The 249,481-nt window shown below is 45.2% G+C and overlaps 4 protein-coding genes across 5 annotated transcripts; 3 read left to right on the plus strand and 1 right to left on the minus strand.

The window, feature by feature from the left end:
- The first annotated feature begins 13,210 nt into the window (after window positions 1–13,210).
- On the plus strand, window positions 13,211–204,967 carry GPC1 (glypican 1). Its single transcript, XM_014870295.2, has 9 exons — window positions 13,211–13,687; window positions 109,718–109,876; window positions 180,688–181,079; window positions 195,774–195,939; window positions 197,909–198,039; window positions 201,441–201,560; window positions 201,997–202,130; window positions 203,677–203,852; window positions 204,602–204,967. Exons 1-9 carry the CDS (start codon window positions 13,531–13,533, stop codon window positions 204,820–204,822), a joined length of 1,656 nt encoding a protein of 551 aa, XP_014725781.2. The 5' UTR covers window positions 13,211–13,530; the 3' UTR covers window positions 204,823–204,967.
- A 7,031-nt stretch (window positions 204,968–211,998) lies between these two features.
- DUSP28 (dual specificity phosphatase 28) lies at window positions 211,999–213,548 on the plus strand. Its single transcript, XM_014870298.2, has 2 exons — window positions 211,999–212,420; window positions 213,278–213,548. The coding sequence occupies exons 1-2, from the start codon at window positions 212,073–212,075 to the stop codon at window positions 213,410–213,412; spliced, it is 483 nt and encodes a 160-aa protein (XP_014725784.1). The 5' UTR covers window positions 211,999–212,072; the 3' UTR covers window positions 213,413–213,548.
- A 1,347-nt stretch (window positions 213,549–214,895) lies between these two features.
- Window positions 214,896–228,622, minus strand: LOC106849593 (claudin-15-like). 2 transcript variants are annotated; one of them, XM_014870296.2, is made up of 6 exons: window positions 228,398–228,622; window positions 227,755–228,027; window positions 219,744–219,908; window positions 219,538–219,619; window positions 216,833–216,943; window positions 214,896–215,486 (listed from the first exon to the last, which is right to left on the minus strand). In XM_014870296.2, exons 2-6 carry the CDS (start codon window positions 227,972–227,974, stop codon window positions 215,387–215,389), a joined length of 678 nt encoding a protein of 225 aa, XP_014725782.2. In that variant the 5' UTR covers window positions 227,975–228,027; window positions 228,398–228,622; the 3' UTR covers window positions 214,896–215,386. The 2 variants fall into 2 exon arrangements, with proteins under 2 accessions (XP_014725782.2, XP_014725783.2); XM_014870297.2 differs by lacking the exons at window positions 227,755–228,027; window positions 228,398–228,622 and adding an exon at window positions 224,175–225,837.
- A 4,014-nt stretch (window positions 228,623–232,636) lies between these two features.
- PARL (presenilin associated rhomboid like) lies at window positions 232,637–245,153 on the plus strand. Its single transcript, XM_014870299.2, has 10 exons — window positions 232,637–232,701; window positions 232,804–233,002; window positions 233,672–233,812; window positions 236,245–236,293; window positions 237,682–237,777; window positions 239,108–239,257; window positions 239,620–239,690; window positions 240,987–241,088; window positions 242,904–243,001; window positions 244,764–245,153. Exons 1-10 carry the CDS (start codon window positions 232,655–232,657, stop codon window positions 244,879–244,881), a joined length of 1,071 nt encoding a protein of 356 aa, XP_014725785.2. The 5' UTR covers window positions 232,637–232,654; the 3' UTR covers window positions 244,882–245,153.
- The last annotated feature ends 4,328 nt before the right edge of the window (window positions 245,154–249,481 follow it).

Raw genomic sequence — 249,481 nt, forward strand, 5'->3', positions numbered from 1 at the left:
CTCTTTAACAGCCTTGGGGATATATGATGGTTGCCCCACACTTCTCACTGTAGGATTCTTTTCTTACCAACTGCTTATCGGGGTTATTTTCTTTCCAAGGTAAGTGGTTTTTTTGTTTTGATTTGGTTTTTTTTTTTCCACGTAAGTTTCAGCCAAAATGATCCAGTATGTACAAGAATAAAGAGAGGGAAGCACAACTTTTGGGCTGTTGGTATCTTTGTTGTGGACATAAATTCTGTGATGCTTTGAAGTGCTCTGATACCATCTTGCCACTTTAAAAAAGCCCCAATAAAAATTAAGTGTTCTGCCTCCATAGCTGGGGTTAGTGAAAGTACAGTGAACAAGGCAGTGTTCAGGGCCTTGCTTGGAATAACAGTGTTAAAGCAGAATGTTAAATAATGTCCCAATGCCCCAGTGAGTGTGCCTTGGTGTGCCCTGTCCCTTTTATGCCCCAGCTGAAGGAGGTGATGAATACACCCTGACACAGCTGTAGCTGAGCTACAGCACAATGCATTGCAGAGCTTCCAGGGATAACCATTCTGGCATTCTCAGGGTGTCTCCATTTGGCCCTTTAAACAGCCTTGTTTCCATGTTGTGTTTTGCATGCCACAGGTTCACTTTATTTAGTCTGTCAGGGTGAGGCAGGTTTTCAGCCTGTGAGCCAGAGCTGGAGCACTTCTGCATCCCCCTTTGGTCTTGTCCTTTCTCTGAAGGAGGGTAAGGAGTTCCAGTAATGCTCACACAAATAGCTGCTCTGTAATTGCCATCATTCCCGTGGTATGTTTTATTGGCAAACATCGAGTGTGTCTGAGGCCTGCTCTCGATGCCAAGGGTTTTTTAAGATGTGCTGAGCACCTCTCTGCCTCACTGAGTTCAGCTGGCGTTGACAGCTCCAAATACCTTGCAAGAGTAAGCACTTGGCATATAGGGCAAGTGAGACAATCAGCATTTTATGCATGTCAGGATGTGATCATGCTTGTTTTAATCCACTCTCCAGTAAGCTTCCTTGCAGAAAAACAGCTCTTGCACTTAATAAAGCCTGTGCCATCAACCAAACAGCAGCAGCAAGTGTAATTACAGACTGTTTATGAGAAGGCTTTTGCATGAGAGAGTTATCTTTTGCTTTAGCCATGTTCGTAGCCTATTAAATTTTAGATTACTCAAAGAAGATTTTCTTTCTTGTTCACGTAAAACTGTGCCCCATCTTTTCATGCAGGTAATTGCATTATCTGAACACATGGGCTCTTCACAGGTTTTATCAGAGAGGCACTTCCAATGCCAGGGCAGTGTCCCAAGGTGTCCGTGCATGGAACAGGTTTTATGACAGCTAGTGCATCACACCGACCTGAGCATTCCAGTATTTTGGAATACTGTAATATGGTGTTCCCCACCCTAAGGAAGGGGAACAAGGGTAGAGGTCTCTGTTAATGGGGCTTTCACCAATTTTCTACTGAAAGCACAAAGCATGTGCAATACTGATAGAGGAGGAGGAAAGGAATGACTGTCTGAAGTGAAATTGTGAGGAGACAGAACTCTTCAATCCCCAAGCATATCATCTGTCCCTAAAACAAGCATTTTATGTTGGATCACCACACAAAAGCGCTCCACTAATGTTCCACACACCAAGTCTTTCTGTGTTAGCAACAGACCCCTGTGATCAGTGAAAATAAAATCCATTTTCAGTTTAGTTCCCCTTGGCACCAGAGAATCATTTGTATCACCTCACCAGAGCAAGGCTGTGCTGGCAACCCTGGCTGTGTGTAGAGAGGATTTTGTTATTTATCACCTTAAAGTGTGTTCTTCTCTGGAGAACTGCTGCTTTTAATGATACATTTTTGGTGTTCAGAATGTAAAATACATCACAGTTTCGGGTATCTTTTTAATTTTATGGATGGCACAGCTTAAAACCAGGTACATCAAATAAGATAACTACTGCTGCGAGTGAATAAAAGTTGGCAGGTATGGCAGTTTAAAATAGCCCTATTTTCACCCTAAATATAGCCTGGTTTAATTGAAATCAAGTGGTAGCTATGAGACAGCTGCTATATCAAAGACCAGTGACAGCCCGCTGAGGTTAAAAGAATACAGGCTGCCTGTGTCTCTGCTGAGATAAAGTGGCATCACAGTGAGCAGAGCAGCAGTTGGATTGATGAAAAGTTAAGTTTTTAAAGCACTGATTTGTAAAGCCCTTATGCAGTTTTATTTATAGTTTACTTGTCTGTGTCCTCCCAATAAAATAGGTTTCTTTGTGAAAGCAGAGGTGTGATGCAGATCCCCAGCTGATGTTAACTGATTTAGCTCAGCTGGGAAGGAAGCCATGGATACAGTGAGTCAGCCAGGTGTCCCTCCTGGAATTCTGCCAGTGGAGCAGCAACAATGGCAGAATTTCGACTTCTTTCTGTAAGAGAGTTTCTTAGAAGTGGGTATTTCAGCTCCATGAGGTCAGCCCAAAACCACCACGTGGTTTAGGGGAGAAGGGTGTGTTAAGGCACCATCTGATACTTCCACATCACTAAGTAAGTGATCTAACAGTGATAATGTTGGTACCCTACTCTAACAGCACCATGTACAGAAAGACCAGACACTTCATTCTCGGAAGGAGTTTTCTCCATAGTCACAGGTGACAAGTGGACATTTTTTATTATCTCACTGCTTTCAATATTCTCTAATTAACAAGCACTTCTTTTAATTCCTACGCTTTCTGGTTATTATTATTTTTTCAGCCTCATATAGACTAAACCCCAATCTCTCAGACTTATCCTCCCTGGTAGCTACTGACATTCTTTTTACTTGCTAGTACTTAATTAATATTTGCCATCTTCTTACTAAGGTAAGTCCATACTTTCTCATTATATGAAATTAAAAGTAGATGAGCTTAGTTCCCAAATAAGAGAAGCTTTAGAAAGATATAGGGCACCCTCTCATATGGATTTTCTTTTGATTTTGATTCTCAGGAGAGCTCTTAAGACCTTCTATCAATCCTGTCAATCAAATAAATTGATGACTCATTGAGGCAGAGCTATGGCTACAAGCAGTCCTGCATAGCAAGTTCTGAGGTGAGTTCCTGATTTTCTTGATTCCTGTATGCAGACAAAACCTCTTCACAGCTGTGGGTCACTGCTGAGGGAATTCAAAACAAGGGAAATGAAAGCTCATCCACCTCAGGTTTTTATGATTGCTCTTAGGAAGATGTGAGTTCAGTTCCCCTTCTGAGCCTCGTGCTCCCAGGGCTGGCAGGGCCAGGAGGAGCATTAGAAAGGCAAAGCAATCCACCCAAACAGGAAGGAAAGCCTCCAAAAGTAACTCCTCTAGTTGAGTACAGGACAAAACCAGCAGGCAGGGAAAGCAATGAAATCCATGGAGTGTGGGGGAAGAGAAAGATTATATACAGTGTTACTGGAGGGTTTGCACAGACACAGATTTCATCAGGATGGATGAGTGAAGTGTTCTTATGAACTTTCCTGGACAGCTGTAACTTGTGTTCTTTGTTGGCATCATTATATGTATGTGTTACAGAAAAATACCAGTTTGGGAAGGGAACCACACCAAAGACATTTACAAACCTCAGAGGGCTTTTGTACCTGTTCCAGTCCCAAGGTACTCCTAAGCATTACATAACACAAGCAAGCACATTTCTCTGGAGTGCTGGAGAGCCCAGGCATTCCCAGGAGGATCCTGGCACACTGCAGGACAGGACAAACAGCAGGATTCTGTCCTCAGCATCCCCCTCCAGGCATGCAGGAGCCCTGGAGCTAAGCTGCTTGGTCCAGGAATGATGTGCTGCTCTTGAGACACAAAAGTGCACAAAGAGTTCTCAATGCTGTTCTTCGTGCAGCTGGGACTTGAAAGGATTTCAGCTCCCCCCATTAGGGAATGGAGAGTCTGCAAAGTGCACGAGAGAGGGGTCAGAGCACAGGGCTGGCTTTGGCCATGGCCACTGTAGGGAAGAGCACACAACAGTGCTGCCACACTGACCCTCTGAGCTAATTTTGCAGTTTTACCTCTGCATTTGGCTATCTCAGATTTTGTTTTTAATGCACAAAAGCAGTGGTTAAAAGGATGGCATCAAAACTTTCAAATCCATATGAGCAGAACGCCTAATCAAGCCCCATAAATGGAGAAAAAGAGGACTTTCTTTGGCAGGCTATGCTGCATCTCTTGAAGAGTGAAGAGTACATTCATTATGCTTCGTTTTTGAAGGGAAGGATTTTCATCTCCTTTTCAATAGATAGCTTTGAACAGTTCATTTCACAAAACATTAGGAAGGAAAGATTTGGGGGAAATTGTATTTCTCTGCCTTAAAATTGAGTTATGGGCAGGGTGTTTGCCAGCTCATTTTTCTTGTTTGTGTGAAACAGACATTTGTGAGTAGTGGAAAATGAGCAATGGGAGGAGGGAGGAAATTGTCCAAGCCTATGTAAGAAGGTTAGATAGCATACTGGTATAATTTATAAGGATTTACAGATGCTGCTGTGCTTCCATACCCAAGAAGGCCCTTGTGGACAAACTGCACGGTGTTTTTGCCTTGTGACCCATCAAATGAATGGCAGCCATTGATGGGTCAGCTTTTGTGTGCCTTGAGGTCATGGGAGCAGCTATTAAATGGACAGCTCTAAATTCTGCTCCTGGCGTTGGTGATTGAAGCTGAGCTCTCAGGCTGATGCCAGTCACACAGATGTTGGAGCCTGCAGTGTGTATGAGGACAGGTGTCACAGTGCAGGGCAGGTTACAAGGTTGTTACAGGTGAGCTTCCTGTGTCAAGAGAGTCAGGAGGGAGTCTCCTGTTCCACCAGGCTGGAGTTAAGAGGGACAGGCAGACAGAGATTTCAAAAAGCTCTCTCCTGTGAGACTGGGTGAGTCCCCTTCTAAGCAGAGAGCTCTGGATATGCTGGTATCCAGTACAGGTCCCTCCTTGGCCAAGCAATCCATGCTGTTTCCAAGAGTGTGGTAAATTCTTCTCACTGCTCAGTAAGCTTTACAGAAGTCTTACACTTGGTTACCTCAGACTTTATGGACCTTGTTAATGTTATAAAAACAAGAAAGCACAGAAATTAAGCATTTTATTATGCAAGTTTGGGAGGTCAGCAAGGATAATATATAGTGCTTCATTGTAGGAGCTAGTCTTTATTTTCTTAATATCTGAAAACATGAAAGAATAATTTCTTCTCTTATCAACTGCATGTTCCATTAGAAAACCACTTTGTCTTTTTCATTTTGAGCAGCTATAGCTATGAAAGCTATAGTTATGAAAGCACTCTGTCCCTAATTGGCTTAATAATAAATTCTCATACTAAAGATATATGGACTATATATATATTGCATCAACAAATAATACTTGTTAGCTGCTGAACTGGAAGGAAGAGGGAACCCAGCACATTAGGCCTCCTCTGTTTTTGCAAACTCATTTTGATATCCCACATTTCTGAACTTCTCTATAAAGGAAATTCCTCTATAAAGGAAAGGATGCTCTTGTTTCACTTGGAAACTGAAAGAGTCTCAATCGGGCTGTAATTAGTTTTATATTCACCTAATATTGGGAAGAAACTAACAGAGTCCTCATTCGGGGAAGAAAGAAAAGGAATAGTTAGTGAGCTAGCAGTCATTGAAAGGACTCAAAGCCAGAAAATCTGGCCCTGATTTTAGTCTCAAACCTGAATCTGCATTAAAGTCTGTCGAAGGTGCAAACATCAGTCACATCAGAACACTATGGATGCAAGTTTATTTTATTGTAAGCTTTTTCTAGTTTATCCTTTCCTTTAACTCTGACATGGGAAAAAAATAGGGAAGACTGGAAAAAGGAGAAGAACAGTGTGGATAGAGCAGAACACAACAGCCACAAATAATCCAATATTTCATAATTTAATTTCACACTCACTAGGCTGCAGAGTCCCTGCTAGACTGTGGGAAGAATAATCTAAGAAGGTTATTGGCTTGACAATGGTAACGTCAGAGCTTAAAGAGAAGTCTGGCATCTTTCTAAAAGTGAATGTGTGTCCTTCCTTCTCCCTCTCTTTCTCTACTCAATATAGAATAAAGTGACCTCTGGAGATAAACTCTACTGAACCCCCCCAAGTAGTTCTGCAGTGTGGTTTTTATTTGTACAGTATGTGAAAGAAGAGTTCAGATTAAATTCCTGGCCTTTCAGAAAAGTTTTCTCTTCCTTAAAAAAAAAGGAAACAAAAAGAAAAAAGGGTATTTTATTTTAAAGCCAAAGCCTCTTTCATGATCCCACAATCTCATGAGTTCTTTGGCTGGCCTGTGACCTTTCAACCTTGCACTACATGTTTCTTTTCTAAATTAGCTGGTGTTGAGACATCAATGAAGGAATATCAATGTTATTATAAAAGGCATCATTCTCTCCCAAAAATGTCAGTGTGAGTGAGTCATTGCACCTAACTGTTTAGCTTTTGTAAGGCAGCAAGGAAGATTTGAAAGTGTGCTCCAGGGTCCCCCAGTCCACCAGCTTCTATTTAAAATGTTTTAAAAAGCCATGCCCCTGGCACCTGCTACAATAGAGGCAAGTGAATGAAGGTTTGCTCCTTTAGCCACAGAAGGAAAGTCCTTCCTAACACAAAGTTATGTATGTGGTGTGAAAGTACATAGCTTTTACAAACAATTTCTTTTGAAGGCGATGCTCAGAAGTAGCACTGTAAAAACAAACCAACCAACCAACTGAAAACCTGGTGGAAAGACACTGAGTGTCCTGGTGAATTCTATCATTTCTAACACCCCATGTCTCGGCATCTCCTTGTAGTCATGCTGTCTAGCAGGTTGAGGAAATTAAATCAGATTAACAGTTCTATTTTTAATCTTAAGAAGATGGGTTTGTGTTGTCTGGCATCTTGAAAAATCCAACATTGGATGTTTCTGTGGTGTTGAGCAAAGAAACAGTAACGTTCCATGAGGATGTTTAATTATAAGGATACGTAATCTTCAGCCAGGATGAACTGCTGCACCTACAATGGCATCTCTGTCTTCTGAGGGCTTGGTCCTGGGGCACCTTGAAGATGACATAGCCAGAGAAGATGCATTTGCTGTCTGCATTACAAAATGCACAGATCTTAAAATGAAAGCCACACTGGCCCAAATCCATTCCAGCTGCAGCTCTGCTCATGTACAGTTACATCAGCAGTGAAGCTGGCACACATTCAAAATGTGTGTCACCTCGTACTTATCCTACTAACAGTGCAGAGGAGAAGGCATGGGAAGGACACATCTCCAAACTCCAAGGCAGATTTTTCTCCCCTTTTTGTGGAAAGCTGCCCAACGTTTGCTGAGAGCTGTCCTGCCTGGTGATAAGCCAGGCTTACCTGCTCCCCTGGGTGACACTGCTGGGTGTAGCACAGACATAGCCTGGAGTGGGAGAGCCTCTGCTCCAAGCTGGAGGTGTTGGGTGCTTTTAAGTCCAGTCTTGTCAGTGTTTGCTTACAGTCGATTTCCCTAGAAAAACAGGTTATGTTGTACCTAACTGAATGTGAGGCACAAAAATAAACACTTGAGCAGAATGCAAGGTAATTGTATTAATTCATTGAAGGGCTTTAGTCTGTAGTGTTTAATGCAGCAACAGCTGAGGATAAAGTGCCAGCTGAGAAGTTCCATTAGGGATGCCAGATGCCCATATTGTAACTCCACACATTTTTTTCTTCGTGGCTGTAACTTTTTCTTCTCAAAGAAGTCTGGGATGCTTATCCTACACCCATTTGTTGGGCCAGTGCTCAGGAACACGGTGTTGAGCTGGCATTCCTAGGAACAGAGTGTGTTCCTGTTCGTGTTTTCCTTAGGCCAGTGCCACAGACAGATGACAATGAGAATGAGGGGTGATTTTTACCTGAAAAATCTCTTTCAAAGTCAGTTACAGTCGGGATATAACCTCTTGAATTATAAGAGGAAGTCATCTGATTGCAATTTCTGCAGGAAGTGGGAGGAATCTTCTGTACATCACCGTGGGGGCATGCTGAAAGGACACATTTCTCATTTAGTCTAGGAGGCCAATTTGAGCCATTTCATACTATCAAGACAAGCTCTGTTTATCAAACATAAATCAGATTTAAGTGCCATGTCCATATTCTTTGTTTGTTGCTGCATATGTTTTGGAGAGTGGGAAAAACTTTACTGAAAGTGCCCAGAAAGGACGAAATGTACTTCCTGGGGCAGACCCAATTAGCAGCGGTTTCTCTAACAAGTTTGTGACATTTATTTATTTTTGGCCTTTAAGATTTCTTTCTACGGGGACATCTCTCATTCATATATAACACAAGTACATTCTAGCAGGGTGGAGTCATTGGTAAGAGGTCATTAAGAAATACATTCCTTTAAGTCGCTGCTGTAAAATTCAAAGCACAGCACAGAGTGGCAATTACCTGCATTAGCCAGATTCTCTGTCTAAAATTACTTAATTGTTCCTAACATCCCTAATTCTAGCTGGGGAAATGAAAATTCCATTTAAAGGGAATTGGTTTGTTCCACAGAAAGGTCAAAGAGCAGCATGGCACAGCCTTGGCATACACTGCTGCACTTATCCTCTATGCAGCCCCTCTTCCTCCATTCCTCAGCAGCCAGAATTGTGATTGTCCTTGCCCTGGGGCCTCAGTCTGACTCCCTCAAGACCTGGGAGGGGTCCCCAGCTCTGTACATCTACTGAGTGCTATCCTCGATTAATTAATCTGAGCACACAAATCCCAAAAGGTTTTAGTATTTTGGGAAGGCAAATGGTGTCTTACAATGTCAACTGAGATCAAGCTGGATTTGTCAGTTGTACATAGATGCCCCAGCAGTTCGAAGGGATTGATCTGATATTTTTGGTGATCAAAACAACCAGACACGTGCTGTTTGTGCATGTCAGAAAAGCTTCCTGGGGGAATGTGAGCAGAGGGGAGGAGAAGATGCTGGATTGCCAGCGAAGGGAGAGCCACTGAAGAAGTAAGTAGCTGTAGACAGCAAGGTGTAATCTAGTAAATCCTCTGAATAACTTAATTAGATTTGATTCAGCAAAACACATGTCCAGCTTCTGCTGAACACCAGCCAGTGTTGGGGGGGCAGGGGCCTTCATAAATCCTGCAGGAAACAGCTATTGCAGAGATTAAAGGAATTGGGCAGAAGAGGTGCTGAGGTACTCCTGCTTTGATGAAGATTTTTAATCTGAAGGTGCCAGATTTGCTGATGCTGCCAGAGAATCAAAAGTATCATAAAACTGGCTAATGGAAAGGGGCAAAGGGTTTCATTACATGAGGTTGGTAGGAGCGAGGAGGCCGTAGCCCAATCAGGCTTTGCCCATCTCTTTTCCTTTCCCACTCCCCACTCTGTGAATTTTGCAATTGACACATAGGGAAAAAATAGAAACACCACTGAATCCAAGGAAGAACGCAGTATTCTTTTATGTGGCATCAAAGATACAATCCAATTTGATACTGTTATCTGGGTTTTCTCCTGGTTTGGTTTTGCTGTCAGACTCCAGGTTGCTGTAACTCAGCATAGGTCCATTTTGGAACCAGCTGGAAGTCTGGTGGGCGTAATTGTATTGCTGCCTGCACAATTCCTGACTTGCATCAAGGTGAGAAAGAGAGGCATGTCCACTGCACTGCAAACGTTTTGGAAAGTGCTAGAGAAACAAAGGCATGTCTGTGGTAATTGAGGTTGTAGAAAGCCTCTCTGTTTACTTCTTGTTTTTAAAGGGTAGCTTTCTCCACTTGTGCCAGATGATTTGGCTCTTCATCCTTCTTGCTTCATAATGCTTGGATCAGCTTTTTAGTGGGCAGTGCTTTATGTTGGGACTGTCAAGAGGTGATCTCCAGAGCAGGATGGATTTTCTGTCTTCCTCTGGCTATCTTTCTGGCTGGCTGTATGCTTTTTGCCTCCTCTGCATTTTGTCTACTCATCTTTGTGTTTTACTCTGCCTTTTCGTATCTCTCCCAGCTCTAGCTCTTTCTGCCTGTTTTTGGACAATCTTTTATTTACTTTTTGCCAAGTTCCATTCTTTTAGCTGAGGATGTTCAGAAACTGGATCTGGTCCGCAGATATATACAATCCAATTTATAATGGATGCCAAAAATGCATTTTCATCATGACACTTTGATGACGTTTATTTCAATTTACTTAAAATGTGCCTGGGTCAAATCCTGCGTGTGTATACAAACTTAACAGCAAAATGAGATGTGCCTCATCATTTAAGATTTGTTTGCTCGGGATTGGATCCTGCACAGACTTGCAGATATCTTCTCTGTTGAAGAGTTCGTATCAGCTTGTGTTCATTTTAAATTTGCCTATTTATAAGCTTCTCATTATGATAGTATGTGAGCGTCTCAAAGGCAGGTGGTTAGATAAGAAACACTCCTACCCCTGTTTAGGAGATAAATGACCTGCTGATGGTCACTTAATTGTGGAGGTTTGCAGCAGAGCTTGTAATGCAGCTGTAGCTCCTGAGGAGAGCCTGGAGCTGGCAGTGTGAGCTGTGCTGGGGCTGGCAGCCTGGTGTCTCACCAGGGAACAGCAGCGTGCGTGCTGCGGGCTCCCAGGATTTTATCAGCCCTGACATGGCTTCAGTCCCTGCCCCAGGCACTGGCACCCACCTGGGGGAAGTGAGATGTGTGTGAAGAAGGGAGATACTCCAGTCTGTGAAACGATCTATAACTCAGGGGATGGTTCCAAGGCCAGAACCCAAGGGCTGCAGTCCCAGTTCTTTCCCTGCCAGCACCTGGTGTCTCTGTGCACTTCAACAGCTGTGTGAGTGCACAGAGCTTTGTGCTCCAGCCTTGGGGTGCAGCCATAGCTCACAGAGAACTTTCCCAAAGTCACTACAGGCAGAGCTGAAAGCAAGCACTCCATATACAATGGCAACAAGTATCCAATCTCAGGCTTTGAAAAAGCAAAGAGGAAATTTGGTACTATTTTGGTTCCTCCTGTCGCCCACCCCAATTCATTCTGTGCAGCCAGACCAGATAAAAGGTTTATGACTCTGCCTTTCTTCTCTATCAAGTACTTTGTCTCTTTGGAGTTTGCATTCCTGGAGTTCATTCCCCTCAACAGACTCAAGTGAGACTGTTGTTACCCGTGTGTCTGCAAGTATTTGATTTTCACTCTTATTTTCCAAGAGGAGGAACAAGATCCTGGTGTTCCTCTAGTCACGGCAATGTATGTACAGATTCCTCTGCTGCTTGTTTTAAGCTGTTATTGTAGTCAGATTAGTTAGATGAGACTTCTGACATAGGTGATATGAGTGATATGTTTAAAGCCTGGGGAGAGGAAAGGGCTATGGCTATAAAATTAAAATAAATCCCCAGGTGTATAGGCTGAAATAACCTTATGCCACATAACCTACTCAGTAACCTCTTAAGTGTGCAGTACTTTTGCATTTACACAAGAGTTTTCATTTAAAAACAGGGTAAGTCAGACTTCATCCGTGGCACATTCCAGAAAGCTCCCAAAGCAAGCTCCAAGCTGAGGTGTACCAAGTTTTTGGGACTCTGTAAGCCTCGGGTTTCTAAACTGTTCATCACTGAGAGATGATGCAAGAGGCCAAAAGGCACAATGTCATCTGTGAAAGAGTTAAGACTTGGACTGTATGGGGGGTATCTGACTCAAAGCTATTAACTTTTGGTGGTAATGATGTGTCCACCTCAGTCATGATCTTCATTACAAAATTCTCCCTGTCTTTGCAGGGATTTTCCCTATCCTCTTAATCTGCTTTGTCATATCTCATAAATGAATTTAATTAGGAAGATTTAGGAGGAAATCATTAGGTGATTCCATAGGAAAGTAACAACTTTCCCCTACTGCCATCCTTTCATGCCCCATGGCTCCTACTTTGTAGTCACTTCTCCCATCCCTCAGAACAAGCAGTTCTGAAGCAATGAGATGAACAACACCAGTTTCTCGTGTAGTTTTGCACACCTGGCTGACTGACCAGTCCAAAAACTACAATCTCTGATAAATTTTGCTACTTTTTTTTTTGGGGGGGGGGGGGGGGCGGCACAGTGATGGTGTTTATGTATGGGGTTCCTGCTATCTTGTAAGATTTAAACCCACACAATCTGAGTCATGGGCAGATTCCCTCCCCTTTTTTTTCACAGAGAACAACTGCTCTCCAAAGACTCAGGAGGGATCGCTGGGTCTTCCGTCTGTCGCAAAACAAGTTAGATGCTGGCCAAAAGCCTGCAAGCTAATTTGGGGAAGCACACGGGCATTGCCTTGACACACAGGTGATCACATGTGCCTCAGTTCTGTGGGAAGCAGCTCAAAACGCGGCTGGCAGAGCTGCAGAGCATCAGTTTCAGGAGCTGGCAGGCTTTTGTATGAAGTAAACTCCAAAGATGAGAATCTGTCGAAGAAAATTGCCTCTCTTTCCACATGTGCTCTTAAAGGGGCACTTTCAGCCTCCCCAGGACGTTGCTGGAACTCTCCGGCTCTCAGCTGACCTGCTTTCTCCTCGCCGGTCTAAGCGTGCAGTGATTTAAGTCTCCTGCACGCCCGTTCTCCCACCGCGCTGCGGGAACTCCGGCTCCTCAGGTTAAGCACCGGGGCCACGCCGCAGACAAAGAAGGGTTCGCTGCGCCTTGTCCCCGTGTCCTTGCCGATGGACGGCGTGCGGCCCCCAGCGCTGTCCGCTCTCTGTGCGCCCTGCCCGGCCAGAGCAGGGCTGCGCTCGGGGATGCTCCAGGGCCGTGTGTGCCCTGCTCTGCCCGGCCCGGAGCTGCGCTCGGGGATGCTCCAGGGCCGTGTGTGCCCTGCTCTGCCCGGCCCGGGCTGCGCTCGGGGATGCTCCAGGGCCGTGTGTGCCCTGCTCTGCCCAGCCAGGGCTGCGCTCGGGGATGCTCCAGGGCCGTGTGTGCCCTGCTCTGCCCGGCCCGGGCTGCGCTCGGGGATGCTCCGGCGGCTGAGGGGCCGTGTGTGCCCTGCTCTGCCCGGCCAGGGCTGCGCTCGGGGATGCTCCGGCGGCTCGGGGCGCTGCGCAGCGCCCGCGGCGGGGGCGCGGGGCGGGGCGGGGGCTGCGCCCCGCGCGGGATTGGCGCGGGCCGCGTGATGCCACGTCCGGCGGGGAAAGCCCTGCCCGCCCGGAGCCGCCCCGCCACCGCTCGGCGCGCAGGTGGAGCGGTGCCGGCACAGCCCAGCCCAGCCCAGCCCAGCCCGGCCCGGCCCCGCCGCGGGAGCAGCCCCGCAGCCCGCCCCGCGCCCCGCCCCGCCGCGCTCCGCCCGGCCCGGCGGCGCCGCAGCCGGCAGCATCGCGGCGGGACTGCCCGGGGATGCGGCCGCGCTAAGAACAAAAGCCCTCAGCGCGCTCACGCTCCGGGGCTTTGAAGCGGCGCGGCCGAACTTGGATCTCTGCCCCCCTCGGCCGAGCCGCGGCGGCGTCCGGGGCTGAACTCGGCGGCGCCTTCCCCGCACGCCGCGGGAGCCGGGGCTCGCCCGCCCGCCGCCCTCGCCCGCCCGTCCCGCCGGGGCTGCCCGCGGAGGGGGCCGCATCCCCCCGGCCGCCCCCGCGCACAGGGACCTTGGCTTTGCCCTTCGCACGGCAGGTGGCGGGGCCAGCGGAGAAGGATGCGTGTCTTCCCGTGGGGATTTTGGCTGCTGTGTGTCGCCTCCGCCCCGGCTCGCGGTGACAGCGGCAGCAAGGCGAGGAGCTGCGCCGAGGTCCGGCAGCTGTATGGAGCCAAGGGCTTCAGCCTCAGCGGCGTGCCCCAGGCCGAGATCTCCGGTGAGTCCCGCGGGGGCCGAGGGTGCCGTGCCCCGCTCGGAGCAGCCCCGGGGCCGCTGCCAGCCGGGGGATGCCCGGGCATGGCTCGGGAGCCGCGGGCGGGGGAGCGCTCGCCGCCCCACGCTGGAGTTTGTCTCGGGTCGTGGGCGGCGAGAAGTCGGACCTGAGAGGTTTCCCCAGAGCCGGGCTCCCCTCGCTCCTCTCAGCGCCGCTGGCAGCGCTGCCCGGGCTGGAAAGGGTCTCTCCCCGGCAGCGGCGATGCGAACGGAACTGTGAGAGGGGGGTGGTCGCACCAAGTGTTCAGTGGTGGCTCTTTCTTTTTTCTCATTGTCTCGTTGCTTCTGTTCTGAGAACAACTGAAAGCGGTTTCAGGGTTTTGATTCAGAAATCAGAATAATCAGAGTGTAAGGGGTTTTGGTGTCGGAGCTGGAAAATGCTACAAGGTTGTGAGAGAGAAATTGATTTATTTAAATCTTCTGGATGGGAAGCAAACGTGTAAATGGTATTTGCCACTTACTGAAAATGAAGCAGGAGTAAAATGACCGTGTCAAACGTGAAGTGCAGAGGAAACCTGTGCAACCTACGTTAGAGTGTGTCCTCTTGCCTTCATTCTGGCTTTGGATAAATCTTGGTTGATTTCCTCCTCTTTGGAAACAATTGAAATAGCAAAGAATATTCAGGGTCTAGTTTCTGTTGGGTTTGGTTTTGGTTTTTTTTCCTTGGAAGGCGTGGGGAAAATATGCTGATGCATTGTAGGGTTTTTTACAATTCTCACCAAAGTTTTTATACACCGACTTGTGACCCGTATCCCAGAGCCTTCTCCTCACTTGTGGGAGCTTCCTTCTTCAGACAAAGCATAAAACATGCAGGCGTACGTGCCAGAGCCAATCTACAGGGACACCCCAGTAAAACTGCAGTTTGTAGTGCACATCTAAGCTACACAATGCCTTATGTTGAATATTTCATCGGGTAATTTTTCAGAGAAACCAATTTGTTGTCTGACCTATGAACGGAGAAAGCTGAACCATATACATGCCTCGTAAATGTGAATAAATTGATACCTTCTTTGTCAAGTTACAACTGAGAGTAAATTTCCAAAGTAAAACGAGCAGTGCTCCAAGTTAAACAGTGGGGAGTTTCAGAATCATTTGAACATCGCTATTAATAGAAAAGTACTTCAGTTGAGCAAGAAAGTGGCTTTTTATAAATTTGCATCTAATTATTGCAGATGTGAATACATTAGCTGTGGTGTTTCGAGTGGGAAGTTCTTGGAAGGCTGAATGTTTACAAACACTGGTGGAGGTGGCTGCAGCATTGTGCACAGGGGTGGTACCACGGGGCAGTCACCGCGGCTCGGCTCGCAGCAGCTGCGGTTACAAGTATCACATATTGCAGGTTAGCAGACACTAAAACATCTTGTACCTGCAAATCGTTGAGGCTCCAGAAGTGTCAGGACACAGATTTCCAGGATCCGGGAGTTTTGTTTCCTGCTGTGTGTTGGTGTGAGCATACACGCTGGTGGTCTCACACACAGTAGTTAAAATTGTGGTATCAAACCGGGCATCTCTGGCTGTTACTGCAGACAGGGGAACTCTACATAAATGCCATGAAAACTTTATAATACCACATGGAAAGTAAGGCAAAGAAGTGCTTGGAGGAAGAAGGTCCCAGACATAAACCTGCTGCTGCTACCATTAGCCTGGTGTTTAAACAGCTACCAGACTTGATGATTTCCATTGGTAATTACCTCCTGACTGATGCATGTTCAGGAACGCATTTTTGTGTCACTGTATTACTTGCTCAGTGCAGTTGAAACATCAGTGAATGTAGATATAACCTTAGAAATGGCCTGATAAAGCACAGTGTTGTGTATCCTCGATGCTTTTTAAGCAGCTGTGCAGGCTGGTGCAAGGGTTGGTGCCAATTTTGCTGTCTCCAAGAAGAGGAGTCAAGACCCTCCTTGCAGTATCCCCACACGTACCAAGTACAGGATCATGCAGTTCATAATTCCACATTTGCCCGTTGCTTCAGGCTGGTTTCAGGGGCAGCAGTTCGGCTTGCTGATCATGGGGGTTGTCACCTGCATGGAGCCTTGTCAGGTTAGCACTGACGCCTGTGAATGCATCCACAGGGACACAGCTGAGGAGGGGCAGGTGTCTGCTGCCAGGTCTCCAGTGAAACGAGAGGAAATGGCCTTAGGTTGTGCCAGGGCAAATTCAGATTAGATAATAGAAAAAATGTTCACTGAAAGAGTAGCCATGCATTCGGATGAGGTGGTGGAGTCACTTGGAGATGTGGATAAGGGGTTGTTCTGGTGGTGCTGGGTTGATGACTGGATGAAATTATATTGAAGGGTCCTTCCAACTTTGGTGATTCTGTGATTGGGCAACTTTTGGCTAGGTTAAGAGCTGTTGATAAGTGGGTTCAATGTTGTCTCCAGTTGGACCTGTGCTGAGGTTTCCTGATGGTGGCCTTCTCCATGTCTTAAGAGCTACCATATGAACCATGTTTTTATTTTATTTCTGAGTTGTCTGGAGACAAAAGCCCTTCCCTTTGTCCCTCTCCAAGGAGACTTTTCTGTTCCTTCTCTCCATTGCTTGCCCTGAAGCAAAGTGGAACATTAATTTCTTAGCCCTATGGCCTTTTCCCCAAAGTGGTGCTGCTCCATGCTCCTGTCTGCCTTGACCTGGCTCCAGGCACTGCTTGGTGTATGTTGGTGTCACAGCAGCCCAGCCCCAGGAGCCAAACCCCAGAGCTGCCCTGCAGGAGTTCAATGAGCTCCCAGCATGCAGGCTCTGACTCAGATTGAGATTGGCTGTGTTTGTGTTGGGTTTAGAGCATTTACTGCATGCTTTACACCTTCTAATCTCGATTCTTAGTTATGATTTAAGAGGATCATGAATAATCTAGTGTCTCCACAGCTCACCAGAAGGTAGTCCCTGCTTGTGGCTGTACAGATCAGTTGGAGAAGCAGTCACAGTGATTAGCTGGCTAATAGATAAGCATCTGATGGAGGGATAGACTCTTGGCTTACTAGATTTCTCATGAACCACCTAGACAGGGTTTCCTAGTTTTTTGCTAATGTTGTACAATGCCTTTAACATGTCTAAGCACTTTAAATGTGTCAGGTGCTGTTATTAAGTGTGTTTAGGGAATACACAAGGTGTTATATCTCAGTACTTTGAAGTCAATGGCAAAATTCCCAAACATGAAAGCAGTGTCTGCTCGTGTTAGCAATCCTGACAGATAGCCGTGCACCCAGAGTCTCAGGTGAAGATCTGCCTACAAGAAAGTTTCTAATGCTGAGGGAAAAGCTCCCTACTCCTTGAGTTTGGGAAAGTTACACCACTTGCTCCCATGAAATGTACTACTAACTTGATCACAGCTTTCCTCCGTGTTAGAGAGTGTTACCACTCTGCTTTTGGATGACCCACATCCCCTTTCTCTGATTGCTACAAAATATGGGAAACCAGTTTGAGAACTTCCAGTTTTTCTGTTTCCTCTTGAGTCTTCCGGAGGAAACAATTGTTCTACTGTCTCACCTTCTTGCTGCCCAGACACCATCGCCCCCCTGCGGGTCCCCTGCTCCTCTGGGACTGAAGGGGAGACATACCCTGCTCTAGGGCTGCTTCTTAGTGCCTGGGGTAGGGACTGGTTGTCTTAGGCTCACAGTGTGTCTTGTGATAAAGAGAGTGAGCCTACACCACAAACTATCATCCTGTGGAGGGGATATTCAGCTTCCTCTGACTTATAGGAGTGTCTTGGCGTTACTGATGTTGGGCGGGTGGCTGCTCCCCAGTGTCTCGAGCAGAGGTGGTTCCCTCACGGACTGGAGAAGATCTGAGGGTTGTGATTTGATGTGAATGTGCTTGGCCCTTGTTTTCTGTTTGGTTTGGACTTCTGCTTTGGTTTGTTTATTCCTGAGACTAATCCTTCCTAGACATGTCTTGCTGACCTGGTTGAGCTTGTTGACATGGACGGTGGGTGCAGGGCAGCCAAAGAAGAGAATGGTACAGAAAAAAGGCAGCTGGACTTTGCCAGGCTGCCTGTCCAGTCACATATCTCATGCAGATCCTTCCCTGGCTCCTCAGCTGAAAGGAATCAGAACCATTTTTTAAACCTTTTAGTCCTTTTAGGCTGATGAAAACATTGTCAAGTGTATGTGTTGGAGCACTTTAGAGAAATGTGATCTAAGTAGAGAACAGGTCTGGCAAACAGCTGGGGCTTGATCAGGCTCTTGGAAGGGGGTAATGGAAGCCCATCTTGGAGGGTATTTCAGCTGCTGGCACTTCCAAAGTGGGACAATCCTACATCTGTGGTTTGGAACATAAAATCTGGGGCTCTTCCATTCCCAAGGAAGGATCTGTCACCCATGGCTAAAAGGGGCACTCTGTTGATCCAGCACTTTTTGAGGTGGTCATTCCATTTGGGTTGTATTTCCTCAGGGCACGAGGGATTTCTCAAGCTCAGCTCCACGGAGCCCTCCCAGATGCGACAGCATCCCGTTAGTGAACTGAATTCTTTCGGGGCAGATCAGAATGGCCTTTGTAGCGTGCTGGGCTTAGAGCGCTGTTTCTGGACGAGGCAGAGCACAGGGAATTGTGCCTTTTCCTCCAGCCGGCAGGTGTTTTGGTGGGAATGCCAGGAGGCAGCGAGGGTGGCCGGAACGAGCCGGGCACGGTGCGCGCCCGGCGCTGCCGGGAGCGCTCCCGGGTCGGGATGCACGGACCGAGCGCTGCCCTCTAGCGGCGTTCCCAGCCCGGGGACCCTCCTGCCGCCATCCCACAGCCCCGCGGTGCTGGCGATATTTTTAAGAGAATCTGCTTTCCTGTCGCTGGGAGATGGATGACTAAGCTCTCCACCACGTAATTATCCTTATCAGCTGTGTCTGAAAAAAAACCTCCTATTTCAACAGCTTCTTTTGTTGGTGAAGCGAATGCCTGCTATTTCTTTTTCCCGAAAATTTGCATGGCTTTATGGCTGGAGACACCCACCAGCACCACTGAGTGAAACTGCAGAGCTCACCTCATCTCTCCTTTTCCTGTTCCTGCCCTGCAAGTGCCCTGCTTTATTTGAGAACACATATCAGTCAATGTCTGGGTTCTCTGGATGGGCTTGATAGGAGATGTGTGGTTTTTGGCAGCGATTGTAAAACAGTTGGTTTAATGTTCTATTGCTTTCAGTACAATTGTCTCACGTGGAGGGGACCAGATAGATATATTCCTCTGGGTGATTTCAATAATTAAGTGTGCTTTGACTTAGCCAAAGGCAGGAGCTGGTAACTTCGTTATCAAAAATGTGTATTTAAAGCCAGAGGTTTTTCCTTGTAGGTCACAACAACGACAACTGAAAACAGAGAAGCAGAGGCCCTGGAGCAGCTGCCCATGAGCAGCAGCTGAGCCCAGGCTCTGTGCCTGACCCACCAGTGTCCACTGGGCTGGGGAGGGGGGTTGAGGATCATCTATTTTTATTGCAGCATCAAATTGCATTAGGCACAGTATGGCAGGGGAAGGCAGGATAAAAGGATGGCTCCAGCCTCAGAGAGCTGTTGGTCTGAGCAATATCCTGACCCTGCTGTCTGCAGTAGTCTCGGCACTGCGTGGCTGGGGCCAGGGCTGCAGTTCTGCTCTCGTGGCAGCAGCTCCTGTGTTCCTCCTCCTTGTCTTGTGGGGCTGTGGATGTGAGGAGCAGGGAAGTTGGGGGAGTGACTGACAGGGGTCACTGGCACAAGGAGGAATTTTGTATTTGCTTCCAGCATTCAACTGAGAATTTCAGGGGAAGACCAGGGAAATAGATATCTCAATTCTGTGGAAATCCACAGGCTTCCTTGGGGAAAACAGCTTTAATTTCTGTTTGCTGCTCAGGTCCCTGCTGAATGCTACATGTTTCTGTATATTGGGTTTCTTTCTTTGCCCCATGGGATGCTTCTGTGTACATGCAGCAGGCAGGCAGGTAGCCCCAGGGAGGGGATACTGTCAAAACAGCACGCTGCTCTGGCACACAGCTGGCTCAGCTGGCTCTGCCGAACTTCTCTTAGGGCAGGTGTTGCCTCCAGACAGAAGTGCTGCTTCCCCCAGGGTGGTGAGGGCTCAGGGAAGCCACAGCAGAAGCCCTTGCAGAGTTTCCTCATTGAGGTGTCCTGTCCTGTCCTGCAGTGGCAGGGTGTCCCCTGATGGAAGCACATCCAGAGCCACAAGAGCAGGGCTGGGCTCTGCCTGCCCTGGGTGCAGGTTGAGGGCCCCCCCATGTCCCTGCAATGTTCTGCCCTGCAGAGGGCATGGGGCAAACCTGGAGTCACCTTCTTGGCTTTTCCTCTGCCGGAGCTTCTGCTCAGTTGAGTGTTAATTTAATTCAGAGAGAGGGGCTGGACGTGCTGCTTCTGCTTGGGTGGCAGGAAAGTCACCATCAAGTGCTCTCCTCAGCTTTCATCTCCCCTTCTGAACTTGCTGCACAGATTGAGTCTTTCTGAAAATCCTAAATCACTCCTTTCTACCTCTGTAGGTTAGGCCAGTATTGGGCTTTTTTTTCAATTTTCCTTCAAATACTGACTCCCAGGCAGAGGTGTGAGAAGGAAGGAGAGGTCGAGTGGACAGCTTGTGGGGCAGACACACCACCTGCATAGGGGGTGGCCTGGAGCAAGTCCATAACAATCTCTGCATCTTTAAATTTACCTGGGAAAAAGTGACACCTTTTTGCCACCTGTGTCTTACTGATGGCTGTAAGATTAACTCTGCCCCATCCTGATGGGGAGAGACCCAGGAAAGACAGATCCTAAAGCTTGCAGGAACCCTCATAGCAGTTGCTTGAAAGTTATTCCACCGTGTTTTGTAGTTTGAGCAACACTGCTGTAGCTGCCATTGCACTAGAATATTTCCCATCAAAGTTACAAAAAACAGATAAAATTCAAAACTCAATGAGGGAGGAAAATTTCCTCCGTTCTCTGTTAGCCGTGAAGGGCAGACCACCCTCTCCTCTGATGTCTGTACACCCTGACACTTTGTTGCTCAGAATATGTTTTATCCCTGACAGGTGAAACCTGTCTTTAAGTAACATTTGATTCCCAGGGAATCGGGTTACCTCTGCTGCCAGATTGTTCTGCAAAAAATAATGAAGCTTTAGAGTGCAGACACTTAAAATGCTTGTCTGAACGTGACAGGGCTGTGAGCTTGGTCAGTCACTTCTGCCCAGTAATGTGTTCCTGTTTTACTGGGAATTCTTCAGATATGGAGGAAAACTTTTCTTTCTTCAAGTTCAAATTAACAGAGAGCTGTGACTGCTTTTTCACTGTGCTTTTGCTTCTGAGTTTTACACTCCTCACAACAGTGTTGCCTATATAGAAATTATAAAACTAATTTGATTTTATGTGCTTTTCTGTATAGTGCAGCGTGAATCAGAAATACAGAATTACCCAGCTGTTACAGACTCCTGTGCTAGCAACATGAGTAAAACCAGTTTTTCAATTGCCATGCATTCTTCCAAAATATAAAAAAGAGAAGAAAACAACAACATAAGTTTTGCTGGGGTTCTGGGGAGGAACATTGTAGAACTTACGTAGACAGTCAATCTTTTATATTACTAAAATACAAATACTCTATGACAAATAGTTTTGGCTTGCAAAAAATTAGTATTTTATAGGATTGTAAAACTATCCTGTATAATTCAGTCAGATGGGCATATTTCTAAAATATGAGTATTTTAGAAATCCGGAGTTGTAATTTTTGCTCATAAATAAATACATAATAAAAGCACTGCCAGAAATTAGCAGTAGTTTTACATTTTTAAAAATACAGATATAAAGATGCTACTTCAGTCTCTTCTGCTTGCAGTTCATGTTGCTGCACTGAAGTTTGTGGTGATTTCATTGTATAATTGATCCTGAAGTGAGTGCCAAGCACAACAGACTTTTGTGTGAGGGCTGCTGTCCCAGAGTGTCTGTTCCTCCCCAGATAAGCTGCGTGCTGCAAACCGGGTGCTGTAATTACTGTCTGGGTCTGGCACAAGGGAGGGCTAGTCCTAGTCCCCATCTGCATGCAAATTTTCACCATGGAGCTGGAAAAGCCGCTTCACTTTTCTTGTTTCAGCAGTTTCCTCTGCCATAAACGCTAAATTGGAATGAGAGCGCTTGAGTAACTCACGGGAAGTTTGGTTTATTAAACTCCAGTCCCTGGATGTGGGAGCAGTGATCTTCTCCCCCAGTGCAGTTGCTCGCTGTGTGCAGCTGTCCGGGTTTAGAGCAGTTGTAGAACCAGTTTGGATTTTTACAAACATCTGTTTGGCTTTGTGACAGAATACCAAAGGAACCCCTCCCCTCTCTCTCCCCCCTTGCATTTGTGGGAGGTCTCAGGGAGGCTTCCATGGTGAGGGAGGAGGAGGCTGGTATTTTTATTTGAGAGGTTCTCAAGGCCAGAGCATAGCTAAGGGACTCATCTGCTGTGAATTTGAGCAAGGGCTGCACAATAGTGGGAACCTGTGGGTAGAAATCCCTTGGACTCAGCTGCAGGCTCCCCCGGTCTGTGTCCCAGCCATCGATGGCAGTGGGTTGTAGCAGTGTCCCAGCTGGTGTGTGTTGGGGGATTGGTGCAGGAGCTCTTGGGAAGAGCCTGGGGAGGTCAGAGAAGCATTCCAGTTTGCCTTTTGCAAGTGGTGGGCTTGGCAGTGCTGGGTTAACAGCGAGGCTCGATGATCTTAGAGGTCCTTTCCAACCTAAACAATTCTATGATTTGTGGCAGGTCTGTTCTGTGCCCGAAACACAAACTTTTGCAGGTGTGTGGTGGCCACATGCTGAGCTGGTGAGGGGTGAGTGTTACCTGGCCATGTGCCCTGTGCCCACAAACACACCTGTCATGCAGGCAAAGCCCTCTTTGGGGCACGATGTGATCCCTGTGTTTTGGTGTAGCACGTAGCTTTGCTTGGTGTGGCTTTGACTGTATCCATAAATGGAGGAATGGCTCATCCCACAGCTGGGACTCCATTGCTCTGCTGTCACAGTTGGTATAAAAGTGCCATTGGCATGCAGAGCTTGCCTCTGACACCCAGCTGTTTGTCCCATCTGTACAGCAGCACGGGGGACAGCTTGTTTTGCCATATCCACTGTTCAGTTGTGGGATCACTAAAGTCCCAAACGTCTCTGTGCCAAGCTTTTCGTTTCAGGATGACCAAGAGGACTGATCATGCTGCTCCTTGGGGCAGTACATTCAGGGAAAACTTAAACCATATGTTTACAGCACTTCTGCAGAACTAATTAAAATGAAATTTTTATTAGTAAATCTTCACAGGTGCCAGCAAATATAAATAAGTAAAGCCTAAGCTGTGACTTTATTCTTAAAATAAACAGAGAGCAAACACCTTTTGACAGGTGGCACATTTTACTTGTAAACCAGGAGAGAAAGCCACTGTGTTGAAATGCAGTATCACTTCTCCCACTATCCTAGATCAGCTGTCTGGGAGCTTGAGTTTTGGTTTAATTAGTAACACTGCTGCTACTGTTTGTGTTGCACTGAAGAGATCTCCTGTCACAGTCGTAAATTAAATGTTTTTCACTGTTAGCAAAACACTGTGTGACAGGTTTTAGGACTGAAGTTCCTAAATGTATCTGCTGATGTATGTGTGTCCAACAGCACGGTGTCTTGTGTTATCCTGCTGTCACTGATATATTTTGAGCACTTTACATCACTCAGGCTGACCTGGCTATCCTTTTTGCCAGCTACAGAAAAAGACTTGTGAAGTGTCCCTTTCCAGGGTTCTTTATGGGAGCAGTGGTTGCTCTGGGAGCCTGCATATGCTGAGACCCCTGGAACAGCAAATGTCCACAAGTGGTGTGCAAAAACAATATTCCTGTGTTGTTCTGTAAACTGGAGGCTGCAGGGTTTGTGTAGCGTAGAATGCATAAAAATGCAAAAACTGATAATAGAAAATCAGATATTTGCATCCTTTATTTTTAAAAAAGGGTGTGAAGTGCCTTACAGTCTTGTTTGGTGGCTTTTGGGCTGCATCTGGAGCACAATGCCCCATTTCAGGGTACCTGTCCAGGAAAGGTACAGCTAGAGTGGGGCTGCTCTGGCACAGGCAGCAGGCTGCTGGAGGGGCTGCAGTGTGCCCAAGGGGCAGCTCTGAACACTGGGCTCGCTCAGCAAGTGAAGTCCAGAAGAAAGAGGGCTAGAGGAGATCCCACTGCTGCCTGCAACTGCTCAGTGTGGCAACAGAGGAGACAGAGCTGGACTTTGTGTGTGGTAGCAGGACAGGAGGGGGTGGACACGAGCTGGAACTGGACAAATTCTCATTTCATACGTGGGAAGACTTTTTCGATCTGAGTGATTGAACACAGGAGTCCTGAGAGGTGCTGTGATTTTCATCTCCATCCTTGAAGATACTCGGAGTTTGAGTGGATCAGGCCCTGGAGCACCTGCTCTAGTTTGTTCTGCTTTGAATGAGGGGTTGGACTCGATGGCTGCAGACTCGAAGGCTTCAATTTTTCTGTGATTCTGTGCAAATGCTGTAATTGTGCCAGATCAGGTGTAGGTGTAGACAGAGGACTTTTGTTAATGATGCTCTTCTGAGGAGGGAAGGATGAAAGAAAATCCTTCCAGAACTGCCATGCAACATTAGCAATTTTTGAACTTATTTATTGGCTTATAAAATATGACATCTAGTGAAATCAAAGAGGAGCAACAGCATTTTCCTACATGAGTAAAAACCTGTGCTGGTACACCAGAGATCAGTTAAATTTTCTGCTCTGGCACATGTGTCTGGCATGACCTTGGGCAAGTTGCTTTATCTGTCTGAATCTCCAATACCCATCTGTTCATTACTGTCTTTAAATTACAATACCTTGTTTTTGTAATTTGTCTTTGAATTATAACGTCTTGGACTACTGATTCTTAGTATTTCTCTGAATTTCACTGTACAGTACTTAGCACAATGGGACCATAAATCTTCATCAGTCCTGTGATACATGAATAATAAACAGTAAAGGCATAATTTTGGGCCACACTGTGCCTCTGATCTCATGATGCATAAAGACAGGGGGGTTTGTTGATTAAAATGCTGTGCTGTTCAGCTAACGAAGATACATGGACCTTACTGAAGAGATTTTTACGAGCCTGTTGTTGGCTCTTTGGTTTGTTGGGGTTTTACTCTGTTTCATCATTACTCATTGATTGCAGGTATCTAAACAATTTGCTTTGCAGATCAGGGAATAATAAATTCCTTTAATCTGTGTCTCTTTCACTTTAATTATTGTTAACTCGTTACCTAGTGTTCAGTTCAATGGATAATGAAGTCTGTTCACTGTGTGGTGAAACAGAGTTGGACTACAGAGACAAAACTGGCTTCTCTGGTTCTTTTGAAGATACAAACCAAAATTGCAGAGTCACTGGGTGTTGAACTCAGGTTGGATTGAAGGTTAGCAGCAGGCACACTGTGGTTACCTTTGCAGGCTCCATGGAGGTTAACATTACTTCGGTTGCTTCCATGTCTGCCACTGCATTACATCTGTCACTTTATTTTTAGACAGTTAAGAAATTGGTAACTACAATTACAGCTATTTTAGTCTTGATTATAAGACAGTATCTAATAAATCATATGTAGTACAATCCTAATTACTGCAGACAGACTTTACATTTGTGACTGTGGTAATGCTGTGTTGGACTACTTCCTGCAGAGTTTAGCACTGTGTTCAGACCTTCCCATTTTGGCTGCAGCTGGGGGAATAAATCCTTCATTCACTCGGGGATGCTGTGGTCTCTAGAGCCATGCCGCTGAGCAGCTGGGTTCTTTAGGACATTTCCCATTTCTCTTGTTTCTCCATCTTGTAATTTCCATCGTTTTCTCATCGGGGGAGGCTCTGTAAGCAGCAGGCGTTGGGCATGGCTGCAGGTTGTGCCAGCAGCACCCAGGAGGGCAGGGCTGGTGCTGAGGGTCTGTTCCCAACCCCAGGAGCACATGGGGGTCAGGGTCACCCCTGTGCCTTTGCTGTCACACCAGCAGCTCAGTTCAGCCCCCAGCCAGGGACCAATGTGTCACATCTAACACAAACTGAAATACACCTGTGTGGGTTTTAACACCTCTGTTATGGATCTTAAGTTTTCTTGCTGAGCCTGGACAGCAGAATTTGGAGGAGACTGATACACCGGGGAGGGGAGCAGGGCACGTGGAGTCCATTCATGCATCCCGCCTCTGCTCTGCAGCTATTCACAGCTATTCACACTGCAATCAGAGTAAAAATGCTACCCAGACTTTCCCCTTCTCACCAAGGCTGGGTCTTTGGAGCAGAGCATGAAGCCTGCAGACACAGCTGCCCTCGGTAGAAATGTAACTTTCCTATCATCAGCCTTTTCGGCTAAAATGAAGTAAAGAAAATAGGGATTTTGGTGAGACCCATGCTGAATGGCTTCTGAGGGTTTGGCAACATGTCATGGAAAGCTTGAGTATGGCTCTATGTCAAAGATCACTGTTGAAATGTTTATTTTGGGCTTGCTACTCTATTCTGCTCAGTCATCAGGAGAAGACAGTTTGTAACATTCATACTGTCTGACCATTTTCAGCACAAATTTAATGCAATGAACTTTCTTGCAAAGTTAACAAGGAGAGAAAACTTGAGAGCTCCAGATTACTTAATTGCTGCTCTGGAGATATTTTTCCTCTCCTGGGGAAGGAGTTGTTTTTTTGCAGTGTCCCCCACAAAAGCCCTTTAATACAAATGACATTACCCACATTTGCAGAAAGAGAAAATGGAACTTGCCAAATCTGCAAATCACAGTTGTGTTTCTGTCAGCTTTGGCAGTTACATGGCTTCTGGTAACGCTAATGAAGGCAATCTGCTTTTAATTTAAAATCCTCCCTGCAGAAAAAAAAGTAGCTGGCAGTTGAGGGATTCGGCAGTATCTTTGTGTGAAACTTCTCTTTCTTTATTTTCTATGGTTTGCTTTAGCCAAGGAGAAACTGTTAATTAAAAAATACTCCTAATGTAGCCAAATATGCAGGAATGTACTTATGCAACAACTACCTGTACCAGTTCTGCAGTAAATCACTCCTTTGTTTTCATTTGATGAGCAATTCTAATTAACCAAATAAAAATACTGCTTACCTTGCACTTAACTCAGCATGTTTGCTGCTTCTCAGATGATTGAGGGATCCAGGATGGCAGGTTTTGTTTGGATGACTTTTGGATTCAGCACGGCCAAGGTGGTCAGACGGCACAAGGAGAGGATAACTCTGCCCAGGGAGCAGCTCCTGCTGGCTGGGGCAGGCAGGGTGGGAGCACCCAAGGGTGCAGGCTCTCCCAAAAGGCTTGCCCTGGCTCTGTGCCTCCTGCAGAGGAGAGGAGCAAGACAGCATTGCTCAGACCACGTTTAAATGCAGTTTCTTTGAAGGCATTTTTCCTTAGTTCAGAAAGCACTGGACCAAGTCATGGATCCGTGATTAATTAATCACATAATTTGGTGCTTTGCAGAGCAGTAAAAAGCCTGTGCTTGGAGAAGGGTGTGAGGAAAGTGCCTGTGTGTTGAACATGTACAGTGATGGTGATGTGGCCCTGCTGCACGATCATCTGGAAATGATCCAAGTGCCTGTGTCTTGTGGTCCCTTGGTCCTGCCCTGGGTCCTCTGCAGCAGGAGGAGCTCAGGCAGGAGCTGCCCCCTGGTATTTTGCTGTTTTTGCAGAGCTCAGGACATCTCTGGAGCTGTAGAATGAGAGGGCTGGGCAGGAGATACCAGAAGGCTTCCTGACAAGTGTAAAGTGATCAGACAGCCTGGCAACAATTGGGGTTCTCCAAGTGCAGTATTTGCACAGGTCCCACTTGGCAGAGCACCCTCAGCTGCAACTGGTCTCCCACATCTGGGAGCAATGGAAAGTATTTTTTTCTGCTTAAAAATTTATAAAGATAGAAAATTTTCTGTAGCTTTAGGAAAACCAAAATTAAATCTACTGTGGAGTTATCTTGGGCTCGTCTATAACTAGGGTAAGCATTTGTATTGTCAAATAATGGAAGCATTTTACGCTTTATTGGATTGTAGAAACTTCTTCAGCACTGCATTTCATGTATGCAGGGAGGAGGGGTTTGGCTTGTTTCACGAATATTTCACAATCATTTGAAACTTACTTGTTCCTTTTTTCATCACAAATGAAAAATGACCGAAGCTCTTGGGCCTGTAGCTTATAACCCCTTCACACAAACACTTGTTTTGAAAGGGATGGGGGCTGATGGAGCTCTGATACCCCCTGAAGCAGATCCTGCTGCCCTTTGCTGTAATAGAAGGAGCTATTATAAGGCAGTAGCTGGAGCCATATTTTTCTACCCAGAGTCTGGGTGTTCAGCAGGAGTCGTGACCATCCCATCAGGGCTGGTGTAGCAGCAGCTGGCACAGGGGGCTGGAGCTCCTGCAAGTCTTCAAAGATCTGAGAATTGGGCACAGCCTCTCAGGGCTCCACCAGAGTGTGCTTTGCTCGACAGAACTGACTCTGCTCCCATCTGCTTTAAGGCTGTACCACAGGGACAAAAATCTGGCCTCATTGCTTCCTCCCAGGGGATTTATCTTGGAACTTTGAAACCTAACCTCCTGCTCCATCCCTAAATTTAAATGCAGACTTTCTGACTGAAGATAGAACCATATGTCAGGGAAGCACTGGGGCACAGCCATCCCCTGTATATTTATAATCTGCTGTTGCTTTGGGAGATTGCTGTAGAAACAGGAGCCAGAAGAGGGCCCAGCTTGGCAGGAGGGGTTGTAGGGATGTGCACTGGGCTGCCAGAGTGCTGCCCTGTTAGGGGCATGCCATGAGCCCCCCTGTGCTTGGCAAAGGAGCACTGGGAGGGGTGGAAGGATGCTTGGTGTCTAATGCAGAGGTCACCTGAGGTGATCCAAAAGCACAGTGGGAGTGCCATGGTCGTGTTTCCAGAAGCAGCCATGGTCTGGGAGCCTTGCTACACAAAGGAAGTCACTTAAAACAGAATGCTCAGCACCCCAGCACAGCTTTCTGGAGCCTGCAGGCCAGTTGCATCTTCCCTACTGACCTTGGGGAGGGAGCAAGTGATCTAACAGATGGAGAAAATATATTCTTGAGATTAGTGGGTGATGGGCTCCTCCTAAGCAGAGAAGGTCTGTTCTTTTAATTAATTAGCTGGTTAATATGTTTGTGCAATGGCATGCCTAACTAATGTGCAGTTTCTATGAATACACATACAAATGGTAGTAATGGGTGCAGATGGCTGTAATTACCCAGGTTGGTTTCTGCAGTAATCACACATGCAACATATCAAGTTGACATAAAAATTGACATGTATTGGGTGATTTGTTTCCCTCCCCCGGTGCCTGTGGAGATGCTGGTGTGGCCCTCATCCGTACACCTGCATTCCTTGGGCTGACCCACCGAGCTGAGGCAAGGATTCAGATGTTGGTACGTGCAAAAGGAACTTGAGCAAGGTGACAATAACTCTAAGTTCGGTTTCCTCTGCAGTGTTTTCCTCCCTGTGCTCTATTTTGCCTGATGATGGTACAGAAGCAGGGCTCCAGAGCTCTTCAGGCTCCATATGTGGTGTCTGGTTGGCCTCCACAGGGCAGCTGGCTCTTGCTCTGACAGCCAGACTTAGGAGTGGTGTGTGAGGGGCTTGGGTGCCCTACAGGAAGGCAAGAAAAGTCTGACAAGGTCACCCCATGGGCTGACTCGACCCTGGAGGCTGTGTCTGGCAGTGCTAGCAGAGGACACACTGAGGAACCGAGTGTGGCTGTGCCACCTTTCTGGAGTCTGCCACTTCATCCTCCCAAACACCCACGGCTTCTCCAGAGGGGATATCAGGGGTACATCTCTGCCCAGTCCTTCACAGACCTTTTGTCCATGAATATTATCTAATCTCTTTTTAAACCTGCTGGACAAGCTCTGCCCCACAAAGTCCCATGGCAGCAAGCTCTGCAAGTTCATCTCCCACTATCTAAAATAGCGCTTTCCTCTCTTTTAAACTAGCAAAGCCCTTGAACTTGCACAGCTGTTCTTCACTTGGATGAATTTGTAAAAGGGCTTTTATTAATAAGCCTAATTCTAAGGAGGAGTTGCATTCAAAAGACAATTTAAGATTTGGGGAAGTGATTGCATCTTCTTTTCTGTAAGGGCTGCCTGGAGAAAGGGGACAATATCAGATAGCTGTAGTGGTGCAGCTTGAGAAGGGAAATTGAGCTGCTTGGAGTGACTTGAGCACCTGGAAGATGCTGGCTGGCAACAGCAGTGGGTGCTGCCAAAAGCTCTTTTTGCATCCCCGCTGAGTAGCGCTTACTGGAATTGGATGATGGACACTTTTTGAGCCAAGTGACTGAGGAGCTACTTCTCCATGAGGCTGAGTTCTTGTTTAGGGAATGGCAAAGACAATTTAGGGGAAGTGCACATCAGAACACATTTCTGAGATTGCTAAGCGCTGCTCCAGGTATAAGCCCCGAGCACCATCTGCTCTGGGATTGCTCAGCACGGAGCAGAAGAAGCTGTGAGAGCTGCTGCCACTCTGTGCATCACGGATCCAGAGGGAAGCACCCACCAGGAAAAGCTGCTGCCTGCTGCCCTTCACCCCCAGGGCATCTCCAGGGGATGTGTGTGTGTGTACCTGTCTCACAGTGCTCTGGGCAGCAGGCTGTGGGAGAATGAAAGACCTGTGGATAATTCATGTGTCTGCACTTCTTTGTGGAGTGCCATTAATCTTTGCATCAGGAGGCCTCTGCTTTGTCTCCCAGTGCTAAACCTTGAAGGCTCGTGATGGCAGTTAAAAAGCTGGGGGTACAAAGGGAAGTTTAAAGAAGCCTTGTAAGAGAAATTCGTGTCGGGGAGTGAATAATCAGAAGGCTCTGTGCAGTGTAACAGAGAGCTGAGCTCAGGCTGATGACTCTAACGTAGTCAGTAGTGCAGAAAAGAACAGTAAGTACTTCCAAATCCTATGGCCATCCTTTCTTTCTGCAGCAAAAACCAACGCTTCTCGTGATCAGGGTTTTTTTCAGGCTTTTTTGTCTTTCTCTTAGCAGGTACAGGCCCTGTTAAATATTTACTTTTCTACTAACATTTTCCCTCTCTGGTTCATTTGTTTTGGGACACTATTTCTCTTTTTTTTTGAAGCTTGTTTTGTTAGGCTGCTAGGTAAAGCCTTCCTTTCTTTTTGACAGCCTTTTTAGTGGTTCTTTAAAGCTCTTCTTTGATGTGAGCTCAGAAACACAGATCTTACTCTTTTATCACTTTACCCTGTCAGTTTAAAACCAGTTATGAGTACCACAAACTATTAAAAACAATCTAAGCTAACCTCTCAAGTGACAGATACTCAGGGCCTCTTATCTTCAGGCATGTGTATAGGGCAGACTTTAGTTTTGAGGCAGCAAAAAAGGATGCTGCTCGGTAAAGAAACATGATTGTGGAAGCTCAAAAAACTGTTTTGGAAAATTCATGTGGAAAAAGGCTATAATGGGATATTCTGGTGAGTTTAATATGCCAGGAAACTCACTATCCATGCAGTCTTGCCTATCCCGATCTTCTGTTTTCTGCACTAATTTAATTGATTCTTTGTTGATAATTGAGTTACCTGAGTTCATTCCTTCTTCAGCAAGAAGGAATATTGGCCTGACACGTGGAGTATGGAGTTGGAAAGGAAAGCTGGGTCATGACTTCAGTCCTCCAATACCTCATGCAGCCTTATGCACTGGGGCTGATGAAACACCTCCATGTGTCCTCAGGCACGTGAGGTGCTGCAAAAGCCAATAACAAGGAGAAGCCAAGCCGAGCAAAAGCATCACTGGGGTCCCAGTGCATGTTAGAAAAGGAACTGTAAAGAAGAACTCCTTAAGTTTTTTTGTTGTTCTCCACGAGAGAAGAACTTTAGGGTTCTCTGAACAGCCCATCTCTGCCACCCCATGAGGCAGGAGACTCAGCACAAACTCCGTGATGTTTTATCATTGTGCAGTCGTGGTGCCCCTACTGTTTTCTTGCAAATACTACCTGCCACCCTGCAGGCAGGTGTGTGCTGGCAGCCCCTCACTGTGCACACCAGTGGCATCCCTGGGAACCCCAGGGCTCTCCTGGTGCTTCCACCTGCTCCAGCCTTTGGCTCCTCACTGTAATCCACGCAGGAAACCTGTCAGGACAGGTGACCTGCAGTGGAGCCTTGGTGGGAGTCAGGTGAGAGCAGAACTGAGGAATCCTTGGGCTCTGTGAAGCTCAGTAAAACAGTTTTCTGTTTGCACACTTCTGTCCATCAGAAGTGGCTGTGTCTGCCAGGTCCTGGTAAAGAGAACTGGTGGAAATATCTTGGAGTGGAGCACGAGAAGGCCAAGCACAGCACTGGCAAAAGGAAAGCAGCCATTAAAACTGCGAGGAGAAAACCTGGATGCCTCCTTAACAGTTTTTATCACTTCTGCAGCCAACTGTGACACGGTAGTGCAAAGCACTGGTGGGACACACAAAAGAAGGAAGCCACCATCACCTTCTGCCAACTAGGTGAAACTGTTTAAAAACACATTACCTTCACCTTTTTCAACACTGTCATAATTTATATTTTAAAAATAGTTTTTTTCCAATATGTAACCTTTCCCAAATAAACATGATTTTTTATTTTTAGCTGATGGTGCACAATTATCTGGCATTGCTCAGAGGTCCTTGATGTGCTGGGAAAGCTGCATTTCTCTAGTTCAATGCTCAGAGGTGGCACTGTAGCTGTGAACAGCAGCAGCTGGGCTGAACTTGGCTGGTTCAGGGCTCTGACAGGCCAAAATAGTGTCTTTTAAGTCTATCAGATTGAGTTTTCCAGATCCAGACTTTCAGTAAGCGGGGTTTCTAACTTTGCCCTCAGAAGATCTGCCAAGCTCTTTTGCTCTTGCCTTTTTTGGTCTGAATTAACCATTTTCTTATGGGCAATTTCCTCATGTTCCTTTTGCACAGCTGCCTGACAGTTCTTCAGACATCTGCAAAAGCCAGGAGTGTTTATTTGCAGTAATGTAAGCGTTTGAGTCACCAAATCCCACAGAACCCTTTATCTTTCTTACCAGAAGGGGGATGCTTTGTAGGGCCTGTGTCATGCCCTGATGGAGATAACATTTTCTGATGGTTTGCATGCACTGCCTTCTCCCTGCTTGGTTCCTTGGCCAGATTTTGTAGAGCAGCTGGCAGGAGGAGCAGGGCTGTCCCAGCAGCATTGCTGGGTGAGGCTGCAGGGCTGCAGCTCTCCCCAGTGGCCCACGGTTCTCTCTCAGCTGTCGTTCTCAGCTGCTGTTGTCTCAGCATGGGTTTGGCTTTGTTTTGTTTTAATCTGTCCGCTTCATTATATGCCTGAATTCGAGCGTGCTCTTTGAAGATCTAACCGCTTGTCTACAGCCTTATGGGAGTACTTTTAGAAGTTTGTTCCTTGGCCTCCAAAAATGTTTGATTATAAACTCACACCACATTGGGAAATGAGGTGTGTCTGTGTGGTTTTCCTCCCTCTTCCCTTGCATTTAGCTGAGCATCAGGATACCTGGCACTTGGTGCATCAGAGGGCTTATCTGTAATTCATAAAGAGCTCTCTACCTTGTCCAGCCTGAGAGTTAACAGCAGTACCTTTTACAAAAAGCTGCTGGGATGCAACCTGCCCTAGGTCCTAACCTCTGTTGAAGTTCTCAGGGCTTGTCTGTCACCACTGCAGCCTCTGCTTTCACTTTGTTTATGTAAACACCAGCCTCTTGCAAAGGAACCAGAAGTCAAGACAAATTGGAGCTGCTTCCTGCATATCCAGATCACAGGTTACAGGGCTTTCCAAAGCAGCCATCTGTGTGGGTTCCTCTCCTTTCAGCAGCACTTGATAAGGCCCCACGAGGGCTGTGCAGGGACAGTCTGTAAAGACCTTTCATCGGGATTGACAAGGTGAAAATCAGACTTGTCACACACAGGGGTCAGGGTGCTGCGGTTTATTGAGCTTAGTCATGAGGAAAGGATATGCACTAGTGGCTCTGGGGCTAGAAATCTCTGCAACAGAGATACAGCCAGAGGTTTCTGACGTCCCTGAGCAGAGCACAGCCTTAGTCTTCATGCTGCTGTTACATCCTCTGTCAGCCAGCAAGGCTCAGGCCAGGCAGGGGCCTCAGTGCTCACAATAAATGGGGAAAAGCAACTTGGCTGAAGCCTCAGGGCTTCTCAGTTGGCCAAGCAGCAGCTGCCGACACACAAAGGATTTTAAGAGTAGGATTTTCAAAGCCACCTGTGTTGACTGAACTGCTTCCATTAAAGCTTCTCTTAAAGCTGAACCACTGGGCTGGGAACAAGTGCTTTTGCAGTTCCAGTCCAACAGATAGCAGAGTCCATTCACCTTGCAGCCCACTGGCTGGTCTCGTTCTCATCCACTGACACCCCTGAGTCCCTCTCCTCAGGACTGCTCTCAATCCATTTTCTTCTCAGCCAGAAATGGAAGGAGTGTCAAATCTTGACCAAATGATAGCTGCTCTTCACAAGCCACCCTGCCGGGGCCAGTGCCTTGTGGCATGGAGAAGAGGCAGCCTGTGCCTTTGTGTGTGTGCTGTGAGAGGCTAAAAGACACAGAGCAGGGGCTTGCAGCAGCAGAGACCTGGTTGTGATTAGGACTGAGCCCCCCCAGAGCAAGCTGGCTGTGGTTTGGGTGCGTGTGTGTATCCGGAGTGCATTTCCTCTGCCCTGCTCAGTGACAGAGGGAAATAAGAAGTTGTCCCAATTTGTTGCACATGTCTGCCAGTATGGCCCCCATTTGATCAGCCTTTGTGGTTTGCAGCACTTGGCAGCTGCATAGCTGCTCCTCTCCTGGATGGGAGATGGGATGGAGCCACCAACAGGAATTTCTCATGTCTTGGGAGCCCCATTAGTGCTGCTGCTAGTCCTGCATTTCCTTCCTGCACTGCCTGGCTCTGCAGCACACACCTGCCCTGCTCTAGGGGCAGCAGGCTGCAAATTGGTTCGAAGGTGGGCTTGGTGCCACGGTCATGGTGCAGAACCAGACATCCATGAGGGGAGGAGGAGAGCTGAAGAGAGGGGATAACCCATCAGAGCAAACATCTGTATGCTTGGCAGTCCAAGTGCAGATGTTAGAGGAAGAGAGAAGGACAAGGGTGAGAATATTGTGATAATTTGCCCCAGGATGCTCTGCATGCCTTAAGAGCTGTGTGGCTTCAGGTATCTAAGGGTGTAACAGCCTTTTTGGACTTTCTCTTTAGGGATATTCAATGAAGAACATGTAAGGAGTTCCAAGCACTTTTTCTGTACTTCACCAGGCTGGAGGAACAGAGTATATGATTTCCTGCACAAATTCTCTCATCCTGTCACAGAGTAATGAGATGAAGGGGTCTGCCCATCTCAAATATCAGGTCCCATTTTGTCAAAGCGGGGTGCAGGAAATAGCAGTGTGGTTTCTGTGCTCTTCTTCAATTTCAAGTCTCCTTGAATTTCATTCCCTCTCAGAGATAAATTTGTTGCAGAGAAGCTCAGCTTTTCTGTGGTGGGTGCTGGCTGACAGGGCCAGGGCACTGCAATTACACCTGGCAGAAGCAATCCTCAGGCTCAGAGGAGTCTGTGTTCATGGCTTTCAAGGAACCTCATCATGTGCCTTCTCACTTAAATGAAAGTGTTACATGGCCTTCTGCAGCCAAAAGGGGGAAAGAAGGATAGGCTCCTCAGGGCACTTCTGACACATGCTGACTTGCCTGACTTTTTTATAATTCACATTTCTTTCATTGAGGAAATAGTCTGTCTGGTATGCTGTCATTTTGCCCCATTGCCTGCAATTTCAATTTCTTCATTCACTTTCTGCTTTTGAGACTCCAGTTTCTTGAAATTATTCCTTGTGTAATGACTTCCGTTGCTAATTTACTTCTAAGTGATCCCTGGACAGCCACAACCATAAATGCCTGTAGGTGGCTGGGTGATTTGTCAGGGCTCTGCTCTAGGAGATGCTTAGTTCCAGTACTTTTATGAAGTATTTTAAATAGTTATCATCTCTTTTATGTCTGCATTATAAAACAGTCCTGAAGTATTGCCTTTTTCATTTTTAAGTCTAAACTTGTTGATTTCTGTTAGCAGTCCCAATCCTCTGGCTGGTCTAAAACATTCCCATACTTTAAGTATTTCCTTGCTGGGGGTTTTGCATGGATCTGGGCTGCCTGTCTTTAATGGTTTAGCAAAACACAAACAAACTCTTCTGGGAAATAATTTCACAATTAAGCATTTAGGAGATGGGTGTCATCTAGAGCTAACAGTTTTATCTGGAGACATTTATGCAATGTTTTGCAGATTTTTTAGGACTTCTGTTCCCACAGGTCATAAAAAAATATCTGCAGTCTTTTCCCTTGATAAGATATTTATTTTCTCCTGTTTGTCCAGGTCCTAAAACACACCAAAGTATGTTGCTAGTGACCAACAAGAAGGATGAACTGTTCATAGCTGGTAAAATGAGATCCCACTTCCCTTACCCAGGCAGTTGCACCTGTGGAAGGAAGGAACTCGAGCTGTTATACTTTGAAAGCTACCAGCATGAGTTAAATTATATTTTCCACTCTCTCACTGCCATTGCTGCTTTGCCATGTTGGAAGCTCAGCACGCTGGGGCATATAAATGTTTCATATATGCATATATATATATATATACACATATATATGTATATATCCTCATCAGCTTCTCCATCTGTGAAGCATATCCTACGAGACTTCAGAACAGCCACTCAAATAAAAGTCACAGCACAGCATTTGCTCTTCTGTTTTGTGGTTGGGGAAATCAAGTTGCTATAAAGTAGAATGATTTGCTTGAGGTTGCTTTGAGAACTCAGTATTTAGAATCACATTTCCTATTTTCCTTGGTTTTCATTAATATGGTTTCACTCTACTGTATTTTAAGAGTGATACAGGATGGTCAGGGAACAGTGATTGATTCAGTCAGGCTAAGAACAAAATGAAACTATATTTGTGATATAGACAAAAATGTGATTCCTCTCTCCCTTCCTCTCCTCCTCCACTGCAGCTTTAGGCTTGCTTTTAAACTTAATTTTCTGAAGCTGGCAGCATGATTCTTGCTGGCCATGTCACCCTACACCAGAGAGCAAAAGTTTGCTGACTGAATCCAGCTGTTCCCAGGCTGGTGATCCAGAGGGGCCAAAATGTTAGGGATGCAGTAAAGAGCCTGAATGGATAAAACCTGAGCTACAAACTAACATACCACAATATTAAAAAACAGACATCATACAGTTAAGGGGGTGTCAATTCATGTTAATTGAGAACCAGCTCTTTCATGGTTTAGCATGGAATTAATTTTTCTAGTCCTCAGTGCAGACCATGAATAGATAAAATGACTTTTTACTGGCAGGATCATCAGAATCTGGTTGTGTCTCTGGTGCCTTGGCATGGTTGGTGTGAGGACAGGAGGGGTGCCAGGCTGGCAGGCTGGGAGGGAAGTCTGCAGGTAAATGGTTGCATTTCCCACTGGCACTGTATGGAACAGGCACACTTTAGAGCTGTAGTCTGAAGCCTGGCTGCCAGCCTCCTGAATGAAAAGCAAATTATGTGTCTCTGCTCCTCCAGGAAAGGTGGCTTTGCACAAGGTTTGCTCCTCTGTGTGCAGTGAAGTGTTGGGAACGCTGGTAAAAACTGCATGTGCAGCCTGTAGGGAAAGGAGGGGGACAAAGGTCCTTGTCAGCCTCACATAATCCTCAGTTCAGTTACCCTCAACTCCAGACAAAGAGATAATACACCACATTTTCCTAGAGCGTGAGAAAAGCAGATCTTATATCAACACAAATGCTCAATTTGTCATGTATCTTAATGGGATATCCCCTTTGGAGGAGCCCAGTCCTGGAGCTCGTTCCAGCTGTTGAAGCAGCATGTTATGAAATACCATTTTTTTAAAACAAACAAACAAGAAGCTGCGTGTTTCCATGCATTCATATATTCACTATAATGTTTTTCAAATGGACCTCCAGGGCAGCACCTTGGTGGGAAAACATCTGCTTTTGCACATGGACCTCTCATGGTACAAAATCCACAGCTTGGGAAGTCCTTCTGAGGATGGGGGAAGCTCTAAAGCCCACAAGAGTCAATTTTTGGGTGTTGCAGGGGAATGACTCGTGTGCAAATTAAAGCACCAATATAAGAGCTGATAGATTTTTAAGACCAGAAAGATTGTCTCCCTCTCAAACTGTGGATTGTATCCCCTTTGAGAGCTAAAAAAAGATTTAAAGTATAGTGGGCCATGAACTTTTATTAATAACCTCATAAGGTGTTGTTTAAAAAAAAAAACAAAACAAAAAAACCAAAACAACCAAATAACCCTTGCCAATTATTGTGAAAAGAAACAAGATAAAAATAAAAATCAATAAAGTTAAGCAGTTGCACATACCTTCTCTTTCTTACTCAAGTGCTGATTGTGAAATTTTACCCATTGTTCCAGCCTGCAGTGGGTTTTATGAAGACAGGTGAGCCATGAAGCAAATCAAGCTTTCAGAAAGTTTGATAAATTCTGCCTTTTTTAATCACCTGGCACAGCTCTGGATGTAAAATTTACACAGAATACAGTTTGTAGGTTCAGGGACTAAGTAATCATTTTTCCAGAGCTGTAGAGCAAGCCCAAGAGAGCTGTTAGACATCCTAAAATAAATAAATATTGAGCCCAAGGGAGGGATGAGTATGTAATTACATGAGGTCTGGCTTTCGTGCCCTCTCAGAAAGTTAATTTAAACTTTGGTTAGCTGAAAGCTCTCTGCAAGAGGCAGCACCAGAACTGATGAATTTGTTTGGTGTGGCATTTTTATCTGTCTGCTTTTTGACTGAAATCCATGCAGATGAGGAAACAACGTCCTTTGGAGGGGAGGTGTTGTGGGGTTAACCAACAGGTGGGACCATGAACGACAGGAAAGAGAATAAAAAGCTGGTTCTTCATGGCTTTCAATAACTTTAACATTCCTGTTTGCACGGCCGTTTTTGGTTGGTTGGTGTTCTGCTTGCTTCTGTTCAGTGCTGATTTATATCCTCATGCTTGGGGAAAGATGAACATGGGATATCTGGGGAGAGTTAGGCTTCAAACATCTTCAGTTAAACAAAGGCAAGTCAGTGACATGATACAAGTGTTGAGGATAGAAACAAAAAATCCTTGCTAGAGCTGAATTGTGGGTCAGGTCTTGGGAGATGTGTTTTACCCAGTTACTCTTTGCTCTGTCTCACATCACTGTGAGCTCTCTTACCTTGGGAATCCCACGTGCTTTGGTGGGGTTGCCCTTATCTCAAATTCAGTAGCACATAGGGAGGTTATAAAACCCACTGGATGTTTATTTTCAGTCTCTTTGTTTTTAAAGATCTGGGTTTAGATGTATTTGGCAATGTACAGAGTGATTCCTCATAAATCTTATGGAAGTCTGACTGCAGATGTTAACCCAGAGCTGAAAATATGAGTAGAGAATTCGGGGTTTTCTTTTTTTCTCTTTTCTTGCTGTTTTAAATCCCTCTACCTTTGCAGTACCCAAGGATGGTCCAGGCATGCACAGGAGCCTGGCTGTGTTCTTTGGTCACTCTCTCAGCTTCTGTTCAGCCTTCCAATCTTTTTATATTTTGTCTGCTTGAGGCAAGCAGCAGCTGTAGCTTTAACCCAGCATGGAGGAGGTGGCAGTTTCTGTATACTGGATGTATAAATACTTGTGATCACTTCCCTAAACATTACAGCAAGCTATGAGTAACTGGTGTCGTGACTCATTGCTGCTGTAGCTTTTGAAGCCGTGCCCAGGTCTGTGAATCACAGCACAGCAGAGCTTGGCTGGCACAGGAGCAGCTCAGGAACATCGTCCTTGGGGCAGGGAGCCACTGCTGCCCTGTGCCCCTCTGGCATGGCTGTGATGCCTCAAGTTTTTAGCTTTTGTACTTTTCAGATCCTGTACTGCATTAGTGCATAACTCTGAACTCCATACAGAGTGTTAGTGAGCTCTCTTCACACTTTGGTCACACAAAAAAATCCTTCTAGGCCTGAGAGCCAAGGACACCCTACAGCCTCAGGCCCCAAAAGGTGTGAACAAAAATGAATTGGGGGGAGCAAACTGGGGGTAAATGACTTCATTACCTGAAGTTATAATTGGAAAATTAACTGCTGATATGTAAATGGACCAAACTTATATCTGTCTGAAAAACTCAGCCCATTGTCCATTTTGGGTGTAGCCTCTGAGGCTTCTGACTGCCCCAGGTGTATCTATTGAAGGCTTTTAATAAATACCCACTTTATTCTTTTAACTTTGCCAAGCCTCTGTTTTGGGTGGCCAGCCCAAATCATCAGCTGCAGTGGGGTTTGGGATTTCACTGGAGGGCTTAGACCAGGGCTAAGAATAAACCAGATCTTTGTGGGCAGTGCTCCTTTGGGTTACACACAGCCCAGGGGTGGCTGGGAGGAAGGAGAGGATGTCCCCCCCAGGCCACCAGGAACAGCCTGGTGCTGTGGCACAGGAAAGCTGCAGCATTTCTTGTGATATTTAAGTTCACTGGGTAAGCACTGGGTCATCCTTCAAATGCACCACATACAGCAGTGTGCAGATGGAGCTTCACCAGGCTGATGTTATTTTGTTCCTCATGCTAATCCCATTTATCTTCTGGACAACAGAGTCTTGCAATCCTACACAGCCTTTAGAATGCCAGCTTTGGGGAATGTTGCACAAGGTTTGCCTGTTATTTTTTGCTTTAAGCTGCTCAGGTTTGGAGATTTTCCAGAGGTGTTCTGGTAATTTTGGATGTGAATGTTCTGTACCAACAAAAGAGAAAAGGACAGTGAATCTGCCTTTCTCTTTCAGCTACGGAAGAAAGTGGCAACAGTCCAGTACCTCAGCAATGATACTCAGAGGAGGATGTTATTTTTACCTTTTTGCATTTACAGAATTGCCTTGGCCTTTGGAGGAGGTAGCTAAGTCATTGTAAGGACCTCAGATCCAAACTGTACTTCTTGTACTATGTCCTTTGTTCTGAACCATTTGGGGGTTATTGCTCATGAGGTTTCTTTTTAGTCTTCAGGTCTCTTTTTAGTGCCTTTGATTGCTAATGACACTACATTAACACCTACTACAGTGAGTTTTAACCTTAGGCTTGAACACATCCTAAATTACAGCAAAATATCTAAAAAAAAACTTGGTAAAACCCCTGTATCTCACCAGGACTATGCAACAAAGCTGCAGGAGATCGCTTATTTTGCATTTTATAGCGCAGTAAATAATTTGAAGCTCCTCTGAAGTGAAGACAAAGCCAGAGGAGATGTTTGTGCTGTAAAGATGCTTCTCTTGCAGCTATTTGGTGCAGCTGCTCCCTGTTGCTCTTGAAGGTGACCTGTGCCCTTGGAGAAGCAGCCCCACGAACCCCCATGGTTCCACACTGCCATCCCCCAGGTTTCAGAGCCTTGGGTGGGATTTGGGCACCCAAGTGCCAAGACACCTAAGCAAACCCTGGTCTCAGAGCATTAGTTATTAAATTATCTCTTCTACTCTGTATGTGAGCACTCAGGACTGGAGAAGCTGAAAAGTGTGTGCTTTTCTACACAGATGCTCTGGCCCTGGTTAGTCCATTAAAGTCTGGCCTGAACTGGCAGGTTTTTGGTCCTGTAGCCTCCTAATGCTCTTGGATCTTTCTGCATACCTTCCTTGTTTATATAAGTGGGGATTTTAAAAGTGGTCTTATGTTGTGTGTTAGGCTTTGCTAGTGCCTTCTTCACCTCCAAAACAGCATCAAGTTAAATTCAGGGTGACTCTACTGAGTTGCATAAAACCTTCCTTTTAAAATGCACTTTTTCTATGAGGTACTGAACTTTAAAACACTGTAACAGACATAGACAGAAAGTATGAGGGGTTATAAGTCTCGACATAATCATTGTACATAACTGTGTAGAAATAGGGGCAGCTCAAAATGTGTTCTTCCATGTACTGTCTGTGACTCTTCAGTATTGTTTCTGCTTCACTTACAATGAGATCTCTCTGGGGAAGAGGCAGTGTCTTCTGCTTTTCCACTGCAGGAAGCACAGCATTATGGTCTATAAATAATAATGGTTTATATAGTGTTTGCCTTTCACCTTTCCATTCCCTCACAAATAAATAACTGTACTGCTGTCTTTGCAGTATTCTTTATATTAAGCACAGGAAAAAACAGCATTATTTAGAAAAAGGTAAATTGCAGCATGAGGGTGTAATATATTTAGTGTGAAAGACCACTACAGTTGTTCCTGTTTCTGGTTTCTAATGAAGGCAGACTAGATTTACAGCTAGTGATTGATGGTTTATAGAAAACTATTGCAGAAATCCTGTAGTTAAAGTGTACAATTTGCACAGATCTCTCTGGACACTATCCAGGTTTTCACTTTAGAAGGCAGTATTACTTCTCTATAAATCATTTGGGACTTGAAGAGGGCTGATGTATAAGTGATGTAGCTGTCCCTTCCACGTACATGTGGAGATTTTTAGAGTTTGACCAAATGATGATATGCCCTGTATGGGCAATACTTGAAATACTGAGAAAGTATTAGCTCATGTCCTTTTGCAATAATGCTGGAGATGGGTGGCCAAAATACCCTTTTGCATGTGGAGTTTCTGCCTTATCAGAGAAGGTAAAACTTCAGGCAGTCAGACTGGGACTTTGGAAAGCTGATCTGGAGTTCACAGGACTTAATGCAGTTCCTGCAAAATGGCATACACTGCACACAGAGGTATTCCCAAGGCCAACTTCAGGTATTTGACACAGGCCAGCCTGTGTTTGTGCTTGGTTCTGGTCTGTCTCCATCACTTATATAAGGAGATCAGCCTCCTGAGAGAGCCAGGGTAAATATTTATGCAAGTAATGGTAGTGTGTCTTCATGCTGTATTTAATGTGCAGTTACTTTCTTACCTGTGAGAATGAGGAGTAACATGGAAATCTCTTCTCATTAGGATCCCTTGTACATTGTGTAATGTGGCTTGCACAGTAATTTAAATGTAAGTATAAATTTGGACTGCCAGGCATATTGGCTTTTGAAATACTGAATATGCTGCATTTCTACACACACAGAGCAATCTAAAGCCCCTTGGTTTGGAGAAGACTCCTTGAGGTGTTTATCCAGGGTGAAGTTTTATAAAAGTTTTCTTGTTAATTACCTCCAAAGACCTCTAAAGACCCTTATTCCATCTTCCAGAAAGTAACTTATTCACTGTGATAGAGGAGTGCAGCTTCAACATCCAGTCCCAAATTGCTGAGGCTGCACAGGGGACTCCTTTTGCCAAAGACTCTGAGGTGGCTTGAGCCACTGAATAGACTTGGAGTTAAACAGACTGTCTTGTTTTAAAATATCAGTCCAAATGAACTCTTTCTTTTTACCCAAGAGCAATCTCTCCTCACTGGCTATATGTTATATCCACTAGCATTCATGGCAATTACACAAAGCAGGTGAGAGGTTATTTTACTTTGAATTTTTGGAACAAATGTTGGGAATTAGTGCTTGCAGCTCATAAATAAAATAGTTATATTTTGTATTCAACTTTATTCATTGGATCAAATGTCTAAAAAACATGTGAAAAAGGTAACTGGTGGCACATACCCAGCTTTCTGGGGGAAATTTCCATTAAGATGAATGACCACATAAAAATCACAGAGGAGGAAAGAAACCAAGAGAGCTAAGAAATGACAGGAGAGAGGTTTTTTGAAGAAAGTTTGGAAGCAGTTGGAGGATTGACGTGGCTGACAGATAAGAGGGCTGTTCCAGACAGCAGAGGTAGGCGATGGGGGATGCAGTGTTATGAATAATGTTAAAATAATCTGAGGGGACAGCACAGGGACTGCTGAGAGTTGAACTGGGAGAGGAAGAAACGTGCTTTGCATTGAAAGCAGTGACCCAACTTCCACTGAGCAAACAGGAGCTTCCTGCACGTGCCCAGAAGCTGATTTGTCAGCTACCACTGATGGCAGATCAGCAGGGGAGAAAACAGTGCAAAATCCAGAATTCTGCTCTGATACTTCTGCTTTTCTGTGTGATGTGGATAGAGAAGAGCTGGTGGCCTTTCAAAGGGCACCTGTGTTTCAGGGTGGTCTCACTGCTGGTCATTAGTAGAGCTGTGATAGAAGCACACACACAACAATACCAGAGATCAAATTCAGATCTGCCAGGGAGAATAGGACAAACCACTTCCCTCTCTCTTCCATCCATGAGCTGGGCAGCAATGAATAAAAAACTCCAGTGTCAGGCACAAACCAAGTGAGTTGTGGTGGTTGCTTTTTTTCCTTTCCCTTATGCATGGCTAAGTCCCAAATTTGAGTATCAAAATGCAGGTTCTAGTGCATAGGATGGTATTTTCTTGCTGCTATAAAACTTGTAGTGAACTATTAAAGTGCAGCAGCTGCAGCATTTCATCCTTGAGCAGCCCACACCTCAGTGTTGGGTGAAGTGACCTGGAAAGAGAATGTGTACTTTATCTTGTTAAATTCATAAAACAGCAAGATGTTTTTTGAGAGCTGAAGTGCTACCTAACTGCAGGATCTGATTATTTTAGGAAAGATGCTGTGGCAAGTGATCCTAATGTATATTAGCTCACCTGAGAGCAGAGTGGACTTCTTAAGGAAAAGAGTCTGTGCAGGAGACCTTGGTGTTGGTGCTGTGGGCAGGGGTCCTGCTGTAAGACACCTGAGAGCCTGAGCTGATGATGCTGCTAAATGAAGTGCAAACTCTTGGCTGATGCAGGTGCACAGCTGCTCCTGGAAAACAAGCTTGCTCCCTGCAGAAGAACAACAATAATTCATTTAGCGTTTTTCCCTCCTGAAACACCCTGCTCCATCCAGTTCCTAGATGAAATGGGGTGACCCATAGATAAATGTGCAGTGTGTTTCTTATTTTTGTGTATCTCTTCCTCTTCTCCCTTCCTGGTTGTTTGCACCTGGATGTGAAATGTGAGTGAAATCCTGCCTTAGCAGACCAGAGCACCCCGTGTTCTGCTGGGTTTACCAGGCTGGCTTTAGCTGTGTTTGTGCCTGTGTGATAATACAATGGGGTGGCAGCTTTTGTGTTCGCCTGAAATCAGGTTTTAGAGACTCTTCCTCTCCTCAATTACACCATTTTATTCACTTCAGCACTGAATTTTTTTTTTTTTAATTGAAAATATTTTGGTTTTAAGGCTGTTGTCTAACTGGCAGGAGCAGAATGGCACTACCAGCTAGGAGAGGAGAAGATAAAACATATTTGGCTCAACGAGCTTTTCAGAAACTTGCACTTATTTCCTTCTAACACCCAAAGCAGTGCACTTTGTGCTGACACATAGCTTGAAATGGAGGTGAATAGTACCAGATGTTGGTGTGTATTATTATTAATTTTTGTATGACAACAGTACTTGGTAGCCTGGTTCAGAGTCGGTGGTGTTGTGTGAGGCTCTGCCACAGCCAAAGAGGCACCTGGGACCTCACCTGCTGAGCAGAGGAGGGGGTGAGGATGACAAGGGACACAGAAGTCTCAAGATGTGACTTGCCCCAAGTCATCAGCAGGACTGGGAACAGAAATCAGTTCTCATGAAGCTCCATAGAAACAGTGGGTAGGTGATAGCAGTTTTGTCCCTTAATCCCAGTGTAGTGCACTGGTTTATAGGTTTATAAGGTGACCAATCAGTTTGATCCTCTTTGAAGGTTCAATATCTTTAATCTCAGTGTCTGGGAGTCTATGGGGAAAGCTGGAACTGAACAAGAAAGTGACAGTCACTTGAATTTGTCCTAATCTCACAGGTTACAGTAAAGCAGTGGTGGCAGCATATTGCCTATCATGGTGCCATGCATGACTGATTAGCTCTGTCCTTCAAATGCTATTAACTTCAGGCTGGTTAATCTATATTCCTGTATGTTGAACACAAAGCAGTGCTGGCTGAGGGATTAGGGGAGAATTAAGTATTTGTTCTCTAATCCTGAATGTTTATAAATCGGTATTAATTACTTAAGGTGCTTTTAGAGAGTTTACATCCCAGTTCTTCTAATAATTTCATGATCCATCTGGCTAATAAAAATACTTAATTGCAAGAGAGGAAATAAAATCTGTGGTTGTGAGGTGTAAGTGTGCAGTTCCTTTGCTTAATGGGGACTAATTGCTGTTATTATGGATTCTGATAAGTTAAAATTAATAGTGGGGATAGCCACATCCCACATCACTGTCTGTAAACATCCTGCAGAGATTGGGCCCAGTCCTGGGAGACAGAAAAAATCTGAACCCAGGCCAGTGGAGCCCTTCCTATGTCTAAGAGTGAATTTATGCCTTTGATGTTTTAAGGGTGTGTGGGGAATTTGGGGGTGGCATTTTGGGGATGGGACACATGGGGTGTGTGGAAAGGTTGATGTCTCAAGACACTCAGAGGTGCACAGGCCGTGGGGAGGGGGCAGGTTTGGTTTTTTGGGGGTAGAGGAGTTGAGTGATGAGCACAGGAACAGCGATGGGAACTGAGCATCCTGCAGGGATTGTCTGGCAGTGGAATCCCAGGCACTGTGCTGTGGTGCAGCAGTGCTGAGGGATGGGGTGTGTGGCTGAACAAAGACATTGTCTTCAAAGGATCATCTTTCCACTGATAAGGACAATGGTCTCAAAGCAAAGAAAAGGGGGTTTGACTGGAGCAGGAAATCTTGCACTAGGCATTAGCAGGGCTATTGATTGCCCTAGATTCAGCATTTAATCCTTCCTTTAATCACAGATCAATTCCACTGTGTCTTTGAGGTTTTTAAACTTTTCATCCAAGTGCTTCAGACTTCAGAAAAGCAGTGTATCCTGTGCAGGGCTTTGGGAGTCCCACAGCCCACCAACACCCTGACATTGCTGCCACTTTGGGACAACCAGAAAAGAGACCTTTGGGGCAAGGGAATCTCTCAGGCCCTGCTATGTTTATATCTTTATCTTGGAAGGGAGGCCTTTCTAATACTTTGTCTCCTGAAGTCCTTAATCATCTTGGAATTTTGCTAGAAAGAGGGTTTGTTTTTCCTTCCTTTGATCTGTGTGCAGCTCACAGAACAGATTGTCTGACAGGGGTTACACTCCTGTCTGCCTAACACTCAATTTTCTGTATTGGAATCATGGACTCATTTAGGTTGGAAAAGACCTCTAAAATCATCGAGTCCAGCCACTCCCCCAGCACTGCCAAGCCTTCCACTAAACCCTGTCCCTAAGCAGCACGTCCCTTGCACTTAGCCCCAAAACTCAGCTTTTGGGCCTGCTGAGAAACAAAAGGACTGGGGAATATCATGGCTGTGTGTCAATGAGCAACCATGATTCCATCAGTCTGATGCTGCCTCTCGTGGCATTAAGACATGTCCTCTGTCATTTACAGGGCAGTGGTGTGGCTGAGCCCGGGTCCCTGTGTGCCTCCTGCTGGCTGCACATCTGCCACCTGCACAACACCTGCAGGTTTTTAGGGTGCCATGCCTCAGCCTGCTGATATCTGGATTTCAGGATCCTGCTTCCAATGGGTTGCTTAGCTAGCAGTCATTGCTCACACCAACTGAAATGGGAGGGATTTGGTTGTGCATATGTCACAGAAGTGCTTCTTAGCAGCTAAATAATAATCTCTACACCAAAGAGAAAGAAAGGTCTGAGAGAGGAAAAAATTTGAAAGCTTTGGTGCTTCTTGTTCTTAATTAAATGTGTTTTGTCATAATGGTTTAGGTATAAATTTGACTGGAAGAGCATTTTGCAAAGAAAGAACTGAAGCTCAAGGCATCTTAATTGAATGACTTTTTTTTATAAAGTATTTTTCAATTACAACTAAATTTTTCTCTTGAACTGTTGGAGTTGCTCAGGGGACAGCTGTATTGGTGGCCAAAGCCCCAGGTCTTCAGCAGTGCCTTAAATGTTGACACAACTCTTGGGGATATCCCTGCCTTCCATCACCGATGCTTTGTGTGATCATTGCACTGCCAGTCTCCTTCAGACCCACTTCTGTTTATTTCTTTCTCCTGAGGAGTTTTTAACCATTCTTTTCCATGATGCTGAAGTGTGTCAGCTTACCTGCAGAAAGAGGCAGAGGAGAAGGGGAATGTGATGACTGTGGGTGTTAAGAATTGCTGGTTTTTTGGCTTTTATTGCCATGGCTGACAATAGCACATTACTTACAAGTGGGATGGCTGCTGCTGACTTAGAGTTGACCCACTGTAGTAAAACACCAAAAATTTCACCTTGCCTCGTGCCATTGTGTTCATGTTTATGCCACATCTATTTGGTAATTAATTTATCACCTGCTTTTATAACCTCCCTTTAGTCTCTGCCACCACAGTAGCAGGCATGCTGTTTATTGGGAAAACAGGAGCGTTCCTAGTAAAATTATATTGGGGATAACATGTCAGTGGAAGGACAATTATAGCTGAGTTTGGACGACTCTTCTGGGTGTTGTTTTTTTTTTTTTTTTTAGCTGGTGGCACAGCTGGAATTTGGGCTGCTGGCTCTCAGCTGTAAAGCAAGATCTTAGCTGATGGTCCATGTTCCCTGGGAATCCAAGGCCTCATGGGAACTGTTGCATAAAACAGTCAAAAGTGTTACTTTTGGTTTATTTCTTTTCTGATTTAGTTTTAAAGAAGATTATCATCTCTATCTTGCATCAGACTATGAAATAGCCTTTAAATGTCAGTTTTGACATCACTGAACATGTCGCAGCATTTTCTTATTTTCCACTTTTCTGACAATTGTGCCTGAACTTGCCATATCATGGTGGCTGGCACGGGGGACACCTCCCTCTAGTATGTCCAAGTTGGGAATGAATGTTTTTGGACACGGGGAGGTTTTTTTGTACTTGGCATGGGACTTTGTTTCTGTTTCGCTGGGGTTTTTATATCCAGTAATTCTTTAAATTTTGAGTACTTATGTTCCCATCAGGTGTTGCTGACTCAAACTCTGAACCCCTGAGAAGGGGATTCTTTCAGAACCTAACCCTGAGTGAGGAACAACAGGATTTGGTCATGGCTGTAGTGAGTTTGATACTGTCTAATGCCAAATGTTCCTGCCAGCACAGTCACCTTACCAGGGTAATTTTAAGAAATACCAAATTGACCCCAAATATTCTCATGTAGGTCAAGGTTTTACATTCAGTAATGGTTTGTCATTTTCCTCCTGAGCTCCCTCCAGTACTGTTTTCATATTGGACAGGTTGCTGGATGGAGTTTTATGGCTTTATGGGCTCTGAGGACAGGCTATTCCTGACACAAAAATAAACACACAAGATGAAAAAAAGAAACCATCTTTAGCAATTAACCAAAGAAAGAATGTGGAGGGTGATGAATGCTGGAAGGTATGAAAGGCTGGTTTTCAGCTGCTGAATTTACTCTCCTAGCATGTGGCACTGTGAAAGAAGCAATGTGATACATGAAAATAAAAACATTGACTAGCTGAGCTGGAGACTTCACTTGTGAAACAGAAAGCTAAGGGCGCCAAATCCTGTTAAATATTAATGAGATTTTAGATAGGACTCCTCGTGTGTCACTGCTTGAAAAACACCACTAGAGACTGATAAGAGCAAGAGAGCCTGTGAGCTGACACCTGCAGCCCAGCATGTGGCCAGCAGAGCTGAAATATTGGCCACCATGGCAGTGCTTTGGTTGGGAATGGTGGGAAGCAGCTCCTGTGGCTGAGCCATCAAAGCTGCTCTGCAGTTGCTTTTGCTGCCTCTGAGCTTTGTGAGACCTTCACCATGGGAAGGGGAGGACTGGCAGAGCTGCTGTCCTTCCCCAGGCACCACTGTCTGCCAGCCCTCTGCTCCCCAGTGCCCTGGAGCAGAGAGGCAAGGAGGTGTGCAACCCTAATTGTAAGAGTTAAACTTTGGGGTTTGTTTTAGTGCTCTAATCAGAGCTTTGCCAACAGGTGATATTTCAGGTTTTGTTCTTGTTTATGGGCAGTGGAGAGGTGTGACTGTGCACACCTCCTTTTCCTTTTTGGGCATGTTTTCATAACAGGATGCTATTTTTGTACCAGCCCCATCCCTTTTTCTGGTGGTTGCAGGAAGTGAAGGGTTCCTTCAATCTTCAGGTATAACAAGTAGCCTAAGAGCTACAACATCATTCAAATACATGAGATTTGTGAAAATACCTCTACTTTTAATAAGTTTTGCAAGCAAGCTTTCATGAGGACTGAGAGGAAGGAGAAGGGGCATAAGAAAGCTAAACAATCTCAAAACTTGACTTTAAAATCTTTAAAGTACCAATTCTTATTAATTCCTTTGGCATGTATTAGAATAATATTAATCCTGATGAACTGAATTGGTATTAGTACAGATGTCATAAGCACTTCTACAGGCATTCAGCTGTAATTTAGCATCAATTAAGTAGACCATTATTTAAAAGTGTTATTTTAATACATTAAATTTCCCAGTGTGTCCTCCCTCAGGCAGTTGCTGGAGCTGCTGTTAGCGTCTCTTATCACTCTCCATTTTTCTTTCTAGCTGTTGCTCTTGCTGTCCTTCCCTTGACAGTGTGTGCTTCCTGCAGCCACAGGACTCCTCAGGGTGCTGGGCAGTGCAGTCCCACCTGCTTATCCTAATTTAGCTGCAGGAAGCTGCTGCAAGGGACATTTCTGCCTTTTTCCACTCCCCCTCCTGATACTCTGCTCATCTAACACTTCCAGAGGTAGGATTTTGAAACTTAGTGATTTTTTTTGTGATCTTGAACAAATGCTCTGAGCCTCCCAGCTGCAGATCAGTGCAGTGCTGAGCTCCTGAGTGTGTAGGCAGCACCCAGGAACGTGGCATTTGTCCCTGTCCCTGCTTGGAGCTGTGTGGAGATGCTGGTTTGGATGCTGGCAGCTCTGCAGCCACACGAGCACCCTGCCTTAAGGGACTGCATGGCCTTGTCACAGTGCTGTGACAAAGCAGCTGCTTGCTCAGGAGCTGCCAGGGGAATGCCTGTGCCCCCGAGTGCATAGCAGAAATGGGAACTGCTCATTTTATCTCCCCATTCCTGGGGAATGCCCTGGAAATAGCTTCTGCCTTCAAAAATTGACTCTTATGATGTAAAGTGCCTGGTACAGCAAAGCATTTCTATACATTTCTGAAGCACAAATTAACACGAAGAATCTGATACTGGAGAGTGGAACAACCTTTTCCCCCATATAATGTGTAGGAACTAACCTGCAATCAGTCACTGTTGTGAAGTAGAAATAGTGTTTTTCATGAGTGGTTTGGGAAGTGCTGGTAGGTGTTTTCATCTCAAGGAGCAGTAGCTGCTGCCTTGCTCTTCCCCTGGTAAAGGCTGTCTGCTGATGCATAGGACAGTGTGGCCACGATGTGCACAGGGCCCTTCAGGGACCTGCCCTGGCCTTGGATCCATCTTCATGGGGCTCAGAATGCTTCCCAAGGAGCCTGATGAACAACCATGGGGCTCAGAATGCTTCCCAAGGAGCCTGATGAACAAGCTCCCAGTGCCCTGGCAGCTCCCCCAGCCAGTGAGTTGTATTCCAGCTCACATGCAGCATGTCAGGACAGGCAAAATTCCCATTTGTAAGGAGTGCTGTTAACAAGTGCTTTCTTTAAACTCTGCCTCCAGTTTGCTGTTCTCATTGACTCCCTCTGGAAGGCCAATTTGTGTGTCCTGTGCAAATGACCTTTAGGATCCAGTGCCTGCAGAAGGCAGGGCAGTGGCTCTGTGGAAGCAGCAGCCCTCACCCATGGGGACAGACCTCTCTCTGTCTCTCACTGGAGCAGTGTTTCTGTTTGCATTGTTCTGTCATGATACAGAGACATCAATTTTGGACTTCAGAGTTTTATGGTCTCTCTTCCCCCAGTTTTATGGTCTTTGCAGTCTTTGTCCTCTTTCTGAGTGTGCCAGCCAAAGGCCATAAGCAGGGCTAGGTTGGCTGGGGTGCAAATAACTCCTGCTAAAACCAGGGGGTAAATTGAGACAAGCTAGGTCCTAGCTCTTTCCTTGGATAGAAAGCAGGAGCTCCTCACCCCCTCACCCTCAGTGTTACTGCATTAAGCAATTTTTCTGCAGACCAACAGAGCTTGAGTGTGAGCAGATCAAGGCAAATCGGCAAATTTAAAATTTCTGAAGCAGCTGGCAAATCATTATCAAAACTTCCTGAGTTCAGTAGAACCACCAAAGTCACTGACTTCATATAGGTCCTGTACTGCAGTGTATTTTTGATTTTGTGCAACACGCTTTTGAGAAATTGGTGTGGATTCGAGCAAACTGGAGACTGAAGAGCTCTGAAGCCATTGTCGAGCAGGGAAACACCCATTTACTAATGGGAGAACATTTATCACCAAACATGCACATCATCTCCTTTCAGTAATAAACTCATGGGAGAGCAATGAAATAAATGTGTAAATGAAAAATTATAACTCCACTAAGTCCCTGATTTTTAATTGCCGTAAAGATGTTGGAGTTTATGTCACAATTGGATTTTCCCCACACACTCCCCAGTTCCCTCCTTCATCCCAGATACACAGGCACTAATTGTAGGTCCCCCTCCTCCTCCTGTTCCACAAGCACTTTTCTCTTAAACTGGATCACAGTAAGTAGCATTCTTAATTTGTACTTAGCCTTAATTTATGGCTTCAGTTTTAGACTGTAAGGAAGACTTGTGGCCGTGAAGTTTGTCATTTTCCATCAGTCTGATAATGATACCTCTCCCTATGGTGTATTCCTGCATTAGTTATGTTTCACTTAGGGCCAGTGTTATGATTTTTACATGATAAATTTTTTCCCTTTCAAGCAATCAGAATTCTTTAAATTGTTTTTCAAGTCTTCTTTAACAAAGCAGATGATTGGTGCATCCTGATGATTTTGTCCTCTCTTTTCTCCATCTGTCCCTGTTGGATGTTGGTTCTGTTGGACACTGTTTAACCTCAGGGCAGTTCATCAGGCTGAGATTTTGATTTGCCATCTGGCTGCTACATTTGACTGTGCTTTCTGCACAGTGATGTGGCCTGAGATGCCTTAAAAATGATTGCCTTTTGTGTTGTTTTGCATGGATATCTAATCAGTCATTAAATGATTAAACCCTTGTGACCGGTGCAATGGGTTTTATTTATGCACTTCTCCTTGGCTTTCATACAAGCTTCTGTGATGTGTTTGCTGAAGTGTTTTAAAGTTTTTTTTGCAGCCCAGTGGTGTCATCCCTCCATCTCCCTGCCTCTGAGGTTCCTCCTCTTGGACTTGTGCAGCCAGAAATGGGCTGACATCACACCCTGTGAAGATTTCATCACAGAACAGTCATTACCTTCCATCTTGTGTCTTTGTGCACATCAAAGAGCTGCAAGTCCCAGCAGGAGAGGTCCCAGGGAGTGAGGTTTGGTTCCAGGCTCACAAAAAGCCAAATTGGCAAGTTTGGTTGGTTTTGTTTTGCAAATGGAATCAGGAGTCCTGTCGGACATGGAACCGGAGCAGCCACTGCTCCTACCCTGACCCAGCTGCTCCTGCCCTGACCCAGCTGCTCCTGGGCTCCTTGCTGCTGCCAGCCTAAGTCCTGCTTCCTGAGGATAGAAAATCGACAGAGTGAAACCCTGGAGCTGACATTAGCTCTGAGATCCCCTGTGACAGCCACTGCCCTGACTGTAACCATTGGTTATGGCTTTCAGAAATCCTGAAGTAGCACAAGGGATCAAGAGGTCAAACCCGGGCATTTACGAGGGCAAAGAGTGCAAGAAAATCAGTGTTTTCTATAAATAAGTCACTACCTAAGGCATGGGGTGCAGAATTAAGGGATTTTCTAGTCTTATTGTTTGAAAGCAGAATTGATCTTCTCTTCCATTTCTGATACGTGTAGTCAGCTGAGATGTTATTTATTTATTTTGACATTGAGCACAGGCTGTAATGCTCCCTGGAGATGTTCAGCTGTCTCTTGATCTGCTCAGGTTTGGATATTGCCGTCACTATGGTTTCTGAGTACCTTCCAACCACGTGTTAAGCAATATTACTTAGCATATGTCTCATTTAATGTCTTCTCTGATCCTTCAGGATGATACTGGTTTGGCTATGTTCTGCTAGTTAAACTTTTTTTTTTAATTTCTCATTTTTAATGAGCTACAGATGTGGTCATTGAAACCAGTTAAATTTGACTGATGCCTCAACAAATGTCTTTGCTGTGCCTTTGGAGAATCCCTATTCCTAACAGTCAGTCCCAAGGGATGCTGAATATCCACAGCTTCTTAACTTCAAAAACAAACAATGGGTGCTTGACTCTCAAATTCAGTTCCCAAACTTTACACCAGCCCACAGCCAATTTGCTGAAATGCTTTCATTATGCAGCATTCATGATATGTAAAACTCATATTGTTCTGGGGTCTCCCTACCATCTTCATTGAGATGAAGCCAGCTGTGAGTTTTTACCTTTGAAGGACTCCTGGGATGCCTGCTCTATTCACCTAATCCAGCAGTGTTGTACTTTTCTCATTTTGTAAATAGTGCTGTAACACGAACTGCAGCTTGACACTGCTGGGGCCAAGGAGCTGTGCTGTGGTCCTGTCTGTGTCTCAGTTCAGCTGTATGCTTACATTGTTTTCTTTACAACAATCCCACAGCTTTCAAAGTGCAGCTGTTGGAGCTCCTGCAAACAGAACCGGGCATAAACTCTGCCCAGCCCAGTGAACAATGTTTTCCCTCAGCCTTCTGAATTAGAGATTGCAGAGTTTGAAGTTGTGTTTCGACTGCTTGCATTACAATGTCAGAATAGATGATATCAGAAGAAAATAATCTCTTCCTGATAAAATTTGCTGCCTCATTGATACTCAGCTTGAAGTAGAAGATTACAGGGAGCTGTGCAGGCCTGGACTCAGTGTTTGAACTTGCCTGTAATCAGATGTCTGTGTTGAGGGAGACACCAGGAGTGGGTGTAGGTCGCTCCACCTCTTGCTGCCTATTGCGATATGGAGGTTGCACTGTGTTAATTTAGGGAAGATCACTGAGCTGTGGGCTCTCTGGGGTTGTTCTAGCACCAGCTGAGTCTGATCCTTGTTACAGAGTCAACGTCCCTGCCACGTCTCCTCTCAAAGCTCCCTGCAGTCATTCCAGCACCTATTACTGGGGAAATTGCTGGTGCTTGTCACCAGTCAGCCCCTGAGATGGGGCTGGTCCCTGCCAGCAGCAGGGAGGAGGGCTGGGGGATGGAGACATGCTCAGGGTGCTGGGATGAAAGCGTGGGGGTCTTCAGGCAAGGCTCTTCCTCAAGGATTTGCTTGGAGTCATTGAAGGAAGAAGAGGATTTGATGGGAAGCTGGAGTGTACAGCACTAATGGTGAGAGGCAGATGCAATGCCGTGATGGGGAGCCTGTTTATGTCTTGGTTACATACAGTGCCGTGAGTGTTTTCTCTCAGCTCTGTAGCTGTGTAAACAGACTGAGGTTTCTCTAGAGGCAGCTTAACTCCAGTCTGTGGTTGGTGCTTGCTCATGGGGAGCTCCAGGAAGATGCTGAATTTCAGTCAGTGATTTTCCTCCTGGTTGTGAACTCGATTTGGGTCATCATGTAAAAGCCCTGGAGATGACAGCTGATGGTTAGTCATGTAGAGGGGTCTGGATGGCCACTAGATCTGCACCTGCTGGAGTGCTTCTCTGAGCCCATCACGTATTGGCATGGAATTTAACTGGAAATGAGCTGTGGGGTGGAGAAATGCTCTTCACTCTCCTTATAGAAAGGAAGCACAGACAAAACTCTGCAGGGGGAGGTTTTATAATTAAATAGCTAAGACTTAGCTCCTGCTGTCTTTACACAGATTAATTTATGTTTTGAAAATCTCAGGTGACTTGCAGCTATTAGGTAGAAATCCCCTCCCTGATGCTCTGTGTCTGTCCTAAGGTGTCTATTTAAATGCATCAGCACATCAGCTGAACAGACAGTAGCTGTGGGAATGTCCAGCCACAGGGAGTTCTGCCTTTTGGTCTCTGCAGGGGCCTGGGAGAGCTCAGCTGTGGAGGCACTGTGGTGGCTCCATGTTAAGGCAAAAGCTCTTTTCTGCACCATCTAGAAATGCATTCAGAAGCACGTGCCGTGAGAATGGAAATGCAGGGGGAAGGAGAGGGACTAATTAATCATCTACCATCTGGGACACCAGTGCTGGCATAAAACTGTCCCAGACACAGGAGGGACCCACAGCTCCTCCTCAGGGGCTGTTGGTCCCAGTTTCCCATGGTCCCATCAGTGTTATTAGCTGAGATTTCACATCAAATCCTTCAGTCACTGTGTCCTGGATTGCTCTTTTCAATTAGTGGCTTTTAACTGCTCAAACCCAGACACCTCCTGTTTGAGTTGTGTTTGGCTTTTCTCTGTGTGTATGCTGGAAGTTGGTTCAATTTAGCACTGTTAACCACGGATATGCTTTATTTTTTCAAAGGATGCAATCTAAAGTATGCACTTCAACTAGCTGATTGTTTTTTTTCTCTTCCCTTTTGGTTTGGATTTCTGGTTTAGGTGATATAAAAAGATCTCGCCTCATATTTAATTGGAACATGTTTTATTTTAGAGAGGTCATGAAGTGCCATTCCCTAATATGACAACACTGTTATTAGACAAAATTCATGTTGCAGGTGCCTTGTTAAGAAGGCCCTTCTTGTCAAAGAGCAGTCAGGAAAAGTTGTTGGGTTTTACATAAAGTGGCAATATCCACATGCCTGGAGGCTGGCAGAGCACAAGGAGCACAGAGGAGTCCAGATTTATTTATAAGTGTGACCGATGGCTTTGTCACAGCCCTGCTGTGGCTGAGCTCTGAAGGGGAAATTCTTGCTCTCTGCTGATGTGCTGAGATGCCAGCGCTGATAAGTCATGAGGTTTCATCACAAGCCTGATGATAGGGAGCCTCTGGTTGCCAAGAGTGGGGCTTTGTGAGAAGTTTGACTCCAATTAAAAACACACAACCTCACACAATAGAAAACAAAACCTCTTCAGGATGAAGAGATAAAAGATACAACGCAAAGCATTAAACTCTGGAAGGCACATACAAAAGATTTGTATAAACCATACAATGTTTTGGTTGTTTGGAATGTTTTTCAGTAGTTTATTTAAGTCTTGTGGTTGGGTGCTTTAGTTGTTTTCAGGGTCTTGAAGGGGTGACTTTATTTTTTGAGGTTTGGGTTCGGTTTTTTGGGGGATCAGACTTTCCTGACTATGTAAAGACGTTTCTTGGTGGTCTCCACTGGAGTCATTGGAGAAAAACAGCTGAGGAATTAAGCAAAAGGTTTCAAGCTGATGGGTTCAGATGCCTTTTGCCTCCTGCCTCTCTCAGGGATGTGGTTTAGAAGAACTGGCAAAAATACTCCCTATGGCATCTCTTGCTGATTGTCTCTGTTTACTGAGTAGAGAAATTCTCATTATATTCCTTCAGTTTTGATCACTGCAATCAAGTGAGGATAATTTTGAAAAGAAAGAGCAGCATTGTGCACTGCAGAACAAATAATGAGAGACTACTAGATGGGAATAATGGATAGTAGAAGAGAGAAGTTTTTGAGAAAAAAAGGATTCAGGAACTAAGTACATTTAATGAAAGCTATCTTTCAGAACTTTCTGACACAGCCTTAAATAAAAGACATATGAAGTAAGCAAGAATTTAATTTAAAAGCCCTTAGAGAAATTGAGTTGGACTTCAGATTGTGTGCCTAGATGTGACATTCTCCCTTCATTCATTCAGACTTCCTTTTATTTCTGTGTGATCTTACCGTGAATACTGCTGAAATGGGATCTGCCCACACAGCATATTGCAGCTTCAGTGCCGAAGGCAGTGTCAGCATCCATCCACTTTGTGAATTTGGTTGGGAGGTGGGGGAATCCCTTCCCTCTTGGGTAGCAGATGTCGGTCTCCTACTCTCCCACAGCTCCCAGAAGTGAACTCTGCCTGGCTCGTGTGGAGTCTGCCAAGAAGGAAAGGATCCCCCTGCAAGCACAGGATGATAAATGAGCTAAGACCTTAAACTCCCTTGAGCAGCAGTAGCCATAGCTCTGCTCCCAGGGCAACAAATGCCAGATCAGGTTTCTCTGTCTCCTCTCATGTTTTTTGCTCAATTACATCACCTTTGAAATGAGTGCTTTGGTCAAGAGAAGCCAACGCTCCCATCTCCAGCTGCAGGGTTCCTGTGGCTCCGAGCAGGACTGGGCAGTGTGTGTGGCTCAGGTGGCCACGGTGCTCTCTGAAGCTCAGGAGCAGTTGGCAGTGCAGTGCTGGGGGGCTCTGTAAAGCCTGGAAGCTGGGAAAGGAGGAGCAAGGATTATTGGTGCTGACTAGAGATGCAGTGTTGGCCTTTTTCAAGTGCTTTGCTTCAGATTGCTTCCCACACTGGGCACCTGGCACCTAAAGGTGCTGCTGGAATAGCAGTGGGTTTTAAACCATTGCTGCTTGCTGAGGTGCATGTGCTGTCCTGTGGAAGAGGTCGTACTTTGGCAAGGAGGACAAGCTCTGTGAGTGAGGACAGTGAGCAGGCTGCAGGCCAGCATCAATGTTTGAGTGCAGGTCAGCTGCCTCAGCTGCCATCCTCCCCTGCAGCCTGGCTGGTCCCAGCACTAGGACACTGCCTCCCTCCTGCCACAGGGCCTGCAGGTGCCTCCTGACACCACGTCTCGGGGCAGCAGTGCAGGGCAAACTCTGCTCTCAGCAATCAGTCTGTCCCAGAGATCATCCTGCACAGGGTCCCATGGGAAGGGCAGTGCTGATGGCAGCAGTGCTCACCAGGACGAACAGGAACAGGAACATGGCTCAGCACTGCCTGTGCCAGCACCTGTGCCCAGCTGCCTCTGCCCAGGGTCTCCCTGGGACTGGTGCCAGGCTGGAGCAGCCCTGGTGTGCTGCCATGATTTGTGAGTGCCAGGCAGGCTGTCACAGGCTGGGAGCTGTTACAGGTGGCAGTCCCTGGTGTGTCTGTTGGCAATCTGGAAATCACTGGCTCCTTGGGTAATCTCAGCTACCCTCAGGTAGCTGTTTTTGGAAATGAGAGCGGACATGGAGCATCATGGTGACCCTACAGGCACATCCAGCTCACAACTTGCACCAGAGCTGTGAGCTTGTGCTGAGTGCTGGCCTCCAGCCTTGCAAGAGAACAGAAACTTGGGACATAAGGTGTCACTGTCACACCTTTGCTCAGAACATCACGCTGCAGTCCCACAGGCTTCACTTTGGTTTTGACCACTCATAAAGGGTTGCCACAGCCCTTGTGTGGAGTGCAGCATGCTCATGGCTGTTGTGGTGATGGTGGGTGGCAGAGGTGCTGGGTCTCCTCACTGACCCCCACCCAGTCCTGCTGGAGAGCTGGCATGCCCCTGGCCCTGCTCAGGGGCTGGATCTGGCACTGGTGAGGCACTGCCTGCTTCTGCCTCACCTATTGAGAGCAAGGGTCAGTCCATGCATCCTGGGGCTTCTCCCCAAAGCCAGCCAGCACTGTGCCTTTGTTGTGTGGGTCTGCCAGGAAAAGGTCCCTCCTCTGTGGGAGAAGAAGGGGTAAAAAGGGGGATTGTGCTCTTTTGTTGGATGGACAAATGCAACCCGAGGAAAGGAGCCACATTCCTCCTGCTCACAGTCAGCCTGTGGGAGCACTGCCAGCACAGGTCATGGGGGCTCCCAAATCTCCTGTGCCTTGCCTGCCTCAGGAAAAACCCCACCACTGCAATCCTTCAGCAGAGGGAATGCTCTGCCAGCCCTGCTATGATTTATGAGCTGTTTTGTGGGTGCAAAATTGCAGATGGCTGCATATTATAACCACGCCAGAAAACGTGGTTTTGGGAATGGCCTCTGGCTGCAGGGCTGAATGGAAAACCCTCAAAGTGCTGTGGGCTAGTTCAAAGAGAGGGCTGAGTGTGGGCAGCCAGGCTCATTCTGCTGTGGGACAATCCTCCCCGGCCCAGGCAGCTTCCCCTTCCCTCCCATGGGGCTGGCTGCCCCTTAGGAGACGCACTGTGTGCCCTGCAAAATCCAAAGGGAAGGGCAGAATTCGTACCTGCAGGGTTTGGGGCTGGGCTTGGGTTCCCCCCCATCTTTGTAACAAATCGTGCCCTGAAGTGGTGAGGCCTGGGCTAAAATTACCTGTGATCTTAATGACTTGAAGTTTTAAAAATTAAATTCTAGCAGCAATTGATGTGGCAGATGTAGTTTCTTCAAATAAGAGATGATGAAAAGTAAAGAAGGATGAATAGATTATTGTTTTTATTAAAGGTATTACAGAGGAATAAATTCTTCTCATGAACAGGCTTTCTTTGCTTATTCCCATCCTCTCAATAAATCATTGCCACTGTGTCAGTTAATACTGTTTGGGGATCTTGCTCAGGAATGTTTTAGATTGGAAGAAAGAAATTCATATCACAAAACAAACTGTCTCTGCGATCACCATAAGGGTTACTGTAGTTTAGAGAAAGTAAAATATTTACCATCTGATTCATATAATAGGTAAGATAAAGATTGAATGCTAAGGTGGGGAGAACAGCCCGAGGGCACGAGCCACTCCTACCAATACCAGCCGGGATTAATGAACGGCTTTCAGCTCCTACACGCTTTGCTTTGTACTTGAAAGTCTTTGCTGCTGTAACTTCAGACTGTAATTAGATTGACTGCAAAACTGAATTATCTGCAAAGAGCTGCTCAGATCACAAAAGAGGTGCATGAACTTTATTTGTCCACCCTTAACGTGTGTCACCTTCAACGAGCAGCAAAATGATTCCAGAATTTAATAAAATAAAAGACGTGTCTTAGGAAGTTGGGCATAAAGACACAGCAGCATTAGCCTAGAGAAGGACAGAGTGTGGTGGCTTCTTCAGCATGACAATTTTAAATGATTGGTTTTGATGAGGGTATTTGAGTGGCAGCATGACTCAAGAGTGTTTGCCTACCTAAACTCGTGCACTTGCTCTGAGGATGAGTAGATTTCAGTGAGCATTGTTCTTTGAGCTTACTTAAGCTACAGAAACTCTACTTTCTAGGCTTGTAAAAACAGTTTTGGTGATCATCTCAGTTTCCTTTTAATGAGCCTATTTTTTCATCTTGCCTTTCTTTTTAATGCTCTTGCAGTTTTAGTGCAGTGTGTGATAACGCTGGCAGACAAATGTGGGGGGTGTGAGCAGCCCTGGCTCTGGCACTGTCATTGAAGGCACCTGATGATGCTCAGCAGCTTGGGAAGGTGGACCTGTAATGGGAGTGTTCTGGAAGCTTTGCAGGTGTCTCTTGATGCTGAGCTGTAGTGCTGGACTCCCAGGGCCTCTGGGGAAAGGAATGGAGCTGGAGGTAACTCAACTAAATGTTCTGAGCAGTCCATCTTGCAAACCATGATCCCTAGGGGAGCTTTGCCCACAGGTAATCCAATTTCTGTCTGAAATGAGCTTGAGTCAGCTGCAGAGCTGCAGTCTGCCCTGGCTTTTCTCTGACAGCAAATCAGATGGGACCACCAACCTTTTAAGCCCACACTGCATGTTCCCCATCCCCTCTGCCAGCACCACAAATAGTGAAATAGTGGGAGTGAGTGAGAAATTATTTATTGAAAAAAAAAAAACTCATTTTGTAGGGTAAGTTGTCAAAAGGGAAGCTGAGAAATAGGTTTTCTTCATTGTTTTCTTGTGTGGTGGAGTAAGCTGGGGTGCTGATCCTCTGCAGTGTCCGTGTGCCTGCAGCAGTACAATGCCAGCACAGCTGCAGGCTTGGGCTCAGCTCTCTGACAAGATCTGGCAAAGAAGGGCAAGAATTTTACAACTGAATAAAATGTGAAGTCTATAAATTTAACGGGGCTTGAATTTTGAATTACAATGGAATAAATTTTCCTCTTAAAAGGAGAAATTGTCTCACTTGTGACTTTCTCCAGTGTTTTACAAGGTTATGAAGGAAACTTCTGAGCATGTTTTGGCAGTTCACATTCTGTGGTCTCTATTCAGAAGATATTTTTTAATTTTCCTCTATAGTTAAGTTTCTCTTGGGGCATCTCCCCTGGCTACCTCTTTGAGTTAAGCACCTAGAAAGTTGGCAGCACACCTAAAACTTCAAATGCATTTGCAGCAAAGGGTCTTGTTGGGACATATGAGTGTGATCAGATTTGAAACCGAGTTTGACTGACTTCTCTTGAGATCTGCTTACCTTCAGTTTCAGTGAGACAAGTTGTCATCTGAGGAATCCTTTGAAGAGTTTCTCTTGCATGTTCAGATGAGGTACCTGCAGGAGGATGAATTACTTGGTGGCTGGGAGCCTAAGGTTAGCAGACATATCGTATGTCACTGTACTTTTTTTTTTTTTTTTAAATAAAATGAAGGTGGAATGCAGGATCAAAATTACCTCATGTGCTTTGACTTTGAAGTTAATGGTGTTTTTTTGGCTGCCATGACAAGTGCCCTATTAATGAGCTAACCAGTGATGGTACTGGCACACACACGTCCCAGCCAAAGGCAGTGTTGGTGCTGTGTCCAGGCTGAGGTCCGTGGAACACAGGGTGAAAATGTCTGTGCTGAAGAAGGTGACAATGATGTTTTCCCATTAGCACCAAAGAGGAGGAGCAGGACAGTGAATGCAGAGTGAGGGCCAGGGCTCAGGAGCTGCCACCCCTGTGAGCCTCCCCACACCCTCCACTTATGAATAACCCCATTCACTCCTGCTGCTTGTGGGCTCAGCATTTCCTATCCTCTTTTGCTCTGAGTTCAAATATCAAAGGTCAACATGAGTTCATGTTACTATTTTACCACAGAGGTGTTATATGGTTATTGAAAAATAATAAGAAATACAAGGGCATAAGTTTCTTTTTAATACCTGGTTTGCTTCAATGAGGCATCAATTGTTCTTGGAATCTCTCTGGTGAGTCTGTGGCAATAGTTTTGGTCAGTATGCTCTTACACACTTCTATAAATCTTCTAGTCATTGTGCTTGCTAAGCTTTCCCACAGTGTTAGTTTTTAGGTTTTGCTTGATTTTTTTTTTTTAAATTTATTTTTTCCTTCTAGTTTGCAATGTCCCTCCTCTCTGTGATAAAGCAGAAACAGTGAAACTTTCATACTACTCTGGTAATAAATTTTTAGTCTCTTATGAACTGCAGCAAAGTTGAAGGAATTAAAATAAATGTGGAGACCAAACACCTGTTTTCTCAGGAGGCAGCAGTAATTATGCTGCTCCTTCCTCTAAGTCCAGTGCCATTGGGTACCTATAGAAATACTGGACTGTTACACCTATAGAACATGCTTAGCATTAAAAACTGAAACAGAGGGCTGACCTCAATATCCACACTTTTCTCACTGGCCTTCAGTCACAAAATCTGCTTCACTTAAAGACATCCCACTTCATTCTCCACCCAGCTGTGGCAGAAAACTTCAGTCCCTTGCCTAAACACAAGAGTCATTTTGTGGCTTCTTTTGAGAGCACACTGCAAAGAGGGGTAATTGTGCAGAGGCAGAGGAGGGCCAGGCTCAAATATTGAAATCCTTGTGGAGGAGTGAGCTGAGTGCTCCATCTCAGTCCAGCACGTGGCACCGTGAACCCGACCTGTGACTGGCTTTTTCTAACAACAATTACTCACTTTAAAGCCTTCCTCATAAACAGCTGAAATAGTTCAGGAGATGTGATGAAAACAGGAAGGAATAGTAGTTCATGGGCAAAAAAGGCAAAGACCAAGAACTGAAAGGGAGCCTGTGTACCAAGGGAGAGAACAGGAGAGGTATGAGAAGAAGAGAAAATGAGAGCAGGACTAAAATGAATTGAAAAAGTGGGTAAAAGACAGATGTGGGAAAGGAGAAAAAGGTATGAGTAGGAAAGTGTAAGAATAGAACTACAGAAATAAAGGCAGAGAGATGGACAGAGCCCCCCCTCTGTGTGTTGTACCCTACAGGTGGTGCTGACACATCTCCCGAGGCAGACAGGTTGTTCCCTGCATTGGCTCACAGCAGGGCCCACAGGTGAGACCTGTTTGGTTCTTAGAGCACTGCATTCATGCAGGATGGGTGGGATTTCTCCACTGCAGGATCAAGAAATTGCTATAGGAAGAGGAATGTTTAGGGACAGTGCTGAGCACCAAGCACCAGATATAACTGAGTAATGAGTAGAGTAAATGCACTTGCCCACAGCCTGATGGTTGAGTGTGAAGAGAGGGGCTCAGAAGGCTCAAGTGTGGATTAGAGAATCTCACATGAGCTCTGAAACACCAGGTCCAGAAGTCACCTCTCTCCAGGCTGTGGGCAAGGCTCTCTCCAAAGATCAGTGGCTCAAACCCAGCCAAACCAAAAGTAAAGAAAGAGCTCAGGCTTTGACTAACACCAGCTTAGTCAGGTGAGGGAAGCTGGTCGTCAAATGGTATCCAGGTCTTTAAAAAATTGCTTTCTTAATGTTTGGGAAGTGGCAGCATGTAAAGGTCCCGGACACATACTCTTATAAGGTGGTTTGGTTTTTTGCCCCAAGTAGAAGATATGGGCTGCAGAATTCTACTCATGGGCCTATAGATTGGGAATGGATTTGTGTACAAAACTCTCAAACATCTCCAGATGCATTGCCCAGTCCCCCGCTCTTCAGTTTGACATAGGCCTATTTTAGGACATAAATGTTTGAAAACAAACCAACAAATAACACTATTGTGTAAAAATTCTCTGGAATGAGCATTTGTTTTTATTTCTGTGGGTGTGGAACGAGGGATCAGAGGCAATAATATTCCCTATTATTTAAGATTATTAATTTTGAGAATTTCCCCAGTTCAGCTGGATTTCTAGTCCTTAAAGGTCACTGCTATTACTTTTCCATGGGTTATTATGTGAGCGAGAAGCTAAGGGCCAATATCGTGTGTTGGGTTTGTCCAGGACTCTGCCAAATTCATTTCCTGTCCTGGTCTTGACTTGCTTTTTTTGAAGCTTATTGCAAGTCAGGTCACACAGTCCTGTCTCGTTTTTCTGATGGGCCAGAATAAATCTCTCCCAGACTGAGAGGTATAATGACTGCACCCAGCTCGCTCATCACCTCTGCCTGACTGGCTCTGTAATCATGCAGGACAGCAGATCTCCAGTGAATATTGGATATTTGCTTCCTGGGTTCCCAGTGTGTTGATGGTAAAAGTCCACATTTAAAACTGCCCTCTCAAGCTGCATGTCCCATTTCCTGAAGTGCCCTGTCTCAGGTTTATGAGCCTGTGCTGGGTGTGAGCTGTTTGCTCAGCCAGAGGTTTTGGATCAGATTTGGCAGTTTGTGCCAAGTGCAGAGTGGCTCTGTGTGTGTGTGTGTGTGTGTGTGTGTGTGTGTGTGTGTAGGAAAAGCAGCTCCGAGCTGCTGACTGACACTTCTCTCTGCCGTGTTTGTGGAGTGCCATGGAGAACTGGGGTCATCCCAGGTGAGGAGGTGTAAAGTGGAGGAAGATCCACCTGACCCTGCACTAACTGGCCTTCACAGTAACTTCTATGGAGGGGTCAGAGAGCAGATGGACAAGGGGAATATTCCACAGGCTTCAGAGGCAGGAGCAGCATCCTGAGCCCTGCAGTCCACGTTGATTTGGAGCCAGACAGAACTATCTTCTCAGCTCCTCTCCATTCCAGCTCTAATTAGCTGTCTGTTACCAGTGCTTTGGGGACACTCTTGTGTTTGTAACATCTTAGTGCCACATTGTCCCGATGCTCAGTCTAAGTTTCCTTCTGCTGCTTTCTATCATACTTCACTTCCTTATAAGACCTGTTATTCCTTCTCAGCTATTCCTGCCTCCCCTGTGAGCCAGCCCAGTTTCCATCTGGGATGTGCTGTAAGAAAGCAGCTCATGGGGTCTCGCCTGCATTTTATTGATCACTCTTTCAGCGCTGGTGAGCTGTGACATGGGAGCAGAAACGTCACAAGAGGCTGCTCTGATTAGGTGACATTATGGCACAAGAAGCCACTCTGAGCAGGGGTGAGCTAGTGAAGATACATGCTACCACTCTTGCTCTATTTCTGCCTTGAATAAATAGATCAGGGGCAGTTCACTGACAGCTATTTTGTATTGTGCTAGGTGATTAACTGCAAACCACTCCACTGGCCTCTGCCCCTATTTATATAGAGCAAAGCAAACTCTAAGAGCACTCTGCTTATTATGGTTCTGAAAATGAGTGTGGGAGGGAGTGCTACATCCTGTAACTGCTAGCTTTTAGGTTCCACCATGTTTTTATCATCAGACTCACTGGCAGGCACAGCTTTAGTCAAAGCCTTCCTGCCATGACAGCTCTTTGCTCCATCCCTTGGAGAGGGAATATTCTTCAGCCATCAGCACAATCGTGCTGTCATGCTGAGCAGCAACAAGCAACACAGCAGAAACTCCAGGAGCTGGGCTTACTTCCTGGCAAGATGCTTCAAAAGAGAATATATATATATATATATATATATATATATATATATATATATATATATATATATGCTCAAAATTTCAGTGTAAGGAACTCTCTTCCCTAGCTAAAATCTACACCATTCTGGTCTGACATGGGAGAAGTTGTGCATTGCATCACTGGAATATAAAAGTGCTGCTTGTGTTCAAGCACTGCAGTCTCTGGTTTGAATCAGAACCAGGCTGTTGGTGACCACAAGCTTTGCAGTAGAAAGGCAGTTAGTTCATCTGTGCCCAGTATGTGCTCTGATTTATTGACCCCACTCCAGTTCCTAGCAGACAGCCTCCCACATCACACAAGTGCCCAGCTGGAGGTGTTACTGGGAGCCTTACATGGGAAGTTTGGGAATGGAAGAACCTAGAAACTCAGAAGCTTCTGGGCATCAAAAGCAGATCCTTTGGATCTAGTTTAAAGCAGAGCATTGCAGAGTGTTCTGAATTGACCCTGGCTATGGTTTGTGTGCCCTAGGTATCAGTAACATTACTGCTAACATGCTGCCAATGCAGATTTAAAGGGAAGATATTTTTAAAAGCAGTGACTGACATGTCAAATTTCACTATTCAAAAACTTTATTGTATCCCTAATATCATTCATCTCTGCTGCACTTTCCTCAAGCAGGGTTCATGCCAGTCTGGGTAACCTGAGTCAGGCTCCCATCTGGAGGCCCTTCCTGTGCCCACCCTGGGGAGGGGAGAGTGTTTTGTGTTCCCCCTTAGGCTGGACCCTGGAGACCCTGCAGCAGCTCCTGAGTGCCAGCTCATTCCAAGGGAGGGGCCACTGAACTCAAACTCGTTTTATCAGTCTCTCAGTGGAATGTTTTACAGTCAAAAATGAATTGTTTGGCCTTTCTCTCCCATTGTAAATTCCTCTATGGTCAGCTTCTCCATGGTGGGTAGGCAGCCTTATTTTCCAAGCATGCATACAGCAAATGGCCCTGCTCTGTGTAATTACAGAGCTGTGCCTTCTCCTCAGTGACTCCTGGCTCGGGCTTGGTGCTCCCAGGCTCCCAGCAGTGAGGACTTGGGGCACAGGGACAGTCTTTTAGTGCAGTGGCACTTGGTACAGAAAGTGTCCCTGATGCCACCCAGAGTGGAGGAAAAGCAGCTCAGCCCTCTCCACTTCATCTTTTCATCGTCAGCAAAACTAATTCCAGACCCCCGATAGAAAAGTCTCAAGCCTTTGTTCATCCTTCCCTTTTATTATTTTTTTTTAAGCAAATCTTAAGAAACGTGCAGGCACCCACACACATGCACAGAGTTAGATTTCAAGTCCTAACAGGAAATGTGTAATCTGCTTGAAGATTAAAGTGCCAAGTGCTTCTCTTAAGATTGGGAACCTGACATGGATGTGATTATGAATTAGAGATTGCTTTGTGGTATCAGTGAGGGGAAAAAAAAATGAATGGGAAAATAGAAGGGTACAGACTTGTTGAGTTCTTCAACCATCTTCAAACAGATATGGGGAGCCTGGAGGTTTTGGATGTTAGGGGATATCTGAAAGTTAAGCCAGAGTGTTACAAGAATATATTTTCACTTCTGTTAAGCTTCTGTGATAGGAGAAAAATACTAATTTTTGACAAAATGTTGCAGAGTAGATGTCTGAACATGTGTCCTCAAAACTGAAGGTTAAAAGTGTACTGTGTAAGTCTTCAGAGAGAAATTCCTTAGTGCTGTATCTTGGTGGGAAAATGAATCATCCTTGCTCTCAAAGCAGGAGTAAGAGAAGAAATCTACATCCTACTACAGGCAGAGCTGCTGCTTTTTGAGGAACAGAGCATAGCACCTGCCAGATTATCTGAGGTTTACTCCTACTGCCAGAAGAAATTAAAAATAAACATTGTCAAAAAGCACTCTAGCAGAGTAAAAGTTTTGTACCTGGCTTACAAAACTGGAAGCAAAGAAGCAAAGTGGAAAGATAGCAGATTAAGGTGCTCTGCCTGGTGACAGCTCTGCTCGTCACTCCTAGGTGCTGATCCCCAGTGCTGGATGTTTGCCCAGTACAGCTGGAGCTCGTGTTCTGCCTCTGAATGTGGCTTCCCAGAGAGAGCAGCTCTCTCAGCTTACTGGGGGATGTTTCCAACTGTGCCCTTAGTTTAGGAAGTGTACAAATACCTTAAAATTAACCCATTTAACTTTTCTCCCTTTCTATTAGTCAGAATAATGAAAAAAGATGTTTGGCTTTACAGTTCAGAAAAAGTGAAGTGGTAGTTGGCTTTTCTGAGACCAAAGGTAACTTCAGTCTGCAGAGTGATTTTGCTGCTTTTCCTGTTGTAGCAGTGCTCATCTGAAGCCCATCTTTGCCAGGCTGCACTTCAGCCTGTCACATGTATTAATAACATCACAGAATCCTCGGATGGCTGAGGTTGGAAGGAATCTCTGGAGGTATCTTGTCCAACCAGGAACATCTTGAGTGTTTAGACAGCAGCTCCTGTGTTTGGGTTTGTGCCCATTGCCTCCTGTGCTGTCTCTGGGTGCACTGAAAAGATCTTGGTTCTGTCTTCTTTGCACCCTCCCCTCAGGTGTTTGCACACACCCCAAGCCTCCTTCCCTCCAGCACTGGTGCTGTGAGACTGCAGCCTCCTTCCTGCCATGGCAGGGCCCTCAGTGTGCTTGATCTTCTTACTGATACCTGGATGAACTGGACAAAAACCTACTCTGATGCATAATTCTGTCACATGGGAGAAGAGCCACAGAAAAGGAAGAAAAAGTCTTCCTGTGTTTTTAGGGTAAATTCAAGTCTGATCAGGAAAGAAGCTTTGAGAATGTTGATTCTACACCAGAGGCAGCTGTGGGCTTTGGGCCAGTGCTCTTCCTCCCAGCTAAGGAGCGTTTGGGTTTGCAGAAGCCCTGCTCTGCTGATCACTTGCCTTCATTGTGACACCTGCCCATCCCCTCGAGGCTGTTTGGGCACACAGCTGTGTGGCTGACACTGGCCCAGGCCCATGTGAGCAGCACCAAGGTACACACTGCCCCTCCACAGCCCCTTTATCAGAGCCCCTGGCATTTTATCTCACAGCACGTGGAGCACCCGTGGGTTATCAGAACAGGCTTCTGCTTCCCTGAGTGCTCTCAGACTGTTCTCTGTACAAAGGGCAACAGGCTGTGCTCTCCCTGCTCAGCCTTAGGATTTCAGCTTTTCTATTTTTCATATATTTGTAATCCTGCAATTCTTTAATGTATAACTCTAAACTCCATATCCAGTGTGAGCTGCTGCTTTCCCATTTTGGTCAGACACAGCAATTCTTTCTCTAGGCCTGGGAATCAAGGACACCTCACTGCCTCAGGCCCCAAGAAATGAAAAGTGAGTTGGGAGGAGCAAATTGGGGGTAAATGACTTCATACCTGAAGCTGTAATTGGAAGATTAGCCCTCGATATGCAAATGGGCCAAACTTATAAAAGTATGAAAACCCATGCCCATCATCCATTTTTGGGTGTAGCCCCGGGGGGGGGCTTTGTCTGCCTGAAATGTACCTGAAGGCCCTTCAATAAATATATCTGATTTTTATTCCTTTAATTGTGTCTGGCCTCTGTTTTTAGGTAGACCCAGAAGGGCATCACAGCCACTCTGGACATTGCAGCAGGAACATGGCCAGGCAGCAGCAAGGGTTTTGTCCAGGCTGCCCTATGGAGCAGCAGCCAGGGGGAAAAGCTGCTGCCTCTTGTCAGAGCTGCTCTGTCCTCTGGGGTACCTTTGGAACAGAAATGCTGTCACCACACCAGCCATAAGCAGAAGGGAGGAATGTTATCATTAGTTCTGCTGGTTACCAGGCTCCCTACGAGTTCTCTCTTCCATGCATAATCCCTAGCATCTGATCTCTGTATTCCCGGGCTGCTCTTCCATGGGGGGTTTCTGGGACTGCCTGGAACAATGGGGTGAGAATGGATAAGATGCAGTGGGTGAGGTATGAGGGTATCTAATACTGCAGTAGTGCACTGCCACTTCTTGGAGAGGTTCTACCTTTGCAGTTATTTCAAAAAATAATTTCCAAATAGCCATGAATTTACAATACTGCCTGTTTCTTTTCTTTTGGCTTTCTAAATCTGAACACGTGTGAGCCTCAAGCCCTCTTTCTCTGGGTTTGCAGGCAATACTGCTGTGGGCTATAGGTTCAGAGAATTAGGACATCTGTTTCTGAAAGAACAAATGTATGATGGAAGGCTCTAGCACAATTTCTCTTGATTTCTCAAAAGCATTAAGATTGTCTGTACATCTGCAAGGAAGGAGTCACAGAAATAACATTTAACCAAGGGACTTGGTTCTCAGGAAGGAAGGGCACTCAGGTTTTGGCACTGGTGCTGCTCAGGCAGGGACAGGCAGTGTTGCATGGTGCTGTTGGCAGCAGCAGGACACCAGGCTGCTCCAGAGCTGGAGCTGCCAGGAGCAGTGAGGCAGAGCTCCCTCACACTCCTCTGGACAGGGGGCTCCTTTGGCCACAGGGAATTTCCCCTTGTGGTGGCACTGGGCTCAGTGTGGCACAGAACTGTCTCTTTGTTATGGCAAGAGCAGCCCCCAGATAAGTGCACATTCCTGAATTAATTTTCGAGAGCATCTTGCCCACCACGAACTTCACTTAGGGACCTTCTTTCCCTTGGGATGCCCACGCTGCCTTGCTTTATTTTGCACTTCTGGTTTTTGCCTTTCCTTGTAGCCCCATTGTGTTCTTGTCCACTTTCAGCCAGCCCTCCCTGTAACCTGGAGCAATCCCAAGCAGTACCAGGCAGAGGTGCTGTGAACCACATTTGGCACGGGTATGATGGATTCACTGGGGCCATTCCTGGCCAGGCTGGTGCCTCCCTTGCTGGTGGATCACCTGGAGGTGGGCAGGAACCCCTGGCAGGAGCAGGTGCCTTCCATGGTCCCCAGAAGCCTGAACCCCATCCCTGTTGCACTGCCTGGCTCAGGCCATGAGGCACCACCCCTCCAACCTCTCTGCATGCCAGGGGAGACCCAGCTGCTGACTCTGTCCTCTCCTGCCACTGCCCTTTGGCATCACACCTGGGAAAAAAGAACTTTCTCACTGCTTCAAACTGGTGAGTGATGTGCCTGTATTGCAGCAATTCCCATCCCCTGGGATCTTCCACTATTTATTCTCATAAGGGTAGGATGAACCCAGTCAGCCCCAATAATAGAAATGTCAGAGGCTGCCGAGGATTTGCTGAGATAAATGCTTATTGGAATTTCAACATGGCAGGAAGCATCAATTTTGATAGTAATTTCCTTTGTGGAAGAGTTTCCTTGATTTCTTCTTATTCAGATACGATTTTGTACCATCTAGGCTTCTTTTTATCAGGACTTTGAAATGTAGAACTTTAAAAAGCATATTAAAAAACTTTATCAATATTGCAACATGCCAATATAAGTTTGCTGAAGCTGAGCTCCAAGGCAGCTGGAGCTGCTATTATGGCTGGGTTTTTTCTGTTTCTTTTTTCAGTTTGTGAGAGTACTTACTTGCAGAAGCAGCAGAATAAACAATTATTGGAATTTGCAGAAAACATTTAAGAAAAACAAGAAATGTGTCATACTTCAGGCTTTTCTACCTTGATTATATATGTGAGAACTGTTGTATTTAAATTGTTTTTACTGCTGTAGGCTTGCAAAATTTGTTCTTCACTTAGATACCCATTGCAAGAGCAGCTGATCAAGGGAGGTGGCTTCTGGGATGTTTTAAAAATTTCTTTCTTATGGTTTGGTTTGTTTGGGTTTGTTTTTAAGAGACAGACTCTGCTCAGAAATATAAATCCTAATATCACAGCTCCCTTGCTGCAAAATAAGCACTTGTTATTTTATCACCTTACATGTCTGGAAAGCAAGTACACAAAGTTTTGATGGTAATTTGTGATGTTGGGGCAACTGGAGAAGCAGACAAGAGACCGAGTATCTGCCAGAGTGGAAAAAATAACTATAAAGAGGAAAGAAAATTGATCTCCCTAGACTGGTATGTACTAGTAAGTTCGGCTTAAGGCCAAAGTTGGTATCAAAGTATCACTTCAGGACTAAACCCACAAGAGAGATTTTTAGGATGGCTCTATCAGCTTTCACTGGGTTATTTTTAGGGACCTTCTATCCTGTTGGAGAGAGGCTCAGGAGTTCCTTCTGTAAGTAAATGTGCCAGATGAGGCCAACTGAACTCTTGCTTTTTGTTGTTTTCTTGAAGGACAACTTTGGGGTTTTTTTTCTTGACCAGGCTGCTTTGTGAGTAACTCTACTGTACAGGAACAGCCTCACCCCTTGCAGAAGATTTCTAGGGGAGTTCTGGACATTCTTTTCTTGTCTCTTGAGATTTTTTAATTTTGATTTTTTTTTTTTTTTTGTTGTAAGTATTTGGACACAGCTGTGGAAATGAAATTAGACAGCTGCAGCACAGACCCACAGCATGTGCTGTGTGATGCAGTGTGAATAACCAGCTGTGGAGCTTTTGTGGAAGCTTCTCGATTCCTGGGAGCACTAAAGAAGAGCAGGATCAGTTTGGAATCTTTTCTGCTACATGCTGAATCTCCTGCTGCTGCTTGCTTTTATTGCATGGTTTAACTCAGGGCTGTGGAGTCCCTGATGTACAGGGACATGGTGGCATCCTCTTCGTGTTGCCTTGCTTGTGTTTGCACTGAATCCTGTGGGGCTGGGTGCCATCAGTGGTCACAGGATTTCAGTGCCATCCTTGTTCCACTGCCAGGGTGCTCTCATTGTCGCTGTCTGCAGATGTGCCAGCAGAGCTTTCAGCAGGATGTTCATGCCCCAGATTGTGCTGGGCTGATTCTCCTGCCGTGGATGGGGGCTTGGGAGCTTCTGCCCTGTTTGCAGAGCTCACTGCCTGCCTTGGCTTTGTCCTTGGAAGAGCAGCAAACCCTCAGGAGCTGCTGCTGCTTTCTGAGCCTGGTGCAGGGGTACTCACATCAAACCTGCTGTGCTGCCACTGCCACCCTCGAGGTGTCCGTGTCCATGGGCATGGCTGTGTCACTGTCCCCTGTGTGCTGATCCAGCCCCGTGTGCCCACAGAGGGCACCTTGGCACTTGTGCCACAGCCTAAACAAGGCTGGTTTGTTGTGTGCTTTGCCACCCGGCTCAGGGGCTCGCTTGGATGGGAAGGATGAGCTGCAGCACCAAAGGATTGATTTTTCAGAGCCTCACCAGGGAGACATGCTAATCGCTCAGTTGGGGATTTTCCTGCACGTCTCTCCACACAAGCACACCTTAATCGAGTACTCACTTGAATATAAGAAGTGCTTTTGTTAAGAGGGCTGGCATTTCAGAGATGCCCTTTGCTTAATTCCAGTTGTCTGCTTAATTAGACATTTGAGAGTGCCGTTAATTGATTGATGAACAATTAAAACAGCTCCAGCTTCTCTCCTGACTAAGATCCATTCAGCAACTAACCCTTCTTGTCTTCCCCTCTGGGAATTTGCTCTGTGTTGGTAGCTGTTACCTCGCCTGTTTTGGTCTGTAGCTCTAGAAACACACAACACAAACACATTAGAGAGGTCTCTAAATAAACACACATTAACGTTCTGGGCTTATCCTGCACTCGGAGCCACAGTTACACTCTGGGAAAAAAAAAGCTGGAATGGAAAAAAGTAAAAGCTGCAGAACACCAGGATTTCTTTCCTAGGATCTTGCATTTGCACTTCCACATTATGTTTTATAATTAGACTGAGGGTCATGGGCCATTGTGACAGTCATGCCAGCTATAAATTGCCCTTTATCAAAACAGGAAAAAAAATCGGTGTGAGCATGTATTAATTAACTCTGGCCCAGGCTATCCGTGACCGCCAGCCTCACCCCAATTTCTGTTGCTGGGCATGTTGTAATAACCTTTTTTCATTTAATATTTAGAATCCCCGAGGGAGTTGGCAATTTGGAGACATTTAGCAGATGAAGGGGTGGCATTAAAGGGAATGTCTCTCAGGGCAGTGTGTGCAGTGTGAGTGTGATGCCTGCTCCCCTCCTGCCCCCAGCATGGGCTGCAGGGCCAGCAGCGTGTGCGGGCAGGCTGTGGCTGCCTGTCCCAGGAGGAGCACGTGCACAGGGATCTGAGTACCCCGGGCAACACGAGGGAAAAAATCCCAATTAAAATTAAGATTAGATAACAGAGAGAGCAGCTGCTCTGAAGTGTGCTCTTCATAGCAGCCTTGGGGGCATTTATTCCTTCTTTCTCCCACACTGCTTTGTAACAGAGCCCTTTGCTGTGAAACAAACCCAGCTGGAAGGCTCGTGGTGGTTTTCTGGAGGAAGCAGTGGGCTCCTTGCCAAGCTGTGAGGAGTCTCTCCACTTCTTTGGGTCCTTCTTGCACTCACTTCTAAGTCCAACCTGGAGCTGCCATATCCCAGCCTGCAGGAGCGAACTGGACGTGCCCCACGTCCCACACGAGCACTGAGAACACACCGTGTCCTGCAGGAGGATGTGGGGCAGGAGAAAACACATCCCTCCCTTGGCTTTATTTCTCCTCAGCACACCTTGGTGGTGCAGCTCACTTCCAAGGCCCAGCAGTGCCCACCTGTGCAGGGGATGTTGTGTTCGTGTCTCCTTTGCTGCTGTCTCTGTGTGATGGCCTCAGGCTTGCAGCAGATTCTGCTGTAGTGGTCCAGGGCCAAAGGAGCAGATGTCTGTGTCCATGGCTGTGCCATGGTGTGCAGGGGAGCAGTGACTCAGGGGGACATGGGCAGATTCAGTTTTGGGCAAGCACAGCACAGGTTTCTTGGAGAAAGCTCTGTAGCTGAAGAGCAGCATACACAGCTGAAGGGCTGTGCTGGTGTTGGCAGAAGGGGCAATTTTCTTCCTTGTAGCTCTGCATGTTTTCATCCCTCTGTGTTTCATATGGAAACTGCATTTGCAGTTTCCACAAAGCCTTGCTTCTGGAGCCCAGCATGCCTCTCTGGCTGGCTCCCCAGCAGATTAAAGGTCCTTCCATCTCTGAGAGTGGTGTGAGACTAAGTGAGCTGTTTGTTCTCCTTTTTCCAGCGCTGAAAACAGGCAGCCACTGTTTGTGTTACTGCCTTTATCTTGGGTTTTGTGCAGATTCCCCGTGCCCTCCTGCTGCAGGGAGCATCGTGTGGAGGAGCAGTTGTCAGTTTGGGAATAGCTGTTAGCTTTGGACAGAGTGCTTAGAAAACCATCTCTGCCTTCTGCTGTGACACCAGAGCTTCAGGGATGGTGTCCCTGTTCCTTGGAACCTCTTAAGTTTTGGGTTATGGTTTTCTTTTCTGCAGTGATTCTCAACAATTTGTTAAACCTGCCTATGTGCTAGTAAAAGGCAACATGAGTTTTAGGAGACTTGATTAAAACATTAAGCAAGATCAGAATATGTTTTAATGAATTTCCTTGTTCTCCCAAATGTGATTTAAGTTGCTTATAAGTGAAAAATAGATATATCTGCCATGCTAGGGAAAAACCTTGAAATATCACAATGTTCTTGTTAAAGAGAGGAAGAACGTGCTCTCAGTGGTCCAAGGTGTGATGTTACAGTCTGAGTTTGTCTCTATGTAAGGTAAGAAGAGCTGGCATTCAAAGGTGTTAATTGAAAAGCCCAATAGAAGATAAGACAATAAAGCTGCTGTCTCTCCACCTTTTCTGGCTACTGGAGCTGGCAGGGGCAGAGCACTGCACACATGCTGGCTAATGATGCTTTGAATGTCTCCCTGGCTGCTTTGATTCCCTCCTGGCAGCCTCCAGGAGGTGAAGCCTTCACCAGGGGCTTGCTCAGCAGCGTGCTGTAAGGTGGGTAATGTGCCTTGGCTTACAGGAGGTGGGAGAACTCATGTGGATGGGGAGCTGCCTGTTTGTCAGTGAGATAAATGAATATTAAGTTCATGCCTGCAGTATTGCTCATCCTTAGGGCTCACAAAATCGTTCAGTTTTTTCAGTGACGTTTCAGAAAGTCCAAAGTTGAATGCAGAACCTGATTTTAATGAGCAATACTTTCCACTTCTTCCTGCCAGGTAACTCCACCACAGGCACAGCCATAGCATCATTACCTGATTTTCTTTGCTATTCCTGGTTTTGTCAGGCCATCTTCCAGGCTGAAGGAGTACTGGTTGGTGGGGGGCTGGAAGCACTGAAGGTGGGAATGTTGCAGACTGCAGCTGATATAATGCCAAGCCAAATTAATGCTCTCCTAAGGAACTGATGGATATTTTTATTATTCAAAATATCCTATCAGAATTCCCTTCTCACAGTACTGATATGATTGTAAAACAGTTAAAGCATATTTGAGCTTTATATGAAGTCTTGAGGATCTTGTTTTTTTCAAGCACAGTTTTCTTATATCTCCAATATTGTTTTCCCAGAGGGATGAGTAAAATTGTCATCATTGCTGCTGGCATTAACACAGTGAAGCCAGGGTTTGGGAGGATAAGCAAAGTCAAAAGTTCAAAATCCAGTTCCTGTATGACTTGCAGCCCTTCTTAACACTGCACTGGAAGAGCTTGCAGCAACCTTGACATAATGAGTATATAGAAATCTTCAAACAGAAGAACCTAAATATTGCTCATTCAGCCCAAATTGAGGTATTTTTCTCAGTTTCAGAAGGGCAGCTCAACAGCTTCTAGAAATCTGTACACCCCTTGGTATGACTCTGATTTTAGAATTTTGCACTCAAAACCCTTCACTGTTCATTTCTGAAGCTCTGAGGACAGTGCAGAGGACTGCCCTTGAGGAATTAACTTTGTGTTAACTACTGGAAATCTTGTTTGCTCTTTCCATGCATGCAATGACACGTGCTCATGCTGGAACCCTATTTCAGTGCCTGGATTTCCAAAGTCTCCTGAGACACTGAGAGCTTCCTGCTGGTCCAAAACTGCTGTGGGAATGGCCCTTGCTGTGGCCCCTGAGTAAAGTCCCTTTAGACATGTCCAGCCATATGAATGGCTTTAATGCTTAATTCATGCTGTCAAAATAAATCATCTCATTCAGATGAACGGTGCTGGCACCAGTTTTGGAGGAACTTGAGTGCTTCCCAGACAGACAGATTTCCCTGTATGCTCTGTGGAGTTTTGCAGGTGGGGTGCTGAGTGAGCAGATGTCCTGGTGGGAGGTGGTAGCTTGCTAGTTCTAGCATGAGATTTTCTTTTTCTGCAGAAGGAAGGGACATTGATCTGGTACCACCTTTCTCTGTCAACAGACAGTCTTCAGTGCTCTCCCAGGAAAATCATAGCTATCACAGTGGATATAATTTTCGTCTAATTATATGATGCCACTTGGTACCATGTGGAAAGCTCAGTAGTTGGCTTTCTACAAGCTCAAGTTGCAGCCTGTAGTGCAGCAGCAGTAGTGCTAACAGAGTCAGCATGGGCTACTTTGGAACAGTTTTATTTATTTGGGTTTATAAAGTGGCTTATGCAAAAAGTAAGGGACAGTTTTACAAAGCAGTTGTCGTAGACTAAATACCAGATTCCCCAAACATCTGTTGCTAAAGCCCTGTTAAATTCTCGTTCCGTTCCGTGGGGAAAGCCTGAGAAAAAAACAAGCAGACCTTTCAGTAGGAGCTAAAGGAAATTAGTTGCAGACTAAGGAGGAAGGGAATTGAGATTCCCATGAACGTGTATTCTCATTTTTGCTGTGGTGAGCTGTTAGCTGGAAATTTCCAGCTGCCACAGACAGGATTGGACAGAAGACAAGTCTGTTAAGCATCTTCCCCAAGAAAACCATGTAGTTGAGCTGTATGTAGACAAGCAGTGTGTAATTTGCCCTCACACGTGTTCCAGGTGCAGCTGAGGTGCTGGGCTGTGTGCAGGTGTAGGTGCAGTGGCTCTGGAAAGGTGATTTGGGCTGTTCAGGGCAGAGCTCAGCCTGTGCATCTCTGGTTTAGGCAGGTGTGAGCCCTTTGCTTGCAGTTTGGCTGCACACTTGAATCAGCAGCCCTCATCCAGCCTTCTAATGGCTGTACTTGTTTTCTCTTTCCTTAATTTTCTGAGGATATAGCAATAAAACCAACTGTTACTTGAACTCAGATGGACACACAGTATGTACAGGGTGTGCCAAGTGCAGGCTGGGTGTGCAGCCCAGCCAGCTGCTGTGGAGACATGATGCATCTAAATGTTCCAAAACACCTCCTTTCTTAACCTGGATGTCCTAGAGTATTTTTTTGGAATTTAATAAATAGCATTAGTGTGGTGAGCTGGTCTAGATAGTTCCTTTCTCCAGCTTCCAGCTTTTAATCATTGTCTGCTTTCACATTAATAAAAGAGCAAGTTATGTAAGTAATTTCACTAATATTAGCCCCAGGCTCCTCAGTGCTGAGAGTTTTGTGGTACAGAGCTGTTCCCTGAATCCCAAAGCTATGTGTAATTGTACAATCCACAATTCAGCTCACCATATGCACTTCATATAATTGAGAAAATTTACTTAATTTTATCCACTATTAAACCCAGCTTTAAATGAGAAGTGAAACTAATTAATACAATGGACAATTCCTCCTGCCTCTAATAAACCCTGTTTGTATTTTGTTGGTATTAAGCAGGGTTTATTTTATTATGGAATAATAAATATGTCTGAGCATCCAGCCATTTGTCAGTGCAGTCAAGGACAGACATAATTAAAAGGTAGAGCTGACTGACCAAATAAAGTTAAAAACACAAACAAACATTCATATCTTCTCAGAAACTTCTGGTAGGTGTCAAGTCATGCCCACATCTTGAAAGGGAGAGGTTGGTAGCTGCACAGCAGCCTGTGTATGGCTCATGTCCAGTGCTCATCTTAACAAGCATTTATATCTCTCATAACTTTCTGGAGTTGCTGCTTTGTTGTTTTTATATGTTTCATTATTTTGATACTAAAGAATGTCCTCCTATGCAGAAGTGTAGCCAACAGGAAGAATGGGTGTGATCACAGACTTAGGATCCAACAGATAAAACTCCTGTTGATATCACTGTTAGTCAGATCATGCCCACCATTTTCCCTGCCAAAAGTCACTACAATCCATTGACACAAGAAGAGCAAAATTTTAAGTTTCTCTTGACCCTTTGAGGTTATAAGGTGTAGAGTTATGTCAATGTCAATCACTGGAATTTCGTGGTACGTCCTGTATGGCAGGGAAACCAGTTGAAAGCAAAATAAACCTGGTTCTTCAAATGCTCCCTGTGCTTTTGACCCAGCTCTGGAGAGCCATCAGCACACGATGCTGTCATTGTGTGTGGATCACAGAGACATCCTGGGGACTCCTGTACAACACCTTCTGTCTCAAACAGCTGCTCAGATCAACATTGGCTCTGCCCCAGGCCATTCCTGCAGTTTGGTGGAAGTGGAGTTTGTCACACGGGCTGCATGTGGGTCACATCCCACTCTGCCTGCAGCAAGCAGAACAATTTCCTTGTGGGACCCTTTCTCTGTAAGGCTGGCCCATGTTCCTGTAGGACTGCACCATGGATCATCAGCTTCTCCACATGTCCCTCGTGTGAGAGAGGCTGTGCTGAGCTCAGCTCTCCTTTCTTGCTCCCTTTGACTGGGCAAATGAGAGAGAGCAGATGTGCCAGAATCCACTTCTGTTTTATGTGAATCTCTTGTGTCCCAGGCTGGAGGGATGCCTGTCCTCATGACAAACATTGCACCTATGGGTGGGTGCATGACTGATGTATGCTTGCAGCTCTTATTGCTTAATTGAACAATTTAATTAAGGTATCAGTCAAACGACGTGCCAGTGTTTACCTGCAGTGCAAGAGGAGCCTTTTCTGACTGCTGGGATGAACAGTGCAGTCACTTTTCTGGTAAACGCTGTAAGCAAATAAAAAGGGTGGTTGTTTATGGTCTTAAAAGTTTTTCCCAATAAATTAATTTCCTGCATTTCTTTAACTCTCACCAGTTACCAAGGGGGGGGTTGGGAATCTTCTCTGCCCTATCTGCTTTAATTTTGCATGTCAGTTGGATTTACCTCTCAGTTAGGAACTGGTGTAACAAGATAGTGGAAATAATATCTTTGGCTGAAATATGTTCAGAACAGGTTCACTGTTAAGAACACCCTCAAGTAAATCAGTTCTTGTTATTAAAGCAATAAGAAGCTTAAACAAGATTTCAAATCTATATTTGACCTTCAATTTAACTCAGCAAGGCAGAGCTGAATTAGTATCATGCATCTAAACAGAGAGTTTGATTTCCGGAGTGATGTGTGAGCTTTGATATCATTCTCCAGTTTTGCAAGCCATATTGTAGAAATGAGAAATGTGCCTTTTTTTCCAGTCTGCCTTGTTTGTGGAATAAATGTTAATGACATATTTCCCCCTCTTTTATGGGCTTTTACATGTGAGTGCTAGATCTAATCCCCTGCTCCATGACTGTACTCACTTGGCATATAAATGAGGATTTATAACAGAGTTTAACTCTTCCAAATGGTTGTGGGGTCAGAGGTGACTGCTGCTTTATGGTATGGTCTCAAGCACAGAATGTTGTGATGTTTTAGTCTGGGTAGGAGAGTTTATGATATAAACTTCCTGTGGTAACACAATTTTTAGGAGGAAAATGATTTTGTGCATCCTGGTGGCTCTAAGCAAGAAAAAGGGCTTTATTGAACGGTGCACACGTGGCTGGCTTACATCTTTGGTATCTTAGCAAGGCCTTTGAAATACCTGACATTTGGAGCAATGATGCATGCCATGGAGAGCACTTTCCATGCAGGATGGACTCTTCAGAGGTGATCTCAGCAGGTCCAAGGGGAACTGCAGGAAGGTCAAGAGTAACTTCCTTCTTCTTCATTCATCAAGGCAGCCTCATGCTATTGCAGGTATAAAGCTTGCATCAGTAAATGGAGTATAGCTCAGTCTCAGGCCTCTGGTGCACAGATCCAGGAGGTCATGAGAGGGGTTCTCTGCACTGGACTTCCTCTACTGCAGAAAAACACTGTTGTTTCCACAGAACTAAAGTGCATGGGACAAAGTGTTACTGGTTATGGGATCCTTATGTCTCCTGACATGTTTGTGCAAGCCAGGAGAGTGAGTGAGTGAAAACTCCTGTGGGTTTTCCTTCTTTTTCTCCCACTTTTCTTTTTTCTGTTGCTTAGTGGATGGTGGAAAGGTTTTGTTACACTTCTGGAGCCAACTTGTGTCACAACCATGCCCAAAGAAAACATTTGCTCTTTGTAACTCACACCTGTGTGATTGCTCTTTGTTCCTTCACAGGCAGTTCTTTAGGTAGGAAGCCTCCAAAAAGGTTTCCTAACATAGGAGGACATCCTTGCCAGCAGGAGGGGACAGGGAGTGAATTTACTCTAATACATACTGGAAAAGCAAAGCTGCTGAATGCAGTCTTGGTGCTGTTCTGAGGTGGGATTTGCAGGCAGGTGAGGGGGTGGGTGATGTGCCCCTCTCTGGACAGCTGAGTCCTTCCAGTGCCTCTGCAGAGCCAAGCAATGCTCTCCTCACAGTGCACTAACTGCAAAATATTTTGGGTGTGTTTCAGTCCCACCCTTCTGCCATGGCTACCTTTCCCTCCACTTTGGCTTTCTTCTTCCTCTGTCATCTTATTCTGCTCTCGTTCCTCATTTGCCCTTACTTACCTGTTGGCTTATTCAGGTGTTTTGGTGGCACTCTAAATTTGGACAAATTGTAGCAATTCTTGTCCTTGCCTTGGCCTTCAAATTGTGTCCTCAGCAACTTCAGAGCAGAAGTGTTGAAAATGAACTTCCAGGGCTGAAGTGCCCCCTTGTCAGTGCAAGGAGGAGGATTGAGGCATCTGACTCAGGGGTTTTGATTCTGGAATAACAATAGGACAGTGCATGGAGTAGGTTCCTAAATGAAAAGAAATTCTGAGCCAGCTTAAGTTCCATAATCGAGGAAGGAAATGTAATGTGACTTGGTGCATGCAGCAACATGCTTATTTTGTTGAGCTGATTTGTGATTTTTTTTTTCTTTTTTCTTTGGCCAGGGATAAGAGAACTGATAGAAGGCAGCTAGAGGTGGCCTTTGCAGAGGGATTGTCATCAGAATTTAAGTGCAGTGATAAGAGTCCTGCCTCTGTCTTCATAACTCCTCAGTTAAATTTGCCATCCTTGTGGAGTTGCTGAGCTTGTGTTTAAGAACTCGGGAGGATGTGAATGGTTATGTAGCCAAGCATAAAAAGGTTTTAAAAATTACTTTCCCAAGAAAATCCCTTAAATATCAGGAGCAGCAAACCCCATAAGGAAGATCAGTTTTTTATGATTACTGCAGCTTATTTGGGTCAATGAAGAATGTCTGCTTTTATTCAGAGAAAGTGTGACTGGGGCATAAAAAAACATTACAGGGGCTGTTGAGGGATTTTTAAGTTCCTTGTGATATGTGAGGAACACCCAGGAGGCTCTCAGAACTTTTTTTACTATTCTGAAGTTGTTTTATGTTGTGCTTGGTCTTTATATGGAACAGCAGAATTGTCAATGCTTCAAGCTCTAATTGAGTCGAAGGCAGTTACTGGGCTCAGCAGGGGAAATGGTACTTTACAGGTGGTCACATTAAATGATCCAGTGGCCCCCTTCTGGCCATAAAAATGTAGGATTTTTTTCCCATTATCCTCAAATGTAAAATATGCACCGAGCTCTTTGTTAGCCTTTAAATCAAGCTACAGAAGTTGCTGAAAGCAAACCCAGAGTTTTATACCAGATTTTGAGAAGTATGAAGAGAATGAAAACAGGAAACAAAGCATGTCTAAAATAAGCCAATGTCCAGGCCTGGAAAGCTAAATCAGAATGTTACAGTGTCAGAATATAATACAAAGCACAGCAAACTGTTTTATGTGTTGCAGGGCCTTGTGCTTGCTGTACTGCTCTGATGTTCTGCGTGACAGCCACAGGAAAGCCTGTACAAGGTGTCCTCAGAACCTGGCAAACCCAGGAGATGAGGAGTGCTCCTGTGATGGACAGCTCGTCACCTCAGCTCTGGGACTCTGGCTGGTGGCAGCAGCAGCAGCAGTGTCAGTGCAGCAGTGCCCACAGAGCAGCACCTGCCTGCAGCCCCCAGTGCCCAGGGCTGGGTGTGCCATGGCACCCTGTCCCAGGAACTGCCACGAGCTTGTTCTGCCCATGGGGTTGCTGCAAAGGGCTCTCTCAGGGCTGAGGGCTTTGTCAAAAGCACTTAGAACAGGAGGACTCTCTAGCTTCTGTTACATACCAGTGAGTGCAGAGACAGTGGGAGTCAGCCAGGGGTTGGGGCTGCTGCCCCACATGGAGGTTGGCAGTCCTGGGGTTCAGCCTAGTCATTGAGTCCACTGACACTCCTTAAGTAAGAGAGGACTTTGGGTTATGGGACTGGAAACATGAAGCCTTTTACAGGGCATAGAGTTGCATTAAGTTTAAAGATCGGTTGCATTTTTTATTAAATACTTGGTGAAAGTGAAGTGTGTCCATAGGGGTGTGCATGTTGAGATTGTGGCTGAGGCTGAACAGCAAACATCAGTGACACAAGAGGTAATTTAAGCCAGATATGATTTAGCAACAGCAACAACAAAAAGATGTGAAAATGCATACTCTGGGTTGTTAGCCCCCAGCTATAGCAAGGACTGACCTGATACATCTCCCACTGTCCTTGGTCACTCGCATTTCCTGGCTTTTTGTCCCCCAGTGAATCTCCTGGAAAGCTTGTTCTCTGTTCTGTGCAGCTCCTAGATTGGGTAAGAAGATGTAATCCTCTTTTCTTATTGCATCATTATCTCGTTGGAAGCCATGAGGTGTGTCCAGGCATGTGTGTCACGAGCCACGTGCTATGGTCACATCATTGAGCTGGCCACTTACCCCACAGGGGCTTTAGTTCTTGTGCATGGAGTAATTTCCTTCTGGACTTCCTATCCTAGATGGCACAGTTGGTATTTCTGCTGGTACTGAGAGGTCAAAGACTTTGCTGCTTTGAAGTAGCCACTGAAATAATGGTGACTGCAGTCCAAGGTGTGAGCAGAATGAGACTTCACTGGGGGTTTGTTCTGCAGGCAGTGGGGACAGGTCACAGCTGTTCACAGCTGGGTTGCTGTCTGGCTGTGATGGCAGAAGATGGCCTCTTGCAATTGCTGGGGTGGGTAATAATTTTGCCTTCTCCCCCCCTAATAACCTCTCCACATAACCTCAAGAGAGGCTCAAAAACCTGAAAGGTATGTTTAACCTACTGTTAAAAGCCCTTTGCAGGCATTAGGGCTGCCCCTGTGTTGGTCTATTTTGGCAAAGACTTCTCTTTAAATATAATGGCATTACCTTGAAGGCTCTGTGCTGCCCTGGTGAGAGACAGCGCACAGATATTTCAGGCAGCTTTTAGAAACTGGGAGGGGAGGCAGGAGGAGCAAATGCTGCACAATTGTTTGATGTGCTGATCAAAAGATAAACTAGAATCAAATTAAACCCCAAGGGTTTGTACAACCTTGCTTATGTTTTATGCAAACCTTCCTCTACCAAAGGAAATAAAACACTGTTGCCTTTCAAGGCAGATGGAGTGCAAATGATGAGCAATTTTTCCCTTTTTTATTCCACTACTTGCGTTGTTGTTTTACAATTTCTCCTTACCTGTACCACATCGTTTCTGATCATTAAGAGTATGGTACTTGCTATTCATTCTACCACTTTGAGTCCCTCTCTTGTGCTGGCTGGAGAAATGAAGCCATTTGTCTCTTGGTTTCTCATCAAAAGGCCAAAGGTGCACAGTGGGAAGGCAAGGAGGCATTCATTTCATTCTCTGAAATCAAGAGGGAATTCAAAAAATGGACTCTTTCAAAGGCACAGACAAAATCTCAAAATATATCCAGGTATCTTCTGAAATAAAACACCTCTCAAATATACTAGGTCACCTGAAAACACAGAGGAAAGCGTGTAAGAAACAGTTTGTCTCAGGTATGAACAAGTCCCAAAATATCTTAGAACAAAGCCTGCCAGTGTTGCTGGCAAACGTGAGGCCTCTTGTAAAGCAGGAGAGCTTTGCTCTTCCAGCATCAAGAACAGCACTGTTCTCCCCTGTTCTCTGCTCTGCAGGAGCCATCCTGGGAACAGGGGATAGTCCTGGGCTGTGGGACTGATTCTATCAGTAAGGGGGTTTGGATTTGTTTTCTTTGGCTCCTGCAGTTTTGGAGCCAGCAGAGCTCCCCAAGGCATTGGTAGGTGCATGTGCGAGCACAGATGATTGTTTGGCCTCAGCTGGACTAAAAACACGAGTGAAGTCTGCTCAGATCCTACACCAGCTTCAGGTGGTGACAGCCCCTGTCCTCCCAGGCTCAGAGGAATGGCCTGCCAGACTCTTTCTCCCCATCCCAGCTGGCTCTGCAGTTGTTTGTTAGCAGCAGAGGCGTTTCAGGGGGCACACGCTGGCTGCCCTCTGCTTACATCGTGTTTGCTCCCTGGTGAAGTGTTTATCTGTGGAATTGAAATGAAGAAATTGGCCTGTGCCAGGAGAGCCAGGAGAGTTTACAGGATGGTTTCTGTCCTAAGAGTTTGACTTCCAGCAGGTCTGCTCAGCTCATGTTTCCAAATAGCAGGAGTCAGTGTTTTCCTTGGACAAAGGACAAAGTCAGGCAGTCACTGCTTCAAATTTCTGGTTCTTTATCTTATCATGAAGGAGTGTAGGATGGTTTTTAGAAGGTGGCTATTGCCATAACTACTATGATCATGTTACTTGCTTGGCTGTATTCCTGGCCTTTTGTCTATGGGGAGCTGACTAAGGAAATGCTAAAAAAGCTACTCGTGGTTGAATCCACAAAATGACAATGCCGGGTGCATCGGCAAGGTTTGAGGCACTGTCTCATTTTTCATGATCCCACGTTTATGCCCTGTTCAGTGAAGCCAGAATCCCCTGTGCTTGCCCGGGGTGTTGTACCTGTGCAGGGTGACCCCACCCTGCCAGCAGAGTGCAGTGACACCCTGTGACACCTGGGCATTGTGGGCTCTGCTGGAGCTGCCCTGCCTGGGTGGTTTTTGCACAGTGCTGCAACACAGGGTGCAGGAGACAGCCTTTCCCTGGGCTGTGATGCTGGGGGGACAGGCAGAAGTGTGTCCTTGGGTACAGCACTTCCTAGCATCTGAGTTTGTCAAGTGTATTTAAAAGGGAACGTTAGATGAATGAAAAATGATGAGGGATGCAAGGCACTTAAACTCCTTAAGACTGTCAACTTTTAAACCAGTTTTATCTTTAAATTTCTTTTTTTTTTATCTTTTAAATTCTCACTGCCATGGCAATCTATGTACAGATGGTGATAATATGGAAATGCTGACATTCACAGAACCTTTTTCTATCACAAAACTTCTGTATAAAGATGGAGTTTTGAGATTCTGGAGCTGGATATACTGCATTTTCCTGGCCTATGCAGATGGCCCTTCCTGCTACATGCCTGTCAGTCATAGCACAGGGACAGACCAAGAACAGCCTGGTGGTTAAAGGGCAAACAAGAGATGCAAGAGTTGTAGTTACAGCTTCTGGTTCTGTTACAGACTTCCTGCACAAACCTGAGCATGTCAGTGCCACGTCTGCACGGAGCTTCCTTCACCTCCCCTTTTCTTGTAGTGTCCAGTGTAAATTCTTTACTATGTGGAAAGACTTTTCCAAGAGCTAAGGAAGCAGCTCTGTACATCCATACAAGCGTGCAGCCAGAGCCCACATTACATTAATGGCTCTTGGCACTAATTGCTAATGAGGAGTGAGCATTTCCCCATCTGCCTTTCCTCCCAGGATCTGCCCGTAGTAAGTGCCTTGGAGCAGGTCTTGCAAAGACCAGGCAGTAGCCCAGCTCCTTCCAAACCATTTCACACCTGTCCCTTGTCCCTCCAATACATGCAAGGAGATCAAAAGTTCTTCCTTGGCAATAGCATGGGGGAGGCTTGCTCAGGAAGAGCCCTTGTGGGGAAGTCTGTGGTAGCAGAATATGAAGCAGTGCAGCTCCTGCATTTGATCAGCCCTTACACAAACTCCTCTGCAATGAGGGTAATTAATGGATGCCAGCTATTAGCAAATGAGGCCCAATTCAACTGCTCTGACTTACAGCAGCCAATTCACTGCATCAGAACTGCATCCATTAATCACAGGCTGTTGCTTTGGTTATCGTAATTGAAGGTTGGATTCAGGTCTCAAACTCAACCCAACTCACCTGACTATCCTTGACTATCACTGTTATTAAAAAAAATATAATAGAAGTCTTAAAACCAGGTGTACCTTGAAACAAGTACAGGAATGAATTTTTAAAGTAACAACAAACACATGGCTGATGTGGCTGGACTTCCCACACCCAGTGACTCTCTGCTGAGACTCACACATGGTCAGCCTGCTTATCCTCTGGAACAGGCAGGATATTGATATGTACAAAAATTGTGCTCTTGTAGCCTTCAGTAATCTGTCAGCTCACAGAGCGGAGCAGATGGAAACCAGGGAGTTTGCTCACCAGGAGTGAATAGAAGGAAAGCCACGGGGTGGGAGTCGTGGCAGAGCTCAGGCTTTTGGGAAGGAAGCTGGGGAGTTTTGCCCTAGTGTGAGCCGTGTGCCAGCTGCCAATCTGCTGCTTCTAGGTGGAAGGTGCAAAGAAAGGTGTGCTTGAGAAGGAGGACATGGCAGCTACCCAAGGCATGAAGACACCATTATCTTTCCTTTTGGGCTGGCAGTGTGTTATGTTTCAACTGATGTTAACCAGTAATTTTGCAAAGTAAAAAAATCCAAATTTCAGATGTTGTTTTCCAAATGGTGAAGCACACAGTGGTCTCACTGGAGTATTTAATGGCCGGGAGCAATCACAATTATCTATTAGCTGTTGTCCTCTTTGGGTGGGGTAAATACAGAGCACAAGACCTGCAGTTTAGCAGGGTTATGTCCTGTCCAAACGGTGATGACATACTGAGGTGCTGCAGTCTCTCAGATTGGCACTATCTGTGTTGAAAGAGAAATGCCAAATTCCCAAGGAAAAGCCATGTAACAAGGATTCAGCTTGTGGACTATAAGATAGTTGCCGACTTCAAGCTGGGCTGTGTCAGGCTTGCTGGTTGCAAAAAGCAGCAGGACATGGGGCTCATGCAGCTGGATTTGGGTTGGAAACATTTAGCCTTCTATGTCCAAGCCTGTGCTACTAGGCTGCCTGCTGTGTCTTCTCTACTGTTGGGTTGTAATGGAGTTTGACAAGGATTTCTCCCTCTGGAAAACTCGGAAGAACTAGGCTTCCTTGCACATTCATGGAAATGATTTAGTGACACCAGTACCAGGGCCCTGGTGGAGTTGAAACAGCGAATGAGTAACAGCCCGTAAGTAACTGTGGCGACGTGGCCCTTGGAGGGAACTCTTCTGTGATTTATTTTAAACAAAAACAATTTGTAAGTTGTGGTTCATTGAAACAGCTGATCCTGAAGAACAGTTCTCTGGAAGATGACTGTGCACAATAGATGTGCAGGTGGCCTGTGTCAAGAGTCTGGTTTACTGAAGTTACACCCAACATGAGCAAGTGTTGGTGTTAACACAGGGTGTGTGATGACCCCTCTGCAGCTCTGAGCATGAGCTGGTTTCCTTGCTCTCTCTTGCATCTTGGTCAGGGAACAGTGTAACTGCACTAGGCCTGCTGAGTCCATATTTAATAATTAGTATTTATTGGCAGTACCAGGGAGCAGAAGCTCTCCCAGACTGAATTTTCAAGGTACCAGTTAGGGGAAGAACGTGTGCATGAGCTGCATGCATGTACACAGACATGCATATCAATATACATACACATCTCCCCTGAGCTACTGCAGTAATCAGGCAGCAGTACCTGTAATCACTGTCAAGGAGCTCTGTTTCTAATTGCTTTTCAGTTGGTGCACACGTGAAGCACGAAGCAGTGGGACAAAGGCTGCAAACGGCACATGAAACAGCTGGTGAGGAAGGCAGAGGTGTACTCAGCATGGATCAACTTTGTTCAGCACTTGGAAATTGGGGAATGCAAATGACAGCTTTCACAGTACCCAGGGAGCATTTGGGGACTGGGAATTCAGCAGGCAGGCTGTCTCACTCCCTGTCTCTTCATTGGTTTGGATGAAATGTGAAGATACACAGGCTTGGCTGCACAATGTGCCTTTTCAGCTGATAGGGTCTGTGAAACCACTCTCACCATGATCAGCCCAGAAGACAATGAGAAGCTGAAGGCAGGGAGGAGGAGGAGGATGGAGTGTTGTTTCTTGAACTTCCTCCCACTGTGGTGAATCAAAAAGGTGTTTTCCTAGTGGGTATTCTCAGGCATGGCTGCATGTGCTGCTGGATGGGAACTGCCAGGCAGATCATCTGAGCAGGATTTATTCTTGTCACTAACCCAGTGGGAAGAGCCAGTGTCTCTGGAAATGAGGCATGTGTTTGATCTTCAGTGTCTGTCCTGGGTTGAATGCACAGGATTGCATCTAATTTTGCAAGCAGTTCTAGCTAGCCCTGTCCAGACCTTAGATGGGAGGTGGAAAAGAAATTCCAGATATTGTTGGCATATACCAAGGAGTCTTGGGGAAAGAACTAGACCACGAAAATGAAGTGAGTCTCAAGATTGCATTCTAGATGCTGTTGCTTCTGCAGACAGGTGGTAGGAGAGGCAGCATATGCTACAATCTGAAGTGCCTTAGGTGGTTTAGGCAGGGCTTTTCAGGCATTTCTTTTCTCTTGTTCTTGAGTTGTTGAATGCTCTCTTTACATGTAAAGTAAATTCCTTAATATATATATATATATATACACACACACACACACATATAGATAAAGCAAAGAACTGATAAAAATATTTAGATATGCAGTGGGCCTGTCACACACAAGAACCCCTGTCCAGTGGATATCTGCTCTCAGAGTTCTTCTGCAAGATAAACCTAAACAGCGAATAGCAAACTATCCCTTCTGCATCCTATTGCACCTTTTCTCCAAAGGACACTTAGAAAAAACCATGAGTATCTTTTACTGCCAATGATAGATATCTTAGAAACAACCTGGGTTCAGGAGACAGCTACTGTAATGTCAAGAGTACTGAGTTTATGACTACTTAAACCAAAGCTCTGTGCCACTGTACTGTGTGTGCACTATCTCTGCAATGTGTTGTAATACCTACTGTAGGTTGTGATTGTCTATTAAAATACTAAACAATAGTACAGAATTAATACCTGATGTATCTGGACTCCATCTGAGGGCTTTTCAAACCCCAAGGAATAAGGGGAATAGCAGGGATATAGAACTGAAACGCAGGGGAGCAGAGCTCTCTCTGCTGGGGAAGCAGCAGCCAAGGTTGCACCAGAGGATCCTTGAGCCTGGCTCTGTGGGTTTGCCCCAGGACAGGGGCAGGACAGCACCTGCTCCCATGAGATTTCCACTGGGCATAAGGAAGGCAGCAGGCTGGGTGCTTGGGCAGCCAGCAGTGCTGTTCCTGCTGTCTCTGCTGCACAGGCTGTTTCCCACCCCGTCTCCTCTCCCTTTCCTCCTGGCACGGCTCCGATGGCATAGCAGACAGAGACAGGAGTGTCAGCCACTCCTTGTCACGGGGACATCAAACCCAGCCCTGCTCCGGGCAGGTGCTTGGCCACCACTCACAGGGCACTGCTGGCTCCTTTGTCTCCTGCACTCTATCAGCAGCTAAGAGCATGGGAGATGGATTGCAGAGACCTGGCAGTTGTTTGGGGAAAGTTTCAGGCTTGTCCAAATGATGCAGAAAAGCCACTGGGGGCTTGCAGCATCCGCCCAGGGTGGACTAGGGAGTGGGAGGGAGGGCGGGTGGGGTTTGTCTCTGTGGGGTGGGTGTTGGCTTCCTTTGATCCCGCAGCTTGGCGTTCCCTCCCCCTGAGCAAGTCTGGCTGCTCAGCTCACCGCCACGTGATTTGGGCACAGCAGCATCCTTATAAACCTACTGCTGCCCTTAAAGATACCATTTAGCTCCCTGGTGTTTTCAAAAAGGCTCCATGTGGTGGTTCCACTCCCATCTCACAGGAGCATCTGCTGTTTTGAATAAATATCAACCCAAAGCCTTTGCTCAGCCCAGGAGCTGCAGCACCCTTGCAAGGCAGCAGTGTGCAGTTCTGAGCCCATCTTTGTCCTTCCTCTGCTACTGACTGTTCTGGTGTGTCCTGGCTTGCAGGCACAGTTTGAAGTGCTTTGTAGCTCCCTTCATGCTCAGTGAGGTACATGTGTGACTTAGATAGTCACACACTGGTATCAGGTATGACTTAGTACCTAACGTGATGACGTGGGATCAGGTGTGTCTTAGCATTTTCTTCCTCTGTGGTTACCTCATCATGCTCAACAGAAAGAGATTTTAATAATAAATCCATATGGATTCAAAACGTTGCAAATGTGGGGAAAAGGGTGCAGAAAGATGGCTGCTCCTGAGTAGCACATGCTCTCCATTTGCTACCAGATTTTCACAGTTACTTCCATTGCCATAACCTGTTCATTTCACAACAAGAGAGACTGAATTTTGGAAGGCAAATTTCAGTGCTTTTTGACAGCTAGGCTCCTAAAGATGCCTGGACTTAGGCATTCAAAATAACGAAACATTCTTGAAAATACTCATCAAATTATTTTAATAGTTCATCTCTCTGGGGAGTAATGGCTGGAGTGGACAGGAGGATATCCAAACTGAGGGCTTCCCTCATGAGTCACCTGCCCTGACCTCAAGAGCCAGGTTTAAGGGCTGCCACATTTCAGGCCACTCAGCTGCTGCTTGGTAGCAGTAAGTAGATGTTTTCCTGGGTCCAAACAGGACCAGTTTTCACAGATCCAACTTTACAGTCTTGAGCATGCTCTGGAAGTGGGAGGGCAGCAGACAGACACTGCTTCACAGGGGGACACATCCCTCCCATAGCAGAGGCAAGAAACTTTGGGCAAAGTGAAGAGGAGCCCACATGGGCGTCCCTGCAGTGTGGTGCCCTCCGGGGCTCTGTGTTGGTCTGGTCCCCAGGGTGTGAATGTGAGCAAAGGTTTGTCTGGGTCCAGCCCTCAGGTATTGATTCCACTTCACCTAATGCTGAACCAAATTTGCAATGACTGAAAAACACGTGAGCTGAAAAGGCTGAGTGTTAGTCAGGCCCTGTGGGAGAAAATATCAGTGACCAGTGGGAGATATAAACACCAGATACTGCTTAATTTACTAGCACAGAGGTTCATGGGCTGGGACCTGAACCAAAAGCAAAACTGTGGCTGTGCTGCTGGGAAAGACAAGGGTTATAAGCTCTTGTAAGAGCCTCCCACAATCTTACTTTCATCAGTTAGTATAAAGAAAATACACAGCCTAGCTGACAGCAGCTCTTTACTGCTCAGGGAAACAAATAGCGATTGCAACTGGGAATGACAGACAGGCCAGAATTGTGCTTTCCCGGACTGAATAGAGCTGTTAAGCACCATCTGAAGGGCTTCAGCAGAGGTGATTAAAGAAGATGCTATCTCCCAACCCCGGCACACTACAAAAGGTGTATTTTCGGTGGCTAAATCTGAAACAGTTATGGCCTGGAGTGGAGTCAGGTTATTTCTTATCTTTCTGATGGCCTGCTGGCAAAATCTGTTTTCTTAAATGAGGTTTGTAATGTCTAATACTTCCAAGGAAAGATGGTATTGCCGCTGCAATGTGTGTGGTAGTGAGGATCAAAATAAACATAGCAGGCATTGCTAGAGCTGCGTAGGCTTATAATTAATATCCCATTCCTCAGGGAAGTGATATTTTCATTTCGGTTGTGGAAAGACTTGTTGCTTGTTACACAGGAGTGCTGAGGGTTGTGCCTGCTCCACATTCCCCCGTGCTCCCTCGGCACAGCAGCTTTGACATTTGCATCTGAATTGCTGGGCTTGTTTCTCGCTGCGTTCTCCAGACCTGCTCCTGTGGATGTGCTCCTGCTCTCCCTGTGTCTGTGTGGGAGTGTGGGGTGTGTGGATGGCTGGGTGCTGACACCCAGCCCAAAGCAGTGGTAGGTTTCTATGGATGACCTGTCTTATGGCACATGATGGGTTTTTTTCTCATCCTGGCCCTTGACCATCTTGCTGTGCCATCTTGCTGGGCCTGTCCAAGGTGGACAAAGTGCCAAAGTCCTTCACTGGAATCATTTGTCTCATCTGAGACAATGGTGACCAGGTAACAGCAGGCAGCATGACCCTTCAGGATTTTCCCTGAGCCTGCCTGGGGCTGGGGGCATGTAACACTGCTGAGCTTTAGGCATGCAGCTCATCCTGAGAGAAATGGTGCCTTTGCTTTAGTGGTTCTGTGAAGACAAGCACAATTATTGTAAGCTTTAGTGCAATAGACATTTGAAGAAAAGCTGCTTCATTAAGTGTTTCTTTTTCTGACATCCTGAGAGCTTTCCTATGAGGAGGTTGTTTTTTCTTTAAAAAGAGACACCAAAGGGATACCCATTCTGCCTTGCAGAGACAGTGAATGCATGGCACTGCAGCTGATGGTGTTTATTTCTTCCCACTATAACATGCAACCTCACCATTGCATTCAGGCAGTTAAAATTCCCAATTGTCACACTGCTTACTGATGAGAGGGGGGAAAAGGACGTGATGGCAAAGAAGTGTGAATGAGTGAAGTCAGAGAAAGAGAGAACAGGCTGCTGAGAACAGGGAAGTCTGGCTGAGCAGCACAGCACAGTGTAACACAGAGGTTCCCAGCAGCAGGTCTCCGGAATTTAACTGGTAGGTGATGAAGCCACAAGGGATTGTGATCTTCTGGAGTGCCCTTCTGCATAATGTGTTCCATAGGATCACTCTGCATTCATTCCTTTATAAGGCAAAGCCTCTCCTTGGCAGCTGATGTCAGCCCCAGACAGCTGAGCAGGGAGAGGACTGGGCAGCCTGAGGGGAGGGCTGTGGAAAGGGGAACCAGGGCTGGCTTCTGTGCTGGGTCAGAGCTCGGTTAGGCAGGTGCTCTTTGGGCTTGGGGCTTTCTACCCCTTGTGCTCAGCAACTTCCTGGTCTGCTACATCAGGGCTTTAGAGAAAATGTATTTTCCCACTCTCCATTTGGTCAGATGAATATATGAGGATAGAAGAGACCTTTTCAAAGACAACAGAGAACCATCAGAATTGGAATAGTGTTGTGGGTTTCTTGGAGTTTTGTGGGGGGATTTTTTATGAAGCACCCACAGAAGGGGGAAAGAGTGGGGTATTCCAAAATTACAACTGTCCTGAAAAGTGTCCTGAAACACTTCTGCTGCATTGCAGGCTGCTCCATTTGGCTTCTCTGAATACAAATCAGCAATGAAAGGGAAATTTGCTAGGAATTGAAGCAGATAATATGAATAAGGGACAGACTGAAAGCTGTCCATGTTTAAAGTGTGATGAGGCTCTGAGATTATTTTCCTGCCCTGATAATGTTCTACTGTTCCTGTTTTCATGTGAAATCTTGGTAGCTTTGAGCTGCCTCAGGAAGTAAACACTAGCTGGTCCTTGTGACCCTTGGACACCTTATTGAAATATCATGTGTCAAGCTGGTAAAAAACAAACCCTGTAATTCATTTAGAATTCTGCATCTTCTGGCAGGCAAAAGCATGGAATTGGAGTAGTTTCAGGACTTGTGAAGTAGGCTTGTCTTTTGACAGTACCTTTATTTACAGTCTGAAGGCCATAGCTAGGAACTAGGTGGCCATCTGGCACAGAGCTTTTAAAGTCCACTTTGGAGGAACTGTTGATTCAGGCCAGCAGTGTCTGTAAAGCATCTGACTTGCAGCACGCTTCACTTCTGAAGAGCAGCACTTGATTCAAGCTCCTGACAACAAAGGCAGTCGCTGTGTAGTGGTTGTGATAAAGTAATGGAGCAAAAGCCTTGGCCAGTGTTTGGACAAACCTCTCTCATCTGCTCAGAAGAAGGATGTGAAAGCTCTTCCCAGTTGTTAACCTACTGTTAAGCACACATGTGGGTTACAAGAGTTGGAATTGCTGAGGGTCCAACAATGCCTTTGAAGGCAGCAGGAGTTTTGCCATGGATTTGAGTGGGAGCAGTTTCAGCCTCAGGTGGCCAACAGCCTGAAGTTACAGCAAGTGCTTTGCATCACATGGAAAAGGATCTAGATTTCTAACAGCAGCTCCTCTGCAAGGAGATCTGTTCCATTCCCATTTGTTCTCTCATCAGATGCTGCCTCAGAAATTGGTCGTTTAGTGTCCCTGCTGCTTTAAGGAAACTGCTGACCAAAGTGCAGGTTTTGTTACTAAATATCTTAAGGCAGATGGAGAACTCTGTAGAGCAGAGGGGAAGGAGACAGTTGCCAGTGGAAGGCCATGCTGGGATAGAATCAGGAAGAATTCCTCCATGTCCTTGGTAAGCCAGGTGATTGCAGTGTGCTGCAAGGGATATGAGGACTTTGAGGAAACCTAAGACTTTGTCTCACAGGACCCATGGAATTTGGAGCAGAGCTGCTGCACTGCCACTCCAGCACTGCGTTTTCACTCAGCACAAATGTGGGAAAACAAAGATCAGAGTGAAAGGGTCAAAGAAGGAGTGAGTGGATAATCTGTGTCAGTGGGAACAGCCTGGTGAGGAAAAAGAAGAGGTGACAATTGAGCTGCTAGTCCACCACCTGGTGTCCTTTCTGCAGGAGTGCAGTGTGGGCCACAGCTGATGAGGCCCATGTGTGTGAGGATGTATGGAATGACATGTTCATCGTCCAGAGATTACAGGAGATCAGTCATGTCCCTTTCATAAATGTAACAGGGAAGTCCCATGGCTGAATTTCAGAGATGAGGCCTGAAAGATACATGGAAGACTGAGTTTGTTTTATTAAAGGGTGAAGTTCTGTATTCCAAAGGAAGGAGGTCAGTCTGGAGTGCTGAGGAAGCTGAGTGATCCAATCATTCTCAGAAAGGAGGGGAGGGGAATATTTCATGCAGGGGAGAGGTATCCACAGCTGTCTTTCTTCTTGAGTGAGGCTGAATGATGGGCAACACAAATCCCAGGGGGCTCTCAGCAGGAATGGGACAAACATCCTCTGCTGATGGTTGGAATTTGAAGTAGATCAAAAATAGACAGTGTATGAAGTGTATTAATTAAGGGGGTTTCAGCTGTCACAGGGAGTGAGGATGCAATTAAAGGTGCAGATCTTCTAACACTTTCTTATTTCTAATGCTGGGTAAGTGCAGTTTCCTGTCACTCACACACTGACAGGTCCTGGTTCCCAGATGAAGGAATGATCTCTACCATTGCCTGACACCCTGACCAGGGACATGGGCAGATCTTCACATCCTGGGAAATGGAGAATGAAAAAGTCATGAGACCACGTGGTTTCAGCAGATACAGCAACTAGGAGTTGATCAGTGGAGTCTATTTAGAGCTGTTTGCCCAGCCTGTTTCTAAGCATCCCCAGTGACAACACCTGTTCTCATGAGATTTCCACGTGGATTTTCTCCAGTGCAGGTGCACTGAGGCTCACCGTGACTGGCATTCAAGCTGTGGGAGCACATATGGCAGGAGAGCAGCAGTCCCTCAGCAGTGCCCTGAGTAAGCCTGGAGGCCTGAACATGACTTGCTTATAAATACCAAAACCAAGAGAATTGCACAATTTACTTTCATGGGTGCTCAGAGGATCAAATCCTCTCCACTCTCCTGCCGAACTGGTCAGCAAAGGCTACAGAGTTATCTGGTGGGAGGCAAGCTGCATAGAATTGTGATTGCTCTGCAGAGCAGAGTCTTCTGCTCTGGAAGACTGCTCCTATGTGGGCCCTTGGTTTTATGTCAGTAGCTCAGAAAAAAGCACCAAGGCAGGCAGAGTCAGGGGAAAGCACTCTCCAAGGCATTATTGAAAAATGTACTGACTGTGGTGGTAGTCACTGTCACTTACTGGTCAGACTGGTATTAAATTTTCTCTAATTGCTTGCAAAAGGAGGAAATACTTTTAAATAACATTCATCATTTAGGCAAATAGTGGCCAGACTGGTGAATGTCTGGAGGTCACATCTTTAGGAGTGCCAAGAACATTTCCCACTGGCATAACTGGATCTGGAAATGGAATTGACTTCCAGACTTGATAAACCCCCCAGGGATGGTCCCTTTTTTCTTATGACAAGAAAGAAAAATTTGGTGACAGTACTATTGTGCCATGATGCACAAAGGATGTGATTATTCAGAGCAAAAGCATCTCAGTGAGTAAGAGAACAGAGGGATCAAAAGGAGAACTTTTTTGCTGCTTTAACTGGGTCCTGGTTTTAGACTGAGTTAAGTACCTGGGACCTGATGGACTTTGAAGCAATATAGATTTTCCCAGGTGGGAGTAGCATACTCACTTGGATACACAGTATCAGGAGAACGGAATTCAGATTTTAAAAGTTGTGCTTTTCACTGACTGGCCCATAATGTCTTCCAAGGTGGGTATAAAAAACCTACTGCTTACATTCATGGGAAAAAGAAAAAACTCTGCAGTTTGCATTTAATGTGAATCTGCCACTTCTTAGCAACACTCAAGCTAAAAAGACCCAATAACCAGAATGTTGAGAATCGACCTTTTTCAAGTTATAAACTCCTGAAATTGCAGAGCTTTTCCTTCAGCCATCTTTCTGCATTTAGCTGAGTGCTTAATGAGTGACAGTTTCTCTAAGAGATCCCCTAATCATAACCATATTCTAGGGAGACCAGTTACAGCATCGTTATCATCTCTTACTCCATGAACATGTTATGTCAGGTTAATAATGGTTGCAGCAGGAAAGTGTGATCCAGCCCTCTGAAGCACAGCCCTTGCTAACATTCCTGTAAATGATTGAAGGTACATGAGTAATCTTACTGAGTTCATTTGCCTCTTAATTTCTAACTACCACCTTGGAAAGCAGATTCGAGCAGTATATGTAGAAAGTCTGCTTTGTTCTGTTTTTAAGACATGGCAGGAGTTCAGATCCTCCTTCCTGCAACATAAATACCATGCTTGCTGCAATTTTTAGCAAAGATAAAGCACTTTCACTCTAAAGGGAGAATTTCTCTTTTGTGGCTTTCACAAGTCATAGTGGTCAAGGTAGTGGGGTATCTGCAGAGACACTTGGTGTTGCTGTTCCAGTCCTCTGAAGAGTGCATCAGGATATCAGGGGGCTTGGAGGCAGCTGCCCTCAGGAATTCTGCCTGGTACCTTGCAAGCATTCTTATCCTTGTCACTCTGCCAAGCTGTCTGAGGGGAAGCTCATTAGTGCTGGGATGGGGAGCTCCAAAGAAGGCAGGAACCTGCCAAGGTGTGAGAAGCTCAGAGGTGGCCCAGTTTCCTTTATGCCAAGATCACAATCCAGGGTTTGAGGCATGGTGATGTTAAATGGTGCCATCTGTTTCACCAGAAAATCAAATTGCCTGGATAAACTAGTCTGTTATTTAGAGAACTACTCTGTTCTTTAGAAACTGTGTACCAAATACGAACACTCAGGCCATTCACAGTGATCCAGTTGCAGACTGAGGCTTGTAAGTCTTCCAGCTCATGGTTTTACACTCGTTTTTGTCAAGCTGTGTAACTGCTGCCCCACTCTGAGCTAGGACTGCACTTCAGGCAGTTCCTTCTCTCACTGTTTGTGGCATGCAGTGACAACCAGGCATGGTGCCCAGAGGCTGCTGTACCTTTCTGGAGTGTGGTCCATATGTGTGAAAGCAAGTCTCATTCATGCCCAGGCAAGCTAAACCCCTAGGATGCTGCAGCCAAAGCTAGTTGGAAAAGAGTGCATGCATTCCTCTGATGTTCTTACAGATGCAAACAGCAGTCCGTTTTTCTTGAGTAGCTGAAAATGCTGTGAAATGCTCTGTTTAATTTTGTCTGGGATAAAATGTCCCACAGGGATGTTTCTCCTGTCCCTTTCCCTTCCTCGTGATTCCTGTTAGTGGTTCCCACCATGCTTTTTTGTTCATGCTGAAATGTGAGCCCTAATGGAAGTGTCAGGCAAGGAGGAAGCAGGCGGGTGAACATGGGGCTTAGGGTTGAGTCCAGCAAAAAGTAATCTCTTATAATCCCTGGAAAATGTTCTTTCAAAGCAAAAAGATGTAAAGAAATCTTACAGCTCTATCCCATGAAATGTAAACCCATCTTTGGCATTAGATGGGTATGCAGGTTTACTCGGGATGTCAAGGTTCCTTAATGGATTAAGTTAACAGTGTAGATATGAATGTTCATGGATACATCCAGAGGAAAGTTGAGTTGTAACTGTTGTGGGAATCAATCTAAAAGTTTTTAAGACTCCTGTTTGAAACCCCCTGCTAAATTGGTATTTTTGGTCCCATTAACCACACAGAGACATGCACAGAAACCAAACATCAAACAGCACACAGAAGTGTTTTCTGTTTCTTTCATAAGTACTGCTACAGCCTCAGAAGTGAGAGGGGAATTGAAAGTGGGAGGAGAAAAAAAAGATCTTTAAATGGTTTTAAAAAAAAAATAATCCTTGCTCTAAAATTTCTGCTGCCAAATTGCATCACAGACTAATTCCTTGCAGCTGAGCTGCAAACCTCTATGAAAATAGGGGTTTACAGTGGAAACACTGACTAACTATAGCTGTGCAGTCCCATGAATAATGACGCTCTAATTACGCCTTATGATTTACCAAGACCTGCTTTCTGTATAGCTGTTGCTGGTTTGGGGAGCAAGATCTTTTTTTTCTTGACTGTGGTTTGCTTCTTTTTGTTCATCTTGTGTTGGCACATAGTTTTTGAAAAGCTTTTCTCTGAAGGGAGCTGGGCAGACAGCTATGATTAAGTATGAAATGATTGGTTGAGCTGTTTGTCAAAGTTATAAATAGGATACCACACAAACCCAACACTAATCTCACTGAAAGACAGATACTGGCAACATTTCTTAGTCATCTGTTCCTGACGCTCAGGGGAGAATAGCTACACTTCCATTAAGTTTTCAAACAGAAGTTGCCTAAAATACATTTCTCTGGTAAAAATTTGGGCATATGCACTGTAAGTCACACTGAGATCTAGCAGGGTGTTGGAGTTTTAAATGTTCATCCCAGTTTAAACCTGGTCCTCTGGATCCACCCCTCTGTGTAGGGGTGAAAGGTGATGGTTTGATGTTTGTGGAAAGAAACAAAGATCTGTTCATGAAGCAGTTCTGGCAGGACCAGGCTGATGTCCTTATCTCATCATACCCCTGGATTAATTTTAAGGGCAGAAGAGGTCCCTAGGGATGTCCTGTGCATCGTCAGGTTTACAGGCAGCTGCTTTTGGAAGATCAGATGGAGGCATAAAAAGAAGAGCAATGGCACAGGTTTCACTTACGTGTGTCTGCAACCAGAAGGGAAAGGCAGCATATTGAATTCCTTCTGCTGCAATCTCTCACACAGCAGCTTCTGCAGACTCCAGCCTGGATGCTCCCACTTGTCCATCCCAGTTCTGCATCAGCTGCATCCGTTGTGTCAAACTGGAAGTCTGCAATTTTGTGTTCCCACAGCATGACCCCATATTTGCCGTTTGCTTTCATGGTGCCTCAAATTGTAGGGAAGGGCTCCACAGTTCGGCACTTTTGCTGCTGGCCAAAACATTCATGAGACAATTAAAGCAAAGCAATAGCTGAAGGAGAGCCAAGCATTTCTGGGGCTGAAAAAAGCTTCAAGTTGCAAAGTGAAAAAGCCCGCAGCAACCAGAACTTGCCCCTTCAATCCTGCACCTTCCCACATCCCTGCCAACACATACAGCAAGAAGTTTTAGGGGAAGTATAAGCACTTCTAATTTATGGCATAAGTCAACAACTCTTCTTAGGTAATATCTCTTAATTTTTTACAGAAATCTAAAAAAGGATTGTCTTGAATTTGTGGGGTTTAGACAATTCAGACATGCATATTTTTATTTTTAGCTTCTGTAAGTGTACACACATCTGTGGAATTTCAAATTAATGAGCTTCATTAAAACTTAATTTCTTAAATTTTAGGCATAGACGTTTTGGTTTTGCAAACTCTCAGAATCAAATTCACGTCCAAAAACTTTGCTTAATAACTATTTAAAATTAAGGATTTTTGCAAATTCCGAAGTCATTTTCATCCTTACCAGCAGACAGAGTGATTGAGGGTTTTTTTTTCAGCTTGCTAGGGAGCAAGACCGTGTGCCCAGAGCACCTCACCTGGGTGAGCTGGCAGCCAGGAGTGGGGTCATCAGGGTGGGCAGCAGTGGCCTGTGCCCTGCCCAGCCTTCTCCTCTGGTGTGGTACATCCTGCTCATCCCAGTGTGCTGCAAGGCAGAGGGATAAGGAACAGGAGGTGTCTTCCAGGAGCCCAGGGTTGAGCATGCAGCTGAAAAACAGAAAGATAATTTTCATGGTTTTCACACCAGCATCAACTGCTTGAGTTTTGCTGGGGTTGAAGGGAAATGTTCTCTAATTGCTGACTTCTCCATGAGAGGTTAATACTGCTCATGTTCTTTGCACTGAAATGATTTGGACCAGCCATGAGCACTTCCCATTCTTGAGCAATGGTTTTACAATCTTGCTGAAGCCCTTTATCTCAAACCAGCCCCAAGTGCAGTACCACTATTTTCCTTGCAGAGCTTCAGCACGTGAACTGGAAAAGCCTTTTGGTTTTGTCCCTTCCTCAAGTTCCTGACGTGGATTATGTTAATTATTGCCCCAAGGTTTGGGGATTTTTAATGGAGAATAAACCAAAGGCCTTCAGCTCTTAAACTTCTTAGTGTGAACTACATCTTTAATCCTTAGTTTACTACCCACATTCCTTTTGCAGTTGGATCCTACTGGCAGTGAGTTGCCAGGGCATGAGGAAGAGCTGACAGTTTCTCCAATAGATATTTTTCTGAGGAGAAGCTAGTAAAAAAGATTCTGCTTAATGAATTGCTTTGCCTCTTATATAATAACATATTTATGTTGTTATGAAGCCTGCAGTGAAGCTGCATCTGATAAGAGTGATAGGTTTCCAGTTTGATCTTATTTTAGATTGCAGCAAACCGAGGATAAAAAGACTCTTTGTTCCAGGAAGAAAAAACAGAACCAAACATCTGGTGAGAAACTGATGTGCTCAGGACAACACTGAAAGAAGTTGATAGTGATGGATTACAGCAAACAACTTCAATACGTCCCCACAAGTGCTATGTGAAGAGACAGGATAATTCTTCCCATGTCGAAGATTAATTTTAAAAGTTTTCTGGTTTTTGGGGAAGGGGAGAAGAAAGAGTATAACAGTGCACTCCATGTGTGTTTCTCCATGATTCTTGCAACTGGTCTAGTTTGAACTGAAGGCTTCTTTCAGGATTGATTTACTTGGGGAGTGTTAATTGTAGACAATGTCCCAACTCCCAGTTGCAGCCTTTCATAATGGATCATCTCCTGTAGCAGTCCTGCTCAGAAGCACCCCCACTGTGTGTCCAGTGCCCAGAAGAGGATCTGGGGAGTGTTGGATTCAGTGTGTTCAGACAGTTCTGCTAGCTGGAGGTTTTTCACTGCTTGTGGTACATGTGGATTTGGCCCTTGTTCTTTCATTCCTCTCTCAACCGCTGAAAAAGATATTTTCTTCTGCAAATTATAAAGCATTTCCTACTCTGTCCTTAAATACAGGCTTGGATCATTTCACCCTGTGCTGATTCCTGCTGTGTGTGCACAGCTCAGAGGCAGAGTCAGGCCTGTGTAGCTGAAGGCAGGTCCTGAGAGAAACTAGGGGAGCAGAGTGATGGGAAGGGGTATTCTGTTTCATTCAGAAAGACACTCCCAAAACCCAAAGGAGCAATGCATGGGTGAAGTGCTTTCATGCAGAGCTTTTCACTAAGAATCTAGTCTGTTGTCAGCTCTTGTGACATTTTCTCTGTTCCCTTCCTCTGGGCAGTTTGCCACTGTAACATACACAGATGACATTAGGATTTGTAGACTGTCGTTTCTGAAGGCACACTTATCTAATCTGTACTTAGTATTTTTCCAGGACACGGAGGTGGCTCTTTCTCCTCTGTTAATTAACTTTTTTTCCCATTTTTGCTTGCTTTATAAATTCCTCTGACATCAGGGTCTAGGATTAAACAAATTGATACGACACTTCCAGTGTGTGTGAGCTTGACACTGAGCTGACAGCCTCAGAGCCTGAAGTATTTTGACACACGAACAGAGCAAATACAGGGGAAATTGCTGTTCAGCCTTCTCCACATGCTCCTGCCAGGCTCCCTGTTTGAGCAGTCTGTGTCAGTACTACTGGGGCAGTCCCAAAGTCCTCCCATCCATCCACGAGTTTCTGCTCGAGGTGCCAGTTGTGACATTTCTCAGAATTACCTGTGCTTATTCACTGTGTCAAGTTTTCACTGTAATGCAATTACAGAACAGCATTAACCTGGTAGGGAGCCAACTCCATGCAGTAGCCAGATTAAGTTGTCTTATTTGGTTAACAGTATTTTGATAGTTTATTAAATCCTAGTAGGAGTAGAAAGATAAGAGTGGAAAGAACAAATCTTATGGATTATCTGCTCTTGGTTGTTCACTCCTGTTGGTATAATCCTGGTCTGAATGATGAGCTGTGGGAACAAGCGTTTAATGTTTTGCTATTGTCCCATCTTAAACATGTGCATTGCTTTATCAGAACAAGCATATTCTCTAGCTATTTTTTCCAGTTTGCTGTTTTTATCACTGATGTGGAACATAGTGCTTGTTTTCTTTATCTGGAACGAAAACATTAGTTCATCTCAGATAGCACAAGCTATTTGATCAGCCTTCAGATGGCAAGGCATTACAAAAGCTGCTGACACGGGACAAATCCAGACCCGTGGTGTGCAGCTTGAAAAGACTTCATGCCCTTGTTATCAGTCCCCTGCGATAACCAGCTACTCACCCAGCAGCAGCAAAGAGATAGGATTGATTGTGCTGGAGACAAACCCCTCTCTCCTTGCTGAGGCCAGGAGGCAGCAGGGATGTGTGTGGGGTCGCTGGCATGGACACAGTGGTGAGAGAGCCCCTGCCTGTTCTGCAGTGCTGCTCGTGTGACAGCTGTGACACTGCTCTGTGGTGGCCTTGGGCTGCCTTAGTCTGGGTCTTGCCACGTAGCAGGAGCTGAGGTCCATGAGTGGTTCCTGCAGGGTGCTGGTGAAGCAGACAGCTTCCCTGTGGCTCTCCTCTCCACCTTGCTGCATCAGCTCCCAGGCCAGCTCATCCAAGATGTCCCAGTGTCCATGGCAGGGCTGGTTTCCAGCTGCACCCTGCCACCTCTGCTTCTCATCCTGAGAGTGCATCTTCCTAGGAAGTGCAGGAAAACAAGGACTTCATTTGGGCACAACTTTTCCTCATGACCATATTCTGCCCCCTCTTTCTGGGCCAGCCCAGAGCCCTGCCCCACCTCAGCCTGCTGTATCACTGAGACCAGGGAGAGCATAGTTCAGTGCATTTTGATCACAGTGTTTGCTGTACCATACTTGATATTCAAGCCTGCTGTGACTCCCCCTGACATTATGTGCAAACTGAAGCCAAAATGATGATACTCTTAATAAATAATCAGAAAATAGAAGATATCATATTTTGCCAAAGGCTGACTCCAAATCAAAGAAATAGGCTGCACAGCTAACATCTGCCTTTGCAATATGGGAAAATATCTGATTTTCACTCTGCTTAATTGAGCAGTCTGGTCTCTGGTTCAGTTTGATGGTAGCAGCTACTACAGGAGATGAGCTATACACCTTACATGGGTGTTGTGGGGTGTAGGTGTTTGGTAGAGCTTGCAGTGGAGGGTTTTCAGTGAAAAGGGCATGAAGAACTCTTCCAAGGCTGGTCAGCCAGGACTATATCCAGTCCAAAAGTTTTTTTTGGGTACCCCTGTTTCCCCTTAGGAGTTACCTGTGGCAAGACTGAGATTCAAGGTAGCATCATGGTGCTAGTGCTGGCTGTGCTGTCAGCTACTTATTAGCACATGCCACATTGTGTTCTCTGTAAAGATATATATTTGAAGACAAATGCGGACAGGAACACCTGCAGCAGGAAAAGCTGGGAGGCATAAGGAAAGGGATTTACTTTCATTGCACTATCTCTTTGCAAGGTATTTTTAACATCTGTGTTACCTCCAGGCTTATTTTGCATCAGCTGTAGACACTCTGACATGGTTTTAAAAAAAGAAGAAAAGAAAATACATATTCTAAACTACACTGTTTTGTCCTCAGTTGCTGGTTGTGATGCTCATTAGCCTGGATGGGATTTAAGTGTGAAGAGGGAGAGGCCAACAGAGCCATAGTGCCCACCAGGGACAGCAGGAGAAGACTGAAGCTCCTCAGCTGCCAGGTGCTCTCAGGCTCTCTGGCTACACCTGGCCAGGGGCTGTGCCCTGGCATCCCTGCTATGCCTGGCATGCCTTGCACTTCAGCAAGCCTAATTGCCTGAGACATGCCATGTCCACCCAGAAACCCCCCAAGAGGGAGCTTAGGCTGGAATTACTCCTGGCATGGGGGGCTGGACTGAGGCTAGAAGCATGAAATGAGCTGTTGGAAGAGTTTGGAGAGCAAGTGGGAGGAGGGTTACAAATATGAGGGAAGAATTATGATGGATTTATCACAGCCTGAAATAAATTAACCTCTGGGAGGAATGATTCTGTAATAATTTGCATTTAGATACTCTAACACAGCCACATAACCCCAAACCTTCTGCAAACATTGTAATTAATTCAATCTCCAACGTCCTGTGAGAGGGATAGGAATAGCACTATTTACATGGTTAAAGGAGCCAAGGACTCTTCTCTCAGTACTGCATTTTACACCCCTGGGACTGCCCTTCTGTCTTGTTTCCAGAGCCTGCTGGTGGGGTGGAAGGCAGGAGCAGTGAACAGCTGGAGAGCTTTCCTGGGCACAGCTAGCTGAGCTCCTGTGTGTTACAGCACACAGCCTGTGGCAGGCAGCCCAGGGAGCCCGTGTGGGCAGGGCAGTGAGGCTGAAGCACACGGCAGAAGAACACAGGGAGCTGAGCCCTGCCAAAGCTGAGCCCTGTCTCAGCTCCTGGTAGTGGTGGCTTTGGGCAGGGCTATTCCCCTGCAGGGACTCTGAGCCTAACTCCATCCCTGAGTGGAAAGAGGTCGAGTGATTCAATATTCAGCACTCTGAAGTGCAGTAATGAATTTGATAGCCAAAATGATCTGCTAACCTAGCCAGCTTGAGAGGGTGTTTCAAGGACAATCCAAGCTTGTAGCTATGCAGTGGGATGTTCTCTTGTCATCAGCCTCCTGCCTATTCCTTTCCATTCCAGGGCAGTTAATCATAAATGAAATACTTGCTTGATGCTGTTTTCATGCCTGCTCTACCCTGTTTCCAAGGGACCATGCAGTCGGTGGGTTACATCCCACCCCAGCTTCAGCAGCTTTTGCAGGAGAGCTGACTCTTGCCAAGAGACCCAGATTGAACCTCACATTGTGACTGTGAAAGGCTTGGGCAAGCTGATTGTTTTCAGAGCATCTCAAAGTGCATCTTCTCTTACTTATAAATGTGTCTCAGATCCAGGGTTTATAAGGCAGCACGGAGCTGGTGTTAGCTGAGCCACTGAATGCAGCCAGGGCACCTCTGTGCTCCACTGCCAGACCTGCTCAGGGGTGGGGTGGAAGTCTAGAGCTGAGTTTCAACTGCAGACTTGGGACAGTGCAATTTTCTTTGGGCCTGACCCAGAGCTGGCCTTAGTTGCTGGAAGCGTATCCGTCATCCTCAAGGAGATTTGGGCAGCCCTCCCTATGCTGCCTTTCTGCTTTCTGCAAACCTCTTCCAGGGATGGGAGCATGTGCTGTCCAGCAAGTGGTGAGCAACAGGTCAGCTGTACACAGGGAGAACCTGTGTGGCACAGCAGTGGGGAGAGAACACACGCTGTATCGTGGAGATTTACTCCTTGTAAAACACCTCAGGCTCTCGTAGGTATCTGCAGATGTCTCCTGCCAAGTGAGCCCAGAGATATTTATAGTGCAAGCTTCAGCAATAGGACAAAGGCAAGCTGGCAAACAAAGGGACTTTGAAATATAAGGAGAACCGAAATATGGTCTGGAGCACATTTATTTTGGAATCAATAGCAAAAGGTTAAATAATAATAGTGAATGTTTCCAGGGTGGGTCAGGTTAAAAAGCAAAGCAAGCAAAGCGTATTCACAGTGCTGTAAGAGTGTTCTGGATGTGCTGAGTTTGAGTTACAGAGATAAATGATGAAAACTTTGCTTCCCACTGAGATAGAGTGTGGTGGTGCTGAGCACCACACAAACACCTGCTGAGTACCTTACAAACACCTGCAGAACGCTAAGATAAATGCTACTTCAAAAGGGATTGAAACTGCTCTGAGTTCAAGAATGGAAACAATTCTATATTCAATTCACAGATTAGTGTAAAATTAACCAATTTTAGCTTTTGGGGTGTGACTGTGCCTGCTCTCTCCTGTTTTTCCTGTCCCCTTCCCCTGGGTTTGAGGAGGCTGTGCTGTCACAGCGGGGTTGGAGCCATCCTGCCCAAACACGCCGTGCCTCACCCGGGCTGGGAGCGTGCCGCGTTTGTCCAGACATGTCCCGTTCTAATTAGCACACCTCTCATCACTGCTCCTTAGTGTCCATCACGGAGCTCGGGCACGGGGCTCTTCCTCCCCTCCTCTCCTCCTGGGGTCAATCCCACACTTTCCTCTTTGGTTTCTAAAGCCTGAGCTGGGAACCTGCCTGAAGGGCAGCTCTGGTGAGCACACTGGTGTCTCCTTGCAGGGACCTCCATGTTTGCTCTCCCAGTTTCAGGCAGATCTCCTGCCTGAACCCTGCTGGCAGCAGGCCAGGAGATGGGACATCCCCAGGATTCCCACTGATTTGACTGGGTTTCCCAAAACAGGGCATTTGTAAAGGGCTGTTGGAGGCTTTGCCCGAGCCTGCCAGCCCCGGCGGGGAATGGCACCCAGAGGATGCGCCCAGGGAATGGCGGCAGTGCTTATGTTGTTGAGTGCAAGGCCTCTGAGCAGCACCAGGACCTCACCAGCAAAACTCACCATCACTGAGGTGCTAAAGGCACTTTTGGAAACCACTGGGATTCCTTGGGATCCATTTCTTTATTGGCTTTTCAGAGAGGCCAGGCCCTGTAAAGGCCTCGCTTTTTCCTGAGGGCATCAAAGGCCTCATGGAAGGATGCGTCCCACAGTAAAACTGCTGTCCACAGAACTTCCATCCTTGCCAGAAATCCTGCAGCAGCAGAAATGGGATGGAAAAGGCCGGAGAAGAAAAAAGTTTTTAATTTGCCACGGCAGGAATCAAAGCCATGTCTTGTCAAAAAATTACAGCTCCCTTTTCCTGCCTGTCTGTCACATGTCAGCAGCCCTGACACTGTACAGATAAACGCAGCTCTAGAGAAAGGAGCCCGGGGAATGACTCGGAACAATCTCGTTTGTGAGGGAAGGAGAGGCTCAGGCAAGCCCTGGAACTGAGCTTGCATTTTGGTGTGGCAGGCATGGAGCCACCTGATATTTACACTCAGAGGTTTTATATTGAAGCGAGTTTTGCTGCTTTCCCTGCTGCTTTGGCAGTGGTGCCTGGGCACTCATGGGGACAGAGAGTGGGTCCCATGGGGGATGTCTGCCCCCAGGACACACCACCCTGCCACTCCTCTCTGCTGGGAGCACAACACAAGGCTGAAAATGGGAGTTGCTCTCCTACAGAAGCCAGTGAGCAGCAATTCCCATCACAGAGACTGGCAATGCAGATGTCCACGGTAACCTCTTTTCCAAGGGCAGGCTCACTCCAAACCCTGCAGAGGTTGCTCAAGGGTGGGGGTGAGCCTGCCCTTGGAAAACTCATCTGTGAGCAGGAATCCAAGGACCAGCAAAATGCAGACCCTCCTGAATGGCTTCTGCCTAAAATACGTCAACTACAGAATACTCCAGTTGCTCATAGGCTGCTAATGAGATAACTTTCACAAGGGTAGGACACGTGCCTAGTTTCAGAGAACCTTCACCATACATTTGCTAAGAGCTTTGCACTGGAAATAGCTAAGGACTTATATGGGAAACTCTGGAGACTGTGCAGGTTCAGGATTTGAAGCTGTTGAGACACTCAAGATAAAACACAATTTTAAAGATGTTTAGACTCAGCTATGACATTAAGCAGTCCTGTAAAAGTACCAGCAAAACCATTGGCAATCCCAATCAAATTATCTTGAACATGGTTACTGCTTGGTAATTCGTTTCTCTCAGAACATGCTTGGAACAAGAGGGGTATTTTATTTTATTAATAAATGTTTGATTTCATTCAAATGAATTCTCATCGCTTGGGTAAGAAGAAACACAGGGTGTTTGCAGGTGGATATGTCTTTATAAGGACTTATAAGAACTTGAGCAATTATTTTTAAATTGTTGCTGACTCTGCCTATGCAAGAACTTGCTTCTCCACAGTAAGAGAAATTGCAGAGGGAAGGAGAAGCTCCATACTGAAGAATTTTTCCATTTGACTGCTGAGTATTCTTACCTTCCCTGTTCTTCCTTATATCAAAGGGTATATTCAATCAGTGATTGTTATAGCAACCATTTTTGGGGTGGTCTTGTCTCTTTCTCGGAGATAATTTTTTCACTGAAATTTCAATACACATGAAGAATTAGCCACCCAAATTCCACTGACATTCATCACATCTCTGTCTCTTGAAAACGTCTCACTAGCCTCGCCTCTCTGGTTAAGGAAATGCCTTCTCAGGATAGAATTGGTAGGGAGGGGAACACTTTGGAGTTGTTTCTTCTTTTCTTGACAAAGCAGTTTCAAACAGCTGTGCTAATATACATATTAAGTCTAATGAGTACAGCTGTCATTAAATCACACTTCCATGTCTACTGGGATTCTAGGCAGAGATGGATTCTAGGACAGACTTTGAGCAGGAAACACATGTATTTCCCTGTGTATTTCCCTTCTCCTTGCTCCATACATGAATTTTTTCTCCTTTAGTTTTTCTTCCTGCACAACCAACAGTGAGAACATTTGTGCCTGCATTGACACCAACCACTGTATTAAAACAGAAGAACTCAAATTAGGTGGTAAATTTGACAGAAAGACCTGGTGCAATCCAGGCTACCATGGAGCTGGGATATTTTTAAGCTGAGATTGTCCGGTGTGAAATCCTCCCTTTTCCAGACCTGGCCATTAAAACACAGTTTTCTCTCATTTTAGGGGAGCACCTGCGAATCTGCCCACAAGGCTACACCTGCTGCACCAGCGAGATGGAGGAGAACTTTGCAAACAAAAGCCGAAGTGAATTTGAAGCCATGATGAAAGAGGCTGGTCGCTCTGTGCAGGCCACCCTAACAGCACAGCACAGAAGCTTTGACAGTGAGTAAAACATACCTGGTTCTCTCTGCTCAGGATCCAGTCACTGCTCAGTTTTCCAGGCACTGTTGTTTCCAGGAGCTGGTGTTTGACACACTTTTCTCTGCATCTCTCTCAATACTTTGTGTGAAGCATTGACCTGCTGGAATTGTAGGAATTGTACCTCTGGCAATGTTTCTGTAAGACCAAGGCTTTTTGAGATCCCCATTTCAGAGCAGCCACTGGAGGAGACTGGCAGATACTGGTGTGCCTTGGCACTGGCACAGCTTTGACAGGCACGCTATAATCGGCTCCTATCACAGTAGAGTAGCATTTGAGGCAGTGATGTAAAACCTGGCACTGTGCCTTGAACTGTAAGTTCAACAATATGGTAAAGGTGACTGGATAGCCATCAGTAGGTGGGGAGAGTTTAAGGAGACATGGATTTTTTTTGCCCTTTCCATGTAGGTTGCAAGTGAAAAGGAGGTTAGTTTGTTTTGGATGTTTATAGCTGTCAGCTTCATATAAACATCAGGAAATGTTACAGAGCAGGGAAGCTCTTAGAGATGTGGTGCATAAAATGTTGTGGACAAACATTCTCTCCAAAGTCCAATATCCCTCCTAACGTGCAAAGCAGAGGCTAAGGATGGCTCTCTTACTTTTATTGTTCCCTGAAAAATCCATTTTGCAGTGCACAGTAAGCCTGGAGGTCTGAAGGCCACTGGAAATAAATGGTTTACTGGCAAAATTGAGATGACCTGTGATTCAGAAACTGTATCCATTATCAGATTTTGAAGAAGGTCAGACATTTAGAATCATGGCCCTCCTAACTTTATCAACAGTCATCATATGAAGTTACTGTGAAAAGGAGTCAGGGAAAGAAGCTGTAATAGCCAGAAAGGTGGAACTGGAAATTCAAGTAGTAAATAATAGGTCTAAAGAAATAAGCCTGACCTTCAGGCTTATAGCCAAGATGAAGTGCTTTTACACTAAATAGGAAGAAAAGCCAGTGCATCTCTACAAAAGGCATTGTGTGTGTGGCCAAGGTTGGCCACAGCAAAGGCATTCCTTTATAAGCTCAAAATTAATTGATTTTCACCCGCCTTAAAAGGTGACAGACAGGATTTTTAAAAGAGCCTGACAATGGTGGCTGCTCAGACTGGTGTCTGAATGGGACCTGATGTAGCTGCTCCTGAGCACAATCCCCAAGCTTTGAAATCCAGCCCTTCACAGGGGTTAGTGCTTGTCACCCTCTCTCTCCACTCCCTGTCACAGCACTGGCTGCTATATCTGCTCTTTGTTTTCACCACAGCCACTCAAAAGAGCAGAGTTCTGCATCTGTCGTGTAAGAGAGTGCAAAATTTGATGGAAGCTTTGAGGATTATACTAACAAGCAGAAATTTCCTAGTGAAGAACTAGTTTAGTCTTAAGTGTGATGTCTTGGTGGATTAATAATAATAATAACAGTAATAAGAGTAATAGTAAGCAAAAGCAAGCATATAAAAGGGGGGTGCTTGTGTTGAGATGTCAGTTAGAGCCATTTGTTTTTACTCCCCAGTATTTTATTTTATTTTGGTTTTATTCCCCAGTATTTTACAAAGATAGAGCTTCGTTTCTGTGGTACATACTCAAGTTTCTTTTAAGTACCAAACAAAGTAAGTGTTCAATAAGCCAAGTATTACTTTAACAGACCATAATGCACAGATCATTGGTGTTCTGTAGTGGGAACAACCTCACTTGAGCCCACAGGCCAGGAAGATATCTCCTGCTCCCATTATACCCTTTTAGTTTGCTTAACTACCCTTGCAATCAATACAGAGTTTATAATTTATGCAAGACATGATTAAAAAAAATCATTATATTGTGTCTCAGTTTCAACCATGACTTTGCCTTTAAATAGTACTATTATTTTTTTCTTTAGCTCCTACATAAATGGTTTGAAATTGAGGGAGTTCTGGTGATGGAGCAATGGGATCTCCTCAACTCCTGAAACAATGCCACAAAAACTGCCCTAGCTTCCAGTAAATGTTATTAATCTCACAGTTAACAAGACTTTTTGCAGGTAGTGCTGCTTAGAGCTGTTCGATAAAGGAGCTTTTTTATGTCCAATTGATGAGTTCTAGTCTTGCTGGCACCGGATGTCTGCGTTTGTAGGATTTCCTCAGCAGTAACTTGGAGTGCAGCTTTTGGGGTTGCACAGCTTGTCTTCACAATAGTGATTTCATTTGGCCTTACGAGGATGTAGAGTGGCTCCACTGGATGGGGATGTCCAACCCTTTCTCAAAGTATTTGTAGCCTGGAGATCAGATTATTCATATGTTCTCTGCTAGCAGGTGTGGCACACTGAACTTTAGGCCTGGAGCTGTCTTATTTTTGGATCCATCACAGCAAATCTTGCTCCTGTAATCTCATTGCTGATCATGGCAATAGTCTCTACTTGTAAATTCCTCAAGCTCTAGACAGAAAATAGCAAGGCTACAGCAATCTGCCTCTGAAGTAATGTTCTCCATGCGTGTGGTCAACATTTTGCTTTAGAGAATAATTCATCCTTGCAGGTTGTGGTCTGTAAAGCCCTGAATTGCCAGCATGCCTCTGCTCTGAGCTGCAGCTTTGTGTTGTTGCAAGGAATTACAGACTCTGTTGTTTCAGTCTCCTTGGCTGCTTTTGGGGCAAACATTTTGTGGCCAAGAACTGAGTGTCCTTTATCTCATAACAAAGTACTTTTAGAGAAAATGCACGTGTGACATACAGATGACATGCAATAGGTATAGCCATGCATTCAAAAGTGAGATGTGTGGAATGGGGTCCTACAGTCTGAGTGCTCTCTCTGCACAATAGGGGACACAAGATCTGAGATGCCCTTCCTCCAGGATCTGCCAGGCCTAAATTTAAACAGCCCACAGTATTGCTTAGCTGCTTACCAGCACGTTTGTTGTTTTGCTGTATGTTACTGTAGTTAGCAAAATTTGGGGACATTTGTAGCTTCCAACATGTGTAGTTGCTAGCTATACATGTGGTTATAGGCTTGCTGTTGACCTTTTAACTGAAAAGGTAGCATTTTGCTCTACAACCAATTGGTTTTAATTCAAAAAAAAAGAAAAAGAGCCAGAAGCACAGACCATGAGTGATGGGAGCATATGCTTTTGATAACTCAATGCTAGGGAGGATGTTGTGGTCAGAGTAGAGGTATTTCATTAGCAGGATCAAAGGCACAAATTCTTTGTTAATTCTGATGGCCCAGGGCTCTTGGTCAGACAGGGAGGGAAATGCTGTTACCTGGGAGCACAGTCTGTAGCAGAGACCTACTAGAGGCTGCTAGGTTGGTTTTAGTTGGCATTTATTTGCCTGAAAAATTGTATATAGCTTATATTTAGAAAGGAAAACATGAATAATAAAGATAAAAACAAGGTGGGGGTCTTAAAGGAAGCTAGGGTCCAGCCTCTGTTGAGACTGGTACTAAATACGGTTTTAAAGGTGTTTCCAACATTGATTGTAGAATGTGCCTCTTTTCAAACTGGTACTTTGTCAGTGAATGGAGAAGTTTCTGTATCTATTATTAAAAAATTAAATACATTGACAAGGAGCTTTGTTCACACAGTGGTTCAGGACACAGATGTGAGCTGGATGTGCCTTCTCTGACAGCTGCAGAACAGGTCTTTGGCTCTTCAGTTGTGCTGAGAGCAAGATACAAACATTGCTTGGGTCTGGGGGAGATTCCTGCAAAAAATAAGCTTTTTTCTGCATATCACACAAGTGCATGTCACTGTTGCTTACAATCATGGGAATTCTGAACTCCTATCCTTCCCAATACAAACTAAACTTGTACTTCCATAGTCTGTTGCTGCAATGAGCCTGGAAAAACTTCTGGGGTGTGCAGGAAAGGCTCTAGAAGTGATTTGTGGTGCCTGGTCAGAGCAGTCCCTTTCCAAGGCCGTGCAGTCAGGGATGGCTGCAGAAGGGTGGAAAGAGGGAGCAACAGCCAGCGGTGCTTGGAGTGACAGTGAGGGGCTGCAAGCAGCAAGGAACAAGGCTGTTTTTCTAATCTTTGTGAAAGCTCAATTGTTGAGAGTCTAATCCATGTCTGTCTCTCTGTTTTCTCCCTTTTTCCCCACTTAAATCACTTTTTAATAATACCGCAATGTTGCGCCAATCTTTCCTTTTGGTGCACTTAGCAAACAGTCCCTGTGTGACTGCTGACCTTTAGCTGTGAGCCAGGAAATCTGTCCTTTCAGAATTGTTTCATGTTTTCAGGAAATATCAACAAGCCAAAAAAAAAAACCCTTGGCTTTTAGTCCACACTGCACAGTCTAAAAATGATTTGTAGCTCTCATAAAATCTGTGATTTTTAAGCTGTGACAATCAAATGCAGATTAAAAATTTTGTGTTTTATAACTGGCTGGTCATTGGAAAGCTGATGTCCTGTTAAAGCTTTCATAATGTCCAGTCTTCATAGCTGGAAACTGCATACAGAAACACAGACCATGCAGATAATTAACATCATTTGAGAGTTAGTTTCAGACAGTTACATATTTCTTATGAAGATGAATCATTGTTTTAAATGGTACAAGGTGGGAAACGTACTAGAAGCTGTTCCACACTGATGGTTAAAATTTTACAGATTTCTAAAGGTCCCTTGTTTAAAGTTCAACCAAATGTGTCTTTGTCAGAGGAACTGAGCTATACAACCCTCAGTACCTTGAGCTGCAGCCTCTAAAAGCACTGTTGGAGAGAGACATATATAAATATTTTTATTTACATTCATATATACTGTGAATGCTTAAGGAAGCTGATCAGGAGGTTGTGGAGTAAGCACAGCAGGCAGAGCTCTGTTCTACCCTGATGGCTTTAAACCTGAACTACAAAATCCAGACCTGAATCTGAATTTTGCTCACATTTTCTCAGTTGATGACAACATGAACATGAACCCCAGTGACCTGAAATTTCAAAATATCTGAATTTGGTGGCTCATGCACCAAAAGATGTACTCTGAGAGATGCAGGACTTCTCTGTGCAGAAAGTGTTGGACACAAGACCCAAGCAAGGGTTATCTGGGTGACAGGGCTGCAGTGCCTGTGTCCCCAGATGTGTTGTCCCAAAAGCACTGCTCCACACCTGCAGTGTTCTGCTGCCACTGCTCTCTGCTGTGGGTGTTTGTTGGTGGCATCACATGGTTCCGTGAGGTGCTGTCTAAAAGACACTGTTTATGTAGAAATAGAGAAGGGACTGGTTATGCCTTAAAATGTGGAAATGCTCCTGTGTTTAGAAATAAATTCCTTGGTTTCAGGGGTAGTGGAAGGGAGCAGTTGTGGAGTGAGCAGAGCTGCTCCAGCAGCCACAGGCTGCGTTCTGTGAGCTGCCTGCCTCCTGCTGCCCCTGGCATCAGCACTGGTTGCTCCCTAGGGCCAGGAATTTGAGTTAGGACTTCAAATGTATTGCTTTTGACCCAGAAACCCCTCATTTCCTGGGAGCACTCTTTCTTGTGGTGACTCCCCAGGCCAGGGCTCCGCCCTGAAATTGTGGTGCATGGCTCACTTGGTGGCCTTGGCCATGGGTTCAGCACTTTGGGAGAGCTCTGACCTCTGGGGCATCGGGCAGATGGGAGGCAGCAGGACTGCCAGCACACCATGGGACAGCAGGCTCAGCTGTCCCTCTGGATGTGTGCTGGGGACATGGGATGGCTTCCATAGCTTATGTGAGCTTTGTCTTTCCTAACATCAATCTTGCATTGGCTGCCTGCTGTCTCCCAGCTGAACATCTACCATGAAACAGTGCCTGTGCATGGGCATTTTTTCCAAGTGGAAAAGAATGAATGGGCCTAGAACAGTTCAGCTCCTGAACAAAAAGCTGGTTGAGTCAGGGAGACTGAGTTAGAGGGGATCTTAAGGGCAGGAAGATGTTTGATCATTTTTTCTAGTGGTGTGACAAAGAAATAGAAGGAAAAGAAACCTGGAAATGAATCTCTTTCACTGAGTATTCATCACCTGCACTGCATTTTTCTGACAAGCCAGGGGCAACCTTTTTGGTAAAATTGCACTACTGAAAACACCGTTCTTTTGTGCCTCTTTCTGCACAGTGCTTGGGAAGCATCATTCAGAAGAAGCCCATTTGTCTTGCAGCTTTACCTCTGGGATGCATTATCTAAAGGATTTAGAGGCCAGCAGAGATGATTCCTCTGGCTCCCATGGACTTCCTTTCTTTAGGGTTGGTTTGGGGACAGTACAGACAGATAGAGCACCTCCTTTAAGCTGAAATTTAAAAAAAAGCAGTCTCAGGTGGATCCAGGACAGAGAAACAAATAAGGGGGTTCCCTTGGAGGTGTTCACAGGAGAAAGGCAGCAAACACCCATGTTCACTTCATATCTTGTTCCCCTCAAAAGAACCACCTTAAAAAAAGCCCAGCACAAGACAGGATTGATGCTAGCCGGGCTCTCATTCCCCCACAGTCGTGGTCAGAAGAAAGGAGATGCTTTCATGTGTGGTGCTGAGCATCTTGTTTGGTATTTATGGGTTCCTGGAATGGGGTGTGGTGTCTACCGAGGCACATTCCTTGGCTGACAAGATTAATCCTGACAGGTCGCTGCCTCGGGGAAGCAAAAGCTTAGGCTCACCTGTAACAGCTCCAGCACCTGGAGTTTTCTGTCTCCTTACAGCCACTTTTCTTCACATTTAATCTGGAAGGCTGTGTTTTGTGCTGCAGGGTATATTGCAATGTACGTGCAACACTTTGCTTAACAGATGGCATAGGCACAATATTCTCTTTTATTGAAAGAAAAGAGAACAAAATGATGGAGTGGCTGGGATGAGAGCACTGTACTGGGTACTGGGATGCCTCCTGCAAGGGCCTGCACACCCCAAGAGATGAGCTGCCTCATCCCTGCAAAAATCAGGTTAGGTGGAAAAGGTACATCAGGCATCTCAGTTTCAGCCACTGTCACTATGTTTTGTCACACACTCAAGCTGCCTCTGAGTGCTCAGAGAACAGTGAAATGTGCATCTGCTTGGGGACATAAAAGAAAGCACCTGCTCTTCCAAGATATGGGATAACACAGGCATATTTTGCAAGAAATTAGTGATGCCCAGATAGTAATCTCAGAAGAAAGTGTTGGCAGAGTTTATTTTAACACTCAGGGCACAGTGCATGAATCTCTTTGAAAGCCTCTGATTTCACAGAGTAAGCAGCCAAGCAGCCTAACTTTTATCACAGGTGCTGGTGTTGCCCTCAGCGGCTGCAGAGCCTTGCTCCCAGATGGCTGGAGGGAAGTCAGGGCAGGGAATGGGACGTGAACAGCTGAGGTTTCTCTGCAGAAGAGCCTGTGTCTTGAATCACTTTTTCCTCAGCCGTTTTCTAGCTGGTTTACTGGCTTCACATGAAGCAGTTGTCACCCTTCACCTTTCTGATGCCTAGTGTTTCTCCTAAGAGGAAAATAATAGGATTTCCTGGGCTGCTTTTATTGCAAAAAAAGTGTAGGTGCTCTGAATCAGCTCTTGAGGGGATACTTTTGCTTCAATTTGATTTTTGCCAAGAATCTCATCTCTGTTCCAAGCAGGTGCTGTGGATATTTGCAAGCAGGGGGGCTCCAACAACAAGATGCTGTCCCCACCTAGAGATCAGCAAACACAATGAGCTGGAAAATATGCTACTGAAATATGTGGCATGTCCTGACACAGGAGCTTGGGTTATTTTGAGTACTTCAAATAATAACAGTATCTGTTCTCATTTGAGATCATAAAAGCGCTTTGTTCCCTCTCACCAGAAGTGCTTGCAGCAAGCTGTTGATTCTGCTGTATTAATTATTGCCATTGAAGCAGCACATCTATAGAGCCAAGAGCTGCTGTAATGCACTGCAGGGCATCCTGCCTGTTTGAGCCTCAACCTCGGGTCCAAGGACTTCGTTTGAAAACAAAAATAAACAAATATCTGGTTTGGAGAAGTGGATTATGGAGGGAAGAGATGAGTGGAAGGTCATACCCTAGGTTTGTGCTAGAGATGGGAGCAGAGCTCAAGTCCCTGGGTGTAGAGTGAGGTGCAGGAGTGCCACAAGTCTCTAGTTCATCAAACAGTGATCCTCTTCTGGTAAGACAGCAAAAGGCATCGTGTCATTCCCTGTCTTATAGGGTTTAGCAACCAAGATCTACCCAGACATCTGTTCTCAGCACCCCAGCCTAAGAGGGAATAGGCACTGGCTCTAAATGCTTTCTGCTCACTGGTATTTGTGGTTTTTCTGTGCAAGGCCCCTTCTGAAGTGATGATCTAAATCATGAGGGAGGTCTGCAAATAACTTGTGTAAAATGGGGGCAAGTGTATGAGAGTTTTTTTGGTGTTGAGTAACCTGTTGTGACTAGAGGAGTTGATCTGCTTTTTTAGAGTGTAATACGAGTACCAGTAGTGCCAATAAGAAGGTGATGTCTGCCTATGAAAAACAGGCTGAGAACTGATTGTCTGCAGGGAAACTCAAAGATAAGTGAGCCTTTTTTTGTGGTAAAAAGAGGCTGAATACCTTCGCTGATGAACGTTTCACCTTTGTGTTTTCTATAGCTGCTTAAGGATGTAAACTATTCACTTCTCCCCCCTTCCTATTCTTAATTTTATTTTCTCCCTTCAGGCCAACACATGCATTTAAAAGCACAGTTAAAAGGGTGTAATGTGTGCAGAGCTGCTTCACTTCCTGTGCAGGCAATGTTGGGGTATCTTGATTCTATTTCTTGTATTTTCTGAAGTTAACTATGATAGAGGGAAAGAAAGCTCTTATTTTACCCAGCAGTTCACAGCTACTTCTGAAGAAACCAGGTAGTGTTGAGTCATTCTCATTAAACCTGTAAGTTTGGCCAAGGCACCAATGGGCTGAGTTTGTTTCACTGCAAGAAAAAATAGAAATCAGAAAACCCAGCTTCTATCAGGGGTTTTAAAGATTTGTCTTTAGTAATACTCCTTCTAATCCACTGCTTTCCCAGCAGGATCTACCCTTTGCAGGAAGTTGTTTGACATTGTTCAGCAGTGATTCCTGCTGACCACGGGGTAACATCAGCACACTCTTCACCCCAAGGCCAGGAGAGTAACAGTGAGGCTGTTCATTAGTAGAGAAAATAAAAAGGATTCATTTTTTTCTCTCTGAAGCACCTTGTTATTGATTACCCAGCTTTATTTTTGCATGTAGTGCTGTGATGCTTGTTTCCCTTTGTCTTAGCTGCATCTCCAAGCTGTACATTTTCACATTGTTCACTGTACCTGCTATGTCTTTTTCAAAGCAGTACAGTTAAGATTGTGAATTCATTTAAACTCAATGACTTGGAGATGCTGATAAAGGCAGAGGGTCATATAAAGGAATATATATATGTGTGTATGTATATGTATGTAGATAGATTTATGTATTTCAGTTGAAAGGAATTGCTGTGTTCTTTTGTAGGTGTTGCTGAGGATGAATATTACAGTATTTTTACATGTCAAGAGGTAATAAGCTTGTTAATTTGACTCTGGAATGCCACAAATATCTAGTTAAATGTGAATGCCAAATTGTGGTCTCCAGCTGTTCTTAAACAGAACGAAGCTCCAAATGAAGGAGACATCAGATACAAAAAGGAGGAGCAACTTTACTGTGAATATAAGGTGATTCAGTCTTTTTGGTTTTCATTTCCAGTAGTGTTTAGCAAGAAATGTAGCCACTGCTGACTGTCTCTGCTCTGCAGGTTCCCAAGCTGTGTGGCAATGATAAAATAAACAAACACCAGCACTCCCAACCTCCCTCCTAAAACCTGAGACAGCTGTGAGCTGGGGATCAGACTGTGGGTTAATCAAGGCTCGGGGAAATGATGTTTGTTACAATTTAAGATGAGTATTGAGTCTGGATTCAGCTTTTAGTGTTCTGGAGATAATTGAGCAGCTTCCTACAACCCCAGCAGTAGAGCTATTCCCTTGTAAAATGCAGCCTTGTTTTAATGCTGCTAAAAATGAATCAATTAATCCTCAAGGAGTAATGAATGCCAATAAAAGTATTGTGTGGCAGCATGTAGAAAACTTCTTGCAGAGGAAATGGCTGGAATTTACTTTTCTGAGAGCAGGATTTCAGCTCTCTTCTGATGCACCCATCCATGCCTGTGGCCCTGCTCCTGCCCTCTGAGTGTTAAGAAAGGCAATAGATGGAATAGATGGAAATAGCCAAGAATAATGTATAGCCTCAATTTGCTGAGTTTGTGCTTTTTTTGTAACATCTGAGGGCAAAGTGGAGCATCCTGTTTGTCTTGGTTCACTCTAAATAAGGACTTGTCTGTGTCTGCTCTCCAGTTCTGGCTCACAGGTAATAATGAGAGAGGTAGGGTTCCTCCTCCTCTAGTGCTGGCTGCTTCGGCTGGAGCAGAGACTCATCCTCCTGCTTCACACCTGCAGGAGAACAGGAAAGCTGTGCAGTTGGCTGTACCCATGACAAATACAAGCAGTATTTTACATGTGTGTGAAATCGAGCCACAGCTCTGAGAAAACACGGCTGTTTCAAAGCTGAGGTTTATCCAGCTTGAGGAGCTCTTTGAAAGGAACGTAACTGTTCTTGTTTCTGCAGGATTTATCATCCTCTGCCTTTTGTGTGTGCCATGCAGTTTTCAGTCAGGTTGGAGATGACATGGCTGAGCTAAGCCAGCCCAGCTTTCCTCCCATCCCCTCTCTGTGTGGAGCTCACTGCAGGTCATGGTGAAGCCCATCCCAGTAGTGCATTGCCTTCCTGGTGGTGCCTGACCTGTCACCACCAGGCCCCTGAACTGGGCCACAGTTCATCTTCTGTTTGATGATATGAAACACTAATCAACAGATAAGAAACACTGAATATTTGAATGTTCCCATAGTCCATATCTAAAAAGCCAGAAGGCAAAAGACAAGAACTGAGATTTTTTTTTACAGTTTTAGTTTGTGCCTCCTTCTCTGGCACACATAAACTATTGATATTTACTCTTCATTGATGTGATCCTGCACTGTGTTTTTTTCCTCACAGGCCCCTTGCCTTTTGCAGGACACATGAAAAATGATGTCTGCTGAATCATCACCATTCATGGGGTAGCGTGGGGCATTATTTACTGTACAGCAGCCAAATCCTACACTCGGAAATAATTATTAATTTCCTCATAGGCTAATTAAAGATCGTATCATAAAGCACGTGCATCAGGGAGCTGAATTCACCAGCAGCTTGAATTTTCTCAGATCCCTAAGTATGGGGGTGTTTAGCTTTGCAGTTACAGGAGTCTTTAAAATCTAATGTAAGGCCCTGTTTGTACCAGGAGGTGCCAGCCTGGCTCCCTCCCTGCCATCACTGCCCACTCCAGCGTGCCAGGGCCCAGCAGCTTCTGGGGAAAAAGAAAAGCAAGGGCAGCTGGTCCTGTTATAAAGCACCAACTCCCTTCCTTAATCTCAGCCTCACACATAAGTAACATGTTTGGCTGATCTTCCCTAAAATTCGTCTCAAAGCAGATCCCCAGCACGGGAAGGTTGGTGCCAGGTAGTTTTGTTGTGAGGTGTATAATTACACTGGGAGCTTTTCAGTCTGCTCATCAGAAATTTGCATCAAGTATGATTAGTTAAGTGGAGACCTCTTTATTTGATTACCCCTTTTTTGTTGTAGTCTAAAAGAGAAAATGACACAGTTAGGCAGGGAAAGCTTTAGAGAGGGGTGATCTCTTCATTATATGTTTCGTTGGTGTTTGTACATGTGGTTGAGAGCTTCCAGTGCTATAATAACAGTTTTAATGGATGTGCATTGCCAGTGAAATTGCACTTCAAACATCACAGGTGAACTGATACAGACCCAAACTGTTACCTAAGAAGAAAATAGCTTTTCTTTGTTGTTGCCTTTAGACTGTGATAATCATTTCAGCTGGAGAAGGAACAAGTACTTTTTTACATTTTTAAAGTTAATGCACAGAAAGTCTTCAGTTGATTAGCAGAGGTCCTGCGTAGGATGGCTCTTTCATTACTAAGAGTTTAAGTGAGCTATAAATATATTTTATGCCCTTGTACAAGTTCAGAGGAGCATGAAATATAATTAAAAGATTCTGGGCACTGCATGCATAGGAGCAACATAGGAAATAAACGTTTGACCTTTCTTACCTTTGGTCACCCGTAAGCAATTGCTCTCTGTGCTTCTTGCCTGCATTACTTACTGTTTTGGCTTAAATACAAGATTCAGATGCCCACTGAGAATGTTGAGAGAACATTCACAATTCAGTAGTTCTTCTGTCTGGATTTTTCTCTTCTCTGGAAGGTGCAGTGAAAAATGCCAAGCTATTAGAAGCTAACAATTACCTTTAATTATTCAGACCAGCTTTGGCTATGAATGAGAAAGATATTTGGAGTCTATTGTTATTTCCTTTTATTTCTCAAAACAAAACAAGAAATGCTAATCAAGACATTTTATACAACTGAAGCACAGCGTGTCTGAAGCAGTTCTGCTTTATTCCTAGCCAAGGGAAACTCCATATATGTATCATACCAGACTGGGATCTGCCTGTGGATTAACATCTCTGAAGATTTACTGGGAAGCTGACTCACCAAAAAGACTTCTCTGTAAAACTGAGCCAAGTTTTGACACTGAATAAGTTGATGTAACTGGGTTAGGACACGGCCCAGTGATTTTCAGGTTTGCACTGGGGAATACAGCTGTGACAGACTATCATTCTGAAAGAAAGCCAGAAAATTAAATACACAGTAACAAATATAAATTTTATCTCTTGGGGCCAAAGGAAATAGAACATGGCCTTGTCTGCTGTGTGTAAAACAGAGGAAGAAGCCAGTGGCTGTCAAGCTAAGGGAAATGAATTTGCAGGATCTGATGATCTGTTATTTGAGTCAGTAGTCACTGAGCTCGGAGTGAGCCTGTCAGACTCAGCCCTGCTGTGCCATAGCTGCACACCACCGTGTCCTGAGCTCCATGGCATCATTCTCTTGGCTCATCCCAAGTGCTAGTGGTGCAGGCTCAGAGCTGGGAGCTCTTTGGTCAGCAATGCTGTGATCAGTAATGTTCCTGGAGGAGCTGGCAGTGTCCATGGCAGCAGTTTGGGTCACTTTTTCTGGAGGTGTCTGTAGTAGACTGTCATTAGGCACCTGCTTCAGGCATCTTCAAAGGGAAGGGAGGAGGTAGCCAGCATGAAATATGAAAAGTTTGCTGTAAGCCTGCCCTCTCCACCCAAAAAACAGCTGCCTCAGGGAGTGTGCCCGGGTGAAGCAAGGGTGGAATGAGTCACCCTGAGAAATCAGCTTGTCAAACTCAACTGCTGAGTGAACAGCAGTAGCAGAAGTACAGCTGTGGGAATAGATGTCTTTATTAGAGCAGAGGTAAGCCCTGTGGCAAGACTTTCTGAAGGATGGGTCTATGTGAGGCCTCTAAGTGCAATGCTGGGAGGCAGAGATCCTGGTTACCTGTGCTCTAGGTTCCACATGGAGCTGGTGGGGCACAGGGATGAGGAGGAGGCACTTACCTCATCCTGCACTGAAGGGCATGGCCATACATCCCTCTTGGGGAATCTCTGACTTTTCTCTGCAGCAGGCAGAGATTGGCACTACCAAAACCAGACCATTTATATGAACTGGCCTGTCCTCACAGCAGCTCTTTCCCTGGTGTCTCTGCAAGATGGATAGACACGCTCCCAGTCCTATGGCCCTTCTTGTGGAGTGTAAAGCCTCACCTCTGTTTAAATAAACATACACATGGCAAGGATCTGGCACAGAGACTGTTGAGGTTGCTGGATGGTCACTGAAGTGGAGCCTGTGTGGATATGGTGAAAAACCACCTTGAGACATAGGTGTGAAAAAACTGGAGAGGCTGAGTTTTAACAGGCTGTCTCTCCTGAATGTAAGGGATGAGAATTTTGCTGCTGTGCACGATCCAAATTTTAGAACAGAAAGAATCTCTGTGGAAGGTGACCTGTCTTCAAAGATGGGGCTAGCTTATCACCAAGAGAATATATAAATAATGGGTAAGCAGTAAATTGCATACTCTCCATTCAGGCATATTCCTGAGCACAGAGGAGGGAGATTTGGGCAGACAGCAGTAGAGAGAAAATAGCCTGATCAGCAGCAGTCATGTTTGAGCATCTAGGGGATAGATTAGGATATAGAGGCAAAGAGGGAACAGGGGTATTTCTTACAACATGAAAAACACACTTGAAGGAACTAGGAATGAACACTGTCAGCAGACACGGTTTAGGTTTAGTCTTTTTCCATTAAAAAAAAGTATGATGGGTAATTTTCATTAAAAGGACTATAAAGATTGGAATCTACGCTGTCATAAAACTTATAGGTCTCTGTAGTGCAATATATTTTAAAAAGGCAGCACTTGAGAGAGCAGGTGATACTGCACAAACCACAGACCAGAGCAGGGATAAAATACTTCCCAGTCATACCTGACTGATGGGGCACAGCACCTTGACCAAGTGCTTCCACCTTGGGAATTGGACTGTGGTGTTTGTTGTGTTCTGTACCAGAAGCTTCCCAAGCAATCCAGGAAGGAAGCAGCCACCAACAGCACAGTTAAATCTTCTCAGGTCTCTTCTGCAGTCATGGTACTGCAGTAAATCTTGCTAACTATTTCACTGGACTTTTGTCCTCTTTGTATGTAAGCCCAGAGGTTTATCTACAGAGTTTCACATTTAGGGTATTTTGTAGTGATGGTAAACTGAAAATAGAGTACATATTCTCCATAATTCCTGAGAGTCACAATGAACTGAAACTATTTGGAACCTGAAATCAGGTACTGTGAGTTCTTTTTCTTCTGATAATAGAAATTCACTGTGTCAAGCTAAGCTGATAAAATACTTCCATTTCAGATTGCTGCAAACAGGCAATTTGGGCGAGGAAGCAGTTTGTACTTTGAACTCCTATTAGGAATAGAATTAGTTTTCAGCATGGTCAGATTAGCAAAACCAGTATCTAAGGACCAATTTGTAATTTCTTATTTAAAGCAATTGCTGATCTGCTGAACAAGACCTGTGTTCATACTCTGAGGGCCTGCAAGTTGTGGCCATGCTAGAATGTTAACATCTAAGGCACAGTGAACAGTGCAAGCCTCAAAACAAAATATTATTCTTTATTAAGGCATTTCTCATCTTTATCCCTAAAGGAGTTCTCAGCTTCATCACTCCCACCTCAATGCACATGGTCATTGTGTTTCTTAGCCTTATACAAATCCTCTATTTTCTTACATCCTAGACCACTTCAAGTTAATACATAAATCCACCTAAAATATTAATTTGAGACTGGAAATAGATAGTATGGTTTTTCTCAGCTTCCACTTTAGGGAATTTAAGTGGTCAATTCTCAGACAAAATTCTGTGCCTTTAAAGTAACAAGCATCAAAGACTGTTTTTAAGATGCTGAAAGACATTGAAAATGTTCAGGTAGTTAGCTTTGGATGATTTAATACTTGGCTTAATTTAAATCCTGCAAAGATTGAACTAACACATATCTTAAGAGGTAATTGCTTTGAGCAAGTGGAAAATACCATCTATTCTTTATTCAAAGGAGTGTGTCTGTGGCAATTAGGATGGAACATTATTTTGGGCTTACTGTGGACTGCTGAGTGACCATGGGGGAAAAAAATCACATCTTCCTGTGGGGTTGCAGTTAGAAAAAAATACCCACTTGTGTTGTCCTAATGACTATTTGGCCACTAAAGGTCACTATCATTGCATCAGGAGGCCAGGGTGCTCATGGTGACACCCCAAAGGCAAGAAGTTCAGGGGAGCTGCACGTGTGACCACCCAAAGGTGCCCATAGAAAGCCTAGCTTTGGCACAGTGAGGTTTGGTTTTGTGATGAAAATTGTGTACTATTACCTTGTCTTAGACTGGTTTGCTGTTTGCTTTCGGGAAGTTTGATGCTGGAAATAGATACCTGTGTTTGGAAGCAAACTATGTTTAGACAAATTCCCAGGCGTGGAGGACAGGAGCTACACTGCTCCTGTTGTGCCATGTGGGTGAGTGGCTGATGTGTTTTGTATGTCTGCTGCTCAGAACTGGGCAGGGAACTGGTGGAGTTCCCCAGAAATGATGGAAATTTCCTTTTTAAGTGTCTGTGCTGCTGAAGAGGGGGGTGTGCAGACACTGCCCATCCCTTGCCTCAGCATGCTCTGCTCCTCTGCTTTGCAGGAGCAAATGCAGAAGAACCGGTGCTTCTGCAGAACAAAGTCAGGTGCAGAGGGCAATAAAAGTCTGTTTGCTGCTCTGTAGGGAAAGAATCCAGGAGTGCTGAGTTAAAGAGGAGATTTGGTAGTTACTTTGGCAGTTTTATGTAGAGCCTTGGGAGAGAAAACTGAGCTGGAGTAAAGCAGAACACACCAAAGTGCTTGGCAGCCTGTGTATGCCAACAGTGCTGAAAGTTTTCAGTTATTCACACACAGAGGAGATCAGGGATGGGGTTTTTACCTTATCTAATACCTTCATCCTTGAGCAGCATACAACTAAATCAAAACAGGAAAGAAATGAGCCCCCCAGCCTAGGTAGTGAGACTCTTAGGAGTGGTTTCCTGCTTCATTTCAGATGTCCTTTGTGATTTTAGGGACAGAGTGGAGGCTCTGAGCCAGAAAAGCCATGGGGCAGCTAATCCCATTTATCTCAGTGGCAGGTCCCTAAATATCTCTGATGTTGTGAGCCCAAGACTGTAATAGGACTTTCCCAGCTCCCACAGGTATTACAAAGATAGATAGACTAAGGAGGTGCTCACATCCTTGAGTAACAACAGCCATGTAAATACCTTGAATGCACTTTATTATGCACGGAAGGAGTAGGATAGAGGAAAGATAAGATTATGTGTTTAAAACAGAGTTTGGCTCTATTAAAGAGGAGCAGTTGAGAATTAAGCAATAGCCAGGAGAAATCCACGTTAAAGAAGCATTTTTGTAGACAAATCTTTACCTCATCTTTCTTTACTATTATTCCTCCTTATTCCAGAATGAAGTGACTTCCTTTCCAGAAAGCCCTGAACCCAGAAATTAGACTAAAAACTTGCTGCACATAACAAGGGAGATGCCAAAGTACCTCATCATAACTCTGAGACTTCCAGAGCTAGATGGTCCTGCATGTGCAAATGTACATCCATCAAAGCTTTCCACTTTCTGCACTTCCCAGGATTTTCTGGGTTACTGGAACTTTACAGCACAGAAATTGGTTCTACTCTGCTTAATTTCAGGGCAATGTAACGGAGCTGATGTACTCCAGTGTCATTGCTCAGTGCTCTGCACTCCCACCAAAATCAATGGACATTTATAGGAGGCTTAGGATGGCCCAAGGTAGGTGCAGTAATGACCATTAAAAGATGTTTGAAGTGCTTGCAGTGATGGTTTTTTGAAATGGATTCCATTCGACATAAGCAAGCTGGGAAGATGAAACTGGGAATTGCCAGGAAATACAGCTTTCTATGTGCCTAACATTTGAAAGTTATTTCAGGTTAAAAGGAAGACAAATTTGCACATTAGGCAGCTGTACACAGCCAGGCCTCTTTACATAGCAGTGCTTCATGGGACACTTATCTGTCTTGTTTCCATGTACTCTGAGAAATAATAAAATGAAGAAGACATGGAATTTAGCATTAATTACAGAAACAAAACAAGGGCACTTTAGTATTTTCACCTACATTTAACTTTTGTGGCTCTTCAGGCTGATGTAAATTCTATACAGATGCTATCACACTAGTGCCTTACAAAATGGAGTTTTATGCAAAGATTTGCAAAGCTCCCACACCACAGGCTATATAGGCTTTTTCTTAATAGATGCAGAAATCAAGCCACAGTGAAGGTGTCAAAAAATAGCCCCTGAAATATTTACTCTTCCAGCTTCGAAAAGTAATAACATTTCTACTGCTGCTAAGCCCAAGCCTGGCAAATATTTTTCTGTCATTAAAATAAGCATTTCCCCATGCTATTTCCTCGCTGTCACAGTGAGTATTGGGCTATAATTCTCCCTGCTGCTGCCTGGCTTTGCTTTGGGAGCGGGTGGAGGAGTCTAGACGGGACGTGGTTGGGAAGGCGCGCCCTCGGCCCCGCTGTCCTGCCAGTGCATGGCTTTGCTACAGGCAGCTCGGTGCTGCTATCTCTTTCCCTGCTCGTTTGAGGTTACATATCTTTGCTTTTGCAAATAGGTCCTTGGAGCCAGTGAGAATCGTTGTGTGCTTGAGGCAAACAAGATTTGACCTTAAAATAACATAATAGAAAATACACGGATTAAAATGGAGGCTTGGTGGATGGAGGTACCGAGAAGGACCTGCAGCAATTAGTTGCTCACGGATTAGAAATTTTATGCTCTGCAGCCCTCATTGTAATCCCATTTATTCTTTCACATATTTCAGGAGAGGTACCATTTAGTTTACATTAGCATGAATGATGAGTGCTAATCTGAGATGACAGAGCAATTTAAAGCTGGCAGGAAGTTGCTGAGGTAATATCTAAAATATGAAATGTCTCATTCGTTAGGAGAGGTAAAGATGATGAGCTTAACTGCACCCTCCCTCAAACTGGTTTTATGCCAAGGCTGTAGAGCTGGCTTCAGTTCAGATTAGAGTCAAGGTCCAAATATCACCTTCTTCACAGTAGCTCAACAAGGTGGATATGGAACCAAGTGCTGTATATATGTCAGCAGAAATCAAGCAAAAAGTATTAATATGGACTTCACCTTTCCTTTTCCTAGAGACAGGTAGGATAATTTAGAGTGATCCAAGAAAAATTAGTTCTCTTAAGCAAGGCAGTGTGCTTGCTCTCTTCAGAGAAAGGGAATGACAGCTGTCCTTCTCCTTGAAAGCACAAGTGACACTGTGGCACAGCTGGCATAATTCAGATTTTTAGGAGGATGTGCAACTTTTTTCATTACAGGCTCCACTAAATGATCTTGGCCAGAAATATATGACCAGATGGCATTAGAGCTGCTTTTCCTATAAGATTACAAAGTGCCACTGTTCACAATCTCAGCAGCTGAGAGATTATAAATTGCTGGTGCAGGCGGTCATTGCTTTTTCAAGCTCATTTTCTTGGTGCATGGGGAGTCTTTAGGTTTTTCGTCATCATACCTTCAACTTAAATATGTCAGGCTTTATTAGTTGCCTGGTTTAGCACTCAAACCCCACCTCTTCTTTGTTGTGAAATTGGTGTGATGTTGTATCCTCACACTTTCCTCTTTCTTGTGCTCCATCTGTGGTCTTTATCTGCGTTGGCTGAGTTCCCTGACCGCAGGTTGCTCTTCTGATCTGGGTGTTGACTTGTGTGAGTGTGTTTGGACATCTGAGAAACAGGCTGGGATGTTCCTGTGGGGCAGACATGCTGCATTTCTTGCTGTTTTATTCTGCTCTTTGTCCATCTTGGGTGCTAAGGCTGCCAAAGGAGCAGCAAGCTGCTCTGGAGCCAGGCGGTGAGTGAGTGGGATTAGGGATGTGCCTGAGCAAAGAGTGGTGAGAGGAAGAGATGCTCACTAATCCTGGACAAGAGGAAGCAGCAGTGGGGAATGAACCTTACAGGACAGGATTCTTCAGGTCATTTTTGAGTATCAGCTGTTGTTTTAGTAGGTAGATCTATCAAATGATCCCAGTCTAGCTACGTAAGATGTGGATCTTTGTAAGACCATGGAAGGCAAGGATGAAAAATCTTTATTGTTGTAGACTCCTGGCAATGTCCATTGTTTGAAAGTCAGCTCCAGAAGTGTAACATGATCCCAGAGAATCAAAGATCCTCATGGGGTGAGTGAAGGAGGATCTGTGGGTGCAGCCTGTATTTTGAAGGGATGCCCACTGTCCCTCTGCACTTCCAGTGACATTCCAAATGACATTTGAGATTTTCTATGGTGGCAGAGGCAAATAGTTTGTCTTACAGGTTTAAGAACGTCAGTATTTTGCAAGTGCAACATTTGGAAATATCTGCCTCTGCTGAAATCCTTTGAAATGGAAATGAAAACCACTTTGGTTGCTGGTCCACTAACCTCTTTTTAAATACAGAACTCACCAAGTCTTAAGAAAATGGTTTTAGAGGATCTGAAATAGGTTTCTCATTAAGCATTCCAAAGAATGCTTTTCAGATATGTATTAAAAGACATCCTCTATCTATATACACATTTATTTATTGCCTGTAATTTTCTCTGTGCCATAATTCTGCTTGCAGAGTGCAGCTGGGCATAAATCTCGTTTTTAGGAGCACTGCTCATGTTATGTTTCTTGACTTTCTATAATAGCAAGAAATGGGATGCTTTCAGATAATCTAAACAAAGCTTTGTGCAATATAATAACATCTAGAGGATTTATAAAGGGATCATTAAAGCTGGGGAACCTAATGACTGAAGGCTGATGGTCACTGTGATGTGAAGGTGACCTGAGCTGGAAATCAGTTGCAGTTGTGCTGGCCAAAATGTTCACTGGAGCTCCAGAGCAAGGTACAAGGATCATAATGTAAAAGAGGATCAGCTTGGCCAGCATTTAAGAGAAGGTACTGTCCTGTCCAGCCCACAGCTGCCTCTCCACAACCCATATGGTATCCAGGGAAGAACAGACTGGGTGGAGGAACAGTTCACCAACGAGGGAGGAGGTCAGTGAGAGCAGAGTCTGGAGCCTGGCTACACCAGAGTCAGGGTGGGCAGAGATGTTGTAGAGGGGGCTGTAAGAATTGTTCAGAGATGGATCCAGGAAATGAGCAAGAGGGACTCCAGTCACAGCCACTGCTAAGTAGGTACTGTAGGGTTTAGCACTATTGCATTATTATTGTTGTTATTATTAGTAGTATTATCATTATTTATTGCTCTGAGCACTGCAGTGACACTCTGTATTGTGTTCTGGGCAAGAGGGGAATGCCAGACTCTGAGGGGGTCTGGCCCATGTTTTCACCCATGCTGGCTCTGTGTGTGACCTAAGGCAGATTCTAAGAAGAGAGAAGAAAAGCAGCCTTTAAATTTGCAAACAGTGATTAATTCTAACTGTATTTGAACTGATTATGGATGGAGAAGGAATCAAAGCTGGGATTAGAGGCTTAGCAAGCATGAGTACATCCTTGGGCAGCTACTGCTCTCTTACAGCTGTGCTGCCCATGAATGTCAGTGTGCTGGTGTAATGCTTTTGTCCCAAGTAACCTGCAGAGTCCCAGTGGCTGCAGCCAGTGAAAAATCATCTTGGTGCTCCTGCCTTCCTGATGCTCTCTCGTTGTGTCTGCTGGAGCCAGACTTGTTTATTTCCTAATAAGTTTCTGTGTTACATTTTATTATCCTCACCAGCTTAGGCTGATACTTGCCTGCTGTTGAATGTAAAGGATTGTAACTTTGCACATAGGTGAAATTTCAAAAGGCTAGAAAACTTCCTCGACAACGTGGTGTTTCTTAGCTGTGCATGTAGTCATGGGCCAGCTGTATCTTTGCAGTAACATTTCTTGCATTACATTTAGAGCTGATCTCTCCAGTATTAACTTAAAAAGGTTGTGGCCTCTTTCTCCTGGACTCTCAGTGCCTCTTTCTATGCCAGTGCTGAACAACTGACAAATCACCAGGACAGGCAAGGTCTGTCTTTTAGGACATACCTATGGTGCTGAAATGCTGTGGCAGTGCTGCCTGGCCAGGGCCATGTGGCTACTGTGTCAGAAAGCACACGAGCCACTTTTTGGGGACACATTTCTGGGTTTGGCACATGGCCATTAATTGTTTCACCAACCCAATATTTGTTTGGATGTAGAGGTTTGCAGGCTTCATTTGCCTCCTACCCTCATCTTAAGAAAATTAACAATTGTTAACAATTTTGGTCTTTGTTCTTTGCACATAGCTCTTTATCAGAAAATTATTAACAAAAACTTTAAAGAAGTTGGCTTTATTAGGTACTTGCCAATAAATTTTGTGTGTATGTATTTTTACATTTGAAAAATACTAGCACTCAGTGTATCTTGAGCTGTACAGCATCTCTCTGAAGTTGGCCTGAACATCTTAAAACATTACTTAAATAGGATCAAGAATCTTGAAAATAAGATTTGTTGTAAGCTTTCTATTGTTGCCTCTCATACCCTTGCATGTCTGTTTTTCAAGCATCACTTTATAATCTGCACTAATCCCTAAAGGATGCTTAGTTGTTATGGTTTGACTTAATATAATCTAAAAATGGCTAGCAATAAATCCAATCATTTCCATGTAAAGGAAACATGGGATTGGACTGATGGTATTATATCTCACTCAGGGGAAGAGCCAATAAATCCAATCTATTTGTTCAACTCCAAAATATCCACCTTAATTTGGTGCAGGGGGGGAAATTAAAAAGCACAAACCTATATTTTGAAGTATGGTACAACAGTCGTGGGAACCATGTCTTGCATTTCTGAGAGTGGGGAAGGCTGAGAGGAGTGGGATTTGATGTGATTAATATTGTCCCAGGGATGGGAAAGCTGAAAGGAAGACAGAGCTGTCTCCTGAAGGCTGTTGATCTCTGCTCTGGGCTCCTGGCCAGACTAGCTGTCCACTGAAATGACTGTAATTTCCTGAATTATACAGAGCCAAACTTCCATTTTTGAAAAGGACAAATTGGGCCATAGGACAATCACTTGTCTTTACAGCTCATGACAAAGTGCTCCCAACTTAGAGGTTGGCCTCACCTTTCCTTGATTTTATAGAGCTCTTATTGGCAAGTACTAGTCTTGTTATGGTTTAATCAATATTAATCTCAGTTGGAAGGATACTTCTGGTTGCTAATTGAGATCAGGTTCAATTCCATCTCGTCATATTTGCTGCATAATTATTATATGCTTTACATCATGTCAAAAGAGTCCTGGCTAATAGCACTGCTATGACATTCCCATATGCCAGCACAATGTACAGCACAGAAAAAGCTTCCATGAGCTTGTTGCTGTCTCTGCTCAGGATATAATTCTCTGAAGTTCTCCAAACTGTGGAAAGGTTCACAAAAACCTAGCAGCCATTCTCCTGCTTCTGTTCAGCACATGTTGATCCTCTCTCATTTATAGTTTAGTTCTTCTAAACGCTTAAACATGATGATATGGCTGGATATTTCTGGAATGTCTTCAATAAATTACACCCTTTTCTGCGTGTTTCCCTTGACTGAGAAAGAATGTACTGTTAGGAGGAAAGAACAGTGACCAACAACAGCTCTAAAATGCCTTTGATGAGAAAGATGTGAGCAATAATACCCATCTGAAAGCATTTTTTCTGTCCTTTGAGAAAGGCAGATCCCAGTGGGGAATGCACTGACCAGCACATGCAGCACACTGCCCTCACCCAGTCCCCACTGACCATCCCAGGCCATTTTATTGTGCACAGGTCCTTCTAAAGAGTTTTGGTCTGTTCCCTGGGCTGCACACACAGATTCTGGGATTCTGTGCCACTGCAGGTTTGCTCTCCTGTCCCCACCCTGTCCCAGCTCTGGCACTGCAGCATTTCTTGGGATTGCTGCCTTTGTGCAGATGGTTCCAACCCCTACACTTGCTGTGGGAATCAGGAGCACACAGTAACAGTGGCTGTGCTGGCAGGGCATGCAGCAGGCAGCTGCAGAAAGCCCAGCTGGAAAGGCTGGCCCCAGAAAAGCTGCTCCCCGTTTAGCTTTGTGTCTTTGTGACGTGGTTTGCTTGGAAATACATTAAACTGATAAAGCTCCTGTTCCTGGCAGCAGTTTCTGATGTTAGTGGGACCACTTCAGCCCCAGGAGATCAGGACCAAGCCTGAGAACAGGACATGGGATGGAAGGAGTGGGTGGGGGTGGTTTCTATACTGGGATTGATGCCCTTGATTGAAGTGTGCAGTGTTCCCATAGGAAAGGGAGTCAGGTCTGGGAACTATAGGAGTTGGTGAAAAAATAACTGTTCCCTCCATTCTTGCTCAGTGTTCCACACTGACAGTGAATGGCCTTTTACAGGTTTAAAAACATGGGGGCAAACATCAGTGCACTGAAAGGTTTCAGTGAAAACTGGAACATTTCTACAGGACCATGATTTATTTGTTCCCCTCTTTGGCACAGCTGCCTACCTGTGATTGTGCCAAATGCCAAATGTGGCCTCTAACAGGTTGGCTCCAGCTGAAATGGCTGACACTGACCCAAAAACAGGGAGCAGAACTTCTCATCTCTGCAGACCTGGGTGCAGCAGGAGCCCCTGGCCGTGGTGGATGGAACAGGGTGTGAGTGCCAGGGCTGGGCAGCTTTTGGGTGGGAGGACATGGCCCCAGGGCCACAGGCAATGCTGCTGGGGCTGGGTTTGATGTTCGAGGAACTCCTGGGGAACCTCACTGCAGAGCAATCTGGCCACAGTTTGGGGATGCACGTGGGTATTTTTAGAGCTTATATTGCAACATGTGCAAATTTATTAGAGCTTGTTAATTAAAATTACTGTGGTGAGTGCTCGTTACTATATCTGACCAAAAAGCTTGCACAGGCAGTTAAAAGAAAAACCACCAAACCCCACGTTAGAATAAATGCAGGTTAGTAACTAAAATGGGGTATCTAAAAATAGTCACACTGCAAATGAATTTTGGCCTTTATGTGGTACAGTTTCTGCTTTTTCCTGCCTGTCATTTTATGAGTTTATTTAAAGATTTTCTGGTTTCTTCTTTGTTGTATATATTTTTTTTAATTCATATATCCAGAATCCATTTTTATTTCCACGCTATTGATCCAGATGTACAGCACACAGCATTGATTTCTGCTTGTATGTAATACATATACATTACCAATGGCATCCACCTCTGGCAATAGTAAGAACCTGGCTGACTGGTCTGCAGAAGCATAGGAGTGATTTTCTAGGATCAAATCTAGGTGTAGCAAGGACTGCAGAGTGTAGAGTGAGATTTAGCTCAGCAATGTGCAGTATTTTGAGAGTCTCACAGCCAATTTCTAAGTAGATCTACATGAAAAACAAAAGAGGGTGGTAAATTTAAACTGTGAAGAATAAGGAAGAGAATGTAAATGGAAAAGAGCATTGTGACAAAGAAATGGCATTGCAGAGAAGCTGAGAAAACTAGAGGATGTACAGGGGCCAAAGGATTCTCGCTCCAGCATCCTCCCTGCCCTCAAGTGTTTCTGTGTTCTTGGTTCTTTTCTGCAGCAGGGCATGAGGAGTTTTTAAGATGAGATCCAGACCTCATTGTTCCAGCGTGACTGATGACCAGAGTAAGTGGCAAGGGAGAGATTTTCTTTTTTGTATGGTTGGACTGGACTCACCTTTCCTGTGCTGGGGATTTCAGCTGTAATTTGTAGAGCAGGCTGTTTTTACCCTCAAGTGTAGCTTAATCCTCTTTACCTTCTAGTTACTGATTATTGGCACCACTTTTTTCTGCCAAAAGAGCTGTTTGGAGACAATTCCCTGTGTTGGTTTGACGTGCTGCACGTAAATTACCATCTTCCTGTACTTCTTTACAAGTCAAACCTCAGGTTAGGCAGCCCACTGGCATCAGGATGGCAGAGCTGCAGCTGCTCATTTACCTTCTTCAGAATTTGTACAACATTCATCGTTTTCTTCATCTGAAATTTGTCCAGAGTTTTTTGGGTTACTAAAAGTAACTATAAAAGTTACAGCAGTTTTAGCACTTGCAGATACCGAGTAGCTGAAGGGTTTGGATTTTTTAAATGTGCTATTTCAGTTGTTACTGCTTTACTGCTGGAATGAGAAATTTGGTCATCACCCTGTGAAAACACTGCATTCATCTGAATTTTTTCTAAATAGTGAGGAAATATAATTATTCTCCCCCTTGTGTTATCTTTGGCAAGTCTGCTAGTTCTGCAGAGAAATAGCTCCATGTAATTGTAAAAGCTCTTTGCTGTATCCTTATTTTTCTTAATACCCTTCCCCTTGTCCATTTTGCTTCTGGCTCTAGAGCCCCCTCCTTGCTTTATTTTGCACTGGAGCATGGGTGTGTCTGGGCTGTGGAGTATTCTTCAGAGACTGCAGAAAGACCACTTTGGCACAGCCATTCTATTCAAGTTATGTTCTCCTCCTTCTACAGGAGGTCCATGATAATTAGTCTTTTTAATAAGCAACCACACAGAAGAGACAAGAAAAGAAATTTCTCACTATCAGCTTCAAGGAAGGGCAGAGAAGATGGTTTTCTAAGGTCTCTCCTACTCCGAGGTAGTGCTGCATTTTGACTCTACCTTTGAAGTCTGGTCTGTCAGAGGTTTTTGGTTCTGGAGTGCAGAGATGTGGTGCTGACAGGCTCAGCACTGGCTGTGTGTGACACTCCTTGGAAGCCTCCAAAAGACAACATTCCCTGAGTGAGCCCTCCCCACTGACAGCAGGGAGAGGCTGCTGTGCCCTATGGAAAGCCCCTGGTGCTTGAGCAGGAAGAAGGGAGGTGCCCCTTCGCTTTTAAGGCATGCATGAAATATTAAACAAGGTTTTACTATTCTCGTGGAGTAAGAAGTTAAGACAAGCCCTAACCAAAGCTTCCAGGACTGCATGACCACAGAACCTGGGAGAGGTATGGCTATAAATACCAGCTCTGTGGTGGAGCTCAGCACTGCTTCATGGGAGAGGCTGGGGGTGGGGAGATGCTGCAAGCACAGGTGGCCTTGTGGTCCTTGGCAAGTCTTTGTCTTGAAGGAGTGGGACCTTGGGAATGAAAATATGAGAAGTGGCTGAAAAGATGTGAAGTATAGATTTGTCTTGCAGCCATGGAGTGTTTAATACTCCTTATTTCTTACTACCTAGACACACTCCAGAGATACATCACATGGAGGTGATGCTGTACTGCCTCACCTGGAAGAACGTGCTGCAGCAGTACAGGAAAACAGGCTGGATGCAAGAGACACAATGAGAGTCTGTCAGGTGACCTGGTAGCTCACTGGAGCTCCACATAGCCATGTACCCAGTAGGGAGGATGTTTTTGAAGAAATGAAATGAACTGCAGAGCAATGGGAGAGGGAGGAGAAGAGGGCGGAGGAAGGGAGCAGTGGGGGAAGAAAGCACAAGACAACTGCGAGAGGAACAAACATTGCTTTGAGGATTTGTGCTTTATGTCTTTTGCGGGGTTTTCTACATTGCCTTCAGGCAGTTCAGGATGTGCAAGAGAAATCGGGAGATCAGAAGTGGTTGGATAAAAGTCTGCTCAGCCTCCTTCATCACTAAGCACACTCTCCTTGCTGGAGATGAAAAACAAACATTGGGTGCACAACCTGCTGTTTACACGTCTGGTGGATCTGTTCACACAGGGCTCTTCTTGCAGCCACGGAAAAGCCTTTCTTCATGGCTTCTTTTTGAGGTTTCTTGTTATTTTCACGGAAAGGAAAAATGTGCAATCTGAGTAGAGCTGAGAGAATAACTTGGGGGCATTGGCTGGAAGGGCTGGGTCTCTGGGATGGCAGATGGCTCTTCAGCAGCACGGGGAGAGAGGGCAGTGCAGACCAGCCCTGAAGCAGGAAGGAGCTGTGGGTGCTGCAGGCAGCCCTGTGCCTGTGTGCAGAGGCTGGGACAGCCAGGGACACCCTGCCCATGCCATGAGCCATTGTGGAGTGCAGCTCTGGGCTCCACAGCAGGCTATTTCCAGGATCACCTGTGCACTCATCCTGGAGCTGGGCTGTGTCTTGAAGCAAACAGAGGTGGTGTTGTGATGCAATGGGTGGGCTTTAGAAGTTGAAATAATTTCTTACTGCAGTATTTCAGAGCATGGACTCGATCCCTGTGTGGTGGTGTGTTTGGAGGAGCTTGCTGTGTGCCAGGCACAGGTGTCCTGTGCAGGATGGGTAGGACATGTACGATAAATTTACCCTAAAATTCAGAGCTAATTGTCAAAAACAATTGAGAAGGAAGAAAATTTAGATGTAGGCAGTGTTCCCTTCAGTTGTGTCAGCACTGTTTCGGTACTCCATGGGCTGGGAAGCATTTGCTATCACTGAATATTTGTGTTCCATAGCAGCCTTTCATTGTCAGATGGATTTTCAATCTTTATTCACTACTCTGATCTTGTTTCTTGTTCATGCCTTTCATCACATTGTCTCCTGAAGAAGAAATCCCAATTATATTTTTTGAAAAAAAATACTAGTAACTGGAAATGCAGTGCTGATTTCAACTTCTAGTCCTGTGAGCCATCAGAAGAGTAGGTGTGTGGAAGCTTTGCTGGATGGGATAAAGCTGGTGCAGCCTGGTGCACACAGCTGCAGCCCCTTGGCATTCCAGGGGTGCCCAGCAGGTACAGCACAGGCCTGGTTTGGCAGAAGTATTTGTTCCCTTTAGCTGCACACTTGGCACCCACAAGGTGCTTCAAGTGAGCACCTTGAAGCTTTTGGTGGTCACTTGACAACAGGCACGAATTTATGGAATATTACTGTGAAAAACCTGCATCAGTTTTCTGTAAACATATTTATCTTTTCAGCTGCAAATTAAGCATTACAAATTTAATTGCAAATTAAACATTTGGGCCAAGACCCAGCGTTGTTATTTGGAAGCAGTGCCAGGAGCTGTGGGATGTTTCCATCCTTGCTGGCTGAGCTGCCTGCTGGGGCTGCAAGGCTCCACTGCTGTGTCTCAGGAGCTGGGAGCATCCTCAGGAATGTGCTCTGACCCAAAGCCAAACCAGAATGGTTGAGGGATTGAGCTCTGGGTGCCTCTCACAGGCTGTCCAAACTGAAATCTCTCAGGTTCGGTCCTTCCTTGGAAAATGACACTTTTGGCAAAATGCTTTTCTTAAAAACATCTTCCCAGCTGTACAAGTTTCCATAGAAAATGTTTGTCATCTTTTCCTATTTCAAAGTAATTTTCCAATTAAAGTAATCCGTGCTTGCTATTTAATAGAAGGTAATGGTCACACCAGCCTTAGGCAATAAACTCACAGATTGTCTTTAATGGCAATACTTAGTTGTGTTCACTTAGTTATAAACTAAATGATTTTTCTTTGTTATTACAATGATTAACAATATGACAGCAAATCATTACAGTATATTGAGATAAAATCAAGCTAAAACGTGTTGTAAATAAGAATCCATAATTTACCAGAATTGCATGGCTAATATGTTATTGGATTTTTCTCTTAGTCCCATGGCAAAAAGAGAGATTTTATTAAATGTCTTTTTGCTTTTGAAAACTTAAAGTTCACACTACTTTCATTTTTCACTGGTAAATTCAAGATGTCCATATTAGTTTAACCTGAAGTGAATTTGGTTTATTGCTGAAACTGAAATTCCCCTGTGAACATCTCAGTGGATTAGATATATGTTGGTTATATACTTCTATGATTAAGTTTTTATTGATTTTTTTAAAAATCAGTCAGTTTATATATGTTACTCCTCATTGCCCACCAATATTCTGCTATACTGCCCTTGATGTGTCAAAAAGGATGATATGTATTTAATTTACTTGGTTTCTTGAGAAGTTATTAATTTCTGTTTAATATCCTTGAAGGTTTGCTAATTTGGGCTCTAAAATAGATGTGGTTTTGTACCCCAGGATTCAATGCTGCTGATCAGCAGAACAGACACTGTGGCCTGTTCTTTCCTTTTCCACTTTATAAAGTGCAGCCCGGAGCAGGTGTTCTGGATTTTTGTTTCTTTGCTGCAGGCTGGGTGGTGGTGCTGCAGCAGGGCAGGACACGGGGCTGTCTGTGATCATGGGGCACAGCAGGCTCTGTATCCTCCAGTCAGCTTTGGGCCATGCCAGGAAGGGATTTGAAACGCTGGCCAGCCTTCAGCTCAGTAGGAAGAATTCCCATTTTTGTAGGTAGCTATTAAAGTAAGCAATGGTCAATTTTTGGAAGAGGAAAAAGATTACTGTTACTGTTACAAACGTATTTTGTTGATGAGATTCTGAAATCCAGACCTGCAGAAGCTGGATGAAGTTTAGGGGATTTTGAAGGAGTGACCCTTAAACACTTGTGTACTTAAACACAAGAAATATTAAATGGAATCAGATTTTTCTCTATGTTTGATTTAGATAATCCCTATTTGTCTCCCCAGGCTGAAATTATTTTCTTCCCAAGCATGTGAAATAGCTAAATTATTTTTATCCATTGTGTCATGACTCAGTAGCAAGAACTTTCTGATCACTTTTTTTCATCCCCACCCAGCAAAACTCCCTGCTTTGCTCCAGCACAGAGCCAGCTAAAAAGGCTTTAATCATAACAGGGTCACGCCTTGCATTTTGCAAAAGTCAAACAGCTGCACTTCTGCCCTTGCTGCCTGTGTCCCACAGTGGGAGCCCATACCCTCTGAGCATGGGGCTCAGGCTTTTTGGGTTGGATAGTGGTTTTTGAGGGTAGTGGTTTGTTTGGGATTTTTTTTCCCTCTGGAGGATGATGTCAGAAAAACTCAGTCATTTGAGCACATCAGTGATCCTAATCATCTTCGTCACATTAAATGATTCAGAGGGAAGGGGACTGTGTTCAAAAGTACAGCAAAATCCTTTTGGCTGGGAAGAAGGAGTATTTGAAATGCAGATATTGTTTTCCTATGGTTTGAAGGTCATTTTCACACTGCATGGAGATTTTCAAATGCAGCCATGTATAACACGCTGCCTGTTAGCACTTGCTGTTGTAACTTTTTATTTATTGGCCTCTGCAAAGATTTTTAATAACAGCAGTAACATAAATAAATTGAATGCGAATAGAGGCTAATTAAGAACAAATGGGCTGGTCCTGTTAGGAATTTATTTATCACTAATTATGCACCCTTCATCTGTGACTTGCTATAAATACTCTGGTCAAAGCTGATGCTCTAAAAAGGCCAGTTCTACCTGTAGGTGTGTGGGCTGCCTGTCCTGCAAGGCAGCCAGGCCCTCCTGAGGAGGAGGAGGAGGAGGGGGAGGAAGAGGGCTCAGCCCAGCCCCTGGGTGGGAATGGGAGTGTTTGCCAGAGGAATCCAGCTCTGCTGGGAGAACTCAGAGAAGCTCCAATTTGAGCCAGAAGCCCTTTTGCAACCTCTCACATACTTTGGCACTGTAAACCCCCTGGGAATCGTGCACAGATCTGCCTCATCTCACCATGAACACCACCAGGTGACTCCCAGAGTGGCTGAGTTTTGAAATCATGACACTTCAGCTGTTTTCTCTCTGTGAGTCCTTTGCAAGGCTGAGGAAGAGGGGTTGATTTGCAGAAGAGAATTTTAAATGTGCCCATTTGTGCATTTGCAGTGACGTTAGCATTTCCCTTCTGCTTGACAAGCCCTGCTGAGGAGCCCTGGCACCAGGCAGTTCAGGGGCTGAGAGGAGCACCCAACAGGACCATGTGTAGGCAGGAGCACCCCTGGTCCCCTGACAAGGGAGCAGGGCAGTGGTGCATGTTTGCACGGGCTGGGACACTGCTTCCCAGCAGCAGTGTTGCCCACCTTCTGGCATCCCAGGCTGTGATATCACAGAGAATCCTGAAAAACAGAATAAATCCAAGCAGTGGCTCTTACCTCTCATCCCCTTTCCCTTGGAAAGGTGCCTGTGCCAATCTGGCTTGCCCTGACAGCAGTGCAGTTACCTAGTGCTGCTGCTTCTCCACCTTTCACTGAGCTGTGGGAAAGCCCCAAAACGTTCTCAGACCTTCTCATCCAACTCAGGAAACTGAAACTCGCTCCTGGTGCTTCAGACACTGGCATTCCTTGGAGCTTATGATACAGAGCAGCAGTTGTTACTTGCAAACAGTTGGTGTTAAAGCTCATAAAATTAAAAGAGCCTGTGGAAATCATCAGGGTCCTTCAAATAAAAGGTTGGTACTTAAGAAGAATGATTAATTAAATAACTGACTACTCTTTCTTTGCCTGTAACATGCATAGCCATCCTATATCACAAATTATTAACTTAAACCGGATTTTCTAAGGGAATAAAAACCTTTGTTTAGCTTTTCTTATTAATACACTTCGTTGTTGGGAAGTGATGTGTTATTTATTATATAGACCTTTTGCAATTCACTTCTGTATTATTTGCTTAGAGTGCAGAGATTGTATTTGCTGTTCAAGGCACAGTTTCTCCTCATCTCTGTCCTACCTGCTCCAGGATCTCCCACTGCAATGGGCAGTATTGCATTTCTTCTTGGGGAAAGCACCCCCAGCAGCCTCAGCAGCTGAGGGGATCTGTCTCACCAGATGGATTCTTGAGCCTTTTCCACCACAGCTGTATTGACAACTCTAAGTCTGGGTTTAACAACGCTGTTCTGTTTTCAAGGGATGATATATAGTCACTGGTGCAATAACAGAGTGATATCATATTGTCCAGTGAAATCCCTTAGCAACTGATTCAATATTTGCAGGAAAATAGTTGGAATGGTGAAAGCCAAAGCTGCTGAATGAGTGACAGTGTCCCAGCTTGCAAAGCTCTTCCCTGCAGACTGTTTTGCACATTGGATCCTCAGAGCTTCTGGGAAGGGTTTGATGATTCAATGGTACCTGTAGATAACAAAATGATTATTTCTATTTTGTTTGTAACTAACATTTGTTTAGTGCTTGAAGCTTGGCTGGCGGCTGTTTCTAGCATTTGAAGCACCCTGAAGCTCGTGTTTCAATGACATAAATTGGGCAGGGCTGATCACTGGAGACTGTTTTACAGTGAAAAGCTCAGGTCTGGAGGAAGTGTTCAGCGTGTGCTGCTAACGTTTGCCTTAACAAAGAAGCACTGTTCTATCAGAATAGCCCAGAAGACCACAATAATGGTGCTCTGATGTCCAGGGTTGTACAGGGTTTCTCTCTTCATGGCTCGAGGGGGAGTGTTATTTTTTTTCCTTTAGTGAAGGCTATAAGGGGTAGAGGGAGGCAAATTTCACATGAATCCAGTGGGACCTCAGCAACTGGCTATGTTTTAGCAGGCTGTTAAGATTTATTGCACAAACCCTTCTGAAAGCTCTGAAGAGATTTGCCATGCATTTCAGTGTCAGAGGAGCTGTGGGAACAGAAAGGTTGGCATTTAGCTCTAAATGACTCCCATAAAAAATGAACTGTTCTCTCCAAGTAGATGAGAGCTCCTGCACTGGCTGAAGGCACTCGGTGTGTTCATCACCTCTGCAGTAATGAGCAGGCCTGTTAATGTGTGATGAGAGCCCAGCTGGGGTCACACAAACTAAAGCTGAGCTGGGGAAGAGGAAGCCTTGGAGTCAGCAGCCAAGGCAGCTAGAGGGGCACAAGCTTTTTTGAATATACATTACATTAAATTTAGTTCTTTTTGGAGGTTTTGCCCTCAGAAATGTTCAGGAATGGTGCCAGAATTGTGATACATAAATCATACTTTTCACCACAAACTGTCTTCCTTGCCTTCCCTGTCATCTGCTTCTATATTAGTGCTGTCAGCACTTCTGCTTTCCTTGCCCTCTATTTTGTTTTTTTCCTGGCCTACTCATCTTTATCTCTTCTCCTCTCCTAAGCTTTCTAAGTGCTTGTCACTCTTTTTTTCCCCCCTGTCCTTTCAACCCAAACCCATTATATAATTCTGCTTTACCTGATTTCTCTGTGGTGATGTCTGGCTGAGGCAGCTGTCAGTTATCCCCTTCTATCAGTGTTCAAACTGTTGGGTACAGCAACCAGGCTGGAGTTTTGTATTCCTGAGTTTATATTCTGTCCAGTCACTTGGACTTTGAGCTCCTTCTTTATCTACTGCTTCTGAAAATGCATATTCTCTGTTATTATGGGTGTACTTGGAGTGTCACAAGCTGGAATCCAGGAGGAAAAGTAATAAATAAAAAAAAAGGTCAAACATTAGTATTTAACTATAAAACCGAGAGTAGAAAAAAATATATAAAACTTTCAAATTGACTGTTTTCTAAATGCTTTATTCCTGTGCTTATCTCTTTCAGCTATAAGAGACTGTAATTTGGCTCAGATGGGCCTGATATTTCTGATTCCACTTCTGATACTGGAATTTGATGGGGTTTTTAATAGCGTGACCATATAGAGGCTCAAACTTCGACAGAAAGGAAGGTTTTGATCTTATCATCAGGCTGGTGTAGTAAGGGAGATTAGTTCCTATCCAGCCCACATCTTGCTAGATTGTAGAAATGTTTGGGCACATTCAGCATTCAGGCTTTTTAATCAATTGTCCTTGATTGCAGCCTCTTCAAAACTAATGCAAGAGTCATCTGGAGAAATTTGGTTTACTTTTAATGCACATGAAAGGGAAAGCCAACCAACACATAACATTTTTATTAGATTTACTCGGGTTTTTTGTGTTTGCTTCTGATTTCATATGATGTTATTGAACCTTTGCTGTTTCTCAGCAGTCTGAAATGTTTTCTACCAACTCTTTAGCTGGCTTAGGTTGGCAAAGGTACTGGACATCAGCAAAGCTAAGCTGAAGATTGGTCCTCTGATCTAAGGAGTTCCATACAGCTACAAAAATTCCTGCTCCACACATATGGGGACAAGGCATATTTTTAGTCTTGTCCAGCTGAATACCAGCTGCTTTGATTTTGCTCCAACTTCCCAAAAGCAGAGAGGATTGAATGATGAAGCAGAAATAAAGCAAGGCAGGAAGGTTTGGTCAACCAGAAGCACCTCAGGCATTCTGTTTGTCCCTGCCATGGCCTCTGCAGAGCCTGGGCTGTTGCAGGGATGTTCAGAGAGGGGAATTAACCTGTGCTGCCCTTGGCAAAAGCTGTGCCTGTGCCTTCTGCCTTTGTGCCACTTCCCAGAGCTGACAGTCACATTATTTGTGCTGCTGGGAAAGCAGAGAGAGCTGGGGAAATGGTGTGGAAGAAGCCCTCTGAGGTCTCCTTCCACAGAGAAACCTTTTTCTCAGTTGGGAGAGAGGGTCAGTGTCTCTCTGTGCACACTCCCACGGGCCCATCCTCAGTGCCTGGTCTTGCAGAAGATCTGGGGAAGACCAAGGCCATTCCTATCATGGTCTTTAGCAAGCTGGGCCTTGCCAGCCATGGGCCCAAAACAGGCCTGTGCATGCTTATTGCTGCTAGCTGAGATCCTCACTCTCTTCTCCTGAATTTTTAGGAGCATGTTATGAACAATTGGATTATAAGTTTCTGGTTTGGAAAACATGCTTCACCCTTAGCTATAGTTCCAGGATCCCAAGTTCATCAAGGCATGTGTCCCTGTACTCTTTTCTATTTGTAGCTCTATTGTCATTTGCACTTTCAGGATTAAGTTTGCAAACCACCCCCAGTACTAAAAGCTGCTTTTGCCAAGCTTCCTATGCTCTGGGAAGCCTCCCGTTTCCTCTCAGCTTTTAGTGAGTCCTTGGTGTCTCCTCCCCCCCAGGGCTACTCATCAGCTCACAACATAACAAATGACAAACTCCTCATTTCTCCTTCTGGCACCAGATCCTTTCCAAACCCTTGCCACTGAAGTCACATTGCTCTCTGTGCAGCGAGCAGGGGCTTTTCAGGTTGCCACAGCATTAATAATGTGCCCCAAGCTGAGCAGATGGAGCAGGGATGTTTGCATAAATAAAAGCAGCACGTCTAGAAAACAGAAATTTGCAAGAGCTTGCAGTGTGTTCTGGTGAGTCTTACTTTGATGGAAGGAGAATTGCACTGCAGAGGCAATTTTCAAATTGGAAAGGAGAAGGGTATTCCTGCAGTAGCCCAGGCACGGTCACCAAGTGGGTTCCCCATTCACACTGCACTCTGTTTGAGGTCGCAGGGCTGGGGGGGCAGCACCTGATGACTGTATGTGATTCCTCTGCACTTGATTGTTGAGGGAGGATGTGGCAGCCTTGGGGAAGAGAAGGGTCTGTCTAAAACCAGGCACACTGTATAAAGACAGAAAGATGAACATCAGAGGTCAGAAGTGTAGTCCCAAGTATGCACAGATAGCACTGAATCTGTTCACTGAGCAGCATCTGCTCAGGTAAAATACTGAGAGAGTTCTGACAAGTCCGAGTGCTTCCCTAGCTTTGTTTTCATTGAAAGCTGGTTCTGTGGTGGTAAGAGCACAGATGTGTCAGAGACACAGGGAAATGCTGCCCAGCATTCAGCCTTCATCTGGAAGGGCCAGTCCACCATGGGAAGAGCTTGCATTACTTTTGCTTAGTTGTTCTCCCTCTGCAGAGGGGTGCAATTGTTTAACAGCTTAAGCCTCTGCTTAAAGTTGTATTTTTAAAACGTTTGATTTTTAAACATCACATTTCTATAATGTAACTTCCAGCTTAAAACCAGCTTTTCTTGCTTGAGGATCCTGTGAAGTTGAAGAGGAGCAGAGGAAAGCTCTCCGTTGCACAGAACATGTGGCTGGCTGGTTTGCCCTGGCCACATGTTTCCATCTCTGCAGTGACTAAAGCCTGTGCTGCACTGGGAGCCAGTGTCACACTGAGCTGTGCCAGTGACACAGGGGTCACAGGGGTCTGTCACAGCTCCCCAGAGCAGGGCTGGGGACAGGCAGCTGGCTCTGCACACAGGACCTGGCAGCAGGGCACAGGGGCCACTGGGGCAGGTCCCATGGGGGCAGCGTGGGAGCCTGCACACCTCCTGGGCTCTGTGTATTTGGCCTTTGTTCCTTCTTCACTTCCATACCTAAGAGGGCTTTTCTTGGCACTTCTGTCCATCCCTCTCTAAAGATACTGGGTCATTTGGGGGAAAAATCCCAGTTTTAAGACCAGCCCAAATGAAGGCAACTATTCTTGGCTGTTGGAGAAATAGCATAGTTTTTTGTTTGAAGCACTGTTCCCTAGAGCTTCCTTCTGAAAATAAAAATATTATCTTTTTACTAAAGATAACAGTGCACGTTTCCAGGAGAAATATAGGGCAGGTGTGTTTGTTCATTTTCTTAGATAGTAAAGCCATGTATTTAAAAGCCTGAATAACCTCCCCAGAGGAGCCCTGACTTCAGTGAGGTGACTCCAGGTTTTTAAGCAGAGGGCAGCGCAGCCTCCTGAAACAAGAAGGGGTCTTGTCAGCCCTGTGGCTGAGGGCCTGGTTATTTTTGCTGACTGACTGTTCCTTTCCATTTTGGGGGGTGTTTTCAGATCTTACCACTCAGGACAAATCACTGCAGTTTGCCAGAGGTGGCACAGCATGGATGGGGCAGGCCTTCCCTCTGGCTGAAAAAGCAGGTTGGGGTGCACTGCCCTGGCTCACAGCCAGCCACATCTGGGCTCCCCTGGGCTTGGGGTCCCCTGGGCTTGGGGTCCCCTGCACCATTCTCTGGGGCTGCACAGGGGTGGTGGGAGCAAAGGCAGGCCAGGGTCCAGGTGCTTTGCCCTGAACAGGCACAGCCACGTGGGTCCCCACTGCCCCTACCACACATGGGGTGTGTGTGGTTAAAATGGAGAGAACAGCTGGTAGGAAAGGTGGTCTGGGGGGGCCAAATGAATGCTCATGGAGCAAAGGAGCACTGTTTCAGTTGGGAAGAGAAGGGAGGAAAAACCACACAGACATTCCTTTCCCTACAGGGCTGCCAGTCACCAGCTCTTTCTTTCTTCAGGGGGAAATAGTGCACCTTTGGATTTGAATGATTAAATTACTAGTTAGTGGGATCCTATGGGACTTGTGTTGGTAACATTTCCTAGCATAAAAATTGTCTTGTCGAGAGATTTTTATTTTCGCCCCGTTGGAATTTTTTCCTTTGGCATGTCATGTCCAGCTGCTTCTCCAGATGGAGGCAAGGGAGCAGTTGCCAACCCCCTCTGGGACAGAGAGGGATGGGAGTGATTATGCAGGAGGCTCCACAGTGCAGCTGTTGGGCTGCAGGCACGCGAGCCTGGGCTGCCCTTGCTGCCACTGGATGCTCAAACACCCCGGGGATGCCAGGCTGGTCACTCAGCAGCTGGACACCTGGCCCCTCACACAGCATGCCTGTTTGCCCAACCCCAGCTGGCAGGCTGGTATTTTTGGAGGCACAGTATTTTTGCTGGCTTCCCTGGGTTATTCTGTATTCCAGCTGCTTTCAGAAAAAGAAAAAAAAATTGGGGTAAAAAAGGGAAACTGAAGTTCTAGAGAACTTCTCCAGATGCTGGTCATGTTTTCCATAGCATGATTTCTGATGTGGGGAACTTAATAGGATTCAGTCTGTCTGGGCAGATGGATATTTTATCTAGAACTTTATCTAGATTTCTGTTGTTTCAGCTTTCCATCAGGGACCCAGCATGGCACACAGAGTCCAGCAAGCCTCCCATGCTCATCCAAAGTCAGGTGGTCATGGCCAGTTTGCCAAGGAAGTGCTATTCCCCTTCAAATTGATTCTGTTTCATCCTTATGGTTCCCAAAGGGCCAATTTCAAGGTGAAACTTCCTCAGAGTTTGCTATCAGTTTTTACCTGTCTAATCTTCCCTGTTAAAGGCTTGCATTTCAAAGGCTGATAATAACCTTTCTACCAGAGAACTCTGATACAGTTCTGTCATGCTCTGTGTATCCAAGCTGGCTAACACTCTGTTATCATTCTTGGCACTTTCTGGGAACAGGACTTCCATTCCTCAGAGGCTCTCAGATGCTCAAGAAATTCCACTCAAAATTCTGCCTTTGCATCTGGGTACGTGAAGTTTGTACTGAAATCCAAGGCACAGAGAAAGGGATGAGGGCAAGACAAAGCTTGCAGTGATCAGCCTATCTTCAAAGTCAGCAGGCTTTCCTCTTGCATTCCTGATCAGGAGGCTGGAGCACACGGAGCTGCTGAGCAGCAGTTTTATCTGGGAGCTGCTGAGGGAAGAGCTCGGGCATTAGGACCAGCCTTGCAACCTTTCCCACATGAAATAGTTTTCATTCATTTGTGTCTTCCCATTACCTTCTGTAGATTGAAGATGGCTTCAGCTAGAGACATGCTTTAATTACAGAGAAGCACCTGAAGCCTTTGTAGGACTGTGATGGAATTACTTTCTATTTCCAGGTCTCTTTCCCTGGCATTATTTCCCCTTCGATTTTGATTTCGTGTTCTGCACCGCATCACATTTTGCTTATCCAGACTTTATGGTTATCTTTCCCCTTTGATTTAGCTTGATTGCAAATCAAACATGTCTGTGGTTTCTGCCTGCAGTGCTTTCCTGTGACTTTTAAGCCCAGCCTAGCCTGGATTTCCCCTCTCTGGCACTGCAAGCAGAAGGTTGAGGACACATGAAACTCGTCTTCACTGTCTCAGGCTGCCACATTTTTAGTGTGTCTCGCCTCCTCCATTGACGTAGTAGTAGATTCTTTGCAGGTCACTGTGATTCATCTTCCAGTGTTGCACCATCTGAATAAATTTATAGAAATCATTCTATACAATGATATACAGCAAGATTCTCACTTGCCTGGAATCAGCCAAAATCCATGGAGATCTGCCTGGCTGCACCAGCCAGGAGACCTGGCTCTGAGGCTGGAATTGCATGGAGGAGGGTCCGTGTGGTGAGTGTATGTGGGTATGGACACAGATGGTACCAGAAGCTGAGAATTTCCTTTAGCCAAAGGCACTTGACAAACAGGACAGCTTTTCTCAGCATGTCTCGTAATATTTATTCATTCTACATATGTGAGATGTTCCAAACTTTCATCTCCAAAATAGCAGGAACAGAAAGAGTAGCACTGCCAGCCAAAGGAAAAATAAGTAAATCCCCGAAGAAGTGATTTATAGGATGTAAGTCACTTACAATAATGAATGTAATCCCGTCGAACAAGTTCTTCATTGTAATAACTTAACAGGCATCTGTTGATTTTTATATCAGATCATAAATGCGGTCCCTGCAGTTTTATAAAAGCATTTATTTGCAAATGATGTTGAAAACTGTTTGACAAAGTAAGTCTCATCTTCTAAACGGAGGGCAGAGCTCTGCATTCTTGTTCCAGTTGGAAGCAGCCAGAGCTGGTGAGCGTGCCCTGTGTGCTGTGAGCTGAAGGGCTCTGTCAGCAGTGTCTCTGGGGCTGCTCTGGGGCTGTGACAGCAGCCAGGGCACTTGTCACCAGACTGTACAGCTTCACGTGCTGCAGCCCCCCGAGCACAGACCCTCCCAGCACAGGGGCAGTCTGTCCTAGGGGGGGCAAATAAGTCATTAGAATGCTGAGAGCTACAATTAGAAGTTAGATATTTATTTTGCAGGCTTTGCTCTGATGTGCTAATCCCTTTCTTAGTACAGAAGAATATTTATTTTCTTCTGTACTTAGTGTTTAGCTTTGAAGTTGTTCAATAACATCTGCTGGTGACCACAGTAGATGTTATAATTCTGGTACATCAGTTGCAACTTAGGCTTCATTGAGGCTCTGCTAGAGGCCCCAGGTCTCTGTCATTTCTCTGGTTAAAATCTACTCTTTTCCCTGTGAAGACCCCAGCCCTTAAGGCAGTGGATAAAAATCTCTTACTTTTGGTACTGCACTGATTAGTTGTTTTAATGAGCGTTTAATTACCTGCCTGCCTAAAAACACTGTTTACAGTGTCAGAGAAAACTTTCCATAAAAAGAAGGAAAAACAATTTAAACACTGTAGGAGCCCATGCCCACTTCCTAATCAAGCTAAGCACAGGCAAGTTCTGAGAGTTAGGAATGGGCTGACACCCTTATGGTTGTTGTGTCAGTTTGCCTTGCCCACACTTCATCAGGAAGCAGAAACAGAGATCTCAAAAGAACGAGTAGGAACACAAATATAAACAACATAAGGAAAGCAAACTGGATGTGCTTGGATAAATGGGCAACAAGCAGTGATTTTTCTGCCTTTTCTCTAAACCCAAACGTTTGAATAAGGTTTTTGTGCAAACCAGGAAGCCGGTGGTGGAATTTAGGTGTCTGAGGGTGTGGGAACCTGAAGCCACAGCTCAGACTTCCATCTGCCTCTGAGGTGTATTCTCCATCACCATATTACATCATCAGTCTCAAGAGCATTAATGATTGCTTGTTTGCCTTTTTCTAACCTTGAGTTTTTCCTGCATCCTCCTCTTGCATATCTCCTCACTTAGTACTCTCCTGTATTTGTCTGTTTATGAAGTTTGTAAAAGGTGACATTTTGAGTATTAATGAAGGTGTATATTCACACTCATCATATGATAATGGACAGCATTTGGGATCTGCTGGATGTGATCCAAAATCCCACTGAAGTCAGTAGGAGCATTTCTTTTAAAGGGCTCTCAATCAGACCCTGAGCTGTGAATGTGGTCTGCCTTTTCACAGAAAATGCTGAGTACCTAACTCATTTCATTCCACATGTTACACTTTCTTCTATATCTGTTGCATTTCTTTCCTTTCTTGTTTTCCTTTCCTTTCAGTGTCCACAGTGTAAATACAGTTGGAGTATGTACTTCCACATGAAGCACATGTGGAGAGTACACATGTGCCTCACACGTGGGCACACTTTGTTAATTTCTCAGGGCAGGTTGAACATTTTTCTTCAACGTTTTTTCCTGTGCTGCAATTAAAATCAGATTTTGATGTAAAAAATAACCTTATCTGGAAAGTTTGTGTCGTGTTGAGGGAAGCATCTGTAATCTGCTGTTAATTTAAATGGGTTCCTGCATGAATACAGATTTGATCTGTAACAAAATGATTCATCTTGACAGACTGACTTGTACAGCAGCTCATCATCCAGGTGGTTCCCACTATGGCATAGCTTGGGTTTAATTGTAAAAAACTGTTTTGAATGGTTCAGAGTGGAAAAATATGAGTGTAAGTAAAAACTCAAATCCCAGAACATTTCTGAAAAATTCCAAGATCTGAGCTGGCATGGGAAGATTCGTGTGCACAGAAGTGTTCCTGAGGTTTAGACCTCACTGATCATCTGTTTGACTCCCAGGAAGCTCTTTTAAGTGTTTAGATACAATTAGTTTTCTCAGCTGGGTACAGGAATGTGTCCCAAAGAGAAGTCTGATGCACAAGCTGAATTATATTAAATACCATGAAAAGTAAGTGATTTTAATGAAAGCAACCAAGAAGTGTTATTCCCTATTGTGCAGCCCTGTGTGCCCTTGGTGTTCAGCATGGACAGTGTTCATCTGGCAAAGGAAAAAATTCCAGGTTTCCTGCTGACAGAAGAAAAACCACTAAATGTTGCTGTAGTGAACTTGCCATCACACATTATTCCTTAAGAAACATGCTTTTGTGGTTTGATTTTTGAGTCATACCATTTTTAAGGCACACAGAGGGTGTGTCAGGGTGGCAGGATGGGTGTGAGGCTCCACCAGCTTGCTGGGTTCTGTTTCTGGCCTGTCACTTGCCTGTGGCTCATGAATCACTTGCTTTAAGGGGTATTTTATAAATCCCCCACAACAGGTGTCTGAAACTAAATTCAAGTATAATAGGGGTTTGTTTTGGTTTGGTTTTACTCTAATTGGTTTTTCTCAGTAGCTTTAGGCTTAACAAGTCCCTTAATTATGCATCATCACCTGGAGGCTCCTCTGAAAGTTACCACAATGCTTTAGTCATGGCTTTGTATGTAACATATGCATTGTGTATGGAACCAGCCTCAATTCCTGACTCTTAAAGGCCAAATACTCTGGTTACTTATCACTTTGTATCTATGTACGTGTATATAGTAAACCAAACAGCATGATACATATCAAGTTTGAAAAAGAAGAAACAACATGAAAAGGATATACCATATGGGGAGATGTGACTTAGTTATTGACATGGCCAAACCTTTCTGTGTGTGTACAAACCTCACTGAACATTGTGGTTACTGTGCTGTAAAGAGAGAGAGAAAGGACAGCAGCACACACGGAGCTCTTTAGGGAAAAAAGGCCAATTTATTGTACAGACAACCCGGATTTAAAGTGTATTAGTGCAGCTAGGACAGGACAGGAGCTCATTGGACAATCGGGAAAAACATCCTTAGGACAGCACCTCAGGATGTGTCCCACGGGAAAGACACCAGGAGTTAATGTTTATGATGAATTCCACTCTGTTTGTCACCATGTTCTCACCCTGGGAGACTCCTCCCTAACTGAAGCTGCAGTCAGCTTGTCAGCCTGGGAATGGAGCTGAGAGTCAGGAGAAATCCAGGCCTGAAAAGAATTTCCAAGCTGGAATTCCCTAGCTCTGTGAATGTGTGTGTCCACAAACATTACCAGCACTGGGACTGTCATTTCACCTCTGCCCTCCTGCCAAAGGACTCACCTTGGCCAAACTGCACTTGCAGCTTTGTGTGTAAGGGATGTCAGGGTATGTTCTCAGTCATTCTCCTTTTTACCCTTCACCAAGCACCTTTTATTCCTGGCTCTCCAGTTTCTGCTTTGCACAGACAGGTGAGGTAAGCCTGTCAAAAGCATCAAGTTGTGTTCTTGGGGAGCAGGTCAAGGAGGAGCGGTGGCAGCAGCGGGAGCACACATCACACATGCACAGTCACAGCCAGGCAGGCTGGGGATCAATTATTGAAATACATAAAACAATAGCTGAAATTAGCATTTCTCTGTTCTAAAGGTCACTCTCAGTTGCTCTTCTTTAATTTCGTGTACTTGCTGGGTTGTGAAAGGCAGCACGAGTCAGTGTGAGAGGGGAGTGCTTGGGAAGCCTTTGTGGTGTTGGTACATCCAGGATTTTGGAGTGTATCCAATACAGGGTTGTGTATTGTATATTCAGTGATTTGCCTGAAGGTAAAAAGATCCTCAGGAAGTTTGCTGTCTGCCTTTTGCTGCTGCCATCTCTGCTTTTGTTTGCTGGATCTTGAAGTCAGCCCTCAAAAAGCTTTTTTTTACAGGTTAGTCCACTACTTTCCTTCTGAAACTGTCTTTCTATAGTAGTGACCTAGTAGGAAAGAGACAAGTCTATGTGATTTATGAGCTGATTGCTGCTAATGCCATATCAGTAAGGTGGCAATTCTCATGACTTATCCAATGTTTTGTAGCTGAATGTTAAAATGGAATAAAGAGAGGTACCTTTAAAAAGTAGGGTAAAGGAAAGAATAATTTCCAGCACTGTTGCCCAGTCATCAGAAGTTATTCTCATCAGCTATAAATTTACATTTCCCTTGACAGAAACAGACACAGGTAACAGATGAAAATGGTTGATTTGTTGTTTTGGATGCACTAGCAATTAATTGCAGAGAATCCTACTATTTTGTTCAGACCTGCCTGCAGTGAGAGGAGACAAGGATCTTCTTATTTTGATTTACTGTCATTTATGAGGTTTCAAAAGGGAGTGGCCCTTTATTTTCCATTTTCTATTTTCTATTCAAGTTAAGCACTGGTTCTGGAGTGTACAAATCTTGTATAGGAGCCATTTTCCCCCTAAACAGAAAATCACTGCTGTGTCATACTCTTATAGTCAGGTATTACCATGGAACTCTCCATCTCCCAGGCTCTGGAACCTTCTGGAAGCAGCACCTCTTCTTTATCCTTTGGAGGGGACAAGTAGAATTTAGGAATTTGGTTATGCAGCTCCTAGAGAGCACAGTGCTGGGCACAGCTAGTTAAAATCCAGGTTAATGCACTGAGGGGAAGGAGGGTGGCCCAGAGCCAGGCAGGGTGAGCCCCATGTGCCATCAGCAGCTGCAAACAGAAAAGACTGATAATGTTTGAGGGGTTTGGTCTGATAGAAGAGGGCACAGATTGGAAGGAGTGGCATCGGCGAGACCAGAATATGCACGTCGGCCTTTTCGAGAAAACAGCCCCTGGCAGCTTCCCCAGTTGGAATATGTTTCAGCTATTCATGGTACTTAGAGGTGGCAAATACTCAGTAATAAACAAATGGGAGTTAATTTCTTGGAGGGACTCAGTTTGGGTTGGCAGATCTCTGTGTTGCTTCTGAATCTCTTTTTTTAGTCGGGCAGGAATTTGGGTGGGTTTCAGCTGCCGCTTGTCTTTCTGTGGGCAAGCTCTGCAGGCTGCCCAGGGACGAGCAGAGATTGGGAATTACATGTGTCAGCCCACCACCAATCATCACTGCGGCCTGGAAAATATAGGTTTCTTTCATTGGGCTCCAGAGGGACTTGCCACACTTTTCAGACAAAACATGGAGAATTACATCAGTTCAAAGGCATGCCACGCTGAAACCTCCAACACAAACCAGCTGACTTAAGCATGGCAACATATCCAATTGCACCACGATTATAGAGCTGTCATCAGCTGTGGCAGGCACCCTGAATACTTCTGTAATGACCGTGGGCACCAGTGCTCCCAGGGCTTAGAGAGAACAGGGGCTTGTTGGGGAAGGCAGAGAAATGTTGAAGAGGTGTAGGGTGAAGAAATACATTTCTGCATTTCTTGGCACCATTTGCCAAGGGTTTGGTGGGGGTTTTTTTTCAATTTCTTGGCACCGTCTGCAAAAAAAACACGACAAGCACATGGTCTTTAAAAAATAATTAATAAATATCCTTTGAAAGTAAATATAGTGGAGTAAATAGTCACTCTGTTGCTGAGACACTCTGAACCAACAGTATTGAAAAAATGCCTTGACAGAAGTACAGATAAGCACCTTTGGAAGTTTCAGTTCAGAGTCAGTGAGTGCTGTATAAATATGGGATGAGGAGACAGTCCTTAACCCTAAAGATCCTAGCAGGAAAATTTCATGTGAAAGACAGACAGAAATCACAGAATCACTGATATTTTTGTAGGATTAGTATGTTTTAAAAAGAGCTCATCCACGCATGAGAGGAATGACAGGTACCTGTGCAAAACATGCCTCCCCCAGCTCCTCCTGGATGCCCAAGGGCTTCACATGGGATTGCTTCAGAGTTGCAGCTGTGACTCTCACCTCTGGTGTCTGAAATATTCCACTGTACCCAAAAGAGAAGGAAGAAACGTCATGCTTCCTGCTAAACTCCTGAACAAGCATTTTGCCACTGGAGCTGCTCCTATGTGGTTTCAATGAGCTTGGCTGGGAGGTTCTGCTCTCCAAGGCTCCTGCTTGTGTTGCACTCGCAGTTTGCTAGCAGGCAATCTGGGTGCTAAAATCAGTTTGATGTAAACTCAGGCGTGTGTTTTAGCACCCAGGAAGATTAACTGCTGGAACATATTTCTGAGAGGAGCAAGGAATCTATTTCTCATAAACCCTTCTGGAAGATATGCATTCCCAAAATGCAAGTTATGGTGTTTCTTGTGATGAAACTTTCCTGTCTCTGACATGGAAAAGCCTTGGTCAGCCTGCATGGCCCACAGGCACTTCTGCACTCAGGGTCTCTCCAGCTGTGGGAGTGCCACACCCTGAGGGTTGTTGGGCACTGGAACAGGCTCTCCAGGGCAGTGGGCACAGCAAGAAACCTGACAGAGTTCCATAAGAATTTGAACAATACTCTTGGGCACATGGTGTGCCTCTTGGGATATCCTGTGCAGGGCCAGGAGTTAAACTCGATGATCCCTGTGGGTCCCAACTGAGCATATTCTGTGATTCTGTGAAGTAGGAACACATATGTTGTTGCTAACATCATCTCAGGGATGCCATACTTTCTAGAGTTCCGATTAGTCCATGAGACAGGCTGAGTCTAAGGGAGCTGTTTGCAGGGTAAACATAATTAATGCTCTGAGAGACCTTCCTGTAGCAGCTTTTGAGGCAACTATAATATTTGTAATGGTTTCAGTTCCTGCACAGCCTTGAGCACTCAAACCCATGCTATCAATACAGTAGGGGGGGCTGGTTGTAAGCCTGATCCAAGAGACCTTTGCTCTTTATAAAATATGTCACAGGATCTCCAACTTTTACCATATCACCTTCTGCATGAAGGAGACAAATGGAGGCGAGTCTGTTTATCAGGGAGATGGTGCTTCTTCCTTTCCAACAGCTCCTGGGCCCTGTGGGGTTTGGTTCACATGAACTGGTATTCTTTAAAGTTGTTCTGCTCTAAGCAGCACTGTAATGTTTCTGTGATGCATTGATTTCATCTGTGGAAATGCAATTTATTACTGCCATCAACTTTGGAAGAAACAAAGGCATTGTTCTGAGTGACACCCCATGGATTAGGTGAGTTAGGGAATGCAGAAGATGTCTCTTGAGGTTTACTAAAAAAGAGTGGAGCCATTAAAGTGATGAGCAATATGCTGTACCAAAGCAATGTAAATTCTTTATCAGCAGCTTGTAGTTAGCTCTTGTACCAGATGGCAGCACTCGGGAGAATGAGTGCATTGAGTGGACCCCATCAAAGCCCCAAGAAGCAATTTGCTCATTTTCCTGCCTTGTTGACTCGTTATGTTGTACTGCATTGTGAAGCTTTGGGGTACAGCGTGAGCCAGGTGATGTCTGTGCCCTGGCTGTCACTGGCCATCAGGAGGAGCAGGAAGTGTACAGTGGAGTAATGGCAGCCAGGATTTTAAGCACAAAAGCATGAATGGGACAGGAGTGCTGTGGAACATGTCTTGAGCTGCTTTATTATTATTTTTTCCTCCCAAGCATCAGTCTCATTACACAGTTGGGACAGTGGGAAGATGCCAGCAGCTCACGTCCTCAGCAACAGCCAGAGAACGTGATGTTACAGCACACTTTGAAAGATTTTTGACCAATCACAAAAAGCAAAAGCATACTGACAGCAGTTCTATCCAACCACTATAAATACACATACCTTTGCTTAAAACAATGCTTGCTTACTTTGAATACAATACCTGCTTGTAAGCCTTAAAATACAATGCACAGAGCTCCATTATTAAGCTTAGACCTTCCTAATATTTTGCTCGATATACTTTTCTGCAGCTTAGAGAGTTATTCTTGCCACAGTGATTCCCACAGTGGAGCTGCTAAGGCAGAGCTGAATCCCACAAGTCAGACTGAGTTGGACCATTTTCTTTATGGGTCTGGCAGGTTTCACTTCTGTGCAAGAGGTGCTACTTGGTTTTGTTTGCAGCTGTGTGTCTGCCATTTTTTATCAGGTAGGAGAGAGGGTCTCAAGGTGTGACTCAGCTGATTCTGTGTTTCTTAAGTTTTTGGTGGGACCAAAAACTCCATAGTTCTCCATAGATGAAGGATGTTTAACAACAAAACTGAGAGTATTCTTGAGTATTTCTGCAGAAGCAGCTTGTTGAATGACACAAACCATGTTTTGCTGACTGTTGCAGAGGAGGAAACCCCTTTGAGCAGAAGAAGGGTTGCTTTGTCGGGCTGTGATGTTGGTTTGTGAGTCCTCCCCAGGAGCACTGGCTGCAGATTGAGTAGAGGACATGGAGTGTCAAGCACAGAGGCATAAAAGTCATGTATTTTTAACTCAATCAGTTTATGCAAAGTCTGGGATGGAGGAACTGTTTGGGTTTTGTGAAAGAATAGCCTGCATTTGAATTTTAACTCTGGATGAATTCACATTCCTTTACTGAACTGCCTACTGGCTTTTGGCATCGTGCCCCTGGGATCTCTGTGAATGTTTATTTGATTAATAATTTGAAGTTGACTCTAGATATTGCTGCGTGGAAGCACTGTAACACAAAGACTAACAATAAAATTATTACTGAGCTTCTTTAAAGATCTTATAGCAGGCCCTCAGATGCAGAATCTTGTTTCTTAAGATAGAGGTGTGCATATGTAAATTTTCTCTTTTTATATCTATAAAAAGTTTTCACATGATGCAGGCAAAACCTTGGCTCAGGGGTAAAGCATCTTACTCTTTATGCTGGAGATTGTGTGTCAGCTGTACAGTTTCTAACATGTTCACACTGGTCAGATTTGAAGTTTCCAGCTCATTTCTTCAGGGTTAAGTTTCTTGAAGTGTTCTCATCCTCCCCAGTGAGTTCCCCCTGGGCAAGTAATATTTTGCAGTATGTGGGAATTGAAGTGATATGCCTTTATCCAATGTTTTGTTAGCTCCATTGTTTGTATGCATTGGATTGCCTAGGAAACCATAATAATCTTGTTAAAATAAAGATTTAATCTCTCTGTGGCATTGGGGCTAGTTCAAAAGCCACATTAACGCTGGCAGCTCATCACAGAGCACATTAATTTAGAGCATTTCTCTTTCTGGGAGGCGGCTGAGCTCTGGCACCTCCCGACCTTGTCCCTCAGAGCTGGGCACCAGCAGCAGCCCCGTGGCCACTGTGGTGCAGCAGGGCTGGGCTCCAGGGCAGACCACCTGCAGCCTTGTGCAGCTGGAGAGAGCCCTGAGGAAAGCCCTGGGTCAGCATCTCCTGCAGGATGAGCCACAGTGAGTGTGTGCAGCAGCGGCAGCTCCCGAGGACACAGAGCCAGCTGCAGCAGTCACCAGCTCAGAGCTGCCTCTCTCAGCCTCTTCTGCACCCACAAGAGTTGGAAGTGGAATCATCTGCTTTTCCCTGTGTTTGGGTAGTAGCCAGCTCATTGAATGCACTTCTATAAGCTCTGTTCTGCTTAGTGTTTCCCCAGTTACATGTGCCATTGTGGTTTTTAGCAAAAGAGTGGGCTGCCTTCTTCTCTAGCTCGCTGGGACATCCCTCTGGTGCAGGCTTTCCAGGAGGGAATCTCCATCATCTCTTCCACAGAGCTGTCCCAAGTGGCTGGGGCTGGTGTGGCCAGACTCATCATGCACTGCTCAAGATGCTGAAACTCTGGAGTTGGCTGTTTGTCCTCTCTTGGTCACAGCTTTCCATTTGGGATTGCGTCAGGTCATTTGTTCAGATGTAGTTAAGAAATGAAACCAAAGCATTGACCTCTGTTGACATCCAGCAGCTCCTTCAAACAGCTCCATCCTTTCTTCTCTTCCCTGCTTCTTAATTTGCACTTTAAAGAGCAGGCTGCTGCTCGGAAGGCAGCTGAGTTGCTGATAAATAAAACCTGTCCCAGTTTGAAGATAATCAACAAAGTTAGTCCATGAAACAATTTCTAAGATATAAACAAGATCAAAGCACTATCAGATGTGGACACCAAAAGAGTAGGCTTTGATAATTTAATCTACCAAATTACCAATTTTGGGGCATTTGATTTGTTATTTCTGCAAATTAGAGGCTAGATGCTGCTGCTCTTAGGTTTTAATCTCTTAAAAATAGAAGAGATTACTGCCAGAGGAATGTGCTGCTCAGGCAGAGTGATGCTGGTTAACCCTTTCTGTAAATCGTTTTAATTGCAGTTTGCTCTTTCATTGTGACAATACAAGCCTGTGCTCAGTGTGCTGGATCCAGACAGATGAGCCCATCAGACTTGCCTGGTGCAGCAGAAAAGATTCCTCGTGGTCTTGGCAACTTCTTCCTTTGGTTTATACGTTGTTATCTCACAGTTTTCTGCTCTTACTCCTGCTCTCAGCCCGAGCAGGTCCATCCTGCATTTTCAGAGTCTTTTCATTTCAGGAGACACTGGCTGGACTGGTGCTTCTCCAGTGTCCTCTGGAGAAAAGATAATGAGTCTGGCACTGATAAAAGCTGCTCACCTCATGCCACTGGGTGGAGGAGGCTGGATTATGTGATGGGCAAGTCTGTGTTTATGTATTTGTAATGGGACTAAAGAGCCTGTGTTTGACCTGGACAGTTCCCATGCTTTGGGCTGTTTGAAAAACCTCCCTGGGGGAAGGGAGGTGTCTGCAAGGGGCAGAGAGTTTTCTATTATGTAAAATAATAGAGAATAAGCTCTTGTGTTATATGTATGTTTTGCTGTCTATATTTGCTCAGCCCAAATTAATTCAGCATGTTTTCAGGCCACAAGACCTAGCTGAGGCCTGCCAGAAGACAGCAGCAAATTCGGTAGTAGATACATTCTTTTCTTCCAGCCATGAAAACACATTAAAGCTCAGGAGAACAGCCCCTGGTGGGGGAAATATCATCCTGGAAGGGAGATTTGGAAAAATTCCTTGCTGTGGGACAGAGAGCCTTCGAAAAACAATGAGATGATACATCTCCTGCTGCTGCTCTGCTCTCTTCTCACTCTCCCGAAAGCTGGTGTTGAAACACTTTTTCCTCTTCTGCTGACAAGTGCTTATTATGACCTGATTTTTGGTGAGAGAAAGGTTGGAAGTGAGCGGGGTTTTTTTTCTCATTATCAGCACAAGCCTTTCCCCAGCTACACACACCCAGCACCCTCCTCCCAAGTCATCCTGGTATTTCATGCCCTGCAAACAACAAATGCTGTTGGGTGCTGCTGAGGCAGCACGTGTGTCACCACTCAGCGGTGGCCTTGCAGAAGGACAAGCACCAGCACACTGATGTTTTGCACCAGCTCACACAGAAAAAGGGAATTACTGTATCCTGCAGTGTTACAGAGGACACCAGGATACCCTGGCCATCATCTCATTCACTCACTTTGGATTCAATGATCTTGAAGGTCTTTTCCAGCCTTAATTATTCTCTTTTCACCTCTCTTCTGATTAGCACAGGACAGAAGAAATGGGGAGATACCTTGGGGAAATGTGATCCACTTTCCTCTTAGCAGGAACAGGACAAACCTGGAACAAAGCACTTGATCAGGACAGCACCTCTGTCCTTCCATCACTGATGTGTCACTCAGCTGGTGCCTCTGTTTGCACCACCCATTCCATTTGTTCCCTCCAAGCAGAACAAGGACTTCATTTAACCACATCACCATAACTGGCAGCAGGAAAAGATTCTGGTATTTTGGAGGTTTTTTTAATTTAAAAAAATCCAGATAGTCAACAGGCCTTTGGAGGCTGTCTCACCCATTTGTCAAACACACAAAAATAGCAGCCCTGCTGTTTTTTGAGGTCCCAAGGGAGCTGCCTGAGCTGAGCCTCAGCACAAGGAAGCTAGTGCTGAAGGAATGCCAGGAAGAGTTTCACAGCAGGAAGAAGAAATGATTAACCACCTCAGCTGATGGCTGCTGGGCTGTGGCAGCCTGCAGCTACATGCCAAGCTGCTGGGTTTGCATCAGAGGAACTGCAAATTGTGGATGGGCTGAATGATGGAGCTCGGCTGCAGTGTCATCCCTTGGTGAGGTGGGAAAACCAACTGCCTGATCCTTCATGGAGATAAGAGAAATGAAAGCCCAGACACACAATTAGCATTCACTTTTCCATATAGCCATAGAAGTAAATTAACCAGAGATAAAGACCTGAATCCATTCATTTTTCTGTCAAGATACTCTCTCACACAGCTGTGGTGCTGTGAGAAGTTTCCCTTCTTTCATGCCTGGAGGGGCAGCCACTGCTGGATGACTGGAACAGCCACACCCCCATTGTTTTTTGGCTGGGTAGAACAGGGAATGCCGTGTTCCACTGCACTGGCAGTGACAGTGTTGCAGGTAGCATGTTAAAGCACTACAATTAACTCCACAGGGGTTGAGCATGTGTTTTATAGTCCCATTAATAAGAACCGTTTATTTGTTATTGCAGCATATCAACAGGGCTGCAATCTATCAGGTGTATACAGGACATGAAATTATAGATTATAGGTGTGCAGAAAATTGGAAGAGGAGGAAGGAGTTATTTGTAAAACCTCTAGATCTTACAAATACATGAATTTTCCTGAGGGAAGTTTGGCACCTACTATTTGCTGTGCACAAGCAGCAATATACTCTTGGGACATTGGGGACCTCTCACCTTTCCTTCTTGCCATCAAAAACCTTTTCTGTGTATTGCTGAGGTTGGATGTACAAAAGCACAGCACACACAGCCCCTCTGGCAGCAGGGGAGTGGATGTTTGCTGGGAGAAGGTTTAGCACTGCCTGGGGCTCAGCAGGATGAACCCCAATGAACATGTGGAGATTGGGACCAGCAGCATGGGACAATTAAAGTCAATGCTCCTAAAAATTGCCTTTCAAAAAACTGCTTCTAAATCCCACTGAAATGATTTAGAAAACGTTTAATGTTTCACATTAAACCAATAGCTGAAATACCAAGGCTAGTGTTTCCAATATCACCCCCAAATAACTGCACACACAATATGGGAGTCGTGACACTGATAAAGCACAAAACCCACGACAGGCAAAGACAAAACAAAAGCAAAAATGCAAATAAAGACCCCCAGTCCCACAAAGTTCAATTCAGAGAACTCGTTTAACTTGTGTGACCTCTCCCATTGACTCCTGTAAGACAATCAGCGTGCTGCAAATTAAGCACAGGCACAGATGTTGTTCTTGAAAATGTCTATTTGTGGAACAAATTATTTATAATAGGAAATGGCATCTGTGTCAATTAAAGAAAGCACCAGGCGAGGATAATGGGTGCTTTATAGTCTGAAGTGCTGTGGGGCTCAAGGTGAGCTCCCCAGGAGTGGGGTGCTGGCTCTGCAGCCCTGCAGAGGCACGGGGGAGTCACAGCCTCCCTTCTCCTTGACTCGAGGATGCTCAGTCTGTCAACCTAGTGCCACTCTGGCAATTTTATTTTGCAAGCCCCAGGCCTGCCTTTTGCAGTTTATGGAATATTTTAAATGTAGAAGTAGAAATCCTATGTGATAACCCTGAAATTCTTTTAGGAATTACTGGCACTCAGTTTTAAGACTGTGAAACAGCAAAGAGGAGGGAATAAAACTGTGGCAGTATAGGGAGAGAAGTTTCATGTTTTAAATTCTAAAAAGATTTAAGGTCTTTGATTCCAAGAAGTTGAGTTAAGGCCCTCTGCATGCCTTCCTGACCTCAGCTATAGAGTAACTCCTGAAGCTGCAGAAGTCCCTGAGCCTTAATATTAAATTTTGCAACACTTCTGACTGTAAGCAGCCAGCAGCTGCCATGTAGCTTGTGAGCCACAGGAGGGGAAAGCTTTTGTTGCCATAAAATCATAATTTTTATCTCGCTCACAGAAAATAGGGCCACAAATGTGGTGTTTACTCATGGGCACTGCCAGCAAGGGCTCTGAGATTTAACTCGCTGTACTTGGAGGTTTTTTGTGTTGATGAATTTTAATCATTAATAGCAAAAGCGTTAAGAAAAATAGGAATTTTGGTTTGAAAACCACGTTTATGTGTGCATTGTTTAAATCAATAGCTGTTTCTTACTAATGGTGCCACAGTGAAGTAATTGCAAATCTCGGTATTGTGACAAATTGATATTTTTCATATCAAAACAAATGGAAATCTCAAAGATGACTGGATGAAATTGAAGAAGCCAATATTACAGCATTTTTATTTGCTTTTATGTGTGGAAATTCAGTGTCATCTAATTTTTGCTACTTTTTGTGCAATTTCATGTTTGTTGAAACCACCGCTTTCCAATCTTCTTCTCCTTCCCCTGGGATAGCCCAGTGTTAAAACCCTAAAACACACATAATTTTTCAGTAAAAGCAATTACTGGTTTTGCTTTGTTTATGGTCGAGATCAGCAGTACTTGATAGCCTACCTAAATTATCACAGATTCAATTTTTATGTAGTGTGAAATTATCAACGAATCAAACTCTCCACCGTGGCAGATGACTCAAGATTGTAATAAATACTCTGGGTGAAGAATTCTACTACGTGTTCTTCATCCCTTCCTCCTACCTGCCAAACACTTCCTCAGGATCAGTGGGTGTTGTAGAAAATGTCAGAAAACGTGCAGAGAGCTCTGATCCCTCACTCCTGCAGTGAGGATGACATTCAGATGGTGCTGGTTGATGTTTCCTCACATTGGGGCAACAAAAAGCAGGTTTGTGTTGGAATAAGACCTTTGAAATGAGACACCCTGGGTTGGTGTGCGCTCTTATCTGTGCAGTAAATATGATTTTTATATTCAGTGCCACATGGTTACTGAAGAAAAGTAATTTAATTGAAGTCAAATATGAAAATACAAGGCAGATCCAAATATAAAAAAAATTAAGTATATTCAGCTGATCTTATTCTAGCAAGGGGTTTATTTTTAACTTTATGATTATGGATTTTTATAGTGTCACATCAACATAAAGGGCTTTTCTTCACAGCGAGAGCAGAACAGAGGAAGTCCAGTGTCCTTCAAGGAGGCAGTGGTAAACATGTTCTCAAAGATGGAAAAGTTCAAATATAAACTAGCTATGCTTGCTGTGGAGAGGGAAAAGAAGACATGGATTATGTTTGAGAAGACAGCTGGTTGAAGACCAAAATCAGCATTGTTATCCCCAAAGTCTGCCACAGTGGTATTTCAGAAAGCCATTCAAGCCTCACGTGGCACAGACAGACAAAAATAAATCTGAAAGAGCTAACTCAGTTTAAAACCAGACAGCCAAGGCCCTTCAGATACATCAGAGCCTCCCTAGGAAAAGGAAAAAGATGAGGGGAAAAGGAAGAAGAAGAACATTTTGGGGAGAAAGATCCACAAAACTCACGGCAGTGGCTGTAGATGTGCAGGTGGATCTCCCAGGCGGGCAGGGCACTTGCCTGGGATCTGGGCAGCATTCTGCCCTCCTGGCTGCCACAGGGAGCCCAAGGAGCCCCTCTCCCTCCTCTGTTAGCACTGCCCGTGCCTTGGTGTCCTCGGGAGCTTCAGATAAAATTAATACACAGGCATGAGTTCTGTCCTGCAGCTAATTGTCACCCTGCTAATGAACACCTAATCCTTTTTTCAGTAGCAGTACTTTAGCATCACGGTCCAAGTGTCAGCCTGAGTAAACCTTTAAAACGGCCTATTTTAAGAGGATTAGAAAAAGGAGTGCTGTTAGATCAGACCAAGTGATAGAAATGCCAAAGGCTAAAACAGTAATTTGGCTTAGTTCAAGCTTTCAGTAACACAACTAAAGTTAGGTCCAAAGTGCACACCCCACCTTTGGTAATAGTGTGTGTGTGTTCTCCAAGTGGTCTCATCCCAGTGTCTGTCACACAGCCCTGGTATCCAGGGGCAGAGGAGCAGAGAGGAAGGGCATGGCCGGCTCTGCTTAGAACTGAACCCCCGTTTTTCCCTCCCACCTTCAGGCTGAATCACCGGGATTGGTGTTGTTGGTGTTGTGGTCGAGGAGCAATCAGAGACCAATTGCCCCATACTGAGGTGCAGAGAAGCCTCACACCTGCACATTCTATTCACAAGCAAATGCAGGTGACTTTTGTTCCCAGCCACTTGCATTCAGGTGCTTTCCCCTGAAAAGAGTGTAACAGGTTCTGCCCAGAAGGGTGGCTGTTAGACTTGAGAAAGTAGTGCTGTGTAATTAAAAAAAAATTCAGCTCTATTATGTTTTGCTTTAATATTGTTACAGATTAGTTCATTCTAAGACAGTCTTTAAGGAAACAGCTTTTGCTTTCTCATTTGTTGAGGATGAATTGGTACAGTAGTTTCCATGGGTACAGTAGGGTCATTTATTCAATAGATCTCTAATAAATAAGTTGCAGCTATTTGGCTTCTTGTTCAGAACTCATTTTAGCTTCTGGACGTGCAGCAGCATTCTGCTGGTATTTTATGACCAGCTTTTCTATTATTTTTAACATATTGTCCAAATAGTTCTGTGGGCACTAGAACTAATGAAATCTGTTTTCCTAGGGCTTCGTATTTCATGCACAATTGACTTCCATGTCGGAGTAGGTGCAGGATCCCACTGAAGCTCAGTGTGTTTGTAGTGGCTGTCCCCTGCATGTTCTTCCCAGGAGTCAGTGAGACAAAGGCTCTCTGAGCCTTTCCCATGCAGAAGTTCTTTGCTCAGAGGTTGGTGAGACCCTGGCAGAGGTTGCCTGGACAGGTGGATGCCCCATCCCTGGAAGTGTTCAAGGCCAGGTTGGAGGGGTCCTGAGTGACCTGGTCTCTGGTGGATGGCATCCCTATCCATGGCAGGTGGGTTGTAACTAGATGATCTTTCAGGTCCCCTTAACCCAAAGCATTCTGTGATTTTATGACTCAGGACAGCACACTGAGGATGTCTCTCTTCTCCCTGGCCTGCACTCCCTCGTTTCCCAAGTCTGGTAGGAGTGAGTTAATACCCATCTCATTCAGTCTGTTTGCTAGTCCTGCTTTGAATGCACCAGCATGTGCAGCCCCACCCTAGAGAATGGACTAGCATAAGTAGGAAACTCTGCTCTTTTTTTTCCCTTTCTTTTAACTTGTTCAGTCCACTTACACAGATTTCCACGTTCACATATGGGCTCATTTCAGAGATGTTACAGACACATTACACACTGCCAGCTGTGTAAGACTGTACACAAAAAAACCTCACCAAGGAGCATCAGCACCTCTGTCACCAACTCAGCAGCTGCAAACACCTGCAAGGACTTCTTCCCTGTTTCCAGCCCCACAAAGCAGCAGTGGTTTGTATCACTGTAGGACACTGATGAAAGGAATTGAAGTAGGACCAAGCTCCCAAATGCCAAGGGTTTCCTTCCCCAGGTATTTGTTATGAAGGGCAGGGAGATGGCATGGGAGAGGAGCGTGTTAATTTAATTAATTGAGAGGAGACTGAAGCTTGAGGCCTCCATGTGTGTGATGTAAGCAAGTGCATATGAGTCAGTGAAAGGAAACATCTCTGCATGGCTGGCAGGACTTCCATGTGTGCTGAAGGAAGGCCTGGGCAGATGCAGAGCATCTCCCAGCAGAGCATCTCCCCAGCAGCTGCAGATCATGCAGGGCAGCTCCTCTCTTGGTTGTGTAGGAGAATGACAACAGCAAAGGATCAAGGCAACAGGGTCAAAAGTTTTGAAGGCTGAAGGTTTGGTTATGCATGGTGTGAAATGGGGGTAGGGAGGTGTCTCCTCATAGATCATTGCCTCACTTATGTTGGCACACAAATTCCACCCCTTCCTTGTAGTTCTTGTCCTTTTCTTTGTGCAGAGTGCAATGCTGTGAGCCCTGCAGCCTGGAAGGAAGCTCAGAATGAAGGCAAATTACCCTTCAACTTGCTAATGAACAGTTGAGCTACTTCTTCTCTCTTCAAAGAGATTAGAGCAGCACAAACATAAAGTTGCCAAGCATGTAGCTGCAATGAGAACTTAAAGAGAAAGAAATCAGCTCTGTGAGTTGTTGGTTATGTGCAGCAGTTCTGTGTTGTAAATGGGGATTTCAGAAAAGGCACTGTGAGAGCATGCCCAGTCAAGGTCTGGTCCTCCTCCAGTCAGCTGCTTCCACATCCATGGATTTTAGGGCTGGGAGTGCTTTTCTGTTCCTTCAAATATTGGGAAAAGTCATTCAGTTTGCTTTCTGCTATTTAAACTGCACAGAATTGTACTCACGTCCTTTTGAAAAGCTCACACAACCCAAAATTGTTCCTCCAGACACAGATTGGCTTACTAGGAGGACATTCTCTGGGGAATATCCATCCCCTCACCACTAGTATTTTCTCCTGAGCACACCACTTTATATGACTGTTTTACAGTCAGCAAGATAAAAACAGAGTTCAGCTGAAACAGCTGGGTGGGCCATTGATCTGAACCCAGATGGAGCAGCCTAATGGAATTAAAGGCAAATTGTTGAATTATCCAGCACCACAACAGGCATGGAAAAGTCAATATACAGGATGGGCTCTCCTTACCAGAGAGCCTCAGTGAGGGCACTGCTCAGGCTGTCTTGTTACCTATTGCCTCTGCCCAGGGCTGGCACTAAGCTGCATTTATTATAATGTTGTTGTTTCACTGGTACCATAAGATAACTGTGTAGGTTTCCATGGATTCACTTACAGGCAGAGGAGATGTTCAGGTCTCACTCACTGGTGTGTTTGTAAAGAAAAAGCTGGATCTGTGTCACCTGGATGAGCTGTTACTGAGCTGGGCTATGCCATGATCTGCTTCACCCAGTGTGAGCTCCTGTCCAGAAAGTACTTCTTTACATCAGCCAACAGTGGTGCAGCACACAGCTTTTCATTAACAGGAGGTACATAATTACTGTCCTAATTAAGTTAATCACTGAGCTTCTGGGTTATGGAAGATCTCTGGAGATGCACTGAGGCACAACAAGGTCACAGAAGGGTATTTGCATGAAGAAGAAGGTTCTGGTTGAGGGGGCAGTGCCAGACAGAGGAGCTTGGCCAAGCCCCAGGTGCTGGTGGTAGGAGGCTGCAGGTGCCCAGTCCCGGGGAGCAGAGCAGGACCCAGCAGTGGCTGTGGGCTGGCTTTGCTGGGCCTGTGCTCTGAGTCTTCTTTTCCCAGAGAACAAAGCTCACTCTGATTTTTGCCTCGATCTTGAGAGTATCGTGGGGCAATTAGGGTAATGGCAATTAGTGAGGTGCATGCTGGCTTACAGAGAGCATTCCAAAGGAATCCTGTGTGCCTTCTGCCCCATCAATGGTTTGTGCTTCTTCTGCTACCCTGGATGGCTGGTTTGCTTTGTTTCACGTCCATCCAATGGACTTGCTTTTTTTCTGACTTCATCTTCTGTATTTATTTTAGTCCTCGGCATCCAGGACATTTTGTAACAGGAGTCAGGTTTCCCATCACTTGGCTGTTTAAAATAGTATTTCCTTTTGTCTGTTCTAAATGTTCTGTCAGATCTGAGATGATTTTGATTGGCTTCAAACATGTGTGGGTAGAGAAAAAGGTGAGTGACAGCTGCTTGTCAACCTTTCTGTGCATCCCTATAAATTCATTAATTTATCAAGGTGTTTAATGAGGGTTTTAATCTATATTCATGGGAGCACATATTAAGGAGATCGGAATTTATTACTCATGTCCAATTCACTAGTTCAATGAACTTCGGATAAAAATCTCACAGGAAAAAAAGAGCAAAGTTTTATGTTGGTTAAGTGAATCAAGCACATGCTTTTAACAATTTTTATCCATTTCTCCCATCATTCAAATTTGGACCAGAGCCAGAGATGCTTCAAAAGCAGCAGAAACCCCAACTCAGGCAGGAGGAGCTTGCCAACATCTCAGAGTAACCAAAGCCATTTTTTAATTTGTTGTAAATGAATTTTTATAAAGAGGAGCATGTGTGGCTTCCTCTCTGTTTTTTCCCAAGTGTAGCTGCAGCCAGAGTGCAGTTAAGCATTCTGGTTCTCAGCAAATATTTTCTTTAAGGTGCATTTCTGATCTCTGTTGCATAGGCTGGATGTCAGGCAGGGGTGGATGCAGATGTCCTCAGTCACTGATGTGTCCAGCTGATAGTCCTGAGAGGCACAAGGCACCCAGGCAGTTTGTCTTCTAAGGTTTTATCATGCTTGCAGATCTGAAAGTGATTTATGTTTGATTGATACAAATTTCAAAATCATATGTTATGTGTACATATATGAATAGAAATAATGAGGATGGGAGAAGAGACATCTGTCAACTTCTGCAGACTCTTTCCCAAGCCTTCAAAATTGTATTTCCTCCAGATGAGGTTCAGATGAGTTTTAAATGTCCATTGGTAGTGTGGAGGTGACTGCCAGTTTCTCAAAGCAAATAGATTTTGTGGCAGATTTGCCATGCTGGTCACAGTCATGATGTGACTTATACACAAGCAATAAATCAAACCAGCAATATGTAACATGTACAGTCCACAAACTAAAAAATAAATAAATAATAATAAAAAAGTTTATGTCTGTTAGAAAATATATTCAGACACCATTGTAAAAGGTCTGAGTACTGGACAAGGTCTCTTTTCTATCTCGATGAAATTAAGCAAAATCAGCCAATAGTAATTCAGTAGAGGTAAACTACAGCTTAGGTGTCTGTAGGTTCTGGTATCTCAGCGTTTAACTCATTCTAGTTTTGAACTGATACTCTTCATGAGGCTTTCAACACCAAGTCAAGGGACAGGACACTTGAGCTGCTCTGTTGCCACATCTGTATCCATCCATTTAGAAAGAAGTGTTTCCACTCAGGTGCTTTTCTGTGATCCAATACTCAGGGTGCTCAAACACCTGCTTGGCTGCAGCCACTGCTACCAAGCCAAGCAAAGCTCCCAAGATCAGAGAATCCAGTGGTTTTATCCCAGTCTGGTTATAACCAGTTTATACCTAACAACCTTTAACAAAAACAGCAGACAACACTTTGAAGGAAAAAGTTGGATAAGCTAAGCTTAAATCTCCCTTTAGCTTTTTAAGTGACTTTGTGTTTTAAAACAGAAGTAGTTAAGTGGTGCTAGGGTCCTTTGAAAAATCTGCCTTTATCTAGATTTTTATCTTTGGACAAGGTGAAAAGTTAGCAGTTTTTAACAGAGCAGGTGCCATCAGATGGGGCAGAAAATAAAATTTGCTGCTGAATTTATTATTGTAATATATGCCAGGGAACATGAATTTCTTTTCCTCAACAATTGCTAAAATTTGCTTCTTTTGAAGCAGGTACCTGGGGGAAGAAGAGGAGTTTATCCCTAGGAAAATCCCCATGCATTGAAGGGCTGAGAGGGTGCTTTGTTACCCACATCTTTCTGACTCTTCCTAATTTTTAAAAGTGTGCTGTAATGTCTTAATATTATTTCAGAGTAGCTGTATATAAGATACCCATATTTCATCTCTATTAAAATAGCAATTGAGACTAATTTGTTTATGGTTCCAATAATAGAGGTGCATGTGATTGTCTGTATGTACATTTTGTCACTCCCAGCTGTCAGAGGTGCACACGTGCTGCATTCTTCAGGTTGCATCTCAACATTAGCTATCTACAGCCATCCCTACCTATTTCTCCTTTTCATACTGGTTCCATGAGAGCAAAATATTTTTACAAAGAGGCAAGTTATTTTCTGAAGGCACTGAAGGAGAGAACACTAGAGATTAAGGGCTTTATACAGACTTAGATAAACTCCTGCAGTAATAACAGGGGAACTTAGCCTGTCTGGAATATTATCCCTACAGCCAGTAATTCCTATCCTCCTTTTTCCTTTGGGAAAACCCATATGTCACATACTCAAGATTCTCAGAGATTCAAGGACCGTGTGTCTTAGATACTCTAGACTGCAAAAAATGCAGTGGCAAGCATAGATCCAAATGATCTAATTAACCCAACAATAAATAGTTTGTCTAGAGGCCATTCGAAGCAGAGGGCAACACTAATGAAGAAGATAAAAAGCCAAAGTCAGATCTGTCTCACTGCCACAGCTTTTGCAGGACTCAAACAAGGAATTTTGATCTGTAAAACCATGTAATGGGGATGCTCGAGCCCCTCTGTGAATGCAGAAAGTGTCAAAAACAGACACAAACTGCAGGGTTGTTTCCTCTGCTTTTTTTTGCAGACACAGATACATTTAATTCTAAAGAAGTAATAATTCACTGATACTTTTCTCAATTAAAACAGTGCTGTTAAGAGTCTGAGCAGATCCACTGCTTGTCTCATTCCTGCCCTGTCTCTGCAGCTTGTCACCAGCTCCAGTGTTCAGCTGGAGCTGAGGAACACTTCTGTCTGGAGTGAAAAATACCTTTGCTCTAGAGGTGTGTGCTGTATCCAGGGTGTATATCACACCTTTTAAAACTGCCAGCAACCCTCACTATTGTTAAACTTCTGAGTTTATTTTAGCCTTGGAGAAATGGAGCCCTTCAGGTCTTACTGGGTAAACCTGGAAAGGAACAGGCAGTATTAGCAGTTAATTTTACTGCCCTTATGTTCTTGTCAGTGATAGCTGTGGTGCTTATTGGTTTGCCTTTAAATGCAGGCTTTCTTGGAGGAAAAAAATGAGACCTAAATTTATCTCACAAAATTTCATTTCTTGAAAAGTTCAGCTTGCTCTGGCTCAGTTATCCCAATTCCTACTACAGTCCAGAGGGAGAGGAGTGGCTGTAAAGAAGAGCTCAGCTTATGCTAAAGAGGGAAGTGCCTGCCCTTCCTCAGGTGAGGACTGAGCTGCCAGGTCAGACTTGGCTCCCATGTTATGAATCCCACCCACACATCTCCCCAGTCCTTATCTAACAGAGAGCTTGCTCTGAAATCTGTGTGATAAGAGCCTGCTGGGGCAATATTTGCAGTTCATAATTTGCTGCAAGTCTCTTGTTGTAGCACAGGTATATTTAGAAGGTGCCATGATTAAAATCCTTTGCCAGCTCAGATCCCAGGAAAACACGTGGGTAAAATAATCTTAAGATTCACATCTCTTATATTTGCTTGTCTCACTCTGGATGCAAACAGAGTAAATCCCCTCTACAAGGGCCTTCAGTCTACAAGAGGTCTCCTCACAGCAGCACAGCTCTTCATTCTCTGCCAGGCAGGCTGGAGAGGTACAGGGAACAGGCTTGGAATTCGATGGTTGGAAAAACCCTGTGAGCAGTCTAGCCTGCGTACAGCTTGTCTTTGTTCTCACACTCTCACACACTGTTCTTGTGCCTGGGAGCAGTGCTGCAGCCCTGCTGACCTGCTCACTGCTGCACAAAATGGGCACACTGCCCTCAGTGCCACCTCCTGCCCCATCATCCCACCCTGCAGCACCAGTGATGGGGACACTGCCCTCAGTGCCACCTCCTGCCCCATCATCCCACCCTGCAGCACTTCCCCAGTGCAGCTCGGAGCTGCCCTTGCCCCACACCTGCCCTGCTTCCCAAGTTCCCAACATGGAAATTCCAAGCCTCAACAATCAAGGACCTACCAAGCAACTGGCAGAATGTGTTGTGGCATTTTATATCCCAGGGTCTGTGTGGCACCTGGAATTCCTCTCCAGGCAGGTGTGGGTTGCTTGCTCCAGCTCCCCCCTCGCTGTCACACTGCCAGGCAGGAGGGAATGCTGGAGCAGGCTCTGGTGCTCCAAGGGGGGATGCTGACTCCTGTTAATTCTGCAGTCTATGCACAGGTTTTGCTTCCATGTCCTGCCACTCCTACAGATCATTTTGTGTTCTTTACCGCCAGCCCCAAATGACTCTGAAGATTTGTTGAACTTGACTTCAGGAGTGTCTTAAATTTGTACAGAGCTGTTTCCAAAGGTCACCAGGATGGAAATACTGAGCACATTGGGATAACCAAAGCCTAAACTGGTTTCTTCATCAGCCATGTTTTGGAGAGAGCTGCTGCTGGAGATGGACACGGTCTCTGTGCCTGTGCTTGTGACACCCAGGCTTATTGCTGTCACCTTGGGTGACACCCTGTTGGGCCCTAGTGCTCATCAGGAGGACAAGCAGAATATCCTGGAGTAAGGGCCAGCTCTTTCCTCTGGGGAACTTCCTTGCCAGGGAACATCCTCCACTCCCTTATTTTGGTAGCTGGATCCAGTCCTGCTTGACTTAGATAAAGGCAACCTGTCTTGGGAAATTGGAGAAACAGAGGAGAGGCAATATGCAGAAGAAGAAATTGCTGCAAATAATTACATCTCTCTGCCATTCAACATAATGAAATGAAAATGTTATCCAAGTCCTGGCAGAAAAAGTGCAGTTTCTTTGGAGTGACTGGAGGTGCTTCCTCATGGGCAGAGCCCTGTTCCAAACAGCATTTTCACACAACAGCATCTCTCTTTTACAGGAAAAGGTTTTGTTTTCTCAAAAAGCTCTCTTTTTCCCTACCACAAGAAACAAGCTGTCTTCTGTATGTCCCAGTCTAAACCAGTTTAAGGAAGACCAGCTTTTGCTCTTACCTAAAGGCAGCTTGAGTGATCCAGATTGTAGAGATTCAGTCAAATCCTATATGCAAAGCCTGCTTTCACTGTTGCTCATGGTGTGTCTGTTCTATCAACTAATCCATCCCAGGAGACTTCAAAGACATTTGCATCTGTGCCTTGAGTAGTTAATTAAGCTGAAGAAGATGGAAATTAGTAAAGGAATTATCAGGTGAACTAGCTAAGGGGGAGGCAGCAATACACTGTGTTGAAAGATGAGCTGCTGAGCTGGAGGGAGGTCCCAGTCATGGTTCCCAAGACAGGCCTAGACCCCATCCTGGTTAACAGCCCCATTAAAAACTGGCACAAATGATAGGAAATGCAGTCATGAGATTAATTGGCAGCACAGTGCTGGGAAAAGTTGTCACTATTGAAGAGGATAGTGGATAACCATGACAACTAAAATAATAGAAACAGGGTAGAATTCAGTATTTCAGAGTTAGGCGTACAGCTGGGGATTAATTGGTTGGAAATAGCAAGGGGGAGAATTAGGGATGTACCAGTTGGTGGCAGAAAGTCTGTGAAATGCTAATGTGATGGGCTCCTAAAAAAGGCAAGTGCAGTCCTTGCAGTATCCACAGTGTTATTGCCAGTGAAGGAAAGGAGATGTTCTTTGTGCTTCTGACCACCCACAGCTAAGAAGAGCAGAAGAGGTGAAGAAAAGAGGTAGTGGAGTGATCCAGAGCACTGGAGAACCTGTCAGGTGTGAAGAGGGGAAGGTACCTATGTTTGTGTAGGAAGGCAGCATGGATGCTGAGACAGTGTGAGACTTGATGTGTAAATGTCTCAAAGAGTAAACTCCAGGAAGAAAAAAAATTGAAACTGTAGGAGCATATTGGCAAAGACCAAGTGGATAAAGAATGAACTCTGACCAGAAATTGAGAAAAGAAATCCTCCTGTCAGAGGAGGTGCCCTGGTCCAACCTTCCAGGTCAAAATCTTGAAGTGCTTTTGTTCTGGGCACTGAGCAGGTTTAGGAGAGTACAAAATTCTTGCATGGCAGAGCTGGCACTTTTTGTCTCATTGACCCACAACATCTCTTCAGCTCTGTGTTCCCACACAGTTCTCAGCACACACTCCCAGGACACAGTGTACAGAGGAAATGTCAGTCAAGTGGCCCTTTGGAGCAAATCCTAAAAGTCTTGAAGTTGTATTACCTAAAGGCATCATAATTCTTGCATCCTAGCACACTCATTCACACCACTCAACCTTTGGCTTCTAGGGAAAAGCTGATTTTATCTCCATTTGTTTGGGCTTTTTTTTTTTTTTTTTCAATCCGAGTCTTGGTTTTTCCTGATGCCTCCTTGGTGACAGCCACCAAAGAGGGGTGTTGGGAGGGATGTACATGAGAGTGATCCAGAAGACAGCAGAGAGGGACTGTGTTCTTCAAAGTGGCTCAGGACAGAGGAGAGAGCCCCAGAGCAGCAGTTCTATAGGAATGTGAAGCTGTGAGGTGACCCCTCAGGAAAATGGCACCAGGATTGCTGCATCCAGAGCTACCTGCACATGGAGCCTCAGTCACTCAGGCTCACTGTGGGTATGTTCTGTGGAAGGGCACAGCCAAGGTAAGAACCAGAGTATATCACTGCTCTTGGATTGATATCAGCTCTTCAGCACAGCCATGGGTAGTACTTAAATTAATAATAACAATTTTATAAATAAAGTGTCATTGTACTTGCCGAAGTGAATAAAATAGACATGAACACATTAGGTTTGGATTTTAATGGCTTAAACCTGTTGCTGAATTATTCCTTTCTAATAGTAGCCTGACTGCAAGAGCAGCATTAGAACCAACTGGAGAAGCAAATTGGTGTTGGGAAGCGCAGCAGGGTATTAAATGGGAGCTCAGCTCAGGAAAAGGCTCTTCCTCAGACCAACAGGGCTGGCACTGAGCAGGAGCTGTGCTGTAGCAAACATCTCCATCCTGTTTTCTCCCTGCTTTGGCTGGGGTTCAGGACATCACAGAAGCAGCTCCATTTCCCCTCCTGTTCTCAGGCCTGTCCTGACACACAGCAGTTTGTTCTCTGCATATTTGCCCAGCCTTCCTCCAGAGCTCTGTGGCTCTGGCCCTGTGTGAATTCCACCACAGGCTCATGTGCTCACTCAAAACTGAGAAATTACAGCACAGGATCTGACATTTCCTCCTCCCTACATTGTTGCCCCCACCTCCATCTGTCCTGGCAGTTCATGGCAACACCCTCAGACCACAAACAGAGCTCACCAGGCAAAGCTGTCTGACCACCTTTAATTTAATGGGTTTTATTTCACCTATTACTGCAAAAACTTTTGCAGCATTTTCTCAAGAGCACCGTTGGTGTTCCTACAGTCTCAGCTCTTCCTTGTTGTAAGACATTTTGTGCTGTAGTTTTCTGCTTAAAATTTTAATAATATTCAGATGGAAAGTAATTCAGTCAGCTTTCTCCATTTCTCATATTTCCTCTAGCATGCCTCTCAAATTTGATGGGGCATGAAGGAAGCCAGCTCTGCTGCTTGCCTGAAGAGCATTTAGGTGTTCTTCCTTCAGTGCTCTTGTTCCCTCCTGCATCCATTCACATTCCATTATTACATTAGTCGAAGGAACCCCAGTGTGTTCCAGATGTTGAGTGATCAAATGGTAGCAGAGAGCTTGGAGGAAGTATTTGGTTCTGGGGGGAGCTGAGGAAGGAGAAACTCAAAACTTTCTATCTTCAGAGAGAAACTGCCAGTGCCTGCCGTGCTGTTCACAGCTTCCCAATTGGAATCCAGAGTTGTGAAAATGTGGAAACTGTGAAAATATGAGCTGCGAACACTGGGAAGCTGTGAAGCAGGGAAATGGGTGGGGGTTTGCAATCTCTCTTGAATGCAAAGGTTATAGTTTCTGGTTGAAAACTTAATTCTCTAAGAAGTTAAGTTTTTGTCACTACAACACCAAGAGAAAGCCCAGCCAGGATGGCAGAATTGTTTTGATTGTAAAAACTTTTCATTTCTTTACTCATAACTTTCTGGCATTTTTGCATTTGAGGCAGAATTCTTCAGACCTGGCCTCTGCCAAAAGGCAAATTTCCTTTGTCTTGTTTCTGAGCCTGCAAGTGAGAAGCAATAATAATAGTAATAAAACAGACTTCAATTTCATTTTATTTTTCTGTTGAATACTTTGCAGCAAAAGGGTGTGAAAGTTGATGTTTCATGTAGGAGTGGCCTTGTTTGAGGAGCTGTGTCTTGCATTGGCCCAGGGAAAATTGAGTTTGATTTGTCTGAAGTACTGGTGTTGAAAAGCCTCAGCGTTGTCCCTCAGCTGGCAGTGGTGAGGAAGGACTCACCTGTCCATGGCTCCTGAGAAAACTTTTTGAAAGAGGGGAAGGCTAGTGATGGATTTAGCAGTTGACTCACAGGTAGTGTCTCTGGCTAGTACTGTCAAATTCCTGGGCTTGCAGAAGCCAAGAACAGCCATGAGTTTTTCAGCACAGGTCCACAAAATCTGTAGCTGCTTTCTTGTGACTCAGAGTGGAAGCAAATGCATCCTTTCAGAGGGAAGGTGACCTCTGCAGAGCCACCTCAGCTGTGCTGCTGCCCCCAGGGATGGGAGGGCAGTGGTGCCTTCTGGAGCCAGAAGGGCTTTACAGCTGCACACTGACCCCTCGGTAGCCCTTTCCCTCCATCCCTGCCATTCAGAGGTGACCAAGCCCTGTGCTGCAGTGCAGTTCATGGCTTGAGCCTGCTGCTGGCACAGGGAAGTGGTGACAGCAGAGCCCAGGGGTCCTGGGCTGTGTCCAGCGTGTGACCTGGGTGAAGCTGCTCCATGTGCTCATGCCCTGCCTGAGCTGAAGCCTCCAATCGTGCTTTGGGAGCCAGGGCAGACCCAGCAGTGGTGACCAAGTGGCCAAAGGGACCTGCTGGTCTGTTTCTGGGAGCTTCTGATAGGAACAGTGGGACAGCTGCATTATTGGAGACTTGGAGCCCCCCATTGCCTGAGGGTGCTCCACCCACCATGGCTCACAGATAATGAGCTGTTCCCCTCTAATAAATAATTCCTTCTACCTGAAATCAAGGTAGAATGGCAGGAGACTCAACTGTCCTTCAGCAAGTTGTCTTATCCTAAGGCCCTGCATATCCTTAATCTATGACACATCTAAACTCATTAAAAGGTTGGGCATTAGGCAGGCAGGGAGAGTTAAGGAGAAGATGCAGTGTTACTGCATCTCAGCTGACACTGTACTGAGGAGCAGGGAAGTTGGCATCCCTCGTGACAAACCTCACTTTGTGGTGCCTTCCGATGCTGCAAAATGGGCATTTAAATTCCCTGCCAGGTCAGCCATTCATCACAAACAGGTGTAGACTTAATTGCTAATTAATTTTCGCTGGCTAGTGTAGATATTTTTCTCCCTTAGTGTGTGAAATCCAGAAGAACTTTGTGAGAAGCAGCCACGAATGAATTGGCTGTAATCGGTGTTCTCTCACTTGGGTTCATCAGCCCTTAATTAGCTCTGACTTTTTTGAGAGCAGGCTCCAATTTTTTGACAAGGAGATATACATCTTGTTTCTCTTGTAGCAAAACAAAGAAAGTAGTTTTGCCTTGAATTGACAAAGTGGGCTGTGTTTGTTGGTGTTTTCTTCCTCCTGCTGGTGAATGCAAAGCTGCATGTCATACCTTGATTGCCGAGCAAATTGTTCAGTTATTGTCTCTTGTCACACAGAAAAGAACACTGATTATAAAAGGAAGGGAGTTTGAGCTCAGTTTAATTAACTTGTGAATGGGCAACCAGCAGTGTTTGTAATGATACATTAAGGTAGGGAAGAGCTTTTAGATTCCTCATCAGCATCAGAGAAACTTTGTATTCTGTTTCTGTTGCAGGACTGCAGCATTTCTTTTTATTAATCTGATGGGATCAGTTTTTGTCTTTTTTCCTTGTTGAGAACCCCCCATTGCAGGGTCATAGGTGACTTTGATGCCCTGATACCTGGTGTCTTTAGGGAGAAATCCAGTTTTAGTGAGGAAGGTGCACAATCAGTCATTTGAGAGATGGAAGGATCCCAGTAAAAATGGCTGGAGATACAAACTTCCAACCCAGTCATGTTGAGTAAAAACTAATTTCTTCCCGATGTACATTTGAAAACCAATTTTTATTCAACATTCTAGATAACAGATTTTTACTTTCTGCATAAGTAATTAAACCAGACTTCTGCTAAGACCTAGTTTGCTCACAATCTTTTAAAAACAAAAATATCTTAGATCAAATTTTAATCTATTATAGTGTCTGGAGAAGGCCAGGCTATTAATGCTTGGTGTTGCTTTCTTAAAATAGCGCAGGAATTTTCAGTATTAGCAACCTGTGGTACAGATGCAGAAGGTTCTTTTCACTTGGTCAATTCAGTTTTAGCTTCATTCAAATCTGAGAAACCAATGAGAGATTATTATTAATATAGGAAAGCTTGTATGGCCCTTGTCAGGCAGTGAATATAAGCAAGACTTACTGATCTGAGCTTTACTAGTTCTACAATTTTAGAGGTCTTTGTAGTCAGTGCCACTCCCTCAAAAAATACTTTGTTTAATAAAGCTTTGTACATGCAGTATGCATTTTTCAGGAGCTTCTCTTTCTTTTCTTATATGTCTAGCACTGCAAAGTACCTAAATACATGCTGTTTGATTTTAATTGATTAACAGTTTCTTTCCACTAGAGCTTATCACGCATCACCAAAAAAAAAAAAATAATAATTTAGATTTACAGAATAGTTTAATCAGGTTTGCTTCAAAAAGTGCCCAAAAGTACAAATGTAATTGAAATTAAAATTATTATTTAAATTATATTTCCTCTCACTGACTTCAATGATGATTAAAGTTGGTTGTGTAAATCTATTAATTGGATCAGGCCAATCCTGCTATGAGTTCCCTACTGTGCAGTCTCAGTCTGAAGGTAGCTGGCAGTTGAGATGTTGGAAATACCTAAAGATGTTGGTAAGGGAGGAGTCACATCTGTCATTCTTACCATGCTGTGTGTAGCAAGAGTCACATTTCTGTCACATCTGAGACCACTGAACCATGAGTGTGAAACCACTCCATTATTTATGCTGAAACAAAAGCAGATGCACAGCCAAGTAAGCAAATGGGATGAGAACCCCAGATAATGTGGGCCTTGGTTAAAAAACGCTTGGGTACAGCTCTGCCTTGGAACCCTCAGGAAGATGTGCCTGTTCCTGACCCTGCAGCTGGACTCTGCTGTGCCCAGAGCCAGCCTGGCTGCCACCACCAGGGATGTCCTGGGAAGGGTTGGCACCCTGCTGGCAGCCCTGCTTCATCTTACCAGGGCTTTGGAAATAGCATGTGGCAGCTTAGGGTTTGTGTAAGCAATGCCAGTTGTGAAGAAAACTTAGGAGTGACACTGTGACACTTTGTGGATTCAGAAAAGGGACCCAGCTTTGCTTCCAGGTGAGGCTGCCAGAAGAGCTGGAGAGGCCCAGGGTTCTCCAGCATGGGGGAGGAGGAGGGTTCCTGTGGTTACTGCACTGCAAAGAGAAAGGACAGCAACACACACAGACCTCTTTGGGGAAAAAAGGCCAATTTATTGTACAGACAGCCCGGATTTAAAGTGTGTTAGTGCAGCTAGGACAGGACAGGAGCTCATTGGACAATTGGGAAAAACATCCTTGGGACAGCACCTCAGGATGTGTCCCACGGGAAAGACACCAGGTGTTAATGTTGATGATGAATTCCACTCTGTTTGTCACCATGTTCTCACCCTGGGAGACTCCTCCCTAACTGAAGCTGCAGTCAGCTTGTCAGCCTGGGAATGGAGCTGAGAGTCAGGAGAAATCCAGGCCTGAAAAGGATTTCCAAGCTGTAATTCCCTAGCTCTCTAAATGTGTGTGTCCACAGGTTCCTCCTTCTTACCTTCATGGCCAGGGCTCAGATCTGAGAGTTTGGTAATATTGGTTGGAGGAAGAGCTCTGTTAGGGCCCTTCTCTTTTCTCTGGATATTCAGTTGTGCTGCCAAATGACACAGCCTGTTGGATTCCAGCCTGTCCAACTGATACATGACCTCTCCTTTTTCTCCTCTTTCAGGTTATTTCCAGGATTTGTTGAACAAGTCAGAAAAGGCCCTTTACGATGCCTTTCCAAGCATGTACGGAGAACTGTACACTCAAAATGTGAAGGTGTTCAAGGACTTGTACAGCGAGCTGCGCCGCTATTACCGCAGCTCCAACATCAACCTGGAGGAGGCCCTCAATGAGTTCTGGACACGGCTGCTGGAGAGGCTCTTCAAGCTGCTGAACCCCCAGTACCACATCACAGACGAGTACCTGGACTGCATGGTCAAACACGCCGAGCAGCACAAACCCTTCGGGGAGGTGCCCAGGGACCTGAAGATGAAGGCAACCCGAGCCTTCATCGCGGCGCGCTCCTACGCTCAGGGCTTCCTGGTGGGCAGTGACGTGGTCAGAAAGGTGTCTCAGGTATGCTGGCTTCTCCCTTCTCCTCCGTCCTCACACTGGCTGCAGCCACTCAGCTGCTGCTGTTGGGAGCAGGGGTTATTTCCCCTTGTTTTCATTGCAAAGAGAGCAGATGTTTTCCAGTTTTAAAAAATAAACTGCTCAAGGGTTACCCATCAGTGGGAGGGAGCAGCAAACCTGGACTTCTACAGGCACTGACAGGCAGTGAGATGGAATTCACCACAAATCAGCTTTTGCCTCATTTTAACCCGTGCAGCAGAGTGCCAGGCAGATGTCACTGAGCCAGGCTCAGTAAAGCCATTCTGCTGCTTGCCCAGATTCCTCGTGCTTCCCTGGCATGCCTCTAAATCACACTGCTGTGTTTTCCTCCCTGATGGACATGTGCTGCAGGGTGCAGAGCTGGATGGCCGCTGGTGTGCTGGGAATACAGGCAGAGGGATGTGTTTCAGAGGCTGGCAGAGGATCCTGTGTCTGTTTATGTAGCCTGTCTATTTGTACAGCTTCTGTGTACAGAGATGGGGAGTTTGTGAAGTGCATTGGGATCTTCAGGGATGAAAGATGCTATATAAATGTAAATTAACATGACTGAATCCAGGGTTCCAGAAGGAAGAAAATTGTCTGTATTCTCTGCTGCAGAAGCAGCCTTTCAGAGCCAGAAGAAAGTGATTGTCCTGAAACAAGATAGTCAGGCTTTTCACACAGGTAGCAAAGAGAAAATCCATAATAAAAAAATGGCTTGCATACCTCATGTGGAGATGGGAATCAGCAGGTGTGAGAATCAGGGTGTGATTAAACTGTGAATGTAAAAATCCAGAACCACAATTCATTTCCTTGGAAGGTAATGTGTGGTGATGCAGGGCAGAGGACGGTCCCACCTAACGCAGCAAATCCAGACTTTGATCTCAGGAAGAAACATTAATGTGTAACAGTGACAAATGCTTTAATTTATCAATGTGGGACTGTAAAACTGTTCAGCTACCCAAAAGCCTTTGTACATCTCATTAACATCACATTCTCCTGACACTTAAGATAGATAAAAGGGGAGAATGATGTAATTTCAGGGGGATAAAAGCAAAATACTTTTCATAAATCCTCTGAATGGCAGAGATTTCCAACTCGATGGGTGTGATCCTGCCTGTAGCTGGGATTGGTGGGTAAAACAGGCTGGCAGGGCGACTGCAGTCATGGTATCAGCCAAAGGAAAGGACCTGAGATACCAACACACAGCAGATTTTTCCCCCACCTTCATGTAGGCTTCTGATCCACTAGATTTTGATTCTGGTCTCCACTTCCCGAATTTTCCTTCTCTTGGGCATCACTTACCAAGCAGGATGTGGGGAACATGACAAGTCACAGATCCTCCTTTTCCCTCAGCTTCCCCCAGTCCTTTCCTCCAGGATGGGGGAGTTTTCTAGGAGGGTCCCAACCATTTCTCTCACAGGTGCCCTCCCTGGCATTGCAGTTAACCCAATGTGTTGCTGTTGCATGAACTGAGTCAGAACACCTCAGCACAGCCTTTTTGAGAGCTGAATTGTTATGAGGACCAAAACTGGCTCATTTTCCCTGTCTTCTTTACTGGCTTTTTAGTTGTGGATTTACACTTGTGTCAAATGGATGTGAAGTGCCTGACTCAACCCACAACTGGTGCCTTGGTTCCAGTCGTTTTTCTTGTTGCTCTGTACTGATGACATTAGAAGAAGGTCAGAAACTGGAATTCAACTTTCCTGTCAGATGGTAGTAGCAGTCTTTAAAACTATCTTTTTGAGTTGGAATTTTATATGGAGCACTGGCGAGTGTTTTGCTCAGGAAGACTGAGAAAGCCTGTTGAAATGAACACTTAGAAATAAATTAGCTATCTTTGGAGTTTAGGAAAAAATAGATTATATTTATTTGCAAATCCCAGAAAAACTACAGATTTCTACTAAAACCCTCGTGGTTTCAGCTTCTGGGACACTTCCAGTTCAGTGTATGCCCTGTATCCTGTTGCTATTTCAGGTCCTTGTGCAGAGGCAGCATTACTGGGCACTCCAGAGAAGAGCTGATGCTGTTTGCCAGAGTTCCTGGCTGTCTTTAAGTGGGGGAGAGCCTCCCTGAGTGAGCTACAGGCATGGATTTCATGAGGATTCTTTAATCCCTGCTGCCTTCCACTGTGCCCAAAGGGTGTTTGGCTGGCAGGGACAGGAGCAGGAGCCACGTGTGGGAGCCACCCCTCTGTGTCCTGCCGGCCATAAATAGTTTGAGGGCAGACGGGGAGAAAATGGCAGAACCATTTTTCATCTTTACTGCCATCCAAGCTTTCAAGGCAAAGTCACCCTGACAGACTGCAGCCTCTGACACCAAGTCCTAAAACTTGGGATTGGTGGTTGCTGCCACCAGCCTGGCCTGGCACAGACATCTGGGCTGGGACCCGAGGTGACATTGGGGTGGCTCTCTGGCAGGTGAGGATGGATGTGCAGGCTGGGACCCTGCCCTGACACAGACTGAGGGGTTACCATGGGCCATGCCTGGGTGGGGGGTCAGGGCAGCATCTCTGTGTTCATGTGCAGGTTCTGTGTTTTCCGCACAAATTCCAGGGTTTCACTCAAGTTGCACAATGTGTGTTTTTCATCACCTGTATGAAGTAGCAGCCACAAAATCCCTAGTGCAGGGCACCTGAAGAAGCAGTTCCCCAGGGATGACACCTTGTGCTGCGTTCCAGAGTGAGAGAGAGCAAATATCCAAGTTCTGTTTAGAATCCTGTTAATTGGTGGTGAGATTGGCAGCTGCCCAAAACCAGCATTTGCTCCAGCTCTGAGCATCATATGAACAGGAGAGGGCCTTGTGCTGGTGGAGTCGCTGCCTGCCAGCTGCTGCCCAGACATCTTCCCTCACTGTGACCAGGGATGCTCACTGTGACCAGGGATGCTCACTGTGACCAGGGATGCTCACTGTGACCAGAGATGCTCACTGTGACCAGGGATGCTCACTGTGACCAGAGATGCTCACTGTGACCAGAGATGCTCACTGTGACCAGTGCCCCCCTCTCCCTGCTGTGAGCAGTTTGCTGGGAGCTCTCCTGGGAAGATGTGATGGAGGTGAACTGGAATACTGCAGGACTGGGGGGAGCAAAGCTGAGACAGAAGTGGCAGGGGCTGAGAGGTAACCCCTGAACACAGCAGAAAAGCCTGAGGGAGATGCAGTGTGCTGGACAGTGGTGGCTGTGACCCTGGCTGGGTGTGTCACATGCTGCTCAGGGTGAACTTGGGTCAGTTCTGGGTCACAGTGCCATGGGGACAGGGCACAGCTGGGCCTGTCTGCAGCAGGGAAGGGCAGGGAGGCTGCCCAGCTCCGTGCTGGATTCCTGCAGCCATGGATGGGGAGGAGAGCTGCCCTGTGCATGCCAAAGGGTGGCCAGAGTCCTCCAGCTGCCCTTGCAGCCCTGGCAGCCTGTGGCAGAGCACAGAGAGCAGAGATGTAATGTTCCATTTCCAAAGGCAGCGAGAGGAGGTAATTTGAAATGAATACTAACTCAGAAAATGTGTTGTTATGACAGTCTTTCCTTTGCTGGGTCTTCATTGGTTCTTGTTTCGAAATTTTAAGTTTTCCCAAGGTAGAAGAGATTGATGTGAAGCAACACAAGCTACGTAAGCAAGAAATACTCAAGTAATCGATTTTAATAGTTGTTTGCATTTCCTTTTCTGAGTAGATGTTCTTAAGGCTGATTCTCATTTGAGTTTGAAACAAAATATAATGATTTTCTTTATAAGCTTTTTCCCTAAATCCTGTATTTCATTTTACCAATGAAAGTTGAAGTCAGCTATCAGTACATTTTTATTTAGCCAATACTGTGTTTCACATAATTTCAGCCTTATTTTTTAAAACTTTTCTGTTAGTATAAGGTACCTGGCAGCTTTCCTATTTACCATATGAGTAATTTTTAAACACATGGTGGGTCAGTCTGGGAACCAAATTCAAATTAAAAAGTCCTAAAAATAAAATTTTTAGAAATGTTTTTAATGGTTAAGTGAATGTGCTGAAAACATATGGAAAATAATGTTTATCTAAACATGCTTTACATTTCCAACAAGTCAATATCATAACAAAGACAGTATGGTCCTTATGTCCTTTAAGATTGCAGCCTTTTTTCATACCCACTTTTTTTCCACAGCTTGAAAGGACATATTTGACTTCTGTCTTTCAGCTTACAGTTGCTTTTCTGGTGAAGTAGGCATAAAATTGATCTTACTGAATTAAATGAAAATAAAATCTTCTTCTCCCACTGATGGAACCACTGTGCTAAAGCATCTAAGGAACAGTGAACTCTGGTCCCATGTGCTTGGTGGGGCATCTCCATCCTTTCAGTGGCTGATCTTTTTTGAGAGCATCAGCAGCAAGTACACACAACCATAAATTACATGGTATTTCATTTAAAGGATTTCACTTCTGTAAAAGTATTAAACATTTATCTAGATTGGCCTCCTCTTGATCCTGAAAAGTGTTAGTGTTTGTAAATAGATGTTACAAGAGCTGTTCCACAGCAGTGGTGAGTGGCAACTCCTTCATATCCCCACATTTATTTCTTTGCCACTGGATGTTATCCTAGCTCTGCCTTTGGAGCTGGGCAGGTTTTGCATGGCAGAGGTGTGGGTTTGTGTCCTGCAGAGTTTCCACGTGGCACAGGAAGCAGCAGGTCCCCAAGGTGCTGCAGTCAGGAGCAGGGGTGGAGGTGGGGAGGTGCAGGGATGCAGCTCCCCACAGCCAGGGACAAACAGCAGCTGCTAGAGCAGGCTGGGCTGTCTCCTGGTTTTCCTTTCTGTCGTTGCAAACCACTGGTGAGGCTTTCCAAAGATGAGCTGCTCAGTGCTAGGGGTTTGTGGTGCTGCAGGCTCAGCAGCAGTTCACAGGGTGCAAAATGCCCCAGGGATCCTTGGCAGGACTGGCTGTGCTCAGGAGGAGGACAAGGAGGAAGGCCAGGGAGGGAGCCCTGCAGTGCTTCACCCTTCCTGTGAGCACCATCTGAGGCTCCAGGCTGAAGGAAGCTCTTCAATAAGCTCTCCAGGGACTGGTCCTGCAGCAGCTCCTGTGCTGGCTGCCTTTTGCCCTTGTAGGCTCTGCACAGCTGCCCAGCCCTGCCCATGACTGGGTGACATTGTAGGGTGCTGGCACCTGCCCTTCCCTCCCAAGGGAAGTGTCACCCCTGCTGAAGTGCCTCACGTTTTCTTGCCCAGCTGTCCCTGGCAGTTTGTGTGTGAGATTGCATGGGTGAAAGCATTTTAGATCTAAGTTCCAGTCAGCCCAATTCCCCCTGCAAACCAGGAGCTTAATATCCCTTTCCCTGAGCTGCCTGGATCATCACCCTGCCATCAGCTGCCTTCTTGCTTTAAACACCTTGGTACAGCAGCTCCTGCAGCCCCACACACACCACTGCTCTTTTCCAGCACTGCTGCATGTAAAGCTGGGAAGGGAATTTTGTAATAAAATTAGAATTAGTTTGGATAGATTCAAATCAAGCTGGATGAGAAGCATGCAGTCTTGAACACATCCTTATGTATTTCACATATTACTTTCCAGTATTTCTATCCCTTATTATGTTTCAATCACAACCCTTCAGGGATAAAAATCCATAGATGCTCTGAATAGAATGGAAATAATGCAGGAAAGTAGATATATGTCTCCCCTATTTACCTGGTGGTTAAAAGTCAATTGAATCTAGTTTTCAAAGGATTGAAAATTGTACTAGCTGGAAATACCTGTGTTAAATGAACAGAGCAGGGAGTATGTGGAATAGGCAGGTGTTGACTTGCAGTGTTTTCCTCTGGAGGGAGAGAATATGACAGCAGTCTGTCTGTCTACGTGAATCTCTCTCATTTTAATATCTGAAGGCAGTTAGGTACTAGACAGGAATCTAAAGACATAGATCCTCCCAATTAGCTGTGGGTGCTGCCTCTGGAGCCATTGTCACTGTCCTCTCCAAGTGCCCTCACCACTGCCTGGAGGGAGATGGGAACAGTGCTCCTCCCTGTTTTGCTGCCCCAGTTTGCCTCGATTACCCCAGCCTTCATATTTTTCTTTTTTTTCCCCTGAGTCTGCAGAATGGCCATTTGGCTGCTGGGCTGGCAGGGCTGGACCCAGGCAGTCTGGCTGGCCTCAGGCCCCACAGCAGCTCTGGTGTGCTGGAGCATGAAGGGCACAGATTTGGCATCAGCCCCCATCCTCCATGTCCCTCTTGCAGCACAGGGCTGGACACAGTAAGGTGACAGCAAGAGGGGCTCTGAACTGTGCTGATGTTTTCTGTGTCCTTCCTGTGCCACCAGACCCCAGCAGAGGCACCCCCAGCACACTGTGCCTGTGTCCCACTCACTTCTCAGCCCTCACAGCTTTGGGAACTTGATGGATTTTGAATGATGGGCTTGGCGAGGCTTAAACCTCACCGTGCTCTGAGGACTCGTGGCTGTGCATTTATGGAAGGAAGATGCAAAATAATGACTGAAGTGATTATACAATTCATTAGACTTTGAAAGAATCATATTTCTGTCAGCCCTGCAGCTGTTTCTTTTGGAGTTTCACTCTGAAAAATTGGAAAGCCTGGTTCATTTAACACACGTCAAGGTGCTAATTACATCAGGGCTGGCATAAACATGCACAAGGCAGCTGCTGACCATGTGGTGGAGGGAGCAGGGTGTGCTCCCCACAGCAGCTCCCCTGCACCAGCCAGGGGCTGGGCACACCTGCAGCTCCCACTCCTGTCACCAGAGAAACTGGGCACTGACTGCCCAGTGAATGGAGCAGATTTCCAGTTACACACATGGAGGTGCAAAGAACATCACAGCCCTTCTGGGTTTTGATCATAATATTTGAGGGTTTCTCCATGGGGAGACTGTAAAAATGAAATGTTGCCCAACATGAAATGGCCACATTGCAGATAGCTCTGGTCACAGAGCTGGCCAGTGAAACACGAACCTCTCCTCTGAGTGCTGGTTTGTTCTAGAAGAGAGCAAGGCTGGCTTTCTGAGCCCATTCCTGGGCTGTTGGGCATCCCACGGGATGCTCAGGGGCACTCCTCACCACCAGCCCAGCAGGATCAGCTCCTCTGCTTGACCTCTTCTTGTAGCTGCTGTTCTTCACACTGACACCTTTATCCCAATTGTACAATTGCAGCTGAGGGATTTGGGGTAATTGGAGTGGCTTTGAATACCTGTCTGCATTTCCCAGCACACACAGCCTGATGTGTGGCTTGAAGAGCTGCCCTGCTTTCCCTGAGACACTGCCCCAGAAAGGGTTTTCACAACTGGCAGAACTTCCTTCACCTGCCTTTAAAATTCCCATGAGAAGATGAGAGAGGGTGCCAGGAATGGCTCAGCCTGTGTGGCTGGTTCAGCCCAGCCCTGGGCAGGCCTCCAGCTGCCCAGCACCCGTGCCTGCCTCTGAGACCTGCCTGCTGTCTGCTGGCTCCAGAGCGTCCCTTGGTTTGGCAACCTAAATTACCTGATGTCACTGGGTTTAACTAGTGCTTCTGGAGGTTAGAATGGCCATTCAGATAGCAAGGCCTTCTACCTGGGAAAATAGACCTGAGAGTCAGTGCAGGCACATTTTGACAGATATCTGACACATCTGGAGGTATTTTGTTTCACTCCAACCAACCCCATATCAGAACAAAACCACGGGTCCCAGTGCCCACCTTGGGTCTGCACTGCTCCTTGGAGATGGGAGCCAGGAAGGGAATGGGAGAGCAGCCCCAGAGCAGGGATGTGGTCAGTGTGGGAAACACCAACACCACACCACAGAGAGCTCCCTGCAGGCCACCCTCAGTGCCTTGGGTAAGATTTTTAGAAGGAATAGAGCCCACAGAACTTCCACCAGCAGTGTTAAGGACCAGCTCAGCCTCGTCCCTCCATCAGCTGACCTGCCCTTGTGCCTCTGAAAATCTGGGGAACTGGGGGTGTGACAGCACTTCCAACAGCATGGAGTTTTCACCCAGGCTAACCCTCTCTATCCCCAAATCTCCCCACCCTACCTAACCCTGCTTCCCCTGGGAAGCAAGGCACAGATGGCTCACAGCAGCCTGGGGGGAATGTGCAAGGGGAGAAGGGGGGGTAAGAAAAATACCAGCAAGAGCTCAACTTATTTTATTGGTGTTAAATGCCTTTCAGATGTACTTAAAGGCCCCTGAAGGCCGAGGAGTCCAGTCACATTGCAGCTAGGCTGCAGGTTCTCATTTGCTTTTAAGCCAGGCTTCAAAAGGAGAAAGGATTTGGGGTCGGATGATTCTTTTCTTCTTTTTTTTTTTCTTTCCTTTGTTTGAAGCTAGCACTTCAAAAGCAGCATCTGCAGCTTGGCTGCAGGCTCTGGGGGCCAGAGGAGCTGGCCATGTCCTGCTGGGCACAGAGAAGCCCTGCCACTGGCCATGGGGTCAGTCCCATGGCTGGAAAGCATCTGGAGCCAGGCTCTGTGCCCAAGAGCAGTGGCACAGCCACTCTGGGAGGAGCTCGGTGCTGCCACTGTTGGAAGGATTGTCCAGATAGCTTTGTCTTCCCAAAGCTCCACTCTTCTCCAACTCTCAGGAAGCTGGGACAGGAAGGAAGGATCATTGCTCGACCCTGTAACTCCAGGATGTGACAGAGCTGGTCCCTCTTCATTAGAGCACTAATGCCTCTTCAGCTGCAGTTCCCTGAGGCCCTCCTCTCTGCATCCCACACTTTGGACTTTCCAGACACCTTTTCAGGAAATAATTGAATTATATAAAGAAATGTTTTTGGAGTGAGGATGGTGTAGCAGCTTTCAGCTGTGTGCGAGTCAGATCACCATTTCCACGGTCCTTTTGTACCCCGATAGAGCTCAGGATATTTTTGGAGGCTTTGAATATTTTCGAAGCACTAGCATTAGGGTAATGACAGAAAATGCCTCTCCTCTTTGCCCCTCTCTGTTCTTCTGTGAGACCTATCAAACAAAGTCCCAGTTCAGAAGAGTAAAAAACCTCTCACTGTTGCAGATTCAGTGAGGTGTGGGTCAGGGGGAATTACACCCCTCTTTTACACTAAATTTTACACTGTAAAAAGAGCAGATCAGTGGGTGGTGTTTGGAAAATCACCATGTAACCTGGGTAGGAGCTTCAGAGCAGACCATGGTGGGGCTGAGGGAGAAGTGTTCCATGGTTCTGGCAGGCGTTCTCTTGTTACCTCTGAGCATCTGTAGGTATGCAAAGATGGGTAACTTGGGCTGAACATGCAAATCACAAGTTTGATTTGTTCTTCATAGGCACAGAGGGAGGATGAGATGGTTTTTTTTCCTCTGTTCTGGAGAAATCCAGCCCATTTTGGCCAGAGTGCTACAGTGTGTCCTAGGGGCTCTAAAGCCCTGGCCATCCCCAGAGCTGTCAGCACTCAGGTGCCTCTGGGCCCTCCAGTGCCTGTGCAGGGGTGTCCCTTGCATTTGAGCTGAGTGCTTTTCCCATCTACAAGTAGTTTGTCCTCCCTATGTCTGTGCTTCAAAAAGTCTGTAATTGTTCTAAAACTGTGTTTAGGTGCTGTGAAGGGTAACTTTGCTCTCCTGAAGTGCAAAGGGAGAGAGCTGATGACTTTTTGCTGTCCTCAAGCCTCCTGTGTTTCTGTTATTCTCTGCTTGGAAAGCATGTTAATAAAGTACATAGCAGGAGCTTTTTTTTTTTTTTTTTTTTGTTAGAAGCCTTTCACACTGAATGTTTTCTAAATTGGCTGGGGGGTGGCAAGGAACCCAGTTAGTGCCTAATCCCCCAGCCCATCCTCTCAGCAAATGGCTTGTGAAAGTCATTAATTTCACTGTAATTGATTTAAACATTGCTCAGGAGGAGGAAAAATTAAAGACACCAATGCCATTCTGAATAGAGGATTATGTGTTCTCAGTTTTCTATCGAATTATCTCCATACGTGCCCATCCTGTGCTGGTTGCTGAACAAACACCGTGCCAGGGTCACACAGCAAATCCCAGCTCCCAGAACCTGTGAGGAGCTGCAGCACCAGGGCAGGAGACAGGAGAGCCTACAAAGGGCTTTGCCTCCAGCAATTCACATCTGGTTGGGTGGCTCCACCAACAAGACATGGACACATGAGGCTTTGGAAAGTGGCCATGGAAAAACACAGAGCTGGACCTGCTGACAGCGTCCTTGAAATGGCAATGCTTGTGGTGGAACAGGGCTTTTATGAGGCAGCCACCTGTTCCCCTTGCATTACCTCATTGCTACTACTGTATCCCCAGCTATAAAGTAGCTTTAATTAAAATTATTTCTTGCTCAGTAAGATTTGTCCCCTATTTTGGGTGTATCTTAGAAGATAACATTTTTTCCTTATCACTTCATCACTGGGCTTACACTTCAAAGGAGTGCACCCGTGGATGTCACTGTGATCAGAATAGAGTTTGTGGATTTTAGCTGAGCAGTGACGTACAATCAATGTATTTTTAAGCTGAGCTTAGCTTTATTTTGCATTTTTATTTATACCTCTGACAACTGAATGAGTGCCCTGGCTCCAAGCCATATCTCTCAATAATAATGATCTTTTTTCAGATTCTTGGGAAATGGCTTCTCCACTGTATTGTGTATGTTCTCTTGACATCTTAATGCAGTTTCTAGGTCACTGAGCTAAGAAAAGACTATAGGTGCCACTAAAGCCTCCTTAAAGGAGAACCAGCCACAGGCTGGGCCACATTGATGGTACTTAGAGAAATCAATTACTGTCATGTACCACCTTCGTGCTGTGCCACATCAGTAAAAGATGAAGCAGTTTTGTCAGGTTTCACTCCATCTGCAGGGCTTTTCAAGCTCCTGCCCTCGGGCCACCTGTGGTGAATGGCTGTTGCTCATGGATCCATCGGTTGTCAGGTCAGTGCTGGGAAGCTGGAGGGACACCCTGCAGGTCTTAGCTGGCACCCACTGGCTGTTGGGCAGGGGGTAACCCAATGTTTCAGCTTCCTTTGAAGGCTGAAGGGTGAAAGCAGAAGCACTGGGAGGTGGAGATGTCTCTGTGCAGGTGGAGGTCAGTCTTGGCTTTGCCAGCCTGGAGAAACTGCTTCACTCCCAGTGACAGAGTTCACCTGGAAGGAGCTGCCAGGGAGGGAGGGTGTGTGTCCCCACAGCTCCAACCTGAGGAGCTCCTCTCCCCTGTGCCACTGCTGGAGCTGCCCAAGAGATGAGCAGCTGCAGTGCTCCTCTGCTTGTGTTGTTGGATCCATACCCTGGGAGGGAAGCTCAGCCCCTCCAAACTGGGAGTGGGATTCCCATGTGTGGATACAGCATTGATGAAAAAAACCTGTAAGCTAACTTCAGCAAACTAATCCATGAGCATTCCGAGATGTTTGAAGGACTCTGTTCCTTAATATGCTGCAGTCCCCCAGAGGGATGGTGCAGGATCAGGGCTGGGAGGGGTTCTGCTAGCCCCAAGCCCTCACTTCTCTTCTGCCCTGAGTGGAGCAGTAGTCCATGGGCTGGTGGAACAGTGAGAAACTGAGCTCTGGCTAGGCAAAACATAGAGGAAATATTTGCTGTGACTCCTCTTCCTGCTCTCTCACCCTTCTTTTTGTCAGTTCACCTCTGCAGCCTGTGCCAAAGGACTGCTCTCCAACAGGAGAGGCTGGAGTCGTTCTCTGGGGAAAGGGACTGGAGCCTGGTGTCATGCACCTGCAAAAATTAATATTTATCCTTTCTGCCAAGAGATTAGGCTGAACACTTGGCACCTGCCAGATTCAACAGAGCAATGGCTGGTGATGGATGGTCACCTGCTTGTCTTCAGAGAGAGGCTGTGGGGCAGGGAGCAGGGGCCCGGCTCCCCACTCGTGGGGCTGTGGGACACTGCCCTGTCCTCCAGGAGACAAAGCCACCTTGCAAGAGTGACAGACTGACAGTGCACCCTCTGGCATCCAGAAATGTTCCTTAGAGAAGTGCAGAAGTACTTATTTTTTTTCCCCCATGCTCTCAGGAGTTGAAACTCAGCCTCAGGTGCCGTTGTTGCTTGCACCCACTGCCCCAAGGCAGGTGGCAGCATCCCAAAGGAGCTGCATGGGCGTGGACACGGGCAGTGTGGCTGGTGACAGTGTGACTGGTGACAGAGTGGCTGGTGGCAGAATGGCTTGTGGCAGTGTGGCTGGTGACAGAGTGGCTGGTGACAGTGTGCCTAGTGGCAGTGTGGTTGGTGACAGAGTGGCTGGTGGCAGAGTGGCTGGTGGCAGGCAGTGTGGCTGGTGACAGTGACATGAGGAGAAGGACAGAAGGTAGCTCTCTGCAGCTCGGGGCCTTGGGGATATTTTTCTGAGCCCAAATCTGTCTCTTGCCTCTTTCTGTGACTCCCATGGGCTCTGGCTGGGTATCAGTAGCTTTGTGTCCCTGCTTCTGGTGGCTGTCCTCTCTGCCTGGGGAGGTTGGCCCACACCACCTCAGGGGTGCTTCCTGCAGGCAATGCTGTGTTCCTGTTTTCCAGAGCATTTCAGCTCCCTCCGCTCCAAAAGCCTGTGCAGTGCCACCAGAGATGTGTGTGGGTAAAGGCAAACAATCCTCTGGTTCCCAGTGCTGTGCAAAGCCCCACGTTTAAGGACTTCCCTGTGCTGCAGGTCCCAGTTTGTGCAGTGGGAGGTGACAGTGCTCCATGGCCACAGCTGGATAAGCCAGGATGAGCAGCCATGGGGCTGTGCCAGGAAAGCACAGGGGCCAAGTTGTCTGCAGAAGCTGATGGCCTGTGCAGGCTACCAGATTGGGTTGTGAGTGTCACAACCCAACATATAATCCCTGTTGGTGATTGCTCTGCCTGGGGAAGGGGAGGTCACAGCTCCTTTTCCACCTGCATCCCTGCTTTTTGTGTGAGTGCTCTGATTTCAGGAGGTCTGGAGCTACAGCCTGTGCTAGCATGCACCGTGCTCTTGCCTGCTGTCTTTTCAGCCACTGTTCAGCCGTGGGTATTTAAACCCTGAGGTGAAAAATAAACTGCTCCTTTGTTTGCCTGTCCCTCTGCTTTGTTGCATTGCTGAGGCAGTGGTGGTTCCAGCGTTTCTCCTGAGATGAAGTGTGCAGCAGGACAGAGCCTCCATCTCCTGGCAGCACAGCCACATGGCAGCCAGGCTCTGCCTGCAGGAGCTGGCCCAGGACAGGGACCCAGAGCTGGCCCAGGAAGCTGAGGGAAGCTTTGGGGTGTGTGGGATTCCTGCCAGGCTCAGCCCCTCTGGGCACAGGTTTATGCACAGACACCCCAGGGCTCCTTTGGGCTGCCAGGCCAGAGAAGCAGGCTCTGTTGGGGTTCTCTCTCTGAAACTTAGCAATTTTTGTCCTCATCCTGAAGAGGGTTCTCACGAGGTTATTTTAGTGCATTCCTGCCCAATGAAACCTCGGCACCATCCAGCATCTGCTTTCCAAGGTTTACTGGAAGCCAGGTGCTCCCACACAGCTTCCAGTAAACCTTGGCAGTTTCAGGAGGGGGGATTAGGGATTTTCACTGATACAACCTCTGATACTGGGCTCAGTATGTTCATACTCTGCCAAGGGTACCTCAGAACTGAATCTTTCTGGAGTCCCCCAGAAGGCCACGTTCAAAGTATTTTCCACAGGTAGTAAAGAGAGTTCTCAGCATTGCAGCTGCAGCTGGAGACCCAGGGATTTTTCCTTTCAAGATTTGCCCCTTCTGTCACTTTTCTTCCTTCTGGGCTCCTCATGAGTGTCAAGTATCTGGAACCAAGGGAGACTTCATACAGACATTAATTTTCTCTTTTTAAAATTGTTTTAAAAGATTTACAAGGGAATTGCAAATGGATCTGAGCAAAGGCAGAAAAATTACCACAAAAGAGAAAAGCCAGGGGAATGTGGAGCTCTGCCAGCCTCTCTGCAGGTCTGCCAGGCTGTGATTCACCCCTCAGTGCACTGTCAGCCCTTGCCCACGGCAGCTGGGGGGACACTGGCCCATGGCTGGTGGTCTGGGGGGACACTGATGTGCTGCTGAGGCTGTGGCCCTGCTCTCTGGGCTCTGCACCTGCACTGGCTCTGTGCTTGCAGGACCAGGGTGGTTTAATTAAAGGTGGCAAAGCCACCTCCAGAGTCCTGCAAAGACCCATCTGCATGTGCAGGGGCTGTGAGCTGCTGGCACAGCATGGCTTGGCCCAGGCTGCCCGCAGCTCCTGGAGTGCTCACAGGGAGCAGTCACTTCCCAGTGTCAAGTGCTCTCAGCTGCCCATCATTTTGGCATTGTGCAAGTCTTCCCCCAAGACTATTCTCCTTTCCAGAGATGCCAGCAGGGCAGGTTCTGTGTCCAGGGCCCCACAGTGCAGCACCCCCGGGAAGCTGGAGGTGCAGTGTGTGTGGGACACCTGTGTCTGCAGGACAGTGGCAGCAGCCCCTTGCAGAGGGGCCATGGTGGTGGCACTGGTGGCACAGGCTCCCGGGGCACACTGCACCACATCGGGTCTGGTGGACAGCCTGAGGTGTCCCTGTGGCCACCAGGCCTGGCTGGAAGGGGGATGGTGCTCACAGACAGGTTTTTCCCTGGGTTCAAGCACAGCCTGAGGAGCTGGCAGCTGCCCCAGGGGTCCTGTCCCTCTGATGGGGAGGAGGAGTGGGGGCAGGAGGGGCAGTGAGGGGCAAATGGCTTTTCCTGGTCCCTGTGCCAGGGGACTGTGCTGCTCCCAGATCACAGCGAGCTCCTTCACCCCGGGGAAGGGGGGAGCTCACACATCCCCCTGAGCAGTCTGTGTCTCACTCTGCCCTGTCCCCAGGTGTCCCTGAGCCACGAGTGCACCCGTGCCATCATGAAGCTGATGTACTGCCCACACTGCCGGGGCATGTCCAGCGTGAAGCCCTGCAACAACTACTGCCTGAACGTGGTCAAGGGCTGCCTGGCCAACCAGGCCGACCTCAGCACCGAGTGGAAGTACCTGATGGGTAAGGTGGCCTTTCTCTCACCCTTGAGCTCTCTCGGGCTGTGTTTGGCAGGTAAAGAGGGTGGCGGGAGGCTCAGGGGGGTTGTTTGCAGTGGTGAAGCTCTGAGTCCTCCTTGTGCCCACACAGCATCACTCAGCAAACTCCTCTCCTCTCCCTCTCTCACCCTGTGCATGCACAGCTGGAGTGATGTGAGACCTGAGGGAGCCTTGGTGTTCGCCTGGGCTCATGGAGGGCAGGCACCAGAGGAGATGGCCTTGGGCCTTTTCCCCTTGCCTTGGCACCCTGTTCCTGGCCAGCAGAGCTGCCAGCCCAGCCCCAGCTGCAGCCCCACAGGCTGTGCTGGCATTAGGAACAAAGCCCTGCTGAAGTCAAGGAGTGTCACCTGCCTCTCGAGGGATGTGCAGGATGGAGGGGGAAGCAGAGCACAGCCAGGCTGGGGTGCTGCTGGAGACGTGCCCATGCCAGCTGTGCACAGCTAACTGGAAATGCTCCCTGAGGGAGCAACTGGGAGGAATTATCCCTTCCCAGGGGTTCAGTGGCCCTTTGGCCTTTCTGACCAGAACCAGCCAACTGTTCCAGCCACTCTCTCCTGGCACGATGACGGCCTCTCTCCTCAAACATCACTGTACAGCTTTCCTTGATTGACAGGGAAGCAATGCCATGTGCATTTTGCATTTATTCTGGCTTCCTCTTCCCGAGAGACACTGTCAGGGGGTGATGGCTTGGAGGAAATTGGAGCTTCTTTCAAATTGTAGTTGTACATTTCAATGTCAGGGGTCACAAACAGATCAAGGACAGGAGCAAATTGTGGAGTCAAAGGCAGCAATTCACTGGTCGTGTCCTTCCTTCACCCTTCTCCAGACCCTTCTGTGCAGCCAGAGACGATTTTGTTACACTAAATACAGAGTCACTCTTCCAGTTTGACAAATCAGGGCAGGGCAAATTAAGGGAAATTTTTATAGTAAGTGGTTCAAATATAATTTATCACTATTTAGGGGTGCAACCTTTGATTTAAATGTCTGTATCTCAAGATTAGTGCCTGTGCAAGGCACTATTTGTCTGAAATATAGTCTCAAAGATGGCGCCACAACCTCTGAGTGGCAGCAGAATTAAACTGCAAGCTCTTCAGTGTTACAGGAGATTTCATTTCCTAGATTACAAAAAAAGTTAATAAAATTTACCCCCTTATATTGAGAGCATATAGGCTGTCCTTCCTTCAGACCCAACTGGAGTGTTGAGAATTGTCTCTGGGTGTTGGCAGAAATTGGTAATTCTTTTTAAGCCAAGCACAGTCCCAAAGCAGCCATCCAAGCAGGAACTTCCAGGCCAGGTGGGAGTGCTTGGACATCAGAGCTTTCCAAGAGGAGCTGAGAGCTGAGGCAGCCTCAGTCACTCCCTGTGCTGTCTACCAGTCAGTTGTGGACATACTGGGCTGCTTCTGTACCTGCATAGCCTCATACTTCCCTGGATTTTGTCCCTCCAGAGGTGAAGGTGAGAAGAATTACTGCTTTTCTCACTCCTTCACTGCCACAGGAACTATTTCTCACATCCACTACCTCTGGCACCTTATTGACCCCAATTCTCCCACCTTCTCCTGGCTGCAGTGCTTTGCTGAAGACATGCACTGAGTTAGGAGGTGAGGCCCAAGTACTGCTGTGTGTTTCTTAATAATTCTGCACCAGTTTTCTGGTTTTCCCTTCTGTATTACCCAGAGAAATGCTGGTCACTTCGGGTGAACACTCTACCCAAAGTGTATTTACCATTTGCAGGAGGTTCCTTTGCACAGAGAGTGACTTTACCTGTATAAAGTGAGGAAAACAAGTGTGCACCTGGGCCGTGGTGAAAATGGAGAGGTATCTCCCAACAAGGAGACCTGCCAAGGGCCCAGCAGCTTCTCCCAGCCAGCATGAGCTGTGTTTCCCTTGGTTTGCCCAGAGTGGTGATGAGAGCTGTGTCTGCCTTGTTCCAGATTCCCTGATCGGGGTGGCTGATCGGATCGATGGCCCCTACAACGTGGACACTGTGATAGGCACCATCCACATGAGGATTGCTGAAGCCATCTCTAACCTGCAGGAAAACAAAGATTCAATCACGAGCAAGGTAGGAGCGCGTGCCTGGGCCTGGATGAGGACACATCATGTGCAGCTGCCAGGACCAAATGCTCTTTTGTGCTCACTATTCAGCTGAACTGGGGGAGATGAAGAGTGAAAGAGAGCAAATGTCCACTCTTTTAATGATAAATTTCCTTGGTTTCCTACCACCCATGTGACACAGGCAAAAACCTTTGCAGGTGTTTCCAAATCCTGCTCCCTGCCACATGCAGCCAGCCTCCTTTGGGTACAGGCACAGGAGGTGGCACTGTGTACACAGTGACAGGGGGACCATGTGCCATTTGCTGTCAGGGGCCTCTGTGCTGAAGAGTTTTGAGATGTTTTGGCTGAGCTGATGCATTTACATGAAGTGCACAGTCCCCAGTGACAGGAGGCAGCTGCTTTAACCTGCCTCGAGGGGATCCTCTGCACTGGAAATACTGGGCTATCAGGTTGTACTGTGGGACAGAGCTGCAATCTGGCAGTCCATCTGGAGAGTACAAACCAGGCTCTCCTGAGGCTCACCTGTCTTCCATGAAGTATGTATCATGAAAGTCTCTTCTGTTGATCTTCTATTTTTAGTATATTTATCCACTTAACCACAGTCACCTCTGTAGCTGCAGGTAAGAGAAGCTTTGGGAACAAAAGCAGCCCTCCAGGGCTCCTGCCTTTTGCCCAGACACTCCCCCGGTCCTGTAGCTATCCCACAGTCAGGGCAGAAATGCACATGAAAGAAGTGGGGCAGGTCCTAACCGAGTTTTGGATAAGGGAAGGGCCAGAAGTATTGCTGGCAAACAGGAATTCACTGGCACACATCAAAGCACCAACAGCAGCATGCATCCAAGTACTGGGTTAGGTTTCTTTTCTGACATGAAAGGCAATGTTCTTTCTTCCCTTGTTAGGTGAGACTGAGGCTTTCCACATAAAAGCAAATCCGTGGTGTGGGAAAACATAGCATCATCTGCAAAGAAAGGTGTTTCCAAGGGGAATACAGTAAATCTGGTGCAATGAAAGGGGCTAAATAGTCTTAACTGGTGTTTGATTGGAGCAACCAAACGTGTTTGATGAGCTCCTCAGTATGACCTGGTGAGCAGGTGAATGGAGCACTCTGCTGATGGCACAGATAGCAGAGGACAGGAGCTGCCAAGCTCTGAGCCATCACATGAAGGATGTTGTTGTCAGCTGAGTTCAGGACTGTCCCAGGACAGTCCTGGCCATCTCAGAGCCGAGGCCATGATGCAGGCCAGGGGCACTGCTGTTAAAGTAAGCTTCCAGTCTGACCAGTCAGGAGGCAGTCTGGCAGCCACACTGCCACCGTCAGAGGCTGTCACTGCAGCCCCTAAGAGTGGCAGGTCACAACCCCTGGATCCCTGCTTGACTCCTGCACACCCCACTCCCTCAGCCAGACCAGGTCTCCTCACTGGTTCCATCCCATATTTCCCATGGCAGTCTCAGATCTCTCCTTCCATAAAGCAATCTATTCACAGCACAGTAACACAAAAAAGGCTTGAGCTGATGCCTCTGAGGACAACAAAGTCCTGGGCTTTTATCCCCTCACAGTCCAAGCAAGCAGAAGTCTCACTTTCTCAGTGCCTGGTCACCTGGCTGGTGCCACAGGTCCCCGTGCCCTTTTTTATGCAAAGGGTGGGCACTTCACAGCCTCTGGGTCAGCCACCCTGAGCTGAATCTGCAGCTCTCACTGCAGCTGCTCCTGAGCCACCTGAACATGGAATGTGCTCCTCCACAGGGAATGCATTCTGTGAGAGGAGCCAGGAGTGGCCCTGGGCCCCAGTGCCACCTCAGCCTCACAGCTGTCACAGCCTCACAGGCTGTCCTGGGATCTGGGTAAAACTGTAAAGAAGCACCTGTGGTACTAAGCCTTGTGTTCAGGCCAGCACTCTCCCTGCTTCCTCACACTTCCCTTTCTCCCTGTGGCTCACATGGATTTCAGGCAGCAGGAGCTACCAGCGTCTGCAAACTCCCGTTTGCTCTCATTATTCAGGAGACTATTGACGCCCTCAGTCGGCTGGAGTTGTGCTTTCTCCAGCAGTAGTTTGCATTTCTCACCTGAAGTGTTTAGAGTGGCAAGAGGTTCCACACTGGTACCACACTGTGCTGGAGCTGTCCCTGTCCTGGACACCTCCCTCCTTTTATCTCCTGGGAAGAGGCTGTCTGCCAACAGCAGCAATAGGCAGCAAGCTACATCAGAGAATGAGACTGATGCACAAATAAATTGGCTTGGTGCTGACCTGCTGGAGTCATCAGATCCATGTGCTCAGCAGGGCAGGGCACCCCAGGAGGGACCTTTGGAGGCTGGCACACAGACAGGGGACTCTTGGCTAGGCTAGGACTTGGCTGTCAGAGTCCCTGAGCCAGTGCATTCAGCAGGTGGCCAGAGCTGTGCCAGCAGAGCTCTGTCTGTGGCCCTGCTGTAAGGGGACACCAGGCAAAGTCATGTTTGTCAATAGCTTCTGACAGCAGCCTGGCAACCACAACAAGCTTGGAGCCCTCTTTTCAAGTCAGGTGGCTTCCTTTGTAAAGGCTGGCATAGTCTGCCTCAAACTGACAGTACAAAGTCCCTCCTGACCTCGGATGCTTTGTCCAGCCTGGCCCTCCGAGCTCTCCTGCCACCAGCGAGGCTCAGCTGCCCAGCCCTGGTGATCTGCAGCAGAGGTGTGGCTGCCCCGACTGGTGATGCAGAGACTGGGAGAAAGTGGGGTGTTTCTAGGACACCCTTCATCTCATCCTAGGGGCCAGGTCTGAGGATTTGTTCCTTCCAAGTGCTTCTGCTGCCCTCTGGCTACAAAGCCCACATGGGCAGGTAGTTAGGATGATAGGAGGTACCTGAAGATAACATATAAGTCAGTTCTGCTGCCTCATTTGGCCCTGAAACATCCAATCTGACAGATTGTGGCACATCTGCTGTCCTTGCCGTGCCCTGGTTGGAGGCACATTGATTTCCCAAGTGTGGATGTTGATTGCAGGAGTCATGGGGATAGTCCCACATCGGTCTGTTGTCCATCAGTGAAGCTCCCATGCTCTGTAGTCTTGAAGCCCACACCACTGATGTAACGGGTGTGAGCAACTCCCATCCTGTTCTTCCCAGGATTTTATTTTCCAATCATAAGAAGAACAGATAAAATTGCTATAAATAATTTAATATCAATATTGGCAGCTCATCCAAAAACATGTATTACTGCTGAATATTTTGCTTGATAGTGGTAACCAAAACCAGTTACAATGTGCTGAAAACACATCTGGCACTAGAAACTAAGCCAGAATCTCTGAGAATCTTGGCAATAGGAAGGGTAAACATGCTTAAGAAGGAAAAAAACCCCATAACTGTGGAGTGTTAAATAATTAAAGGAGTAGCATTGAAACATGGGATAGAAAGTTTGGTTTGTTTTTCAGGTGTTCCAAGGCTGTGGAAATCCCAAAATCAGCACAAAAGGCTCCAGTAGTGAGGACAAGAAGAGACGGGGGAAGGTGACACTGGAAGCCAAATCCTCTGCACAAGTACTGGAGATGCTGGTGGGTTTGTCTCTGGAGCTGGTCCTGGTCCTGCAGGTCAGGTCACACTGCCCTGGGGGCTGCTGAGCTGCACATCTGCCAAAGATGATCAAGTGCTGGTGTAGCCCAAGCAGACCTGGTCTTCTTGCCTCTGCACAGGGTTGGGTCTATGTTGCTGATAACCAATTTCCCAGGGATTTGGTGCCAGACTTAGCTGAAGAGGCTCCTAGTCTGATGGTCTTCTCCTGGTTGGTCTTGTGGTACTGGAACAGTCCTTGGCATGTAACCTTCAGCCTTGGGCACTGGCTTGATGATTGGTCTTTAGGGGAAGGTTGATGATACATCCTTGTTTGCATAAAAACAGATTTTGTGATGGTAAAACAAATAAATAGGCAGAATCCTTGTGCTTGGGGCACCCCAGAGCTCTTGTGGCCCTGAGCATCCCTTTTGCTTACAGGTTTTAGATGCCAAAGGGAATCTGACAGCTCTCAAGACATACTGGATCACCCTGCCCAGCAGCCTGTGCAGCAAAAAAGTGATGTCCAGCTCAGCATCAGATGACAAATGTTGGAACGGGATGACCAAGGGCAGGTATGGAGTGGGTCACAGTGCCAGGAGCACCAATCTGGGGTGAGAGGAAGGGTTTGAAAAGGCACTTACACATCATCACAGCCAGCCCCACTTGTTCAGAGTGAGCAGTCTGTGCCTGTCCATAGAAATGCTGCATTTCTGGAAAACCTCATACCTGGGAATGTCAAGCCTGGTGTCATTTTGCTGTTTGTTGAGGGTTAAGCACTGAAATGCACTCACCATGAAATAACTGTGTAGTTTTCTACTAAGGAAGCAGTTTTGCAATTCTACATGCACTCAGCAGGCAGCAGGGCTGGATTTACCACACAAGCTCCAGAGCTGCTGCAGAGAATTGCATACACATCCCTCTTTCCATACCTGCTCTGAAATGCTGTTCCCTCTGGGACAGAGCACCTGGGTGACATCAAACAGCTACAGAAGCAATTCCTACCCCAGCCAAGGTTAAAGGATGGCTTAGGGGACATTGGCAGCTGCTGGACATGCACCTTTCTCCTGTCCAAAGACCTCTTGGGCTTGAGTTTGCCAGCCTGAAGTCAACACCTTCAGTTCCTCCATATTTCACAGTGTTGCCAGCAGTGTCCCCGATCTGCAGGAGCAGGAGTGTGGTCACTGCGCTGAAAAGAGAGAGAGAAAGGACAGCAACACACACGCAGCTCTTTAGGGAAAAAAAGGCCAACTTTATTGTATGGACTGCCCGGATTTAAAGTGTGTTACATGCTGCTAGGACAGGACAGTAGTTCATTGGACAATCGGGAAAAACATCCTTGGGACAGCACCTCAGGATGTGTCCCACGGGAAAGACACCAGGGGTTAATGTTTATGATGAATTCCACTCTGTTTGTCACCATGTTCTCACCCTGGGAGACTCCTCCCTAACTGAAGCTGCAGTCAGCTTGTCAGCCTGGGAATGGAGCTGAGAGTCAGGAGAAATCCAGGCCTGAAAAGAATTTCCAAGCTGTAATTCCCCAGCTCTCTAAATGTCTGTGTCCACACAGGAGGACCAGGACACTGTGGAAGGCAGCAGTGCAGCTCTGGTTGACAGGTCTCAGATAATTAAGCTTCCCTGGGAGCCTGTCTGATCAAATTGGGCTGGGGCCATTCAGTGGTCCCAGGGTGTCAGTCTCCACAGGATTTAACCAAGCAGGGATTAAAATGCTCCTCAGCCTCCCAAGTGGACAGAGATTTTCCATAGGGGAGTGTCACTCCCACTGGGGAGTGGGTCCATTGGTACCAGCCTGAGACCAAGCCCTCTGCCTTTCCTACAGGAAATCCCTCCCCATGCTGGGACAGGGTTGCTGCAAGTCTACCCAGCCACCTCCTGCAAGCTGAGACCCCTCTGCTGGGGTCTGGCCATGGCACCATGGCTTGGCCATCCAGAGAGCTGGGCTGCCTGCCATCAAACACAGCTACAGAGGCAATTCCTCAAGTCAGTGGCACTGACTGCAGCCTCTCTGGGCTTCACAGAGCCTGGATTATCCCTGGTGTCTATAGGGAGAGGTGAGCTGAGCTGGGGGGAGACATCTAAACCTTCTGCCTTCCTTCCCAGTTACCTGCCTGAAGTGATGGGGGATGGCTTGGCCAACCAGATCAACAACCCCGAGGTGGAGGTGGACATCACCAAGCCAGATATGACCATTCGCCAGCAAATCATGCAGCTGAAGATCATGACAAACCGCCTGGGCAACGCCAACAATGGCAACGATGTGGACTTCCAAGACACAAGTGAGTGAAACAGAACCAGAGGGGTTCAAGGGGGGTGAGAGGGGCTGAGCAGTCCTACAGCCTGCACAGGTGTCCTTGCAGCTGCACAGGTGTGCCTGAAGCATGCACAGGTGTCCTTTCAGCTACACAGGTGTCCATGCAGCACGCACAGGTGTGCCTGCAGCATGCACAGGTGTCCCTGCAGCATGTACTGGTGTCCTTTCAGCTGCACAGGTGTCCCTGCAGCCTACACAGGTGTGCCTGCAGCATGCACCATTGTCCTTGCAGCTGCACAGGTGTCTCTGCAGCCTGCACAGGTGTCCCTGCAGATAGTGCTGCTGGGCCCTGGGGGCAGGGAGGGGCTGTGCAAGCCTGGCTTTTGGCCTGGAGCTGCTGAGGCGCTGCTTGAGTGCAGCCAGCCTGTGGGGTGACCAGCGACTGTGCCTTACTGAAACCTGCAGGGATGTCTCCAGCCCCAGATCTGCTGACAGGGCCATAGCTCCTGTCTGCTCCAGAGTTTCCAGCTGCTGCAGCAACAGGTGATTAAAACCAGCAGGAGGTCAGGTATGAGCTTGTATCCCACACTGAGGGATGCAGAGAGGAGGGGGTGGCGGGGTACGGCTGGTGGCCAGAGCTGCCGGGGTTGCAGCAAGGGGAAGGCCTTGCCCACCATAAGGAAAAGGAAAGGTTTCCATAAAGAAAGGTTTCCATCAGGAAAGGTTTCCATCAGGAAAGCCGTGTGTGCTCACCCCACGTGTGTCTCTGTGCAGGTGACGACATGAGCGGCTCCGGGAGCGGGGACAGCTGTCCTGACGACGTCTGTGGCAAAAGACTTTCTAAGAGCCCCAGCACCAGGCAGCCAGAAACACACGCTATTCCTAAGCAGTCTGGACACGGCGTCAATGGGGCCAGCAGCAGATCTTTGCCTTCTGCCTCCCTCCTCCTCCTCCTCTCGGTGGCTGTCACTGCCGCGCTGCACTTGTGGCGGTAACTCACTGGCACAGCCAGGAAACAGACTGCGGCTGAGGGCTTCACTTTGCCAAAACCAACCAACCAACCAACCAACCAAAGGACATATTTAATTCACCTTGGCAAAAAAAAAAAAGGAAAAAAAAAGAAAAACAAAAACAAGAAAAGGGAGGAGAAAAGCGTTTTCAGAAGGTTTCAGTTGTTTGCTATTTCTGGCAGTGCTCGAGCTGTTTTCTTCTTTCTTGGTCTTTCCCCAATGCTGGGCCCTTCTTTCCATACCTCATTGTTTTACTTTTGTTATTGCCACGAACTGGCTCTTGGGGCTGAAACCAGCCTTTGCAGAGGGCTCCAGGGGAACTGGGCCGAGCCCTCCAAGGGCAGCTGTGCTGCTGCTGCCAGTGGAATATGCAACTGCCCTGCCCTCGTTCCCCGGCACGGCCGGAGCTCCCGACGCGGACACAGCGGGATCCTGGCACGGCCCACGGGCTGCAGTCAGGGGCTCTGGGGTTCTTCCTCTGTGCTTCCCAGCTGGGCTGATGGCCCTTCACTTCCAGGAGCGTGAGCAGGTTTGGTGGGTTGAACTGAAAGAGTTTGGCAGTGGCTGTTGGACCCAAAAATGCAGGACTCCGTTTTTCTTTGGAAAGGTCACAAGTGGGTTTCTTGACTAGAGCTCGTAGCTGATGACAATTTGAAATGTAGGTTTCCTACATCTAAGTGACTGGGAATGAGTGTTAGGGGTTGGGGTTTGGGGTACTTTTTCTTTGCATGCTAGTTGGAAAGCCATTTTTTTACCCAAGTAACAATGGTCCAATTTCTACCTGCAGTGCAGTACCATTGCAGGTAACAGAGAGATGCAAATATGCACAGTGGGATTCTCTGAGTGACAGACAGTTGTGCTGCCTCCTCCTTCTCTGGCCCCAGCCATAGACAGGAGTCCTTTTTTTTTTCTTGATAATAAGAAAGATCAGGGATGTTTTACTAATTGGAGCTTTGGGACTGGTTGTGCCCCTTCAAGCAGCTGCCTTAGGGCAGAGAGGGGCTGGTGGGGATCACCACGGGCCCTGGGTCCCTACCCAGAGCACTGGCTCAAGGCAGCACCCACCAGGGGAAATGTGAGGACAGGACACATTTTGTTTGGGATTTCTTTTTACTTTTGGTGTTTGTTCCAGTTGCATTGCAGGTTTTTAATGGATTCCCACTTTCCCTGTTCCTTCCCCATCATCCAGTACACCTTCCCTAACCCCTGCAGGCACGGGCTGAGCCAGTGGCTCAGACACCACCAGCAGCTCTCTTTTGGCTCAGGGGAGGGCCAGGCTCACCCTTTGCTGCCCCATCCCACCACTCACCAGCCTCTGGGTGATGTGAGCAGCTGCCCTAACCCCAAATTGCTTGGTGGGGTGGGCTCTGTGCCAGGTTTTGAGACTAGGGGTGGTGAGTGAAGTTACAAATGTCCTCACGTAGCTGTAGGAGTGTCTGTGCTTGTTAGAGCTGTGTGTTTGGGGCTTCCAGAGGCTCCTGTGCCTGATGAGCAGCAAGCGTGGGCTGGAACCACAGGTGTAGCAGATGTTGGATCCAGCACAGTCACTGTGACTGCTTGGGCCAGGAGCACTCACAGGTTGGGTTTGACCTTCAGACAGGTTTGTATTGGGCTGAGAGGGAGGGCAGAGCTGGGCCTGTCTCTTGCTTTTGCACAGCATTTGAGCATTTCTTCTCTGTCTTGCCAGAGGAGATGTGCCTTTGGGCTGAGCAAACGTTATGGGGTTGGGGTTTGGCTGTTTTCTAAGAAAGGGAAAAAAAAAAACATTTTTCACATTAGCATTTTCTAAAGTGTGCAATTTAAGGGAAGATGAGGACATGAGTAAGGTAATGCTGAAAGCCAGTTCATTTCCTGCCCTCCCTGGGGCCCAGTGGTGGCACTTAGGGTGCCTCAAACTAGGCAGAGATTTTAGGCCAGCTCTGACCAGCCTCTCTCTCCAAGTCACAGTGATTAATGTCACTGACTGTGCATCCTCTCTGCCTTGGCCTCACCTTCTCATAAAGCAAAATCATACCTGATCTGGTCAGGTGTCCGAAATTAACTCTGGGGTGCTGGACAATGGCTGGAGGACAGACAGTGCCACTACACCCATCAGAACCCTGGAGAGGATAAATGTGGTTTTGTCTAGGTTTATTTACTCCTAGACATATAGTAAATTCACATGATTTTTACTCCTCTAAAGAGTTTCTATCTTTTCTTTTTAATTTTTTTTATATCAGAATGGCAAATACAAATTTAACCTTCAGTTACAACAATCCCCACAATCAATCCAGCAGAAGCTTTGCATCCAAAGCAATAAAAAAAATGGGTGGGGCGAGGGAGGAAGAGTTAAAACAATGTACCCTCTTCGAAACACAGTTGGGTTGGGGTTTTAACACATGGATGCTGAGGTCAATGTTTTGCTTTGCAGAATGGGAGCTTGAAAGTCACTTCCATTTCTGTTTTTTCTGTCTGCCTGTTATCCTCAAAAGTTTCTTATGGGCCCCTTCACATCTTAAATGTGAAGCCAGGAATTATCCAGTTAATATTTTAACAATTTAATAGCCCAAACTAGCGGTTCTGTTACAAGAAATAAACCTGATAGTGCAAATTCATTAGGCAAAACCTCAAAAAAACAGTAAAATCTGTTATGCAGGGGTAACCCTTCCTGATGCCTTCACCTCCAGGCTGGGGTTGAGCTCCCACTTCCACATCCCTCCTGACCCTGAGGGTGGCAGCTTACACCTTGCAGAAGCCAGGCCAGGGTGGGGGCAGGACAGCAGCCTGGGGCTCAGGCCCCTCTGTACCCAGTGATGCTCCATGGTGGTGCTGATGCTTCCCCCTCAGCCCTGCATCCACTGGGCTTGGCTTTTATATCTGGCCATGGCCAGCCTGCACTGCTGCTTTTTGTTGGTCCCTGGTTACTCAGTTGTTCTGTTCTCTCTTGCCCTGAAGTTGTTTTCCCAGCTGCTGCCATTGAGTGGCCTGGGGTTGTGTTTGGCCATGCCACCTTCCCCAGGAGCTGAAACGGCCAAGAGCCCCCAGGATATCAACCCTAAACTAAAGCAAACTGCAATTACTGCTGACTAAACAACCACTGCTGTGGCTGAACAAGCTGAAATCAACCCAGGTCCAGACAAGTCCCGATCCTGTGGTTGGGCTGGTGCAGAACCTGGGCCCATTCAGTGCTTATGAATGACATTTCCTGGGCTGCTCCTGCTGGAAAACACTGTGACACACCTCCCCATGGTGGCTGCTCTGGGTTGGCTGCATGAGGGGATCTCTGAGGAACTGGGCTGGCTGGGGAGAAACATCTGCTTCAATGTTATCAAGGTGGTGATCCATCGTGTGAAAAGGTCTCATACTTGACAGGGGTGTGGAGGGGTAGTGGTGTAGGAAAAAAATATTTACAAAGGCCCCATCCCTGGGAAGGGGAGAACCATAAATGGTGGATTCCCAAGTGTCTCTGTCTTCCAGCCTGCTCTTTGTGCCATAACCTGTATGTTTTAAACAATGGTGAGGGTCTCAAAAGGCTTTGAGAGCACAGCTACTTCTCATTTACAAATGACAAGCTGCCTGTTGTTTTCCAGTGGGCTTGGTAGGAGCTAAGGTATAGCAGAATATCTAAAGTCCACCTTTGCTTTAAACAGATGCATTTCTATCTGCAGGAATAAGAATTATTTCACTTATCAGCATAGCTGGACAGTTATCTATTTCTTTCTGTTACCAAGGTACTTGTAACTCTCTTGCACTGTTTATCTAAAGTTGAAATATGTTCTTTGAATCCTTGTATAAATAAAAAGGCTGGAGACAAATCTGTATTTACAGGGCAATTATTTCTTCTCCATTTAAGCCGAGTCTGGCATTTTCTTTCTTTTTCCCTTGTTAAAGCACAGATAAAGGCCAGGTCAGGAGCCCTGAGGAATGAAACCATTCATTTCATGTGGAAAGTGTGTAGTGGGCTGATGGCAGTGTTGGCACTAGGGATTTGCCTGCATTCCTGTACCATTCAGAGGAGCAGCTGCTGGGTTCTGTGGATGTGTGTTTGTGGGAGCAAGGTGGGCCTGGCTTGAGTCATCAAAGCGAGGATCCTAAGTTGTCTCTTTCTCATCTAGAAGCACAGAAAGTCATGGCATAACAGTATAAAAATCAGAAAAGCCCTTGGTATTCATCCTTACAAAGTGTTGTGGTCATTACAGACCATGGCTTTGCACCAGTGCTGCTGTGGGACGGGCTCACAGCGATCAGAGCAGCGAGGGGATGTTTGCTCTCCAGAATGTGCTTGAGGCTGAACTGGTGCAGCAGAAAGATTTGTGCTTCAGCTTTGTCCCCTTCCAGAAGGGGGTGAATGCAGCTGTCAAGGTGACGTGTTGGAAACTGCTCATGAAATGTCTAAGAGAGACTTGGTAACTGAAAACTACTAAAAGTGTATCCTTCTGCCTGGAAGCAAATATCAGCTACATTTAATAAACTGACTGATACCCTTGAGTGAGTAGGTATTTATTTAAGTTCCTCTTCTGCAGCTACAGCTATTTGCATCATATGCACATATTTATATAAATAGAGACAAGTGCAAAAAGATAGGTCTTCTCCTTGGAGAAGTTTTGTGCACACCAGTCACCTGCTTTGCCTCCTTGGTGTCTAATTATGATCTGAAATAACAGCCTCTTACAGCTGGGTGTTTACTAAAGGTGTCTGAAAACATTTCTGCAGTTCATAATGTCACTGAACACTGCATGTTTGCAAATTCACTGCTAAGAGCTTGCAGGAGGTGTAGGATGTGGTAAAAGCTCAGCTCCCACTCCCCTGCAGCCACCCATCACTGCTTGCCTGGGCAGGGAAGGCTTCAAGGGCTCCAGCAGCAGCCCAGTACATACTGGGAGCTCGTCAAGGCTTTGCAGGTGCATGGCAGGAGGACAGGAAACAGCCATTGAGACTGGGGCTGTTGTTACCATACCACAGCTGGCAGTGCCACCAAGAGCAGAAATACCCCAGCAAAATCTGGACCGAGACATCAGACCTTTTCTAACGAGGGGGTGAGGCTCTTACCCTGCAGTGCGACCCTCTTCTTACAGAGGCAGCAAACGGCTTCACTGCCAGAAGATGGCACTTGTGTTTAACTTGTACATTACTCTGTGTAGTGACAGCTGCCCTGTTCCTCACTCCTCTGCACGGAGACACGGTGCAGGGCGGGCTGGTGGGAACACCTTTCTGGCGGGAATGACCATCCTTAAGTCAGCTGCAGGCAGGATAAACATCCACAGCCTCAGAGAGAGGGAGCTCAGGTGCAGCCCCAGTGGCATTTGCTGGTGCTGAAGTGACAAGAATGGTGCCCTGAGATGGTGTCACCTGGGCAACACCTGGACCAGTGCTGGGATGAGCTGCAGGAACTGGTAAACCAGTAACTCACACCAGGCTTGTCTGGCAAATCCCAGAGCAATCTGATGGGCTGCTGCCATCCACACAGACCAGTGGAGAGTTCCTGGCACAACAAGTGTGATGCCATGCGAAATAAAGATCATGGTTTTAGTATGAATTGCAGTGTGCCCACAAAGCACCACCCAGGCACTCTCTGCAAGGGCCCAAGAAAGCCACTGATGAGTGCAGGCAGAAGAAGGATGAGCTTCTGTCAGAGGAAGGCAGGGCAGCAGCTGGTTCTTTTCCACAGTGTGGGGAATTGACGTGTGCCTGTCCCACAGAGAAGTCCCTGGCAGTGATTGCAGAAAGGCTCCTTGCCTGCATGCCAGCATCATGGCCTGGGAATAAGGGGTGTGCCATGGAAATGCTAAATTGGGCAAGAGCTACTGCCAGGAAAGGTCCAAAATCCCTGGAAAGAGTGGCTGTGGAGGAATCCAGGAGCCCTCCTGTCCCACACTGGGGGGTGGGCAGCACCAGGGATCTCCCACTGAGCTTTCTCCTTTCCAGCTGCAGGATCCCGGCCTGAAACACACCTCCTGGGGCCCTGAGCCACTTGCCCTGAGCACAGGGGACAGATGAATAAGCCCACATGTGGGAGCTGAGGCATGTGCTGGTTAACAGGAGGGGACACCATGCTCTTGTGCTCATGTGAGTGAGCCTTTGGCCCCAGAGCCAACATCTCACTGACAGGCTGCTATTGACACAAATGACGGCAGGTGTGTGGCAGGTCGAGTTCTTCTTATGGTTCTTCTTATGGTCAAATAAAAGCTCATCCTTGTACCTCACTTCTAATTCCTTAAGGGATGGCACTGCATTTCACACCAGCACAGCAATCTGTGTTCTGCTGCTACCACAGTTCAGGTTTATTTTTGTGTCATCAGCAAGTATCAGTCAAATGATCCTGTTTTGCCTGAAAGTAAAAGGTTGAAGCACTCAGCCTCCAGGAAGCAGCTGGCACCTGTGACCAGCCCTGCAGCACCTACTCAGCACTGGCCAATGTGACCTTGACCTGGCTGGGCTTGGCCCTTCCCCACCCATCCTGTGAAGTTCAAAACATGTCAGCACTCTCTGCTGTAAGATGCTCTCTACCCTGGTAGTTCACCAGCAATTCTACTGAAGTCCGGAAAGATCAGCACTATGCTATCTGGCCAGCCTAGTAAATCATTTTCTGGGCACTCAAAAGATGCTTTTGTTCTGGTAAGGGGCACTGCGATGCTCTGGAGAAGATCAGATCAATCACAGAATCACAATTGATGAGTGCAGTGACCTTCCAATGCTGAGTTGGAATGGCCACAAGGATGATGGGGTCCAACTCCTGGTCCTGAACAGAACATCCCGAAGAGTCACACCATGTGCCCAAGAGCACTGTTCAAACACATCTTGGTCTCTCTCAGGCTTGGTGCTGTGACTGCTGCCCTGGGGAGCCTGTTCCACTGCACAACAACTGTCTGGCTGAAGAATCTTTTTCTAATATCCAACCTAAACCTGCCCTGACACAACTTCAGCGTTGCATCACTGCACCAGCAGCATCGCCCGCAGCAGCAGCATTCCCGTGCAGAACACAGCAGGTCGGCAGCTGCTCTGGGGATAGCGACTGTACAGATCCACTGGCTTTACAACTGAGCTGTGGGCTCTGAAAGTGCTTTCAGCTTTCCAAGCGCAGCTCTCGGGATGCAGGCGGCACTAGGACCTGCCTGGAGCCTCTAGCCCCAGCCCGTAGGGAGCGGAGAAATCGAGCAGAGCGCGGGGGCTGCGGGCGGTGCCGGCGCTGGGAGCCCCGCACGGCGGCCGGGGCGCGGCGGGGCCGGGGGTGCCCCGGGGGTGCCCCGAGTCCGCCGATGCTGCAGCTCTGCCAGGTCACGGCCTCGCTGCTGCTGGGCACGGCCAGGGCGGCGTGCGACGAGGAGCTGCTGGCCCGGGAGGGGGTCACCTTCTGCATCAATGTCACCCGGCAGCAGCCGTTCCCCGGCCTGCGGGGCGTCCGCGGCATCCGCGTGGCCGTGCTGGATGACCCGGCCGAGGATCTGTACCGGCACTTCGAGCCCTGCGGAGCCGCCATCGAGGAGGCCGTGCGGGCCGGGGGCCGCTGCCTGGTGTACTGCAAGAACGGCCGCAGCCGCTCGGCCGCCATCTGCACGGCTTATCTCATGAGACACCGGCGGCTCCCGCTCAAAGACGCCTTTGAGGTAACGTGCCTACATCCAGGTTCATATTTACAGCTCTTTTGGGGGAAAATGCAATGCTTCTTATGAGTAATGATGATTTAATGTAGAATTATTTTGGTGCTTTCACCTGCCCATCACCAGTTATAGAGATTCCACATTTGAATAAAACGGCTCTCTGTAAGTTTTTTCATTCCCAGTTTGGTCTAGTAAGTTTTCAGTGTGGGGTTTCTAGGATGAACATAAATACAAATAGGCTTTAAGCACAGGTAGCAAACATACAAAGCTGGTTGCTTAGTGAACATTTTCTCTATCATTGGCACAGTCATGATAAGTGAAGACAGAAACATAAAGTGAGTGGGTGCAGGAGCTGTTATGCAGGGATTGCTCCCATGTGACAGCTCCACACAGCAAAGAAACATCCTATTAGGGCTGCTGAATGCCCAGGGACCTGCTAGCTATCTGCCATAGCTATATTGCTATCAGCAATCACATGTCAGCTTTCCTAGGAAGCCAATCCAACATAAACTACTTGTGCTCGATGGGTTTTTAGTCTTCACCCATTTGTATCACTTTAGATAGCAAATTTGCTTAATTTAAACTGAGGTGTGCAGAGAGTGACCAAGTTTCACACTATCACTGCACTTCCAGTTTCCAGCAAATCAACAGCTCTGTCTCATGTCCTGCCCATGAACGTGTTCTCTAACCTGGCCCATGAGCAAGCACAGAGTGAAGTCAGCTCACCAAAATAGCTGCTTGTTATTCTGTAGCCAAATCAAAACCAAAGTAAATCTTCTCAAAATTTTAAGTTCAAAATTCATCTGCATGACTCCCACAAGTGCAGGATACCTTGCTTCTACCATGTCTCTCCTGTTCTCTAGGTTGTGAAAGCTGCCAGACCCGTAGCAGAACCGAATGCAGGATTTTGGTCTCAGCTGCAGAGATATGAAGAAGATTTGCAGATACCAAAGCAGCCTGCTCTGCTGAGCAAAGGACTTAAAAATAGCAATGTCTGAAGATACTTTAAAGAAAGTGAAGTGACTTGCTACAGACTTTGAAAAAAAAGGAAAAAATTAATTTCCTAAATAATCTGTATATAAAACACTTTACACCCATAACTGAGTTGATGGTTCATTAAATTCATTCAGAGCATTTCTGTTGGTAATGCATGGAAACAGGGCAGATAAGCAAGGAATAACAGCAGAAAGAGAAAATGGTTGGGAGGACTGTAAAGAAACCAGAAAAAGGCACGGAATCTTCAGCAGTTATTTTCCCCTGAATGACACTGAATATGGTAACAATTTACTGAACGAAGGAAGGAGCTACCACACTGGGATTTCATTCCTGTTTTTTAATTAAACTTCCCAGTGCTGCCATTAGAAGACGTGATGCCAGACCAAGGAAGTTTATAATTTCTCTCTCACCTACTGGATCATTATTCATGTTAATGAGCTGACACAGCCTTTGGTGGGAAACTGACAGTGGTGGTGCTTTATCTCTGCGAGTTTCCCTATGTTCAACTAGAACAAAGTACCTTCACAAACTACCTACAAATCCAGAGGGCAGAATATACAGATGGTGGTAAGGTGTTTAGCTCCCACCACGCTGGCTAAGCGCCTTTTCAGCTTTTGAAATTATTCTCTAAAACACCAAAGGAATGACTTTAAAAACTGCAGATGGTAGTGGAGGGAAGAAGATGACACTGGCAATCTAGAAGTAATCAGCTAAAATCGTTTTAGGTTTACTTACTAAGTCTAACAGTGCCCAGTTCATGCCTTAATGTGTCAGTTTACAAGTCAGCTTTTCCTGCATGTAAGCAACATGGCAAAATAATTTCTGCTGAGACTGCTTGCAGGTTGCCCTCTGAAATTATCTATTGAGAATGAAACTTCCAGATTAGACTGCTATGTGTTTATCATTAGCCATTCAAAACAGAGTTTTGTCAAACTGTATAAATACATTTGTAATTTAAAAGGGACAAGTTATGGAACCTGAGAACCTACAGAGTGAAATTCCATTCCACCTTGCTGAAAGCATTAATATGAAGTAAAGTTAGCTCACTGCCATCTGCCTAAGTGCTCACACAGGGTAAACATATGCTCCCAGCAGTGGAGGAGTTCAAGGCAGAAATTCTAATGATGGAACAATGACAGAAAATAAAACCACTGGGGAATTGCATGAATTAGACAATTCAGATGCAGTAAAAGTTTCCAAAGTTAAAGACTGCTCAAAGTTAAAGTAGTGTTATTTTAAAAGCTGAAACCATAGAAATAAAAATAAAAAAATCAGGCTATCATTTTCTTAGTTACCACAAGGCATTTTCACCCCAGATGTTTTCTCCATTCCCAGCTGTGTTTTGTTCATTCTGTATTGTTTATCTTCTGTATCTGCATTACAGCCAACAAGAAATTTGTAGCATATCTGCAAATTTGAAGGTGAGTGGTTGCTAGAAAAAATTTTGTAGCTTTTATAAACCTTGACTATCATATATAAGAAGAATTTCAGTATAACATAATATCTTTATTAGAGGATTCCACTCGTAAAAAATATCTGTTTCAGTCTGTGGAACAAAGTTTATTTCTTGTCAAAAGCTTAAGCTCTAAAAAAGAAGGAAGCTAAACATTAATGAAAACACAACACATTTCTAACTGTGAGGCATATGAACTTGCAGTTAGATACAGCTATCAGTTCCACATGTTTGAGTCAGCTGAAATAGAAACCATTGCTCTTGAGTGTCAGCATATACTGCGCTCTGGTTAAATTTTACCAGGCTTCTCAGCATGCAGAAAACCTTCATGCCACAGCATTTCACATCACGGCATCTTCTGTAGAAAGCTTTTTACATTCCTATTTACATCGAAAGCCGTATCTCCTTCTGGTTCTGCTCCAAATTAAGGCATATGATTGCAACTTGGAACCAGAACAAAGAAGTAGTTTGCTTCCTTGTTTGAGTTCATCACCCACTAACGCTACTGACACAGAATGGAAGCTCAGACGTACTCCTTGTTGCTTATGATGGTCTCAGAGTTCCTGGGGTACCTGTGTGGCTGAGAAGTTGCCTGGGCTGCTGAATATGTATATTTTTTAGGACTGTAAATCAAGAAAAAAAACCAAAATAATAGGTATTAGACACATGCCCATGGTTTCAGATACTTAGAAGTTACTCAGTTAGCTTTGTATCCAGCCCACCCACAGCACGTTCTTCACAGCAGGGCACAAATTAGAGGCCTCCTGTTCTCATTGTTCTGGTAGCTGAGGGGGCAATAGATGGGGTCCCTGATGGGCTGCAGAGCCCATCTCTCTCAACTTCAACCACACTCTGGCAGTGTAACCCCTTTGAAAGTTTCCTGCCAAATTTGCCCCAAATCAAAACAATTCCTAACACTCATGTGCTCTTCCTCGAGGCATTTCAGTCAAGGCCCTTAAGTAGAAGCCCTCAGCACCTTTGTACAAGCTGCAGGTTTTAATACAGGAATCAAGATGACAAAGAAAGAAAACAGAAGTATCTTCACCCAACCCCTTCATCCCATTGAAATTCTATTTCATGTATTCAGTTTCACCTGATTTTCAGGACATTTCAGGGCATTTGGTACTTTGTATCAAAGCAAGGTGAGCAAGATCTAAAGTCCAATGGCTGATGAAATATTACCATAAAACTGAAATGGTTTCAGATTAGGCAATGGAGTATCAGAGCAACACTCACTTACTACATTTTGATATAACTTTCCTAAGATTAAATACACCAACAGTGAATATGCTGCTCCTTGTACATTATAATCCTCTCAAGCTTAGCTAGTACAACCTCCAAACTATTTGAGTTCTGGTAGAGACGGACCTCTGCCATTTCTGCCTATTTCATCCCTCTCCTTCAAAAAGAGGCCTTCTATATGTGTCAAAATTTAAGGCTGAAACAAAAATGTAGGGAAGGTTAAATATTGAGGACAGAAATCTCACCTTTTCTGATCTGATGTGGGGCAAGACATTTTCATAAAGAACAAGAAAAAAACCATGTTTCTAGTGATCAATTCCATGTGCTTTGGGAAATGCCTTTACACTTTCTGCAAATTGAACGGTGTTTGAATATTTTACTCACAGTAAATACTGTAGAGAAACTGGATTGTAATAAATTATGGGGTTTTATATACTTTTCTTTTGGTGACAGTTTGCTCTTTCACTGCCCATTTTCACTGTCAGCAGTGCCCAGAATTACCAAATACAAGTTAGAGGTGACTGCTGATGGTGAAGCATCAAGTACCCTGTCTGGGAGGTACAATTGTTTGGTACAGCATCCCCTGCCATCACCAGTCTGTAACATGCCATAGCACTGTTTGTAATTTATACATGTTTATACCAAGGGGTGAGAGACAGAATAGTGCATAGGTAGAACGTGGTATGTGATTGACAGCTACTACTTCACCTGACAAATCCAAGATTACCTGTAATTCTGCTTTTCCTTCCCTTTGCACGAACAGGTCAGCAAGATCCCACCAAGTATATAAAGGACAGATCCAGTCCAGCCTAAGTACAGAGCTTCTCCTAGTTCATACCTGAAACATGAAAGATTTTATGGAAACAATTTATGACAGGATCACAAAGCCATGCAAACAAATTCTTATCTGTGTAGAAATCAGCTAACTGAAAGGCACTTCAACAGTTGTTAACAGAGAACAGATCTGGCTTCATGTCTGCTCAGAAAAACTCTTATTTGTATAGAGTTGCTCTGCCAAATTAGTGGCAGTACAGAGAGTACTAAGCAACATAAAGTAGCAATAAATAATTGTGTACATCTAACAAATTGCTGATAATAAATAATAATGACATACCTCCTGTGCAATCCACAACACTTATTTTGCCCTTTTATTGGCTGTGTCACTGAAATGATTCTGTGAAACTGAATGATTCACATCTTACTGTCTATATGCTGAGAAAAGGCTGACCACAGACATCAGTTTTCTATGGACACAACACTAGGTCACTTGCAAGTAGCTGGTTCTATAGGGCTAGTTTTCAAACTTAGATACCCTAAAGGATATTCAGCACCCTCTGTGCTTGTATGGCTAAAAGGCATTTATGAATATGCCAGGCTGAAAAAGAATAATTCCCTATCTTATAAAACTATACTTTCAGGAAACCCTCTAGTTCAGTCTAAGAAATTAATTGATAATGAATTTGTCCCAAAGACTAGAGACAACTGAGTCTGGAAGAGTCTGGCCGGAATTTCATAGAAAGAGGAAAACAAATTTTTATGATGAGAGAGAAACTATATCCACAATCCACCTGTATATCTGTGGTCTGAGATACTCAATATAAGGGCAAAATAAGTGTCATGGACTGCATTGAAGGTACCATGGAACCAGAGATTTGTGTTTTCTTTCCACTTGGAAACACAATTATTTAAAAGTGTCAAAGTTTCTGACTCTGGAATTCATTGCTAACAGGAGGGTTTCAGAGATTTACACAAGTTCTCAGCTCTCAGTGTTCTCCTTGCACATGGGAGCCACAAGGTCTCCACAGGTTTAGGTTCCAAACATGGAACAAGCAGAGAGTCATTATCAAAAAACCCCAGGAGTACAAATTGCACATTGCCTAGTGCCTGCAATCATTTCTGCTCACGAGTCACCTACAGACAAGAATGCTGTAGGATGTCATACCAAAGCAAAGTATATAGGAGACATCTGCAGGAGAACTTAGTTTGCCTTCAGAGCTGTAGGAGAAACTCCTCTAAGAATTAGCAGAGGTCAACTTCACTAATTTGCTGAAGTCAGACCAAAAAAATGCAATCTGAAAAATCAGATTTTCTGGTCTCTTAAAAGTGAAGGTCAATACTGGCATGCAATTGAATTTAAACCTGTCTCACAGGCTCCATGTCCAGCTTACCAATGATCAAACTTAATTCATCAAGAACTGCTCAGTGAATGAATAGCTTAAACATAAAGCTTAGATATTAAAAAAAAAAAAAATTCTTTAGCTACTGAATGCAAACCATCTGGTAACTGATTAACAGGCATTGATGTTGGAGCCCCAAAGCTGTAACAGGTAACTATAAAACACACCAACTATCCGACTAACCGAAATTCCTTATCAATGGTTGTTTTAGTTCTTTAATGTATTTATTACCCTTCATATAGTTCTCTCGAGGGGATATAAAGCAACAAAAAGTAACTGCACAAATACAATTTCTTTCTAAGCACTTCATTGAAAACACATTGAAAACTGAGAAATGACAAAAGCAATTGCTTAAGGTACTTTGATTTATCACAAAGCACTTCACCTCTGACTTCCCTGAACTGATTCCTGCGTGGGAACTTACAAAACACTTCAAATACGATCCTAGCAACTAACAATTTATAGTTTACTGATCTATGAATTATATTCTTGGTAGAAGTATATTAGAGCTGTCTCATATTCCACAGAAATTTTTCCCCTCTCGTTTTCCTCCTCTTTGAAGGAGAGGCCCAGTCACCTCTACCCTTGTTGCTTATTTCTAAACAGATAAGGGTGACATAAGCTGCCATTTCGTTTTGACAACTGTTACTTTTATATCAGACTAAGAGTAAGGGCTTTTATACCTCGAAACTTGTTTCTATGCAACTGCACTAGCTGATAATCTCACAAATCGCCTCGTATTAACTCCTAAGGCAAAAAAAGTCGAGCTGTTAATATATAGACATATATAAGACAGGCAGCAAATTTCTCTGCAGGTCATTAGTACAAAGTTTGAGCTGCTTTGCATGTGGTTTTCCCCTTGCATGTATATCTGAGGTACTTTATTCTAGGCAGAACTTGAGTTTTGTACCTCTTTTTGTCTAAAGCTCAAAGCTGATTAAAAATTTTACCTTTTCTTCTTCATAACATTGAGATACTCACTTAACTGAGTCTCTCAAGAAAATGCAAACACTGTACAAAACCCCCTCAGATTCGAGGTTGGTATTCCTTCACACATTCACTAACTCTTCCAGAAAAGAACTCTTCCCCCTTTCCACCAGCATCTCTGAGGTGAAAAGATTCCCTAAATACAATTTTCCCCTCCTGTAGGACTGGATAATGGGATCCTTCCAGGTTCTGAAACTCTGGAGCAGCTGAGGTTAGTGCAGCTGTCTAACACAGTATGGAGTTTGGTATGACAGATACATTCACTTACTTGGTTCCAGCGTAGTGTTGGTTAAAAAACTGAGCAGTAACCATTGCAGCATACCAAGAAACAGCCACCATGGAGCAGAGACCTACCAGAAAAAGTTTAAAAAGCACACAGGTGAATGATTCCTTCAATGGCTGTAACAGATTTAAACCAAGAAAAAGTTTATTTCATTTACAAAGTATCAATAGTGCTCTCATTTCATTTATTACCTCCTAAAATAAAAAGAAATCCTCCTGTGACAGCAAACTTCATTTTTCCATCTTCATCACTCAACCCAATGTTTGTGCACTTCATACCAAGCAGTGAGAGTACTGCAGCTAAGAATCCCAAAAGGATGGAAGTAATCATCAGGGCACGGCATGCCTGAATGTGAACTAAGACAGAAAAACAGAAAACAAATCAGGATCTATACAGAAATTATGTTAATCTAGTGCTGAAAAAAATAAAAGTAATTTGAGGAAGTGACAAAAATTAACAGGTGCAGTAATGAGTGAATCTTGCCCAACTGTCATATGGTTCAGAGAAGCCTCCAAACCCTAGTGTGTTTAGCCTTCAAGTCAAACAGATTTGAGAGTTGAACTATGCCTACATTTTATAAGCTCAGTAAGTCCTCTTGTGTTTTTAGTAAATCCTGAAAAACTACAGCAAGCCACTCATCCCTTACATTCCTGTGAAAATGCCTAGTGATATACATGTGATATACATGGTCGTTTGCAGGAGTAGGAAACTCTTACTCACAAGTCTTTTTGAATGCCTGACACGTGTACAGCTGAGTGCACAGGACACATCTGAAATGCAGGTCATAGTCAAGGTGTGCAAGGCTCTGGCACTATTGAGGAACCAGAGAAAGGTGCCAGCTTTGCTTCTTCCAGGGAGAGATAGGAAAGAATAGTGCTCAAGTTAGCAGTGCACTTCAAACTCACTGTAATAAACAGGATATGAGTGCATCTGAGAGCTGCCACACTCCTCCCTAGACTTTCTCCTGTGGAGAGGTTACAGCTGCTGTGGGTATCTTAGGGAAATCTGTTATGCTGGCAATTCTGCATCCTTTAAGCTCTTGGTCTTCACATCTAGGTATCAACTGCAGGAAAACCAGGACTAGATTATCAATCGGCCTAAGAAAGAAGGTCAAATGGGGACTTGGGCTCCTTCGAAATGGCACCCTGCATTTGGCAGGCTCCAGGTCAAATGGCATTTTGGTACCTTGTGAGATAAACATGCCAAGTGTCACAACTGGTAGGGTCATGTGGAGGCCCTTGAGCCTACCAGGGGAACTTCTAGGTTAATGCCCTGGAAAAGCCTACCACAGGTTTTGAGAATGTCCCACTATCTGAAGTGAGACAAAGAGGCTTCCCTCAGGGTGCTCTGCAGCACTGTGTTGATCTAGCTCAGTTTCTTGTAGGTCATGCCCTTTGCCCTGCCCTTGGACCCCCCTGTGACCACAGACCATTGGCCCCTGACCCCATTCTTAACCTGGGACACTGCAGTGATTTGAGTCTTTTGTCCCTGGACTCCTTCAGCGTGATTTTGCAATAAACCTCGCTGGAACTGTATCTTGGAACTCTGGAACCTTCCAGTCTTTCTTCGCTGACCTATCTGTGGTGTAACTGTGAATTCAGTGACTGCAGCTATCCGAGCGGCTTTCTCAGAAGACGCCCTAGGAGAGGTAGCAGCAACCACCATGCAGTTCCACGCTGCTGCGGGGTCACAACTGCTAACTTTGTTGGCTTGATTATCTTGACGTTCTCTTCCAACCTACATGATTCTATGACTCTACAACTTTAATCATACATCAGAAGGGTCAGACCTATTCCAACTGGACGCTCACATCATTGATGCCAGCATTCAAGTCCTTGCTCCCTGACCACCCCCCCCCCCCCCCATCCTCCACGATAACCTGCTGTCTAGTTCTGAACTCTAACCCTCCAGACAACAAAAATCATACAGAGACAGGAGGCAAAGTGATACTCACACTCCAACTCAGCCTAATGTGGCTTAACAGTACTGGTCCTACAAGCTTAAGAGTTACCAAAGATAGCAATAAGCACTCATGAGATAAATATACAGAATTAAAGGCTAAAATAATTTGAGGAGTTAATGCTTAAATGAAGACAGTAGTAAAAGTGGAAAGACCCCTCAAAATACCACTAACAGTTCAAGGTTTTTGCCTGCAGAAGATACTGTTAAGGTAAGTACTCAACAACTCTGCTTTCAGGTTTGGGATCTCACAGCATAGCAATCACCCAGCGGGGTCCAACAACTCACATTTCAGGTCTTGGGGACTTGTGCAGTGTTAGATGGGACTCCCCATATCTTTCCAGGACACACAAGCATGCCCTTGCAGGTGTTTACAAAGCTTTGGCAACTAGTTATTTCAAATGTTTGACTTAGTTGTGACTAGGCAGACAGGACTAGCTATATGGAGTAGTCAGTCATGGTTTCTGTCTTGTGCAATATTGCATTTAAAAAGCTCTTCACTTCAAGTATTTGTCATTTAGACTAATGGTTTAGTGAACTCAAAAGCATTAGATTGGTCTAAAAGAACCAAGTCTGGCTTTTCACATACATAAAGCAAAACCCAGTAGTATTCCACATAGCTCAGTTGCCAATAAGGAAGCTTTCATGGAAAATCTTCGTTGTCCTTTTGATGAGCGGTAACAAAGACACCTTTGTTTTTTCTATTTGCCCTGCCTCCAGTCCCTGGCATCCTCTCAGCAGTTTCAGCTAAGTTTCTAAATAGAAATTTGAAACACGCCTAAACTAACCATGGTAAATGTTAGTCTGCCTTGGTAATTGCATATCTGCAAGTGTTTCTTAGAGGTCCCACTGTCTGCTGTGCCCTTGTTGTTACCAAACCCATTTTCTTCCTCTCTCCTGCTTTGCCCAGCTATCCTTTCAACTGTTACTACCTTCCAGTGTCTTCTGACTTTTCTTTTTCAGTTTTCCTTTCTAAAAATGTTTTATCTTCACAGTCTTGCAAGCTTGTTTTTCCCTTCTCCTTCCCCCCGCCTTTACCGCTCAACTATACTGCCATCTTCTTAACTGCAGGATTGAGCTCCTCTTCAACAGATCAAAACTGATTTTCACTAATTCACTTCAGGACCTGTCCCAGTCATTTACTTTCTGGCCCCACTCTTCTCCTTCCTGCTGACTCCATTATGTTTTCTGTAGTTCTCAGGAGCCCTGCTGTTGCTTGCCTTCTGATCTGTTTGCTTTAACACTCATGGTGCTCTTTTCTGACCCTCACCAGGTTCTTTCAGAACCACTTTTTTCTCCAGATGCTGATCTCCTGCGGGCCCATGGCCCAGATCTGCACATACTCTCAGAAGCAGCACCCCATGTAAACACATAAGTGACAGGATGCTGCCTGGAAATCAGTGGCAGTAAGCTACAAACCAGCCCTTGGAGCGGTTTTTACAAGAACCAAATAAAATCACAGAATCATTAAGGCTGGAAAAGATCTTTCAGATCATCAAGTCCAACTACTAACCCAGCAGTGCTGGTGTGCACTGACATTAATGCTCTGCAGAGGATAATGTTCGATGGAATGATCCTGCTGTTACCGAGGCTAAGATGTTTAAATAGGGTTATGTTCCTCTTCATACACACACACACCCCACACACCAAAAGCAATTTTTAGAGAAGACTGAAAGATGAAAAGAACAGATTATTCCCTAAATACTGGGCACAGTTTCAGAGAACTGCCCTGCGAGTGTCAGAGCTGGTCAACAGCAAGGCTTTACTTCGGGTTGAGGGAGAAAGTGAATTTAACACCTCATTCCCACTAATCCTATGTTGCACATTCTTCAGATTAGGAGTATCCTCCTACCTGTTTAGTTTAGCCACCTTCTAGGGCAGATTCAGCTAGAAGGAAGGCATTTTTATTCCAAATACTGAATTATTCAAGATTAATAAAAAATAGCTATACTGTCTATAAACATGCTTCTTATCCACAGAATATTGCCTAGCTGGGCATTTGAAAACAATCACAATTATGATGAAGGCTGATACACAGGACAGGGGCTAGCAGATTTAAATTTCTTGATATTTAAAACCACATCCAAATAGACTTTAGTTAACAAGTCCTGACAGTAGTTAGCATTAGTTAACAAGCCTAATCATATATTAATTTAGAGCATATGCTCCTTCTAAACTTATAATATGTATAACACATAATCATGTATTTCTTGAATTATCTACAATTTTCGGTCTCAACTCACAAAAAAAAACCACTACCACTTCTCAGCTAAAACCAGTATTTCCTATTACATGAAAAAACTCCAGCTACAGTACATTAGCTATGAGGTATTGCAAAAGAAGGTCTATACAATAATTCCAAATAAATAAATACTTTAAAATGTCTCTTACTAAGACATCCCATGAAATGCTAGGGAAGAGATTACAACCCACTTTAAATGCCTGTTAAACACTTGATCAACCGACTTCATTTGCCTTATTTTGTAGCCATTCTGAACACGCTTGACACATTCTGCTGCTTGAGAGATTTTTATTACTTCAGCCCACAAAGTCCTTCTTGGCCAGTTACTTTCCAGTATTAGCAGATTACCAAAACAAAAGCCTTACTACTTTCCCCAATAAGTCTTTAAGCAATATAATCAAATCTGCACAGAGTCACCTACCAGGCAGTGCAAGCATAGAGTCAAAATCCCTGCAGTTGGATACTCCAGTGCTGTCTTCTGCACAGCTCTTCCAGAGGTTTTCAAACAACGTCGATGTTGTGATCACAGAACCATGTATACTGGAGACTTTCCAGTAATTATTTGGCAAAGTAGCTCCAATAACTGCCAACCCACCCAAGCACAAAAGAAAGCCAACAATTTCCAACGGAGCAGTCATGCTTGTGAGCAGTAACAGTTAAATATCCTTATAATTAGATTACAATCAAGTGAGGCCTTTCAGAAGCCTCCTTGCTGTTTTATCTCTGGGTTTCACTCCAAAATGAGTCTACCTTTGCTCTTTGCTCTTTCCCCTTTCCCCATAGATAACGTTTACCGGGCATGACAATAAGAAGTAGGAGCAGTTAATGATAAAGATATTAATGTGTAAAAAAAAATGACAACATTAATTCTTTTTCTAATAGGAAGTGAAAAATGAGCCTATTCTTTTTCTCAGCCTAGAAAGCTCAGTCAGTATTTCTACAAAATACTTTTTAAGAGTGATAATATAGGCAAATATTTTATTTCTCTTTTCTGAAGTTGACTAGATTTTAGTTGTCTTAGATAGTCAACAAATTGCTTGTAATTTTATTATTGCTGTCAAATCAAAAAGTCCTTGTGTAATATTTTCTTGAGGATTTAAACATAAAACAGCTTGAGAACAGACGCTTTATACTTCTGCTAGAAAATTTAGCACAGTTTTTGGAGTTATGGTCATAAGTAATCCACAACAACTGTACTGCCAGCTTCTTTCACGAAGGTTAAGTTTATGGATGAGTGGTTAACATTAATATTTTACTGTCTATTGATCTATAGCTAAACACATTCAGTCTTAAAAACAGTCCCACTTACACTGTACAATTGTACAATACATTAAAATATAAGGAAATTAAGGAGTTAGTGTGACAGACCTGTCTCAAAAGGAATAAAATTATGAAGAAAAACAGCTATAAGAGAAATAATACGTATCAGCAAATTGCATCTGTTTGTTAGAAAACCTTAGGGTTAAGAAAAAGCTATTCTAGGCAAAGCATATGTTAAACTCAGTTTAGTTGCTTCTGCTCTTGGCTAGACAGAGTCATAGACTCGATTCACATTACACATTCATGTTAATATTTTAAACTACTTGTGGATCCAAACGGGGTTAACCATCTCTTGCAGTGATAATCTCCTCTTATCTCCCGGAAATGGAGTCAGAGTTTCTTCATAAAATAATTTTGCTATGATGCAACATGGTAACAGATCCACAGCATTTATGTAAACACGACCAGAAGGATTAGCCCGTGAGAGATCCATAACTTGTCCTTAACAGGTATTTGTTGGTTTTCATCAAAATTCACTGGTCACTTCGAGCTGATGCTGTAGGTTGGTAGTTCAGCTGCCAAAGGGTATTACAGTGCCACTATGACATTTTGGCTCCCATGGCAGTCAAGAGGATCACCATGGATTTAAACAAGACCAGATTTGGCAGCGTGATCCTGTGCACCTCTAAACTTGCAATCTTTTAAGGAAACCATATAGTGTGTGGTAAGAATCGATCTCAGGTAATTGTTACAAAATTCATTCTTTCTGCTTAGTCACTGCAACTTGAAAAATGATGGCATAGTAAAATAAACACACTGTACCAGTACCCTGGAGTATTTGCATTTCATTAAAAGTCCTTCAAAAGTTTCCAGCTAATTTACCCATACTCTGGTGCCATGCTGGTGATCTCAGCAATCACTTCTGCTGACAGCACTTTTAAAGGTGATATAGTTAGGACCTTGTGTCCCCAGCTATTATACTGCTGCCAAGAATAGAAATTAAAAATGAAGAGTATAATTTTTTTTTAAATCTCTTCCTAGTTAAGAAATATATTTCAATAGGCAGCCATAAAGCACACATAAACAGGAAAAAATAAACTGCAGAACTGAAGTGCGTGAGTTTTCCTACACAGCACCAGGCATTTTAATAATTCCCTTCAGGAAATCACTCTCCAATGTGTTAAAGAACATGAGGCTATTCTTCACTAAATTTGTAAACTATGGCTTGTCAAGCAATGGGAATAACAGCCAGTCCTACTTTGCAAGAGGCTCTGCAACAGCAGGGCTTAAAAGTTGGTGCTGACAGCTTCACACCAGCACCTTGCACATTCTGGGAGCTTTCCTTTGGGCTTGCTCTAACCTTGTCAGTTGAACCGAAAGCCATCACTGTTGGCCCCATCTCATCACTCTAATTTCCAGAAACTTAAAGCAACCTGGTATCTGCTCAGAGGAGGTCCTGAAGAGGAGCTGAACAGGTACCAGGAAAATGTGAAAAGCTGACATTGCCTCTGATGAAATGAGCAATGTTTTTAAAATCCTTAGAAGCATATGATTAGCCTCCTTTTGAGGCTACAAACTCTGACCTCGTTACAGGATGCTGATACTTATCCTTTAACTGGCATCCTCATTATGAAGGCAGATGAGGCCACCAAAGTGAGGGCCCTGTAGAAGAACCATGAATATGCTGAATCTTTAGATTTAAACTCTCACCCTTAAGATATCTGCCTTACAGATAGGCAGCTCTGACTCCAAGGAAGTCCACATCTGTGTCAAGAAAAACAAGGTTCATAGTCTGTGACACGTGATATTTTTAAGGTCTAAGCACTGCACGTTCAGAATAAATCTGCTGGAAGAGTCCAAACAAATAGCAGTGACAGCAATCAGGAATCCATAAAGTACGGAAGACTTGAAGAAATTATATTAACATCACTCATAAAAGTGACTGCACAAAACTGAAAGTTGTAAAATAATAAATGCAAGATTCTGTTTAAGACAGAAAGCTTAACAAAATACCATTTCCAAAGGTTACAGTATTACTATTTCTACACTTAGTTTGCTGAGGAAAGAACTTCGATGCCAGTCCTTCCCAGACCTTTACCATAAACATAGTGTTTACAGAAAGATATTTTTTAAATCCAGAACAATTCAAACAAATACTTTCCAGCCCCTACTGAGACATTTCTTCTCTTTCTAGCTGCAGACAACTACCCTGCTAGCATGGTCGACCCTAGAAAACACAGAAGCATCCATTGCAGAGATGTATTTTAGTGTAAGCTTGCCAAGTCTGAGAAATTCCAGAAAAAATGCCCAAGTACACAGGTTTAGCACAAAGTATCAAACCAGTTCTGGAATATCCAATAATTCCTGTCTCACACCAAAGCACAAACAAACATCAGTGCTCATGGAACTAAGATCTTCTTGTATTGAAGAACTAGGTTGAGTGAAAATATTCTATCTCTTCCAAAACTATTTAAAAGAAAAATTCTCAGATTTACTATGTATCACCCATACCTCTATTGCAACACACCAGAGAGGGCAGCAAAGCCACAGCAGTGACTGAGCTGAACTTCAAGGTGAAACGCTGGTTTCATGGAGGTCCTTTAACCTCTCTGCAACCACTAGAGGATTTGACCCTCTGGGACAGCTGCACTCTGTGCTCCCCAACCTGCTAACATATTATCCAAAAAGAAGGAATAAAACCCCATCCTTGGATTTTATAAACATCTGCCAGGACCACTTACGGTCTGAGCTCAGCATGTAGGGGAATATCTTGCACTGTAGTGATCCAACAGCAGTTGCTGCACAGTCCATCCAAAGACCTTCAGAAACCCAGTCTGCAGTAACCAGCTCTGTCTTAGTGTCCAAAATTTTCCATCTGCTGGACACAGTAGTAACAAGTAATGTGGTGAATCCTGATAAAGCCAGCAGCAATGCACAAATCTGTAGACAGGATGATGCCATTGCAACAGAAGTTTTCTTCCAAAAGTTTCCCCAAAATTTCTCGTATTAGAAACCTGTTGAAACAATAAAACCATAAAAAAATGCCTACCTACAAAATAATGTATCACACAAGGGAACTGTAGAGCTGGAATCTAAGTCCCATTAAGTAACTGGAATAATTGAATATTCTGTACATCATTTTCTCAGAAAAACTTTTATTATTGTACGCATTTACCACAAAATAATGCAAACAGAGCAAAACCACAGAACACAACTGAAGAATTCTCTAATTTTAATTTGCAATGTTTCATCCATTTGTTACTCTTTTGCTAACTCAAAATTCATTTAAAAATTAAAACTATCAAATGCTTTAGTATATTACTCATCTCCCAATTACAATATCTACCAATACAAATTTAAAGCAAGATAAATGGTGATACTCACGTTTATGGTATGTTTCGTTTCTAACCCGTTTCCTCTACCTTCCTGTAGAGATACCAGTGTCAGCACTTTGTGAGGACCGATTCGATCACCCAAGTGGAAGTTTTGTACTCTTTAGGACCTTTGTTCCATTCTAAAAATCAAGGACCCAGGGCCAAAGCTCTGTCCAACTGTTGCACAAAGATCTGGCATGGCTTTTCACTATTGCAAAGTGTCAGTGAAATGGAAAATTACCAGAACATTACATAAATTAGTACCAAATATACTCAGATTAACCTGGCATATAATTTGCTTTGTCAGGGCCACTGAGCTGCTCAAGCACCATCAGAGTGTAAAGCACTGCAGAAACATTGCTACAACTTCCACAATGGCTGTTTAGCCTGAAATTTTTTATGCATTTGCTTTAGGATGCATCCTAAAGAAGAAATATGCAGCTGGACACCTGTCCAGTGGATGACATTACAAACCAAACTGTGATTGCCCATGACCCGAGGCAGGACAGACTTCCCGGGCTCACAGCCGAAGGAGATGTGGCAGCCTGGGACAGCTCTGCAGCCACTTTGCTGCTGCAGTTCCTCTTCTCTTTGCCTTCTCTGTCTCAAGGAGCCACCCTCACTCACCCCTTCCTGACCCTGTTGCTACCACACAAACCCAACAGGACTCTAAACCCAGATAATACTTTATTCCAACAGCACATCTTTCCCCTTTCAACTCATTCCGTGGACACTCTACCCAACAGGACCAGCTGGCACACAGTGTCATGTTTATAAGTTTGAGGTGATGGCACAGCTGATAGCAAATATGCATTGTAACTGTCCAAAGGAGAATGCCAATAAACCAAACACGAATGAATACACAAGTCTAGAGCATCATCCCTCACAAAGTACACACATAAACTAAATGCAAGTAAGAGCTGTAATGTGATAAAAACAAACTCTGGGGGAGCAAAAGAGATCACTGTAATATTAAAAACAGCACAGCCAAAATGTACGCGGTTTGAACACAGCGCAGGAAGGGTTAGCAAAGAAAAATATTGAAGTTACTTAAATAAACAAATTACCCCTGATAAGGTCTTTGAAGGCAAAAATGAGTGGTAAAAATGTCTAAAAGGGAAAGTTAAAACTCTCTTGTACTTCTTTATCATTTTGTTACATAGAAAAAGAGAAATACCATTGATTACTCACTAGTGAGTAATAGCAGTGATAGCACTGTTTTCATTTGTATATATACATTTCTAACATCAGCAATATCTGTCTTTGAACCTACTAATCGCTTCTTAGTTCAGGAAAATTCTGAGGCTGACCCATGGCCACCAGTGCAATCAGAAAGAGATAAAATGCAAATTTAAATACGGTACTAAACCACATAGCTCACAGAAGTTTTCTCTGGTCAGAGTCTGACCTTGGGTGAGAAGGCGAACACTTCACTACTAGATGGGGGGGGAAAAAGGAAATAACAAAAAAAAAGAGGGACAATATTAATTCATTTCCTTCTACTTACAAAGAATATGACTTTTTAACTTTGCTCCTGACGTTGTTATAACATCTTAATAATCTAATCAGTCTTACAGCCACTTGCAATTACAATATACAGATCACTCTCATCTTGCTATTAACTTTGCCTTCACAAAACAAACTACAAAATAACTTGGGTTGGAAGGGGCCACACGGATGCCAACTAAAGCAGAGTTTCAGTGTTACGTCAGGTCACCCAAGCCTTATCCAGTCACAACAGTGCAGTCTCCGGAGCTGGAATTTGCACAACACTCTCTTGTGGAGCATGTTCCTCACACCCCATGCGGAACTTTTCCTGCTGTGATACGTGACTGCTGCCTCTCGCCCTCCACGCGCACCCTTGAGATAAATTACTGTTTATTTTGCTGCTGGATTTTGGCAGCACTGCACTCTGTCTGGCGGCCCAGGCGTGATTGGCATCGTGTAGGCGGCTTTGCTGTCCTATGAGTATCTCCCCAGCAAAGCAGGCAACCAGGAAGGTGCATGCAACTTCCTCAGACTTACAAGCTACTTTCAAAGCAAACACCTGTTTTCTTTTCCCATTTAATTTCAGAGGCTGGTGGTGTGTCCAGCAGAGCTTTGCTGGCATAGAGATGGTGCTGGGAAGAGCAGCACAATGCCAGAGAGCAGGAGCCCTGACCAGCAGCAAGGGGACAATAAGGCAACTGTGGCACCTGCTCAGGCACGTGTGGGTAACTACAGAATCATAGAATCACCAGGGTTGGAAGAGATCTTTCAGATCATCCAGCCCAACTGTTCACCCAGCACTGCTACTGTACCCCTAAGCCATTAGACCACATCACCCAGCACCAGGTCCAGATGCCTTTTGAGCACTACCACTTCCTGGCAGTCTGTTCTGATGTCTGACCTCCTGAACAGAGAAAAATATGTTTCTAATATTTAATCTGATTCTCCTGCCTCAGCTTAAAGCCACTTCCTCTGATGCTCTCACTGCAGACAGGGCAGAAGAGATTAGGACAGAAGTAGGGATGGGGCAGAAGAGGCCCCATGTTTACTACAGCCTCCTGCCAGGGAGTTGTACAGAGCAAGGTGGTCCCTCCTGAGCTCCTGGAGACAAAACAACCTCGGCTCCCTCAGCCACTCCTCATAAGACAATTTTCTAAACCTCTCACAAGCCTTAGTGCCCTTTGCTGGACACGTTCCAGCACCTCAATGTCCTTTTTAAAGTGAGGGGCCCAAACCTGCATGCAGAACTCAAGGTGTGGCTTCACCTATGCCGAGTACAGGGGATGATCAGTTCCCTGGTGCTGCTGGCTAAACTATTCTTGATACAGATACAGGGAAGAGCCTGGAAGGAGGTGGTGGGGTGGGAATCTGATCATCCAGCAGCCCTTTGCTGGAACAGCCCAGGAGAGAGGTGAGGTGACGTGACGTGAGGTGAGGTGTGGCGGGGCAGGGTAGAGGAGCCCAGGGAGGGAAGGTGCTGAGGAGTGGCAAGGTGATGTGGAACCACACAAAGAGCAAGGCAATGCTGAGGTAGCAGCTCCAGCCTCCACCTTGCTTCCTTGGGTTGGGAAGAATCAGACTCTGCCTATTCCTTATGGCTTCTAGAGAGCAGCACAATAAATCAGCCCTGCAGAGAGACTTTGATAAATCAGAGGGCTTGGGCAATCACCAAGTGTGTTAAGTTTAAAAAGGGAAGGTGCTGGATTCTGCACCGAGGATGGGACAACCTCAATGTACCTACAAACCGGGGAACAAGACACTGGAAAGCAGTGCTGTGGAAAGGGCCCTGGAAGTCCTGGTCAATGGCAAGTTGAATATTAATCAGCAGAGCCGTGGCAACCAGGAGGGCCAGCTATGTCCTGGGGGCAGCAGGCACAGCATCGCCAGTCGGGCCAGGGTGGGGATTGTTCCAGTCTGCTCTGCTCAGAGATGGCCTCACCTTGAGGGAAGAGTTTTGGGCACCATAATATAAAAAAGGCATCAAGCTATTCAAAAGTGTCCAAAGGAGAGATGGAGGAGAGGATGGAGAAGAACTTTGTGAAGCCATTTGAGAAAAGGCTGAGAACACTTGGTCTATCCAAACTGGAGGAGACTGAGGGGAGACCTCATTGCAGTCTGCAACTTCCTCGTGAGGGAAAGAGAAGGGCCAGGCACGGAGCTGTGGTAATCAGTGACAGGACGTGAGGGAATGGCCTGAAGTTGTGGCAGGGCAGCTTTAGCTTGGATATTAGAAAAAGGTTCTTTATTTAGAGGGTGGCTGAACACTGGAATAGGCTCTCCAAGGAAGTGGCCGCATTACCACGGATGACAGAGTTGAAGGAGCATTGGGACAGCACTCAGGGGTACATGGTGGGATTCCTAGGGATGGTCCTGTGCGGAGCCAGTAGTGGGACTCGATGATCCCCGGGGGTCCCGTCCAACTCAGCATATTCTGTGATTCTGTGAAATCACGGCAGCCCCCGGCTCCGCGGCGCTAGCGCCGCTCACCAAGGTGGCCGTGACGGCGAAGGCGCTGCCACGCTCATCATGGCGGCAGAGCAGGCACCACCCACCCGACATGGCGGCCCCGGGGGGCTCTGACCCGGCGGCGCTGCCTGCTGAGCGCCGGCGGCGGAGGCACCGGGAGCCGCGCGGGCGCCCATCCACCCGCCATGCGGAGCGGCCCAGGAGCCGCGGGGAGCCGCGCCCGCCCTTTGCCGTGCGGTGACCGAGCGGCTCCGCCGCCATCGGCGGGAAGATGTCGCCCGGCTGCCCCGGAAGCGCTCGGGGAGGCGCCAACATGGCGTGGCGGTGCTGGGCCCGCGCCGCGGGTCCGCGGCCGCACAGGTATCGCCGGCACGGCACGGCACGGCACGGCACGGGACGGGTAAGGGAGGGAAGAGGCAGCTGGGGCGGGCGATGCTGACTGTCGGCGTGTTTCCCCCGCAGGCTGGCGCTGCTGCTCCTGCAGCCGCGGCGGGGTTTCCGCAGGGCGCGGCCGCGGCCCGAGGAGCCCCCGGCAGCCGCCGCCGAGGCGGGGCCCGTCCCGCCGCCCCGGCGCCGCAGCCTCTGCCCGCCGTCACCCACCGCGGCCGCCGGCCGCCCCTCGCCGCGCCGCCTGGTGAAGCCGCTCCTGTTCGCCGTAGGGGTAAGTGGCTCCTGCGGGCCGGGTGCTGTGCCCGTTCTGTCTGTCTCGGGGGAGCGCTTCCTTTCTGGGCTTCGCTTCTCAGAGTTAACGCAGGGTTGTTGGCCAGATACTGTGGGGTTATACTGAGCTAATACAAAGTAACTTCAACTAAGTCAATAGAAATATTGTAAAGGTATCCCAGTTTCATTCCATTCCGGTGAACTTCGTTACTAATTTGACCAGTTTTGTTTGTGAACGTTTTTGATAAAGCGTCATCCCATGACACTCAACATCCAGTAAACCTGAGGAAATGGCCTCAAGATGCACAAGGAGAGATTTAGGTTAGATGTTAGGGGGGGAAAGAAAGAACAGAAGTGGTTGCAAAGCGTTGAAACAGGCTGCCCAGAGCAGTGGTGGAGTCCCCATCCCGGGAAGTGTTCGAAGAACACGCGATGTGGCACTCGAGGGCATGGTAAACTCAGTGATGGTGTCGGCTTGACATTTGGACGTAATGCTCCTGAAGGTGTTTTCCAGCCTTAAGGACCCTGCCATGCTGTGAGTCCCGCTGGTCAGCGGTGCCGCAGGTCCGGTTGCCGTGCTCGGGGTGTGCATTAGCCCGGGATGCGCCCGGCGCCTGGGCCAGGGCCTCGGGGCGCCGCGGTCACTGAGCCTTTGTCCGCTGTCACCCAGTTCACAGGCTCGGCCTTCGGCTCCGCCGCCATCTGGCAGTATGAGTCGCTCAAGTCGCGCGTCCAGACCTACTTTGAGGAAGCTCGAGCGGACTGGATGGATAAAGTGCGGCCGCAGAAGAGAGGCGACTTCAGAAAGCAGGTACACAGGGGCGGGTCCCTGCGGAGCTGCGAGGCACGGCCGCATCTCTCCTCTGGTGTGAGCATCGCCTGTACAACAGATACTTGTCCTGGTTTGTCGGATTTGGAACCTGGAGATATATAGGCCTCTCAAAAAATTACAGTAGAGAAGTTGACGTGCAAGGAAAACTGATAGAATGAGTTCTAGAAAACTGTTATTCAATTATCACTGCAAAAGTTATAACGGAAAAATGGAGAAAAATACCATCTTCACCCAGAAGTGCAGGAAAGAGAGGTCAGTAGTGGAATTTGTTTGTCTAAACTAGGTACCATTTGCTTTTTCACCATAAAAAAACCCCCAGCAAATGTTCTTCTTAAGTGCTCTCAAAAGTGAACATGAATTCCCAGAGGACAGAACTAGATAAAATTCTCAATCTTATTCTCAAGACTTTTCAGTGCTCTGGCTTCTGAAATGCATTTGTATTTTCAGCCTCTAAACCTTTAAAAATACACGAGGTTTTAGAGGGCTTTTTTACTTTAAGAGCTGACATTTCCACACAAGTACTTTTGAGTTTGGGCAGCAAGAACACAATAAGTGCTGCAAGATTTAGTTGGCGTCTCAAAAGTAGCAGTCATTTAGTTTTTAATTAAGTGTACCTAAAACTAACCTAAATATTCATGTATGTTTGCATTTGTTTCAAGGTTAATACTGGCTTGTGATAGACCAAGCTTGAAATTTTCTCAGGTCTGCTTGTCCAGGGGAAGTAGGGCTGAGCATGGAGCTGGAGAGGCTCGGGATCCTGGCTAGGACACACAGGAGCTGTTTTTCTAATGTGTGTGGTGCACAGCAGCACTGCTGTGGAAATGGGCATGTGGAATAACTCTGGTGGACAGCAGAGCTCCATGTGGCTCCTTGCTCACGGCCCCCACAAACCCCTAGTGGGCTGGGAAAAGAGGAAAAGCAAGAAAACTTGGGGGTAAAGATAAAACAGTCACCAAAAATTGTTTAGTGAGTGTGAGAAGAGAGGAGAAAACAAGTGATGCATAGGCAGTCACTCACCATGTCCTGTGGAAAGACCAGTGCACAACCAGTTAATGAGAAAAATACATTAAACCTCCTGAAATCCCCTCTTTTGGGGGGGTGGCATTATTTGGTAGGGAATATCTTTGGGTAGTTCAGGTCATCTGCTTGGTTGTGTCCCCTTCCAGCCTGTTGCAACCTGCAGTGGCAGAGTGAGAAATGCAAAAGATCTTGATGTTGTGCAAACACCATTCACCAAAATGTAGAACATTAGTTTTGCCAGTACTGTCTTGGTCAAAAATATGAAACAGAACCGTGTAAAAGATGCTAGAAAGAAAATTACCTTTATCCTAGCATGCTTTCTTGCTTGATGTATATGAACTGCAGGGGAGATGACGATCAGCACCTAATATTTTTAAATAATTATGCCTTTATACTTTTGTTTTCCTTCAAAACCTGAAGGGGAAGATCTGGTGATTAGCTATCCAAAAAAGAAAACTAAACTGCCCTGTTGTTAATAGGCTTAAACTCCCAATCCCCATCTTCAATGGGTAAGTTCTATTTCTAAGAGTTCAGGATTGCCCCTGTTGCTTCTCAGGGCCGTATAATCCTTGTATTTTAGAAAAACTATGTCTGTTCTATGTTCTTATATTGAAGAAAGTCATCTGCCAGAGAATTAAACAAAAATGCAATGAATTTGTCAATGTCAAATAGTGAATACTTTGTTTCATACAGCATTACATCCCCTGCCTCCAACCTGCAGATAATTTTTATGACATCCCCATCAATATGGTTGGAAAGTCGTTGAGGTAGCAACAAAATATATGTCCAAAATGGTAACAAAAGCTGAGGAAGGGAAAGGGGGGTGCAATTGTCTGTGGGCTGACTGCACTCAAAATAAACTTTTTCAGGGGTTTTAAACTTGGAGGAGGGCTGGGTGAACTGGACGCAAGGGGGAATGGATTCCACATCTTGTGAGCCACCTCTGCAAAAGTGATCCTGGCACAAAAGTGGCATCACTCAAAGGTGGGTGGTGTGATGTTAGCTAGCATTAGGGTGAGGCTTAGTCGAGGCAGGATTTATGCTAACTTTGGCTAATCTGCTAAAGTCAGCATTATGGGCCAGATCTTTGTTTAATGCAAGCAGGGTAAACTCACTGGAGTTGTGTAAAAGGATATAACCCCATTCTTTTTCAAGAAACTCTTCATCCATATTGGGGTATTTTATGAAAAGGAGGGTAGATAGCTTTTCTTCAGTAAGGAAATGTCAACTTGAAAAGCTAAAGCAATCAGAAGTAAAAAAATTTGAAACTGATTTACTTCACAGATTTCAAACAAATGCTTTCCATTCATAAAAACGCATGAGCTTACATGGCTCTTTTTGAAATTGCAAGTGCTTCACGGTAGCATTGATGGACAACAATTCTATTTCAGGTTAACAGCTGGTGGAATAGCCTGACTGAGGGTCAGCGGACTGTGACAGGTTTGTGTTAGCTTACAAGTATTAGACATTCACAGGAAGAGAAATATGGCAAACAGGTACAGTATATTAAAACAGATGGCTTTCATACCATGTTTAGGTTGTAGGGCACAAAGCATGTGTAAATTTACACCTGCACATACACTATTTGTGCTACACTTCCTTCTCACAAGCTATTTTTTTAATGCTTTTAAAAAGTTCTTGTGCATCTGTGTGAGAGAGTGTGGAGGATTAAGTAGAATCCTTCCCCAGCAATATTTTTCTCACAAACTATGAAAAACAGCAAATGCTTTTAGAAGAAATAGGTGTATATATTCCACTGAAATGTGGGAATTAAATGCCTAATAGTTACATGTTTGCAGTATGACATATGAAAAGTAGCAACCAATTAGGCCTTTAAGCTTTACTTTACTTTTGTTATCATGTATTTTGATTGGTTAGCCTAATGCCAGCTGAAATCCCCAAGATAAATGTAATGTGTGAAACAAATTTGATGAGAACTTGATTCGAATCCAATAGCTGAGCCCTATCTCCTGCTACATATTCTACATTAAGTATTTACTGAATCTGTATTAGCAGGTTGTTAGTGTAAGGTTACTTAAATGCTATTTCTCTGCCATTTAACAGTTATTTTCACCTTAAATGTTTCCAGTTATTATAAAACATTTTGTATACCTAAATGCTTGGATAGAAATAGAGAAGGCACTTTAAACAAGAAATAATACATTTTCATTATGTTTCAAATAATTTACAATTTCCAGTAAGATTACTCAAAGTAAAGTAAGATTGCCAATAACGTGTGAAGTAGAAAGCTGTGTGTTTGGTCTCCCAAAGGTCATTATGCCCCAGCAATGCCAATTCAACTTTACAATTTTCTTAAAACCAAAGCTCCCCCTCAGAAATGGACAAGATGTGTACTGTGTATTTGTATGGTTCCCCCAGTCTTCTCCTTTTGTGCAGTTAAATGCAACTGTGCAGTAGATTTGGAAATAAACATTTGGAACAAAACAGCAAGAGGGGCAGGAAATGGGACCTCTTAGCTGGCTCCTGTTTCATTGACTCTGCAATAGAATAAAGCAGTTTGAAACCATAACTTGAACCTTCTCAGCACAGATCTTTCTGGACTGTTGGATTCATTACACTGTATGTTGGAACAGTTGCAATTAAATGTCATATTTCTGAAAGACTTCCACTATAGAAATGTAGCTTTCAGTATTTTTCATTGCTTTTTCTAAACTGTATACAAAGTAAGAAGTGCATATTGCTTTAATAGAATTGTGAAGAAAAAGTCCAATTCTACAAGCTGCCTTTTTAAATACTTGCTTTCAGTAAGCATTATGGTGGATTACATTTGTAATTTGCTTTTATGCTTTCTTTTCCCCTCTTGATAGGTATCATAGCTGCAAATGTCTTTGTATTCTGTTTGTGGAGACTGCCTGGCATGCGACGGATTATGTTTACATATTTCACCTCAAATCCATCCTCCAGTAAGTCAACAATAATTTTGGTGGCTTTCCTACACAGATTTAATAGAACCTCTGATGACACTGCAGATGGCTCAGGTGGCACATCATCCACAGGCAATCTCAGTCATGCCCAAATACATTATTCCATCTAGGCAGGAAAGGGGGAGAATGTTAGGAATAACATTTCTGATTTTCTAAAACGAACACAACTGGTGCTTTTCTAAATATTGCAACATCAAAACTGTTGCCTGCTGTCTTGCCTTTTCCTGCATGCAGTGGGATGCAGCTCCTGCCTGAATAAAGGTGAGAGTTGCTCTTCCCAGTGACATCAGCCAAACTGCTTTCTTGGACAGAGTGCAAAATCAGGCCACTCAGCAAAAGAGGAAAACAAACTGTACTACATAATGCCATTCATAAACTGGACTCAAATGTGACTGTTTCCCCCTTGAATGTTCTGTGGGATGCAGATAGAACCATCATCAGTCACATGCATGTGTGCTTTCAGCAGTAGACAAGCATTAGTCTGTAGGCTGTGCACAGTCCTTGCTTCAAAGCTATGCTTTGAGTCACATTAAGAAAACCCAAACAAACCCAAGCACCAGCTTGGCTTTCACTATGTGTGAAATGTGTTGAAGATATGAACCTAGGGAAAAAATTTAGTAATATTTAATGGCAAAAAAAATGGGGTTTCATTTCTGCAGCAGAGAAAATAATTAAAAGGACAAGGAGATAAATGTGTTTGGAAGGTACTTCCTGTTATCCTCTTAATTTCTGCTGAAAACTGAGTGGAAACTCAACCAGTTCCCCCACACACTCCAAAGCTAAAGATATCTGCTACCCAGATCTGAGCATGTCACTCCAAACACTCCTATTTTAAATAAAGTTGACCTTCAAACCTGCTAATTTGATTGTTTGCATTTTCAAGACTGCTGTTTCAGTGAAGAGAGCTAATAGCTTTTTCAAAAAGGAAAACTATTTTTTTCTCTGAGCTCATCTTTGTTGCAAATTCATTTTATATGGCTGGTCATGTATTAAAAATCCTTCACCATATACATATATAAATAAAATATCTATAGGACACATCATAAGATAATGTTTCCTATGAAACAATCCCCACTAGGTAACTAAGACTCTTATTACAGCTTGCATATCTTTGGGGTGTATGTTCTACATTTCCAAAAGGCATTGCTTGGAATTTGAAATTTGTTCCGTTGTTGGATTTATTACGTAGCTTGTATTTGAGAATTTAGGTATAATTTGTCTGTAGTATCTCATGATAAATTTCTAGTCTACGTGACGTGTAAGTTGAAGCAAATTAAAATACTGACTTCATTGCTTTTCTGTTTTGTAGGAGCCTTGTGTTCTCCCATGCTGCTCTCTACATTTAGTCACTTCTCTCTCTTCCACATGGCAGCAAATATGTATGTTCTATGGAGCTTTTCCAGCAGCATTGTCTCTCTTCTGGGCTGTGAGCAGTTCATTGCAGTATATCTTTCTGCTGGTAATGTAAAATATATATATTTACAACACATAAAAAATACAAATACGTGTTCATACAAGTAAACTGTGTGCTTGGTTAATAGATATATGGTGGCACATGACCATTGTTCAGTCCCACATATTGCTTTATACTAAAGGCTATACTACTTTGCTGTTGTATAGATTTTTGGTGGGTTTGAGATACTGGGCTTTGAAATACAATAAAATTGTATCTGGTTTTAATTCCTGCTTTACTACCAAAATAAAGTAGCTCTTAATACAATCTCTTGGAACTTTTGTGATAAAAAATGACACTTAATTTGTACATTCTGATGCTGGTCTGCATTGCTGCCATCATTTCTAGTAATATTTTCTCTTTTTCAGGCGTTATCTCCACTTTTGTCAGTTATGTCGCTAAAATGGCCACGGGAAGGTTTGAGCCATCCCTTGGAGCTGTAAGTATCTTGGAATATGAGAGACTGATAATGATCTTTGAAGCCAATTTGAAAGCCTGTTGTATTCTTTAACCTCTTTAAAAAGCAAGAGTAGAAAACTTTACCAAAATCAAGGAACCAGGTAGGAATTGGTTCTCCTGTGCAACAACCTACCTGTTCTTCAGATATGTTACCTCTGCTGCAGCAGCTGCCCAGAACTAACACCACTTAATGCTGAGGGTTGTAAATGAGTCCTGAACAGCAGGAGCTCTTGTCCCTGAGCAGATCAGTTATGTAACTTACTGCAGAAATGGTATTTCATAATTGTGTAGCAGTCTTCTCTAATTAAAAATAGAATACTTTGGAAAGAGATAATGTAATCAGACAATCAAACTCAGCATGTGATCCCAGTGGAAGTTGTAGGGCATACTATGCAGGAAGGGCAGCACTCCAGCCAAAAGTCTCACCCCATGAACAACGTGAAGCAAGCTGAGAAGCTCCTATAGCTGCCAATTCTTTCCAAGTGTTTTTAGTAGTAGAATGTTTTAAAACACTTAACTTGCATTAAATATGAGGTTAACCTAAACATTTGCCAGGTTTAAAGGCTTAACTTACTATACTAAATAAATTCTGATAAAAGCCCAAAGTTAGAATGAAAAAAACTTCAGCTGTGCTGAAGTTAGAACTTTTGGAAATGCTGTCTGTATATTGTGCTTTGTCTTATGAATGAACTGTATCTGGAGCAAGTTATTTTCCCTTAGTCGTATTGATCTGAAATTACCACACATAGCATTAGTTTACTGCATTCAGAGCCTTTCTACTGAGATTATTTCAGGGATACAAAAGCCCATGGTCAATTTAGTACAGTCGAAGGAATTACTTGTTTCATTGACAAAAGATTTTTGTCCCTGTCCATCTGTTATTTTCCTTGGTTTTGTACAAGCCTCAGAATGATTCCCTTCATCAGATGTGTCTGTGCTTGATTAATATATGTTAAATTTCTAGGGTTTACTTGGGGAAAAGCACATTTACAGAAATAGTTATCTTAAATTTGGGAGTGGGTATTTCTTAATTATGTAAGAGGATTTGAAGGATGTTTTCCCCCTGTATTTATAATTCCAGATATTGAAATTAAATAGTGGTGTCTTGTTTTATTTTTTATTCTGAACTTTTCTGTGGTGCTTTGTGCTTCGAGGCTTACCACAGAGCTGCATTTGCAAATAAAAGCCAAAAGGAATACAGGTTCACATGCAGAAAAATATATTATCCCTTATGTAACATCTGAGCTTGCTTTGATGTATTTTCCTGTATTTCCAGTCAGGAGCTATAATGACTGTCCTTGCAGCCGTGTGTACGAAGGTGCCAGAAGCAAAACTGGCCATCATACTTCTTCCAATGTTCACATTTACAGCAGGAAGTGTAAGTGCCTTTGAACTTCAAAGAAATGCTACTCTCAAAACATTTTCCCCCTACCTCTTCAGTATCTGAGCATGTGTCCTCTTCCTCTGTGTTTCAAAGTGTTAAATGTATTTGAAAGAGCAGAGGGGTCGTGGAAGTCCCAGGGATCGAATCTGAATTATTGCAGCCTAGCAGAGTCATTACAGCAGAGTGTGGTGAATTCAGAGTTATCCTAAATTCCATCCTCCATGGCTCTATTTCAGATCGAATCCCAAGAAATGAAAGAATTTGGGAGGGAGTCAGGTTCATCTGTCTGAGGAAACCTACATCCTCTTCTTTCTGAAGGGTCATATTTTTTATAGCAGCACTTGAAACAGGCTAATGTTTCAAGTCTTAAAGAAAGACTTTAAAGAAAAATTTATCAAGATTAGAAACACAAAATTTCATTTCTTGGGATTATATTCCAGCCATGGAGGAATATTTGCCTCCTCTTTTGCATATAATCTGTTGGTACTTTTAGGAACACTGTTGGAATTAGAAGAAGGTTACTGAGATTTGTCTTCGTGTATAGTACTAGGACTCCTTTTTTTTGGTTTCATTAAGTTATTTTATGCACATCCACTGCCACATTTAAGAAAAGCTTCTCATGTATATCTTAACTTGCTTTAATAAGTTAATCATCTTTGGTCCACTACTTAAGGGTGTTTTACTGCTTAAAGCATTTAAGCCAGGTCATTCCAAGATCATGAGATTTAATACTTTTTGTAAGTGAAGTTTATAGATTTGAACAAACATTCTTAGATGTAGGCTTCATTATTTTCTTGCAGTTTTGCTTGAGTTGGCCTGGGTTTTTTGGGGTTTTTTTGAATGCTGCCCTTTAACTGCATCTTTTTTAAAAAAGGTGGCCGGGGTGGAAAATAGGCAGAGTCACAGAGAACACTGCCATGAGCAAGTTCTCACTGCAACAGCAAAACAAGAGCAATATCAGCTATTGCAGAAGAAACACTGGAATGATTTTAGCCCTTCTATATAATTGTTTATCTAAACTTTACTGACTCCTTTAATCTACCTTACTATACTGTAATGGGCTTTCAAATCAAACAAACCAGTATAGCCATGGAGCTTCTATTCTAACACCTATGCTAAGGAAAGAAATCCTGCCTAAAGTACCATTTCATCCTAGCATTAAATCTGTTAGTCTTTATGAAATGAGGCATTTAGTAAAATCTTGTGTATGGACAGTTATGGTGCCTTGTGTCTCCTGAAGATGGTACAGCAGCAGCTCATGTTTCTCTGGTTATGGAGTTGTTCACTGTCATCCTGATTTTCTGCCTTCCAACAAATGTTTTTATCAGATAAGATAACAGGGATGCTGCCCCACATGTTCCGTCCACTAGAGGGTTGTGTTCAGGAGCACAGATGCACATATAGCTAAGCTACATCAGAATTAGAGAATGAGAATGTTGCAATTACATCTTTTGTAATCTTTTAAAGCATGGACTCTTTCAAGTAATTTCTGTTTCCTCCTGACCCAAGTTTGGAATGTATTTGTAGCTTTAGAAATTAAGATTGGAAGAGACTCAGTGTTTGAAAAGGACACGTTCCCACCCTGCACTATTTTGTAGCTGCTCACATCTGTATTTTGACAGCACAGTACAGCTAGAGACTGAGTCTCTTGTTTTAAAACTGTTTTTTTAATAGTAATTTATTTGTTATAAAATCTATAGGATGTTTTTTGATTCCAAATTTTTGCTCTGTGCTAGAATAGGAAACTGTTATAATTGGCTATTTTATGCTGTGACTGATCCTGTCCATTCCATGTTCTCTCCTTTCTAGGCTTTAAAAGCCATAATTGCATTTGACACTGCAGGGCTTGCTTTAGGCTGGAGACTTTTTGACCATGCTGCACACCTTGGGGGAGCTCTCTTTGGAATGTAAGTCTGTATTTACTAACTCTGTTTTGTACTTAAATTAATCCTGTATTTTTCTCTCCTCCTATATTGCTGAAGTGTAGTGGTTTTTTTGTAAAGTTGTCTTAACTAACAATGAATACAACTCACTGTTACCCTTTTAATCCTCTAAATTTTTTTGGAAAACACTGTTAACGGATGAACTGAAAGAATTGAGCTGAAGTGTCTTAGAATCATGGATTAGATGTCAGGTGATCCTGTAACCATAACCTGGGCTGGCTATCTCTGTCCTGCTCTTGCCAGCACATTGAAGAGAGTCATAGGGCAGAAAAGATTCTCAGAAAACACAGAATGGACAAATTAAAATAACTTTAAAGACCTAAAAAAAGGTCTTTGTGTCAGTGTTTTTCTTTTAATTGCCAATTTACAGAGGGCTACAGAGTTAATAAAAGCTCAGGCCAAATTCCTTTGAACTGCCACTGGTGCAGTTTTGTCAGTTTTGCTGTATTGCCTTTGTGGGGAGCCTTCCCAATTAGTAAGAACTAGTAGAAACAAGTTTGTAGGAAACAGTTCTGTATTGTTCCATGTTTGAACTACATGGAATTTTTCCCCTTCTACCAACTGCACACCTATTGCTATGTGCATTTTTTAATATTTCATGTAGACATTTGAAAAGCCTATCTGAGATCTTACTAGGCCAGGCTTAAAGGCAAACCAGCTTGTAGACCAAATAGTTTCCTATTTCTTGGCTCTGGTGTCAGTGAGTTCTGTGCTGTACAGTCTCCCTTTCTGCTGTTCTCTGGTACCACAAATGCATCTGATGTAGTCTTGCTGGTTCATAACTGCTTTCTGTCCTGATGGATCTGTGTCAGCTTGTTGATTGTAATGAAGGAACAATCTGCATTGGTAATGCAGATTCACATAGTGTAAGAGGATAACAGTTGCAGTAAAAATGGTCTGGAGCTGGCAAGTTTCTTACTTTCCTCACCTACATATGTTTTACCTGTTTGTTCTACTCGGGGATGATTTTGGTCACTTCATCCTAAAAGAGGGCCTTATTTAGGACCTATGCTGAATGGCCAAGGTATCTTCTATACATTGCCTCCCACTTTAGAAAGCAGCTGTATGATTTAAAGGAATGACCAATTCACTGGCTGCTGGCTCACAGAAAAATGCTTTTGCTCCTCAGGACTCAGGTGTGGAGTCGGTCTTGGGAGAGAGCCTTCAACCTATTTCCATGTGATTGCTTCCCCTCATGCCTCTCCAACATAACCTCCATCGGTTAATCACTTATGTTGATATTCATGTATTAGCATATATAATTGTCTGTGAATATAAACAAAGCTAGAACACTTTGATAGATTAATCTTTAGATGTAAATAGAAGAAAATTAATTTTGAATGGAACAGGTTGTTCTTTATGGGGCAGTTGTATTTGTATAGGAAAAGAAAGAACACTTTTCCTTGGTGTTGTCAGTAAGGATCAGCACAAGCAACAGAACTGTTTTAACAGTCTTTTAAATTGAGATAATTTTTTATGCCTTTCTAAGTGCAAATCACAACAGCTTAAAATTAAAGGGATGAAAACTGTTCATTCTCAGGACTGAGACAAACAAGAACAATGAAGTTAGCTGGAGTCAAGAGTGGCTTACCTGCCCTTCTCCAAGCATGTTGTTCTTTGTGCCTTAGTTCATCTTGTGCCCTGTACTGAGTATTTACTTGGCTTCAGTGCTCAGCCTGCTTTCCCTCAGATGCAGAGGGAAGTTAACTTTGCCTTTCTTTCCCAGGTGGTATGTGACTTACGGCCATGAGCTCATATGGAAGAACAGAGAGCCACTGGTGAAAGCCTGGCATGAAATGAGGACAAAGAACACTGGAAAGGGAGGAGGTGGAAGATCTAACTGATTCTAATCCTAAAGATTCCTTGTGCCCAAGTGGTATCTTACTTGAAGATACGGGATTGGATTGGTTTTGAAGGTGTTTTTGCTACTCCACATTAAGCCTCTAAGGAGCTGAGGTTTCTAATGTAACAAAATTATGTTACAAAGATGCATATCCATAGAAAATGAACTCTGACAAAGATGGAACAATAAAGGTTTTTATCCTATTGCTTTCTGAGGTAAAAGTCTGCATTACATTTTTAAAGGTGGAATAAAACATGTTTTTCAATTAAGTGACCTAACTCTCTGTCAAAATAAATTAAAATGGCATACTACTGGTTAATATTTAGGAAGATAAACATTTTCAGAACTGAGGAGGTTAATGGATCACACCCCTAATGTCTGCCAGACAATACAAAGCAGGACTCAAATAAGGCTAATATGGAGAAGTTCAGTGGTTTTTATTGGTGAAAAGATTGGATGAACTGAGGCAATGGTCTTGTTTGGTTTGAAACTTGAAATACATGGAGCAATACTGGATTGTTTGCCAAAGCTTATATATTGATTTAACAGTCCAGCTTCGTCACCTGTGGTTTATTCAGCTCGTGATTTTCATTTCTGTTGAGTTCCAACAAGCTTTCAGATCATGTTAGATTTTACTACAGCTGAAATATCCTTTTCATGATTACGTGCAGAGGAAGAATAACATACTGTGGTTTTTGATATTCTACCAAGAGTTACACTGCTTTCTGTATTCTTTCACTGAATTGATTTGGGGGTGGGGTGGAGGGGTATTCTTTAAGCTGTGCTGTATTGTTAGTTTCCTTTAAGGTTTTTCTAAGAATTTTAAACCTGTAACATCTGGTTCAGAATCTGCCAGAAGCAGCTTCAGCAAAAATAGATGAGGTGGCTGAGATCAGCAACACTGTAACCAGAAGTAACTACTAAAGTAAACCCCAGGGTAGTACCATGACCAATGTTCCTATTTTTATTTAAAAGCTGGATTTGAGGTATGCTTCCACTCTGTGCCTGTTGTGCAAGGATGATACTGAGCCCATTGCAAAAGGCTGAGGAATCTGCCCAGACACAAGCTGGTGGGTTCAAGCCCTTAACTCTTCCCTGTCAGCTGAATTAGTCCTTCCACATGGACTGACCTGCCAAAGAACATGTTGCATTTGTAAGAAGCAACTTGTGGGTGTTTTTACTTTACAGCACTGCCTCACATAAAATAAATTTTCTGTAGGAAAAAGGAATACATAATGCTAAGTGGCACTAGTTTTAATAAATGATGGAGTACAAAATTGGTGCAAACTCCCTGTCCCAGGCCAGTGCCTGTTTAATTTTTTTTCTTCATTAGTAAAATGAGGCACTTGAGGATTTGTAACTTCACGTGCCTATCAACATAAACACTGAAAAATGAAGGAGCTGCAGTACCTAAATATTCCTTTGCTCTGCTCCTGAAGTTTTCTGGCTTTCAGTTTCCAGTCTTAGCACTTACTCCCTTTCCTGCTGTGTGCTGTGGTATTCTGGCCAAGCGTGCCAGTTCTCAGAGCCTCAGCCACAGTGCAGCCCTGCCTGCAGCAGAGAGAGGGCAGCCGAACGTGCAGCCGGAGCACCAGAGCCAGGGAGAAGCCAGCAGCAGCAGCACATGATGGCCACTGAACAGGCTTGTCCTAAGGGAGCATTTCATGCCAGAGAAGCTCAAAGGCCATATCTCAGACTACTTCACATGCTGGGTTTGCATCTATCGTGTTTGTCCAGTCCTTTTTCCCTCCCCATTTGTCTTGTGTTACCTCTTGTCCACTCAACAACTTACCTTGTCTCTTCAACAATTCTGTATTTGCTGAGTTTTTCAGAGATCCTGGCTGAAAGCAGCAGGGAGTAATGCTGCAGGAAATACAACACATAAAATCTGAAGAACATATTTTACAGGTCTAGTAGGATAAGCCAAGCTTGCAATTAAGCCCTTCAACACAGCACCAGTACCTCCTAGCCTGGTACCATCTGCAGAGAGTGGAGTCCCACCTGTGCTGTGTTAGACAGGGACTCAAAGCACCTGAAAAAACATCCTTGAACTGTCACAGAAGTTTAGAAGTTACCAGCTTTTCAGCCACTGGCTGTGGTTTGAGGGTCTCATGCCTAAGCTTCACCTTAACTTTAGGCATAGGAACATTCACTGTTCCAAAGGCTGTTCAGTATCAATTTTCCTCATTTACAGAGATGCCTAGAGGTGTGTACTATATGTAAGGTTGTACAAAAATCTTCACCAAGCAGTGGCTAAGCAGTGGGTTTCATGTCATGTTACACCTGAGCCTTTCTGCAGCATTGTCTGGGAAAGACAAACGATCTTTTCTGTCCAAAATTTCTTGAAAACTGCAATAGGAAAACCAGTTCTCAAGTCACTCAGACAAGGAATGCCATGAAATTATAACAGCTCACTGAAGTACATAAGATACCTTTCTGGCAAGCAAATGCCCTTCTTGCAAAACGTGGCATGAGCACATGTCAGTATCTCAGCATTTAGTCACAGCTTTGACTGACAAATTACAAAAATGACAAAAAAAGCCCAAAATCCAACTCTAGAAAAAAAAGAACAGAAGGAACCAATCACCTAAAACAAAATCAACGACATGGAAACACTTTCCCCTCCCTTTTCAAAGAGATTATTGTGAATAAAAATACAATGTGGTGATTATGTGGACACTTGGCAGAGACAACAGCTAGTGCTTGTGTAGGAAAACACCAGTAAGTACAAAGTCAGGGTTAATCGTGTAGAGACACAATTCTTCATCCTTTTTCAGGGGCTTTAAAGTCTGCGCTGGCCTTGCCGTGTTTAAGGAATAATTTGTTTCAGTGATCTGCTCTATTGGAATTTCATTTTAGTGTTAAAACTATTTGAGCTTTCAGCCCCCATTCCTGGCAGCAAGAGCTGTTTTGCTTTCTGATTTGATGGCTTTTGTCTTAGTGTTGCAGTATTCCACCCCTCCTCCTCCCAAGCTTTTAATCATGACAAATCTTCTAAATGCAGACAACTTTTTAATCTCATCCAGCATCTTCTGGTTTCCTGTCTGAGTTAGCCTTTGTGCCAATTTCATCCTACAAGCTGTGATGAGCAGCTGCTCAAAGCACTCCCTGATGCTGTAGGTGGGCTCTGAGACATGCAGTGCCAGAGCTGAACTCAGTACTAGGAAGCGTCAGGCACAGGATGAGCAGAGACATCCGATTTATTCACCAATGTATTTTGCTAAGTCAGGCCTAGGAACAAGGATCAGAGCATCATTTGTACTGTGCCAGAGATAACATGATAAAGCAGATGTTCTGTTTTCTCCCATGGCTGAAAAGTCTGTTTCTCTTTACCAAATATTATTTATTTTTAAAAATTACAATGTAGAATAGAGCAGTTTCAGAAAACCAAGAGCAGCAGAAAATTAATAAATGTCTCCCTGCATATTCCTAAAAGTAGAATTATATTTGTGGGGTTTTCAGACAACAAATGAAACACAGCATCCAATAGCCTATATAGTATTGTGACAAGAGTTCTGTGTTGGGATCAAAATGTTTTTACCTGACATTTCTGAGTCTTCTTGCCCCAGCTGATATATGAGGAGGGGGGATGGTGAAATCAAAACTGTTAGCAGCAGGGGCAAGTGCTAAATGAGATATTTAGGACAACAGGATCATCTGTAAAGGAATTTCTTTTTATCCCATGACTGTGTTTAAGAGAGAGATCAAATATGCAAGGAGAGGTTCTGTCCCAGTCCATATGCACATTTCTAGTCCTCCTTCACTCCAGGAGCAGCTGCAAATCTGGGCTGGAGTGAGGTGCTAATACACTAGGATAGAAACTGCTCAACTGAAAAAAAGCAATAAATCTTACCTTCTCAAGTTCCATTGCATAATTAACTTCTTAAAGCTTCACAGAATGGTGTGGGTTGGGTTGGAAGGGACCCTAAAGATCATCTCATTCTACCCCACTGCCATGGGCAGAGACACCTTCCACTATCCCAGGTTGCTCCGAGCACATCCAGCCTGGCCTGGGACACTTCCAGGGCTGGGGCATCCGCAGCTTCTCTGGGCACCCTGTGCCAGGGCCTCAGCACCTACCCACTATTTAATCTAATTTTTCCCACTATTTAATCTAAACTTGCCCTCTTTCAATGTAGAGCCATTACCCCTTGCTCATCAGATAACCACTTGTAATTGGATTATTACATTCTGAAATGAAATGCCTGTCCTGTTAGCCTTTCAACAGATTTTCCAATAGGTGGCATATCAGTTTATCTGCATTCTTCACTTTTACAGCCTTGTATTTCAGTTTGGTGATCCTTTGGGAGATTCAGCTTTGGTAATAACCCACTGAATGGGGAATTGTGGAGGAGCATTATGTAATAAGTGGCTACAGGCCATAAAATGTCAAATTTCAAAAGCCTGACTTTATTCCCAATGTAATTCTGTCAGTTTCAATGGTTTGTGTCCGGGCGGTTTGGTTTTGAATGTACAAAAGGAAAGCTGTATTTTGCAGTCTCCAGCGAACGGTAAAGGACGTAGGTCCTATATTAAGGTATGTAATAGATGCTTGGATTTTGGTCAATAGGTAGTATTTTAAAAGTGAATTGGTTAAATTG

Source organism: Sturnus vulgaris, chromosome 10 (assembly GCF_052056855.1).
Source record: "Sturnus vulgaris isolate bStuVul1 chromosome 10, bStuVul1.hap1, whole genome shotgun sequence".
NCBI lineage: Eukaryota > Metazoa > Chordata > Aves > Passeriformes > Sturnidae > Sturnus > Sturnus vulgaris.

Coding starts and splice junctions, on each gene's coding strand:
- GPC1 (XM_014870295.2), top strand. CDS start 13,531: ATGCGTGTCTTCCCGTGGGGATTTTGGCTGCTGTGTGTCGCCTCCGCC. Junction 13,688..109,717: donor GCCCCAGGCCGAGATCTCCG/GTGAGTCCCGCG, acceptor CTCTCATTTTAG/GGGAGCACCTGCGAATCTGC. Junction 203,853..204,601: donor TGTGGACTTCCAAGACACAA/GTGAGTGAAACA, acceptor GTCTCTGTGCAG/GTGACGACATGAGCGGCTCC.
- DUSP28 (XM_014870298.2), top strand. CDS start 212,073: ATGCTGCAGCTCTGCCAGGTCACGGCCTCGCTGCTGCTGGGCACGGCC. Junction 212,421..213,277: donor CGCTCAAAGACGCCTTTGAG/GTAACGTGCCTA, acceptor CCTGTTCTCTAG/GTTGTGAAAGCTGCCAGACC.
- LOC106849593 (XM_014870296.2), bottom strand. CDS start 227,974: ATGGCATCATCCTGTCTACAGATTTGTGCATTGCTGCTGGCTTTATCA. Junction 216,944..219,537: donor CAACACTACGCTGGAACCAA/GTAAGTGAATGT, acceptor TTCATGTTTCAG/GTATGAACTAGGAGAAGCTC. Junction 215,487..216,832: donor AAGGAAAAGCAGAATTACAG/GTAATCTTGGAT, acceptor CTTGATTTACAG/TCCTAAAAAATATACATATT.
- PARL (XM_014870299.2), top strand. CDS start 232,655: ATGGCGTGGCGGTGCTGGGCCCGCGCCGCGGGTCCGCGGCCGCACAG. Junction 232,702..232,803: donor GCGGGTCCGCGGCCGCACAG/GTATCGCCGGCA, acceptor TTTCCCCCGCAG/GCTGGCGCTGCTGCTCCTGC. Junction 237,778..239,107: donor CACCTCAAATCCATCCTCCA/GTAAGTCAACAA, acceptor TCTGTTTTGTAG/GAGCCTTGTGTTCTCCCATG.